The 288,358-nt window shown below is 36.3% G+C and overlaps 1 pseudogene across 1 annotated transcript; it reads right to left on the reverse strand.

Annotated features, from left to right (window-relative positions):
* Positions 1-205,009: 205,009 nt before the first annotated feature.
* Positions 205,010-205,164, reverse strand: LOC309821426 (large ribosomal subunit protein eL39-like; annotated as a pseudogene). The gene has a single exon. The product of its transcript is annotated as a large ribosomal subunit protein eL39-like (transcript).
* Positions 205,165-288,358: the final 83,194 nt, after the last annotated feature.

Genomic DNA, 288,358 nt, shown 5'->3' on the forward strand with positions numbered 1-288,358 from the left:
AATCATTTGTCTCTTTTATTCAGCACTGTGCTTGTAAACAAGCTCTTGGAAAAATAAAGATCCCTGATTTGTACGAGTGTCGATTTCCAAGGCAAAACATCCCCCCACCCCCACACACACACACAGGCACACACCGTGGCCAATCTCAACATACGAATCATGTCAATCCTGAAAAACACCTTGGTAAATTGATATATTTCTCTTCATACAGAGAAATAAACCAGATGTGGTTGCAAAAGGTTACAAAGGTCTTAAACCAGTCTATAAATTCAATTTATAGTTAAATTTGTAGGTGTTGAGGTGTATTCTACGCCAGACACTCTGCTAAGCACTTTTCATTTACCTATTTAATTCTCACAACTACCATGAAATACATATTTATGGATGAAAAAAATGAGACATGGTGATATTAAATAACTTTTCCAAAATCATAAAAGCAGTAAGTATCAAAAATAAGAGCCAAAATCACATTGTTTACATCAAAGCCTTTGTTCTTACCATTACACTATACTTCTGACATAAACTGTACTACACTAGACTGTCTCTAGTCTTCATTATTTATTAACAAGTAGATCAAGCAATGCCCAGGGAAAAGAACAGACAGAAATGCACCTTTTGGTTCTTTCTATAAACAGCTGTTGGCTAAACGCTTTGGTAGGAGATATAAAATTTATACAGTTCATCTGAGGCTTTATCTAGTCTATCTCTCATCCATAAAGTATAAAACAACCAAACCATTATTAGGTTCCCAATGCTCTTCAAAAGCTTCACATCTTTACAAGTTTAATATTCAATGAAGCCATCTTCAAATATCTAAATCGTTCCGATCTCTTCCAACTCTGACCTTGTGTGGTATTAACATCTACTATGTTCCACATACATTTTGACATTTAATCATACACACAGCTCATGAACACCAATGAAATCTGAAGCTCCTTAATTGTAAAAACCATCTTTATACTTCTTTGGGAATGCCTGAAGCCTCTAGCACAGTGTTAGACACTAAGTACTTATTCAAATGTTTCCTAAATTGAATCATAAAGTCATGATTGTTGAAATTATAGAAAAGAGGAAATCTAATATGTCAATGGCATATATCCTGGTAACCTATTTGAGTCTGCATTGATTTGCATCACTGTATAATAGAATCTCATAGATTTCCAATGAAAGTGAGTGTTTTAGAACACAAACCTGTTCAAAGAAAAAAAAAAAGGCACGAGAGAAAGATCCAAAAGCCAGTGATACCATTTTCCTCCTTTCTGTCACCATGTCAGTGAGAGACAAGGATTAACTTGCAGCTCAGTCAGGCTTCATGCAATACAAACACTGTGAGGTTGAAACTGCGAGACTCTAGGCTGTGAGGAAAACTGCTTTGCTTAGTTGCTTAGATTTAGGAAGAAGCCTGATCAATTCTGAGCAGTGATGGTCTTCTATCAAATTATCATGTCATTTGTCTTGATTCTGAAATAATTAAATATGGTGAGAATGGGAATATGCTGGTGAAAGATTTTACTGGAATATATCATGAATTAGTTTTGAAATAAGCTCAATTGATGGAGAATTATGCCTGAAGTGATATTAGGAGCTAATCAGGCAAGTATGGGAATGCTTAAAAATCTTGGTGTGACAGAGAAGAAAGGACAAATTACTATCTTCTTACTTTGGACATGGGATTTAAGGAAGCAAAGTATATGAGGACTATTTTTTTTTGTACTTGCAATACTCAATATTATCTAACTATACTTTCAAAACTGAGTTACTTTGTATTTTTATTATATATATATATATATATAAGAACAATATGTGATTATTGCTGAGGCAGTTAACCTAGCTACTGTTTATAGACACACTGATTTTATAGGTTTAGGGGCTACAAGGAATGGTTATGAATAATACGGTACTCTAAGTTTACTCTTTCACCAGTTAGACAACATCTCAGGAGTGTCAATGACAATTGATTTCAGTGACATTGATTGAGCACTTACCATGTGCCTGATCCAGAACTAAGCACTTTATATGCATTCTGTTATTGAACATAACAATTGAGGAGTAGCTATTTGTATCCCCCTTCTATATGGAAGAAAAGGGATCAAGGAGGTAAAGTAACATCCCGAAGGTCACACATCCCAGAAGAATAGATCAAAAACTTGACCCTAAGGCCCCATGAACCACTTTATGATGACGTAACATATGCCACATGTTTACACCATCCCAGGAGTTCTGGTGGGTCCTAAATACTGCAAGCACAATATGTAGAGAGGATTCTATTACAGTTGGAAAAATCATCATCAGTACCAAAAGCACCGTGGCTTGTAGAGCTAAATGTATCCTCATTTGGGGATTCTCTGATGTTATGAGAAGGAGACTTTTTTACTGGAACCCAGACTAAATTTTATTTTTTTACTGGAACCCAGACTAATTTTTATGGTTCATTAGTCCATTCAGTGCTAACAAGCAAGATCCCTTGGTATTACCAATATTTTAGTAGTGGTGGGGTAGAAATTGTAACACTCAGACTAAGATTTACAAAAAATATTAGTCTTGAGGATAACGAGAGGGTTGGTAGCTAAAAGGAAGAACTTGAGGGACCCTAACCTGTACCTATTCACACATCTCTTCTTACTCTGGGGAAAAACAGGCAGTTGAAACCACATACACATGTCCCCCACAAACCACTGTGCCTTCTGTCCAAAAGTGCACAAATGCACACGCACACACACACACACACCCCCCCACCTCACGCAAGCAAAATGGATCCAAAAATGGTATGAAGTGAAATAATCTTTAATAATTTCGAATAAACTGACTATAGAACACCAGTGACAACTTAATAGCATTATGATGTTTGATTTGATTTCTACTTCAAGACTGTTAACTATCATCAGTAGTGGGTTTTTAAAATTGAATTTTAATACTTATCTCCATCATTTAAATATGGCACTCATAGCGTACATTTACAGTGTTCCTAAGCTATCCTATTTAGTGTGTCTAAAACCAAGTTCAGAGAACACTGATTTTTTTAAATACATACCCGGTCTATGAACTTAAACAAACAGATTCACTGGCCCACACAATATAAACTTGCTACCAGAGGATTATTACGGTTTTTTAAATAACAAGAATAAATAGCACTAATTAGAAATCATGAATAAATATTAAAACTATTGTTTTGAATAACATTTTTCCTCTCTTCAAAATTTGGAAGCAAATTGAATTTTTAATTTCTTCCAACAGAGCGAAAAATTGGACCAAGATCAGTTTCTTGACACTGTGATCTATCACAGACTACAATGATGTGATTCATAGGAGGGCAAATATGTCAGGGATAGACTTGGGAATATGGATCTAATAGAAATACTGCATTTCAATCCCAAGGAATTCAAGATATTGAAAGGTGAAATAAAAGCACTGAATATATTTTACAATGAAACTGACTCTAAGAACTAAGGGCAAGATTTGTCACTGGCTTTGCAGAATGTACATTAAGACTTTTACAGTATATTATTGTGTTCAGCTGGGAATATTACGTTATAATTTTCATAGTTCAATTCACACTAAAATTTGATTGTATGTGTGTATAAAAGACCTCACGCATAAGAAATAAGAAAGGCAATCACAAAAATGTTAGAATTTTTAATAGGAAAAATATTAAATTTAGTTTTTCAAAGACATAGATTCATTTTCCGTAAGTACAAATGACAGGATATGAGAATACACACAGTCAAATGCACGACAAACTTAACTGGCTTTGCATTTTTAAAATGTGATTCTACCCTGGATGCCCTCAATCATCTTTAGAGTTTATAAACTCGGGTTGTTCTAGATTACACTTAATGAAAGGTAAAAATTAACCTAAAGTAAGTCACTGGCAAAGCAGAGTAAAAATGTGCTTTCTGTGTTATATTTAGTGTTCATTTACTCACTTCTTCACACAAAACAAATAAACAAAAGAAACTAAACTTTGGAGATTTATCTTGAAACATATGAATGATGTCCCTAAAAAATGTCGAGTACATTTACTGGCTCATACAGAGGGAAAAAAAGAAAAGAAATGTCAGTAATTATTGATACTACCTCAGAGAAAACTCTTGCAGTTTTAATACATTCTATTCAGTTTTGCAGAAAGATAACTTCTGATTTATTTTAAATTCTCTACCAACTGAATACCAAGTATGTGCTGCAATAATTTAAAGCAATAAGCCAATATACACAATCAAGGAGAAAAGAGGCATACATTTTGAAATTAATAGTATAAAAGATAAAGGATAATTAAAAGGATGATTAAAAGATAGCCAAACAACTAATGTTCATGTTGTCTCAGAATTCTCTGTCAGAGAATGACCACTTGACTGTAAAGGTTAGAAGAAAACCTAGTCAGAAGCACAGGTAAAGCCTCAAGGTAAGAAAATATGTTTTGAGAACTATTATGCTGCTGGAAAAGTATTCCAGTCTCCTAGACCATTTGACTAAAGAGCAGATTTTTTTTTGAGAGGACCTGCAAAATAGATCCAACAAATGCAGCAATCTTTGAAGGAACTTAAGAGATTGGAGAGGGGCCAGAAGACTCAGGCAGACTCAGACGAGTGCATTTTCAGTTTACAAAAGGGAACAGTAATTCTTCAAAATATCGACAGAGAAAGTTTTACATTATTCTTTAAAAAGCTTCCTTAACAACTTATTAGGAATTGATTTGTATGGTGCTAGAAAAGGATTTATTGTTTACCAGGGGCTACTCTGGCTACACTAACCATGAGGCATCTGAAATGAAGTAACGAGAGAAGGTAGAGAGCAATGGTGAATAGTGAGAGCTCCCAGGACTCATTTACAACCTGTGTGATCTGGGCGAGTAATTTCCACTTCCTACAGCGTGGCTTCCCTTTTTTAAAATAGTAATATTTTAAACCTCTTTATAACGTTGTTAAAAATAAATGTATTTAATAGATCTTCATGACGACATGAACAATAATGCACATCTTCCCCAGAGTAAATAATCAAAAATGGCATCTCTAACTACAACATCATCCTTTCTGAACTTATCAGACATGTAAAGAAGGGAAAAGCAGAAGACTGAATTTAACTACAAGTCCTACAAAGCAATTGGCAAGATCACTCATAATAGTCTTGTCCATACAGTGGGACATACAGAAATAAAATCAAACCAATGTTTAGGAAGAGGAACCCAAAAAACATTTCCTAAGAGGGTCAGCTGAATCATTTCAGGACCTCTAGGCACCAGTCTGCGTATACTGTAACTTCTGTGCCGTAAGAGCTACTTCAGAACAGAAGCTCTTTTCTTGAAAACTTGCCACTTAAAAATTTCACGGAAGTGAGCAAGTCTGTGTTGAAGAACAATGGAATATCAACTCTGATTGCCAACAAGTGGATTCATCACTCAGGTAATGTCATTCTAATACCAACCCATAGCATCCTTCTTTAATCTAACGTGTGGTTACTATATTTATGCTGCAATTTAAGTTACTTTGTTTATATCACCCATCCCATTCTGTCCATTAATGTAAAAAGTGCAAGAGTGTACAAAGTAACAAGAAGGCACACATGATGACAGAAGTGAAAAGATAACAAGAATGAAAGAAAGCACTGGTGCTGAGATGGGCACTGAGTGAGCAACAGGGATAACTCTGAAAGATGAAGAATAAATCAGAAAACATGTATAACACCGTAGGTTGATCCAGAAGAAAGAAAGACAAGTGACTGGTAAAAAGGAAGAGTTTTGAGTGTGAGGATGACCCAAGGTTCCGCATCAATCCTGGATGCCTGTGAAACTGATGTTAGTTCAGGCGATAGAAATTTGTTCAGGAGCTTAATAAGCATGGCAACTACTACTGAGGAACTCTTGTCAAAATCCAGGGGTAATTATAGTCTCCAGGCACGTCCACACTTGTACAACATAGCAGTGAGGAGTGGAGATCTCCCAGGGTAGGGGTCTATTTGGGAGAATGATTCACAACAGAATAGCTATCAGCACGAAGCAAAAGAGTGTGCCTGGTTTTAAAGCAGAAGTTAAAGGACTAGTAGATCTGGTCTTGCGGAGTCATATCACTTTTATTTTCTTTCATTTTTTTTCTTCAGAGTTTTAAAATAATTTCCAACGGCACTAAGAAGGTGAAACACTTAACAATAAAAATCTGGGTTTCTAGTTTCTAGTAAAAATAATCGAGGAGCTTGTAGTACTTACACAATATATGTCTAACTTACTAAGAATATCTGCTTGGCCCTTGAAGCTTCTAAGTTTATGATCCCAGTTTGCAAACTTTCAAAGGACTGAGACACACACACTTCTACAGGATGGGGAGTGAATGGGGGTGTGGAACAGTAAACATGCACTTTGACTAAACCTGAAGATGCTGAATGTAAATCAGCTTCTGTAACTGAAATGAAAAAATGCACAATAAGGTTGAGAAGTGGTTAATATAGGAAAAGCTAAAGGTAAAACGCTTTCCTGTTCTCACCATAATACTGATAATGCTACTTGATTGCTCGTATGCCACTTTGATCAGGATAATGTTTACACTAAAAATTAAGCAAAGGTAAAAAAGGTAAAAAAATAAAACTGGAGGCTCAAGTTTAGAAAAAAAGGAAGTACCACAGAATCACAAGGATTTAGAGCTGCCTTTGGAGATCATCTGGTTCGATCCTCACAGATGTAAGAATGAACTAACTTACATGTAAAATCTCAAAGCATTTGAAGCTTACTTTAATTATAAAGTACATAATGATTCTAGAAATGAACTTTGTAATTTATAACTTTATAAAAGGCTCTGGCTATATATTAAGTCATAAATACATACATGTATGAGTAAAACTGAACATATAAACAAAGCTGTATACATGTCACAGACTAGGCCCCTTTCAGCTCTCTTGGCTCTCACCCCTGTGACCTAGTCAGGATGCTTTAATGAATACCTAAGGGGATACTGCAGCACAATGTATTCCCTGGCCTGTTTGGAAATCAGACAACAGTCCCTCTTAGAGTTAAGTCTTTGGTTCAAAGGTTTTCCTCTCTTTTTTCCCAGCAAATGAGAACAATGTTCACCACTGGAATAAGAGAATGCTGGTTACCTGCCCCCAGTAAATACACTGAGTCAACACCCTATAGGTCTGAGACAGTCAAGGAGCCTGAAAATGAATGTCCTATTCGTAGTGCAAATACAAAAGTAAATTACCAAATAATAAATGCTGAATCTTTGGAATTTGGAAGAGCCAGCTTAAAAAAAGAAAGGTCTTGTGCATGAGTCACAAAATCATTAACATAACGTTGCTGTGTCTGCAAATTTCTGGTAGGTTAATTTTTGATAGCTGGGGAAGAGCAAAGCTTCCAACCAATTTTCTAAATCATCTTTGGGCAAACATGTAGGGGCAATCACCTGTAGACTCCTGCCTGCAGACCCAGGTATGTTTTGAGAAAGCAGTCAGATTCCTGAATGATTTACAGAGTTAACTGTCAGAGCTGCTCATTTGCCTGGCTTAGACTGAGAATGGGTAACTAAAAAAATATGCATGACACACTTTAACCTTAGTATCCTCACTTCACTCAGAAATCAAACATCAAGAAAAGACATACTTATCCTGGCTGTTCAAATAATTTTTAGACTCCTACTCCTAGTATGAGGTCACTATAAATAAAAATGAAATAGCAGGCTTGATAGTGAGCAAAACAAAATATGGTCATTTAGATGTAAATAAGTTTGCTTTCTGCTTTTAGTAAATTTAGAAGAGCATCGTTAAACAGTGGGTGCTATAATCTCAGGTTTTGAAACAAGCTACTGAGGCCCCTCAAAAAATGTTCTTTAAATTTGAGACAAAGTACAAGTCAGAAATGATCTAAAATAAATCTGAATAAGTGAGCTATTAGCCAAGTTTGATGATACACTGTTGCTTCCAAAAACTGAGAGATCAATTTGGAAAATTAATGAGACATTCATATCTGAAATATAATTGTAACTATCGTCCTTAGGAAGAATATTCAGTCACTGTAATTAAAAAATTTGAATCACTAATTAGTTGACAATAAATTTTGACCTTTAAACAAATTAACAAAGTCACTTTTGTTTATTTTTCAAATCTGGTGAAATAGTGTAGTGATAAATCTTAATGGTACAATATCGGTAAATATTATGTTGACTTAAGAATAGTTCACTTCCTATTTTTCCTTATGGCATTTTAAAAGGGATTTACAGGAATTTTTTTAAGTGTAATGAACACTTATTTTGGACTTATGGTATATGTACTTGGTACTGTTCTAAGCACTTTTCAAACAAGCAATTTAATCTTCATAAAAACCTTAGGAAGAGAGAACTTCTATGTGAGAGAAATAAAATGTGCCTGCCTGAGAACAACAATGACTTTTAAACTTTTTAAAAGAAAGACTTATCCTAGAGTTGAGAATGTAAAGGTCCAAGATTAGCAGGATTAAAAGCTAGGATTACGTTTACAGCGATTTTAGGCCTTTGATGAAAAACTTTAAATGCTTGCTCATATTAAATGTTCATTACTTTTGAGAATAATTTACAGAAAAACTACTTTCAAATGAAATCATGTTTATTCCTTTTCACCTTTCAACCTTCTATAAGAACAGTAGGGCATTGGAGATGGTCCCAGGTCCTTTGACACTCCTTCCAAAGACACATAAGGTCTATGTCCCCTCCCCCTGAATCTGGGAGGGCTTGTTAACTCGATCAACTAATAGAATGTGGCAGGAGTGATGTTATGTACCTTCTGAAGCGAGGTCATAAAGTGCCATGCAGCTTCCCCTGGGTCGCTTGGAACACTTGATCTCTGAATGTCCCCCCTCCAAACACAGCTGTCATGCTGGGAGAAGTCCAAGCCACAGAGAGAGGCCATGTACAGGTTCTTTTGTCAGTCGTCCACATGGACACAGCCATCAAGTCACCACAGCCCGGAAACCAGACATTTGAGTGAAGGAGCCTCCAGATGATCCAGGCCCCAGACCTGAGGCACCCGCAGCCTTTGGAATCTTCCCCACTGAGGCCCCGGACAAGTGCAGAGTAGAGAGGAGCCCTCCATGTCCTGTCAGAATTCTGCCCACATAATTTGTGAGCATAATAACATGGTTATTGATAGTTTATTATGTAGCAATAGATAAATGGACCATCACCCTAGTTAAATTAGCTAGCTTTCAAGTCCATTTCCATAATGATACTAGTACTAGTAGTACTAGTAATAAAATAATAATTGTCATAATCTTTTGCTTCAGATAAATGGCTAACACTTCACATTCATGATTTTCTTTAACTCTCCCTCCTTGACCTATAAAATAAGTATAATAAATATTCCCATTTTTACAGATGAGATTGTAAGTCGTCTTCCAAAGCAACAGAAATAACAAATACCAGAACAAGTTATTTACTTGGAGTTGTGTGGAAGAACTTAGTTGTTAGTAATGCACTGCTCACTTGGGAGGAAAAAAGTCCAGTTCCTTTCATGAAAGTACATGTTGAAAATGTATTAATATAAAGGAAAATAACGTATAATGCTATGGCTGTTTTACAACAAGAGATGTATTAATGTAAGTATCACTAAACTTTTATTCTCAAGAGTATTTACTTGGAATAATATGCACTTCTTAGAGCTTAAGACAGTAAAATAAAGAAGTCGGTATCTCAGGCAGCAAAATCCAATGGTATAAAATTGTGAGGGCTCCTTAAAGCACACCGGATGAGCCCACCCTCACTATCCATCTTCATATAAAAGGTAGCAAACACCATAAGAACTTACATGGTCTTAAAAGATCTGAAGAGAATGGGATTCCTACAATTATATTATTTAAAAATAAGAAAGACCTGAGAGATCAGCCAATCCAATCCGTCCTTTGACAAAGAGAATAGCCATGTGACTTGCCCAAAGACTGCCCTTCTTTTCTGACACTGGTTTAGTACCCTTGACTAAGGAGCAGGCTGCTTCTTTAAGGAGACATTATTTCAGTGAACTCTGTAGTCCCCAAAACTTCAGAATAGATTAATCGTCACTGTGGCTAATGCTTTTCCACTTTAAAGAGTGACTAATCCCCAGTTCTCGGTTATATTTAGGGCATGAAGATAGAACGTCCCCATGTTGTATAAGGCATTACAGAAGAGAGACAATACAAGGAGATAAACCAATTGCAAACAAAGCACATATTAGTCCCAAAAGTGAAGTAATTCACAAGTTAATGTGGATCTTCATATCATAAGTGTCCATAAAGCCTTGAGACTTCCTGTTGCTCTAATGTTGCAATAATGACAAGGGAAAGGAGAAGTTGAAAAGCAACCATGATAGTATTTACTCTGTTCCATGACTAAGTATCATTCATGCAGCATCTCCCTTAACCCTCATACAGACACCATGGGGAGGATACTCTTTTGCCCATTTTAAGGATGAGAAAACTGAAAATTGGAGAACCAACTATCACATATATGAACAATGACAGCTGCATATAAACTGCATTCTCCTCTTTTTTTCTTTATTTTATTTAAGTGGGCAATGTACCCAGTTAAAGACTAGGTGTGGCCATGTTATTACATTCAGGCTAATGATATATATGTGTTGTGTGGAATTTCCTAGAAAGTGGTAGATTCAGCTGAAAAATGCATTCCTTTTGTGCTCCCTGCTTTGCATCCTTCCTTCCTGCAATACGGAATGTAGATGAGATTGCTTCAGCTCCAGAAGCCATGTTGTGACATGAGGTGATCCTGAGAATAAAAGACAGAGTCAAAATATGGAAGAATGAGGCAGGAGCCTTGGTCTCTGAGACCATGGAGACAATGCAGAGCCATGCACTGCCCCATGAAAGACTTCTTTTCCGAGAGAGAGAAATTTCTATACTATTTAAGCCCCTAATGGGCTGGGTTTTCTGATAAATGCTATGAGACACAGCTAATCCTTACTAATGCATTACCTTTACAGAAAAATATTGCCAAACAAAATGTTGAAAGCTCCTAAAAAAATTTAAAACTCAATGTATACCTAAGAGTCTACTTCACTGTAATTCCTGTTTCTTTCTGCAAAAGATCTATACTTCAAGACTGAACGTACAAATTTACACATAGACACTGAACACTATAATTGTCTAAACTGCATAATTCTGCTTGGATCATATTTCAGGCAGGAAGGTGAGATGGGGAAGGGAGCTTAGCAAGTTAAAGATGGCTTAAGGAAGAATCAGAAATGCTACAGTTAGTGGACTCTAAGCTTTATGCTGTGCACGTACAATACAACCAACCAAGAAATTCTACCTATTATTTACGCTGTGACAGATAAAGGAAAATGAGGTGTAGCTCGATAAACAAGCTCTCTCCTAAAGCAGATTTCGAAACTATTCATCCCCTTCTTTTCAGCCTAGAAGCCTGCTTAGCTGGAACTGTAAAATAAATTCCAGCACTCAGAACATTTCAAGAAGGAATAATTTTCAAAACCGGCTCAGGCTTTATTTTCCCTTACTTTGAAATTGATTAGATGTGCTGTTAAAAGAAAAATTGGTTGGTATCTCAAAGAAGAGTGTATTAGACAAATATAAGACAGCTAATTTTAGATGCTTTAGCTATTACACATTTCTGCCCATGGGTCATCAACCCACAAACAAATCATGTCAGATTAGGTTTTACTGCAGATCTAATTATACCAAGAGGTAAAACAATCAATATATTAGTATTAACGCAGTATTTGCTGTTTAGTCAACTGATTATAAAATCAGCAGTGAAATTTGTTTTTTAAAGGACTTTAAACAAACAATAAATGAACTAAGGCAGTGGAAATAAAATCACTGATGAGTTGCTTAGTAAGTAATGGAAATCAAACTCAATATACTTGGAAATAAATGTTACATAATAGTAATTTAATTTAACTTTTCAATTGAGAGCATGCCTAGTCATATGTAACTTTCCAAAGTGAAGCATTTCAACAACCTACCATGGGTCTGCTTTAGAAGATAATCTGAAAATCTATAAGAATGACAAAAAATTTACTCTGCAGTACCACTTGATCTAACTGCTAAAGAAGCAAAGACAAGTAAATGAGAATGTTTCAATTCAGTGAGTCAACACTGCATTTCACACATGTAGCAGTTTTCCCCTCTGAAACTTTTAAATGGTATTCAAACTAGGTTACTACTCTCCTTGTGGGGGATGCCTGGAGTAAATAGAAAAGCTCTAAAACATAAATCACGCTAATTCTGTTTTGAATGGTTTCATGTTTCCTTAAAGCATTACTAATAAACTGAAAATTCAATTCGGTTTCTTTGCTCTTAACTCTGTGAGCAAGGGAACATAATCACAGAAATAGAGTCAGCATGCAAGAAATAATTTTTGAATAAATAATGAGTCAGTGAATGACAATGCACCAGATTGTTTCACATGATCTGGACATTCCAGCTCTAATAACTGGCTGAATGACTTGATTAATTCATACAAGGGGGACACAATGGTAAGGGAGAAAGACACTCCAAGGAAGTTTTAGAGGCAAATCTGGGTTCAAATCCTAATGTAGCCAGGCAATAGGGAGGGCATTTACCATGCCTGATCTTCAATTTTCTCAACGGTAAAAACGAGTTAATAATGCATAACTCCCATGGCTACTATGATGTATAGTTCCTGGTACTGGTCCTGACAAATCTTTGCTCTTAATTTAAATGATAGCTATTATTATTATTGTTGACATCTTTAAGTATCATTTTATTATCTCAGAAAGGGAATAATAATTTCTGGTAAAGCTAAATTTCAGGGAGGTTGGGAGAATGCACTCAGATTTTTTTATGTGAAAATGCACAAAAAACATAAAAATCTACAGAATGTGAATTATAGCAGAATTATTCTTCTGTTGTTCAACTCCAGCAACTGACTGAAATTTACCAAAAAGTGTCATTACTTAAATACAATCCTGGGGCAGGAAAATGGACAACTGTGAATTATGACATTAGGTAGGAAGTATGGTGGAAAATAAGCCCTTTGAAGTATTTTTAAGTGCCATCACAAACTATGCAGATGAGGTATTTAAAAACCTGCCTGAGTTTTAGAATCCGTACCATCAAAAAGTGAACGCCCTGTGAACTTTTACAATAGAGCTAAACAAGTTATAGAATTTACAATGCACAAATTGCTATATACATTTTGGTCTGCCTATTGGAGGGAGTATACAGGCAAGATTTCTATTTATAAAAGCACCCCTGAATTGCGACAGAATACAATGAAGGTTCTTTGTGTGTTGTACTCATTTCTCTATCCCCAGGATGTAGCTCAGTGTCTGGAATATTATATGTTAAATTAATGGCTAAGTGAATTCAGCTAAAACTAAAAATGACTGCTTTCCATCATGCTTTAAAAAGCCAATATGATCATGACAAAAATATTTGAAACTAAAGCGTACAGAAAAAAATTAAGTATTTATTTCTTCTTTCTTTAAAAACATCTCAATCTCAGATTGTTATATTATTACAGTGTTTGCTTGAAAGATAATCAGTAGACGTACTCAATTGTGTTGCCTTATATATTATAAACTTTCCTATAAGCACATGATAAAATTTGATGCCCCACAATAGGTAATCCTAGTAAAAAGCACTCACCCCAATTCTGATCCATTACCCCCCCACCGAAAAATTGAAACCTCAACTTGGTTAAAATACTATATTGGAAAAGATTATTAGCATAAATCTATTACTTGTGACATAAGTAAATCTTCATTTATTCTGGACAAAACAAAATTAAAATAATAATATGACCAAAAAAGACAAATAAAAAACAAGTGAAATTTGCATCAGATTGGGATACCTTCAAAGCCAACATTGCTGAATTCCAACCTAAATACATATTTAAGTTTAAATAGATGGAGAAACTAAACAACTTTGGACACAGGCAAATAATCAGGTCCCAAGGGTTTGTGAACTTTTTCATAAAAGAATACCCTTTAAGAGTCCCAAATTGCAGCAAGATAGCAATGAGTAAACTTACCTCCAGTGCTAATGCTTGATTTAAGTTTTGTTAGACACCACCTAGCTTCCCCCAGAACTAGTCCCACTATTAATCATTCTTCAGAAAACTCTTCCCTGATCACCTGTTGCAAGACAGATAGCAGCTGGGCTATTTTACATAATAAGGGACTTGGGTTTTCAAGGTGGTGAGGGAAAAGAACCAGAGCAACTTGGCAGCTGTGAACCAATGGCCCCACCCTTTCACCGTATAATGAAAATCAGCTGTTGCCTCAACAGCTGGCAGGCGGCCAATGAAAATGAGATCCGAAAGGGGTTGTAGATTTTATGTAGATTTTTAGAAGAGAGCCATAGTTAGGAGGCAGCAGAGTAGCATAGAAGAAGAGAAGATGAGGGTGGAAAAGAAACAGAGAAATAGTCAGGCTACTGATGCTAACACACTGTGGCAGGAACTACTTATTGAAATTATGGCAGCCTATAACCTGAGAAACCTTGTTAAAAAAAAAAAAAAAAAAGAACAGATATCTGCCCGAAGGTATATTTTATTGCCCTATCTAAAAGTAGGAAAAATAGATTATCATTTGAACTGTATCCTCACCCTTCCATCTGTTTACCACTTAATGCTATTACTATGTAGTGATGTATTTTAAATAAAGAATGATAATTATAAACAGGAAGATATTTGTGACAAATGTCAAGAAGATGACGACTCTGGCTTCCCCAGCAGACCGCATTTTGACAGGTATTGATTTACTCAGCAAACCTAGACTGATGTCAACCATGTGCCCCCCACTGGGCTAGACAATTAATGACGCATGGACATGGCCTCCAGTAATTGCATGTGGGAGAGAAAGACTTCAACACTAACAACAATGCTGCTTGTGATACACTAAAAGCTTGCAAAAGAAAGATAGTAACTGCACTAGGGAAACGACCTGTGGAAGACGGGCAGGAGGAAGGGACAGGCTGCAAAGCTCTGTAAATTGAGGTAACATTCCAGCCGGTCTAGAAGGATGACTAGGGTTTATCTGAAGAGGAACTTTTTAAAAAGGTGTTTCAGGAAAAGAATACATACAAATACATGCAAATGTAAAGACCATGATAGATGGGAAAAGGAAGCTGACTGGGAGACCAGTGAAAGGATTTGCTGAGGTTCAGGTGAGGCTAAAAACCTTACATGTGGGGCTTCCCTGGTGCCGCAGTGGTTGAGAGTCCGCCTGCCGATGCAGGGGACACGGGTTCGTGCCCTGGTCCGGGAAGATCCCACATGCCGCGGAGCGGCTGGGCCCGTGAGCCATGGCCGCTGAGCCTGCGCGTAAAACCTTACGTGTGTAATAACACGGATCCACGAGTCTATCTGATTTTTCTTCAGCTGTCCTTGACAGTCTGGCAAAGAAAGCAGAAGTAAGGACAGCAAAATTGAATGTGCTTCAGCGAGGAGAGAGTATGAGAAAGACAGACAATGCCCGGATGCTGTGTCTCCATTACCACTCCCCAGCCCTCGCTCTAGTTTACAGCTTAGTTCTTCACACCAGGATCTGCAGAAGAGTAGGGGCAAGGAGGGATTATGTGGAGAGGGCCCCTTTTGGTAAACCCTTCATTTCTCTCTAAACAAACAAATTCTTTCATTAAAAAATCTAGTATAAGGTATAATAAGCAAAGATGAGTGGTGGAAAATAGAGTAGAAAAGCAGATCAGAAAGACAGCACAGAAGTCACCCAGTAACACCATATCACAGTGTAAAGTGCAAATATTTAGATGAAGATTATCAGGCTGCCTACTTCTCTGGCCACACCGATCAATATTCCAATATCATTTCATCTCTGCCAGAGTCAATAGGTTCTACCAAGTTCGAGACTGGGTTTTATGGGGGATGATTCCATCCGTGTTCCCAATTATCAACTCAGGGTACATCCACTCAATAGCAAGAAATCCAAGACTGGGTTTTATGTGGCTCTATTTTTATGAACTAATTTTGTTATTGCACAACAACCCTAAAAGATTAAATTCTAATTTTATTTTCTCAGTATTACAGATTTAAACTCACATGATATAAGAGAACATGCCATATATATACATACACATGCGTATATCTATTTAAAGAGAGAAAGAAACATCAGTTTTATGCTTATTATTTGTATAGTTATTTAGGCCTCACAGAGAAAGAAAACCAAAGTCAGCAACTCTTCTCTACTACTATTTAAAAGTGACTTTTATTTCTATTCTATCAAATGGGTGTTTATGTCATTAAAATATTTTTATAAGGAAAATATTCCCCAGAGAATAGACGACCTGAAATACAAGTTTAACTCTCAATGTGTTTTCTGATCAAACATAATCCCTCCCCCTTCATCATATTTACTACCACATAAATCAGTGTAACTGGAGTCAGCTAATAAACTTTCACAGCCAAAGGTCTCACATTGAACTCCATAACCCACAAATATTTGCTATATAAAATATGACAGGTTTGGAAAGTTAGGTAGATCTGGAAAGTTAGGTAGATCTGGATAGCAACAAACGATCCTAACTTCTGTATTCTATCAATGATTGTATTTCAAGTTGCCAATACAAATTTACCTTCGGTATAGAAAAAAATCATAAGTCCAAGGATGGAATTTCATTAAAATCTTTTAGTAGTGAAGTAAAATTGAATTTAAATCAATCTCAATAGTGAGGTTAGCTTCATTAGATTGCACAGTGAAATAATGTCCTTTAACTTATTTTATGATGACGGTATTAAAATCAACCCTGGGTTTCATTCACAAATCAGACATAACAGCCTTTTAAAATTATTTGCCAAAGATTTTCACTAATACAAACATGACTTCCCTTTAAACGTCTTTGAAGAAAGAGGAACTAGAATGGATATTAAATAGTTTCCCTTCAAAACAAAATGGTAGCTTTGAAGAAAAGCCAATATTAGAACTAACAAGGCTTTATTTAAATATTACAAGTAAGTATTTAAAACTTAAGCTGGTTTCTATTAAGATATATCCTGTTAGGGGGAACCGTAATCCCCTCTCTCATGCATAAACTTCTACTCCCAAGAGGAAAACATATTTGACCATCTCTTCATTCTGTAATCACTACTGCCCATGGGAGAAGCAGAGATTACATGGTGGGAAGGACCTTGAGAGTCTGTCAGTGACATCTGCATAATTCAATTTAGCAAAAAAAGGTGTAAAAAGTTTGCCCAGCACGTGGTTGTCCTTTTTCACTTGGTCTGGATAAGTTTAACTCTATGGGAGAAGTATTTGAAAAGTCAGTTGGCTGCAGGTCCAGACTATGGTTACTGATTGAGATCTACCAATAATAAAGCACATAGTTTGATTTCCACCTGATTCTGTATTTACTTCCCATCTGGTTTGAAACTGAACTCCCTACACCAAACACACAGTGGGGTCACTGTGTTCTTACCAATTCACCTCCTGAAATGCCACTCATCTTTAAATGTTCATATTTAATATCATCTATTTCCGTGAACGTTTGATTCCCTTGTTGAAATTGTTTCTCCTCAATGTCCCCATGGCACTTTGTAGTTTGCCTATAGCACTTGTCCTATTTCCTCACTAGCCTACAAATAAAGCCAGAGACAATAAATTACTGGTATGAGTGCCTTGCACAGAACTGTTCAATAATTTTGTAAAATTAAATTATAAATTCATATATTCGTTAATTTTAAAATATTAAAATTAAGAATGTGCTTATGAAGTATGAGGAGAATGACAGTCTGTAAAACTGAAATCATCATATATATTCTATTTACCCAACAAGTAAGAGCACATTCTTTTTTTTTTATATATAAATAATTTTTTTTTTTTTTTTTTTTTTGCGGTACGCGGGTCTCTCACTGTTGTGGCCTCTCCCGTTGCGGAGCACAGGCTCCAGATGCGCAGGCTCAGCGGCCATGGCTCACGGGCCCAGTCGCTCCGCGGCATGTGGGACCCTCCCGGACCGGGGCACGAACTCATGTCCCCTGCATCGGCAGGCGGACCCTCAAACACTGCGCCACCACCGAAGCCCAATAAATTTATTTTTCTCAAAAAAGAAAGGAAGGCCCAGATTATAATAATAAAAAAATTAAGTAAATGTTCAGTGTTTAGGTACTAGAACAGAACTGGAATGATTCCAAAGAATAAAATTTAGCTTCATTTGCTATCATGACCCATTTGCCTGATCTCTGAAATGAATTCTAGCCCACCAGAACCAAGGCTGGATGGCACACACTGTCTCAACTGAAAAAAAAGAATTTTTTAGTTTATTAGAAACTCTGTGCATTCCTGAACACAGCTTATAAAAAATTCCATAGAAAGAAAATAGGTTCAATAAAAGACCAAATTCTAATTAAAATAAATAGAAACACTAGTCATAGCAGAGGTAAGAGAAAAAAAATAGGCAAAAAAAAAAAAATCTAAAGCTGAAGAGCACATTCCTAAATAGTGCAGGGGAAACTGTTAGCCAACAGGCTTCAGGCAATGATAACTTGTGCGCTGGGAATTTCTATGTCTTTTCTGCACTGCTAGTTCTAATGTTAAGGAAAAATGTATACAACTCTTTCATTGGAAATCTCCTCACTGATAAATCCAGGCCTTGGTTTTTCTTGAAATTTCAGACATTAATCTTAATTTTATGTTTACATATAGATAAGAGATTTAATTTTTAAAATAATGCAAATGCCCTTTGATTCAAATATAAATCACTGTATGAGATAATAGAAAAAAGGAAAATTGCAGAAGCACTCTAATGGCTATACACAGTCTTCCTTGTGGCAATTAACAATCCCACGTGTTTAAAAAACACTGAAGCACAATTTCATCAGTCTGCAAGACATTCATTCACTTCATTTAACAAATATTTACTGAACACCAACTACATGTCTGATCCTCTGCAGCGATTGGAAGTACAGCCGTGCAACATAATAGACAGAAACCTCATCCTCACAGAGGTCACAATTGGTGCAAAGCACTAGATATTAAACAGATAATCAAGCAAATAAAATTATGACTAAGTGTTGCCCAGGGAAAAAAATTAGGTGAGAGAGGTGAGCAAGGAGTTACATGATCAGATATAGTTCTGATAATCCAAATCATGTCACATGCCATAGCAAATTTAGTAATTTTTAACATTTACATATATTATGAAATAGAAAACATATTTCTCTCAAGTAGTATATTGTTCAGCAAAATAAGGGAATATAAAATTCAAACTATACTAAGAGTAAATGGTGTATCTGAGTGTATTTTTGCGCTCACAAGTAAAAAAAGTTACATTATGCTGTAACCAAGTGATAAATATGGTGATGCTTACTAAAATCTCAGAAAGATTCAGGTTAAAAATGGACAACAATGGAAGAGAGGTCACTCCCAATTCAAACTACGGATTCTGCTTAAAGTAACTTACAAATTTTAAAAAAACCAAATATAGAAAGCGTAATTTAAAAAAAATTTTTCCTTTATACTACCTGTCATAAAAATAAAAAAAGTAATCTTTCAAATGCATTTCCAAGCCGCTTTAAGATTAATCTGGCTAAAATGGATATTGATGAAAGTAATTTCAATATATTGATGCCTAATTCAAGAATCTACATGTTATCCAATTTCTTGATGAGGGAAAATATCCTATGCCTGTCATTTAAGATCTTCTGGAACCTATCCTGAACCACATGGCCTCTCCAAAACTTTTACCCTAAACATTATAAAAGCTATCATAAATGTCTTAATCATCTTCATTGAACCATCCTATCTACTTATTCAGCTCATTTCTATCCTTTAAGGTCCAACATGAGCTATATTTGCTCCATTAATTAATCTATCAGATTATTCCTAGAAATTATCAAAGATTTATACTTTCACTATAAATCTCACCATATACGTTTTGTATGGATATGTGTGTATAAAAAGATATGTTTTTTCATCTAAAAATGAGTACAATAGCAGAACATAATTTGTACGATTTAAATGAAATAATGGATGAAAGACCAAAAGGTAAATGCTCAATAAGTATGATGTATTATATATATAGATATAATAGCACTAAAATCATAACCATCATTAGTTTCAATGAAACCTTTCATTAATTCATTCAACATATATTTGTTAAAGATATACGCTTCATAAAATTGTAAGGAACAAGATAAATTTATCGCTCATGGAAAGTACACTAAAGAAGTGAATGCATGAACAAAAAAATTACATCTTTTGGCAATTATTAAGAAAGAAATGAGCATTTATGAAGAACCTGCTGGTGGCTTATGAATATACCCCCATCAAAATACCTGTATATAGTTCTATATATCCATTGAATTTCCCTAAAATTTGCCATTCAAATAGGAAGTTAGTAAACATAGAAAACTACCACCTACTCAACTAAATTTTAATCCAGCATTAAAAGAATAAGAAAAATTACAGATAAAGACCTTTACATCTGTTTCATATATATATATATATATATATATATATATATATATATATATATATATATAAAAGTAAGCTCTCCTTTGTCTCAAAGATTTTTTTAATTGAAGTTTAGTTGATTACAACGTTGTGTTAGTTTCTGGTGTACAGCATAGTGATTCAGTTACATGTATGTGTATGTGTGTGTGTGTGTGTGTGTGTGTGTGTGTGTGTGTGTATTCTTTTTCATATTCTTTTCCATTATGGTTTATTACAAGATACGGAATATAGTTTGCTGTGCTATGCAGTAGGACCTTGTTGTTTGTCTGTTTTATATATAGTAGTTTGTATCTGCTAGTCCCAAACTCCCAATTTATCCTTTCCCCACCCCCTTTCCCCTTTGGTAACCATAAGTTTGTTCTCTATGTCTGTGAGTCTGTTTCTGTTTTGTAAACAAGTTCATTTGTACTATATTTCTGATTCCATATATAAGTGCTATCATATGGTATTTGTCTTTTTCTGTCTGACTTACTTCACTTAGTATGATAATCTCTAGGTCCACCCATGTTGCTGCAAATGGTAATATTCCATTTTTTTATGGCTGAGTAGTATTCCACTGTATACATACACCACATCTTCTTTATCCATTCATCTTTCAATGGACATTTAGGTTGCTTCCATGTCTTGGCTATTGTAAATAGTGCTGCTATGAACATTGGGGTGCATTTATCTTTTCAAATTAGAGTTTTCTCCAGACATATGCCCAGGAGTAGGCTTGCTGAATCATATGGCAACTCTATTTTTAGTTTTTTAAGGCACCTGCATACTGTTTTCCATAGTGGCTGTACCAATTTACATTCCCACCAACAGCGTGGGAGGGCTCCCTTTTCTCCACATCCTCTCCAGCATTTGTTATTTGTAGACTTTTTAATGATGGCCATTCTGACTGGTGTGAGATAACACCTCGCAGTTTTGATTTGCATTTCTCTAATAATTAGAGATGCTGAGCATCTTTTCATGTGCTTATTGGCCATCTGTATGTCTTCTTTGGAGAAATGCCTGTTTAGGTCTTCTGCCTTTTTTTTTTTTTTTGCGGTACACGGGCCTCTCGCTGTTGTGGCCTCTCTCATTGCGGAGCATAGGCTCCGGACGCGCAGGCCCAGCAGCCATGGCTCAAGGGACCAGCCGCTCAGCGGCACGAACCCGCGCCCCCTGCATCGGCAGGCGGACTCTCAACCACTGCGCCACCAGGGAAGCCCTATCTGCCCATTTTTTGATTGGATTGGTTGTTGTTGTTGTTGTTGTTGTTGTTGCTATTGAGATGTATGAGCTGTTTGTATATTTTGGAAATTAAGCCCCTGTTGGTCCCATCGTTTGCAAATATTTTCTCCCATTCCGTAGATTGTCTTTTTTGTTTTTTTTATGGTTTCCTTTGCTGTGCAAAAGCTTTGATTAGGTCCCAGTTGTTTATTTTTTATTTTATTTTGATTGCCTTGCCGTTGGTATGATTTACGTCAGAGAATGTTTTGCCTATGTTCTATTCCAGGAGTTTTATGGTGTCATGTCTTATATTTAAGTGTTTAAGCCATTTTGAGTTTATTTTTGTGTGTGATGTGAGGGAGTGTTCTAACTTCATTGATTTACTTGCTGTTGAAGATGGACTTTTCATTATATTGAACTTATGGAACAGAAGGTCTTGTAGAGATTGGGCAGAAAAGGAAATCTTCTGAGATCTATTTTGAAAACACCCCAATTAGTTAGGTCTGAAAACTGAAGTGGTTGCCAAATAATCAATCGCCATATTATCTTTTGATACACAACTAAATCTACACTCAAGTAAACAGATATTTCGGTTTATGGACTACAGCCAGTTCTTTCTCAATAATGCCTTCCTTAACTATTTTCTAATTCTAAAGTAACAACTCTCCTTCTTCAATGTCATATTTAGTCTTACCTACTTTCAACGGATGTGATGCCCTGAAAGAAGATCCTATTCTCTTCATGTTAAAATTTCATTACATTCAAGTACCACTTAAGTCCTCTCAAAGAAATAAAGCTAAAGCATTATATCTTGCAGCTTTTTTTTTCTTTTCTAGAAATCTACTTTGACTCATTTTTTACTCTATCCCTATGTTTGTATTTAAGTGGGCAGGCAGCAAACAGTGAGGATAGAGATTTAGACTGTCAATTATTCTGCTTACTCCAAGTTTAAGTGTTCTGTTTGATGTCTCCTGGGAGAGAGTAAGAGATGTAAAAGCACTTACTTTAGGGCTGTTTCAAATGCCATCACTAGTTTTAAAAAATATTCTATATAGGAACATGCCTCTCACGGCAACAGGAATTAGCAACAATTTTCTCTTTAAATACCATCGGCTAAAGTCTCATGATATTGAAGTTTGATATACATTAAGCAGTCAGCCACATGTTTAGCATCCCTATAAAACATCACCCTGTTCTCTACCTTCAGCCAAAAAATGTAGTCCACATTGTATATGTGGACAAACTGCCTTGAATTTATATAAGTATTTCATCATTCATGGTTTGATTTTTTTTTCTCCTATCATTTGTTGTGCAAACCATTTAAACCAAAAACAAAAACAAAAACTGCCACTGCTCAGCAGCAGTTCTAGAGAGGACCCCTCAGCCTATCTAAGAATTCCCACATGAAGAGCTAGAATGGACACCATGACTAACAGAACGGCTTTCTGGAGAGGAGGTAGAGGCATACGTGATGCTCACAAGACGGTGTAAAAAGCATGCCCATCTGGAATTAAAAGATATATTTATTTAAAGGGGATCTAGTTATCCTTTAGGTGTTCAGCAATTATTTTCTTTGCTAAGCTTACCTAAGCTAAAATAATCTTTCTTCTATATTTTTTAAATGTAGGTCATGTTGAGTATTATTTAATATACACAGTAGGTTTTTAAAAGCAGTAATAGTTAATCGTTATTCAATGTACGCTACACACTTTATGCAAAGTACTAGTTTTAATCTTCATAGGAATTCTATTACAACCTTCATGTTACAGTTGAAGACAGTGAGAATTGAACCGTCAAGTAACACGCCCTAGAAAGTGGCACAGTAGAGACTTGAAACTACGTTTGCCTGAACCCAAACCACAGTTATTTTTTTATTGGAGTATAATAGCTTTACAATGTTGTGTTAGTTTCTGCTGTATCACAAAGTGAATCAGCTATATGTATACATATATCCCCTCCCTCTTGGACCTCCCTCCCACCCATCTAGGTCACCACAGAGCACCGACCTGAGATCCCTGTAAGTCAGAAAGAGAAAAACAAATATCATATATTAACGTACGTATGTGGAATCTAGAAAAATGGTACAGATGAACCTATTTGCAGGGCAGGAATAGAGATGCAGACGTAGTGAACAGAAGGGTGGACACAGCAGGGGAAAGGGAGGGTGGGATGAATTGGGAGATTAGGATTGACATTTTACATATTTTACCATGTGTAAAATAGACAGCTAGTGGGAACCAAATCTCAATTTTTAACCCCTTCACTCTACTGTCTCTAGTTGGGGCTCATCAATTTTAAGCTGATTCCCAAAGTAGCTTTGGAAATAGAGTGAGTGTTACTGAAATTAGCATAAAACTTGAAACCAAGATTTTGGACTATTTCAGTAACTACGCACATGTGTGTATGTGTATACATACACACACATATAAATAAGAACTCACACTTTCACAAAATAACATTTAAGTTCCATTATAAAATTTTTATGTAAACTTTGAAAACATAATCATATATAGAGAGAGAGAGAGAAAATGAAAGGAATTGAAAATTGAAAAACTTTTTCTTTTAAGTGAATCCTCAATTTGTTAAAATGTTTTTAGTGCCACAGTGATTATTTCAGTAATTATTAACCTCTCTCATAAAGAAGATCTAAAGAGGCAATGTAAAGTAGACACAGTATAGCTCTATTTGCTTCAGCACTTAGTTTGTGCTCTTGTACTATAAGAACAAATGCTAATTACTGTTCAGCCCTAATGCTAATCTCAGCATCTGCTAATTAAAAGATCACATCTTCTGCAAAGTAAGCATTATCATTCAAATGAAAACATTAATCAGTTTGAAAAATTCAAAATCAATCAGCTGAAAGGAGAAAGTTGTCAGCCTCCAATGAATTGATACCAGTGCAACCTCACAAGTGCAAAAGAGCTAGTGTCAATTTATATGCCTCTGCTACACAGATTCACATTGTTGCAAAAGTTGTTCAGAAATGTTTTTTATTGTGTTTCCCTATTTCACCCTGACCATTCACTTACATATTGTTTCTATATTCAATATCACAATATCACCTGGCTTTTAAGGAGACCTTGCTTTACATTTAATGCACTAGAGATGTGATTGCTGACCAGATTTTAAAAATAGATGCAGAGTTTTCAAAGAGCTAATGCAACTTAGTGAGATATTTCCAGAATACTAATAACTGCAGAAAAGCTCAGCTGCATTAATTATCTTACAGCTGTTTTTTGCTTTTTTAAAGCTAACTGATAGGTCTATCTTTTATGATCTTTATCAATATTCAGAACATCTAAAATGCAGATGGGGTTATCCTTCAGGTCAGAGAAAAAAATGGCATTTCTCAGCTTCACTCACAGAGTTGTCATAGACAAAAGACTCTAGTATTTTGTTACTGGTGATCTATTCCACCTCATTTTGTGTTCTTCCCTGTGTCAAAGGATAGAGACTAACAAGAACCTACGCTCTTTTCTCTCTCTCTCCAGGTGGAGGACAATGCAGCTAACCTGTTAGCCAAAAGATTATTTACTTGTTCAACAGGAACCCATCCCACAAAACTAAAAACTGTGACATATGTATACATAAGGGATAGAAAAATACACAAAACATACCGTGTAAAGCTTTCAATTTCTTAAATTTTAGAAGTTTAATGTACCTCAGATTCCCAGCAGCCCAAATGAATATGTACTTGGAAAATGTTAAGATTCCTAACATTTTCAGAATGTATTGCTCATGCATTTAAAAAAAAGTAGGGGAAGTAAGCTTAAGTGATTTCTTACTAGTCAGCAACAACAATAAAGTAAAATATAAAACTATAAACTCAGGGATTCCCTGGTGGCGCAGTGGTTGGGAGTCCGCCTGCCGATGCAGGGGACACGGGTTCATGCACCGGTCCAGGAGGATCCCACATGCCGTGGAGCGGCTGGGCCCGCGGGCCATGGCCGCTGAGCCTGCGCGTCCAGAGCCTGTGCTCCGCAATGAGAGAGGCCACAACAGTGAGAGGCCCGCGTACCACCCCCCCAAAAAAAACAAAAAAAAAACTATAAACTCGGACAGAATACAACTGTAGATGATAAATAAATTTCTTTTCATTCTGAAAAATAAATGGGTAAAGAATTATACATAAATTCACATGTAGAGCAAAAGATATAAATGTAGTAATATCTGAAAGAGAAAGTCAAATTCATAGCCTTGTTTATCTAAAAAGATAGGAGGGACGCAGGTCTAGACAGATTTACAATAATGATTTCATTGGGTAGACATAAGAGTTTTGATATATACCACACTGAGGAAACAGCTCTAATTCACTTTATTGAATTATGAAATAAATAATACTTTTTACAAAACAACTTCATGTGACAACTGTAATTCAGAGGAATTATTACTAGAATTTATCATGCTTTTCTTAAAGTTAATAAGACAGACTACTGGAAACTATATATCTTACACTGACCTTCACTTACAGCAACTAAAAATCACTAAAAATAATTAGTTTGCTATCTTAATATTGATGCATGCTCATAAAAATTCATTTTATATGCATAATCCCTAAAAAGCTTTATTAAAATAACAGTCATATGCAGTAAAGACTGTTTTCATATAATACCAAAGAATAAACAAGAGTTTCAATGGTATTAATTTTTTATCTCCATGATGCATTGCGTAGAAAAATGGCTGCTGGATTCACCAAATAAAAAGCTGTAGCATGTCTCCTCATTGACCACATTACAGACAGAAGGATTCACTCTCACATGCTTAGAAACACTGATGAAAGCTGAACATCTAGAGGAAAAAAGGCCTCTCAAGAGCAGGTTCACTATATTCAAGTCCACAGAGTTAGATATACACGAACAGAAGGTCAACTTACTAATTTACAAGGAGAAATAACCTTCACAGATACTAGAGGTCTCATCCATCAGTCCATTATTTTCCTAAGGGCAGATGGTCTCACCAGTGGGTGAAGAATTTCTTTTCTACACAACCACTATCAACCAGCTCTTCTCCTGAGTGACACATTATTTCATCAGATCTAGTCATACTTCAACCCAGCAAAGAGCTTCAGGCCAGAGAGCGATTCAGTCACTTTGAGGTGGCTTTACACACCTACGCTTTATCCATTCTGCACTTATCTCACCATTGGAGGAATTTTTATTTCCCTTCTTTCTTACTTTCATAAGCAACACTTTGGTCTACAAGCTCTCACACACTGCACTATCATTCTGAACTGTAAGCATTATATTTGTAAAGCTTTATACAGTCAATGACATAGCCAGAAAAGACGTAGTAATAAAAAAAATTAGCCAAATCATAGGTTTGAACTGCAAATTAAGAATTACAAGTCAACTAGTTCCACCCTTTTTAAATTATCATAAATGTAGGATAAGTAAACACATAGTACAGTTGAATACTTTCCCTTAATACATATCTGCTAGTGCAAACTCTAGGTCAGCAAGGCACATTTGGGGAATGAAGATTTGGAGGCTGAATGGACCTCACATTTACTGAGTGCCTCTTACCATTAGGCATGTAACTAGATAAATGAGAACATATTCTCTCATTCATTCCTTACAGACATAGGGTGGGTATTGTTACCTCTACGTGCAGAAGAACAAACTAAACCTCTTCTTCCAGGTCTACTGGGACTTGCTCTGTTAGCTACGTAGTTCTTCTTTCACTCACATTTTCTACAACTCATAATCACGTTCCAGCCTCTCTCGTCTTGAAAGTGCAAGTGAGCAATGCAGCACACAAATAAAAAACCAACCCTCACAACTGTCTACAATTCTCCTTTGGACTCTGCCAAAAATTTCTCTACCTCTTCCCAACAAATGAGGAAATAATTTATACTTGCTGTCTGTTCTCATTCACCCTTCATTCAATCACCAACCCACTGCAATCATCTTTCAGCCAGCACCACCTTTCACTAAAACTGCTTTGGAAAAAGGTCACTAATTACATTTGAACAAGAACTTCTGAAACACTCTCTTTCTTTGCTTCCATTTTTAAATTAAAGTGTTTTTCCTCCACACTCCGTGACCATTCCCTCTTGTTTCCCTTTTCTAGTTTTGATCCCTCAGTGTTAGAGTTCTTCATGAATTTATCCTTGGCTATATTTTATGCCTGCACTTTATGACTCCTCCTAGTAATTTAATCCATAACCTTGGCCTCAACCTCCACCCAAAGATGCCAAAATCTATATCTCTAGTCCAAATCCGCCCTATAGCTCCAGAAATCTAACTCCAGTTCAAACCCATGTGGGAGGGGAAGAAATGTCCTATACTGAATGCAATACTTTTCCCACCAATTTTTTTATGTTCTTCTAAGACCATAAAATGACACCACCATCCTCGCTATCACCCAGGTAAGTAACATGTAAATCAATTTAGATTTCTTCTCCTTTACTGTCCATCCACAAGTTAGTCATTAACTCCTAAATATTTTACTTCCTTACAACCTCCTATATATCAGTACACTTCTCACCATACCTGGTTAGGTCCTTAACATCTTCTCAAGAGGCATCTAAGACTGGCATCCCTTGCAGAACTACTTATTCTCCATATCCTATACCCACTAACTGCGAGAAAGTCCAAACTCCTTATCAGTGCCCAGACCGAGAAGTTGGCTCATACCCAGCTTTAATCATCAGAATTCCTGACTCTTCCTGAAAACCACATCAATACAACACACGCGCCCACACACCAAATTTATTCTAAAGTTCATCCTCTTCTGTCACACCTTTCAGCACAATATTCAGGTCAGTGCCACATTGATCCAACACCTAATGCAGTCTCAGGAAACCAATTTCAACTTCTTTGTTGACTGACCTGATCCACAGTATGTTTTAAAACCAGGGTATGATTATTAAAATTACAGAGTTCTCTTCTCAGTTAAATGTCAAGAGAAATAATTCTCGCTTTGCCAGTTTAGATCTGCCAAACCACAACTTCCACCATAGCAGGAATTTTAAACTAAGTGTATTATCATGTTCTTCACTGTCCCAAATTAAGAAGCTTTTCTATCTACATCCACCAGTAATAACAGGGCTCACACTTTACTATACCAGGACTTCTGAATTACTTAGCAGTTTCAGCTCACGATAATAATAAATCCCTACACTAACAATATAATGCTGATGTTACTTAGACTGTGAATACTGAATATATGCATATGCTGCTTAGAGTTATTAGGAAGCACTTCTGACATTCTATAACTTCCAGTGTCAAGAAACAACTTAAATTTGATACTGAACCTTGAGGGCAAGCCCTTGCATTCGCTCAGATAACATAACACTGCCTTTCATACATAACTGGATACCAAAACTGATGCAAATATCATTAAAGATATATACAGTAACCCTAATACTGAACACATTTTAAGATATAATGAACTTACCACAAGAATGAAGAAAATGTAATTTTTCAAAAGTAAAAGTTTTTCCTTCCCAAAGAGGCCCTTTTCATGGTGGGGCTAAGGAGGATGCTGAAATTCTTAACCTAAGCAGGTCATTTTATCTATCATCCTCATTCTATCAGTAAAATATGCCTCCCTCCTTATGAGTAAATTAAGGTTTTCCCTAACAAGTATCCTTGAAATCTCCTATTTACCGCTAAAGCAGGGTTCATATCTATAGCTATGGATTATGTGTCACTGTGCCCGAACAGCAGAGATTGTAACACACTTTTATCACCTTATTAATTTTCTAATTTCTATACAATCTAAATTGTATAGAAATTTGGATTAAACTTCCTTATACATTCTGACATCCATCAAGTCTTTATTCAAACGTCACCTTCTCAATGAAGGTGATATTTGTAACACAGGAACACTCCCAAGGTCAGCACCGCAGGAGTTAAGCTCATTAACAAATTCTCACATATCCTCTGGCCTACCCCCCCAGAACGCCCCTCAATACCCTTCTCCAGGGCTCCACCTCTGGCAGAGACAGCACTGTCGGGGGGCTGCTAACTGCGCAGGAGACATGTAGGCTCTCGGGCTAACTTCATTATTGTTGTTTGTTCCTCTGAGTATTCTGTTCCATGACTTTTGCGTTTCAACAACTTCAACTTTTTGGTCTATAAAATTAAGGATCTGGATGGTAAATACAGACCTTGAATTATTTTAGCAGTATAGCCTCGGAAGAACAGCTCTTGCAACCAAAGGGATGAAGGAAGAAAAAATATAAAAGTAGTATATGGGGCTTCCCTGGTGGCGCAGTGGTTGAGAGTCCACCTGCCAATGCAGGGGACACGGGTTCGTGCCCCGGTCCAGGAGGATCCCACATGCCACGGAGCGGCTGGGCCCGTGGGCCAGGGTCGCTGGGCCTGCGCGTCCAGAGCCTGTGCTCCGCAGCGGGAGAGGCCGCAGCAGTGAGAGGCCTGCGTACCGCAAAAAAAAAAAAAAAGTAGTATATGGCATCAAGCGTGGGTGAGCAATGGCCTTAAAAAGAAAGAAGGCAGAACTACCAGAAACTCAAATAAAGAATAAGGAGATTAATTTTTAAAAGAACTGTAGGAATTTAACCCACATGACTTCAATCACTCACAATTACCTAAATAGATGACCTGGTCCTAAGTGAAAATATGTGTGCAGAAGCACTTAAATAAAACTAAGTTGAATATGTTTAATATAAGGTTTTATTATCATTATTATTAGGGGATATTTACATTTTAATTAACATATTCAAATAAACCAGATGGCTTTTTCATAATGAATTTTAGTACTAATTATAAAATAAATAAATTTGTTTAAAAAGTCCATCATAATAAATACTGAAGCACATAATTCTGCAATAGAGCTATATTATAGAACTACTGAGGCATCATCACTATCCACATTCAAGCTGACACACAGGCAACAAAATCATCTGGACTGATGACAACTTTGGGTGAGTCGTGGTGCTGGTGGCAGTTCCACACATGGCATGGCCTCCTTTGGTGAGTGCCCTGATTAAAGCTGAGGGCCCGTCTCTTCACAAGGTATTTTCAGTGACTTCACCTATAATAATAACTATCTTGAAGCACATTCTCCAAGTGCCAGGCACTGTTCTAAACACTTCACATATCTTAAGCCACTTAATCTTTAGAACAGCCCTGTGAAGCGGCTGCTATCGTTAGCCCATTTTCAAGATGAATAAACTTACTTTTCCAAAGTGACACTGCTAGTGACTGGCAGAACTAGAATTCACACCTAAGTAAACATTAACATAGACATTCTATCTCTTTAAATCTAGATAAGAATATATAAGGTAGTGTAATATAATACATATAACAATAATTGGTCACTTACTCTATAACAAGTCTGACTCTGGTTTCTCCAAACACATCACCACATACATAGTATTCCCGAAGAAAAGAAAGGACCAAGGAAGTCCCAATTCAGGGAGAGGGTTTGTTTTTGTGTTTTGTCCCCTCCTGACAACCTCCATAAATGATTTCCCTGTGTGAATCACTAGTCAGCTATTGGCCTCTTCATTCTTCAAACCCTCTCACCCGGAATGATAGGACATCTTCCAACTTCAGTTTCTGCCCCACCCAGCTGCCAGAGAAGACTGCAAGCAGAACAGCAGCTTAGGTCCACCCACTGGAGTCATGTGGATTTACTTTTATTGCAGCAAACTGCTTATCTGGCATGCCTGGGTCCAGCCCTGCACACGCTGGCTGAGACCATCTTCTCCTACAGATCTTTCTAACAATCCTCGCCATGTTAGAACACTCTATCCAACTGGGCTGTTGCTTCAGTTTCCTTGTCTAGAACAATCAACACCAGCTTGGGCTGGAGGCCTGCGTGGGACAGAAGCCTGCCTGGGCCCAAGCCACCCTGCGTAGTTCTTACCAGGAGACTGTTGGCTTTCATCTAAGACTAAAACCTTTGAGATTGATCTGCAAGTTTGCTAAGCCTCAAGATATTATTAGGCATATCAGGATACAAACTTCTAATTAGTGCACAGTAAATATTTTGTTGAATAGGTAACTAAAGCTATACTACTATAAAACTCATGGGATAGCTGGTTGCGATAAACAGTAATACGTACTTTTGTAAACAAAACATGCAAATAAAAAAAAACACAATGCAGGTGAAAGGGTTTTAAAAAGTTGGGAAAAAAATCTCATGACAGTTTCTTGACAACTTACGCAATTAACCCCACATTACAAATTCATAAATGATAAGGAAAGGCTGCAACATCTGTAATATTCACAATATTTGAGAGTTCTACTAAGTACTCTTTCATTTGACCAAACTGGGACTAATGCTGATGATCACAAAGAATTCACATGTAATACAGTAACAGTAATAACAACAGCAGAATGGCTACCAGACATGGAGCACTCACGAGGTACCGAGAACTGTGCTAAGGGCTTCTGCAGATAGTACTAGCTGCTCGTCATTCACCTCCCTTTTCCTAAGTAACAGAAACTTCATATTGTTCAGGATAAGAATGTGCTTATTTAAAAATTACTTGATTCCCCTGACACCCCTGTAGCTAGGAGTGGCCCTGTGACACATCCCTGATGAAAGACATGTAAGCTGAGTATTTTCTAGGCAAGTTTTCCTCTCCTAGTTCTAGTTCCAATACCTCCCCACAACTTTTTCTCCTCCTTCCCATGGCTGATATGAATGCCTGGAATGTGAGGGGCTGAAAGGGCAGCATCCATGTTGTGACCACGAGAATACGCAGGATACAAGAGCAACATGACCAGGCTAAAGCAACAGGAGCTTCAGGCCTTACTGTCATCACAAACCTGCTATGCTAGTATTGGACTACTCACCTCTAGAATTATTTTTGCATGAAAAAAACAAAGCTGTATTTGGTTAGATCTCTTTAGGCATATTTGCATGCATTACCTCATTTCGGTTTTTAGTTTGTGAATTTAGCAATATTCTTATTCTAGGAGCCTAGTAAAATTAAAGTGCCTCTATGGCAGTATTTTAACTACTGTAATAGTAAGGGAAAAATGTGTTAGTCACCATTATTTAATAGCTTTCTTCTTTTCTTGTTGTCATACCACTCCTAATTTATCCCCACCTCTCTACTTCTCTTTATTCCTAAGGCTGCCTGATTACCTACCCATTCTTGGATAAAGCACTTACATGTTATGATAATAGCTAAATCCATTCCAAAGTAAATTCACAAATCTCTTTTTAGTGAAAATGAAAATAACAAATATATACCAAAATTTAACAGTGTTTAACTTCTAATTACCTAACAATGATACTTCTGCAAATTTATCCTCCATCCTCTCTCAAAATATTATCATATGTTATATGGTGATTTAAAATCCTAAAATGATGCCTTCTTTAAAGAATTCTAATAATTAATATTTATTGTTTTTATTGTGGAACAAACTGCTCTGTGCTTTAGATATATTATCTCATGATTCTTAACACTACTGACGAAGTACTATTTAGTATCCCCAATTTGCAACAGACCCAAGAACATGCCGATATCACATAACTAGTCATTGCCAATCTTCACTCTAGACATTCTGACTTCCAGACATTCTTTAGCCCTCACTTAAATACCCGATGCTGAAATAAGTTTTTAAAATACATTCTAAATTTTTGATTCATAAAGTCATTTAATGTTAGTCTGGCTTGTTTTTTTTAATTTTTATTTTATACTGGAGTATAACCGAACAATGTTCTGATAGTTTCAGGTGCACAGCAAAGGGACTCGGCCATACGTATACATGTATCCATTCTCCCCCAAACTCCCCTCCCATCCAGACTGCCACATAACATTGAGCAGAGTTCCCTATGCTATACAGTAGGTCCTTGTTGGTTATCCATTTTAAATATAGCAGTGTGTACATGTCGATCTCAAACTCTCTGACTGTCCCTTCCCCCATCCTTCCCCCCTGGTAACCGCAAGTTCGTTCTCTAAGTCTGTGACTTTTTTTTTGACATATTTACAAATTAAAATTAACACATGTATGTTTGAAAGAAAAAAATTAAGTTAAAAAAAGCCATATATCCAGTGTCAATCTGAAGATCAAGATGTCTAATATGTACATTAAAATTCAAATGTAAAAAATCTTACCCCAAAATTCAAGTTTTCTCAAAACAATATTATGAAGCAAATAATGTTTAGATAGGACTACCAGAGTAATTCTTTTCATTGGCTTACTACTACCTATTTGAACTATTTACTTCAAAACTGTACTGTCTATTACCACTCACTTGGCATAGGCCATTTTACATTTGCTCATTATTCATAAACAGATAAATAAGTCTGTAATAAGCACATAAGCAAAGACACCAACATATGAAATGTTGAGCATAGTAGGCAAAGAGCTAGTAGTTTAATATGACTAGGTGAGAGTGAGCAATGTTCCAAAAGATCACCTTAAAATGGTCAGAGCCTAGGCCTACAGGCTAGAAGGTAGCAGAGCAGGCCCCTAAATCCCTTGCTTTGCCTCTGTCTCACAGTCCCCCTCAGGGAAGCAGACACGTACTGTAACTGTACATTTGCCAGATACCACGCTCAGCTGAAGCACACGAAGATAAATAAGAGATGAACCTGTCCTCAGTGAGCTGACGATCAGTTATCAACTGTTGTTGACAGAGAGGGATTTAATCCATGCTGAAGCGTACGATTAGACATAAAGAAAAATTTTTCCACATAATGTTAAACACGTTAAGGACTAAGGAAGGTCTTTTGCAAATAATCAAAACTTTCCTCTGTCAGGATTTGCTATGCTTACAGTTCCTCTCAGTCCTGATTTAGTCTGGAACGTTTACTTTTTTCCACTTACTGTCTTCTACTATAAGAATAGTGGGTTTTATGACTGATGAGATTGGTGAAGAATATAATCTTGATAGTATTACAGAGATCTAAGCATCAAACTAGAATATTTAACTTGATTCTGCAGCCACAATGACTTGGAAGTACAGAATTTATCATGCTACGGAAAAGATCATTTAAATGGTGACAGACAAAATGTGAACGTCAGTAACATTTAATGATTTCCTAAAATAGTAATGGCATTCCTTTCCTCCTATGCTAGCCTCCAAATATGAACTTCAGGTTAAGAAAAAAGGAACACCATTATAATAGCACCATGTATTAAAAGAGGCATGGCATATCTCATTACTGTTTTAACAAAGTAAATAATGGCAAAAATTATCAACCTTACACAGTTGCAACTATAACTTACAACACGTTTAAAAACATCCCCAGTACATTAGCAGAAAAACTGGTGAAATATGAACAAGATCTTCAATCCAGAATTTAGTTAATGGTATTTTACCAATGTTAATTGCCAGATTTTGATAACTGAACTACTTACTGTCTTAGTCTGTTCAGGCTGTTATAGCAAAATACCAGAGACTTGGGTGGCTTATAAACAGTAGAAATTTATTTCTCACAGTTCTAGAGGCTGAAAGTCCGAGATCATAGTGCCGCAGATTCGGTGTTTGGTAGGGCTTCCTGGTTCACAGATGGCAGTCTTTTCACTGTGTCCTCACACGGCAGAAGGAGGTAGCTAGGGAGCTCTGTGGGGTCTCTCTCATAAGAGCACTAATCCCATTCATGAAGGCTCCACTTTAATGACCTAATAAGACCTCTGAAAGGTCTCACACCTCCTCATACCATCACATTGGGCATTGGGATTTCAACACATGAATTTGGGGAGGACACATTGAAACCACAGCAGTTACATAAATGGTAACATTAGGAGACACTGATTAGGCGTATATGGGAACTCTTTGTACTATTTTCCTGTTAGTTGAAATTGATCCAAAATAAAACATTTAAGAAAATCGCCAGCTCTTTTAACATAAAATTTTAGAGTAGCTTGTTGAGCTGTCCAGATGTCACAGAACATCAAACGATGACCATTTCAAATATTCAAAAAGCTTTAGAATATCAGCATATCACAGCTTCTACTGTCTGTGTTTAACAATTAGAGCTTATTAACCTTTGATTTTTGACAAAATAACGGTTTTACAAAGATAGAGCCAGGAATGAAAAATGAAAACCTAAGTGCTACTTATGAACCTGAGAGGCAAAACACTGTATTTCATTAGTTATAAAATTCTAAGGCTCAGCTCAGCCAAGGATAGAATTAAAGAACAGATCATACTTTCCCATTAGGATTGTAATGTAATTCTGAAAAGATAAGAAATACTTTGCAGGAAATATGTTGCCATAAGAAAAGGTAAAAATTCCCTACGCCATCTTTAGCAGACATCTTTGCTAAGGCAAAACAAAGCTTTACTCCTTCGTTCATCCACTGTGCATTTGAAGCATGTATTATGTGACAGCACTGCAATTCATGTTGAGCTCCAAAAAAACAAAATTTTAAATAAAAAGATTTTAAGATCATTTTGATCTATAACTTGCTCCCAAAGCACAGATTAGTAAAATAATCTAGTTCTAAATATCTAAAAGGGGTCAAATATGGTTTCTCAGTAGGGTATATTTCTGTTTCTTCTTCACTGAGAGTTTAATCTCAATTTACAAAGATAATGAGGCTCTACTTTCAGATACCTTTTAATTACTCTGAGGATAGAAGACAAGAGTTGGATTTTGTAGAATATCCATTTTCCATTAGTTCTTTGGGTTTTTTTTAACTAACACCTACATATCTCCAGAGTGGAGTGAAATTACATCTTCATGCCACATTCCCACTTGAGCTGCCCTTCAAGTTGTTTGCTAGGCAATTTGAAGTAAAAGCAGAAAACCTCTCAGGGTTTTCACCTCCTCCATCTTCCCATAACGTGAGGCCAATAAATAAAGGTCAAACATATTCTACTTTATAATTCAGAGATTATTCACCTCAGTAGTGATATCAGCATTTCACCTAAAGTCAAGAATCTAAAGTCCCATAAAATGAATGGACTTCTGCTATCCACTCCACACCAAAATCTCAGCTCTATTAATGACCCTGAAGTTAAAATAATCACACATGCACAGAAAAAGAGATTTCTGACAATGTAGAAACCAATGTTACACCTCAAAAAAAAAAAAAGAAGATTTTTCTTGTCTCCCACACTTCAAAATGAAATGATTTATTTACGGTAACAAATGCTAAAGATTGTCCAGTTATAACTAAAATAGGCTTGAAGTGTTCTCTTTTAAAGAAGGGGTCCTTAAGCTCAGCCACTGGGATAACTACAGATACTGAGACACCCCTCACCAAGCTAAGAGGAAGGAGTTGTGCTAATGTCTGATGGGAAGCATGATAATTATAATTGGGTTTAGAAATGTTAATGTTTATGCTAATATTTGAACTGAAAAGGAACAATAGAGAACTAAATCTAAGCTTGGCAAAGTGACTCACCTGTAACCAACGATGAATCGTCATACATTCTAGATGGTAATTCTCGGGGAGACAAAGCGTGGGGGTGGGGAGCGTTCTGAGAGGCTGTTAGAGAAAAATGAGACTTTGAGAGCCGTAGGAAAAATATTCAGAGAACCAGAAGGTAGAAAGCAATGATGGAAAAGATGTTAAATGAAACAAGGGAAGCAGTCACTGGATTTTCACTCTGACCATGGGCCAGGAAAGAAAACAGATACATAGGACTGAACCCAAAGAACTGGATGAGCTAGTAGGGTTGTTACTGAAAGACCGGTTTTGACTGTTGACTGGGGCTCAGAAGAAAGGGCCTTGCTCCACTAAGAATGAAGTAAGCTCAGCTCTGGAATTAAACTGAATGTCACTAAAAGAGCAGGAGGAAGTAAAAATAGAGATGCCCATTAAACAGATGCCCCTTAAAATATATTAATCTATATATTTTTGAACAACAAGGTGGTATTTGTAATTATCTGCACAGATGAACATTGACTCTAGTATTAGGACTATCTTGCCCTACCACATGATAGTTAAATGATATTATATTCATGCCCCAGGACAACACTGAGGTTAAAGAAGATGAGGCAGAAAGGATAATGTCCCTATCGGTATAGAGATAGGAAGGAGAGAAATGGGAAGGCCAGACACTGGCCCAGTAACTACATAAAACTAGGCATGTTTCTAAAAGGTTCAGTCTTACATAGCCCTTCAGCCGTGGGGCGATCAACTCCAGGAAGGTGGGTTTGATTGGAAACTAACCAGCCCACAGTACCATCCAGGAAGTGGCTCATGTCACAATAGGATACCGAAGGAACACCCACACATTTCAAGTTTCTGGCCACTACTATATCAAATTGTAATCAGTTTTAAAAGAACAAGAGTGGCTTCCACATTCATGTAGCATACATTCTAATGTCAATACAAACATAAAGGCACATAAACACACTTCTGATATGTATAAGCCCACCCCCAAAATCATAACTCAAAAACTAAACACATTGAAAGTTTTCTGAAAGCTGGAAGAAAGAGGAATGACAAAGGTAGTTTATTAGATATGAAATGTTCATCAGATCTGTCTTTGAGACCCCACTCAGATATACACAAAGATTCTTTCTGGAAATAAAAAATTAAAGTATGATTTTTCAACATTATTCCAGAAATATGTTATAATTTACCAACATAGAAATTTTATGAGTAGAAAAGGTACTAACCACTTTAACAATGCAGCAAGCATTCTAAATGAGAGGTTAACAGATGTCAAGACACTTACCTAGTGCTTTGTTAACTCATATTTCTGACTGTAATATTTGGAGTTTCCTCAAATGACACACTTAAAGTCTGGGATCTGTTGGTGTTGTGCCCTTGGAAGCTGATCGCTTGCTTCTAGATTGTCACTTCTGTTGTGCTTCAAAAGGCAGGGGAGACAGACAGAAACTAGGCAATGTAAGAATGGCAGGGGCCTCAAAACAACCTACTCTTCTGCCCAACAATCGCTAAGTCACAAACTCTCAGGCACACACCTCAGCACGGCAGGAAAAAAAATAAAAATCAGATACAGTTTGTTACCCCAGAGTGTGTGGGCAAAATACCCACAATGTTGACATATAAAACTTAAACACAAGTAGAGGCATTTGACTGACACCACTACTCATCAATCTGGTTCTAGACCTACATTCAAAACTACTATGTTCCAGGAGAAGCTGAGGGAACTATTTCATTTCTCTCTCATTGAGTCACTGAAGCGAAGACCAATGAGAAATCCATAAAAGGACAATTGTGCATCACTCTCCTTTCACTGCTCATATTGTATGTAGTATTCGTAACTGCAGAGAGACCCTTAAATGTGCTTTTCACTCCTCCCTCAAAATGCCATAATAAAAGCAAAAGGAGGTAAAACTATACCTATGACTTCCCCTTCTTCCTTGGCATTCCAATCTCTCTCCAAAGAGAATTTTGTGAAATGCTTCCAACCAATTTTCTATCCACCAATTAAGAAGAACACTTTCAAAACTTGCTTTCTAAAGAGGACACGAATAAAACTGAGAAAAGAGAGTCTGACTTTCAAAAAAAAAAATCTGAAACACATCCTTAAGAATTATTCTTAGAGCAGGAAATAAAATTCCAACTTCAATCTTCATTTTCTATATTTCCTCAATAAACAGGCTAGACAAACATCCACATAAACTGGAACAATCAATTAGCTCTGGTAATTATTACAGCTCATAGAGGTTTTCTACTATGCTAACAACTTTTCCTACAAGCTTTCCATATATCTGACAAAAATCAACAATTACAACCATAATATCAAACTCCTCACTACAACCCCTGTATACAACAATAGTGGAGGCACCTAAGACAGCATATAAATTCAAAACTTCTATTAGTATGGAAAAGTATGATGTTGCTGATATTATCATAAGACGAAATTATTCACTTTATGGTCTGAGATTTTCTTTCCACCGTCCTTGACTGCACAATAAGAAGACAAAAATACATAAGCTCATTCCTTACCAATTCAGTCCCCATACCTATCATCCTTTACTGCCATTCTTCTCACTGGCATTTCTAATGGAGCTTAAAATTAACATTATTTTTCCAGGCCTGATGCCTTATTTGATTTTGTTTTTTTAGCATGGCTTTTGTTTTCCTTTAGTGTTTTATGCACCATTTTCTGAGAAGTCAGCACAGCTCTAGAAGCAGTTTGTCTTAACTAATGCTACAGAACAAAAGAGAACAGGGAATCTATTTCTCCCAAGAATTACAACAGATTTTAAAGAACGGTAAAGATAGAATTTAGGTTTGTGAGGAAAAAAAAAACCTTGGCCATGTCACAGCATTATGTTTGTAAAATAAAGACCCAATAGTGTCTTAACAAGTAGCCTCAAGACAATATAAAATTAACAAAAACCTACATGGACATATAAACTAAATGAAAAGTAGACTCTAACTCAATGCCTCCAGAGGATAAAAAGAAGTAAACTTCATAAAGATAAAAAATCTAAAATGCTTCTCTGCAATTATGGTTATGATGAAATTGGCACAGCATGGTTTTAACCACATAGAAGATTAATATTTATTTTCAACAAATGTAGCTAGAAAAATGTTATTATATCCCCTCCTTTTTTTTCACTAGGAGTATGCTGATTGAAATGGATTCATTTATCTAAGCTGACAGCTAGACAAAACTATATTGCGAATATTTTTTATCTCTGATTAAATAAGAACTTAGCAACATCTGGTTTGCTACAATTACCCAAAATTGTTCAAAGTAAGTTTTTTTTTATATGCTTAACTGTGTCACTCTGTGTTTCACAGTTTTTTTAAACACAACATTCAGAAGAAAATAAATAATAAAACAACTTAATTATGGAAGAAAGTATTAATTCCAATAAGAGACTCAAAAACTCATGGAAAAATTACTAATTCAATTTTAGAGCAGTCGGGATTATAAGTAATATCAGATATTCAATTACCCAGAACTTAGGGTTTTTACTTTCTTTCAAAAAGTCCTTTCAGCTGTCAAGAGAGGTTTAAAACTGTAACTCTGGGTTTCCCCGGTGGCGTAGTGGTTGAGAGTCCGCCTGCCGATGCAGGGGACACGGGTTCGTGCCCCGGTCCAGGAAGATCCCACATGCTGTGGAGCGGCTGGGCCCGTGAGCCATGGCTGCTGAGCCTGCGCGTCCGGAGCCTGTGCTCCGCAACGGGAGAGGCCACAATAGTGAGAGGCCCGCGTACCCCAAAAAAAAACACAACAAAACTGTAACTCTTCTACATACTTTAATTAGAGAACAGAGAATATCTTATATTGAAATAGCAGTTCTTCAAGAGGATACAAATACTGACATCATACTACAAGCCTACCTCTGAAGAGTAAGTTCTCACAGGCCAAGTATAAAGGGCACCAAGTCCTAGTTCTTACATACCTGCAATTGCTTTCAGAATACTTGGCTACAAAATATTTTTGAAAACTAGACTGTTTTTATTATGCATACCAACTGTATACTTTTTTCTCAAAACCACCAATAATTTTGCTGAATTTCACCTAATCATAATTCTTCATTGTTTCATGTTTTTATAAACCTGTATTCCATTCAACACGAGAGAAGTTTATTCAAGATAAAGGACTCTGAGCTCATACTCTGTCCTCCTTATCAGTTAATTCTTTGTGACAGTAATACTGTTTGTTTAAATTGTCCCTTTTAAAATAAGCAATTTTCTTCACATTCTAAAAATAGTTGATTTAGGGGGGAAATGTACTTTGGGGAAAGGGGAAGACTGTCTGCCCTGAAACACTAAGTATAGAAAACTATATTTTATAGCCTGTATGTATTAGGTATATATGCCTACAGAATGTATTAGAAATAAGTAATAAAGACATTTCTGACATTCTTACCTGACAGTGCCTGCAAGTGTTCAGGTTCCATTTGGATCTCATAAATTGCTACATAATCAATCATTCCTTTCAGAATAAGTCAGAGATTTAAAAAAAGATAGTACGGTGTTCATGAAGTAACATGACAAAATGATTCCAAATGGAAAGCCATGAAGATTGAAGGCAACAGATTGGGATGATGTCAATCTTGCAAAAAGTTTGGCAGCACAGGATAAAAAGAGATGGCTTGAATCACTGTGTTCTACTCCTTCTTGCTATGTGCAAGTGTGATAGCACCTATTTTTCCCATCTGACTCTCACATACAATAACCAAACCTTATATTATATGACAGAAACTAATTTAATTCTCATAATCTCACTATGAAATAGATATAATTAGCCCACTGATAGAGTAAACTGAGGCTCAGAAAATGACCCAAAGTCACACAGCTATTACTTGGCATGTAGTTCCAAAGTTTAGGCTTAAGTTCATCTGACCCTAAAGTCCATGTTCTGAATCACTAAGTATCATGGACACAGCCAAGTTATTAGAGGTTATGCTATTAATTTTTAAAATCATACAAGACATATTTCAAGTATGATGTTTATCTAACATATTACACACCTCCATCTTTAAAAAAAATTAACCTATCAAAATAAAACACAAACTCCATTTATATAATCAGGTACTCCAGGTTATGAAAAAACTAAAAGCACTCCCAGCCTTAAATGAAATTATATTTCCATACAAGCATAAAACAAGAAGAGAAATAATCAAAAGGAATGGCAGAATGTCATAAATGCCATAAAAGAGATATAAAAAAAAGTATTATGGGGAATTAGAAAACAGAACACAAGGGAGAAATATAATATTTAAATTACTAATGAAAGAGATAAGAGGTAAAATGTCTTAGAAAGTCTTAAATAATATACAGTCAGCTTTTTTGCATTTGTCACTCAGACTATCAGTTCACTGTAGTGTTGCAAGAAACAATGTATTACTGTCTTTTCAGGTATCATTAAGATAGGAATTCCTTTGAATGACTTCAGAAATGAGGATTTACAAATAAATCACTTTGACCAAGATGAAAGAATTTTGTGGTATAAACCCTCTTAACTAAATCAAATGTGGCCCCAACATCTGATTTTATGATTTTTTGCAGAGCATTTAAAATACAAATATATAAAAAAATTCTAGTTATATTATAGGTCTCCAAAAATGGATTCTAACTTTTAGGTGAAAAATAAATCTGAAACAACTGGATACAGTATTACAACAATATATCAACAGGTAGATGAGTAAAAATTAATAAGTACCGATAGGGTAATTTAAATAATGATTACCATCACTTCACTCCCCCGTGTCTTTATAACCAGAGTACAGTAGCATATTAGAGTTGAAAGGGATATTATTTAATACAAACCCCTTCCTTACACATTAAGCTCTGGCCTACAGTTCCCAGCTGAGAAGGGGTGCAGCAGAAGCTTAGACGCTCACCTAACTGGTCTCCCCGTATCCCCTCTTGATGCCTCCCTCCAATGACACCTACACAGAACAGCCAACATGATTTCTGTAAAATGAAAATCTGATCTTGTTATTTCCCTGCTTCAAACCTTTAATGACTTCCCACTGCTCCTAAGATAAAGTCTAAAATACTTAAACTTCAAAAAACACTGCAAATTCTGGACTCCAATTTACTTCCCTAGCCACATTTCATGTCACTTCCTCTCTCAATCCTTATGTTCCAGCTACTAGGACCTTCCCTGAGTTTCTCACACGAGCTGAGCTCCATCTTACTCTAGGCCTTGATATTGGGGGTTCCCTCCTTCCGGAAGACTGTCTGCTTGGCCTATTTCTACATATCCTCCAGGGCTCAGCAGGATGAGAAAAACTTTCATCTGGAGTGCCTGAGATCCTTGGGGCAGATATTCTCATAAAACTCATTATTTTCCTTTTTCTAATCTCTATCACAATTGTTTTTAATTTTATCACACAGGAAGCACACAATAAATGTTGATAAATGGATGAAAAAGATTAATGATCCCAAATTTGCTACTTCTTACTACAGTATTTTTCCTATATTAAAATTTTTATTCCACTAAGATAATTTTCTTAAACCACATTTATCCTTTTGCTCAGACTCTTAAACTAATATCATTTGTTTTATAGAACATACTTTACCATTATTTTATTCACATTCAATGATTTGTTCTAAATAACAATAAAATCAGTTTTATCATCACATACTGTGGAAAGCCTTCAAAAATTTAAATAATAAGATTAATCCTAGCAGGGGAGAGATGCTAAAAGAAGTCAGCTGCCTTTGCTAAATAATAATACCATGTCCCTCTTTACAATTGTTTTCCATATTGATATTTTACTGCTGTTCTTTGACAAGTAAAGAGTCATAACCATAGCACTGCCAAACTTGAGCACTGGTATTCCTAAAGCTAGTTCCTCCATTTCTGCAGAGTTTCTCAGAACCAAAAGATACCAGACACTTACTAAGCCAATGGGCATGGGAAGAAGTTAGGATAAAAATGAATAGAAACCAACTTCTGGAGTAAAACTCCCTTCTAGTCACAACACACAGATATACAATGTCTAAAGCTAAACTAAGAAATCTTGGTTTCAGTATCTGTATAGATCTTATCTACTCTCCTCATTTCAAATCCACAGTGCCTGACCATTCTTGGTCAACAGATACTTTATTTTCTGACATTCTGAAATTTAGTATTATAGGCAGACAACTAATATTAAACCATTCTCTGTGTTAACTCAGCTTCTCTGTAAAATGAAAAATTCAGGTGTGTTGTCCCTACTGTCAAATCAAGGTAACTATGCTCCATCTTCTTCCCTTTACTCACCTCTATTAGCCTCCTCCACTTGAACATGCTTGGGCCTGTGATGAGCTCTCCTAATGACAGAATGTGAAGGGAGCAGTGAACCAGAACATTCTCTAAAGCTACCTACTCAAACTTCGTATCTCAGTTCAAATGTCACTTGCATTGGGAAGTCTTCGCAGACCCACTCGCCTGCCAGCTCAGACAAGGTCTGAGCTGCTATCTCATAGTATCCTGGACTTGTCCTTTGTAGGATTTAGCAGAATTTTAACAAGTAATTCATGATAGATACATTGCTTAATACCTCTTTATTTCCATGATTTGTGCAAGCGCTAAAGTCAGAGGCTCTTTCTGTCAATGTTATGCTCCACATTCTGCAGACATCTGGTGCTAACAAATACATAGTGAATGACAAAAATCAATGACTTCATAAAGCTGGTCTTTTGAGAACTGCAGAAAAAGCAGAACAATTTAGAGTCCCACTTAAAAGAAGGCATCGCTTCAAAGATCTATGAAAAATTAACACAAGGTATGCAAGCTATCAGTGTGCTATATGTTTTATGTACATCATCTCATTTAATCCTCACAATAACTCTGAAAGGTAAGTATTATTTTTATTCCCATTTTACACTGAGGCATGAAGAGGCTGAGTAACATTTTCAGAGTCATAACAGAGAGCAGGTTGGAAGTCATGCACTTCTGACTCTTAAGCTTCTGCTCTCTTTCTACTTTACCTCTTTGCTTCTCATTAATATACATTATGTTCCTGTATTTTGTATTTCTCTACATGTATATTTGTTACTTTCAGTAAAGATCATTAATAGAGAACTAAATGCAAGTTAATGCTTAAACCTTAAAATAATTTGTAATAATTTTATGTAAATAAATTCAGCCATGTGATAAAAAAAGCAGTGAAAGGGAAACACTAAGTATACACTAAGTATATCAATGTATACACTTCTGCTTTATAAATGAAGACATGTTGAAATTGCCTTGATACAAGATAACAGTACTGTGAGCCCAAAGTTCTGGATGTAGAATTTATTTGATCTGTAAACATAAGGGAAAGAAAGCTAATATGAGAAACTCTATCAAATCCTATATCATATCCTAAAACAGTTGACTATTAAAGAAAACTTATTAGCATCCTTAACTGTAGGGAAATATAGAGAAATCTGAGAGGAACTTATTACATTCCTTAACATTTTTAAAGAATGTAAAATATCTTCATCATATCACTTTCTTTTTAAACCTTCACAAAAAAGAATGTCTAACCTATTTTATTTGTTTAAATACGCTAATACCACATGCAATAGCTTAACTCTTTAAGGAGAATGTAATGTGAAAATTCTTATAAAATCAACTACCTTAACAGGTAAGTTTTTTGAAAGATTAACTTGCAAATGAAGGTATTCTGTTCTAATAAACTTTATTCATATTATTTTATCTCATGGTTGTTTTAGAGAGAAAGAACACCCAGCCCTATCCCCTACTTACGATGAAACAGACCTAGAAAAGTTATATGAGTATGTGATACAGCTACGCAGAGACGATGTCTGAAATCAGAAATGAGAATTCTCAAGTGCAAGGCTGAGAAATCCCTTGATAAAACGCAGCATATGCTATAAACCAGCCATGTCACTTTGGGCAAGTCAGTTCAATTCTTGACAAGTAACTTTATAAAAAATTTTTTACTGTGGTTAAGAAGCTTTAACATGAGATCTACCCTCTTAACAGATTTTTAAGTGGACAATCTATTATTATCTATAGGCACAATGTATTCAGCAGAGCTCTAAAACTTACTCATCTTGCATAACTGAAACTTTATACCCACTGATTAGCAAATGGGGAGTTGCTAATCAACAGTTTTTTGTTTTTTTTTTTTTGAGGAAACAAAGTGTGCACGAGTGTGCCTTTTAGGATTCCTTCTATGCCTTTATTATTCCACATGCAGGTGCAGGGCAATTTTCAATGGCACTTGAATTTATCCTGCACCAGTAACTTCAAAAACGGCTTTCATGTTCAATTGTTTCTTCTAGGTCCACAAAGCCCATTCAAGCAGTTATACATTCATTATTAACCTAGCATTAAACTCGGTCCCATAAATATGTTCTGGTGCAGATTTAAAGAAAATATAGAAAGTGAAGTAAGAACTGGTCTCCAACTTGACTGTTAGAAGTGTACCTTAAATATATGTCTTTATGATTGGAAGCAGAAATCACAAAGACGCTATTTAAATTAGAACAGTTAGTCCCTCTGACCAAAGAATGAACTAATGAAATTAAATTCAGTAGATATTGGCATTATTGTAAAAATGATAAAAATTTGCATTGCATACCTACTGTTTTCCTCTTCCATTTGACTTAAGTGCTACCAAACACATTTTTTGTACCTCACTCTTATTCCTATGGACAGATCTCTAACTGAACTTAAACCTAACTTCACGTTTACTAATTATGAGCCATACTATTCTCTTTAGTTACTTTATTTACTGATCTCATTCTCCTTTTATAGACAACCTTCAATTACTATAAATGTGTTTACTGACAATTTACTCCTCTTTTCATCCTTAAATTTTAGAATAGCCCAAATCAAGCCCACCAATTTTCTTTTTCCATGAGAGGTTTGGTACAGAAGAGCCTTGTTAAAGTGATGTTTTTAGATGAACTTAAGAGATAGGTCCATTCAAAGCAGAGAACAAAACTAAGAAAGTTTATGGAGACATAAAGTGGATGGTGGACTTCTTAATTCTTCATAATTAGATTCACTGTATGGTTTTGTTTTAATATTATGTTAAATTCAAAGATATTAGGCACAGTCCTATTTAAATGTTAATAGCCAATAAATTTCAGTTTTTTAATTACTGACTACAGTATTTTACTGACCTCAACTTTGATACATTGATATAAATGAGAGTTAGTAATTCTTAAGAATTACCAAACAATTGGTAAATTACTAACTTTATAAATAATGAAGAGTTAATAACTACTAACTACACAACTGACAGTTAACAATTCTTAAAAATTTCCCAAAAAGAAGACCAGTTATGCACAGAGGACAATGATGCATGTGGATCACTGAAACCAGGTGGTAAAAGTCAAACAGTCGGACTTCCCTGGTGGCGCAGTGGTTGGGAGTCCGCCTGCCGATGCGGGGGACATGGGTTCGTGTCCCGGTCCGGGAGGATCCCACATGTCGCGGAGCGGCTGGGCCCATGAGCCATGGCCGCTGAGTCTGCGCGTCCGGAGCCTGTGCTCCGCAGCGGGAGAGGCTGCAGCAGTGAGAGGCCCGCGTACCGCAAAAAAAAAAAACCGTCATTATTTACTCTTTGTCCTAATAATTATACTTCAAGAAATCTGTGCTACAAAAATCATCAGAGAACAGGCCAAGCTTTATGTTATTTATCCTTGCAAAATATAACAACCCACATGAATAAGAAACTGTTTGAATACATCATAGTGTGTCCACACTATGAAATATTTTACAACATTAAAAATGATGCTCTCAAAAAATTAATGGCATTGGGAAATTGGAGAGAATTATACAAACTCTCTATATATTTAATATATTTCAACCTCAATTCTACGAAAACAAACACACATACACACGTAAAATGGTAATACATGGATAATCAAGCTAAAAATATGTGTGACATAACCTCTGTGAATATGGCAATGTATCATTATATTATGATATACTGGTTGATTTCTGTTTTGAGTTTACATATCTCCATATTTCACAAGTATTCAGCACGAGCATACTATACCATATCAGAAAAAAAAAACTTTTTAATATGTGATCATTGAGAATGTAGAATAAGTTATATTGAGAAGAATGAATAGGAATCAAAATTCAGCTATTACTGGCACCCAAGTAGAATCAAAAGAGCATACATAAATGATATACATTGGGATTGTGGCACAAATCCCAGAATAACATCTACCAAGCTAAGAGACAGCAGCAGAAAAGGAAGTAACTCAGCAAGATTACTAAAACAAAGCAGATGGCCTAGTACACCATCCTCTGACAGTAACTATGAGTCCTTCACACAGATAGTTCATTCATTTATAATAACGCAGGTTAATTTCTCATTTATAAATCTAGTGCTTTCTTTCATACACCATTACTTTTTTGTTGTTGCTCTATCTCAACCCCTATATTCAAGCAAGAAAACATACATACACACTACTGCAATTTCACCATCATCCATTATTCAGTACGGGTCTCATTGAATAAACGTCTGCTCAAAGGCTCTAGGCAAATTTCATTTCTGAACACTACTGTCTGCAGCCCAACAGGCTATTTCACCAAGATAAGATCACACGGTTAATCAAATGCACCAAAAAAAGAAATACTCCCAAAGTTCACTTAGTAATGTCAGATCATAAAATGTTGACAGCCTACTAATTTTTAGGGCTCTTTCTTTTTCAAGGAATTGCAACAATAAGGAAGGTTTCTATTAACCTTTAAAAATACTCCCAGATTATCTGACGTTACTATTCACATTGAGTTGGTAATTTAAAATGAAAACTCAACACAACTTTCTGTGGTGAATAAAGAAAAAATAAACAATAAATTTAAGAGGTTTCCCAACTTATACAAATGATAGCTCTAAAGCACCTTTTAACTTCAGCTGGTCAAGTGACAGCATTAAACACTACGCAGACTCTAGTTTTTGTAATAATGGATCCAAATTAGATGTCTGTCATTTCAATAACGTTATTAGTGGATAGGATGAAGTATATTTTCATTGGACTCTTTAGTTAGTAAAGTTATCCATACTCAATTATTTGAAATATCCTACATGATGTACTTTTGAATATTCTGCCTCTAAACATAAGGTTTACTTGAATAAACATATATTCCTATCAGTAGCATGACATAATGAGTACACTAGCAAGTGTAAAATAATTAGATGTCTTAAACAGATGGATGAATTCATATCTGTAAATCCATTTTTTCTGCTTTTACTTCTATTTGCATTTATTTTATGCTGTATTCATTTCCATGCCATAAGTTTTTGTTTCTTCAGTTTCTTCTGGGATAACTTTTTCTTCTGTGAAACCTCCACTTCTGGTTAAGGAACAATTTGTTCCTTTTCAGTAAGGACCATCTTAATGTGGCTAGTGGAGCTCATACATAAGTTAACTCAACCATGAGTTCCATGCCCAGTGACACATCTTGGGGGATTTTTCACCTGGAGGTACTCAATGCTTAAATAATCTACACTTAAACCTGTAAGATCAGCATTTTAAAGCAAGAGTAGCAAAAATTCAGCACTCTAAGTACTGTCTCCAGTGTCCCCTGTTCAGCATTGTACGATGGCAACTCCACCATCGAAAGATGGAATGGCATACATTATTTATGTAAATGACATCTTTCGGATATTTGATGGCTTTTCAGACATGCATAGCTTTGACAAGTTGGGCAGTTTCACAGATGTTCTTGAATCTAAAAATCTGAATCCCTTGATTTGCATGTTTTTGTTGGGTTTTCTGGGTCAAGTAAGCAGGAAACCATTTTCCACGATCACTTTGGCTGCTTAAAGGAAAAGGGTACACCCATTTTTAATGGCTTTCCTAACCAATTCTCCTAATGCTTGATCTGTCTGAGTTAACAAAGGATCACTGTAGTGGACATTCAGGTTTTATCAGCCCCTCTACTTTGTTCTGTAGACATGAACCCTCTCTTAATTGAGCCTTCCCTTCTTCAAGCTATTAGTGCATCCACCTAGGAACTGCAATATCCTTATTGACTCTAGTAAGCTGGTGATAGTAGATTGATCTAAAGCTGGGTACCTAATTCAGACTGCGGTGAAAGGTTAAGAATCCAGTAGGCAGAGAGAAGGAAAAGTGGTAGTCTGCATAGGAGCATGCAACTGGAACAGAATCCTGGTGATATTCAAGGTGCTAATATTTTCTAATTTTTTCTAAACCTCCATCCTTCCCCGAGATTCTTTAGGTGAGAAACACAATAACCTCCCAATAAATTAATCATTATGGCCTAAAGCTAGTTGGAGGTGTCTGCAACTAAAAGAAAAATAATGAATACACCCATTCTGCTAAATCTTTTAAGTTGAATTTAAGTCCATATGACAAATGATATGTTATCATAAAATATGCTGCATTTTGGAACACTGCAAAATAATATTTAACTGTCATACATAAAAACTATTGAAAATTAAAGTAAAATTTAATTAAACATGCCTAAAATTTTTTAAATGATGGTATTTTATTTTAAAAGAAAATGTATGCCTAAGTTTTTCTTTCGAAGTCAACTATAGTTAATAATATGATTAAAACTCAACAGACAAATCTGACTGAACAGTTAACGCCAATATAAAGAAGAACGTCTACAGATATAGACACGCCTCATGTTAACACAAAACTATTTCTCAATAGACTCTTTGTCCACTCCTTGAAGTCATGATCAGTATTCTGAATCAAGGTTCAAACGGCAACCATCAGCCACTGACAAATCAAGAACACTGAAAATATGAAAAAAACAAAAGACAGAAATGTAAACCAGTTGAGCCCCTCTGTTCTGGCCAGAAATAAAATCTCATACAAAAAGATGACCATCCTCCAGGACCATTCCCTCTTATCTAAAGTATTTGGAAGAGCTCTGAGGAAAGGAAAAGGGGGGAAAAAAAACCCAAACCAAATGAAAACAAAACAGGAGACTGTTGAAAAACCTCTCACAGGGTCAGCTGTCAATGGAATGCATTTTAGTATTCAGGTTACCCACCCATGCAGAACATCAAAAACTGGGCTTGAGTCTCTCCCCTATTCTCACAATCTCAGGCTACTGTGGAGCCACTGGGGCTGTCTTGAATAGTAACACACTTTGCCTCTGCAGGATGCATAAACACCAACACAACCTGATCAAACAGAAGGGGGTATCTTTCTACTTGGCTTTCATTTTCTTGAGTCATACTTTAAAACACTTAAGCCTGGTACAATTTAGCAAGTCAGACGTCCAACATGCAGCTAATTTTTTCATTCATTCTTACCACCAACCATGTTGTACTTTTTCCATTTTAACATAAACGATGAATGATTCAATGGAAGAGTCACAGATTTACTAACTTCTCTTATTGGCACCTGTCATTGAAATACAGACATTCATTCTAAAACATGGACTTATTTATGACCCTTTCCATACTTGTAGTCTTTAAAATAATTGGGGGTTCTGAATTTTAAGGGTTCATCTGCATTTATAGCAATCTTATGAGAACTAAACTTTGGGATTATAAATCCTTTAAAAGTATGGGAAATCCTTAAATCTTGGAAGTTTATGATCATTTAGTTACAACATTGTAGAATATTCTGATGCAGTTAAAGCTTAAAGAGCTGCTGACGCCACATGAAAAGATGATCAGGAGTTTAATTTAAAATGTCTTAAGTTAAACTGCTACTTTCATTTTATACCTGATTTAAAGTCAATCGTCAGACACAGCACTTGGTGGCTGTCAAAAATATTTTCCTGTCAGGATTATGATTCTGTGGGGAGCATTAGTAGCAGAGCATAATGTTTTACGATTATGAAGAAGAACTGAGAAATAGGTACTTAACAAAAGGATAAAAAAGGAGAGAGGAAAAGAATATGGAAAAGACAAAAATACACGTAAAACCTTTCTCAACTGCTTAAGAAAATGCTATTGATTTTCCTAGCTCATCAAGAATTCTTCAATTAAAAAAAATGATATTTGATTTAGCTAAGTTTTCTTAATACCGGTAGTTAAGGACATTTCTAATAATACTCTGACTAATAATAATAGTTACCATTTATTAAATGCTCACTCTTATCAGGTACTTTTCTATTCACTTCCTATTCCTCACGCCAAACCAGCAATGCAGATTTTATTACCTTTATCTCACAAAGAGAGATGAAACAGCTATAAAGTTGTGGCATTGGGACTGTATTCAAGTGTCTCTCATTCCAAAGGCCATTTCTGAGCAGTTCCTAATCAGGGACAGTGCCCAGCTATGCCCATCTAAGGAGTATAGCATAGTTTCTGCAGCACTAAGTCAGGATTAGCCAACAAGCTGGAGAAGATTAGTGCTACAGTACTAATTTCAGAGTGGTCGGCTTAAGTCAGAAATTAAACTAGCCATGAAATATATCCAAATATATACACATAATTTATAAATATCTCTATAAAGTTTTCAAATAGATGTCAAAGTGCCATTCAGAAGTATAATATTACAGGTCATCTTTAAACTTCAGCAACTACTAAAACTAATCTCTATGTAGGGCTTCTGTTACTCATTAGGCATATCACCACTCACAAACAATCAGAACTGCAGTGTATAATTACCCCAAGGATGCTTTTCACTGAAAATGGCCTGTTGTGATGCTTAGATAGTGATTAACAGACTAAGAGTGTGGTGAGTCGTCTTGATATCACTTCAGAAAAGTGATTTCCTCCCTAATAATTCCCAAGATACATAAATATTCAATTAGGGTCTTTGAAATCTCGTTTTAATTGGACATTCATACTCTACCAAATTTCAAACTTGGCCCAAACTAAGAAGGTGTTTTATTAATTCTTACAATACCAAAAAACCCACAAAAATCCCAGTAAATCTTCAAAAGTTTTCAAATAGAAGGGTAAAATAAAGCCAAGATTATCTTTCATATGAAATTTTCAAATTTAATAGCATTTTAAGACATGCTCTAAAGCAAAGAGCTCAAACAACTGCATATCTGAATCACATAATCACATGGGGAATTGACTAAAGTTTCGTGGGACCCTCATGAGACCTAGTAAATAATAATAATGATAGTAGCAAATAGTTACAATCGTATTATGTGCCTGGAACTGTTGTAAACACTTGGCATACATTTTTCAATTAACTTTTCACAACAAACTGTGAGTTAGGTATAGTTGTCATACCCATTAAAACATACCAGGAAATTGAGGCACAGAGAGAGGATCCAGCATCTTGTCAAAAATCAAATAATTTATCAAACCTTGGCAAACACACCACAGAGTCCCTTCTCGTCACCACCACACCATTCTGCCTCTCCAGATAGCAGAATATCAAGACCTGGGGCCTAGATTTAAAATTTTCCCAGTAGCTCCTTTGCCACTGCCAGCAGGTCAGGCTAGAGACCTGCAGCCTTAAAGTTTCCGTTTCACTAACTGGGGACTAAAAACAAGCTTTTCTACATTTGGAAGAGAAAAATGAAAATGTCAAATAATTAATAAAATACCCATATGGCTTGTGTTTTTTAAAACTTGAACAATCTACTTGTTTTCTCATCCTAGATGGCTCTTTATATGGTCCAATGGGGTGAACTTCTGAGTACAAGGAAGCAGATCTTGAAAAGTTAACTTCAGCGGTTCTCAAATTCTCTGATTCCAGGACCCTTTTACACGCTTAAAAATTGATGACCTAAAGTAACTGTTGATTATGTTGGTTTAACTATCAATATTTATATATATATTACTAGTTAAACTGGTTAAATTTTAAAACACAAGAATACACCAGCACACATGCCATAGGCCAGCAAAGCAATGATGTCATTACATATCATGAACCTTCTAGAAAACTCTACTGTACATTTGTTAAAGTATGAGATTGAAAGGTAAAATGCATCTTAGCATTATTATGAAAATGTTTTCTTCTAATAGATCCTCTGAAAGGGTCTCAAAGAACCACAGATTTCCCCAGAATACACCTTGAAAAGAGAGGATTGTCTGCTCTACAAAATAACTGACATGGAAGTCTACCAGATAGCAGTATTCAGTTGGTTGATTTAATTTTCTATCCCAGAGATAATGTTCACAATAATTAGGACTACCACCAACAGTATTCCATTTAAGTTCTTGAATAATATGGATCAAATGTTAACAGTTTCTAATATGTATATGTAATCTCTCTTATGAAGAAATTCATTAACATTAAACTAAATTCTTGTCTTAAGTGTCAATAAGACATTAGTAAGACATAAATTAATAAGATCTATAGAATCTGTTATGATCAAATACAGGAAGAACTCTCCCCTTTCATCTACTCCTTAAAACAAATGGAGAATTTCAATGAATTCAGAGTAGGACAGCTAATTTTTTATATATATTTTGTATTTGTGAGTGCATGAGCACACTTAACAATTCTAAGAAAAATATTACACCTGGTTACTTTATGCAGTAGAAGAGTTAATTTTATTGGGCCACATAGACACTCAGACCAGGGTAATGACATTAAAAGATTTGGGGAAAACTATACATCTTTGGGCTCACAGATGCTATTTACAGGCATGCTCACACTACTCTCTCAAAGTGACCAATAAACATCAATATCAAAATCACAACCAATGAAAAATCTGGATTTTTCTCCTCACTGATCAACAACTCCCTAATGACACACACAGACACACACACATACTCACACACACACACACACACACACACACACATACTCACACACACACACAGTCAAGAAAGGAAAAATGTCAGGAGGCCCTTACTCATATTTGAATGTTTTAGTTTATATTTTACTATAAAATTGGGTATTCTATAAGGGAATTCATTTGCATAAAAGAAAAAGACATAAATGTAATAGTAATCTAAGCATAAATATGTCCTTGAAGGCAAACATGCCAAATTACAATACAGTCTCTGTCTTTAGGGTTCCTCCCGATGTGAGCAACTGCATATTTTGAATGTAATGCAAATCTAAGAAATCAAAGGGAAAATAGTCATTTGCAAAACTTAAGGAAAGATCATCTCCCTCTAATTCCAACTGCTCTAGCCGTTCACACCATGCTAAATTAAGGCTGTATAACATCTCTCAAAATCACTTTGTTTTTAAATACACAGTTTTCCTCGCTGATTTCTGGGCAAAACTGCCCCGCTTCTAATAGTAACTGTCACTCCTACTTGGCAGCTCTTTTCAAAGAGAGTTTCATCCAGCAGTTGAAGCAGCCTAAATGAAATCTGAAAAACAATTCAGTTTAGCATTATATTATTTGACTGACTTCAATTCTTTTGATTTGATAAACTTTTTTTTTTAATCTTCTATTTAGGATTAACTTGGCTATAACTCACCAAGGAATCTAAAGGACAACAAGTCCATAAAAATTTTGCCTTTCCTAACTACTAGAAACAATGTCAGGCACAGTAGCCGGAGCCAGTAAGTCTCATACCCACTATTATTCCCCATGGAAAGAAATGTTTAAATCTCCAAAATGCAAGAAGATTATCATTAAGAAAATCATTTCTAAAATACCTTCCATTCATATTTTCATGGAGGGCTCTCAATCTGAAGGATAATCACACCAAGCAACTTAAAATGAGACATCAAAAGCATTTACCCATCAAGCAAATCACATGCTTCAGGCCAGGGATGCCCGGAGCAACCTAACATATCTATCTAAAAAATGTGAATAGTTCACATAAACCTTTATACTAATCATTCCCCCTACCCTGAGTTTATAGAAATAGTCTAGTCAACCATAGACACCAATGAAGCAGGTTATTGAATATTTAGTTATGAAGAAGTGCTAGGGAATGGCATTCAGGCACTTCTGACACATTCACCTTCAGCTAAAGACAGCACACAATACACTGACAGACACAGTTCTAATGACATCAGGACCTGTGGAATGTATGACTGCTAAGAAACACATGCTGCTAGGAAACAAAGAACAGATCTGATCAAATCTCCTAACATAAGGGCTCCGAAAAACACTGTGATTAGATCTTCTAAAATGAGAGGACAAGTATTCTTTAATTTTAAGAAATATTTGCAAGTGCAAAGGCTTTAACACATACTCTCTAGGAAGGAAAGAAATATATGAAGCTAGAATCTCATGGATGAAATCACAATTCCCTAAGCTTGCATTAAGACAACTGCCACCAGCACTACCCCATAAAAATATAACTTAATCAAGATCAGGCATCACTGATTCAGTATTCCTTTTTGGCGGGGGGAGGGGGGCAACCTAAGCTTTTTCAAGAAGTCAAGATTCTAAAATTGAAAGAAATGTGGAAATCATGGTACCCAGAAAAAAAGTACCCTTTCACATTTACAGTGCTATACTTTTTTCAACAAAATAGAACATAGCCATTTGCAACAAACACAAAAGCAGTCAGAGCTAATCTACAACTAAGCAATTTAATGTCTTTTCAATAACTGAAAAGTGTTGAGCTTTCCAACTTTTTAAAACTGTTCGTCTTTGTACATTTTTAACCCTTGGACACACACACACACACAAAAAGATTGGGTGAAACAAAGGTGAAGATATTTCAATGCAAGTATTCTTTTAACTCCTAGACAAACGTCTGGAAACCTCTTTTGATGATACTATAAAAGAACTGACAATTCTGTCTAATCCACATACAGACAAATTGGGCACCAGAACTCCAGGTCATTTAGTACCATTACAGATTGAAAAATATACCAAGGAAATCTAGCTAAATTCTGTTTAATCTCACAGGGAAATAAAGTACATTCTCCAAATGAAAAATTACTGAAGAACTATTTCTTTGTAGATTCTGCAATGACATTCTTTAACTAGTGTTGATAACCTATATGACCCTAAATTAACAGATTGCCTATTTACTTCAGAGCAAAACACAGAAGGCAATTTTTCCTGCCTGCCAGAGTCTATGCGTCTCCTCGTTTCCCCAGCAGCTGGCTGGAAGGATGTAAAATCAGAGGGGCAAGAAGGCTTATACTTCCTAATGAGTAATCTACCCAGGAAAGTAAACACAAGACACCACCAGGTTGGGCTCTAAAGGAGACTGTGGCAGGGCTGCTTACACCGTTGTTTACAATGTACTCTACCGCAGGCAAGATCACACACAGGCACAGGGAGGAGATACCCAGAGGTGGCTCGCACACCTCGAGTTCGCCCAATTGCTGTGATTCCTCTGGCTATAAATAAAACAGCGCACGTTCGTATCTGAAAGTGGCCAGAGAATTCCGGGGACCAGGGGTTATGCTGGCTTGACTTGGTTATTTCAATCTGCCCGAAAGACGACTATTCTATTCCTTGGTCCTCATCAGGGCCAAACTGGGGGTGCCCTGCGCGCTGCACCAGAGACTCTCAGGCGCTGCACGCATCTCTCAGAGGTGCTCAGTAGGGGAGAAGGAACACAGTGAGGCTTCTTCGCAACCCCTATCGGCCCTCGCGGCCTCCTCAAACCAGATTTTCCAGTTAAGCGGATCCCAGGCGATTTCGATAAGCAAGCTCAGCTCAAGTAGCATCAGCTCTGCCATCCCCGCAAATATCGCCAGGCCATCCCCGGAGCGCACGAACGCGCACACAGATAGGCACACGCCGACCCTGCTGCCAATTAACCCTGGTAGCGGAGGTTCCCCCCACCCCACCCCACATACACACCCACCCACCTATATTGCTAGGGGCCTGGCACGTTTAGCCCTTGAGCTCCGATGTGGGACCATCGGCGGGGGCGCGGCGGCACCGACGCTCCGCTGCAGCCCAGAGCCTTCCCTTCACTGGTGAGAAGATGCGGGGCACCTGCCCTCCTACCTGTAACCCAGCCGACCGCCGCCACCAATGCTCTGCCCACCCCGCCCCGGCGCCCCGGCCACCCCGATTCGTGCAACACCGCCCCCCGCCCCGTGCCCACTCCCAACACCGTGCCGCCCCGGGCCACCCACGAAAGTGGCAGCTTTCTCCAGCCAAAAGCGCTTAACAAAGGCCAAACAAGCAGGTCTAAACCAAACTGCCGTGAAAGGGACACAACGGGCGGGGTGCGGGGAAGTAGCGAGGCTCCGCGACTCAGGGGCGCGACCTGGGCAAACGCGGCCACCATGGATGCTCCAGGCAAGCGTCTAGAGAAGATCGCGGCGGACTCACCGCCCCGCAGTCCCCATCACCCCTGAGCCCAGCGCCTCACCCGGTCCCTGTCGGTCCTCCAGCCCTCTCCCGCCTCCAGCGGCACCGGCTCCGGGCCGGTAGAGAGAAGGCGCCCCCTGGTCGGCATTCAGTTCCTACCAGGGGATGACACTGGTGAGAGGGGAGGGAAAATTCCCAGGGTGGAAACCGTTCCTATCCCCCAGAGTGTTGAACTGCGAATGCTCCCGGTCAACTCTCCCTTTCATTTCTCTCAACCGCCAAATCGCCCAATAGCTGGAAAAACCTCGAACCCGTACCAACCCCCAGCGCCCACCAGCCATGAGGTTCCCTTCCCGCCCCGCATCACGATCGGATGAGTGTGTGTGCGGGCGAGTGTGTGAGTGGGAGGGTGAGTGTGCGTGAATCCTGCACCCCCTCGGTTGCCTGCCCCGCGGACGCAGCTGCCTGCGCCGGGCCAGGGCCACCACTATCAGGAAGTGTGAGAAGAATAAATTACCTTTCGTAACCGCCGGTCCCTGAGATCGTCCCATCAGTTGGTCAACAACCTGCAGCCCGGTGCAGTTTCCACAATCCAGCCATGGAGCTCGGGGCAAAAGACCGAGCGGCCCCAGCGAAGACACCCCCACCGCACGCGTCCAAGAATGATAGCCAAAGCGCAGAGAAGGCAGCAGGAGGGTAGAGACCCCAGCCAAGGAAACAACAAAAAGTCTTTCCTTCCCCCTTTCTTCTGCTACACAGCCATGAAGAAAAGGGAAGGGGGGGGAGCAAAATCCAAATGTTTGTCTTCCTTTACGTTTCCTCTCTTCACACACACCAAGGGGGTAAAAACGGAGCAAAGGGGGTGGAGGGTTCAAATGTCTCTTCCAGTCCACAGTTGCACAACTTCGGAGTCAGGCTCTGTCTCCAGCAGCAGCCGAGGGACCCAAGCGGCAGCTATTAACATGCGGCAGTCATAGCTGGGGCTGCTTTTCCTCCCGCTGCCGCTGCCGCTTAAGAAAAGACGCTTCTGGAGAGACCAAAAATGTTCCACCATCCCCCCAGCCGATCTTTATATCCAGTTCTCCCACCCCACCCCCTTTCTTTTTCTTTTTCTTCCTCGTCCTCCCCTTTCCGGCTGAGTGCGGGAGCGAGGGAAAAGGTAGGGGGAGCCGCGAGGGCCAGGGGTGGCTTCTTCTCCGCCAAACCCTCCTCCTCCTCCTCCCGAGGTTGTCTCCCCGCCGAGGGTCTCCTCTCGAGTCCGCAACCTGCGCAGAGAGCTGGAGCCAGGGCCACACAAACTCCTTCCCGGGTGCACAGCGGGGACGCGCGGGCGGAGCGGGCGCCGGGCAGCCGAGGGCTGCGTCCCGGGGGCCGCGGAGCCCAGAGCCCGGAGTGTGGCTGATTAGCTCGCCGGCCGGGCCGGGCAGCTGCGAGCATGTGGGAGCTTCATCGCGCGGCCCCGGGCTTCGCGCCGCCGCCGCCTCGTCGGTCCTGTATCTTCTTCGACTCCCCGAGAGCGAGCAGGGCTCTGGCGCTCTCCAGACACGCACACTCACACACGCGCACACGCGAGCGAGCTCCGGCCAAAGCCAACCGTGCCACCGGCGCGCGCGCACACCCGGAGAAAGAGGACGGAGGCTAAAAGAGAAGAAAGAAAGGGGAGGGGGCGAGTCACAGGCGGCAGCAGCGGCAGCAGCGGCAGCTGCGGGAGCGGAGGCAACGACCAGTACGGGAAAAGCCGGTAGCGGCAGCGGCGGCGCCCACCAGGACCAGCGGCAGCATCTGCATCCCAGCTCCTGGGAACTGGGGCGAGCAGTGCCGGGCGAGCAGACGACCCGGCGACGCGCCGAGAGCCGGTCGGAGCGCGGGCGCGCCGGGGCCGTGCAGCCTGCGTGCGGCGGACGCAGCCGGGGCCCGAGCCGAGGCCAGAATGAGCCGCGGGCGGGCGAGCTCCGAGAGCGCCGAAAGCCGAGGAGGGGGCTTGCGCCGGAGAAAGGGGTGGCGGGAGGCAAAACCCGGATCTGGAGTGCGCTCGGTCTCCGCCGCGCGGGCTCCACCTAGCAGCTCGACAAACGCTTGGAGGTGGGAACGAGAGAGCTGCTACAAGAGGCTTTCCTTTCAGGATTTGTCAAACAAAGGGTACCTCTCCTCGCGGCTTTGAGACAAGCTTCTCTCTCTCTCTCTGGCTCTCTCTCTCCCCGCCCCCCCCCCTTAGCCTTCCGTCTTCCCTCTCCCCTCTCTCTCTCTTTCTTTCCCCCCTCCCTCTCTCCCCTCTTCTCTTCCTCCTTCATTCCACACCAGGTGAGTAAACGACGTCAGATTGAAAGTACTGCCAGTGTCTCTTTTTACAGGTACAGATTATTCCATATTTTCATTATGCAGGTACCGAGTCCCAGTGCGTTTTCTGCCTTTGGTCCATTTTATGTTCCTTCAAACTTACCTCAGCGTGCAAGTTCATTGCAGCCGTTAAAGTGCCTTCTGATAATCGGATGTGGGGATTCAGTGACTTTATTTCACATCGATAAAAATTACCATAATGGATACAGAAAGGTGCCGATTCCAAAGCAATGCCTTGTGATAGAGGAAAAGTCTGTTCAAGTTAACTGAGTGACCTTGGTCAATTACTGAACCCCTTTCTGCCTTCTTTGTAAATGAGAGGGTTAAGTAGGTAATTTCTAAGGTCTTGTCCTGCTCTAAAATTTCATAATCTGAAATGGCTAGGGTGTTATTTTCTATATCAATACATTCGGGTTACCATTACAGGAGAAACTAAGATTTATTATATGCATCCAACAAGCACATTATATCCAAATTATATTTGAATGTATATAATATATTCAGAATGATCTAATGCTCTCCCAGTTCTTAGGGAGGTAGAGTCAACATATGAAGAACATAAAACCTCATTCGAATTAACAGACCATACCCAGTACCAGTGACTATCAAAATCTCATTCAGTCTGCAAAGCTCAATTCCAGTACCAACTGCTCCAAAGATCCTTTTCTCACCAATCCCATTCAAAATAATCACCCCTTCCATTATATTCCCTTTGATTGTATCTCTACAGAACACCTATTTCATTCTGCTTTTTTCTTGTTCTTTTAAAATTATTAGTTGCTTGTCTCTATGCCTCTTCGCATTATAGGATCTTCCTGGAATCTAAATTACAAATTTTAATCATCTGTATAACATAAGATTAATCTGTATCCACAATATTTTGCACGTTATAATTCTTCTTATTTTTAAAAAAAATGGGAAAGAGATTTAATGATATTGCTGAATTCTGACCAACTAAATGTTCACAGGCTCAAGTTAGGCTACTTGAATTTGCCTATTATGGGGCATCTATGAATTCCCCTGAGTACTTAAACAAAATATGAACTGACATCTGGACTCACTTGTTACTTAAATAATTTTGGAAAGAGTAGACTCCAGCCAATTGTGACAAGAGGCTCTTATTTGTAAAGGAGGCAATATGGAAACTACTCAATTCATCTCCCAAATGTATATATGTACAAAAGTAATAAAATAATAGAATATAGAATGAAAGGTGCTATATAGATATTAAATGTTATTAGTGGTAGCAGCAGAAATATAAATAAACAGCACCTATAGACCAATTTTTAGAATCAGACTTATCACAATATGGCAGGTCTGGTAGGATATGTGAAAGGAATAAAATTTCAATATATAATTAATATATTTATCAAAACATGAAAGATATTAACTGAAAAGTAAGCATATTGAGTTAAATAAATAATTAAAAGTATTCACCACAGAGGAGTTGACTACAAATAAGCAAAATTACAAGCAGAATAATGAGGGAGAAAGAACCAAAAAGGAAAAAAAAAAAGTGAATAAAAATAACTGATGGTTAAATAAAAGCAGTGGAAAGAAAAGAATAGGTTTATACAACTTAATCAAATGTCAAGGTAGCAATTTTTACAGCAACTACCTGTATTTTAGGTGCAAACTTCATGCTTCTAAATCATTTTTAATCTGATGGGCATAGTCTTCTCTATTTGATTTAAGATACAAAGTGTCAATACTCCATTGCCAGGAAATCCATGACTCTTGCCAATATTTTTCTAAGGTGAACCTTCCACAAAAATACACTCAAATAAAATACTGTGCCCTCTTTGCTACCCAACTATATTGAACACCTTCTACTCAGTGACAAGATAGTATAGCAGATGATGTTTGAGCAAAGATGCTATTATACGTGGTAGCTCTGTGTGCTAGAGTGGTTTTTAAAAAAGATCACACTGTCAACTTCAACTCCATTAAAAGTGAAAAAAATCAATATTTGTAAAATGGAAAAGAACCCCTCCCCCAATTTTTTAAAAAAGCTGAGTAGCCAATCAAATAAGATAACCACAATTAAAATGTTTTAATAATTTTAAAAATTTCCTGACCAAAGGGTTTTTTCAAATTAATAATTAATATACTAAAATCTCCAATACATGTAAGTTAGGAAAAGAACATGGATAACATGTTCACAAAAAAAATTCAAATGGCCAATAAACGAAAGGAAAAATGTTCTGCCAATATAAATCCAATACATAAAAATATATAAAATTAACTATAATTTTATAATTAAATAAAAAATATATAAAATTACCAGATCCATCATGTTTCATGTTTCACTCATGAAATTAGCTGAAAACTAGCAGTCCCCTACTAATAAACTCTAACAAAAGTGTACTGAGACAGGCCTGCCTCTATGCTAGTGATGTACACTGACACAATTTTTCTGGAAAGAAAGCTGAAATTATGTCAACTGCCTTATAGAATATATATGTCATTAATCCACAGTTTCTATTTACAGATATCACTTCTACAGAAATAAACAGAGGTATGGACAAGGACTTTGTATAGTGATACACACCTCAGTTGTAATCGTTATATAAGGGAAGTAAGTATGTAAGATATCTTGTTTTTGCATACTCAGTAAATGCCCTTACCTGATTGGAATTGGTAGTTATTCAGTTAGTGGGGGGAAAAGTTGGTTAAAGCAAACAAAATTTTTTTGAATGATCTGTATATTCTATATTAGTTAGAATTCATTTTGGCTGCGAGCAACAGAAACACAAAGCAACAGTAAACAAGATAAAAGTTTCTTTCTTTCTCAGGTTAAAGTGTAGCAGTTAGTGATCCTGGGCTCTTGTGGCCCTAACAAAGCATTCCAGCCTGAAACAGACAACTTCCTTAACTTCTTGCTCAGCCACGCATGGCCATTATTCCCAATTCCAGTTCTAGCAATCATGCCTACATTGCAGGAGCAGAGAAGAAAAGGAGGAAAAGAAAGGCATACTCACACCCAGACATTTTCCTAAAGTTTCACGCACCATTTGCCCATTCATTTAATCCTCAGAAATGGTGAGCTGGTAACACTTAGCTACAAGGATAACAAGAAATGTTGACTATTCCAGGCAGTCATGAGTCCAACTGAAAATCAGGATTCTTTCATGATTTAATCCTTCCTCAGCCTGCGACTTGACATTGTGCACCACCCTGGGCTGAGCTTTGCATACTTTAGGTTTTCAGTAACTAAATGAATCCCTACTGCAGACAGTAGACAATGCCACCTTCAATGTAATGACCTTCTATTTCAACCAGACGTAAACTTTCACAAAATTACTGAGTTTTTGTCGTTGGGAAAAATACTCCCTAATAATCAATTATCAGCAGTTACAATCTTAAATGCTACTGGGCCTAGATACACTGACAAATCAAGGTAATCAGGGGTAAATCACACCTGCAAAGCAGGCAGCAAAGCTTAATACTCAGATTCCTAGTATGCCATGGTATGGTTAGAATTCCAAGGGGTCTTGGGTTCATTAGAATAATGACTCAAGTGTAGATTTTATATATATATATATGATCAGAACATATTTGACTGACTAAGGGATAGTTTAATTCGAAGAAGTACCAAGTGATGCTCTCTAATCCTTGGGATGTACATCAAAGGGCCTATTTTAAAAGATTGTAAAATCTTACCCAGGTTATATATCCCTGCTGATTTGGTATCATCTGTTCTCACCTTGATTCAAACAATTCACCCTTACTCTTTTTCAATCCAAAAGAGGATCTGTGTATTCTACATTCTAAATGACCTGGAAATTTATCTATAGATCTAGATAAAGCAAATCTAGATCTAGATATTTTTTTATAAACAGCTTCTCCTAACTAAATGTTTAACATTTTTTTTAATATCCTGACTTCTTTTCTTTTCAATGGAAGAGTCTCTTTCAACTCCTTTTCATAATTTCTGTAATGTTTGCATATATGCTTGCCAGTTCTGGATGACTATGAAAGGAACAACAAGCTTCTTTTTTTTTCTGTAACTATCCCAGCTACTTTGTCTTAGATCCCACAATTAAATTACCTTTCATAACTTTAAATTAGCTTGAACACCAAATGCTTTAAGCCACTTACTGTAAATGTCAGCAATAGAACACTGGTTCTTGGAGAAGTACTCAGCACTCATACAAACATAGTTGCCTTAAAAAATATCACATCACAATGTCTAGATTCCAGACTCTAGAAATATGAAAATATTCAAAAACCCAACACTGTTTTCTTAAGGTCTCCCTCTTGTAAAGGCAAATGTGCTTATATGTTACAAATGAAAATATCATGGTCAACCAGATATTTAATAATGATTGTTGGGGCCTGGAACAGAAGGGAAAGACTCTGTTCCTTTGTAAAATATTGCTACCCTGCTCCTCAACCCTGTTCTTTTAAGACTATAGTAGACACCAATAGGAGATACCGGACTCATAATTACTCCCTCTTCTCTGAGCGTGGTTCCTGTACATGTAAGTATGAGGAGGCTTTGTCCATACTTTTGGCCCTGTCCCTTGGCCATGTTTGATCCAGGAAGGGGAGCTGACCCAAACTTGGCTAACCAGAATCCTTTCCTAGGCGTTTTCAGACTATACTATGCAAAGGGTCTCAACATCCTTGATGGTGGAGGATGCTATTCATGGCCACAGTTTCTGCTATATGGTGCTGTCTAAACATGACATAGTACAATATTTTCCTGGAGAAAGCAATCAGATTTTTAAAATACTGCTAGCCTTAATCAGAAATGCCTTTTTCTTTTGCATCTGTATCTAAACTCACAAGTAAGATGTACACAAAGGGAAAATTCTGCATAGACATGTTGTTATAGTGTGAATATACAGTCTGTGTTATGGTGGTGATATCTAGGAAAGTAGGTTCCTTATAAGATTGCCTGCTGGATTTTCCTGAAAGCTGAGCTCATAGAAGGCATATTGAATTATTCTTCTTGGAATGTTGGTCATATTATTTTTGTAGTACTCCCAGTTAGATGATTTTCTCATTTCTGATATCTGCTTCAACCATACACCTCACCTATTTTCTTATAAAAGCAAAATGAAGAGTGGTAGGAAGAATAATAATTATTGCCTACTTTAAAATACAGTGCTCAGGATCATATTAGATAGTCAATAAGAAATTCAGTAAATGTTTGGTGAATGAAATAATTCAAGCCAAGTGTTATATGATATATGTTATAAAATACATAAGATGTATCTGTTAAATTATGTCTGATTAATATTAATATATCTATCATTCTATTAAGATTATATATTAATAGAATTTATATATCTAAATGAGAGCTACCAAATTTAAATTAGTCACCTTGACTAGGGGAGGCTGCCATTGCTCAAAACAAATTGAACCCTTCTGAAATAATTTTATGCTATGGCATGCTTTGGAACAGCCTTGAGATATTAGCAAATCTCTTGCTTTTAAAGCACTCTTTCTTTGGCTAATGGTTTAGCATCCACTGGAAAAAAATCACTTGCATTAAAGAACTGGAAAAGAGCTTGGAAATCATCTAATTAGCTTTCAAGCCAGGAGAAAATATGTTTTTTTGTTCAAAATAAATAAAGTATGACTAATTTTTTATGTAGGTTAATTTTACACTACAACTCCTTTAGTGTAATGACCCTCACCTTCTATGGGCAAGGCCTAATCCTCCCAAGAAACCAGCAACATAGGTATTATTTCTACTTTATTAATAATGATACTAAGATTCAGACAGTATAATATCTTTCTCAAGGGTGAACATTCAGTAGAGTACACCATTTAAACAAGTTTATCTTACTAAACCTCTGCCAACATTGGTAGAGATCCTACATGCAAGTTTTTACAATGAGAACCCTCCTCCTTGGTTACAGTTCCTTGGATCAGGAAGGGAAGGAGGTAAGTTGCTTGATTAGCGGGATAATCAAGTCTTTTTCCCAGGGAAATTAGAATTGGGGTTGAGAGAGTCATTGTTTCTTTCCCTCAGTAGGCCATGTTAGCTTCTAAGCTGTGGTGTGGCCCTTTTTTCCCTGCCATTTTAATTCGAGAATCAGAGGTGGTTTGCATTTAATGGAAAACCTGGACTAGTCTATCATCAGTTGAACTTGCCTTTAGGCACCCAACAAAAGTGAAGACAATGATAATCTGCAGAAAGGAGCATAAAACACATGCACAGAGAAGAGCCTACATGAAATGCAGAGAGATTTTAGATGGCTTTCTGGACCTGGATTCTATTTCTTTCCTAAGATCCAGCTACATTTCTGTACCTAGTTTCTGGAAAACAGCCCTTGAGGTGTTATAGTACATTCCCCTTTTTGATGAAGCCCATATAACTTTGTCATAGTCATCAATGGATTTTGTCTGGTCATTTCCCTCTTCCTACTTTTGGAAACAGCCTGCCTACTCCTTGGTGTCCTTTTCCTCTGCACTTTATATATTGGTAATGATCTGCCCGTTGTGGTACCCAGCCCACATAGGGAAAGCAGATGATCCAGGCCAAATCACATACTGTAATCATCTCTACCCAGTGATTTGTTATAGCTGGCCATATGGCTTAAGCCGGGCTATTTAGAGTCCTTCCCTGCAATTTTTAAAATATGAACACTGGAGTAGAGAAGATTTACCTCCTTCTCTGGTGTGTTTTCAAGTTGGAATGGTTTAAATCTCAAGTATTTATTTATTTATTAGTTCATTAGTTAGTTATGTTATTCCAAGCTGTCTCTCAGAGATTTAACAATTAGAAAAATAAAATAATAATTTTCTCACAAAATGGTGAAAAGATTAAATGTATATATGTCAACAGCTTGGTATAGTCTTACCATAAGTTATTCAATTTATATTTTAATAAGATATATTAGTTATACTTACGTGAAACGTCATGAAATAAAATTCCAAATCTATACGGTACATCTTTCACTAAAGTATACATACTGTGTTTCTGATTCTCTAATGGTTAAGAAAACCCTGGATTAGGAATCTAAACTGAAAGGGGGCGGAGGGGCTAGTATACAGGCATCTTTGTTCCTTTCAAATTTTCAGAGATCCAGGCTAATGGACACTCCTCCATCTTTAACACATGGCTTTTGCCATTGCACTGGGCAGACCGTGGGGATGATTTCTTAGCATTTTATTTATGGGCCTGTATGATCCTTATCACAGCTCAGATTCCATTCATGAGAACTCAGTCATATGGCTACACTAACTGTAAAGTAGGTTGGCAAATGTGGTCTAGCTTTGGATCCAGGAAGAAATTGTTGTGAGTCTGATAAACAACTATGCAGTTCTTGCCACACACTCTCTTGGTGGTATTGAAATATAGCAAAGTGTAAAAGAATATTCAGAATTGTGTAGTACCATCACTGCCACATAACTGAAGTAATATTTAGGCCATATGACACAGTACAAAGAACACGGGACATGGATTCAGAAGACCATATTTTCAGTCTTGTCCTTACCATTAACTCCCTGAGTATTGGGCAAGTCAGTTGATATTTCTAGGCTTTATTTTCCCTATTGGAAAAATTAGTATTTTTAAAATATCCGTCCTACCTACATTATAAGGTTAATGTGGCCACCAAATTACATATATTATAAATTTAGAGGGCTATGCAAATGGAAGATCCTTGCTAGGATACACACACACACACACACACACACACACACACACACACACACACACACACACACACACACACACACACCACAGACTACACCATTTATATACACAGAATTCCATGCGCTGTACTCTGATTCCCATGTTTTCCCATGCTGTTTGAATCTCTCTTCTATCATTGTAGTATCCCCTTCTGGAGATGTTTTGATGCACCTTGCATATTCCTTCTCCCAGGACCAAGTATTCATTTCCACAGCCTGAAGAATGTAAGCTGCTCACAGATGAGTTCCTCAAATATTTCCCTCCCTTTGCTGAAGGGAGATGTCTTACTCAAGATTATGTTCCCTCCGCAGGAACCTAGTTCAATACCTGCCTTTCACAGGGATACTTATGGTAGGCCCATTTCCTACTTCAAGTTGACTCTGAAGGACCATCTCACATTCAGTGAACCCCCACTGAATTGCCCGAGTGCCCTATGAGCTCCAGTGTTCCCTCTGTCCAGTTCTGTGTCCCTCATTCCCCCCACCACAACCCCATTCTCACCCCGTATTGTTTCTGAGAGCACTTCTGGATGAACCTTCTGTTTACAATTCTCCATCTTAGAATCTGCTTCCCAGGACACTTGACCTAAGATAGCTTCCTAGTTCCTACTCTTGCCCTTTCTATAGTTTATTTTTGACACTCAGCCAGAGACATGCTCTTAGAACAAAGTGACTGTGTTAGTTTCCTAGAGCTACTGTAACAAAGTACTGCAAACTGGGTAACTTAAAGATACAGAAGTCTGTTGTCTCATAGTTCTACTAGAAGCTGGAAATCAAGATGTCAGTAGAGCCGTGATCCCTTTGAAACTCTGGATAGAATCTTTCCTTGCCTCTTCCTAGCTTCTGATGGTGGCCGTCAATCCTTGGCCTTCCACAGTTGGCAGCTACATCACTCCAAATTCAGCCTCTGTCATCACATGGCATTCTCCCTGGGCGTCTCTGTCTTCACATGGTGTTTTCCTTTTCTTATGAGGACAATGGTCATATTGGATTAGGACTCACCCTATTAACCTCATCTTAACTTGATTGTATCTACAAAGACCCTATTTCCAAATAAGATCAAAGACACAAGTACCTGGGGTTAGGACATCAATATAACATTTTAGGTACTCAATTTAACTCCTAACAGTGGCCTTGCCTTAAATCCTCCGGTTGTTCCCTTATCACTCAGAGAAGTCTGAAGTGGCCGGCAAAGCACTATACAGTCTGCCTCCCAACACTTCCACAGCCTGATCTTCAGCTCCTCTTCCCAGAGATCACTTTGCTGCAGCCATAATAGCCTCTCTGTTGCTTGTCCACATTCCGGGCACACCCCTATCTCAGGGCTTTGCATCTGCTTATCTTTGCACCTAGAATGCTCTTCACCTAGAGGTCTGCACTGCCTTTTGCCTAACTTCCTTCTGGTCTGTGCACAACTGTTGCTTCTCAGTGATGCTTTCTCTAACCTCTATTTAAAATTTCAAACAGTCTTATCCCACACTCTACCACACTTCCTTTTTTTTTTCTCCACAGAACTTCTCACTCTCCAATATACCACATAATTTACTTGTTCACTTGTGTTTATTACAGGTCTACAATATAACTTCTGTGATCTCAAGGCACTTTTGCTTTAATACTCCCCTTCCTCCATAAAAAATATTTTAAATTATATTTTATGGATGCATTGGTATAAAGAAAAATATAATCCAGGATGGATGCATTATTATAACATTCATATTTTTCTTCTGGTTTTAAAATAAATTAAAATTAAAACATTTTTGTGGGCCCTTAGAAGTACCATGGGCCTTAGGCTCTGTACGTAATGGATAAGTTGGCCCTGGTTTATAAATATCTCCCCAGCAGAATGTAAGCTCTTGGAGGATGAGAACTTTTTCCATTTTGCTCATTGATATTTCCCCAGCAAGTAAAACAGGGCCTGGCATATAGCAATGTTCAATAAATATTTGCTGAACATATGAATGGCAAAAAAAATCATTTTGGTTTTCCATTAGAATTAGTTTTCCATTCCTTTAGTGAAATTGGTTTTGTGTGGCCTAACCTAGAATGTACTGTTACTTCCACTTCAACACTTAAATCTTCAAGAATAATTCTGCAATAGACCAACCAGCCTTTGAACTAACTGCAGGACCCTAGCCTTACACAGCTCATGCAAACCATGGGAAGCGATAGTAAGTGAGTTAGAGGAATTACTTTTCTGTAGCCCACTTTGGTTCACTGGCAAGTTATATACTCTGTTGGAAAGTAATTACAAATATTATGAGAGACATTTTTTGAAATTAAAAAAAATCACTTGAACAATTATAAGAAAAATTTTGCTGGTATCTTGAGATAAACCCTAATCTTGAAATAACTTCTACATAACAAAATAAATCATAAAACACCTTAAGATAATTTTATAGAACTAAACTAGTGTGGTTGCCGTATTACAGAGATTTATTTTAATGAAAAAGAAAAAAAAAACCTCTATGAAACTGGTGGCTCTCAGGTGGTAGAGCAAGGATAAAAAAATGACTAAATTTGATTTGTATTTATTAGAAAAGCAGAGATCAGACCTCCAATTTGATTTGGGAAAACTGAAGTTAAACTTGCAGGGGTATAAATATTGCTTATTTTGTACTGAAGAATCCTGGTACTTATGAATTTCTTAGGATAAAAATCACTGAAATGCTTTTGAGAAGAAATATCTCATGGGAGGCAAAAATCATTACAGTGCCGCATACATTTATTAATACTCAGAATATTTAAAGGTACAGCTGATCAGGAACCTTCATGATTATTTCCTTACCCTTTCTGGAACTACTATAAAATTTCCCATTTGTCCTACCTTCCACAGCCTCATGTGTGTTCCTCGGAACTTGGCTAATATTCAATATTCAGTTAAATATGTCTGTCCTTCATTAGACTGTTGGGGAAGCAGTTACAATTTATTTTAGTACATATATTACCCAGCAAGATGCCTTTCATATTGAATAGATATTCATTGAGTGAACTGTTGAATGTGAAATAATTTTAAAACTATAGACAGAGTTATTTTCTTAAGGTTGTTTTCATTGTATAAATATTTAGGAAATTCTTTCCTTTGAGAGTTTCTTTCTTTTTTTTTTTTTTTTTTTGCCTCTGAGTCCTTGTGGGATTTTTTTTTTATTCAAACAGAAAGTCACAAAAATTATAATCATCATCATCAGTTCAGTCAGTCCCATGTAATTATTTTTTTTTTATCTTGATCTTTTGTTAGCACTTTTATGAATTCATCAGTTTTCCATTAGAGTTCTGGAAATGCTTATTCGTTCAGTTCAGCAGTATAGTCAGTACCTAATACAAATGTATTTCATTTACCTATTTAAGGTAGGGAGTCCAAAGCCCATCAGAGCAGAGCAGTATTATTTATCTAATACTTGCCTAGAAACTTGCTGGGAACATTATATACATGATCTCATTTAACAATAAAAACAACTCAGAGATATAGGAGTTATTTACATCATATTGTAAATTTAAAAGGCCAAGGGCTAGCTAACTTTCTCAAGGTCAGCCAATAAGTCAAAGGGCTGAATTCAAACCCAAACCTATCTATTTCCAAAACCTAAGTTCCTGGACTTCCCTGGTGGTGCAGTGGATAAGAATCTGCCTGCCAGTGCAGGGGACACGGGTTCGAGCCCTGGTCCGGGAAGATCCCACGTGCCGTGGAGCAACTAAGCCCGTGCGCCACAACTACTGAGCCTGCGCTCTAGAGCCCGCGAGCCACAACTATTGAGCCCGTGCGTCTAGAGCCTGTGCTCCACAACAAGAGAAGTGACCACAAGGAGAAGCCTGCACACCACAACAAAGAGTAGCCCCTGCTCTCCACAACTAGAGAGAGCCCGTGCACAGCAACGAAGACGCAACGCAGCCAAAAATAAATTAATTAAAAAAACAAAAAACCCTGTGTTCCTCCACCTACATCTTCACATTAGCAAAAGATCAACTCTACAAAATAATGTCATTTCAGAACAGAGCAATCTTTTTAAGCAAGATGTTGAAAGATAACATAATGAATTTTTATAAAATAGCTGAAATTTTAACTTAGTAGCCTCTACATTAAAAATAATAATTCTGAAACAATGATTTTTGCCAGAGAGACCTATATGAAAATGAGGAATATATTCCTAGGGAAAATGTAGACATTTACTGTGACAGATATTGGTCCATAGGATTTTATATCATTTTAAAATCTGTATTTTGTCATGTCCAGTTCAATTGTGAAAATGATTCTACCACTTTTATCTTCTTTGTGCTTCTTTACCTTATGTAATTATTATTATTATTATTTTTAAACATACAAGCTCCATCCTTTATTTTATTTTATTTATTTTTTGCTGCGTTGGGTCTTCCTTGCTGTGCATGGGGGCTACTCTTCGTTGCAGTGCGCAGGCCTCCCATTGCAGTGGCTTCCCTCATTGCGGAGCGTGGGCTCTAGGCACGCGGGCTTCAGCAGCTGTGGCCCGCGGGCTCAGCAGCCGTGGCTCACGGGCTCTAGAGTGCCGCCTCAGTAGTTGTAGCGCACGGGCTTAATTGCTCCGCGGTACGTGGGATCTTCCCTGACCAGGGCTCGAACCCGTGTCCCCTGCTTTGGCAGGCGGACTCCTAACCACTTTGCCATCAAGGAAGCCCACCTTATGTAATTATTTATTCCTGCCTGTTTCCTTTAGTCTTATATGTCCCATCTTCACTTGCATTGCTGATTTTTTTCTGTCTTATTTCTATGAATTCATTATTTATCCAAAGTTTTTTATATCTTTTTTTTTTTCCTCCTGAAAGACCTTATTATAATACTATCTGTGTGGTTTTAAAAAGTTTCTATGTAGATTCATGCAATGTTTCTTCTCAGATTTCAGAGCTAGGGAAATACCTCTTTTCTGATCATTTGGTTTTCTACTTATTAGCTATTGAGAGCTGTGTATCCTATTATGTTCCCATTTTGCTTTGAATGCCTGAAAGATAAGCATCTGGTTTTGTGCACAATAGCAATAGTTTCCCTAGACTTTGTCATCTGGGATGATTATTGTTCCCATCATTACTTGTCTGTTGTCATTATTTACATGATGTTATGGTTTTGTTATTTGTGACCTTAATTTGTATAATACCTCCCTTTCCTATTGAAGATAAGGAAGAAAAAGAGAAAAAGATGAGAAAGACACTGAAAGAGAAAAAAGGAGACGTGAGAAGTTTTAACATTTTAACAATTTTACTTCAAGTCTGGCTCTGCCTAGTTTTCTTCAGTTTAAGTTAATGATTTCTGTCTTGATTCACTGAACAAGCTCTTGCTCTGTATCCAACTTGGAGTAGCTGGGACAGCTGCTTTACTTTTTTGTGCTTGACTACACGTCTTCATATTTCATTTCCTCTGGGAATGAAGCATTTCTTTATTTTGATAAACTTTTTTTACAGTCTCTCTTCTTCGCAGATTGGAGCCCTTCTAAAGGCCAAATCTACATAGGTGGTCTTGTTACCCTTGGCCAGATAGACCCAATTCTGAATGTGAACCTCTCTGTTCATCTGTCTGTTGCTATGTGTATGTATATATATATATATATATATATATGCATGCATACCTGCATGTACACAGGTGTATATACACACACATACATTCATATTAATGGTATTAAAGTCCAGTAGGAGGTGCTAATGTGTATTTATATCAATGCTAATCACTTTTCTGGGCTGTTCTTGTTACCTGTCCCATGTTTTAGTTGGTTGACTTTTCCTCTACTATTTGCCTTTCAAGGTCCCTTTTACAACTCAGCATCTATGTCTAGCCATCACTGCCAGCCTCAACCCATGGCAAATATTCCTTTTGTTGGTGGGAAAATCTAGTTTTGTTTTAAATTATTTTATCTCTATAAAAATTTAGAAAGAAACATCACTTTATAGCCCTTTAATTTGGTTTGGAGTTTGATTCTAGGTTGATAGTAGATTAGATCAACTACATGCATGTACATACATAAGTATATATATATATATATATATATATATATATATATTCTGCCTCGTCCAATAAAAAGAATATTCATTTCTATATATTAATTGTGCCACTACATATTTTTCACCTCTAATTCAATTCATCAGAACTTTACTGGGTCTCTACTGTGTACAGGGCACTAGGTTAGCTCCATAGTAATACGTATGAATAAGACATAAAGTTTATTCTTTATGGAGTCACAATCTATGTCGGAGACAAAAATAGCTGTAATATAAGCAGGTGGAGATATGGATCTTGACAGTGATTCAAATTCTGTGACTTAAAATGTTTCCTAGTGACACACTCCTGGGTTATACCTAGGGATTTGTGTGAGTTCCAGAGCTCTAGCTGTCACTGTGAACTTTTTCTTCCTACTTGCTGGTGGTGGTGGATTGTTTTAGGAGTAATCTTGAATTCAAACCAATGTATGCTTGATATGTGAAACTGAATAAGTTAGTCTCTCTGTAACTCATTTCCTTACTAATAGTATGTAGTCATACGTATTTATTAAATGAATTAATACATATAATGTATGTGCCTGACATAAAGCCATTCTAGGGGATACAGTGATGTACAAGACAGACAAGTTTCTGTTTCATAAAGATTAAATTTGAAAGGACAACCATACTGGTCAAACTATAGTAACATATAGTTATATACACAATACATAGTATATTATAGTAATAGTTTATGTCATTATGATAGCATATTGGAGAGATTATTTAATTCAATATATTCTATATATTTTCTTTATGTATACAGGTAATAAAAAGTGAAATTTTCTTGCATCACCCAGAAATCAAAGTGGCAAAGATATTGTTATCACCAAGTGTTACATACATGTTTTTAATGTTTTACCTCAAGGTAAAGAATGCAATATAGTAAGTGTATTTGGCAACTTTCACTCAATGCAGAGATGTCACAGTTAATATAAAATGTTGCTTGATTTGACATTCTGCTGATTCTTGAGTGTGGCAGTTGATAAGAATACCAAAGTTCCTAATATGCTGTGTCTTAGGTTTTAAATCACCTTCTGGCTCCTCTATTATCTCTGAACTTAATAAAGGACATTATGCTCTGTGTTTTCCAGATCTCATAAAGTGTAAGGAGATGTAACTTAATGTGTTGGAGGAAGGAGTTAATAGATACCTCAGAATAGCTCCTTTCATCCTGATTATACCGCATGGGACTTTAACAGAGATCATACTCTTCTCCAGCAGCTGGACCCCAGGGTAACTTCTGAGAAATGCTGACCTCTGGACTGGCTTTATGCAGAGATAAAAGAAATGTGTGTGTGTTTTAAAAGCAGTGATTAAAGATTTGTCAGGATTTCTACAATTTTTTCATCATTTGCTCAAACCTATGGGTATGACAAAGTGAATCACTAGAAGGCTTTTTTTAAAAATGTAAACAACGAAGATACTCTTAATGATGTGTTAAGTTTCAAAGCAGTAACTTAAATTTTGTTTTCCTAAACTTTTTTTAAATTGAGGTATAGTTGATGTACAGTATTATGTTATTTTTCAGGTGTACAACCTACTGATTCAACATTTAAATACATTATGAAATGTTTACCACAATAAGTCTATTAACCATCTGTCACCATTCAAAGTTCTTAGAGTATTTTTGACCATATTCCTTATGCTGTATATTACTTCCCTGTGAATTATTTATTTTATAACTGGAAGTTTGTACCTCTTAATCCCATTTACCTATATCATTCAACCTCTCATCCTCCTGCCCTCTGGCAATAGCCAGTTTGTTCTCTGTATTTATGAATCTGTTTCTGTGTTGTTTTGTTGTTTGTTTTCTATTTTTAGATTCCACATATAAGTGGAGTTATGCAGTATTTGTCTTTCTCTGTCTGCCTGATTTCACTTAGCATAATACCCTCCAGTTCCATTCATGTTGTCACAAATGGCAAACTTTCATTCTTTTTTATGGCTGAGTAATACCTCATTATATATATATGTATATATATACATATATATAATAAATATTAATATATAATAAACAGTATATAGTAAATATTATGTATATATAATAAATCACATCTTCTTTATCCATTCATATATCAATGGACACTTAGGTTGTTTACATAGCTATTGTAAATAATGCTGCAGAGCATAGGGTGCATAAACCTTTTCTAATTAGTGTTTTTGTTTTCTTTGGGAAAATATTCAGAAAAGGAATTGTTGGATCATATGATAGTTCTATTTTTAATTTTTTGAGGCCCCTCTGTACTGTCTTCCAGAGTGGCTGCTCCTTTTACATTCCTTTTTCTCCTCATCTTCACCAATGCTTGTTATTACAGACTAGTTTTTAAAATCATTTTGCTCAGTGAGAAAACAATGTGAATGTAGATATACTGGGCCTCAGCTCACTTACCTGTATACAAGGGTAATAACAGAAAGTACTTGTGAAGATTAAAGAAGTTAATATATATGAAGTGAAGTGCTTAGAAAAATATTTAACACATAGAAAGCACTAGAAAGCTTTCTATATATAGAGAGAGAGATAGAGAGAGAAAAAAATATATATATACACACATATGCTATTATCCTTAATTGTTTAAATACAAAGTACCTAAGTAATTATAAAATAGCTGCTTGAAGGATATATATATATACATATACATCAAAATGTTAATGATAGATCTCTGGGTTATGTGATTACAAGTAATTTTCTTTTCCTTTCTTACTATCTGTGTTTTGTAAATTTTCTATGATCAATATGTATTTTACTGGATGTGGCCAAGATGATGGAGTAGGAAGAACCTGAACTTACTTCCTCTTACAGGCACACCAAAATTACAACTCTTTAGAAAACAACTATGAGGATGACCTGAAGACTAGCCGAAAGGATTTTCCACATCTAAAGATATAAAGAAGGAATCACAGCAAGGTGGATAGGAGGGAGGGGTGGAGATGCGGTAGAGACAAGACCTACACCCGCAGGTAAGTGACCCACAGAAGGAAGGATAATTACAATTGCAGAGGCTCTCCCCAAGGAGTGGGAGTCTGAGCCCCCTGCACAGGAAGAGAAGCCCCCAGAACATCTGGCTCTGAAGGCCAGAGAAATTAGCATACAGGAGAGCCAGAGGGCTGTAGGAAACAGAGACTCTATTCTTAAAGGGCAGGTACAAAATCTCATATGCTCCAAGTCTCAGGAATTAGGCAGTAATTTGAAAGGAGCCTGGGTCAGATCTACTTGCTGATCTTGGAGAGTCTCTTAGAAAGGGAAGAAGCAACTGGGGCTCCCCCTGGGACATAGATGTTGGTGGCAGCTATTTTGGGCAGCTTGTTCTAGCAAGAGGACACCAGTGCTTGAAAGCACCATTTTGGAGTCCTCCCTCTAGCCTATTAGTGCTGAGGACCTACCTGCCCACCAGTGGGCTGGCAGCCACCACATGACGTAGGACCTGGCAACCAACTGGGCTGGGGGTCATTTCTGCCTACCATCGTGCCCATAGTGGTCAACCTGCCACAGCAGAAGAGCCCACCCAGCCAAGCTAAGGGGCAGTCCTAGAGCATCTAGCTCTGGTGACCAGAGGGGAATGTGCTGCTGGGTCCCATAGAATGTCTTCTACACAAGGCCACTTTTCCAAGATTGGGGAACATAACCAACCTACCTGATACATACAAAGAAATTCAGATAATTAGGCAAAGTGAGGAGATAGAGGAATATGTTCCAAATGAAGGATGCTCAGCAAATTTGGGAGAAGAATGGGTGAACACAGTGAAAAGTTTAACAAAGAGACAAATATAAAGAAGGGTCAAACAGAGCTGAAGAATTCAATAACTGAAATAAAAACATGCCAGACAAACTCAAGAGTAGACTAAATGATGCAGGGAACAGATCAGTGAACTGGAAGAGAGAGTAGTGGAAATCACTCAAGCTGAACAAAAAAAAATTTTTTTCAAAAGAGCATAGTTTAAGAGACTTCTGAGACAACATCAATCACACTAACAATTGAATTACAGAGGTCCCAGAAGTTGAAGAGAGAAAGAAAGGGGCAGAGAACTTATCTGAAGAAACAGAAGGTGAAAAAGTGCATAACCTGGAAAAGGAAACCGACACCCAGGTTCAGGAAGCATAGAGAGTTCCAAATAAGATGAACCCAAAGAGGTCCACACTGAGACACATTATAATTAAAATGGCAAAAATTAAATATAAATAGAGAATCTTAAAAGCAGCAAGAGAAAAGACACTAATTATGTACAAGGGAACTCTCATAAGATAAATAGCTGATTTTTCAGGAGAAACTTTGCAGGCCAGATAGGAGTGGCATGATATAGTCAAAGTGATGAAAGGAATAAAAAACCCACAACCATGAATACTCTATCTGGTAAGGCTATCATTCAGATTGAAGGAGTGATAAAGTGTTTTACAGACAAGCAAAAGCTAAAAGAGTTCAGCACCACCAAACTGGCCTAACAAGAAACATTAAAGGGACTTTTCTAAGTGAAAAAGGAAAGGTCAGAACTGGAAACATGAAAATTATGAAAGGAAAAATCTCATTGGTAAAAGCAAACATACACTAAACCTAGTAAGAAGGTTAAAAGACAAAAGGAGTAAAATCACCTATATCCACAATAGGTAGTTAAGGGATACACTAGCCAAAAAATGTAAAACGTTATGTCAAAAAAATTAAACATGGGAGGAGGGCATGAAAAATGCAGGGTTGTTAGAATGCATTTGAATTTAATAAAGGAACAAAAAAGAACTACAAAGAAAACCCCACAGAAAACAATTAACAAAATGGCAATAAGAACATACCTATCAGTAATTACTTTAAATGTAAATAGACCAAATTCTTCAAGTAAAAGACATACAATGGCTGAATAGATTTTTTAAAAAGACCCATATATAGGCTGCCTATAAGAGATTCACTTCAGATATAAAGACTCACAAAATGAAAGTGAGGGAATAGAAAAAGGTATTCCATGCAAGTGGAAACAACAAGAAAGCTGGAGTAGCAATGCTTAGACAAAATAGACTTTAAAACAAAGACTGTAACAAGAGACAAAGAAGGACATTACATGGTGATAAAGGGATCAATCCAACAAGAAAAATATAACAACTGTAAATATATATGCACCCAACATAGGAGCACCTAAATATATAAAGCAAATATTAACAAACATAAAGGGAGACATTGAGAGTAATACAATAATAGTAGGGGACTTTATCACCCCACATGCATCAATGGACAGATCACCCAGACAGAAAAGCAGTAAGGAAACACTGGCGTTAAATGACACATTAGATCAAAGGAACTTAGTAAATATATATAGCACATTCCATCCAAAAGCAGCAGAATACTGATTCTTTTCAAGTGCACATGAAACATTCTCCAGGGTAGATCACATACTAGGCCACAAAACAATCTCAATAAATTTAAGATTGAAATCATATTAAACATCTACTTTGACCACCACAGTATGAGACTAGAAATCAGCTACAAGACAGCTAAAAACTAAACTATATGCTACTAAAATACCATGGAAGAAATCAAAGAGGAAATCAAAAATTATCTGGAGACAAACTAAAATGCATACACAATGATCCAAAATCTGGGGGGGTGAAGCAAAAGCTGTTCTTAGAGGGAAATTTATAGTGATACAAGCCTACTCAGGAAACAAGAAAAATCTCAAATAAACAATTTAAACTTACACCTAAAGGAACTAGAAAAAGAAGAACAAACAAAACTCAAAATTAATACAAGGGGGCTTCCCTGGTGGCGCAATGGTTGAGAGTCCGCTGGCCGACGCAGGGCACACGGGTTCGTGCCCTGGTCCGGGAAGATCCCACATGCCGTGGAGCGACTAGACCCATGAGCCATGGCCACTGAGCCTGCGCGTCCGGAGCCTGTGCTCTGCAACGGGAGAGGCCACAACAGTGAGAGGCCCGCGTACCACAAAAAAAAAAAAAAAAAAAAATTAATACAAGGAAGAAATAATAAAGATCAGAGCAGAAATAAATAAAATAGAGACTAAAAAAACAATAGAAAAGATCAATGAAACAAAGAGCTGGTTCTTTGAAAAGATAAACAAAATCAATAAACCATGAATACAGAGGGCCAGCTATAAGTTATACAAAGATTAGCCCTCCTATTGTTCAAGTGTCAAATGTGTACACAATGTAATAAAAGTCAGCCAGTCAGCAATTAAAAAAATGAAATCTTGCCATTGCGACGGCATGGTGGTCCTAGAATGTATTATGCTAAGTGAAATCAGTCAGACAGAGAAAGATAAATACCATGTAATCTCACTTGCGTGTGGGATCTAAAAAACAAAACAAAACAAAAACAGAGTCATAGGGCTTCCCTGGTGGCGCAGTGGTTGAGAGTCCACCTGCCAATGTAGGGGACACGGGTTCGTGCCCCAGTCCAGGAAGATCCCACATGCCGCGGAGCGGCTGGGCCCGTGAACCATGGCTGCTGAGCCTATGCGTCTGGAGCCTGTGCTCCGCAACGGGAGAGGCCACAACAGTGAGAGGCCCGCGTACCACAAAAAAACCCCAAAAAACAAAAAAACAGAGTCATAGATACAGAGAACTAAATGATGATTAGAAGAAGGAAAAGGGGTAGGGATAAGAGAAATAGGTAAAGTGATTAAAAGGTACAAACCTTAACTAATACAGACTTTTATGTACATAATCAATGTGTTATTTTGGCCTTAATTTTGTTATTCACTGAGGATTTTCTTCCCACTAATTACTTGAGTATTATAATGTTTTGTCCAAAATTGTTTTGAATACAGTATAGATTAGGAATAAAGGGTACTTTTTAAGCACTTGTTTTTTGCCAGGTATGGTACTAAAATACTTAAATTATCTCACTGATGCTTTACAGTGTGACCCATGGCAGATATACAATTCTTATTCTCATTTTACAGATGAGAAAACTAAGGTTGAAATAGGTTAAGTAACTTGAGTGAAGATGTAGCTGGTACATGGAAATTATTAGATACTTAGTACTGTAAAGCAGGATAAACATGAGATTGATGATGATCAAACTCATGAATATAGATGATATTTCCTAGATGCAGTATGTTGTACGGGAGAGAAAAACCAAAACAAAACAAAACAAAACAAAAAAATAAATAAAGGGAAGATAAGAAAAAAGAGCTTCGTGCAGTACTTGAGAAATAATTTACTTTGAAGCATGTATAGAGTAAAAGAAGCTGTAAAATGAGAGTGATCAGAGAGTCAGAAAGGTAGGAGGAAAAACATCAATAGAAGAGTATGCTTTCGTGAAACCTAGGATAGTGAATGTTTCAAAAACAGAGTAATCAAGAGTGCTAAACTTTGCAGGGAGGGCAAATAAAATAAGGACCAAATGATAAGTTTCACTAGAATTATTGGTAAAAACATGCCCTTGGCAAGAGCAGTGTGTGAGATGGAGGTGGGTCAGACTTGTACACTGAGACTTAGGTGGAGGTAAGAAAATGAAAACCATGAGTAGAAACATTTTGAAGACATTTAATTGTGGAGGGAGAAGTATAAGGTAGTAGCTGGAGTGGACTATGGTGCTGAGTTTTTTTGTTTGTTGTGAAGTAATCAGTAGAGGTGGGGAGACGATGCAGAATAGAGAACATGAAGGTCTTCTGAGAAACACAAAAGAAGGGAATCCAAGATGCAGGACAAAGATTTACATTTTAATTTGAGAGAAGCTGAAAAGGATAGACAGTGATGCAAATAAGTATGTAGAATTATTTTAGGTGAGGAAGCATGTGTTCTATTTTCTCTCAAAAGAAGGATGTAAAGTCAGCTGGCTGAGAATGAATATAGTTGAAGGTTTGAAGAGAGTGGTGATGATTTTAAACATCTTCAAAAACTAGAAAGAGAGCTGATAGTACAATACAAACATAATACAGGTCTGCAGCTTGGAGGACCCAGTGGAGGTTGGAGGCCAAACACTTATACAGATTAAGAGTGCTAAAATTTTGCATACTCTTTGATCTACTATGCTTGGATTAGAAATTTATCCTAAAGAAGTAATTATAGATGTATTCAAGATAGAGCCATAAGGGTGTCCATGGTGGAATTTATAATAATGAAAAACAAACCAATTTAAATGCCCATTGATAAGGTTTATCTAAATATTAAGGTACATTCATAAATAGAATATCTTGAAGCCATTAAAAGTTTTTTCAAACATTTAACAGCCTAGAAATATGTTTGTAATATGCTTAATGAAAAATTGGAAGTTATAAAAAAGAAAGTAGGATGATTCCTTCTTTTTTATAAAAAAATAAACTTACTAATGCATACAAAAATGACACAAAATGTTAAAAAGTGTTTACCTCTGCTTGATGGGATTATATATGATTTATATTTCGATTTGTTCTTGTATATATTTATAATTCTTTCTATTATAAGCATTTATAATTGCCATCATTAAAAATATCTTATTTTTATGGGATTTAGCAAGAGTTTATCGACAATCTATAATTCATAACAGTAAAGCATACCCTAAACCATTTTTCTGAAGAATATTATTCCACATGCTGTTAATAGGTATCTGTTGGGGAAAATGCTCACATAGGTTTGGAAAACTTAAAGCTTCACAGGTATGATTTTTAATGGTAAGAGTGCACAGAACTTCTAATATGCTAATTTTCATAGAGAATCTTCTTTTCAAATTTTAATTGACACAGAATTCTTTTTGCATGAAATATTTATCAACATTTTTTAAAACTAATATTTTTTATATTACTTTGATAAATGATGTGTTAGCATAACTCTCCTTAAGACCATTGATGGTCTCTACATTGGGTACCTTATTGTCCTGACACTGATAAGCAAGAGCAGGATATGAAATTTTATGGGCTGATAAAAATTGTCAGTTTTTAGAAATCTATCTTCAAGAGTGCACCACTCAGTATATAGAGTTTGGTTTTTCTCATTTCAAAGATATCATTTTTTTAGGTGACAGAACTTTTGCACTGCTTCAGAAATGCAAACGTTGTGCCTTTTAACCAATTTAAATCAATGAAACGATGTGACTGAACAGTGCTCATGACAACCATTTTTGAGAGTTAGGCCAACCAGTGTTATAGAAAATAACGATACATAAAATGTGCTGACATAAAACTTTAAAATCTAAGCTTTTTCTCTCTTCATAGAGTTTGTGAGATCAAAATGAAGGCTTAATTATACACTTTACCTTTTAAATAGATTTAAGATGCTTAATATTGAACCTGTGGTAGTATACTTTTCTTCTTGCTACTTATTCAAGTATTCTACCTATCATAACTTCTTATATTTTAAAGGAACACATGCCAAAAATTCTACATAATTCATTAAGTAATGAGGGAACCAGTAAGATGTTACAACCAGTTTGTAGGAGAATCCAAAGAGCAGACATCTTATGTAGGCCCATGGTGAATGTTCAAATAAATTTGCTTAATAGATGCAAAACTGGTCAATATCCACAGAGTAATAATCAATTTCATTCCACTGAACACAATTAATTTGTACTTCCATGGTCCATAATCATTCACATTGATTTTCTACGACTTATACAATTATAAAATAGGTCAAGGACAATGAAAAGTACAAACTTCTTAGAGTCAGAAAACCTGGAAAGCTGTGCTCTAGACAATAGATAATTTTCATTGTAGACACCAAGTAATCTTTCTGGTACCTTTCAAAGTCTTTCAGAATTTTCCTTGACAGTTTTCCCTTACGTTGTAATCATGATAATCTCAAAGAAAGATTTTCTTGATTACAAAATAAGTCTGGTCCCACTAGTTTGGCCTGATTATTTACACAGGTGCAGTAAGAGTATTAATTTACCATATAGACCTTTTTAGACTTTTTGCAAATCATGAGCCATATAATAGCTAACAATTACAAACACTATAAGGCTAATGTCTGCTTAGAAATTTTCATAAGTAATCTCACATTTGATTTATAAAAGCTTTTATTATTTACTAGCCCAAGGTAAGGAAATGAACCCCAAGATAATCCCTCCACTACATTCACCTGCAGTATCTCTAATCTTGTGTAATTTTTCTCTCTTCTCATAGTGCCCCAAATTTTCTAAGGTTCTTGACCTTAGAAGTAACCTTCTTTACTATCTGCAAGGCTGAGCCCTGCAAACCAGGTATCAGGCAGTTTTCCTGGGAGAATTTTGTAGCCATTTTCTCCATAATAAAGCCAGCTTTGTTTCTCAAAAGCAGCTTGTCACATCTGATTAAATGAGCATTGTTCTCAAATATGACACTCTTGAGATAAGGCCATGGTGGTACAATCATTTTGGTCTATTATATCCTGGTAAAAAGGAAGACATTCTTATCAAATGTATGCAAATAACTATATTGGCATAAAAGTAAAGAGAAGCAGTAAGAGTTTCTGAATTTGATCATCAGTGAGAATTAGGTATCATCTAAAATATTTCATCTCAATTTACAAAAGCAGAGGTTACTCAATTGTTCTGGGTTTCAGATAGCTGAACAAAGAGAAAACACTTTCTTATACATTCAGGAAATAGAACATTAAAGCAATATTAATAATATTCCCCTCCCTAAACTAATCTATATTAAAATTTCCCTCATCAGTTCATTCAGTCCTATGTAATTAATTCTTGTTCTGTTGGATATTGGGTTAGCATTTTTATGAGGCCATCTGCTTCTCAGCTAAAAAGAGTTCTAGAAATCCTGACTTAGTCCACTGGTACAGTCTAAATGTGGTCTAAATGATGTCAGGTCAGAAGCATGTATCCAACATGCTATTTGTTGAAGTGTCAATAGTGTGAAGTACCTAGAACAGTCCTTTTCCACAAGGCTTTGAGAGTATCCTTTCTTGAAGGAGACTGAACTTTTTTGTTTTTAAAGAAGTCAGTGACTGTTTTATCTGACTATAAAAAAACAGATAGAAATTTTCTTATAAGAAGAAAAAAATCTTGAGATATAACATATAATGATCCTGAAACACAAAATACACATCAAGACCATGTCAAAAATATCAAGTAAACTCTGGAGTAAGACCTACACTTAGGTTAGTCTGATATGCATCACCGTTTGAGAATCACTGGCCTAGAAGGTGGTAGATTCAAATTAAAGAAGTAAGGTGGTGGTCTATAAACATTTTAAGTAATAACTGAAACTATGACTGATAACATTATATTGTTATTGACTAATATTATTAGATAAGGCACTACCAGAAGACTGAACAATGCAGGAAAACTTGAAAAACTATTCCATAAGAGTTTTGATCAATGTTTTCCCTGAGGTTAAAACATGTTATTGAAAGCAAGGGCATTAACAAATACCCCAAGACTTCCCATAAACTATGAATATTTATATTAATAACATTTTACCAATATCAATTTAACCTAAGGAAGGCTGAGTGTCTCTTCTGATTTGACAAGTCTGCCTATGCAACTCATCAAACAAGCCTAATTAGATACTTAAGGCATCTCTTTTTAAGAAGTGAAAGAACAAATCTTTGTGATTTTCCAGGGACTCTCTGATATAGTCTGATAGTTTTATTTTATTTTCTTGTCCACACCCTGCAGCATGAGGGATTTTAGTTCCCCCACCAGGGATCAAACATGTGCCCCCTACAGTGGAAGTGTGGAGCCTCAACTACTGGACCGCCAGGGAAGTCCCAGTCTGATAGATTTAGATATAAAAATATCCTGAAAGTTTTATCTTATTTTTCTACATTTAAGACCTGATTTTTGAAAGCTACATTTTTAAAAGTTTTTAAGAGAGGTTTGGACACTCGGTTTAAAAAGGATCATGGGTACCTGAGGAACAGTACTTGGTTAACCATTTAATTAGAGTGATAATAAAGCATTAAAAAAATAGATGATAACAGGATTTAAAGAACCTTTGTTCTTTGATAAGTAGTAATTTTTGTTTTGCTCCTTTTTCCTCTTAAATAATCAAGGATCTAATAAAGTTAACATAAAGCACAGAAAATTATTCTGGTAAAACGCAGAATTTTACAATGCAGGCAGATTACACAAAAGGTAAAGAATTACCTTGCATATTGTAGGTGAAGGTATTAATCAGTAAACCAAAGAAGCAAACCAATCAGGATTAAACAAACTGCTAAAATGTTAACATATTTCTTAGTTTCTTTTCAGATTAAGGTATTATAATTAAAGAAAGTAAAATTTGCCTTCCAAGTTTCATTCTTTATTATGCTTTTTCATATTCTAAAACTGATACAGTACTTTAGGATAGCTTTTAGAGACTCTACTGGGTAAAAATTAATTTCATAATTATACTAAGATATTATTGTCAACATACAATGTATTCATCATTACTCTCTTAAAAGAAATAAAAAATCATCCATTTTAATTTCTAATATGTAAATATAGATAAGTATAACTCACATGAATGCAAGCTCTTGGGGGTCCTCAGTAATTCCTAAGAATATGAAGGCATCCAAAGACCAACAAGTGTGAGAACTCCTGCTTTGGGACAAATTACTATGTTTCCTTTAAAAAAAATACAAAAAAAGGTGAATTCTCACTATATTGTCTCAACTACTCATTAATTATACATTTTTAACAAAAGTAACTAACTTCTATTTCACAGAGAAAACAGTAGATTGCAGAGTGAATAGTAGAAAACTGTCCTCTTATGAAAGCATTTTAACAGATTAGCAGCGCTTGTGAAAATAAATACATAATAAAGTTTTTGATAGCCACACATCCCTTTTACATTCCTTAAAGTGGCAAAAATGAACACTCATTAGCATCACCCCATGATATAGCTTATCTATAACATATCTATAAAAATAAGTAAAATACATAAACTTTAAATAATGCATATTAATCAATGATTTGATGTTTCAGTATTCTATCTTAAAAATTAGTCAGGTATCTAATGGTTATCCATTAATTAACTCAATTGAATATCAATCTGTGGTTTTAAGTTACCTTAAAATATTTTGGAAATTATCGTCAAGTTGACATACTACAAAATATAACTGCTTTTGAAATCAAAAGTTTCAGAACAACTATTCAATTTAGTTGAATACAAAGTTACATTTTAATGACCAAAAACATTATGTAGGAGTAAAAATTATCTTATTTGATCAGTAAAAAATGTAAAATTTGATTAAGAAAAGCAAAACCAAGTAGAATAAATGTATGCTTGTGTTATACTTAAAATAGAGAAAACTTGAAAACTGTGTCAAGAGAAAAGGCATAATTGTTTTCATTAAACCAAAATTATAAAATGGTCTTGTTTGCCATAGATTGACCTTAATTTATGAAATTCATATAATGTAAGTATGCCTTAAGTATACGAACCTGGATTCTTAAAACATTTCTGAGTTATTTTCTGTGAGAAGACTTTTTTTTTAAGTCTAGCATATTTAAAACACTAGAAGTTAAATTTTCTGACTCTTTAGAAATTATAGGAATATTTAATTAATATATTCACTTATTTATCTCTATAAACCATTTAGAGCAGAGCTCCTTTAAGTAACTTATTTTCTAATCATTAATACTCTCTGGAAGTAGAAAATGTTTCACACTAATGTAACAAAAAATAAAAAAGCCTTCATGAATTGCAGACACATAGACATGCAGGACATACAATGAGCTTATAACATAAAATCTTCAATTTTAATCACAGGTAAAGAGACACAGGAGAGACAAAAACACAATGCCTGAGAAATCCATATACAAAGAATTGTTATCCTTGCTGGTGGACATGACATTCTTAAATTATTTGAGTTCAAACTAAACAAACAAATAAAAGAAAACAAACAAACCAGATTCTCTGTGAGTTCTCACTTAACAGAGAATAAATCTCTATGATTTATTCATCTAGTTTCAGAAATCACTAAATGATCAAATCATAAAACCAAATTATCAATCATTGCTGCCACCAATGAGTAATAATTTATCTGCTATCTGCACACCAAAAACTAAACAAAACACAAAATTAGCAGAGAACAAGAGCTAGAGAAATAGAAAAGTAAAGTTCTATTGATGTTTGTGATTCACCTCTGGGAGTTCAAGAAATGAAATGCCTGGGCTTAAGCCATCTATTGCGTGCAATCACCTGGCAGCACATTTTACCAGTCTCTGTCATGTGAAACCATCGGGCACCTTGACGGGTAGGTTTTAAGAGTATAAAATTAAGACTTTCGTGGAAATATAAAACAAACATATGTCAAAGATTTTATTTAACTCGCTGATGAGGGACCCAGTAGGATGTTACACTTGATTCCTATGCTGTTCTTTTTACTTCTTTATGTTATTTCACCAAAGTTTTTCCGTTGATTTGTATAATTTACTATCTTTGCTTCCATATTTTCAGGATGATTTCCTATTTTTGTCACTTGGCTTTTTTTTTTTTTTTTTGCGGTGCGCGGGCCTCTCACTGTTGTGGCCTCTCCCATTGCGGAGCATAGGCTCCGGACGTGCAGACTCAGCAGCCATGACTCACGGGCCCAGCCGCTCCGCGGCATGTGGGATCTTCCCGGACCAGGGCACAAACCCGTATCCCCTGCATCGGCAGGTGGGCTCTCAACCACTGCGCCACCAGGGAAGCCCCCACTTGGCTATTTTTTAGCCTATTTAAAAAATAATTAAAATGAATCTTCATTTGAAAAAAGGGATTTTCTATATTATATTGAGAAATAGTTCTCAGTGATTTTACAAAAACCGAATTTTGAATTTCCAGGATAACATCAGTTACATAAAAGGGAAAATACCTATGTCCATTTTTCTTATTTCACTGTTTTCTTCTGAACCATTCTTTTGCTTGCCATCATTGCTGAAACACTCTTTTGACTTAGAAATATCTGGAAATATTGCATTCTAATTACTTGGGACTGCATAATGTCTCTTGCTTACTATTCTTGATTAATTGCTCTTGGGGATGACATAAGGATGACTAACACTCAGAAAATAACAAGAGGTATCACAAAATCCAAGGTCTCAAGTAAGCAAAATGAAGTAGAAATGTTGCCACACTTCCTTTCTTTCTCTGTCCTCCCTCCCTCCTTTCTTTCTTTCCTTCCTTCCTTCCTTTCTTCCTTCTATCATCCTCATTCATTTGTCTTACAGCAACTCTCTGTCTCTCTAGATATTCTGCTCCTTGAAGATGGAGACAGTGAAGTGCTCAATTTGTATTCCACTCAACACTTAGTGAAAGCTCAATATGTTTGCTGAATGGTTTCAGTGAAAGAGTAGGTCTCAAAATTATACATGGTGATGGTAGTTTGATCTCTCTCTGTGAGCTATAAATTTCCTTGGACTCTCAGGGTTACATTTAAAAATTGAGCATTTAAAATATTCATATATATGTATGTATGTATATTTAAATATATTTCCATACACATTTTTAATGGCGCTGTGGTTTTATTAGTTAATACTTAATATAAACCCTATCCAGGTTTTATAGATTCTGAAGCTTATAAAATTTTGTTGGCAAAAAAAAAAAAAAATTTTGTTGGCTCATTAAGGAAATGAATATAAAATTATGTATATAAAATTAAGTATGTAAGTGAACATTTATTTAGAATGGGAAATCACAGCAAATATCACAAGGATCGTAAAGTCCAGAAAAAAATAAAACATCTTTATTAATTAAATGCATAACACACCTCTATACTATTTCTTTTCCTTTTCTTTTGTCTTCATACCCTTTGATTGTCTTTTGGTGGCAAGAATCATAAAATATCATTTTCTATAGAGAGAATACAAAGATAATTTAGTCTTCCTTCTAGCATAACTGATTGATTACTATTTTTTAATGATACTGACATTAGAAAAACTTTCAGCATCACAACTCATTATTTATAATGTCATGTAAATTTTTTGCTTTCGAATTTGGGGAAATCTTTATGAATTTTATTTCATGTATAAGCTACAAGACTTGAAAGAATTTTCTAGAACTTAGTTTCTGGCTGCATACATTTCAAACCTTGTTTCTTCTCAACTACCCACATACTTCCACAGCCAGGTGCTGCAGGATAAGTTCACCTTGCTACAGGATGAGTTTATCCTCTCATCCTATACCTTCATATTATGACACTGGGCACATCAGCACGGCATGCTAGGAGTAATCCTGGAATGCATTCGTTCACCAAATGTCAGTCAGTACCAAAACAGCTAGTACCTTGGCTATACATGCAAATTATTCTACTAAGCCTAAATTCAACAACTCTCCAACTCAGCTTGCCTCTAGCTGGTTCTGAATGCCCAGTGCTACTCCAACTCATTTGACATGAAAGAAAGCTGATGCAGAGGGAATCAGAATGGAAAGAGACAGCTGTCTTAAGTGATTATGTTTTATTTTTGCATATTTATAAAAAAGATGTGAGCCTGTGAAAACATTGCAAGGGTGCCACCCAAGGCTTGAAATGAGCAATGCAAAGGGGGGAAAAAAACCCCTAATGCTAAGGTTTATAGCTTCATGGTAAATCCAACTCTCGTGTCAGTCACTATACTTTTAAGTGACTTACATGTATTAGCTCAATTAATAATCATATTAGGGCTTCCCTGGTGGCGCAGTGGTTGGGAGTCCGCCTGCCGATGCAGGGTACGCAGGTTCGTGCCCCGGTCCGGGAGGATCCCACCTGCCGCAGTGCAGCTAGGCCCGTGAGCCATGGCCACTGAGCCTGCGCGTCCGGAGCCTGTGCTCCGCAACGGGAGAGGCCACAACAGTGAGAGGCCCGCGTAACGCAAAAAAAAAAAAAAAAAATCATATTATATGTCTTACTAACGATTATCCCCACTTTACAGATAAGAGAAATTAAGACACACCCAAATTCACAAAGTTAATGATTCGCTCAAGAAAATGAACTGAGGCTCTTTGGCTTTGGAATGTGCACTGTTAACTATTTGTTCATTGCTGTGCTTGCTTTGATATTACACATTTAATTCCTTTTTTAATCTCCCTAAAATTTAGCTTACAGGAATACGTGCACTGTTTATCTTGTGGAGCTGTCAAGTATCACCTGGCACTGTGCTATACACACGTTCCAAACCTCATTTTGAGAAGCGTCCATAAAGCATATGGTACTGTTTGTCTTCTATTTATCAAAAATGAACACAGCTGGGACTATGTGATTCATCATTATACAGTTGTACATAGTACCAAGAAATGTGTCCATATCAAATACTATTTAATATAATGCCAACATATTGTTGATCCAGTTACAAAATAACAATTATTTATTTAATCATATCATCTGACTACTACCAATGTCAATCAAACATGATGCTTAGAGTCAGGTATATCTATTGTAATTATGCAAAAAAGAAAGAAAAATTTTCTCGTGTATCTGTAACTTGCTTATCTATTTTCAAACAAAATGTTGACTTTTCAAGATTTTAAAAGTCACAGGTACATCTTAGATCTTCAAAATCTTAAGTAAATTGAAATGAGGTATAATTAAAGTCTGAGGTTATCTATTTTATTAATTATCATCACTCCATCAGTGCTCTTGGTAATTGCAATCAGCAATGGCCCCTATATAAAAGTCATCACTAATAACATTATTACTGTTAATGTTGATTGAATGTCTGCTATGTATCAGATGACAAATATACTTTATCTTAATTGAGCCACAAAAAAATCTGAAAAGCTTGTATGGTAGGTATCTTCATATCCTTTTTGTAGTGAAGCTGAGGCTAGGGGAAGTTAATTAATTTACCCAAAGCTACACATCTAGTAAAAATGACACAGTCAAGATTTTAATTAGGATTAAATCTCAAATTGTTTTCATTAAAGCCTACTCCGACAGAAGGGTAAACTGTGGAAAACATCCTTTTTGACCATTGTATTAGTTTCTTAAAGTTTCCATAAAGAATTACCACAGCTTGGTGTCTTAAAACAATAGAAATTTGAGGCTTCTCTGGTGGTGCAGTGGTTGAGAGTCCGCCTGCCGATGCAGGGGACACGGGTTCGTGCCCCGGTCTGGGAAGATCCCACATGCCATGGAGCGGCTGGGCCCGTGAGCCATGGCCGCTGAGCTTGCGCGTCCGGAGCCTGTGCTCCGCAACCGGAGAGGCCACAACAGTGGGAGGCCTGCGTACCCCCCAAAAAAAAAAGCAATAGAAATTTGTCTCACAGTTCTGAAGTCTGAAATCAAGCTGTCAGCAGGGTCAGGCTCCCTCTGAAGGCTCTAGGGAAGAAACTTTCCTTGCCTCTTCTTTGCTTCTGATGGATGCAGGCAATCCTTGGTGTTCCTTGGCTTGTAGGTGCATCACTCCAATCTTTTCCTCCATAGTCACATGGCTTTATTCCCTGTGTGTCTGGGTGTCTCCAAATCTTCGTCTCATTATAAGGAGACTAACCATGGGATATAGGGCCCACCCTAATCCATTATGACTTCAACTTAACTTGATTACAACTGCAAAAATCCTATTTCCAAATAAGGTCACATTTATAGATACCAGAGGAACCTATGTTTTTCAGGACATAATTGAACCCACTAAGACTATCTTCACTCTGGAAAGTCTAATTGTACTCTTCTCTCCATCTTGACTTATCAAGACATTTATTATCTCCTTTAAGACTTAACTCAGATACTACCTTGTTTTAGTCTTTTCTCATTTTTCAGCTAGAAATACTCTTATTTTCAGAATTCATTAAGTACTTTGTTCCGTATGTACCATAGGTATCAACAATTTTTTCATCTTATATTCATTCAATTGCATGCCTTATTTCACTTAAAATACTGTTACTTATTAAAAATATAAAATGATCATTTCTTAAATGTCTTTGTTGCAGGCCATGTCTATCCCTGAAGTAAATATAATATGCATTCAACAATTGTTTGCTAAATGTGTTAAAGTTTCTTCACTTGATAGTGAAACAAACTTTTCATTTTTCCTTTAGGCATTTCTGGATTTTGATGTAGAATATATAGTATATTTTTCATTTAAATTCTCTGAGAATTTCAACAGATTATTTTCTTTAGATTTAAGAATAAGATAGATTTCTCCAGATGTCTGGAGAAAGGGGGGAATCTTCAAATTATTTACAAGTGAATAGCAAATGTTAGTACCATTTGTCAGTTTCTGCAAATTCTCAGAATCAGAAATGATAAAGCACTGACAACTGCTGATAAGATCTAGCCTTACCAACAAAAATTTATTTGGTATAATGCTATTCAATTTAATTCTATTTGACTCTATTTGATTTAATTAATTCAACAAATATTTATTGGGATTCAATTATGTATAAAAGGATTTAAGAATTTCAAAAGTGAGTAAAACATTCTATGTATTCTGAAGAAAACTAGATTTTGAGGTAGAAGATAGACCACTATTAACAAAATACACATTAGTTGTCAGAAAATATTCTAGGTATTCTTTTCATAAAATATCACATTTAACTCATACAACATCCCTGAAAAGAAAGTATGATTATACATATTATGAAAATTAAAATTTAGAGAGTTTGATAATAATGATAATTTTATGATATAATTATTTTTATTATAAAATTTAATATTTTATTGCACTTACCATGTACCAGTAACTGTTCTAAACACTTAACATGAAATATCTGATTTAGTCATCATAATACTTGTATCTTAACTAAAAACTATTGTTACCTGCATTTTATAGGTGAGAAAACTGGGACACAGAGAGATTAAGCGTCAAACAGTAAGTAAGCGATTGAGCGAGATTAAGGTAACTTTTAAGGCCACACGGGCAGTAATTGTGAGGCTGGAATTTCAACCTGAGTTTGTGTAATATGCAAAGTCCGTGATCTTCTTCCTCATGCTGTTCCCACATGCTTAAAAAATGAAGCCATGTACATACAAAACTATAAGTCCAAGTACGATGTGAACTGAAAGTGTTATAAATTACAATTGGAGTTGTGAGGAGGGCAGAGCTGATGAGGGAAACTTTAATGGTGGAGTTGACTTTTTAACTGAATCTCAGTGAGTCAGATTTAGCAATAACACATATCTTACATAATTTCAATAAGTGCATTTATGATATTCCCTAGAAATTCTGTGGTTCTTTTGTATGGATTCTTAATCTGGAAAATGAATTTCCAACGGGATATAAAGACCAAGAGAGAAATAAAGTCACATATACCTCAAAGTATGCATTAAAAAAGCATTGAGGAAAATAAGAATTCCCCTTGAAAGAGGATATTCTCTCAGTTAATTGGTATTTTATTTTATTTTCCATATTTGAAGAACAAAAATTTAAATCCTTCTCAAGTGTAGAGCTGGACATGAATCTAAATAACAACCACTGTTGATCCTTCTGCTGTTAGGAATTTGGAAATTGGTTCATAAGGGTTATCTTGTAAAATTACATAGTTATATTTTTAAATTAAAAATACCATGAGTTAAGCTGAGTAATGAATTTTCTTAGATAATAGAAGACTACCTATGATGCTTTATTAATGCTTTACTTTAGGTATTGCGTGTTTTTTTCAGTTCAGAACTTCTATATGATTTATTTGTTTGTACTTCAATTATCTGGTGAAATTCTTCACTTTACTTTTTCGTCATAGTTTTCATACTTTCTAGAGCATATCGATAACAGTTACGCTAAAGTTTTTTGTTAAATAACTACCGTCTGTTTCACTGGTGGATCTGATTTTATTATCTGTTGTTTTCAACTACATGGTCCTGACTTTTGGCATGATGAGCTATGTTTGATTGAATGCTGGATATTGTAGATGATGTTATCTTTCTCTGGAGAGAGTTTACCCTTTCTATTAGTTGAAAAGAGTAGTCCCTTAATCCATCAGTGATTTAACTGAGTAGAGGCTGGTTTTAGCCCTGGTTAGGTTCAGTCTGTTTGTGGTCCACCCCTGTCCCTCTGGGATTTTCAACTGAGCATCTAGTGAGTTTTATTGGACATTACCCATCTTACAAACCTGCTGAAAATCGGATCTGCTTTTCAGAGGTTTTCCGTTTAAGTTTTCAGTTTCCTGTCTCGCACAAACTGGTCACACATTTGAGGCTTCTGGAAATCTCCACCAAAAGCTTTTTTGGTTTCTCCGTGCAATGGTTCTTCATCAGTATAATTAGCAGATTCTCAGCCTTCTACTTTGCTTAGAATTTCTGCGTGGCAAATTACCAAAAAATTAGCAGCTTAAAACAACACCTACTTACCAGGTTATATTTCTGTAGGTCAGATGTCTGGGCATGGCACGACAGTTCTCTGCTCACAGTTTCACCAGGCTGCCATTGTATCAACTAGGTTGTGTGATCATCTGAAGAGTTGACTAAGGAAGGATCAGGTTTCAAGCTTATTCAGGCTGTTGTGAAAATCCAGTTCCTTGGGGCTATAGGACTGAGGTCCCCATCTTTTTGTTGTGTGTTGGCCAGGGGTTACTCTTAGCTCTTAAACACTGCCTGCTGTGCCCTGCCATGTGCCCCCCTCCATTTTCAAACACAGCAAAGGAGAATCTCCCTCAGTACCTCTCACATCTGGAATCTCTCACCAGGAATGGCCTAGTCCATCAGCAGTAATCTCTTCCTTAAAGTCAATGTAACCTAATCACGGAAGTGATATCTACCCTATTCAAGGTCCCTCCCACACTCATAATTGGTAAATGCTCCAGGGTAAAAATGGCTATAGAGGTAAACTTAACTTTTCAAAGTTCTTCTCCCTCTATGGAATTTTAGCTCTTCTGATTCTCATTGTCTAAGTAGCTCTCTGAATTTTCCATTTATCCAGCTTTTCTGATTGCTCTAAGTGAAGAACTGATCAGTTGCAAGCTGCTCCATTCCACTTGAAAGCAGACATCGCTATTATGTTTGTAAAAATCTTTAAGTAACAAATGCCTAATTGCAATGATAATAGTGAGCAATGATTTAATTGTTTATATAATCTCACAGTTCACTAAAGTGATTTCACAAAGACATCTCTTGGTAATTTGTGCTGTATAACTTATCAGAAATGCTGGTTTTGTTAGATATGGTTGTGTTGGGTTTTAATTCATTTGTTTATATATAATTTATGATATTTTAAAAGTGAATATTTATAGTCACAGATACATATGCATAAAATGATGTTGACATTTTAAGACTGAGATTTTGAAATTTTTCAGTTTTGACACATTAAATTGAAGCCTCTTTTAATAATAAAAATACTTCTAGTTGTATTTAGAAAGCAGGCAACTATTTAAAAAATGATGGTTAGGGCTTCCCTGGTGGCGCAGTGGTTGAGAGTCCGCCTGCCGATGCAGGGGACACGGGTTTGTGCCCCCGTCCGGGAAGATCCCACATGCCGCGGAGCGGCTGGGCCTGTGAGCCATGGCTGCTGAGCCTGCGCGTCCGGAGCCTGTGCTTTGCAACGGGAGAGGCCACAACAGTGAGAGGCCCGCATATCGCAAAAAAAAAAAAAAAAAAAAAATGATGGTTACATACTAGGATAAATGAATTCTCTGAACAAACTCAGTCAATAGGATAATTAATATACTTTTAGGAAATGTGCAAAATTCTGCAATTATAGTACACTAAGAAAACATTTAAGTAAAAAGTATAATGTGTTCTGTAAATGTAAAAACATATTTGTAAATATGTTTTGAAAGAATAGGCAAGAGGTCATTCAGATGACAGAATGTGGCAATCCTGAGTAATAAAAATGTCTCATAGTTGTAATTAATACGTGTTTGCACTACAATTACCTTCAGGCTATCCTTTGTGTTATTCTTAACTTCATGGGACTCTTCAATATTGCAAGAATCAGAGAAATAAATGGTTTATTATATTCATTCTCTTTGGAGCAGTGTAGTATAGTGGACTGAGAGCATGAGCTATAGAGCCATTAAATCTATTTTCTTATCTGTGTTCCCCTGAAAAAAATAGAAAAGACCCACCTTGAAGGGCTGTGAAGATTTAAACACATTTAAGCAAAGCAACTGGCCACAAGGTATGAGCATGCAGTTCTCAAAATATAACCCAAAGCAATTATTATTTAATGAAAAGTTTTGGTAAATAGAAATGTTAGGAAAACAAATTCAGTTCAAAATTAAAATTGTCACCATTTATTCATTGGACAATCAGGTTTATACCCTTATAAGTACTCAGAAACAATTATTATCAAAAATTGTTTTAGTTATCTCACTGAAATAATTCCAGGACCCAGAATGAGTTTCTGAATGTCTGAGGATGTTTATAAATGGTCCCACTTTCCTTGGTACTAAGTTGTAGAGTCCTCAATGCTCACTTTACACAATAATTATTTTAATTCCTTTGTTTACATTGATTTATTTAATATATCGTTTTGAGGCGGAACTCTAATATTTCTGAACTTCAAATAGCTCTAAGGATAGAAGCCATGTATTTTTGGTGACAGATTTGCCCTTGTTTCTAGAAGCTAAGAGTTTTAAGAGTATTTATAGTCATGCAGATGTTAGATAAATACCAAAAATATAATTTCATTTTTCTACAGAGACACCCAAATTGAGAATAATCCAAAAGCAAATGTTTCAGGCTAGGATGCTAAATAAATCTGTTTCATAATGGAATTGTTTTAAGTAGGGATATTGCTGTACAGATAATTATTATGTTATCTGGGGACTCAGACCATATATGGAGTCCGGGGACTTAATGAAGAGACAATTTATGAAGAGGGCTCTAGTTTAAGAGGTGAGCCCTACGACCATGGTGACAAATCTGGGTGAAGGGGAAGGGTAACCACTAGGGCCAAGGAGTAAGGGGAGATCTTTCAGACTTAAGGATTAAATTTAATTTTTATTATGTTATTTCTAAACACTTAGAATGTTCAATTCAAAGGTCTCAGATGAGTGGTAATTTAAAAGATAGAGGGAGAGGTAGGTATGTGTATTTTGCAGTGGAAGTGAATCAAAGAGACCCACAAATTTTTGAGTAATTAGGCATGTACTGGTCAGAGGAAATGAACCAAAAATACCAAAAGTACTAGCGGAAGGGACTGGATTTCTCACAGTCAGCAAGGTATAGGCTCTAGGTAAGTAATGTTTAAATTTAAGGGTAGGTTGAAGGGTGACCTGGAAGACTGAGAACTTGGGGGCATGGCTACATAGGAAAAAATAAATGTGTGTGTGTGTGTGTGTGTGTGTGTGTGTGTGTGTTTATTTTATCACTCATTCAAATCTGACCATACTGAAAGGACAGGATGGGGAAGGAGGGATAGAGGTGCCTATTAAAGTTAATTTTGAGTAAGTTTGTACTTCTAAGGTTGCTCTTTGTATTTCCTTATTGTCCACACAATTAAATTCAGTCAACTTTATTGAGGACTTATTACATATTAGGTAGTATGCTAGACTGGGGATCAAAGAGAAATGAAACACTACCATGGCCCTCTTTATTTCACAGTCAGGCAGAAGCAATTGAAAATATGAAATCACTTATTCTGGTTTCTGGCAGTACTATCAGAGGCTTATACACAAAATAATGTTAAGAAAAATGAAAAATGGAGTGATTACTTCTACTTTGGTAATTGAGAAAAGTCCACTGTTACAGAGAAGCTAACTAATCCTAAGCAAAACATCTCTGATAATTTGGTCCAACATTCAGTTTAAGCTCTGACAGGAAGATCTGAGAGTGAGACTCTCCTAATGTGAACAAGTATCTTGCATGGATACCCTGTAAATTGTCTAGGAAAATGCATTGTCTATTTTCCCTCTCTTTGTTCTTTTCCTTTTTTTCCTCTTCCTCTTCCCCTTCTCCCCTTCCTCCCCCATCCCTCCCTTCTATCTTAATTTCCTCCCTTCCTTCCATCTTTCTTTCCTTTCTTCCTCCTTCCTTCCTTCCTTCCCTCTTTCCTTCCTATTAAAGGAATATATTTAGCAATTATTCAAGGGTTATAATTCATTCAGCTTTAAAGTATTAATTTGACATATTTATTGGTCACCTCCTATGTTTCTGCCACTGTTTTAGGTACAGAGGATATAAGAGTGAAAAAAATGAACAAAACTCTGACCTCATGGAAGTTAAATTCTAGTGGAAAGTATTGAAAAGTAAGACAAATAAAGAAAAGTAGAGGAAGTATATTGCATGTATGCATGTGTGAGGAATGAGATTAAACTTTTAGACAGTGTGATGTCAGTAGGTTCTGTCTGATGAAAACAAGAAACTTAAGTAAATTGTTGATTGAGGGAAGAGAGCAAAGTATAGGGATGTCCGAGGAAAGAACATGTGATGCAGAGGAAATAGCAAGTACAAAGGCCCTGAGATGGGAATATACCGATTGTATTTGAGAAATACCAGGGAAGTGTGAGTGTCTGCTTGGAGTGATTCCAGAGAGGAGATCAGAAGGGTCTTTAGGACCCTATAGATTACTGTGAGGACTTTACCTTTTACTCTGAGAAGGTTGGAAAGCCCAAACTGAAGAATAACTAGATTAGATTTTTTAAAAGTCACCCTAAATGCTGCCCTGAGAACCAAAGTTGCCATTTACTGAGATGAGGAATTTTGAGAGAGAAGCAAATGGTTTTGCAGGGTGAGAGGTAGGAAGGTTTATTAGTAAATTTGTTTTGAATATCATAAGTTTGCGGTCAAGTAAAGATAACAAATAGACAGTTATATGTACAAATTTGGAGTTCAAGGGGGAAAGAAGCTCTATATTTGAAATAATATCTCTTTTTAATGTCCTGTTACCTACCTTAGTCTTATGAGAAAACTTTTCATTGCAAGTGGCAGGTGCAGAAGTTCACATAAAGATGGGTGTAGAAATATATTAAATGCAGGAGCATTATGTCGAGTGGTATCACTACGCAAGTTCCTAGCAGGATGTAACCAGGTCCATAAAGAGGAGTTCTGGCTAAAGAGAGTAAGATGACAGGGTCCACCTTTCCTAAAGGTAGCCCTGCCTTAATCCTAATACCAGCTTTCCCTTCTTCTCAGGTGAAGTTGTGTCTCCCCTCTCCCCCGTTTCCCTTCTATGGTCTTTGTAGGCAACTCCTATTTTTTAGGAGACCCACACTTCACATTGATTTGTAGTTTTGTGTTTATAGGTTTAACTCTACCATTAGATTTGAAGCTGCTAAAGAGTGGGGTCATATTAATTAATTTTTATACTTTCTGTTTCTACTACAGTGCCTGATATATACATTATAATCAATATCTATTCATTGAATGAATAACTGACTGAAGCTTCTCCTGTGCTCCCGAGACTAAGATTTTAAACTGCTTGCTGGTTATTCTAGCTGAATGTCCTATAGTTAACCTAAATATAATACGCTCAAAACAGAATCAATTTACTTATCCTGAAAACTTACCCTCTATCCTGAATTTTCAGTATCACCTAGGAACTTAACTTAGCAGGAAGATGCTCCAAATGAAAACTTTCCAACTTTGACTCTCTTACCCAAATCTTATGTCACTATGCCCTATGCTCTATTAATTCTATCTCTGAAGTGTCTTTGAAATTAGTTCCTCTAGTCTATTCACTCACACCTCTCCTTCCTACCTCATTCCCAGTGAACTTTTCTACTTTTGCTCAATTTTTTTCCACATTCCCTCCATGTTATCACAACTAGTTACAATCCTTGAAGTCCCAGCTTAAACCCACATGTGGCATGAAGTGGTCCTCAGTCGCACAGTCAGCATAATTTTTCTCCCTCCCCAATAACACACTGTGACTCTCTAGCACATTTGGCATTATAGTGGAGAAACTGGCATATTTATTTCACATTAGCCTGTGGTTTTCTCATCTTTATACCTCAACACCTAATACATTGCCTTCTATGAGGAAGATACTCAATAAATGATTGTTGAATGGAATGAGTACATACGTTTTACTGATTCTTTGACATAGTAATTCTCTTCAGTGGAGGAGTAAGTAATTGCCACTCATCAAAAGTCATTCTCTTGAATATGTTTGCTCTTCACAAAAATTCACCTTCCTACTCAGTAGCAGAATATCTCTGAAAGACACTTTTTAAAACAGTATTTTCCACGTTGACAAAAAAGTGTTCAATCTTTGAGCATAAATTATTTCCTCACTTGCGGGAGGTTGGATTGGAGACAATTTTGTCCGATTTCTGCACCAGTGCATCAAAATTTCACCCCAAATGTGCAAGTCCTTTACGTTTTAAAGATTTTGTGACACCCTTTGTCTGATTAGAGAAACACAATGTTTTAAACTTTTATTTACGTGGTGCTAACAGATACTTTGATAATGCATTAGAAAGGATGTTAAGCACATAAATATTTCACTGTGCATTGATTTATTTATCTTCCTTTTAGAGCATAAGAGGGAAATATGCTGTCAAGATATTCTCAAGAGTAGAGAAAAATTGAGTCTATTGGCCTTCTAGAAAAGTGAATAGTATTGTATCATCTCAAAAATGAGGATTTATGGTGAAATGTTTACAAATTCGGGGGGAAAGTTATGGAAAAATGATTTGTCAACACTAATATAAAAGCAAAGGGATGTCCAAGATGGCACGCCTAAAGCCGGTAACCAACAATCTTTAGGGTGCAGTGAAATTCTATGGCTGGTTACCCAGGTTTTCAATCTGATTCATCCCCTGTGAATGAAATACTATTCCAAATAAAAGGTCAAATGCAGCAATCACCTATTGAATATGTGCTCTATATTATAAAAGTATATTACAAACTTTATGAATCCTAGAACTCCTGATCTCATCTTATTCATGGTCATATTCAAATAGGTATGCAGAAAAACTAAACATAGTGATACTTCTGATATCCAAATTTGGGGACTCTTTTCATTTTCTCTTTTCTCTTCTCTCTAATTCTCTTCTACTATATTTTGCTTTGGAGTCTTTCTCTAAAACCAATGCCTCAAAATATATTTGAGTGTAAATAAGTGATAATAAACCCCGTTTTTCAGTATCTCCCAATCAATGCAGATTTTTCTTCCTGATTTATTTTCCAGTCTCTAATTACTTTTATTATGTAGGTAATCTTAGCATCTCACAAAAAGGCTTTTCTTACTCCATCTACTTCTTCTTTCTGACTACTATCTGATTCACCATCATGATATTCTGACAAAGACACATTTCGTCAGGGAGAAAATGTACATTCTCTGTATTTAACAAGGTAGAAACAACTGGGAAATTTATGAGTTAAAAATTTTACCCTTTTAACACATTTACCCTGGTCAATCTTCAGAGATGCCTTCAAAGGCAAATCTGATATGTAAATGGGACTTTCAGATGATCCTTGTATTGACAATCTATCACACACTAACTCCCTTTCTTTTCATTCTTTTACTGGGGGCAGAGGAGGAGGGCTTGGCGAGTGCTGTGTAATTTATCTGGAAGAACTCCAGAAACACTGCCAAGCAGAGCCTTGTTGGGTTTATCACAGTCCCACTCCTCTACTTTAGGCTGGGGGAAGGGCATTTACTATTTATTTCCTGTACTTTCTAGGTGTCACTTAACAGTAGTTTGAAAAATAAATTCTGCTTACTTTATAATAGTATTAATAGTTATTTACCACTGAAAGATAGTCTTATTTGCCAAAACCAGAGCAAATGTGTGACCGATTCTATCCCAACTGAGTTCTGAATGCAAGCACAGTAATTCTTCTTAGGTCCAGTCCTAACCTGTAACTAGCGAAGTCCACTGATTAAGAAGGGAAACTTTATTTCAGCCCTTTGGGATCTTTCATCTTTTAAAGGCAGAGACATTTATATCACTTCTGGTTTATCAGATTCATCCCCGCACTTCAGTTTGAATTTTAGTTGATCTGGATCCCCTGATAGCTTCTAATGTGTCCTCATTTTCCTTTTGCTTCATCAACAATGAAAATCTAGGAGATTTTGAAAGAACAATGGATTTCAACAGAAGGTATGAATTCTTTACTCCAAACCACTTCCATTTTAACTTACTCCTGAGCCTCCATGTCTTGTTCTATTGTTCCTTGTGGAGCTGTCCACTAGAGTTGGGACAGCTTATCCAGGGGACCGAATATATTTCCCCTGGCTTTGTGTACATTTATGAAATTGGCAGAGGCAGAGGTGTCTTCTATTCTATTCTTGTTCCAGTATACTGGTTGGCAAACTTTTTCTATAAAGGGTCAGCTAATAAAAATTTTAGGTGGTACAGCCCTTATATGGTCTCTGCCCCAACTTTTCCACTATGGCCTTGCAGTATGAAACCAACCATAGACAATACGTAAATGAATGTGACTGTGTCACAATAAAACTTTACAGTGGATCTTAAAACTTCACTTTTAAATAATTTTCACATGTCACCAAATATAATTCTTTTTTTGACATTTTTTTACAACCACTTAAAAATAATACCCATTCTCATTAGTGGTTAAAACAAAAAACAAAAACGAAAAACAAAAAAACCCACACCAAACATGTAGTGGGCCAGATTTGGCCTCTGGGGCATTGTTTGCCTACCCTGTTCTAGGGCAGTGAGTCAGTCCCTTTATATATATGCTATTCTTTACAGTTTTAAGTCCCAATGCAAAACTGGCTTGAAGACTAATTAAAAATGGTGGCCTTTCTCTGCCTGTAGTATTTTACATTTCAATGCAATGTCAATTATGGCTCAGAATTTTATTCACTTCATAAAATATTATTTCTTGCCTATTTTCCAAATTCTTTTGGCAAATAATATACATAGATAATTCAAAATTTTTTAAAAATTTCAAGTCCCTTGTTAGCATCAAGCCCTTCAAAAATTTGGTATTGACCATGGAGAGATGGGAAGGAGATACTCACTTCACCACTCAAGGTGAACTTAGAACTCCTCTAATAAGGACTCCAATTTCTTAAGAAACTGAATATGGGGATGTGTGGATGTACATGGCAGTGGGTTGGCCAAGACTATATCCCATTTCAACACTTCTTAAGGGAATATTTTTTTGTTTCCTCAATTTAGCAGACTTATTTGTAGAGCCCCATTTGTTTGGATCTATGGCTTGTATATCCACTTCTAAATAGATATATTTCTCAACTTTGAACCCTTGACTTCATTGTACTGTCATCTTCATAATGGTTTTTTGACTTTCTAATTCAGAGAAAATTGACTGTATTATTATTTTAAATCCTAGCAGTTCTGATTTTTATCCCAGGATTATTTCAGAGTTTTAGATGAGCTACCCAAATGTAACTCTTTTGATTCCTGGACCTATATGTCCAGAGAATTCCAGTGTCTGAATGATAAAGCTTCCTCTAATAAAAACTCAATATATAGTCATAATCTTTTCTCACTCCACTGTCAGTTACCTTCACCACCCAACATCAGAAAATATCCCTCTCTCTTCATGCTACTCTACCCCATGTGACTTTTCTCCCCCCCACCCCCTTTTCCTCTCAAGTTTATTATATGTATCTTCTTGGCCTCTTGTGACAAGTTTTTCTTCATTTCTCACAACTTTTCTTTCTCTGCACAGTATCAGATTCTGCAGCTCAAAAGAACTGAATTGCACAAGGCAGGATGTTTGGTGGTGAGAAGCTGAAGGAGCGAAGATAGCATTATTTGTGATCATGGGACTTGGAAGTGTGCAAGATACTAGGAGCTTCTGCATATTATTAATTTTAGAATTCATTACATTATTAATAATTATAGGAAGGGGGAACCAACAGTTTTTTTAAAAAAATAATAGTAATAACTATAATAAGATATCAGAGATATTGGTTTCTGTTCTTCAATTATATTTTCTTCCTAAAGGACTCTTTGATTTTAGGGACCATGCTAAGGAACTACCTCTTGCCTCTCATTTCAGAGGTATATACTCTTGTTCAGGTAAATAACTATGAAAATGCAAATATTAGGGTGATCATTTTATTTATTATATTAAATTTTTTCCAGTTAGAGCAAGAACATCATATGAATAAACTCTAACAAACATTTAAAATATCTGTATTGGGACTTCTCTGGTGGTCCAGTGGTTAAGACTCTGTACTTCTACTGCGGGGGGCTTGGGTTCCATCCCTGGTCAGGGAACTGCAAGTCTTGTGGTGGGGCCCCCCCCCCAAAAAAATCTGTATTATCTTTTTAAAATGGTTGAATTGTTGATTCATGAGAACTAGAATGAATCTAAAGTTAATATTTGTTGAATATTAGATGAAATAGAAAGCTGTAACACTTATGGGCCTGAAAGGACTCTGACAAATTGTCTAAATTGCTAACCCAGACCTTATAATACTTAGCTTACACAGTTTCTCCTCACACCTAATATAAGTGTCTTCAGTAACTTTTTGGTTTCAAATTTTAGAAGTCTGTAAATATCAAGCAATTGGCATATAAAATATGCACCAATATCACCAGCATTTTTTCCTTAAAATATGTACTTTAGAGTCTAAGTCCTTAAAACTAGCATTTCAATATAGAAAATTTTTATGAGGCTGCAAAATTTACTTGTATTGGCTAGTATAGGTCTTAGCTAATTTTTCAATTGTCCTCTCTTCAAATATCTCATGGAGAAATGGTGTTTGGTATTTATACATTCTCTTCCTGTCCATCGTGCCCTGAGGCTGCTTCACCACCTTGAGCCACAAGCCCTTTCTCTTATGGCAATCAATCCATTTTCAACCGGTGACACTTCTTGTTGGTCTGCAGAATGAATTGTCAAATTTTTTTCTAGTGCCTTCCTCCTTACATCTCAGCAAGTTCAACATATGGTTATTTTCCACTTTTGCTCTGACTTTTCTAAGCAAACATTTTCTTAAACGAGGCAGGTTGGCAGGGTAAAGTCAGAGAGAACTGCTGAAGTGGCTGCAAAACAAAACTTTCCAGCGAGCAGTGCTTTCCATGCATTCGTTCCTTTTCCTCACCAGGACTTTATCAGGTGGGTGCTATTTAATCCCTGTTTCAAAATGAAAAAAATGATGCTTAAAGGAGTGATGCTTCTGGTCAAAGGTAATGTAATAATAAGTGAAGAAGATTGAAATATGTTACTGTAATTATAATCCTACTCCATATTATGTGCTGAACTCATGTATTAACTTGATTCATGAACTTGCCCTAGTTCCTTAACTTTCCAGTTACTTAATTTTCTAGTTACTGATTTGTTAGGTAAAGATAACAGTATCTTTCCTTCTCACTTCATACAGGATCAAACTGACTCCAAAGTGAAAATACGTAAACATCCATCAAATGTAAAATCTTTGCATGTGGCCATTTAAGAATCTCTGTCTCATTCTCTACTCTTCCTTCACTTTTGCCTTTATCCACAAAAAATACTATTTTTCTTTTTCTCTTAGAGAGAGAGAAAAAAACATGGCTTCTTACACATATCAAGGAAAGAAAAGTCTTACATTTTGAATTTGAAATCATAGCAAGTAATTTCTAGGGCCCTTAAAAGTACCAAGAAATCTCAGTCAGAACCCTTATGAAGGCTTCCTATTCTTTCTAAATTAAAATTGATTTTGTTCCAAGTACACATAAGTACTTCCATTTGAAAATTTGGAAATAAACTCAATTATTTTACTGAATAATTGCTAGTCTTCCACTAGACTTGGAATTAGAGATATAATTATTAATGGGGCTATGTTCTCAATATATTTATCATCTAATAGAGAAAATGCCCACACACATATCCATAATTACAAATTAATAAAATAAATGCTAAAATTGAGTGCTGTGTTTACCAAGCAAATAGATTCATTCAACTTGGAGTGTTTAGTATGGAATTCGGAGAGGATGAGGAGAGGAAAGGGAAGGTAAAGAGCTAGGTATTGGGAGGAAGAATGGAGAATATTTTACAAAATAAGTGACTTGTGACTTGCTCAAAGCAACATTATAAAAATTGGACAAATGAATGATTGAATGTTCTGTGTTGATTAAGTTAAATAATCAGGAATTTTATTGTTAAATGTCTGTTGTGATTGGAATTTTAGGTCATTGAAAAGTGAGACCATTTACAAAATCCAGGGATACACAAGTTTCAAGAGAGCCATCAGATTATGACTTCGTTGTCTTTAACGGGATATTTTAAAAGATTTTAACATCCATGTTCTTGAGAACTTTGCTGTTGAAACCTGATCAGTTCCCCAGGCCTAAATTGTCTCTGTTAGCTTTACTGGGTCTGGGCCTGTTTCAGGAGTATGGATACACACTGGACAGGTAGTGACTTCAACCCCTGGTTGATTATACTTCTTTTAAGAACTGACAAATGGTCGGTTTGACCTTGAAGTTCTTCAACAGAAGATGAGTCCAAGTTTCATCACTCACTCATTCATTCATTCATTCATTCACCCACTTACTCATTATTCTTTCATCTGAAATGGAGCAAACCCTTCCAGAGAAGAGCAATAGTATTCAATTTTTAGTTATATTTCATGTCAGTACATACCTTCATCATAGTGGGAATTTTCACATTAGGAACAAGCAGCTATTTATAGTCCATAGTGAAGACATTGGTAGGTACAATGACCTTCTTTTCCCTCCCTCTGCTGTTTATGTTTTTTTTAAAGAGAACTTATTATTATTTGAGGCTTTTAAGTGGCTTTCCCTCAAATACCACAGTGACAGCATGTGATCCAGCCCTGGCCAATCACAGTATATCATTTCCCCCCTAGCCACATTGATTGAGTCAGGAAAAGACAGATGTGTTCCTATTGGTTGGGACTATCAAAGTCCCCAGGACACATTTTCTTGAGCTATTGGTAAAGAGGCTCTTTTCCTCTCTGATGTCTATCAGCTTAATATGTAAGCTAAAGCTCTTATAGGACATCATTTTGTTATATGTAGACAGTCAGCCTGAGAATAAAGGCAACAGAGGGAGAAGCAGAGACAAGAGATGGAGAGAGACAAAGAGAGAGAGAGAGACAGAGACAGAGAGACACAGAAACAGAGGGGAACTCCTAGATGTAGTCAACTACATCCAAACTTCCCCGCTGAGTCTATTTGCATTTTGCTTAATTTAGTTTAAGCTAGATTTAATTTATTGCAAGATTCTTGATAAATACAACACCTAAAATGTGCTTTGATGATGAAAGGAGGAGAACTAACTCAACTTTTTCTTTTCCTGGTGATTATAAAAATCTAGCACTCTTCTGAAATTTAGAGTCTTAGGAAAGGCAGTTAAAACATGGTCTGTTTTTAGTTTTGATATTTATGGTTGTATTTTGGATCAAGATTATTTCAAAATATACTTTAAAAATATAACGGATTTTAATCAGAGCATGAGTTATATTTGGCATCCGATTCTTTAAGGGTTTTCCCATGTTTTTAAATTTTATTACATTCTGATCAGCTATTATGATTAGTAATGGGATTAACAGTTAATAAGTGAAACAGTAAATATAGAAAAGAGCACCTGTGCTTTAAAAATAAATATAGTTATGCAAATATTGAATTAAATAGCATTTTAAAAAATTCAGTGAGAATAATCAAATGTAAGAAAAGCCCAAGAATCAAGGAGAAGCTTTGTATATTGCTTAGTTATATATGAGCTAAGCACATTTTATTTGAGAGGTGGGATGATGGGCATAACCGGAGAGGGGAAAATGGAGTTCAACAAAGGCCTAGTAAACAAGCAAAGTCTTAAGATCACTGTATGAATATCAAAGTTGCCCCATGGCTCTCTGGGATCAGCGACATAATGAAGTCAATGGATGGAATAATGGGGACTTTAGGTCCCACAAAACTGAAGGCCAAGATGGAGATGTAGTTTAAGCCAGCAGCTACGCAAAAGACGGACTCATATATACAGTGCTAAAGAAAAAAGAGGTAAAATCCACAAAAAGGATAATTTTGTTACACTGTTTTTCTAGGGTGTGGTTATGCAAGGGTCTGGGAGCTTAAAATCTGCTGCTGTTTAAAAATCTCTCCATAGCTGCAGATATATTTAGGGAGTCAAGAAATGTACCTACATATGGGGAGCAAAGCACAAGGATTGGGACATATATGCATGAACTTTACTCAGGGAAGCGTTAGAGTAGACTCCTTATCATCTTGATAAACAAAGGCAAAGAGGTAAATGGAACAATCTTGCTGCAGGTATCTGTTTTACCAAGGCAGAAAATTCACTCAGCATAGTTCAACACAGCAATTGACAAACATTTTCCGTAATGAGTCATATAGTAAATATTTCAGGGTTTGTAGGCCATAGGATCTGGGTCTCAACTACTCAGATCTGACTTTAGTGCAAAAGCAGTCATAGGTAATACATAAATTAATGGGTGTGGTTGTGTTCCAATAAAACTTATTGACAAAAATGTAATCTCTGGACCTTGATAGAACCAATAAAAGTATCCTGAGTGGTGTTCCTGGGGATAAAAATAAATGCTCTGATGGGGAGTGTTTGCTGATTTCTGTGGTATAAATACCACCACCATGGCCAATTTCAAACTACCCATGGTTTGAAAATCAACTATCAACATTTCTGAAAATTAACACTTGGGAGCCAATTCAAGACAATTGCAGGACACCACAAAACATGTCCCACATACAGAGAAGTAAAAAACAGTGTCCTAACCATCAGTTTTTAAGATTCTGCAATCTCACGTTACTTTCCCTCCTTCCATGTTTTCCTGTCCTTGCCCTCCCCTCACCATCTGCTTCCTGGAGTCACATTCGAAGAAAGCCATCTGCATGCAAGCCTTTGGCTTGGGCAGAGCTCAACCTCAGGGTTATGAAACATTTATACTTTCTATTCTTATTATTTAATGGTTCATTTACTTATATTTCTCTAATATACACTAATAAGATTTTGAGCAAGCACCTATATTATAAATTATCAATGGGTTATTTAAGAAAAGTAGACACCTAGAAATCAGTTGATGAATTTATATTGTACCTATACTAGAAATTACTATGTATAATGAGGTATTCGCGATCAAAGGAAACATAGTGCAAAAGAGAGCATGTTTAGGGGGAGACCACAAAATGGGCTGAAAGAGAACATAATTATGAAACAAAGAAATGAGAAACAAGCTTGGGCTCATTCAAGGCTAGATAAAAACTCTAGGTCCAACTATTCCTTATTAGACCATTTTCATAATGAACCAGTTCTAAGAAAAGTCGAAGTGGATATGCTCTTGGTGCTAAATGAGTTTAGAAAAAAAAACAAAGCTGCAAAAGCCTTCTTTTATCGTCTGTCAAATTAGAAAAACCAAGTAGGTCTTTGTTCTTGTAATAGTCTATTTGCTTAAATACATAGAAAAGTGGCAGGGGAATCATTTCAATGTTTGCAGGCAGTCAACCGCATTAAAGCATCACAAGAAAACAGGCTGAACTCTGCAGTCAAACTGCCAACTTTATTCTAATTAATAACCCTAAATTGTGCAGCTATTCATGGATTGCTTACATTTGGGAGATATGAATATTGAGGTTAGAGGCTGAAATCAGCAGTAGAGTAAAACAAAACCATCATCGTATGTAAAATTTTGGGTGACCCATTTAGAGGTAAAAGTGGATTGAACATCTTTTGAAATTTAAAAGATTCTATGATACAAATAGTATGTGACAAAAGGAAGGTTTTATTTCATAGTTATCTCATAGTCCTATCTTGATGTTGCTTTATCCCTCACTAGTCTGTCATGGAATCACCCTGTTATCCATCTAGCCTGAAATTTCCCTACTTAAGAGTTGCTTAGAGATGAAAGATATGAGAATGGGGCACATGGTCTACAAAAGATCACTACTGAGTTCTTTTTAAGATGTGTGAAATCCTGAGTATTTAAGGCAGCAAGATTCAGTTTCTGTCCTCTAGAAACTTAGAGTTTCTATCTCCATAGTCTCTGCTTCACTTTCATAGGAGGACCTTGTTTTGAACTTTGCTGAGATAAGTAAAGGTTTTCATAAGGCAGACCGGAATTTTAAATTGCAAATAATAATTTCTGCCTTAGTCTGCTGCTATAACAAAAATACCATAACTGGGTGGCTTTTAAACAGGAAACAGTTATTTCTCACAGTTCTGGAAGCTGGGAAGTCCAAGATCATGGTGCTGAGAGATTTGGGGTCTGACAAGAGCCCACTTCTCATGGATAGCCATCTTTTCACTTTAATCTCACATGACACATTACGGAAGGGGTGAGGGAGCTTTCATGGCTTCTTTTATACAGGCACTAATCCCACTCATAAGGGCTCTGCCCCCATAACCTTATCACCTCTCAAAGACAGCCCACCTCCTAATACCATCACTTGGGAGTTAGGATTTCAACATATGAATGGGGGGGCAGGTACAAACACTCAACCTACAGTAATTCCAAACTGCAGATAATGTGTCAGATCCCCTCCTTACTCCCACTCCTCCTTTGGATACACTGTTTTATCAGAGTGCCTGGCCCAAGGTGAGAAAGTAATAAACTTAAAAAAAAATGAATTTTGAATAAGTAGGTGGGGATTTACATAAACAAGGAATTACATATAGTGTGAAAAAGGTTTAATACATGCCTTTTCTAGTTGAGAGGTATAAAAAGTAGCATGTTTAAGATCACAGGGCTATGTAATGTGAAACTTAGGATTTAACCTAATTTTTATGGCTCCCTTTCCTGTGCGTGCTTTCTACCTTTCCAGGTCAGAGAAGGAATGCTCAGAGTAATTTGAAGAGTATTTGTGCATTTTGATGAGGGAAGTGTAAGAGTGGAAAAAGGAGAAAGGACTAAAATAGTTGGTAAAAAAAATGTGATATCTAATAGCTGAAGAGGAAACTTTTACTGTCTGTCATAGACTATTTTGGAGTCATTTACTTAACCCACAAGTCTCATCTTTCTTGCACAAAGAAGGATCTTGCCCCTCCACAGAGAAAGACAGCTATTTTTGTTCTACATGGTCCTAGGTCTTTGTTCACGGTCGCCTGGGCCAGCTGGTCTTTCTGTCCTGAGAATTTGGAACTAGCATTCAGGAATGACTAGTAAATCTCTCCAACCACCTGAAAATGGAACAGGTATTAACTGCAAATGGAACAGGTATTAACTGCAAACCATGAAGAGGCTTTGTCAATCACTGGACTGACAAGGAGAGAGAGGAAGTCTGCAGGAAGAGAATGAAGTAGACATGCAGAGAGAAGCAGGGACAAGCCATGGAGAGACAGAGCATTGCCTAGGTTCTTGGAGACTTTCTGGATTCTGATTTTAGGGCCTTCCTGAAGCCAAGCTAAGGTCTTTCCTTGTGTCCTATGAGATACCACCTTTGTTCTGACCTTAGTTAACTTTATTTTTTTCAAAATTTATTTATTTAATTTACTTTTGGCTGCGTTGGGTCTTCGTTGCTGCACGCGGGCTTTCTCTAGTTGCAGCGAACGGGAGATACTCATCGTTGCAGTGCACGGGCTTCTCATTGCAGTGGCTTCTCTTGTTGCAGAGCACAGGCTCTAGGCGCGCAGGCTTTAGCAGTTGTGGTGCGAGGGCTTAGTAGTTGTGGTTCGTGGGCTCTAGAGTGCAGACTCCATAGTTGTGGCGCATGGGCTTAGTTGCTCCATGGCATGTGGGATCTTCCCAGACCAGGTCTCTACCCAGTGTCCCCTGCATTGGTAGGTGGATTCTTAACCACTGCACCACCAGGAAAGCCCCCTTAGTTAACTTTAATTGGTTTTTATTAATTAGAAATGTGGCTTTTATTACAAACTTTTAATTACAAACAAGGTTGCAACTTGTTTTGTTTTGTACATTATCTCCTTCATGCTCTTGCCCAAACATTACCTTTTCATTGAAACCAGACTAGATCACTCCATTTAAAATTCCAGTATCACTCCTCCTCTTGTTATGGGCTGAATTGTTAGCCCCTTAAAATTTATATGTTGAAGTCCGAAGTCCTAGTATCTCAGAATGTGACTGTTTTTAGAGATAAGATCTTTAAAGAGGTAAATAAGTTAAAATGAGGTCATCAGGGTGAGCTCTAATCTAGTATGACTGGTGTCATAAGAAGACAAAATTGGGACACAGATGCAGGCACAGAGGGAAGATGATGTAAAGATGCAGGGAGCAGTGGCCATCTACAAGCCAAGGAGAGAGGCCTAGAACAGATCCTTCCCTCAAGGCCCTCAGAAGAAACCAACCCTGCCACCACCTTCATCTTGGGCTTCCAACCTCCAGAACTGTGAGAAAATAAACTTCTGTTGTTTAGGCCACCTAATTTGTGGTATGTTGCTGTGGCAGCCCTAGCAACTAATACATCATCTTGCAAACTGATCTCCCTGACCCTGTACTATTGCATTATTAAATATATTTCTTATTTATTTTCTTTTTCTCATCACCAGAATGTAAATTTCATGAAGGCAGGGAGTTTTGCCTATTTTGTTCTTTAGTGTTTTACTCAGTGCTTTGAACAATGTTAAACACATGCATATGTACACACCTGTATGCATACATAAGAATTTTTAATAATGTATAATCTTTTAGGGTCAACAATAAGCATGACATGAAGAGTAGAGATCACTGTGTAACTCTAGGTAAATGAACTCAATTTATCAGAACCTAAATTATCTCATGTGTAAAAATAAAATGTCTGTACTCTTATACAGAGTCCCATCATCCTGTGAAGGGATAAATATTCAGGTTTTACCTTTTTGCTCCTAGAGAGACTTTTTAGCCTTTGTACTTAGAAGTCCTTTGATGAAGTTCTTTGGATCCAGAGGTTAAGTTTCTTCTATCTTTCTGTAAAGACCCAGGGAATATTTGTGTTTCTCCTGGTTTTTAGAAATTTACTGGTGAATCTTCTACATGGTGACTTGGGGATGAAATAAATATATGTGTATTTAAATTCTCAGCTTTACTTGCAAGATTAATAGTAGGTTGAAAATTACTGTTAGTTTTGGTAGAAATTTAATTTTTCATGAAGGAAACTTTTTAAGGCTATTTGTGAAAAGGAATGACTATTATGTTTATTAAGGAATGACTATTATAGAAAATTTGGTTTCATAAAATTACATAAATTTCTAGTCGGTCTCATTGGTATTTCTTTCTTTCATTCTGCAAATTAACTCGTTAGCAGACGTCACTTTAAGCTTATCCAATCTCCATTTTGGAAGAAGTTACAACTTGCATTGCAAGGTTAGTTCAAATTTTATTATTCATTTTATCCTTGACCTCAGTGGTTAAAACTATTAACTAAAGTAATGCTAATTGTAGTGGTGTTTTTTGATTTAGACACTTGTCCACTAGGAATTGGCCTGAGACCAATTAATTTCATTCTGGCCACTGAAAAAGACATCAAGCTGTAATGATTTTTGGTCACTGTTCAAGAGTTTACATTAATATAAAGGACACATAGGGTAAAATTCAATCATAAATATTATCCTATACATTTAAGCAGACATTTATGTACTAAACTGTGTAAGTAATAGGGAAAATTATGAATATATTTTAATATTTTGCAACTGAATATGAAGCATCACTATGTATTTTGTTCTGCTATATTATCTTTTCCAACATATATAATGACAGTACATATAGAATCTTTATAAAAACTCAGAAAGAAATTATTTGCTTTGTCCAACAAATATTTGATTGCCTAATATTCCTAAGTTACCACAGAAAGAAAGTATAGGATCCCAGAATGAATAAGGCATGATCATGGCCCTCAGGAGTTTTTGGTTTAGTAAAAGTCATGAGATAAGTGAATGGACAATAAGTGGCAGATTTAAGATAATTGATAACATTTATCGAGGACTCACCATGTGCCAGGCACTCTTCTAAGAGCTTTATATATTATACCAATTGAACCTTTTAACCGTATTTTGAGGAGAGTATTGTTTTACAGATAAGGAAATAAAGTCCCAGAGAGTTACAGCAACTTTCCAAGGTCATGAAATTAATAAGTAAGCATGATGGCATTTGAACTTTTTTTTTTTTTTTTTTTTTTGCGGTACGCGGGCCTCTCACTGTTGTGGCCTCTCCCGTTGCGGAGCACAGGCTCCGGACGTGCAGGCTCAGTGGCCATGGCTCACGGGCCCAGCCGCTCCGCGGCATGTGGGATCTTCCCGGACCGGGGCACGAACCCGTGTCCCCTGCATCGGCAGGCGGACTCTCAACCACTGCGCCACCAGGGAAGCCCGGCATTTGAACTTTTGATGTTGGCTCTTGAATCACAGTCTTAATCTATTTTGCCTTTAGGGTAAACTCCTTAAGAGCACTGAAATCAAAACAAAACCAAACCCCTGCAAACTTGGTTAATGGCTCACCTATGGCAGAAATCACATCTGTGCTGGAAGAACCCAGAAAACTTCTTAGGAAGGTTGCATCTAGAACGGTCCTCAAAGTATTTGGATATATGGAACTCTAAAATAAGATGTCTTCAGGTAGCGAGAGTATGTCTCAGAGTAGCTAGTTTGTCACCAAGTCTTCTTCCTCTGCATGGAGCAAGACCGTCTTTCTCATCTTCCCTTGTAGATATTAGGCGTAACTGTTGCTGAACCAGGTTTGTTTACCCGCTGAGCAGCAAGCCAAACACCAAGATGTCGAGGTTTGCAGCTGAGAAAGGGTTTATTGATCAGGCAGCCAAGCGAGGAGGCAGGAGAACAAATCTCAAATCCACCTCCCTGAAGATAAGGGGCTGGATACTTATGAGATAAAGAAGCAGGTGGTCTGAGGTGTGAGAAGTGTGAGGAAAGGTGATTGGCAATAAGAAAAAGGTGAGGTAATCTTTGTCCTGCGCAGGTGCAACCAAGCTACAGGCTTCTTCACGGGACGCATCCTCAGCAAATGGCGGCATTGACATGTTCTGAGGGTGGAGTTTTTGACCCTCTGACGTCAAAAGGTCACTGAGCGGACACTCGAGCATGCCCAGTTGGAGGGTGGAGGCGTTCCCAATCTGTCTTAACCGACTGGAGCTCAAACTGGACACAGCGGACCGCAAGTTCCTGAAAAACAACTTGGGCAAACATCTTATTGTTTAGGCTATGTGAGACTTGGAGGACACGCAAGTTTTTATGAAAACAAAGTGAGCTTGATCAATGAAGGTAGGTTACAGTTTATTACTTATTAAGCAAGATATAGTTTAATGGATCTAACTGATGAGTAACCTCGATTACATAACCATGTGACTGAGTTCTAGCCAATGGTATATATATTGTATCTACATTACAGTGTATATAATGTACCATGTGTGTTCAGTAGAAATGCTATAGTCTGCAGACTTCCAGGTCAGGCTTTATAAGACCTCCCATGTATATTTTTTCTTCCTTGCTCTCTGCCTGTTGAAGATGGTTCCTAGATCTTAGAAGCCAAGTGAGGAGGATAAAAGTCACATTCACAATATGAAAGAAGCCTAGATCCCTGAATCACAGCTTGAAGGGGAGCCACCCATGGATTAGGAAAACTCATTTGAGGGAGTTCTGAATGAGAAAGAAATGTTTACTGTGGTAAGCTACTGAAATTCTGGCATTTGCGAATTGCAGCAGTTAGACTACCTTCACTAATGTAGGGAATATAAGAAGAGTGTCATATAAGGAGAATAGATTAAATTTGCTTCTCACCAGTGGATGGGAAGTGTAATGTTAAGTTCTAAAGCCAATGTGAAAGGTTAAAATTGCAAGTGGCAAAACTATCCTTGAAATTCCCTATAGAATTCGATATATATAATATACAATATAAAATATAGTATAGGGATTCCCTGGTGGCACAGTGGTTGAGAGTCCGCCTGCCAATGCAGGGGACACGGGTTTGTGCCCCGGTCCGGGAAGATCCCACATGCCGCGGAGCAGCTGGGCCCGTGAGCCATGGCCGCTGAGCCTGCGCGTCCGGAGCCTGTGCTCCGCAACGGGAGGGGCCACAACAGTGAGAGGCCCGCGTACCGTAAAAAAATATATATATATACATATATATATATAGTATACATTGTTGACCTTATACAAACCTATAGAAGATAATGTCAATTCTTCTCACTCTTGCACTGTTAATGTTTTTCTAGTGTCAATTAATTATTCAACTTCTTCCTTTAGGATATTGATGAAACCAGTGCCACTTATTTGTCTGGCCACCTGAACCATATGTTCTACTAATTTTTTTTTTTTTTTTTTTTTTTTTTCGGTACGCGGGCCTCTCACTGTTGTGGCCCCTCCCGTTGCGGAGCTCAGGCTCCGGACGCGCAGGCTCAGCGGCCATGGCTCACGGGCCCAGCTGCTCCGCGGCATGTGGGATCTTCCCGGACCGGGGCACGAACCCCCGTCCCCTGAATCGGCAGGCGGACTCTCAACCACTGCGCCACCAGGGAAGCTCTCTACTTTTTAATGGAAAAGAAACATAATCTTTCTAAAGTGTTTTGTGAGATGTGTTGGCTGTTTCAGCCTAGGTTTCCACCATTGCCTCAGACAGACTTACATGATGTGATTTCATGGAATGAGATGCAGTTTATTATCTTAGAAGGAATGCAGTCTTTATCTGCAGAGGACTTACAGTTTGAACCTCAACTCTAGTGTTATTTTAGTTGTGCTGTGGATTTTGGGTAATTTACTTAAATTTTCTTAACTTTTAATCTCCAGTTAGTAAACTGGAAATAAACATACACACATTGTAAGATTATTCTGAAGATATGTATTCATAATAATGAATATTTTTGAGTACTTACCACATTGCATTTTAAAAAAAATTACTCTATTTTAAGCTTATAATATTTTCTAGGTTTCTGTGTTTTATAAACATTATTAGTTTTGGTTTGTACATGTCACACATTCTGTTTAGTGTTTGTGGAATTCCCAGCTCAAGAATAGTCAACATTTTAGTTTATTCTCTCCCTCTTCCTCTTTCTTTCTCTCTCTCTCTCCTCTTCCCATATATTCCATTTACCATTATACCTACTTTTGGTACAGCCTTAACTCTATTCTATTTCCTTCAAGATGGATCACTCATTTTGCTAATACATAAATTACTAAAAATTTTAAACTTTGCACTTACAGCAACCTTAATAACTAATTAAAGAAGGTGTATTATCTTCATTTAACCAAAGAGAGTAAGTTACTTGCCTGATGTTCCACGTAATTTAGTAACAGAGCTAGGACTAAAACCCCAATTAACAATTATTGAGCACTTACAATTTGTCTAGAGGTTTTCAAATATTAACCAATTTCATGTTCATAAAAATTCTGTGAGTTAAGCACTATTATTTTTTTATTTTTTAATATAAATTTATTTATTTATTTTTGGCTGCATTGGGTCCTTGTTGCTGTGCACGGGCTTTCTCTAGTTGCGGCGAGCGGTGGCTACTCTTCGTTGTGGTGCATGAGCTTCTCATCATGGTGGCTTCTCTTCTTGTGGAGCACGGGCTCTAGGCACGTGGCCTTCAGTAGTTGTGGCACACTGGCTCAGTAGTTGTGGCTCATGGGCTCTATAGCACAGTCTCAATAGTTGTGGCGCATGGGCTTAGCTGCTCCGCGGCACGTGGGATCTTACCGCACCAAGCCTCGAACCTGTGTCCGCTGCATTAGCAGGAGGATTCTTAACCACTGCACCACCAGGGAAACCCCAAGTGCTATTATTATCATTAAATCATACATGAAGTAAATGAGACACAAAGGTTTGAGTAGCTTGCTATGGTTACGTAAGTGCTACAGGATTGGACTGGTATTTGAACCCAAATACCTTCAGGTTTAACCATTCTAAAATCTATGCTGATTTTCACTACAGTATATACAATCTTTAGTTCTGTGACTAATACAAGATATCAGTAAGTGAAAGACATTGTTATTGGACTATTCAGCAATCTGAGAAGGTCAACCTAAGTAACTCATCCAGTTATTGTACAATAGTAGAGAAAGTTTAGCTAGGAAGATATGGTGGGCACATACGCTGAAAACCTTAAATGGCACGTTTTGCATCCACATGCTTAAACATCAAGCAATATTATTGTTTAATTGTTTTAAAACCTGAAGATAAAAAACAATGAATAAGTATATAACATTAAGAAAAATGTCTTCAATTCTAAGAATCAACCTAGAAGTTACAAAAAACTAAAATATCCCAATCATACATTTATTGGAAACTGTTGTTTCTTACTATACCATAGGATAAATTACAGCTTTTGGAAAAGACATATGCAAGTAAAGGCAAAAAAAAAGATGATTTAAATCATTAATTTTAAAATTCTGATGTGATAATTTTTTCCATTATACCGAATATTTATATTATGAGAATCTGTAAATGTATAATGTATATTGGTCTAGTGAGATTATTTTTGACAGCTATATGCATTTTCTGACATAGGCAGGAAAAATTTTTTGTAGCACTACAGCCACCCTTTCTATCTTTGGCTAAAATCTGAAATGTAGCAGAAAATACACTACCACTGGTTTCATATTTATTCTTTCTAAGTGATCTCCACATAAAATGAACTCATTTAAAAAGTTTATCATTTTCCAACTGACACTGTGGTCTCAACTTAGGGCTTGAAAATGAGACAGTCCTCTTCTCCCTCTCATATAGTTATGAGAAACATGAATTCTGCAGCTGGAATTCAGCTGACAAATTTGGTTGTGATCCAGTAGCCATAGTTCTGTAAAAAGACAGCAATAGGTATGGTCACAGAACTAATTATATTGATTATGAATGTGCTATTTTTGAAAAAGTGACCTTCGTAATTTCTTTGTGTATGATATATAATCCATTTATTCATGAGTAATTAATCTTTCTGATATTTAGACATGCATGTAAAATAATTCTATATTTAATACAATGTATCCAAATTAAATCCACTTTTATACTTACACGAACTCTCATTCTACAATCTTGCTTAAACAAAAAACCTTAGTTTTCAACAACTTGTCATCTGACTAGTAGAATGATTAGTTGTGGGCCAATGAGAATATTTTGAGACTGAGTAGTTTTTACTCCAATCAAATTCAATTCAAATACTTACTGTTTATTAGGCTCAAAGCACTAGTCTTAGAAGTGATTCCAGAATATTCATATGGGCTGCATTTATTGGTTGCAGTCTGGTGAAAAGGTGAGGTTAGAAGGCTTGTCTTGATACTTTTTGTATAACATTTATGCTTTTTACTTAGATTATAAATTGAGAGGTGGGAATGGGGAGCAGAGAAAAAAATTATGCAGGGGGCTACAAACCCAACTGATTAGGGACACTACTGCAAATTAGAGGATATAAAAATAATTAAGACACTTTTTTCCCCATTCTTTAATCTTCTGATGGCCACAGATACACACAACTAACTCTAAGACTGTGAATTCATAATAAAGTGTAAACTGAATGCCTAAATTAGCACAGAGTGAACGATTGATTCTAACTGGTGGATTATACCAAGTGTCACCAGAGATGTTATATTCGAACTGAGTTTTAAAGGATAAATACAATTTCTAAACATAGAGAAGAGGAGGAAAGATCTTCCAAACACAGGCAATAGCATGACCAGAGACATATAGAGGCATGGAAGCATATAATAGTACAATAGTGAGTAACCTTTTGTAACTAAAGACAGATACAAAGTTGGGCGGGAAGGAAGGAGTAGTGGGAGACAACACATCTAGGCATAGATTTGATTGTAAAAGCCTTCAATGCCACTTAAATATATGGATGTTTATTTTTTGGTCTGCCCATCACAGTTCTTTTAACAAGAGCACCTCTTTTGGCGGTGGGGTGTTGGGGGAGTTATGAGATTATTTTACAGGAGCCAGCCAAGGGCCTGTCCTGAAGATAGGTCTTTCTCTGGAATGTGCAGGGTTTGAGAAATTTAGGCCTGCTGAGCTAACACTTTGCTGCCCGTAGATAACACCAAAACCAGTAGAGAATCAGCGGCATCCAAATGCTAGAGTCTATCATCAGCAAACCAGAGCAAGGGAAGTGAAGTTTGAAGGGAAGCATGAAGTTACCATAAGGAATCACGAATTTGGAACCAAGAGCATAGAGCAAGATTAGGCAGGCCAGAGTGTGGTCTTAGAGAGCGATGCAAGTTCTGAATCATTGCTCAGCTGTCATCTGTGATTTGCTTTTATGAGCTTACAGTGACTAGATGCAAAGTCAGCTTAATAGGGCCAAAACTAAAAAATAAGTCAGGTATAAAACTGAAATAACCAGAGAAGAATAATTAAACATCTAAAATTTTTCTCTTTCCTATTTTTTGCTTGGCTTTTGCTTATTTCTGCTTCCCATGATTCCAAATCCCCAAAAGGAGAACAGCCTACCCAGAGTTAGGTTAAACACTTTTTGTCTTTAAAGGGAAAGGCAGACAGACTTTAAGGTGGCATGATCAGCAGGTGCTGTTTACATAATAAATACATTGATTCTTACCTTTTAGCTGACTCTCTCCTCTCCAGTACTTGACAAATGGGGTAGCATTTGAAGATTTGTATTTTACACTTTAAAGTGAAGGAAGCTATATCCTTTTCAAGAACAAATTTTCTTAGTGGGTGGACAAAGAAACACTAGTTACCTGAGGTAAGTGAAAAAGAACTGTTGTTTCCATGGTGCCAAAGACAATTAGAAGTTGAGTGGCAGACACTAAATATATGCTACTTCATGCTTTTGCATGGAATTGATCCTTCTTTCCTCTCCAGCAGGTCAAGTCCTCCTTTGTTATATTCCCATTCCACTGCAGTGTTACCATTCTGACCTATATAAACCCCTAGCCACAGTCCTTACTCCTGACCTCTCCTTGAATGCCCATCCAGATTACTAATCCTCAGCTTCTCCCCAGATGCAAGTCTGACTCTTCTATATCATATTTGTAGAAGCACAGAATTCATCAACTGATCAGGTACAGATTCTGTTCCATGTGAATGAACGCTCCAAGAGGCTGGATATATGCAGTCTTCAGAGGGATTGGAAGTAGGGAAACTTAACTGGGTATGTTTGCTTTTGACTGACTCTCTTCTTGTAAAAGTGTGACTAATAAAGCACATGACCCACAGTTGAGGCTCAATAAATGTTTGTTGTTGTTAATCAAGGCCAATGACTTCTTAAGTAGCTTATGGAAGAGAATATCCAATAGAGGAAAATACATGAACTAATTGTTCTCAGTGGAGAAATGAACCAGCTGTAGCATGAGTTTGTAGTGCACAAGAACAAAATAAAAATATTATTTTGAGATTTATCTGGAAAATAGACATTTCCCAAGTACTTGTAGATTGTGGGAAAGATTTTAGCCTTTATAATCTTGTGTGATAGCTCTCTAATCTGCAGTGATCAAAACACAGTATTTCAAGACAAGGCCTGCTATTATTTATGAGAGCAAATTTCATTGTTAATGTTCTGCAAACTTCTATGGTAGTGAAAGTATGAGTGAATCAGTATATTCTCACCAATATATAAATACTGTGATGACTGATGGATTTTGAAGTTCTGTATTATTATATTAGGAAAGAGAAAACGACAGAAAATTTAGGAAGCACAAAAATTGAAATATTGACTCCTTTTTTTCCAACCCCTGAATTTTCTTAACATAACCTCTATAATGGATAAGAATTTTTAGCTCCATCAAACACCCTGGAGGTTTTCTTAATGTTTCTTATAGTTAGACATTCAAAGTGGACATTCAAACTATCCAACAACTAAAAAATAGCATAAATTCAAATGAGAAATGGGACCTTATTTATCACTTTCTAGATATGACAGTCTCAGCAAGTTGTAATAATTTTATTTAGTGTTGTCTACACCATCGCTTTGCTATCTGAAAGGCCTAGCTAACAAGACAATCTCTTAACTGATATAAAGTTATGCATTTTCCATCATAAGCTAATATTTATGGAGCTGTCCTTTTTATAAATTATTATACCCATAATCTTCAATCCATTTTTAAAGATGAATCAAAAATCATTTGAAAGACCTTTTTTCCTCCGTCAATATTTTTTTTTCCTCCAAAAACTGGATTAGAGAAAATAAATTCACAAATAAGGGATAAATTCTTATAGGAAAACTTACTCTTATTGTTATAGAAATATCCATTTATATTAAAAAAGCAATAATTTAATATGCTGTGTAAATAATGCTTTTGTGTTGTCTCACTATTCAAAGTGAGAAATGGATTAGCAATTAACATATGGCACTTATCTGATTCCTTAATAAATGGAAAGGAGCTTTTGCTCAAAGCTGTTGGAGCTCTTTCACAAATTAATTGACCTTAACAGGTGGATGTCATGTGGCTCCATGTTCCAAAGGGGGAAATGGGACTAGCCAGCTTAAAAGAATTGTAAAGTTGTAGAACATATCTAAAAGGTAAATACTTCTGAGAGGTGAATTTGGGGACAGCTTTACATTTTAGTCTGGTGAAAGGAGGCACCGTTTCTATCCTTTCGTTCTGACCTCATACATTATAGAACTGATTTTATCTTCTGTTCCAAGTCTGTGGGCAGACTTCTAATCTATATTTCCACTGTTATTTTAATGAGCTCTACATGATTATATTAAGGTTTTCTGTTTGTTTTTGTTTTGTTACTCTTGTTTGTACCTACCTACATAAAATATCCACATTTAAAGGTCACAAACTGCATATTTCATTTATGTGACATTCTGGAAGAGACAAAGCTATAGTGAGTACTTGCCAGGGGTTGGGGCATACTGTAACTATAAAAGATAGTCTTAAGGAGATTTTTTGGGGGTGATAAATTATTATGGACCCTGATTATTATGGCGGTTACAAGAATATGTTACAATTTCTTCAATAGGACACCAAAAAGGATCAGCTTTTCTGAAGTAAATTTACAAAGTAAAAAAAAGCTTAAAAAGATGATATGATTTTTACTACTGTCTTAACTGTTTGCTCTTGTCTTAAATGTTAGCATGATGTTTAAATGGTTTGTAGGAAAAACTGATAAAAATTATTACTTCCTTTTTTTTTTTTTTTTTTTTTTTTTTTTGCTTTACGCGGGCCTCTCACTGTTGTGGCCTCCCCCGTTGTGGAGCACAGGCTCCGGACGCGCAGGCTCAGCAGCCATGGCTCACGGGCCCAGCCGCTCCGCGGCATTTGGGATCTTCCCGGACCGGGGCACGAACCCGTGTCCCCTGCATCGGCAGGCGGACTCTCAACCACTGCGCCACCAGGGAAGCCCGATAAAAATTATTAATAAATTTCTGAATATTTAAATATCTTTTCATTTTATTGATGAATGAAGGGGTACTGTGAAATCTTTCTATAATACAGTCCTCGAGGGATCAGAGCAAGAGATCACCTTAGAGCTGAGATCCTTTTTCTATTATATTTTTACCTTCCAAATGTCTCTGGTAAAATGAAAGACAAGCTTCTTTCTGCTGAATTTCTCTTAGTATTAAAGTGTTATAGTGAGATTTCAGTGTATTTGCCATCCGTTTTTCATATATTTATATGTGTGAAGGATAGAAGGTTCTTATATCTTAAAGTTATGTTTTAATTAATGTCTCTATTCTTGTATATTTAGGTTCATCTCTTCAGCCTGGTAAAACTATGGTTTATAGTTTATATCTTCATATTTTCAAATCTAATATTTCATAATAGGATAAAAATAAAACATATTAAAAGTGAAAGAATCTTATAAACAATAAAAAGTATCACAGAAAAATAATAATGTAAGTGTCAATCCACTCAAACTGGCAGTGGATCTCAAAGTGGGCAGCTTTCAAGTTCTAACTGAATTGGATAATTTAGCAAGTCCTTATGCCTGCCTGCAGAATGTACCTAAAATCCCATCTCTCCCATGAATAGTTTTGATAAACAATTAAATATTTATACTGTAATTTATACCATGCTGAAATTAGATGCTTTTTCAGTAATAAATGGCAACTCCAATGGTGTCTAGGTTTTTATCCGTTACTAGCATTAGAACTTTTCTACTTACGTTAAAAGGTAATGATTTCCTTCATCATTTAACATTTATCAATTTTCACCTTCAGATATTCAGTTTGTTACAAACTCTTAATGAAAGAAAAAAATCATTTTAGATATATGCATATTTTTGAATATTTAAGGCTGCCTTAAGAATTTAAAACAAAGGACATGGGGGTTGGGAGGAAGGGTAAGCTGGGATGAAGTGAGAGAGTGGCATGGACATATGTACACTACCAAACGTAAAATAGATAGCTAGTGGGAAGCAGCCGCATAGCACAGGGAGATCAGCTCGGTGCTTTGTGACAACCTAGAGGACTGGGACAGGGAGGGTGGGAGGGAGACGCAAGAGGGAGAGGATATGGAGATATATGTATACATATAGCTGCTTCACTTTGTTATACAGCAGAAACTAACGCAACATTGTGAAACAATTATACTCCAATAAAGATATTAAAAAATAAAATAAAATAAAACTAGACTATTATAAAAAATAAAGGAAGATAAATGGAACTGTTGGAATTTGCTGCACATTCAATTTAAAACACAAATTTCAGTATTTACATTGGTTGGGGTAAGATTAGGGTTGCCAGCCAATATTGCTTCTCTCTCTCTCATACACACATATACACTGTTTCCCTCTCTCATTGATTTGTTTGCTCATTTACTGAAACTCTAGCTCACAGTTTTCAGGAACTCAGAGTATACTGGGATGATGTTTTTTACTAATTCCATTATCTTTTGATGTTGCTGGTAGAGATCCTCCATGTTGATGTTCATAATCTATCATCCCTGGAGGAAAGAAAATAAGAAAAAGGAAAAGGTTGAATTGGAGGAATGTGTGGGAGTGGAATGATTAAAGAACCCGTCTTAGTTCCCTTTTGGACCTCTCTGGTTCACTCACTGTTTATAGTAAAATTATTTTAAGTTTAAATACATGTTTATATGAAGTGAGTTTTTAGTTAGAGAAGGTTTCTCCACATGGTATTTTACCCTGAAGGACCCAGGCATGTTGATTGTCAAATTGTACTTATAATTAATTATGTGGAGTTGAATTTGTATTTCTACATTTTGGATTGTTGAGTCAGCAGGGCCAGTTGAAAAAAAAATGTAATCATGTGTAGTAGGTAGAATTCTAAATGGCCCTGAAGATTCCATTCCCTCCCTTTGGGTGTGGGTAGGACCTGTGAATACAATGGAATATCATTGCTGTGATTATGTGACCTTATATGGTAGATGAGATTCTGCAGATATAAATAAGGTCCCTAATCAGTTGAATTTAATCAAAAAGGAGATTTTACTGTGTGAGTCTGATGTCATCATTTGAGACCCTGAAAGAAGTCAGAGAGTCAAACAACAGCTTCTCCGCTGTCTGTCATTGAAGAAGCAAATCACCACGTGCTGTACTGCCTATGGGAGTGGGGACATTTGGCAAGCTCCTGAGGGGCCTCTAAGAGTTGAGAGTATTACATTTTACAGCTAGCAAGAAAATGGAGACTTCATTCTCTACAGCCTCAGGGACTGAATTCTTCCAACAACCAGTAAGTTTGGAAGAGGACCCTGAGGCTAAAATGAGATTGCAGTTCTGGCTAACACCTTAATTTCAGCCTGGTGAGATTCTGAGAAGAGGAGCCAGCTAATCTGAACTTAGATTCTTGACCCAAGGAAATGGTGAAATGATAAATTTGTATGGTTGTAAATAGCTAAATTTGTAGTAATTTGTTACATAGCAATAGAAAACTAATATACTACAGATGGGTCATTTTTAAAAGGGCATAGTATTTAATGAAAATAAACTTTCATGGAATAATACTTATGAAAATTAGTATTTGTTAGTATGAATAAGATACTTTTATTTTTTTATGGTACGCGGGCCTCTCACCGCTGCGGCCTCTCCCGTTGCAGAGCACAGGCTTCGGACGCGGAGGCCCAGCGTCCATGGCCCACGGGCCCAGCCGCTCCACAGCATAGCGGGATCCTCCAGGACCGGCACACGAACCCGCGTCTCCCGCATTGGCAGGAAGACTCTCAACCACTGTGCCACCAGGGAAACCCTGAATAAGGTACTTTTAAAGGAGTATTAAAAATCCTGTGCTTGGGGATACTCTGATCAGACAGGAGGTATTCAAATTTGTAGACAGACTTGTGAAACTCCCAGGAGGCCTAATCACTAGGCAAATTTTTCAGTGGCAAGGGATAATTGTTGGTTTAGAAATTCCCTCATCATTAAAAAGTACAAAATGAACAAGTTATTACCTTAGTACACAGATTTTGGTTATCTATCTCTGATGAAGTTAAACTATCAATTCTCAAATAAAATATGATTCATATTTTAAGTGCCAAACCATTACTCTCACTATGTTCATGAATTAGGTACCTTTATTTTATAGGAAGTGGTTGGCTAAGTTTTAATGCTTATTTACATGAGATAGTGCTGTGTATATTTTTGATGTATATCTGTACAAATAGCTAGAGATAAGCCACAATGTTCTGGTTATGAAATCTTTAAAATTAAATTGTTTTATGTAGATGAAATAAAATAATAAATATAAAATGCAGGTTTTGAAATCTATTAACCAAGATGACTTTTAGTTTTGTTTTCTTTTTTATTGGAGGATACATATTTTATGAAGTTGTAATATGCTTTCACATTATTATTGGAGTAGTCATCCTTGAATACCTTCTGTAAATGTTTCATTCATGATAAATCTACCAGCTTGTTTCCTCATACCTAAGTAACAAGCAAGGTGATTCTTAAGAATGCTATGACCTTGCTATATGATCTTATACATTCATTCGAGTCACAAAATTATATTTAAACACTTGTAGATTGTTTTATTGTTCCTAACTCTTCTCCCCCTTCTCTAGTAAAGGATTACATATTTCCTTTCCTATCTCCTTGCCAGATAGCGTGCCAGCCCTCTCATTAGTTTAAGTGCCCTTTCTGACCATTGGTCAGTCAGTCTTGGCCGTGTGACTTGTGGGAGGCAATGAAATTGGAGCAAAAAAGATCTTTTCACTTTCAGGCAGAGGCTTTAAGAATATAATGCACTGCTGGAAGATCTTTTTGATGTGCCATGAGAAGAGGTGTGCCAGATAGGAGCTGATCCTTCAGCCTGACCTGAAAATAAAAAAAATCTTGGGGAGCAACAGTGTAGCCTGACACCCAGAACTGAGCTACAACTGACCATTCACATACAAACCTTTTGCTGTTTTATAAGGTTTTGATGTTTGTTTCTACAACAGAAGTGAGCAATGTAGTCTGAAATTTAATTTTCTCTGAGATGAAAATATGATCATTTCATTGATCTCATGAACACTTCAATAGTTTTCTATTGCCTTTAGACTAAAAATCAAAGTCTTAACTTGTCTACAAAATCCTGTATGTTTGGGTCCCTACTGGATTTTTTTTTAACAGTTTTTAGAATTCATCATACATTTTCTCTGGGTCAGGAATTCTTTCCCTATCCCCTTTCCACCAGCAGGAACAGCATATGCAAAGATCTTATAGTTACGACTAAATGATTAGTGTTTTTTTTCCTACTTCATTTTCTCTCCAAGATAATAGGGATTGTGTTGTTTGTTGATTATTTTTTCCACAAGACCTATCACAGTGCTGGACCATAGTAGAAGTCTAATAAATATATGTTAAATGAAGCAAAAAATGAAATAAATTCTTTTGCTGTACCATCTTCATCCCAAGAGACATCATATGTTTCTTCAGAATTAGAGTCATGTTTTCTTAATTTTTTAAAACTTTATTTTCAAAGACTCAGAATATAATGCTTCTATAAGAAACGTGCTTTTAAATATTATTGGAATATTTATTAGGTTAAAAGGGTAACTAGGATATTGCATATTCCTATTTAATTATTTCTCATGAAGCAAGAATCCATTTTCACTTTTCTTAGCCTAAGACTAGTTGAATGGTTTTCTGTTGTCATAGTAACACTACTTAGTTTTTATAGTGGTTTTCCCCATATTTTAAACATTATATTATTTCATTAAAGAACTTAAACAATTTGAGACAAATAATATTGTCTGTTCTTAATGGCTAAAATACACACAATTTCATATGCTTTCTGCATATATTTAAATTTGACTTTTAAATTATACTTACTTTAATGGAACTCCACTCTCTTTTGTGCTTTGAGCTTTATACGTTCCAATTTACAGTCAATCTTTATTCTTTCTTAAGTTTATTTTTCTCAGTATGTGTTTTTAATAAGAAAGCATTGCTTTAATCCATCAAATTTAAGGTTTTGATATTCAGACCTGAAAAGAAACATGGCATAGTGTAATGTGGGTTTAGAACAGACCAGAAGGCAATTTTGTAAGGCAAACTCAGAATTCCATTATACTAATCAAAGTTTGGAGAGCATATGGCTAAGGTCTTGACTGGAATATTGTTTGATACAGGAAACACGAAGGTGCAATATGTTGGTAAATATGGACCAAAATGGAAAGATGAGTATTTTCCTTTCTGACTCCTAAGCAGATATAGCTAGTGTTCTTATTTTTCGGAGACATATGTATACCTTGAACAAAGAGAAAATGTTGGAAAGGGGACATAAGTAACTTGGATATAACTGTGGTAGATCTTTCCATAAGTTAGTATTCCAGGTCTTTTTTATCTAATATTAATATTTGGTGTTCTACCTTGATAAGAAGTTTGGGATAAAATCATTATGTGTGCTTTATAAGGTATATAGCTGATTTTCTGTGCATTTTGTGCTTCTGTTTTGAGTCTGACAGCTATATTTTTTCTCTAAGTGTTGAGACAATATTTAGGGAATTTGTAAAGATGCAGCTATGAAAATTCAGCAAAGAAGCCATCCATGACTTGGTCAGGTTTTTGGTGATCAAATTTTCATATTTGGAAGTGCTTGTTAGATGATTTGGTATTTTGATTTAAAATAAATGTAAAATAATACCCTTTTTCTTTCTACAAATAATACTATAATTTTAATATGGTCTTTGTATTTTAAATTGTAGAGTGAATGAGTTTTTGAGACAAGTGAAGGGACTGGAAAATAGAGTTTGGGGAAAGGGATGAAAGAAGAAAACAAATAAGTGGAGAAAGTCAGCAAATTGTTTTATTTGCTTGGAATATTGAACAGACTTTAAATTTTTTGAAATGAAGAAAGAGAAAGAAAGAAAGGGAAATGTTTTTGGTTATTTTAAGCTTCCAAGGCCACAAATCTATTATTTGGGTATACAAATTTAGATTTTGCAGGGAAAAAAAGTATAGTGTTGTGCTGATAGAACTCATACACTATAATAGATATCACAAACATACTCTATATTTTGAGACAGTTGTGTTAGGGAATCTTTTTTGTTCCCTGCAATTACTGCTCTGTGTACCCTAATTAACTCAATGCCCATCAATTAGTGAGTATAGTTCACAACCTAAAAAACATATTTTAGTAAAATGTGCATATAAATGCTCGATTATGAAGTAATTCTTTCTAGCCTCATTGTATTGACTTGAATATTGTTGATGGTGATGATAATAAAGTAACAATAATTTATTTTCTGCATAATATGTAACAGCTACCAGGTACAGTGCCTTTTCGTCTTAACAAATCAATGGGGTATTCAGTTCCAATTTTGCAGCTGTGGAGACTGAAGCACAAACAAATTATTTAACATTTCGTAAAGACTGTAAATTTTATAGCAAGTATTTTGGAGGATTTGAACAAAATTTTTTAGGATTTCTCATGCTTTTTGTATTATGCCACATTGCCTCTTTAAATGCAAAATTAACAGATGTAAATGAAGAAAATGGTAAAGTAGTTACCTGCCTGAAGTATTTAGAACACTAAAAATGGATTCTTTTAATTCTAATATAATAATAGGTAGTGGTTTACATGGTATTTCTTGTTTGGAACTGTATTTGGAACTAAGATGTCAAAGGTCATCCATTCAATATTTATTTAGAATTATATGCAAAGCATTATTTTTGGTCATGCAAGAGAAAAGTTGCAAAATAGCGCACACCAACAAATATGATTATTTTACATAAATTTTGTCTTTTAAGAACTGTGTGAGGATGGAGGGGAGGTTATCTTCATTTTACATGCGGCAACTGGGAAACAAATGTGTTCTTCTGAATTGTAATGGAAGAACATGCCCTTGAAAAGATATTATATTTGGGATTAAGAGCAATATACCTTCATTAAGAAATATGAAATAATTTGGCTACTGGAGACTTTTGAAAATTGGAAGATGTTTTCTAGTGTATGGGTCATGTGCTTTGGGGTATGTATAGTTGGAAGTTTGGTAGGAGACCAAAAACTTTCTAATTTGATGGCTTGGATGACCTACTCAGGGGACAGAGAATGTTAGTTAAATAAAATTCCATTTTATTAATGAGGCAGCCTTTTCTAGCTGTGAAAAGTTTGGGAGATTTGGAGTCAAATTATACACACACACACATATCTATATATATATATTTACAATGTGTCTGTCTTTGGTAAATTTTCTAAATCTCTCCTAGCTTCATTCTCATTGGATGATACTAAATATATGGCAATAACACTTAACATTTAAAGTGTCAGGCATATAGGCAATTTCCAATCACACTAGTTCTGTTCTTGTCAGCTTCCTTCACTGCTTCTTTGATCTATGCTATTTCTAGACTCTTGGCCAGAATTTCTATTTTTTCTTCTTTCTCAAATTGTAGATCTCAAAAGGCATGGCTTCAATCTTTCTCAAAGCATTTCAGTAGTAATATCACAGAAAATATGATGTTTATCATATTATCACAGAAAATATGATGTTTATGTTAGTATTAAGCCAGTTTTGTCTCTATCTTACCCACTGTTCCTGAAAACTTCAATAGAATTAACTTGTCCTACCCTTTCAGATAGGAGAAAGGGAGGAGAAATATGTACACCCTATGTAGAGTTGACAGAAAGGAAAGCAAAAGGCAAAAGTGGGGAGAGAGGAAAAGGAGGGGAGAGGGAGGGAGAGAGTGATCTACCTGCTGACCATGAGCAATCCCCATTATTGAACAAGAAGCAAGAAATGTGACTGGGAAGCTTCTGAGAACTTTAGTAGGAAAAAATTGCAGAGGAAAGATTAGAAAATACTCCTAATATATCAGTATGAAATAGATAAGAACTCCTCCTTAGATAAACTGAGTAATTAGTTACTTAAACAGAAACCAAGACCAAGAACTGTGATGTAGTTTATTTCAAAACAGTTAGCTATTCTTTGTCATGTGGTTGAACATAGATCAGTTGTATAGAGAGGCTGCTCTGGAGAGTTTCTGAACATAAGTACAGGTATTCAACTGACGTGACATCTCTGCCAGAAATCATGGAAGATATTTAGGTGAAGGGTTAACAAAACTGCCCTGGTTTCCAACATACATTTTGATGTTTATTGGAACATTATACTAATATCTAACTTGGCTGTGTTCAATAAATTAGGTAAATTATAGTTATAATTTGCTTAATAAAAATTTGCTTGAATGTTGTGACAATCTGATTTTTAAAAAGTCCACAGTAAAAAAGCTTTAGGCAGCTAACTTAACCTACCAAAACATCAATAGATAATCTATAATCAGGAACCTTTGAGTTCAGAGAAAAAAGATTTCTGGATTATTGATAGCTACGATTATGACTATTTTTTATATGTAATATCCAAATGAGATTGGGAAAACAACTAAACTTTTCTGAGCACTAACTTTGTGTCAGGCATTGTGGTTATAAGTTATCTTAGTTAACTGGTTAGGTGACATCATTGCTTTGAAACCAGGCTCTTAAAATCCATGCAATGGCAGGAAAGAAGTTACCAGTGACTGAAAGGAGTTTTTTAAGAGAGAAGAAAAATGCAAAGGTATTGTATTCTCAAAGTTTCTTACTACTTTAAAATTCTTCTCTTAAATGCTTATCCCTATCCCCAAATTTTAGGAGTACTCTTGTTTGGCTGCATAAAGACACAGCTATGCCAGGAATAGATTAGGTGCCGTTACCCATTCTGAAATCCGTTATACCAGGTATATTTTCTTGATGCTCATGCATAACTTCCATTAGTGTTAATGAGAGTTGCATTCATGCATGGAGTAGAGAATAGATCCATTATCTCTAAAGGGCAGTTTCCTTTTAATACATTTCTCAAGTTTTATTACATGTGTCCTTTTTGTTTATCTTACAGAGACTCTGTTCTTCATTTATAGAAAGTGGCATGTAACCATGGGATGAAACACTTTTGTTGGAGGGTTCTTCAGGACAGTTTTTAGGCCATGAGAATGTGGAAGTATTATCTTTTAAAGTCTCTGTTCTTATAAAACTGTTATAATCCTAGATTCATTTAGAACCAATAAAATAGTATAGATTTAAATCAAACAACCATTCCAGTAGTTACTGAATCAGTTGTTGATGTTTGCAATCATTTTCAAACCTACAAGAAGTAATTTCTTCAGCAGCTTAGTTTTAATAGAAGGAAAAGGAAGCTGTTAATGAAAACTTAGGTATTTCTATAATGTTTGGTCAAGTTATATAGCCCCAAGTGAAATATTTTAGATTTCTTTCTTATGGGTTAAAAGTCTTTAAAAAAAAAAAAGAAAGAAAAGGAATAGGGATGTTTTTTGACAACTGTTTTATGGGTGGATTTAAATAATCGTAGGAGATAATCATGAAGAAGATTTCCCCGTTATCTCCTATATTCTTCTACTTCCATATGGATTTTCTCTTAGATGTTCCCTCATCACCGGTATGGATGATGAAATGAGCTAGCCTTCAAAGAGGTAATTCCATATTAATACAAATATAAAATATTAATCCTTTTCTGTCTAGTATACTAAACAAAAATATATTCAACCAATAACATACCAGTTACACATATAACATCCTGTTCATATTCCTTTTTTTTTTCCAAAACAACATGGCCACAAATTTTATTTTTTTTTAACTTTTTATTTTATATTCGAGTATAGCCGATTAACAATGTTGTGATAGTTTCACGTGCACAGCAAAGCAACTTAGCCATACATATACACGTATCCATTCTCCCCCAAACTCCCCTCCCATCCAGGCTGCCACAGACCATTGAGCAGAGTTCCCTGTGCTATAGGTCCATGCTGATTATCCGTTTTACATACAGCAGTGTGTACATATCGATCCCAAACTCCCTGACTATCCCTTTCTCCCATCCTTCCTCCCTGGTAACCATAAGTTCCATCTCTGAGTCTGTTTCTATTACTTGTTATAATATATTAATAAAAGCACAGCCTTTGTAGACTGTTGTCATTGTTTTATAATAATTAACATATAAATGTTATTTCCATTTAAACAGTGACCAAAAAATGATTTTTTTCCCTCCTGAATTGGTGGCTAAAAATAAATTTCAAAACCCAATGCCATCTAAAGAAAGTAAATGTAAGGATTTTTCTTTTGCTAAATTACTTGGCGAAATATCTGTAATAATTAACAATATTACCAATAATTGATAATTACTGATAATTAACAATAATGATGTGACACTGTCCCATTTGTACTGGGAAACTTGTATAGTAGCTGTTCTATAACTGAAATTAGATTTGCAGCAATCTATCAGTAACATTGACTATATTTTTTGGAACACATTACTATACCCTCTCCCTTCTTCCCCACATCTTAGTTTACAAGCCCTCTGTGAAGAGTCTTTGCTGCTGTCCTTCTTCAGATAATTTTTCTGCGTCCTGCCTTTAGTCTTCCACTTTGAACCATTTTTTTACCTGTTTTTTCTTGTTTCTATCCTGTACAGGAACACCTGAATTTTCTCTTTTGAAATGTTTACGTCCATCTAACTGGCTTTTTGAATAGACCAGATCTCTAGAATGCTGCCTTTAAATCACCTTCATCTATTCTACATACTACAAATGGTTAGCATTTCTCATGCTGCTCTCCATGTCACTGTGTCCTGTATCACTGTGTACATCAATCACAAAATTTCCACAATTTTCTCATTGCCATGTTTCATTTCCATGTAGCTCTGTATATCTCTTAATCTCCGTCTCCTCTTCATCATACAAAAGTCTTACACTGTGACCTCTGGAGCCCTATTTTAGTTGGATACATCAATGCCCAGTATAAGATAATATGTTGTCTAGTTTTCCTTGCAATAGGGGTTGTCATGCAACTATTTCTAACTAACGTGATATAAATGGATCTGTTACATGGGACTTCCCGTGTAGCTACTTAAAGAGAACTGACAGTTGAAGGGCTCCTTTCATGAGAACCTGACTTTTTTTTTCTAGCTTGAAGTTGCATGTATTTGCTGGATTAGGTCTCATCTGGACATCAGTAGGTGACACTGAGGATGAAAAACACGTGCCAGGTTAGCAGAGCATAACTATGCGAACTTGAATCTCCCAATAATATGTTTGATTATTTATCTCCAGAATGATTTTACATAAGATATGAATAATCTTATATAGGTTTAAATTTGTTTATATATGGGTTCCTCTGTTATATGCAGGAAAAAATAAATCCTGACTGCTATACCTTTGAAAACTGTTCATTCTTTAGTCTTTCTTTTACACAGCAAATGTTTTTATCTCGTTGCTTAGGCCCAAACCTTTGAAGACCTCCCTGATTCTTTTTTTCACAGCTTTCTGCTGATATGTAAAAATTCCTGTAGGCCTTACCATCAGAGTATATCCAGAATCTGTCTACTTCTCACCATGTCTGCTCTATCATCATCTTGATCCAAGCAACAAGTAGGTTGGCTTATATATCTTTTCAAAGAACAACATTGGTTTTCCTTAATTTTCTCTATTGTTTCTCTTCTGTTTTAAATTTTATTGATTTCTGCTTTTGTCTTTATTATCTCCTTCCTTCCTCTTGCTTTGGGTTTATGTAGTTCTTATTTATCCAGTTTCTGAAGGCAGAAACTATAGGGGAGGAAAAATAATTTTCTTTCTACTCTTCTGAGTCTTAGCTGAGATCCCTGTAACGAAAGACATATTAACAAGAGAAAAAAAACCAGAAGTTTTGTTTTTTTTTCCAACGTGTACCTCATGGGAGATACCTAGGGAAAAATTAGTAACTCAAATAAATGGCTTAGAATGTAGGCTTAAGTACCATCTTAATAGGGAAAAGTTAGGGGTTTGTAGGCTTCCTAGGGGAGAGTAGATGATTTTTAGGAAAGACGAATGGGCCCTTGGAAGAAGAGATGGGAAGTACAATATTTTGTGACAAAGTTTTGCCGGATGTGGTGTCAACTTCTAGTCTCATCTCCTGTGATAATGTCAGTTTTCCCTGGTGATGAAACTCTGGGGAGGAGATTTATGACAACTGAATTCCTTTTAGAGGATCTGTCTTTAGGTAAATAAGGGGAGTTCAGAAAAGGCCCCTCCCTGCATTTGCTGTGTTTCAAGTGTCTACAGTTCAAAATAATCAGTATGCCAAAGTTGACATATTGTGGAGAAGTATATTCTGCTATGCTTCAAATCTTGGTTTACAGATTTTTATATCTCTTGTTATTACATGAGTCTCTAGTGGCATAATTTTCCCTCTAAGGACTGCTATAGCTTTTTTCCTCAAATTTTGATATGTCATATTTTCATTTTCATTAGTTTAAACTAAATTCTAATATTCTTTGATACACCCTATTTATTTAGAATATGTTAACTTCTAAATTTTTGGAGATTTTCCTAATATCTTTCTGTTATTCTTGTTTATTTCCATTATGGTGATTCTTGTTCCAGGTAAAGGGATTAAGCATATTTCACTCTGTTTCTTCTACTGAATGAGCTTTAAAACTTGGACAAAATGTATGAAGCAGTGATCTAAGGACTTTAAAAATTAAATATTCAATAGAAGCAAAAAAAGAGCAAAACTTTTAGTGACATTGGATTGCTAGTGAGTTTCCGATTTTTCCCCACTATTTCCTAGCCTGGACTCAAAGAAATCTGAAACTCAGAAGTGAACATTAACAAAGACAGAGAAAGCTCCAGGAGAAGCAGTCTATTTCATGGCCAATGAGTAGGAAACAGATCTGGTAGCAATAGTGGTGATTGCACAGGCCCACTGGTGCCTAAAACTGAGAGGGAGGGGGAACTTCCTCTTTGATCAGTTCTCCCAAGAGGGTGGGATAAACCTTTGTTGCTTTTGTCTTTCTCCATCCTACTATGACTCTATTCTATATCAGGAAGTGTGTGGTACAGTGAAGTAAATAGAGCCCCAGCTTTCTTGATGGAAGACTGAAACGGGAGCCCTAGTGAACTGAAAAGTACCAGGGGAATTATGGAGAGGAAAGAGCTTGAAAAAGCAACCCATATAAATTTGTTATAAATTCTTGGGATCATCCCTGAGAGGTATATGCATAGATGTGATCCTAAATAGCATACCAACAACTTTTTTTGTTTTTGACTGCCTGTGCGGCTTGTGGGATCTTAGTTCCCTGACCAGGGATTGAACCCTGGCCCATGGCAGTGAAAGTGTGGAGTCCTAACCTCTGGACCACCAGGGAATTCCCCATACCAACAACACTGAGTAATGAATCAAGGGATAAACTCCCACTCAAGACCCAGGCTGATCAATGAATGACAAACACACAGGATGAATCTAAATAGCATTGTAAAGGCTTTACAAATAGAACAACCTATGGAATGTTGGTCAGATCTTGAAACCTGTATCAAATGGGATTGATAACCCGCTAAAATAAAGACACCAACAGTATCCATACTATTTAAATAAGATCCAGAGTCTCATAGCATAGTATTCAAAATGTCTAGAGTAAAATCCAAAATTACTCAGCATATGAAGGATCAGGAAAATCACAACTCACGTGGAAAAGATGATTAACAGACTCCAACCCGAAGACGGTGGAATTGTCTACAAAGACATTCAATCAGCTCTTGTAAAACCACTGTTGGTGTTGACCTTGATCACTTGTACTGGGCTGAAGACTGACTCACAAAATTCATGTCCACCTAGAACATGAAAATGTGACCTTTTTTGTAAATAAGGTTTGTGCAGATGCAATCAAGTTTAGGTGACATCAACCTAGATAAGGTTAGACCCTAAATCCAATGACTGTTGTCCTCTTAACAGAGAAATTTGGAAATAAACACAGACAGGCAGGGAAGAAGTCCACAGGGAGACTAAGGCAGAGATTGGAGTGAAGCCAAGGAATGCCAAGCATTGGCAGTAACCATCAGAGGCAAGCAGAAGAAAGGAATGATTCTTGCTAGAGCCTTCAGAGGAAGCATGGCCTTGCCAACAGCTTCATTTCAGATTTTTAGCTTCCCACACTGTGAGAAAGTACATTTCTGTTGTTTTAAGCCAAAGTTTGTGATACTTTGTTACGATAGTCTTAGAAAACTGATATACGACTTAAGGTGATGTCTGTCAAATTTCTCCACTGTAGTTACTGTATTTCCCTTGTTACATGCAAGTCACTAAATCCAACTTAGACTCAGGGGGAAGAGAGCTAAACTTCAAGATCTGGAGGGGGAGAAGCAACAAGTTTGTGGACATTTGGTGAAAACCACCGTAATTATTTACTTTTGGGGAGATACTTTGAAGATATGCAAACATTCTGTTTCTCTTAAAGGTTTTACTTAACTAGTTTTAGCATTCATCAGTGGACTTTGCCCACAGCAGTTACTAATGTTGTATTCTAGTTGCCTCATTCCTTCTACATTTATTCACTGTGTTCTTCTATAAAGAGATTTTTCCAACTCCTCATTTATTTATTTCCCCATTTATTTTTTAATCAATTATTTATAACAGCATGGATGAATGAACATTTATTCTATTCTTTGGGTTTATAATTCAATATGATCTTTATTTATTGTATTGCAGAAATTGTTCCAGCTTTGGCCATTGGGAGCTCTTTCTGTCTCACTTCTCTTTCTCTCTCACTTCTCTTCCTCTTTGACAGAGACCACTATTTATTCTCCCTTTCTTATTTTCTCACAGTGTAAGATGCACCAGGTTCATCTTGTATTTTCTCAGTTCTAAAATTAAAATAAGTCATTTCTTCAAGGGGTCGTAATTCTTTTTGGAATCATGTATTTAGAAATCAAGATCTGGGTGTGAGGTGTGCTTATTACTACTGATGTCAGCTTTTAGGTCCTTAGCTGACAAAGCTAGGAAATACATGTATGTATACCAACCCATATATACACACATATCTATATCACTGAACCTACCTATATGTGTATATATACATTAAAATAAAAATAAGTTCACATTGTATCTCTGAAACTAACTGCATAAGGTTCATTGTAGCCATTCTTCTTTGCTTATTTGTAACTACTTTCTCTGGAAGTGAGAAACTAGGTCCTATTATGTACAATTTATTAATTATACATTCAACCCTAGGTACATGTAAAGTATCAGTAGTTACAGAATTGCTAATCCATATCTCTATGAGAGACAAATTTATCAACTAGGCAGTAGTGGTTGTACACAATTCATTTTGTCTTTAACCTTATAGTATCCAGTCAAAACACTGTTTTAAAGTTATTTAGGTCAGTTTTTTTTTTTCCTTACCCACTTCAGTGAAGTTATGTCATTTATTTGTAATGTAATGATATTTTTTGGTCACAGTCTACAATCCATCCTGAAACCTCCTGATATGATGGTTGATTTTTTAAAATTTGCACATAGGAAAGTTCAGTCTTTGTTATGTGTAATTCTGTGTGTCTTGACAAATGAATAGTCATGTATCTATACCCCAGTCCTATGTGGAAAATTTCATCATCATAAAATTTCCTTCTGCAGACCCTTTGAAGGCAACTGTTCCCTGTACAAACTCTGATACCACTGATCTGTCTTCTACCCTTTAAAGGTTTGCCTTTTACAGAATTGGTCATATGGTAACTTTATATTTCACCTTTTGTGCAACTGGCCAACTATTTTTCAAAGTGACCACACCATTTCACGTGCTCACCAGCAGTGTATGTGGATTCCAACTTCTCCACATCTTCACTAACATTTTTATTTTCTGTCATTTTGATTATAGTCATTCTTGTGAGTGTGAAGTGTTATCTCATTTTAGTTTTGATTTGTATTTCCCAAATGACTAACGAGTCTCTTTTTCATGTTTACATTGGCCATTAGTATATCTTCTTTGAAGAAATGTTTATTCAGTTACTTTGCCCAATTTTTAAATTGGTTATTGGACTTGTTATTATTGAATTATATTAGTTTTTATATATTCTGGATAATAAACCATTATAGTATATATAACTTGCAAAAGTCTTCTCCCATCCTGTGTGTTGTCTTTTTACCTTCTTGTAGTATATTTTGAAGTATGAAAGTTTTAAATTTTGATAAAAACCAATTTATCTATTTTTTTCTGTGGTTTGGTGTCATGTCTTAGAATACCATTGCCTAATCCAAGGTCTCAAAGATTTACACCTATATTTTCTTCTAAGGTTTTATAATTTTAGTTCTTATAGTTAGGTCTTTGATCCATTTTGAGTTAGTTTTTGTATATGGTGTGAGATACGTGCCCAGCTTCATTCTTTTGAATGTGGCTATGCAGTTGTCTCAGCACGATTTATTGAAAAAAATATTTCTTCCTCATTGAAATGCCTTGTAAAAATCAATTGACCATAAATGTATGGGTTTATTTCTGAATTGTCAATTTTATTTATCTATATGTATATATGTATGTTAACTCCACACAGTATTGTTTACTATAGCTTTCTAGTAAGTTTTGAAATCACAAAGTGGAAATTCTCCAACATTCTTTTTTTTTTTCATTTTTTTGTGAGTTATTCTGGTTCTCTTGCATTTCCTTATAAATTTTAGATTCAGCTTGTCAATTTCAGCAAAAAAAAAAAAAAGCCGTTTGGGGTTTTGATAGAGATTGTGTTTCCTCTATAGATCAGTTTTGGGTGCTAAGCCATTTTTTCCAACCTAGTTCATCCAGTAGACTGATAAATTATTTAAATCCATTACAATGTCAAGACATGGGAATGAAAGGAGACAAATTGAGGCGTAGTAAAGATAACATACAATGGTAGTTTATGAGGCATGGTGAGAAGCCTGGTTAGAAATATACATTCAACTGAATGCTCTAGAGCAGTGATTTCCAACTGCTTGTGGAGCACTGTTTTTACTGTGAAAAATGGTTATCTTTCCCATGAAGCTAAATGTGATCAATCTAAAGGACTTTTAAATTCAGAAATTATTTTTGTCTTACTTTTTTAGTGTTATGATATCATTTCAAAATAATATTATGTTGAAATGTCATATTTTAATGTTATAATGTTTTTGCAAGCTTTATGTTGATACTATAAGTTTTTATTTTCTCTATTTTAGTTGCCTAGAAGCTTCAAATTCTGGAATATATTCTTTAAAGGACCCCTGTATCAGTCAAGAATCTCAGTTGTAAGAAATAGAAAATAGCTCTGGATATTTGAAAAAGAGAATGATTCATTAAAAGGATACTGGATAGTTCATTACCACTCTAGGATGGCTAGAGAATTATGTCAGAAGCTTCCACTGTGGAAGTGACTCTGGTCACATATACTAATTCTAGCCTACACTACAGGAAGTTTTCAGAAAGACCTTGGTAATCATATTCTGAGAATATGAATCTGCTATCATATTTTAGTGTTAAAAATTGGCACTTATAATGGAAACTTTCTAAAGTTCTAGTTTAGTTTAAAGCTCTCTGTGATCATTCAATTAAATTAGACAAATGTGCATTGACCACCCACTATGAGCACTTGGCTAGGCTCCAATCATGAGCCCTGCTATGTTTGGCTTGGCTTGCAAACAACTTAGCCATGTTAACTGTGTTTCCTTGCCTACTAGTGAATGAGTAAGGGGAACTCTCCAACTCTGTTGGGTTTTGATACTAAACAGCACATCCCTGAGAGCCCTGCTGCACCTGATGTATACACAGAGAGCAGGAACAAGAATAATTACAATCAGGCTTCTGCTGGCTGTGCTTAAGATCAACGAGTCAGCAGAGTGCCAATCAGAGCCATTTCTGCAGAAGCTTGCAATGGGAGCTTCCCTTTTTTCGCAGCAAGATGGCCAGTTTGTAGGAAACAAACAACTGTTGCGTGCTTTTCCAATCTGTAGTGCCCCACTTAAAAAAATCACAACAAATTGGGAGTGCAAAAGTGGTTTCCTGTGGTGTTAAGTATGGGAATATCTTCAAGACGTTGCACTTTGGAGTTCTTTGTGGCAAGCGGGCAAACTAGCTGAAGCAGCAAAACAGCCAGTCCTTAAGAATTTGTTTATATATTATGGTAAAGACCTTAGCCAAGCATTGTGTGTTGATGGCAAACTTACCTACCTGTTTAGTGTCAGGTGCAAAGTTTTCTGTGGTTCCTGAGACTACCTTTATGTATTTCAAAATAAGAAAGTCTTTGTTGGTAACATAAACTGTCTTAGTCATGGGAACACCAAATGTCTGAGAGAGTGAAAATGGTTTAAGTTTTAATGGCATATTTATGTAATAGAGTTGGGTTTATTCTTAGTAAGTAGCTGCTAACTATTAGATTCATTTTTAAATATACAAATATTAAAAAAGTAAAATTAGTTCCTGACTTTTAGGTACAGCAATTTTAAAATATCTTAAAATTATGGCAATTTTTAATGTGTAATGAAAGTAACTGTGAGGTAATTATTTAGAGAAGGTGAATATCTTCTGAGTGCATTTGGGGTAAAAAATAATTTTTAGAATATGCTTTCCATATGTATATGTACAAGTGCGTGTGAATGCATGTGTGTATGTGTGTGTGTGATGAGGTACCGTTGACAAGACGCTTTTTAAAAAAAAATCAAAGGTTTTTAGTATTGTCTTAGTTATCTATTGCTGTATAACAAATTACTCCCTAAATTAGCTAATTAAAACTATAAACACTTATTATCTCAGAATTCTGGGGGTCAGGAATCTAGGGACACTTTAGTTGGGTGGTTCTGGTAATGGATCTCTTAAAAGGTTGCAGTCAAGAGGTCATCTGGGATGGTATCCATCTGAAGGCTTGACAAGGGCTAGGGGATCCACTTCCAGGGTGGCTCATTCAACATTACTGCTGTCTGGAGAAGGTCTTAGTTCCTTACTGGCTGTTCTCAGGATGCTTCACTTTTCTCTCTATGGACTGCGTCATTGGTGTGAATGTATATCTTCTACATATGACAGCTAACTTCTCACAGAGGAAGCAATCCAAGAGGGAGTGTAAGACAGAATCCACAGTCCTTTATTACCTAGTCTTGGAATTCACCCTTTGTCATATCCTTAATACTCCATTGGAGACATATATCAGCTCTATCCAATGTGGTGAGAGCTATACAAGGCCATGAACACTAGGAAGTGGGATCCTTTGGGGCTATCTTGGAGGCTGAATGTCACAGTAGATATAAAGGGGCTTATTTTATTTTATTTAATTATTTTTTTTTTTGCGGTATGCGGGCCTCTCACTGTTGTGGCCTCTCCCGTTGCGGAGCACAGGCTCCGGACGTGCAAGCTCAGTGGCCATGGCTCACGGGCCCAGCCGCTCCGCGTCATGTGGGATCCTCCCAGACCGGAGCACGAACCCACGTCCCCTGCATCGGCAGGCGGACTCTCAACCACTGTGCCACCAGGGAAGCCCAAGGGGCATATTTTAAAAGGGGCTTGAGATCCTTTTACATCAGTGGGTTATCCATTTTAAGATGCTCTATGCTGGTCTACTGGACCAAATTGTTTTGCTGAAAGAAGAAAAGGACTAATCAGTCCAAAACCAGTGTAGGTTTCACAAAGAACTAATCATGCTGTACTGTCTAAATGAATGACATATAGCTTTGATTTCCTCACATTGTAAAATGACTATTTATCTCCCTGTGTAAAACACATAATTTTGCCAAACATTCATATGATTGAGGAAATAGTTTTATAAGGTTGGAACTATAGGACATAGCTAGCATCTACCATTTGGTATATCTTCAGCATTTCTGAAAGAAAAAAATAACCATGTTATTTTCTGGTTTATATTTATGAATAAAAAAGGAAATTTAAGTAACAAAGAATAACTGAGTAGTATGGGTCACAAAGCTGTATTTGTGAAACCTGTAACAGAAAGATGTAACTAGTTGGTCCATTGTCAGAATAGCTGACCATATGCTGTAAGTTTATAGTAAAATAAAAACGAACAAAAACAGAATAAAACTATGTGTTGTGCTTAAATATTTACTTATTTATATTCAAGAGATAAACTTTTTTTACTCTCAAATACATATGTTTATTCTAAATGAGTAAAAAACATAACTACAAACATAACTTTATGATGTTTTCCAATATAATAGATTACCTTTTTAGTTACAAATATATACAATTTTCCATTTTTCCTAATTAGTTTTTAAATACATTTAGAACCTTTGCCACTTATAAAAATGGTCTTAACAAAATCAATTAAAATATTATTATATAAATTCATAATTTTATCAGAGTCTTTCATTTTGGGGGTTAGACATCCGAGTTTCAGGGTGTAAGTGTTTTAAATAGTGAGCAGCTGAGCCTGGACTAGCACTAGAATCGTTTCTGACTCTGAATTGAGTTTTTACATCTCTAATAGGAATATTATTTCTTTGTGTCTCTCATGCAAACAAGTTTTACATTTGGCTTATATACAGAGGCTCAGGCTAACCAAGCCTGAAGATATTGTATCTTTATTTTGTAAGGACATTATTTCTTGGACTAGCATCTAAGTTATCATTAACATATAGAAGTGTGTGGTCTTGTTATTGACATTGAACAAAAAAATGCCAGGGCTTCCTTGGTGGCACAGTGGCTGAGAATCTTCCTGCCAATGCAGGAGACACGGGTTCGAGCCCTGGTCTGGGAAGATCCCACATGCCACGGAGCAACTAGGCCCATGAGCCACAACTACTGAGCCTGCGCGTCTGGAGCCTGTGCTCCGCAACAAGAGAGGCTGCGATAGTGAGAGGCCCGCGCACCGCGATAAAGAGTGGCCCCTGCTCGCCACAGCTAGAGAAAGCCCTCGCACAGAAACGAAGACCCAACACACCCAAAAATAAATAAATAAAGATTAAAAACAAAAAAATCAGCAAATATATTACTTAAATTTTGCAAGTGCACTGATAATTCCTTCCATGATCGAATTCAGTTTTGCTACAAGAATCAACCGTGCAGAATGCCTTTAGATTTAAAAAGAATATCAACTTACTTGCTAGATCTTCCTATTGGAAAGAGGAATTAGAGAACAGGTGTAATAGCGTGTTTCTGGAAAAAACTGTAGAACAATCTGAATTTTCTTCCCTTTCCGTTCTTCTCCTACTAGAGGAAGAATAAATTGGGAATAAAATCCCTGTATTTCTTTGGAAAAGGGTCTCTCAATATAACCACTCTTGAGAGAGGATACAAAAATGGCCTAACAACCTTGAAAGTGTTCTTTTAAAGTCTATTACATTCTGAAGTATTATTTCTAAATGGAAAGCCCTTTTCTTGCTTGATACGTTTGATTTTCCAATATTGTATATGATTGCCTGCCTTAATGTACAAATTCAAATTTCAAAAGGCATTTTATTTTTCTCTAAGAACATTCAGGTTGTGTTTTGCTTTGTGTTTTAAACTTGGTTTCATTTCTAGTCAGAATATTAGCGTTTTAGAACATGACTTTAGGTATTTAGACTAATTTTTTATCTACCTTGATATAATTTTGTTACTGATGAAATATATAAATATGACTTCTAATGTGTTAAAAATTACTCTTTTATGACTTGTTACTATTGTTTGTTACCTTATATGTTGTTGAAGTTTATTTATTATAGATATTAAAACTTTTATCAACAGAAGGAGTAAAATTCTAAGGTTTTTAAATTTTGATCTGAGAACTCATCGCTTTCAGGCTTCTTAATCCTTAGATAAAAGTGGAATATTTCTAATATGTTAGATAAATTGGTCTTAATCAAATGCTTTAAACCTAATTAATTTCAGAAGGATCATCAAACTTGGGTCATGGAACTGTTATAAGTTGAGGCTTTTCTGTACTCCCAAATATAACAACTAAGATGGTAATTAAAAAGGAATACTCTAGTATGAGTAGTGTCTGAATCTGGTTGGTGTTTTCACGGCACATTCTTCTAACTGAAAGTTACCTCCGCTGTAGCTGCAGGTAGTGAGCAAAATAGATGCAACTCCAGAGGTGGCTAGAGTTTTTATCTGACTTTCTGAAAGTGTGCATGTGTGCACGTGTGTGTGTGCTTTAGCCAATTTGGAAGCCAGTATAACCGTCCTCAAACTTTTGATCACTAAGGGTCACCAGAGCATGTCTAACAAAGTCTCCAGTCACTTCTTAGTCACAGAACTTCAATTCATGATCTTGAGAAGAGTTATATATACGTTATTTTTTGAGCACGGGAGAGGAGCAGGCTATAATTGTTCCAAAGCTTTCTCCTGTGATTTCTACATGACTTAGCTCTATTTTTGTGTCTTGTGATGCTGATGCCTAAAAGCTTGCATGAAGTAATGACATCCCACGTTCTCTCCTTAAAGAATTTTTATCCCAACACTGGTTTGCCTTATTGTCTCTCTTCTGAATATCTAATGAGATTGCAATCTCTGTCACTCATTTTTACAGTCTTGTTTTGAAACTATATATGTATATTTATCTTGTGTATTCAGTAACATTTAAAGCTTCATGTAGACTGGAACCATTTTAACTTTCCTCTTACATTTTATGCAGCACCTAGTATAGCACTGGACTCATATAGATGTTCCAAAGACATCTGTCAGAATCAGTTCCATCAAAATCTGAAAAGAGTGAGATAAGACTTTTCAGAAAACAAAAACTTATTTCCATTTTGACTTTTTCATCACTTTTGGAAGCATACCCCTTTCCCGTAGATCTCAAACATGAAATCTTATATTAGCCTTTACTTCTTCAGTTTCTCTCCCTGCAGTGATTTCAGTTGAATTCAATTTCTTCCTCCTTTTAGTGCCTGAGTCTGAATAATATCATGTAGGAAATTCAAATGAATTTCTTATGGATTATTTTCTAAGGTTTCCTTTTTTGTGGTGTAAAATTATAAAATACACTCTCTTGGTTTAAGCAAATTGCTGTCGTTCTTAAAATCCTCCTTATCAACATCTGTATCAAATTTAAATTTTGCACAATTTAATTTCCAGTCTTTTCATTGCTCTTCTTTTCCTGTCTTTTCGTCTTTTACTATTGGCCTGATGTCTTTAAACCAGAGTGGCCAGTGAGGGCTTCTGGTTTCTGTGTTCTGGCCTTTTTCTTAGATCCCAGAATATCAACTTATTAATTTTCAATGACAAATTTAATTATTGCATAGTGAGAACACCTGAGATTTCATGATCATTGCAGTTTCTTTTCTTGGTAATTGACATGGGAAGTCACATTATAATCTAAGCCACTTATTAATTTGACATAAGAAAGTATTGTCACAGAAACTGTAAATACTCTAAAACCCTTTGGATCAGTACATCCTTTCCCTGTTGTGGTTAGGAAGCCAATTCCTAATCAGAAGTTTGCTTGCTAAGTGTGGAATTAGAACAGGTAGCTTTAGATGACTCAAACCTTAAATGGGATGAGGCTAAGATTGCTTCTGAGCAACTCCTTACTCTTGCAAGGTTTTCTAACCATGTGTTCTGAAATCTTGATAGGTATAAGCTGTAGAAACTGTCATATAAAAGCTACAGGTAGGGCTTCCCTGGTGGCGCAGTGGTTGAGAGTCCGCCTGTCGATGCAGGGGACACGGGTTCGTGCCCTGGTCCGGGAAGATCCCACGTGCCGCAGAGCAGCTGGGCCCGTGAGCCATGGCCGCTGAGCCTGCGCGTCCGGAGCCATTGCTCCGCAATGGGAGAGGCCACAACAGTGAGAGGCCCGCGTACCACAAAAAAAAAAAAAAAAAAAAAAGCTACAGGTAGCTTCTTTAACTGGTAAAGGCTTGAATACTCCCCTGGAGCTGATTGTTCCTTCACTCAGGGAAAACCTCCTGAATGGGCCTCTAATAGCGCAAATGTAAAGCACGAATCACTTAGGAATTATGCATTGTTCTGGGAGAAAAATGTGATGTAATTGTTCACCCAAATGAAAACATTTTGGATTGTGAATCTAAGTACGCAGATTGCTGATGAATGATTTTGCCTCTGCTTATGCAAGTGAGTGAAACTTTCCCAACCTCAGTTTTATCCTCAGTAAAGTGGGGACAATAATATTTGGGAAGATAAAGTAATACAAGTAAACCTCTTTCAATGAGATCTCATATCTGGTCAGTGACTTAATATTAGTGGTGAGTATGTTTCTGAGAATATCACTACTTTTTAAGAGAAATACTTCATTTCTTTGTCTGGATTGAGACTGCACTTGGCCAATAAACACATTTTTGTTCTTTCTGGAGATGTTGGTACTTTGGACACAAGACCACAGAATGAACTCCAAGGCTGACCCTTGCCGCTTGCAGGAGGGCCACATACAAAGTACAGAGAGCTGCACTTGCAGCATGGAAACAGCTGTTGATCCTGCACATGATTAATCCAGTTGGAGATAGTAATATGCACTGCTATGCTCTGACATGTTTGCCTGTTCCTGGAATGGAGTTTTTCTTGAATAAACTTTCCCACTCACAATGATCTTGAATAGAGGAAAATTCTGGCACAGAAAGTTAGAAAATAAGCTTTTAAGCGAGGTGGAAGAGGAATTATTTTTTTGCTCTGACTAAATGACTCTTTGGGTATCTGACTTGGAGATGATTGGGGATCCTCTTGTGTGGTGTGGTGGAAAAATCACTCACTATTCCATGAAATTAGGCTGGGGCTAAGGCCAGTTATGATTTGCATATTCTTGCTGCCTGTTAAGATGTATTCTCCATTTTTCCACTGGAATGGAAGTGTTGGGCAAATGATCGGTAAGCTCTACTGCATCCCCAGCTTTCTTTGCATTTAGATATTGGTTTGTGACAGAGTTGTCCCTGGCGGAATGTGAGTAGAAGTGATGTTTCGCACTTGCAGACCTGGCCTGTTAGCCTCCTGATCCTTTTGCTGTGCTCTTTTCTCCTTCTGCCGAATTATCATGACAATAACCAGAGAGATCTTGGAATTCATTTGTGTTGAAAATGGCAGAGTTTCCATCAGACTAATCCCTGTACAGCTACATGGAGAAAAGCCAGGGCTGCCCTGGAACTCCTACCTTCACTTTTATGTGAGAAAGATATATATATATATATATATATATATATATATAAAATGACTGAATTTTTGATGTTTGTTTCAGTCAATTTCCCTGTTGTAACCAATCAGGTTTGGGCCAAGGTGTTACAGCCTGAAAAGTTGGAGAAATACATGATATCATGGCAAAACATTGACATTTATTTAAAAAACTGTCTCCAACTATAACTTAGAACATAGACCACATGCTCATGTAGTTTTAGGTGTAGTGGTTGGAAAGAGCTGGAATATTTATATGTGTTGGCTGCTATTCATTGCTTCAAGTAAGGTATCGCAAGAATTGGCTGGTTTGTACACAGAGATTGAAGGGGAGAGAATTCACAGATGAAGAGTCTCATGGGGTTGGAAAAGTTAACTGCTTCTGAAACCCAAACAAGAAATAAGACTTAAAAAGACTTCAAATGCAAAGGCCCAATAATATGTCTAAGTTGAATCAAGGTACTTACGCTTGCAGCAAAAATCAAATGAAAAGTGATATCTTCCCACCCAACTATTTTATTTATTTATTATTTTTTTAGATGTTGGGGGTAGGAGTTTATTATTTATTTTTGCTGTGTTGCGTCTTCGTTTCTGTGCAAGGGCTTTCTCTAGTTGTGGCAAGCGGGGGCCACTCTTCATTGCGGTGCGTGGGCCTCTCACTATCACGGCCTCTCTTGTTGCGGAGCACAGGCTCCAGATGCGCAGGCTCAGTAGTTGTGGCTCACGAGCCCAGTTGCTCCGCGGCATGTGGGATCCTCCCAGACCAGGGCTCGAACCCGTGTCCCCTGCATAAGCAGGCAGATTCTCAACCACTGCGCCACCAGGGAAGCCCCACACCCAACTATTTTAGATGTCCTCAAGGTAGCTGTCATTAAGTTCGCACCTGAACACACACACACACACACACACACACAAGCACACACTTTGCAGGGAAGTTAAATAAAAGAACAGATGAAAAATTATGTCTAAGAAATTTTGGGAGTGTTGCCACTGCTACTTGGAAGGGACAGAAAATAAATAGACCAAAGACTTTATTTAGTTTTTGAGAGGATTTTACTAACAAAGAAACCAGAAACTTCACCTGAGAAAGATTTTGACCCTCTGACCTGTAAGGAGGGCTCACACTGAATGCTCATCACAGATGTGCCATGGAGGATGACAAAGAAGGAGAAAGCCTGTAGAAGGGAAATTCAGGGGCCTCTGTGGATCATGGAAAAAGGAGCTTCTCCCAGAGGGCAGAATCACACCCAAAATGAGAATCCTCTCCATACCAGGGCAGGGTCTTATCCAGTGCTACCCCAATGGGAGTGCATTGTTTCAAGGAACTGTGATTGCATGATTTTTCCCCAGACTTCTCTTTTTTTCTTTTTTGAGCAGTTTTAGGTTTACGGAAAAAGTGAGTAGAAAATAGAGAGTTCCTATGTATTCCCTCACCGCCCCCACTGCCATTTCCCCTGCTGTTAACATTGTCCATTAGTGTGGTACATTTGCTACAATTGATGAGTCATTAAAATTAATACATTTTAAGCTAAATTCCGTAGTTTACATTGGGGCTAGCTCTTTGCCTTGTACATTCTATGGGCTTTGACAAATGTGTAATGACATGTACCCACCATTATAATATCATACAAAATAGTTTCACTGCCCTAAAAATTCCCCCTGTTCCACCTATTTACCTCTCCCTTCCTCCTCAAGACTTCATCACCACCACTACCCCTGCCACTAATTTTTTACTGTCATTATAGTTGTGCTTTTTCCAGAATGTCACGTAGTTGTAGTTATACAGCATGTAGCTTTTTCAGTTCGGCTTCTTTCACTTAGCAATCTGCATTTAAGATTTTTCCATGTCTTTTCATGGCTTGAGAGTTCCTTTTTTAAAATCACTGGATAATATTCTATTGTATGGATGTACCACAGTTTGTTTAGCCATTTACCTGTTGAAGGACATCTTGGTTGCTTCCAGGTTTTGGCAATTGTGAACTATTCATGTGCAGGTTTTTGCAAGTTTTTGGCTCATTTGGGTATATACCAAGGAGCATGATTACTGGATCATATGTTAAGAATATGTTTACTTTTGTAAGAACCTGCCAAACTGTCTTCCAAAGATGACTGAACTATTTTACATTCCTACCAGTAATGAAAGAGAATTTCTACTTCTTTACACATTCTCCTCCTTTTTTAAAAAACTGTTTATTGGGGGTATAATTGATTTTTATTGTGTTAGTTTCAGATGTACAAAGTGAATCTGTTACACAAATACATATATTCTCTCTCTTTTAGATTCTTTTCCTATATAGGCCATTACAGAGTACTGAGTAGAGTTCCCTGTGCTATACAATAAGTCCTTATTAGTTATCTATTTTATATACAGTAGTGTGTATGTGTCAATCCTAATCTTCCAGTTTATCCCTCCCCACCCTCCCGGTAACCATATGTACATTTTCCACATCTGTAACTCTATTTCGGTTTTGTAGATAAGTTCATTTGTAGCCTTTTTTTAGATTCCACATACAAGCGATATCATATATTTGTCTTTCTCTGTCTGACTTACTTCACTCAGTATGAGAATCTCTAGGTCCATCCATGTTGCTGCAAATGGCATTAGTCTCCTCCTTTTTAACAGGTATTTTTTGTTGTGTTTATCCTGCTCCATAAATGTATATTGACTGGGGTTAGGGCAGATAACCTTTGTTATTGGCCTCTATACTACCAAAACCAAGTCAAAATGAAACATCCAGCCATGGAGGAGAAATTTCACATTCCAGAGATACTGGACTTCGGACTGGCTGCAACAACTGGGTAACTTTGAATTGTCTCCTTGGGGAGGGAATGAGTCTATTTTATCTATTGACAAATATTCAATGGTTAGAAAGGTAGACTGTTGTGAAGAAGGCTATCTGTCCCTCATAAGTTTCTCCCCCTTTCTTCTGTAATTGAAGGGCTGGACATGTGTCTAGCCAGCTATGCCATTTTTCCCAACTTCCCTTGCATTTAGGTGGAGTCATGAGACTATGTTCTTCCAGTGGTTCCACTGTTGTCCTATATGAGCGTGCCACTTCCGAGGTTGATTATAAAAACTCCCTGACATGCCCCCTCATGTTCTTTCTCACTTTGGGCTGGAATAGTGATAATAAAAGGTGACTGAGGGACATTGGACACCATAAGTTATAAATGACCCAGACCTGTCAGTCTGGGTGCCTGAATAGTAGCATAAAGGAGAACTACCCTGCTGACCTACTCTTCCTCCTAGACTGTTATGTGAATGAGTAATGAACTATTCTATTTGGGCTAGGCTGGGTTCTATCTGTAATGATAACTTGGTTCTAGTTGTATCCATTCTAATTAACGCATATGCATAATGGAAAGTGCATTAATTTCTTCTTGTCCTAGGCTCTCATAACACTGTCTATCTTTTAAAAAACAATGGTCATGGACAAAGAAGTTACAATCTCCCTGTAAATTGGTTGTTTTCTCAGTGTTGCTGACGGTCCGAGATGCAATATACTATCGAAGTAAAGAAATTGGCATCTGCTAGTTTCTTTACTACCTATACCTACCTATATTTAAAACTAAGATTTTGTTAACTTGGGGAATTTCTTTAACTTTTAAAACTTTAGTTTACTTAATAGTACCCATTTCATAAGTTTGTTGCAGAAATTAATTGAAATAAATCATGTGAATAATTATCATACAATTTAGCACTTGGGTGCTCAGGCAACACTAGCTATTAGGTGGCTCTTTTTTTTTTTTCCTTTAAAAATTTATTTATTTTATAAATTTATTTATGGCTGTGTTGGGTCTCGTTGCTGCGCATGGGCTTTCTCTAGTTGTGGTGAGCAGGGGCTACTCTTCATTGAGGTGCATGTGCTTCTCATTGCAGTGGCTTCTCTTGTTGCGGAGTATGGTCTCTAGGAGTGCAGGCTTCAGTAGTTGTGGCATGTGGGCTCACTAGTTGTGGTGCACGGGCTTAGTTGCTCCACAGCATGTGGGATCTTCCTGGACCAGGGATCGAACCCATGTCCCCTGCATTGACAGGCGGATTCTTAACCACTGTGCCACCAGGAAGACCCTAAAATTTATTTATTTATTTATTTATTTTGCGGTACATGGGCCTCTCACTGTTGTGGCCTCTCCTGTTGTGGAGCACAGGCTCTGGACGCGCGGGCTCAGTGGCCATGGCTCACGGGCCTAGCCGCTCCGCGGCATGTGGGATCTTCCTGGACCAGGGCATGAACCCGTGTCCCCTACATCGGCAGGCGGACTCTCAACCACTGAGCCACCAGGGAAGCCCTAAAATTTATTTTTTAATTGTAAAATATTCTAAACATGAGATAAGAATAGAAAGTAATATAAGAAATACCTGTGGGCTCCCCCACCCAGCCTTATCAAACTTTAGCATTACGCTGCATTTGCTATAAACCTCCCCCCATTTTTTTACCTCTTGATGAAGAAGACATTACCAGTAAAGTTGAAAGTTCCCATGGACCCCTCCCCGATCACTTTCCCTATATACAAAGATACATGGAACTTGGTACATTCATTTAAACTGCTGTATGGTATTCTATTGTATGAATAAGTAAAAAGTTATAATCGAAGTTTATTTATATTTACTGTATATATTATATATCATATCAATATGAAATATTAAAAAACATATTTTATATTTGTGCTTTTATTATAATTATCTCTTTGCCTTTTTATTTTTTTAACTTTTTATTTTATAATGGAATGCCAAATAACAATGTTGTGATAGTTTCAAGTGCACAGCAAAGCAACTCAGCCATACGTATACATATCTCCATTCTCTTCCAAATTCCCCTCCTATCCAGGCTGCCACATAACACTGAGCAGAGTTTCCTGTACTATACAGTAGGTCCTTGTTGGTTATCCATTTGAGATATAGCAGTATGTACATGTCGATCCCAAAGTCCCTAATTATACCTTCCCTCCAGTTCCCCCGCCCCCCAGTAACCATGAGTTCATTCTCTGAGGCTGTGAGTCTGTTTCTGTTTTGTAAATAAGTTCATTTGCATCATTTCTTTTTAGATTCTGTATGTAAGGGATATCATACATATTTCTCTTTCTCTGTCTGACTTACTTCACTCAGTATGACAATCTCTAGGTCCACGCATGGTGCTGCAAATGACATTATTTCATTCTTTTTAATGGCTGAGTAATATTCCATTGTATATATGTACCACATCTTCTTTATCCATTTCTCTGTCGATGGACATTTAGGTTGCTTCCATGTCTTGGTTATTGTAAACATTGCTGCAATGAACAGTGGGGTGCATGTATCCTTTCGGACCATGTTTTTCTCTGGATATGCCCAGGAGTGGGATTGTAGGGTCATATGGTAGTTCTATTTTTAGTTTTTTAAGGAAACTCCATACAGTTCTCCATAGTGGCTGCACCAATTTACATTCTCACCAACAGTGTAGGAGGGTTCCCTTCTCTCCACACTCTCTCCAGAATTTTTTGTTTGTGAATTTTTTGATGATGGCCATTTTGACTGGTATGAGGTGATATCTCATTGTACTTTGGATTTGCATTTCTCTAATAATTAACGATGTTGAACATCTTTTCATATGTGTCTTGGCAATCTGTATGTCTTGTTTGGAGAAATGTCTATTTAGGTCTTCTGCCCATTTTTTTATTGGGCTGTTTGTCTTGATGATATTAAGTCTCATGAGCTGTTTGTAAAGTTTTGAGACCAGTCCCTTGTCAGTCACATGGATTTTATGCCCTCATTGAGTGGAAAGTCTGGAGTTTAAAATAAAATAAACAAAAAATGTTCCTGGGTGGAATACCTGTTGAGTTTAGTCAGAGTAAGAAAACGAAAGTATAAAAGAGAGGGGTTTTGTTTGATTTCTTGGGGGAATTGCTAATTTCTCCAAATAAAGTAAAATAATAGCACCTTCCACTGGGTAGAGAATTTGTAAAGAGAATTGCTGAACCTCTCTACGCCCGAAAATCCAGCAGTTAGGGCATATGCCAGAAACAGCACTAGAGGGGTAACAAAGTGAATTGCGAATGTGCACAAAGATTTCAGCAACCGTCAGCTGCAATGAAAACTGCTGTGAGCACGTGTTACCTGGAAGTTATTGGCAGATTAAGTTCAGTAATCCAGCAGCAGCTGAAGTAGTGAAGACAATAAACAGTTTAAGTTGGCAACCAAAACTTTTACCAAACACTTACATACTCATAATGAGAACAATACAAGAGAGAGTGTAAAGGAGAGTGGGTTACTGGGATTCTTAGGGAGGTCACAAAGTCCCAATTTCTGGATTAACTAACCTATGCATCACTGTCAAGCATCTCTGCAATTCCCCTCCATGGCGCCAAGGAAGAAAACAGAAGAGCAGAGAAGCAAAGAACAATAAATCAACCCTTACTTGCAAAACGATGACAGTGAAAAAAATTGGAGGGAAGAGATTTTCCAATGTCCTAAGTAAGGAGGAATCGATGGTCAAATCCAAACTTAAATATTATACTCTTTGCCTGGTAAATTCATTTAAGGTATGATTAAGATATTCTCAATTAAGTTCCTCTTTGTTATAGTTTGCAATTTATAATTCTCACAGGGAATTATTCTATATTTAAAACAATGCAGAATCCGGGCCCTAACAAATGCCTGGCTATTATAATAATGTCCAGTCATTGATTAATTATATCGAGTTAAATCTATCACTTCCTAAACTATATAGATAAAAGAGGAGAGAGGCTTAAACAATCAAAGTTGAGTTAAAATTCTTCTGTGGTGTCCAAATCAAGTGATGGAAAATGAATCAGATTTAAATGCAAATATATATATATATATATATATATATATACACACATATATATATTTGTAGTTGAATAACTGAAAGAAGAAAGGATGCAATATTCATCTTAGACTATTATCTTTTCCTAAGAATGTAAACTTTTAGAGATCAGAGATAGTGTTTGATCTTCTGTTTGTTTTATGGCAGGACAGTCTGGAAAGTGCTATTATTGTTGCAGCCAGTCTATCTTATCTCCTACTGTTTGCCAATGTGAAGCTTCCAGCCGAAGCAGGCTGGCTGCTCCCCTACTTGACACCAGCTACAGTCCTTGCTTCTGAGCCCCCTTTCTGTGCTCATATCATTTTCAGCCTTTCTGCAGTTGTTTTCTTTTTTTTCTTCTTCTAAAACTTTGCTCATTCCTTTGAACCCAGTTTAAATCCTCTGACCTCCTTCCTATTGTTGAACTTGTGTAGCATGTAATTCTTTGAACTGCATACTTTAACACTTTATTTTATTTTATGGCCCTTTAAACATTTCATGTATGCAAATCATATTTTGCCAATAAGATGATAACTTCTTTGAGTAAAGGGCACAGTTCTTCTTTCAGGTACATGGTAGATATTCAATAAATATTTATTGATTGTGTAATATGCTTCCTAATGCACATACATTACTCTTGGGAAGTAATTATATAGCAGAGGGCTCTGCAGAAGGAAGTTGAGCAGAGAACTGGATAAAAACAAAGCTTACATTAATGGGAGCAAATGACATGATTAACACCTTTTCTGGCAGCCTTGCAGCTTGAATTTGATAAAAGAAAGTAATTTCTCCAAAGAACCAAAAGCTAAATTGAATGATTGAATTTAACACTATAGTGTAAGGCTATGTTAGTAGATTTTTAAAAAGATGACATTTGAGTGTATTTTAAGTACGATACATCAACCTGCCATTGAGCTAATGAACTTCAAGTTAAAAATCACTGAGGAGTTTGGTACAGATGACTCCTTCAGGTATCCTTGGGGAGGCAAGATGCGTAGATAATTGAATGAAAATCTATCTTGACTGACCCCAATGACAACAATGTCCAACTCACATTACAAATCACCTGTAGTCTTTAATGGACTACTTTTTAATTGCTTTAAAAGTGTTAATGGTGACTACAAGGGAGCAGAATGTTTCTTATTTGTCTATTCCTCGTCAATAAAATGAATTTCTAGTGGGTTTTTTCTTTATCACTGGCAGTTTACAATGAACTTCAGTAGCTGTAGTTTAAATTTCATCAGGGGAGAAAAAAAGCACATTTGGTTGTCTTTTATTTTGCCTGATCTCTCTATCTTTATGAATGTCTTGAGATTATGGGATCAAATTAGTTCAACCATAAAATGTGGGAATAAAGGACTAATCGGTGCCTGTAAACTAATAAAAAGGAAAATAACACAGAGAAATACTTTTTTCTTTGAGTTCTAGTAGGGCTTCATCAAAGTTCACAGCTCAATTAAAATATCATTTTCTGGGCTTCCCTGGTGGCACAGTGGTTTAGAATCAGCCTGCGATGCAGGGGACACGGGTTCAAGCCCTGGTCCGGGAAGATCCCACATGCCGCGGAGCAACTAAGCCCGTGTGGCACAACTACTGAGCCTACGCTCTAGAGCCTGCAAGCCACAACTACTGAGCCTGCATGCCATAACTACTGAAGCCCATGCGCCTAGAGCCCATGCTCCACAACAAGAGAAGCCATCACAATGGGAAGCCCGTGCACCACAACAAAGAGCAGCCCTCGCTTGCTGCAGCTAGAGAAAGCCCATGTGCAACAACGAAGACCCAATGCAGCCAAAAAAAAATAAGAGGGTTAACATGAATTATAAAAAAAAATCATTATCTGTTTTTCTGAAGGGAAACATAAATGTTTAGAGACTTACACATATAATATATTATGAAAGAGTCATAAAATAAATACATTTTTGAGAAATGGCAAAAAAATCATGTAACTGAACATTAAAATATATAGTAATATTAATAAAAACGCAGAGAATATTCAAATTAATGCTTGACCAAATATGGTCTTAGACTACATCATCAGAATACCTTGGATGCTTGAAATGTAGATTCCAAGATCACACCCCAGATGTACTGAATCAAAATTTCTGAAGGTGAGTTACAACAATATATATTGTAAAATAGCACCTTGGATAATTTCTATAAATGCAAGAATTAGAAAGCTATTAAAACCCACTTGACTTAATTCTTGACTTTAAAAATATGTCTAGAAAGGTAACCATCACTTACTGCAATGTTGAAAGAGGTCAAACTCTTACTTTTTAGTGGTAGATCTTTGCGTCGCTGCCTCCCCCCTTCCAACCTTGGCATCCTGCAGTAATAGAGAAAATATATGCAATTTGATGACTTCTGATATTATGAGTTTCATTTTGTCTGTGTATCCCCCCCGCATCTTTTGCTCAAGAGGGGCATGTTGGGGAAATTGTGGTGTGGTGGTAGCAGTAAGGGGTCTGTGGGGTTTCAAATCTAGGACTTAACTGGCTCAGGCTGGCATAACAAAATACCACAGACTGGGTGGTTTAAACAACAGGAATTTATTTTCTCATAGTTCTGGAGGATACAAGTCCCAGATCAAGGACTGGCAGGGTCAGTTCTGGTGAGGGCTCTCTTCCTGGCTTGCTGCTGGCCACTTTGTCTTTTCCTCTGAGCATGGGTAGAGAGAAAGGGCATATGTGAGCTCTCTCCTGACTCTTCTTTTTTTTTTTTTTTTTTTTGCCTTACGCGGGCCTCTCACTGCTGTGGCCTCTCCTGTTGCGGAGCACAGGCTCCGGACACGCAGGCTCAGCGACCATGGCTCACGGGCCCAGCCTCTCTGTGGCCTGTGGGATCTTCCCGGACCGGGGGCACGAACCAGTGTCCCCTGCATCGGCAGGCGGACCCTCAACAACTGCGCCACCAGGGAAGCCCCTGACTCTTCTTAAAAGGACCCTAAACCTATTGGATCAAGACCCCACCCTTATGACCTCATTTAACTGTAATTACTTCCTTACTCCAAATACAGCCATACTGAATGTTAGAGCTTCAATATCTGAATTACGGGGAGACACTAATATTCAGTCCATAACGAGGATGATCTAATGTATCTAAGTGAGCCTTGAGAGGTGGGGAGGAATGGAATAAGAATCTTTGTCAAAATCCTTGAAGATAAGCCAAGGATCAAAATGTAGAGACCAAATGCCAAAGTTTAATGGGGTAGAAATAATATAATAGAAGTAAAATAAAGCAGGGATAAGAATTGGGGGAAATAGGATTAAAGTGAGAAGGACACAGAAAGATGACCACAGTCACAGTGATACTCCCCTTTAGACGCCAACAATTTGATAGTAGAAGGGGGTCCATCTAACTTAAATTTCAGTGTTATGGGCTCAAGAGTCAGAAATGGTACCAAGTTTGTTAACTTTTTTCATTATGTAACTTTCTAAACTACAAAATCAAAATAATATTTAATATTTATTTTAAAACCTGTACTGCTCAGTTTAGTATGAACGCACTGAATTTACTGTTGAAAGTCCAAATTGTTTATTATAAATATTTCTGAATAAAAACCAGTCTGTTAACAAGAGAGATAAAAAACAATATAACTTAGAAACACCTCTAGTAAAAGTCTGGAATGACCTCGTTATATTCAGGGACAGAAACTAAGTGGTTAAACTTAGTTCATCTAGGAAAAAAATCTCTAATGGGAAAAATATAGAGAAGATGGACATCTTGAATTTTCTATTTTTCACCCTATCACTTTCTCTTTTCCTCCAGATGTAGGTTTATGTAATATGAAGGATCTTGTTGACCCTGAACAAGGAAAGATTTTGTTATATTTGTGGGCTGGTGCCAATTTCTACCTCTTCCTTTGCTGATCAGCTTCCCTGCCCTTTATGTGAAGACGCATCCTTGCTTAGCTCCTGAACTCATATTAATGAATACCAGGAACACATTTGTTATTTCAATCCCACTAATGTGACAAGGTCGAGAAATAGTTTTGATGTTATTCAATCAGACTCTGATGTGATAAAATGAGTTTCTTGGACCTACATGTCTACCTAGTCTATACCTTTCATATAGGCCTCATTAGTTAGCTCAATTTTGCCTTCATGTGCTGCTAAGTACCAATTTTCTCCTGGCGTTAAATCTGGTACTGAATTGCTGATCTAAAAAGAACTCTAACAATTTGAGTAGCTTTTGGAATTGCTATATTATAAGAAGCTATATCTTGTTCCTGGTATCGTCATCATATGTTTGGTATCTTCTGAATGACTCCATAGCCTGATACCTGGACCACATTATAGACCTGATTTCAAGTCTTGTCTGCTTCTTAGAACCTTTGCTCTGTGTCTGCACTTGCCTGATTGGAGTTTCTCAGCCTTTGGTGGCTTTTGAAACAAACCATGGTCTCTTTGGGCACTACCCTTTGTACAGTGGGCCCTCCTTCAGAGCCAGCCCTACTGAAATGTCATTGCCTTATGTTATCTTTCTTTCATGGTTCTAGTTTCCTCCTTTTGCCCACTGGCCATGCTTCTTCTTCAGCATGCTTGCTTTGAGGCCAAGCTCATTCAACATGTAGATAAAATAAATTTTGAGTTAATTTTCAGAGCTACTGTGCTTGATAAAAGGCAACTGGTTCCATAGGAAGGGGTATATGTTTTTGAATCATAGACAGACTGATAGAATTATTCCTTCTAAGAATTTCCCAGGACTTAGCAACTTCCCATCATTTGTGGAATGAGATTGTTTAATAATATAAATTCAAGAAAAGAAAAAAAAAAAGGTTTCCTCGGGGAACCTAGTCAACAGAACATATCTTTCCCTCTGGGCCAGTGGTTTGGGGGAATGATGGACGTAGTGCCAGTGAATATTCCTATTTTTGAGAAACTGATGCAAACCTGTATTTATCCTCTTCCTGAGCAGATTTTGCTGTTTTGTGCTATATAAGACCTCCCGAGAATAAGATGCTCCAGCTCATTCTCCACTCTGCATTTCTCAGTACATACCTGGAGTATAAGAAAGCAAGCCATGAATACAATTTGCATGACTTTTTAAAATAATATTCTATTAGCATTGTTGTAATGCCTTTTTTCTTGGATACTAACATAGCAACAGCATTCCTACTTTCTGTCTACCTACTCTTTGACTGACAATCTCATGCTTTTACTAAATAATTCCCAATAAGCTCACATAGTCTTACATATTCATATTGAAACAATGCCACAGGTAGGACCCCTTATTTGTGAACCCAACTATATCCTCATGTGTTTGCTCTTCACTTTTGCCTACAGCTTCCCATTATTACAATGTAAGAATTTATGTGAACTCCATTCTTCTTTTTCCTACCTTTTTTTTCTTCCTTTTTTTTTAACCCGTGTTATTTGTTGACCTTGCATACTTGGAGCTATGTGCGGACCGTATTCCCCTTGCCTTTATTACAAGGAGCCATTTTCAGATAAACTTCTCTGAACCTAGATCTTCTTTTCCTTATTTTCTTTTGTGTAACTGGTGGTTCAGCTTCTGGTCCGTCTCCTTTTATTTAGGCTTGTTTCATGGAGTATTTCAGCATTAAAAACTAGAGGGGTATTATTTAGGTGCTTTATCTGTCAGTGTCTTCTATATTGTAAAATACATTAATTTTATTTACAGATGAAAGAAAATTTGAGCCTCAGGGAGTTTATGTGACTTCTTCAAGGCCAGATCACTAGCAAATAATAAAATCAGACCTAAAAAAGTGTCTGTTTTTTTGGCTACACTGTGTGGCTTGTGGGATCTTAGTTCCCTAGGCAGGGATCGAACCCACACCCCAGCAGTGAAAGTGCCAAGTCCTAACCACTGGACTGCCAGGGAATTCCCTAAAAGTGTCTTTCTGATTTCAAGTCCAATTCTGTTTGATACTGTGCATTAATCAGTATTATCTCATTGGCTTTTTTATTGGTAGGATGGTAAAAACATGAATTTATACGCACTCATTGACTTTTTAGGTAGTCATTTTATATAGATGGACTCATTGGAGGGTGGTAGCAAAACCTCAAACTATAACCCATAACTGTCTTCATTCCATTATGATTCTTCTTTGCTGAGATCTTGATCTAATTATACTGCCATCACCCTGTTAAACTATAGTTAGAGGGCATTTTAGGACCTTTAGTTGAAGAGGAGGAGAAAGTGAGGAATTAATTATCTGACATACAGTATCACAGATTTCTTTGTTGACACATAATTTGAAAGTTAAACCATTCCTAGAAAAGAGCAAGAAACACTTTTGTGTGAAGTAAAGGGGATCCCACTGGGGAAAATAAAATCTTTACACATAAATCTAGAACTTAAAAATCCAAATAATAGTTTAAATTAAAATTTTTTTACTCTAATTTTTAAAAATTAATTAATTAATTTATTATTTATTTATTTTTGGCTGTGTTGGGTCTTCGTTTCTGTGCGAGGGCTTTCTCTAGTTGCAGCGAGCGGGGGCCACTCTTCATCGCGGTGCGTGGGCCTCTCACTATCGCGGCCTCTCTTGTTGCGGAGCACAGGCTCCAGACGCGCAGGCTCAGTAGTTGTGACTCACGGGCCTACTTGTTCTGTGGCATGTGGGAATCTTCCCAGACCAGGGCTGGAACCCGTGTCCCCTGCATTGGCAGGCAGATTCTCAACCACTGCGCCACCAGGGAAACCCTCTAATTTTTAAATATTGACAAACTATTGGAGAGATTTAAAAATTATGACCTATTTATTTATATATTTGATTATGACACAAGTATAGGTATAAAGGTTCAGCCAGCACTAGAATTTCAGAGGAGTTAGTTTTGCTGAATATATATTTATTTTTTGTTTAAATAAAAACTTTCTGTGTGAATCTGAACCTAAATATAGATGCATACCTAGTTTATACTTAGTTTCTATGGGACTAAGTTATGGGCTGGGCTTAGTTCTAGACAGATTTTATTAAATGCTTAGGTGTAGTATGCTGCTAGTGGCCCAAGTTAAAAATGAAATAAACATGATATTATTATAACTGGTGATTATAAGTACTGAAATTTCTTTCCTCTTTAGATTGAATACTTTGGAGAAATAATCAAATCTTCCTATTCTTCAGACTTGGTATCAAATTTGTCACGTATCACCTTAATATTAACGTATATTAAGAAACTGCTTTCTTAATTTCTGAAATTGCTATTAAACTTATTGTTTTGTCATATTGACCTTTAACTTGCATTTATTCTCTAATCACTCTAACCTGGATCGCAGCAATATCTTTGATCTCCCTGCTTCCAGTCCCTCTTCTTCAAACCTGTCATACTGTTGTCAGCTTAAGCATGCTAACATATCACTTTCTTCATGTCACTTGATTAAAAAGGATCAATATATTTTTGTGTGTGTGTGTGTGTCACGCAGGCCTTTCACTGTTGTGGCCTCTCCCGTTGCGGAGCACAGGCTCCGGACGCGCAGGCTCAGCGGCCATGGCTCACGGGCCCAGCCGCTCCGCGGCGTGTGGGATCTTCCCGGACCGGGGCGCGAACCCGTGTCCCCTACATCGGCAGGCGGACTCTCAACCACTGCGCCGCCAGGGAAGCCCTAGGACCAATAATTTATAATAAGCTTAGGTATCTATAAAAAAACAAGTAGTAACATTGAAAAGTTGGCTGTGAAGTTCAGGAGAGAGAGCTGGCAAAGAGATAATTAAGGGTTATAGGTATAAGAATAGGAACTAACAAATTAAACTGAGAAGGAATGGTTCCAGAACCATGGCTTGCAGAATTTTCACCATGACTTGCAGTGAGAAATACATTTTATATTTTAGCCAGTTACACAAATAAATGCACACTAACCCGTCTATACATACGCACATGCACAGACACACACACACACACCCCTGAAACAAATACGTTACCAAAAAATACTTATTGTAATTAGTGTGTTGCATCTGATGTTTTCAAGTCAATTCTATTTTATTTTATGAAAAGAAAACCAGATTTGTGGTGGTGATTCATTAATTGAGTCCTCTAGTAAGTTTTGACCTGCAGCTTGAAAAATACTTCTACAGAGGAAAGTAGCTTCAAGTGTATATTGTTAAGGCTGAGAGGAAGGAGTTTCAAGGAGTGATTAATCAAGGGAGTCAAAGGCAGCAGAGAGATTAGCATAATGGTCAAAAGATCTCAGGTGGACTTAATAATCATAAAGTGGTAATTAAGGGGTGCCTGTTGCATTGCTGATTCCAGTGATCAGAAGTGGGATGAAACCAGACTGCTAAGGGCTAAGAATGATCAAGTAAGAAAGGCTGTATGCCTAAAAGAAATTTTTAAAGGGCATGTGGATAGTTTTTACTCCCACTTTACAAATAAGGAGGTAGGTTCAACGAGGGTAAGAAATTTACCCACACTTACACAGGAAGTAGTAACAGAAACCAGCATTCAAACCTAACCAGCTCATATTCTGACGCTGGCAAAATCTCTCGGGAACACCCCCGGGAGGCCACGCCTGATCTCTACAGCAGAGACCCTGAAGAGACTGAAAAGGAAGAGAAGGCGCTGCTAAAAAGGCTGTGAGCAAGGAGGAATTTTAGGGTAAATGGACTGTTCCAGCTCCCGAAAGTATTGCTACTCAGCCTGAGGTCGGAGACCGGTCTGAAGGCGCAGAGGGCACCTGTCTGAGGGCACATCCAGCAATTCCCTGCGGAAGCCTGGGCCTCAGGCCGCTGCTCGGGCCACTGAATAGGTAGGAACAACCACTGAGTGGTCTTAAGCTACTCTTTCACAGATTCTTAAACAGAAGGTTGACAGAAAATAAAGTTTTCTTAAAAAAAAAAAAAAGGAAAAGGCCACTTAATAAGTGCCTACTCTGTCATTTACAATGCTAGGTACTTTATATTAAATATATTTTTAAAATCTAATTTTTGTCAAGAATTGATACATTAATCTATTACAGAAAATTCTTCAACTATAAAGAGTATTTAGTGAAAAATGTCTTTTATCTCAATGTCTCAGTTACTCTTGTTTTTTAAGAGGCAAAACTTTATTTTCTTATGCACTCTTCTGGAAATATTCTATATAAGTGTTAAATATGAAATTGGGTCTTTTTCACTAAAAAGTTTTTACTCTTTCCGTAAGATTATGCCTCTCCAAAATATTTTTTATATATGATATTTGTTTTGGATATCGTAGCATCAAAGCTGAGGAGGAAAAATGGGTTAATGTGATTATCTTTCAGTCAAATTTTTGTCTTCTTGGCGTTGCAAGTTGCTTAACCCATGTAGATTATAGGAATAGTGGAAAGTGCATGAACTTTGGTGTGCTGTATGGGCTGAGTTTGGGAAGCTGTGCCTTGGCCCATTAGTTGTGGGACTCTAGGAAAGTTGTTTGAATTCTTGGAACTTCGGTTTGCTTTTCTGTAATTTGATTGTACAGTGTTATAGCCTGTAGGGTAGAAGGATTAGCTCTGGGCCAAGCATCCCAGAACATGAAACTTGGCTTCATCAATTTTTTTTGCCACTGGGAAAATTACTTAGCCTTTCTATGCCTTGCATTCTTTATCCATATTATGGGGACATTAGTACCTACCTTATGGATTTATTGAAAAATAAATGAGAAAATACATGTGTTGTGCTGATTTGCAGTATCAAATACTATTAGATAATTTTTATTCATTGTGTTGATTAAGTTTTGTAATTCCTGAAAAGTACTTGGTACATAGTTAATAGTCAATAAAATTCCCTCTTTTTCCAATAAATCAGTAATGAGTTGCTTTATAAATCGTGCTGTATACTTCTAAATTGGGGATTAATATAGATAACATTTATATTTTATACATGATATTAAAACAACAGGAAATCAATTTAATGAAATGTTTCGAGTTAAACATTTCTTTTTCACTATTTCATGAGAAATGTGGTCATGATGCCATTAGATTTTAATAGTTATCTAATTTGATCTATGGCCATAAAATTTTTGTCTTTATATATATATATATATATATATATATATATATATATGTGAAGAGTGGGGAAGGGAGAATATATCCTTACATGGATCATAGAAGGGGGTGTATTAAGTAGTCAAAGTTTATATGGAAGTGTGACGAATGAACTATCTTAGTTGCAGCCCTTAGGGGAAGAAATATTTTTTTGGAGAAATCCCTTGACAAGCCACTGGGTTGGGAGAAGAGAGCCAAAACTCAAGGCTTATAAAATTCAGTAGGAGAAAAGAGCTCTGACTATTCTGCAATAGGATTTGAGAGAATAGCAACAGGACTAGATTCTGAAATTTCAGTTGAAGAAAAGATAAAGAAAAAATTTTGAAAAACATTTGCCTCTGGGTGGTTTGTTTTTCTGTTGCATAAATTTCCTGTCTTCAGTATAATCTTATGCACACAAATAATCTGGTGGAAATAGAGGACAACGAATTCCACTTGGGTTTATCTATGCTGTATAAAAAGGGGATATATAAGAGAAATGATGGAATGGTTCTTATACTGAATTATTTTGACAAACATAGAGCTGGAGGGGACTGTTAGAACCACCCTTAGTCTTGCAAATCCATTCGAATTTGAGGGAAAAATTGTTCTTACAATCAGTGGACTGGGGAATTTGCATTTGTGATCTTGATTTTGAGAGGCAGGGAGATCCTAGTTGATATCTGGGTTATGGTTAGTGAGAAAAATATTTTTAAATGAATACAGTATTGGTTTTCCATAACAACTTACCACATATTTCATGGCTTAAAACGGTGCAAATTTATTATCCTACAGTCCTATAGTTCAGAAGTCTGACATGGGTTTCCCTGTACTGAGGGTGGGCAGGGCTGTGGTCCTTTCTGGAAGCTCTAGAGGAGAATTGTTTCTTTGCCTTTTGCAGCTTCTGGAGGCCACCCACACTTCTTGACTGGTGGCTCCCTGTCACCATCTTTAAAGCCAGCATTAATGGGTAGAGTCCTGTCTACATCTCAACTCTCTGTCCTCTTTCCCTAGTCTCATCTCCTTCTCTGACTAGAGCTGGGAAGAGTTCTCAGCATTTAAGGACTCATGTGATTTTATTGGGCCCACCTGGATATCTTGAATGATCTCCTATCTCAAGGTCGTTAATCCTATTCACCTCTGTAAAGTCTCTTTTGCCAAGTAAGGTAATATTTCACATGTTCTGGGGATGAGAATGGGGACATATTGTGGGGGAGGCAATATTTTGCCTATCTACATATATGAAAGCGGAAATTGTAGCGAATGAATGTATTATATACTCAATATTATTGATTAGTTTAAGCAGAACTTTAGCATTTAAATAATATTTTAAAACCATAAATATGAAAACAATTAACTATTATTCTGTCAATAATAATAACTTTACAGCAAACCCATTAAAATTGTTTTCCCAACCATCAGGAAATACTGCACTTCCCACTCCTGCAACTGTGCTGAATGTGATGCACCTTTACTGTGGAGAAACAGCAGAAACTTTCTGGGGGGCTTTTCTTGTTTGTGGAGCTGGCACTGAGGTGTATTTGGTACAATGCATTAAAACCTTGTGCACTATATCCCATAGTGGTACTTCTATGAATGGAGATTAGGTACTGAAATACTATTAATAGTACACTTGGACTAAGTTCTAGGTGAAATACATTTATATGGGCTTGCTTGCCTAGAGGCATAATGTTAATTTTTTCAGGAGAAAATGTGCAGTTTCTTTACAACTGTATTATAAATAAGCACAAGCCTCTTGTCAGTTAACAACAGCCTGTATTTATAATCCCTGTCTATGCATGTAAAGATATACATGCACATAAGAGGAAGCAGTGTAGGATAATGGGAAGAGCCCTTGATTGGGACACAAGTGTTTGGAGTTCAAGTTCTACTACTGAATAGCTGTGGGAGGAAGTTGGACCAGATGATCCCCAGGATCTTCTATTTGGGGCATTCTGTGCCTCTATGTCATTTCTTTAGTAGCAGAAATCAGAATTCTGTGGTGAAAGCCTGAGGCTTCATGAAGAGCTGCCATTGCAGACTGGTCAGCCTTCACGATAGCTGTTAGGCTGCAGCTCCTCAGCAAATCACCTATCTTCTATCTCTTACACTTAAAAACACCACCATCTCCATACCATGATCTCTGGATATCAGGACTTTCAAGCACATCTAAGGCTAAGTAGGATGAGTCTGGAACATATTTTTTCTTAAACTGGAACTTAAGCCCTTGATTCTGTTGGAAAACATGGCCATTAAAAATTGAATAAATAAGACTGAACGAAGGAGTTGAACTATCATATCATTCTACAAATACTTTGTAAACATCTCCTGTGTGCCAGGCACTATTTTATTAGGTAGACAGTAAGTAGACAACTACCTCTGCCCTTGTAGAGTGTATATACTAGTGGAGTGGAAAATAAAAAAAACAAACATAAAAATAAGTAAAACTTATAGTACATAAGGAGACAGTGAGTGCTAGGAGATGACAACAAAAAAATAACAGGATAAGGGAGTTAGGATTTGGGGTGAATGTCACAATTTAAAATAAGAAGTCAGATCAGCCTTCATAGGAAAGGTGAATTCTGAGACATGAAGGAAGTAGCACATGGATATCCGTAGGGAAATTGTTCTAGGCAGAGGGAATAGCCACGGCAAAGAACTAAGATGGGAACATGACTGGTGTTCTCTAGAAAGAACTTGGAGGCTGATGTGTCTGAAGTGGAGTCAGAAAACTGGAGAATAATAAGAGATGTGGTCATAGCATCGTCTTGGCCATATTGTGTAGGGGTGTGTTGGCCATTGTTAAGAGTTTGGATTTACTCCAGACGAAATGATGAAACATTCAATTTTCCTGAGCAGAGGAAAGGCAAGATCTGATTTCCTTGTTACCATGCTTATTCTGGCTGCTGTGTTGAAAATAGACTGTTGGAGCCAAAGGAGAAGCAGAGAGAACAATTAGGAAACTTTTGCAATAATCCATGTAGGAGATGATGGGGGCTTGGACCAATATGGTAACAGTGGAGGTGGTGAGAACTGGTCAGATTCTTGAGATATTTTGAAGATAGAGACACTAGGATTTCCTGATTGATATGCTATGGTGTAATAGTGAAAGAAATCAAGGATAGCTCTGAAATTTTTGTCCCCAGCAACCCAAAGATACAGATCCGAAAGACTGGAGTTCAGTTTTGGAAAAGTTAAGTTTAAGATGTCAAGTAGGTAATAAGAAATATGAGTTGGAATTCAGACTTATCTCTGGTCTGGAGACATAAATTTTGGAATCATTGGCAAACAGTGGATACATAAAGCCACAAGAGTTGATGTAAATCACCAAAGGAATGAAGGTAGAGAGAAAAAGAAGACCAAAGACTGAATTCTGGAGCATGCCAATGTTAAGAGGTTCGGAAAATGAGGAAAGAATAATAAAAAAGACCAAGAAGGAACAATCAGTGGTACCAGAGTACCACTAAAGAGTATGATGTCCTGGAAACCAGAAAAAAAGAAAGTATATCAAGAAAGAGGGAGCTAATGAGTTTTTTCAAATTTATTTGTTAGATCACCTAATATCAGGATTTAGATCAGTGGGTGAGCAATGTAGAAGTGTAATGGCCCATGTAACCTTGTCTTACCAGTGAACCTTGATAAGAGCAGTTTCAGTGGTTTAAGAGTGAAAGGGAGGGCCAGAATTAGAGCACATGAATATCAACAACACTTTCAGGGAACTTTGACGCCAAGGGGAATAGTGAAACTGTGGTTGAAATTGGGTGAAGATAATGTTTTTTTGGAAGGGGAAAAATAATAGTATGTTTGTGTGTGGATAGAAAGAACACAATTAAAAGAAGAAATTGGTAATTTTGGAGAGAGAGGTAAGAATTGCTCAAGTGGTCTGTTTGAGCAGGTGAGAGGAATGTGAGCTAGTGTACAAGTGAAAGGTTGATTTAATTAGGGGCCCAGAGAGTGGATCTGGAGCTATGCTGTGCAACAGAAAGAGGACGTGAGCCATATATGTGATTTACTTTTTTCCAGTACCTACATTTAAAAAGTAAAATTAAAAGATGAATTAATTTTATAATATATTTATGTATCCAATACACTCAAAATATTATCACTTCAACATGTAATAACAATTATTAGTGAGCAATTTTACATTATTTTGTACTAGATATTCAAAATCCTATGTGTGTTTTATATCGACAGAACATCTTAATTTGGTCGCTAAATTTTCATCAGAAATACTTAATTGGTATTTAGATTTCACAAAACAAAACTGATCAAATGTAGATTTGTATACACAAGCATTCCAACCATACTTAATATTTGCCAACAACTGAATTGAGCATTCAACTTTAAATCTAAATTTACATTAAGTAAAGTTAAATAAGATTCAGCGTTTGGTTTCTCAATGATACAGGCCTATAATATTAGGCAGCTCTGGAGTCTCAGGAAGAATGGCAGAGGATATTGAAACAGACGCTGGAAGGTAGGTAGATGTGGTGGAGCAAGTGCTGGGAATTCTCATTTGAACGTCCCAGTTTTCTTAGTAAAGTGCAAAGCAATATCACTAGCTTAGGATAAATGTATTAATCAGATCATAGCAGGAAACAAGTCAAAACTCAGTTGTTTCAAGAGTCTTACTAATGAGTCGGAAGTGCTAATCACAAGGAGACTAGCACCAGAAGAAAGCTGTTTCACTCCTAGGCCTAAAGGAGAAAGGGAAGGAAACAGTGGTGAGAGGAGGAAGCCGTAGATTTGGGGGGATGCAGAGACTGGCAGGACCACAGTCCACAGCAGGCAGGAAGCACGGGCCCCTTTCTTCCGCCCTTTGACATCCTGCCAAAGACTCCCACTTTAAACTCTGGGAAGCCAGACAGCAGGGCCCTAGATGATGCATTTATAAGGGTCAATTCCCAGAGGGCAGAGGAGCAGAAAAGGGTAGAGCATAGGTAGGGTCAAATGGAGACATGAGCAGTTTTGGGGAGGAAGTATAAGTTTGAGGAGGGAGTTGTGAAAAAGTCATCTAGAAAAATGAGAGAGTAAATGAAATAGGATTTTTCTCTTCTCCTTTCAACAAGTATGTATTAGGTGCCTAATGCATGCAGTATGCACCTTGACTTGTTAAGTCCTGGGAATAGAGTGTTGAAGAAGACAAATCTCTTCTTTGTTCTACTATTGGGAGACATAGGCAATGAACAAGTGAACAAATAAAATATAATCTTAGATAGTGATAAATTCCACTTAGACAATTAGAGTATTTGGAATGAGATTGAGGCTATATTGAGGCTACACCATGGTGGTCAGGAAGGACTTCTCTTAGTTATATTTGAACTTGTCTCTGAATGATGTGAGGGAAGCAGTTACACGAAGATCTGGTGAAGAATATTCTTGACACATTAAGTGCAAAAGCCCTGAGACAGGGAAACTGATGTCTTAGTGAGAAAGGTATAAGAACAGTGTGGCTGGATGGTATTGAATTAGGAGAAGCGCCATGCAAGATGAGATTGAAGAGGTTAGATGGCACGTGAAGATCTTTTTCTTGTTGTTGCTCTTAATGTGAAGCCTTGAAATATTTTATCAGAAAAGTAATATGATCTGATATGATTTTCAGAAAGATTACTCTGGGGGCTGTATGGAGGATGGGCCAAACAAGGCAAAACTGAAAGCAAAACTATCAAAGAAACAGGCTGTTGCAGAAGTCCAGAGGAGAGTGACTTGGATGAGGGCGGTAGGAGCTGAGATGCTCAGATACTGTTAGACGTGAAATCTATTTTTGAGTAGAGTTGATAGAATTTTCTGGCTTTGCTTCATCTCTCCTTGTCTCTCTACTTTCTTCTTTCCTTCCACAAATGCTCAATGGCAGGGTGCCAGTACTAAGGATCCTAAGGTAATTACGGTAGTTTCCTGACCTCAGGACAATCCAGGCAGTGGAGGGAAGGGAGGTGGGGAAGGGAGTGAGAGTGCATAGAACAGAGCTGTACATGAGGTTGTGTGCCTTATGCTAAAGATACTATGATATGTACACCATAAATAGGAGAGTGATAATTTTACTGGGGGAGACGTCCAGGAGGGAGAAACTCTTTATAGAAAAGGTAATGCTTGAGCTGAATTTTGAAAGATGAGTAGGTGTTTGTTTGCTAGGCAAACAAAGATGGAAGGAGCGTTCCTGGCAGAAGAAGCAGTGAATGCAGAGGCCAGGCTGTGTGAAATATCCCGGCTTTTTTTAAAAATTTATTTTATTTATTTATTTATTTATTTTTGGCTGCATTGGGTCTTTGTTGCTGCGTGTGGACTTTCTCTAGTTGCGGCGAGCGGGGGCTTCTCTTTGTTGTGGTGCATGGGCTTCTCATTGCAGTGACTTCTGTTGTTGTGGAGCATGGGCTCTAGGCATGCGGGCTTCACTAGTTGTGGCAGGCAGGCTCAGTAGTTGTGGCACACGGGCTTAGTTGATCTGCTGCATGTGGGATCTTCCCGGACCAGGGCTCGAACCCATGTCCCCTGCACTGGCAGGCAGATTCTTAACCATTGCACCACCAGAGAAGCTTTATCCTGGCAATTTTGAGGAACTGCAAGTCATGCAGTTTTGTATGGTTTGAGGTTGAGAAGAGTGGGTGGATGAGAAGGAAATGAGAAGTTAGATGAGAAATGTAGCTGAAAAGGTAGGCTGGGGCTTGGGCACTGAATATCTTCTATGCTCTGATAAGGAGTTTCGACTGTGTCCCTTAGGCAAATGAGAATCTTTAAAGGGATAAATAAGGAAGCTCTTGATTAGGTTTGATTTTTTAGAAATGGCATAATGTTAGCAGCATGGAGAAAGGATTAGGAAAAGGGCAAGACAGGAGATAAGTCAGAGATATTTTTAAAAATTAATAACTTGATTTGTATCAAAAATTGTATGAAATTAATAATTGATTACAATTCATTTTGTATTGTTTTCCTTTGTTGCATTTATATAATGTTAATTTAAATCAAAGAAAGTTATTTTTCGGTCTATGTGTGGTATTATTATATAGAAAATGTCCAATTTCTCTCATAATTTTTAGAAAATTTGTGCAGCTGCATGTTGGGACCTGCCAGCCAGATGGCCCCTTTGACATTCTGTGAGCTTGTGCCTAGAGCCGACAGAAAGCTCCTTTCACTGATGTTAGAGTCCAGTTAATGATGTCCAGTTAAGATAGCATCTATGTTGATATTATCAACTACAACCTTAGTAAGTTAGTTCTCAGTGAGTCAGATGTGCTTACAGGTTTCAGCAACCAAACTCTACCCATGGCTGGCAGGGTTTAGGTGTGACTCATGTGAACACCATGTAGAGATATGTGTATTGTCTAATGATGCCATCACTGAAAATGAGAGAGAAAATTGACTCAAAGTCAGTGTGTTCTTGGAAGGCCAACAGCCTAGTACTGTTACTGCAAGTACTCTCTCATATTTGTATAGAATTTTCTAGTTTGCAAGTTATCTTAAAAAGTATTTGGTAAACCCCCTGGTACACAAAAAGTCCTCAAGGTAGTCATCCTCTCATTATCTGTGTTTCTGTAACACCAGATTCTTTATACTTTGGTGAATAACAAAGTGACAGGACAAGATCAATGAAAAGAACAACTTGGTCCTAGAACATAGCCAATTTTTAATGTTTAAAATTCCCAAATGCTGGATGAGAGGTATATGAAAAGTGGAATATGGCAGAATATCTGAGTACCTGCTTAGTTTTAAGTTCGATTGGGACAATTTCAGGAAGGGCAGGAAAAAATGCTGATGGAATTCTGAGTTGCACAATCCTAAACCACAAGGCACAGCTCTAGGTAACACAGAAGCATGTGCAGCTGGAAAAATTAGCCAAGGGATGTCAAGTTTGGATCAGCTCTGTTGGCAGAAAGGGCCAACCTTGAGTCTAGAGGGCAGCTTCCCCAGGCATGGTTTAGACATTCACCAAAATAGGATCAATTTTAATTGTCCACAGGATGGAAACGGCTGTTAGTTCAACGTTATCATCTGCCATCTTTCTCCCTCGCAAAGATTTTGGTTCTTTAACACTCAGGAAAAATGTCATAATTTCCATGAAGCCCAATCCAATCTAACAAGAAGAAATAATTTCTCCTTTCTCCTGATAGGCATTACTAAATGTTAAGTGAATAAAGCAGTATCATCTTGAAAAAGATAAACATACATATCTGCTCAGATATCTTTATATTCATACACATATAGGACACTTTAATCTGAAGACAGACTTAACAATTGGAAATATGTTAAACTTTTTCTTTATCTCTTCCTTGTTCCCTTTCAGTTCAGTTTCTTCTTTAAATATTCCCTTTTCTCCTAAATACTGTCACCAGACAGTTATCGTATTCAGATGCTTTAGTGAAGATTTTTATTTCCATTTGCATTCTCTGGTCAATTTTGAGATGGGTGTCTGCTTTGCTGTGATTAGTATGGAAAGGAAGCAGCTGTGAGTAGGGAAGTGCTAGCAATGAGGATTTTTGCTTTTTATTTTTTTGCTGTTGGTAGAAATTGTCTAAATAACAGGTGTCTATCATCATAAGTGTGAGAACATGTTATTTTTATCACTATGAGGGCCAGATCCAGCCTCTAGGTACTCATCTGAACTCAGAGAAAAGTCAGCTATGCTGAGTCCCTGAGAGTAGATTTCATGTATATGTTTCTGTGTTTTGCCCTTCAATTGCTTCCATATGTAAAAATTCCATTCCTTAAGCATTTCTACCAACCTTTGCCACAAATATCATGAATATAAACATACCATTGGCTTTGACATAATACCAAACTTCCCTTCAAAATGAAAACAGACCATTGGCATTTAACACCTACAATTATAAGTAGCAGATGAGGTAATTTCAGTCATTCTGAAAAACACAAACCCTCTGTCACTATTCTCCCACCCAGCCCGGAAAATGCCTGATGCTGGCTTGAAACACTTGCACATTCCAAAGATACATTTGAAGTATTTTTATGCTAGTGGCAGCATACCATTAGCAACAGGCGAGATACTAAAACCCTTTCTTATTAATTATTTTAATATAAAGTGACTAATTATGTGGAATGGTAAATCCTAGCGCATGAATGCACAGAAAAGCACAGAGCCATGCCCCATGCATGACTCCGCTCTGTACACTCAGAGTTCAGATGGCATAGCAAATTTCTCTCCTTCCAATCATTGAGGTCATCAGCACTCACTTGCTGTGAGTACATAGCCTTTTAATTTAGCTTCTCTACCTAAAACAGCATGAGCCAAGCAAAGTATGTCTATAAGAAAAACAATGTGCTGATTGCTATAGTCTCTTAGGCACATTTTGCTGAGCCATGCTGTAAAAGGGGAAAGGAGTATGACTGCTTGGTGTCATTGGGCAAGAGTGGAGATGGATTTTAAAAGTGATATAATGATGATTCCCAACTTATTGAAGACGGAACGGGTAGATGTATATTTTATAATCTCTGGTAACTAATTTATTATGTTTTTCATTTAGATTTAAATTACTTGCTGCCAATGGCACGTTTTGTTCATCAGCATATAACCACCTTTCATTCTTAGCAGTGCTGTGCTCATTGTAGGCATTCAATAAATGTTTTACTTGATTTGAAAGCGTTATCTAAAAATTGGTTCTCTAGTTAATTATATGTCTTCTATTTTTAGTAGTTACTGAGAGCAGGAATGGTGTCTTTTGTGCTATCTGTAAAACTTATCAAAGTGCTCTATGCATAGTAGTTTCTTAACAAATATTTTTGAACTGAATGTTATTGTATTAAAATTAAAGGAGTTTTTGTTTCCGATAGAGTTAATTTAACAAGTGGCTTTAATGTGCATCTAGTTTTCATTTTTTAGTTTTTTGCGGTACGCGGGCCTCTCACTGTTGTGGCCCCTCCCGTTGTGGAGCACAGGCTCCAGACGCGCAGGCTCAGCGGCCATGGCTCACGGACCCAGCCGCTCTGCGGCATGTGGGATCTTCCCGGACCGGGGCACGAACCCGTGTCCCCTGCATCAGCAGGCGGGCTCTCAACCACTGTGCCACCAGGGAAGCCCTATTTTTATTTTTTAAAACTGTTTTACAGATATGTAAGTTCAGCTGCTTGACTGGGATTTGATTCCTCTCTGTCCCTCCCTCACCAAAGTCCCAATAGGAAACAAGTTCTGTTTGCTTTACCATCAAAATATAGTCTGAATTTTTCATTTTTCTCTATCCCAATTACTATTACCCTAGTCTGAGCCACTTGGACATTCTCCTTGAGAACTGCAAGCCTCCCCACCGGCCCCGGTTCTACACTCCTGTCCCCCTGCCCTCTATCTCTTGACACAGCAGCTGGAAGCATCTTAAAAACAAACAAACAAACAAACAAACAAAGGGCCAGATTTATGTATTATGGTAGATAGTTGCATGCATAATGTGGTTTTGGTTTAGGTATTTTTTATAGAACAACAGTATCTAAAGCCTTTCTTACTATATCTCCCCATCCTAATATATCTCTTTACTACATGCCATTCTGTATGAAGTTGCAACATTGCAGAGTCATTACACTGGGTTTAAGTCATTATTTCAGGTTCTTCTTTGAAACACAACTACTTTCTGTTTCCAAAATAGTCTGTCAGAGCTCTGGGATCCTGATCTCAAAATTTAAGGATGGTAGAAAGAGAGCCAGAGAGCAAGATGGTATTGGAATGTGGGACAGTGCCAGGGTGGTGGGCCACATGTGGAAGTACTGAGTGCTAACTAACTGCCTGGAGGGGTGCGCATCATTGGGATAAGCAGGGTGTAGAAAAGACTGGTTAGCAGCTGCTGAAGCCCAATTCACTTACCTTGCAGTTGTGCCTTAGGCAGGCCCTGTCATCACACTCCTTTTGGTGCTAAGCGCAGATCAATAGAGACTGATTAATGCTGAGTACCTTATGGTTCGTACATTTTATGATCCTACTCGTGTATCCCACTATCATGTTCCCTTTCTTAACTAGAGTCCCACACTGGTGATCCATTGTCATCATATCTACTATGATTCCTGATTCTTTTCCTCCTTCCTCATACATCTGGTCCTCTTCTGCCACGTAACTGGGCAGCCTTTTTATCTGGGGCTCCAGAATTTCTTTTCTTTTGTATTTTTTAAAATGAAAAGACCTGAATATATGATTCTGTCAGTATAAGCTCTGCTTATAATAAATTGAACTGCCAACCTGAATGAAACATACATCCTTATAAGAACTTAAAGATCAGAGTTTGAAAATAGGCAGTAGTATTTTCAACCAGCTTTTGAGTACTTGGGATTGCCATCAGGGACAAAGAAGATTACAGAAAAAACAATGCATGCAGGACTAAACAGTGAGAAGCAGCAGACAGAGCATGTAAGCTATATGATAAGAGAAACCCAACAGGTGGTGAATGTAGCAAGGGCAAGAGACCTGCCCACCTTCATTCATCTCCCATTAAAAACCAAAAACCAAAAAAAAAAAAAAAAAGATTAAAGGGAACAGAGAGAGAGATAAAATGTAAAACCTTACTTAAAAAAAAAGAGTAAATTTGATATGCAAAAGTAAACTCTTCCCTGGCTTCATTACTTCTAATCTACCAACTCCACATTATTTATTTCTACCAAACTAATCTTCCTAAATCAAAACTATGATTATGTCTCTCACATGCTTCAAGTGGGTGCACACACACATACATGCTTGTGTGTGCACGTGTGCACACGCACCCACCTCCACACACATACACTCCCCCCAGCATTTCACTGAATAACCTCCTTTCCCTGGCTTTCAATATCCCTTACTTCGTCACTCCATTGGGTGGTACTGTTATTAATGGCAAAGTTTCTCTTCTTGTTCTTTCCAGATTGTTACCAGACTGTTAACTCCATCATATAAACCACCTTAATATTCATAGTTATATTGCCAGTGTCTGGCCTACAGAAGAGTAAGTGTATTGAACCCTTACTGCTTCAGAGCTTTTGCTCATTCAGTTCTCCGTTTGGAATGGCTTCTTCCACTTATCTGTAGATACCATAATTATGCAACATTTCCAGACCATTTCAGTTAGTTTTTCATGATTCTACCCAAGTGGAATCATTTCATCATTTCTATATCACTTGAAAATATTTTTAGTATCTACTTCCATATGCTATCTTATGTAATAATTTTCTGTACTATTGTCTTTCTGACTAGGAGATGGTAAGCTTTTGAAAGGTAAAGTCTATTTCTTACTTTTGGCATCTAATACAGTTCTGTGTACAGACAAGTGTGCTTAGTGTTTCTTGTAATGAACTTATGAATTGACCGAAAAAGATATAGGGAGAAGAGGCTCTCAGTTCAAATAAATTATTGTGTTCTGAACACACTCTGGATTTTAAAAAATTGTATTTGTTTATCTATCACCTAGTTATTCATTCTTCTAAAGATATAAATATGTTTCTGAGAACTCTGCTATTTATTTGTACAGAATTAGGAATTTAGTATGATTTTCATGTCTTCGAAAATAAAAGACTGTGTGATTCATCTCTCAGCTGTCTTCACAGGATGAAATATTCTTCCTATTAAAGATAAAACAATGTAAAAGCATCACTCCTGAATTGAGACAAAATGTTAACTAAAACAAGACACTGGAGAGGTGCTACTCAGTTTAATCCATATGAAAATATATTTCACACTGATTTGTGAATTTGTGGAATACTGTGTAATTTGGTAAAAAGATCTAGAACTTCTAACATTTAATTACAGCACAGGAGTACCACAATTGGTATTGTCACAAAATAATATGCTAATACCATGCAGAGACAAAGCATTATTCTGGAACACTGATAGAATTTTTCTTTTAAGATACACAGAACCAATTAATGCTGTCACCATCTTGTCAAGACAAGATAGTCGTCCTCGTCCTCAGGGTGTGTTTTGTTTCCCTCCATACTAGTGTTTCTGTATACTACTGTTTCCCAATGTTTTTCAATCTGTGAAACATCTGTGACCTTGCCAGGGCTGGTAGGGAGATGGGATTTGGTTAAAGGAAAACTGAGGAAGAAAGGAATGACAGCTAGCAGCTGCAAAGATTTGCAAGCTCACATGTATATACCACATGCATCTGGCATCATTCCTTCTCACTCCATGGAGGTATCACTACTTCTATTGTCAGCATTCTACCCTCTACCTTCTTGGTTTAAAAAAAAGACAAAGAGGGCTTCCCTGCTGCTGCAGTGGTTGAGAGTCTGCCTGCCGATGCAGGGGCCACGGGTTCGTGCCCTGGTCCGGGAAGATCCCACATGCCGCGGAGCGGCTGGGCCCATGAGCCATGGCCGCTGAGCCTGCGCGTCCAGAGCCTGTGCTCCTCAACGGGAGAGGCCACAGCAGTGAGAGGCCCCCGTACTGCAAAAAAAAAAAAAAAAAGGCAAAGAGTTAGTGAGGAAATCCAGAATGTCAATAAAACAAGATGTCCTAATATACGTCTTTGGAGACAGTGGTCTGTGACAGTATTCGTCACATAATAATAAAAAACTAAACAATCTCCTAACTTAAAGCAAGAACAACTTAGTACTTGCTATTATTAATTGTGAAACTTTAAAGCATTAACTTATGAGAAGTCCAAGTAATAGATTTGGGAAATAAATAAAATGAAAAATCTCCTCAAAAGAAAAAAAAATTCCACCAAAGAACAGGTGAAAAAAAAACATACAAAATAGTAACAAAAATTATCAAACTAAGACTGGTATTCCAGGGAGTTTTCTTCTTAAAAATCCTGACTTTGGACAGTACTTATTAGTATCTTTTATGATCACAGCTACTTTATATCTGGACATCTTCCTTCCTTTATTGAAAATAAAAACTTTGTCATGGATGAATGGAATCTTGTAAAGCACTTCTGAGTTCTTTAGAAAAACAAAATGACTTAATATGTTACAACATTTTGAGTGAACACATTTTAAAAGTTCTTTGCATCTAAATGTTTTCTGAAATCTAGTTAGGTAATAATTGAAGAGGCAGTGACTATTTGTTGTCTTTGCCTTTATGCTTTGCAAAATGTACAAGTTATATTTATCCCAAAGTAACTGTGCTGTACGAAGTTGGTGGGTGTACTTGATATGTCAGGGGATGGCTTTAGTTCTCATCCACTTTCTCATCCAGCACTGGTATACAGACATTGAACTATTGATGACAAAATAATTTTTTTCCATTATGCTCATGAATTGGTGGGCCTTTTAAAGTGCAAATATTTGGGTGCCCCTCTTGACCATATAGAACTGTCTTAATACACGCGCTCTACTGGCTCAAAGTTTCAAGCCACAGAATGCAGTTGACTTAGCTATTCCTCATTTGCCGAATCAATTCTTGCTCTACAAAGTCTCTTTCCAGCAGTTTCAGAAAGATTAAGCTGGCTTGCTCCAGGTTACACAGTTGATTTGTTTTCAGAGCCAGGTTTACAATCTATGTCTATTGACTTCTAATCCAGGGCTCTTTTGACTATATCACTTGGCCTCTTCGTTTGTAAAAGGATATGTACTATTCTCTGGTGAAAGATCCTAAATATTAAACATTTCTCCAGAGAAATGTCATGTTCTTAAAATTAAACTTTGCCAGTAAAATATTAAGCTCTTTCTCCTCTGTTGCCAATATTTGTTTTCTTGGCAAGAGCTGTGTTTTCATCAGAAATGTCGGGAAATTTTGTTCTCTTTGAACTATGTAAAATAGTATCTAAGTTTTGCACTTTTGGCTTGCAAGAAATGAAAGTACTTCGTATACTAGGGCAAGGCAGGTAAGCAAGGTGAATGACGAGACAGCATACACAGAGTAGATCTTTGGAAACCATTTATCGGGGGAAAACTCATAGAGACTAATGCCATATGGACAAGGACAGCAAATGAATCTATCAATGCCAGAAGACTGACTTGAGAGCGTGGGTCTGTTAAATATCATGATTAGGAAATCATTAGTTCTTTCCATGGCATGCATGAACAGTATCTGGGATACAATAGCAACATCAACAAATGGCAACCCCTTGTTTCCAGCCCTATTCCACTAACATGATGGGGAGAGCACTTGACCCTCCCTTAATGTGATCAGGGAGGATGTGTTCCAAGATTCTTACTACAGCTTTTCTGGACTAGTGAGTGGAACAGCGGCCTGGTGGACCATCGCCACATTCTACTAAGATTGAGTGGCTTAAGCACTCAGCCAACTTCCATGGGGCTCTGGGAGCCCTGCTTGAAGATGAATAGGCAGTTTAACCTTTACCTCTCATGCAAGTAAGATAAACAGAAAATAGTGTCTGAAGTTACTAAGCTAGGTCCATTGAAGTACCTTGTTTAGGTAGAGCAGAAAGTCTGAAGAAAAAAAGACAAGTCTAATGGTCATCCTCAAGCTTTAGTTTTTCTAATGATTCAGTCAAATACGTGACTCAACACATTTGTTTGTTTGTAATATAAACTTCCTGAATTGGGAAAAATATTCATTTTTAAAAGGTCATCCTGATGACCTTTCTATATGCTTAACTTTATCAAGATTCTAAGAGACAAGAAGTAAGAGTGATTGTTAGACTAATAATTCTCTTATCTGTAAAAAAGATTATTTCCATATGAGCTCATTCCAGTCTCTTAGAGAATATATTTTGAAGTGTTTAAAGTAACTGTCCCTTCAAGATCACCCAAATCTACTCCTAGCCACAATTTAATTAATTTTTGCTAACACACGGCTGGAGGTGTAAGTACTTAGATCACTCAAGTCTCCATAGTCAGCCGCGTCTTTCAGTGGCTGCTGATCATGACATCAGGCCCTGGTAAAACCATCCATTTTAACCATTGTCATGACTGATGTAGGTTACGTCAGCCTAACAGTGGTTGGGTATCCGCTGTTATGCTGGTTGAAATGATGGATTGATTGTGCCACAGTTCATATATTTCATATGTAAGGACAAGGTTTTAAATGATGTGATCAGAAGACGGACTGAAATTCTAGGCTAAGGTAAAATTGAAGCAATCGTGATGAAAAATTTCAACTTACAAATCAAAACTTTTTATATAGTCACATCTCAGGTGGAATATAAAATATACTTACTGTCTTTGATTTGAAATTGTGTTTTTGGTACTCTTTTTAATGCTATTATTATAACATTACAATGCTGGAATTCTGGTAACAATGACTCACTAACACTTTATCTTTAATATTTGATAGAACATTTATAATATACTGTTGTGAATTTTGAGTTTAAGAACAGTAAAATTCTTTTTTGCTTTGTAATCTGGAAGTGCAGAATCAATCCCTTTGAGTCCAATGGCAGAAAGAAATCATAGTTGGGAGTTTTGTTTTTCCATTATATTAACCTTTAGAGGAAGCCAAGGCTACTATAAAAAAGCACATCCTATGATAGACTAAATTTTATTTTTTTGATTTCCAGTTTGAGTCATTATGCTTCAAATTATTTGGTAAATTAAAAATAGCATTTAATAGTATAATGGATAGACCAGATTGATTTACTATTTCATTTAGTTTAAGTTAAACCCCATTATTGAATGAGTGTTAGAGTAAAAGTGAACTGAAGTTTCAATTGTTAAGAATAGTTTAAGATTTTAAGTCTGTTTCATTTAACTCTTCTAATAGAAATCCTCAGACATCTTGGAAGAGATGGAAATAGGAAAAATATAAAAATATTTTCTTTTGCTTTTGTTTAAGTATTATCATTTTTGAGGTGGTATAAAATTCTCAACCTTTTAAAATTAGACACTGTAATGACAAAAGATTATCATAAGATCAAAGACATAGATTCTTGTAAATGCTTAATTTATTGATTTGTAACAGTATTTCTACACACATATAAAAAAGAAACAGAAAATTCTCACCCCAAAAAGGTTAAAGATAAATGAGTTTGTGGTTTGATATTCTTAAAGGAACAAATGGACTGGTCATGTTACAGTCTACTCTTGTTGAACCTTATCCTTTTGGCATTATTAGTAACCATATGGTCCTTTTCGGTCCTAGTTGCTAAATGTGTTGATTGTTTTATTATTCTTTCTACTAAGAATGTTTATTGCTTTTCCTGTACTATAAAGAAAGGAGACTCAAGCCAGGCAAATGACAATATTTTGCTTAAGATGATAGTTCCTTATTTTATTCTAGAGGATATTTTTTAAAATGTAACGTGGGGGGAAAAGAAAAGCTTCTGAGGTCAAATAAGTTTGAGAAACACAAAATCGAATAGTTGATTTTCATAGGATTTTTTTGAGTCTTTACCATGCTAGTGTAAACTACAAATCATCAAATGGGAATTTTCTCTCTGTCAGTATATTTTGTAACCTTGCCCAACACCACAAAAGATCTGTTGGCTCTGGTGTTCTGAATAACACACTTTAGTGAATATTGGTTAAGTTTAGGAGATAAAGGGACTTGAGTAGATTTTCTTATATTTTGAATGACAGAATGATTCATATTTATTTATGTTTTGCATTGTATGCCTCTGGTATGTCAGACAAAAAGTTAAATGCTGGTGTATCAGTTTTCCATTGCTATCATAGCAAATTACAGCAGACTTAGAGGTTTCAAGCAATACGGGTTTATTTTCATACAGTTCTGTAGACCAGAAGCCTGACATGGGTCTCACTAGGCTAAAATCAAGGTGTTGGGAGACTCTTGGGGAAAATGTTCCCTTGCTCATTCCAGTTGTTGGCAGAATGCAGTTCCTTGCAATTGTAGGTCTGAAATTCCCATTTATTTTTGCTTGGCTGTCTGCTGAGGGCCATTCTCAGTGTCTAGAGCCCTCCCACATTCTTAGCTCCTCCTTCCTCCAACTTCAAAGCCACCTATTGTGGATTGAGTCCCTCTCTTCAAATATCTCCTTCTTCTTCTATCTCACCTTTCTGATCCAGGAAAGGTTCTCCATTTTTAAGGACTCGTGCAATCAGATTGGACCCACCTCCTTAATTCAGGATACTCGTATCTGTGAAGTCCCTTTTGCTGTGTAAAATAACATGTTCACATATTCCAGCTACTATGCTGCCTACCATAGCTAACAACCGAAGATTGAGTGAGACTCAGTCTCTGCCCATCAGTGACTTCCAATTAGTGTGGATCCCATGCTACCTAAACTCATAAGTAAACATTAATCAATCAATTAATATGATATTTAAGAAAATTATGATGAGATCTGAAGATTACAGTACTTATACACCTTCTCACTATCAGAATACTTGAGAAGCTGCTAAAGTAACTATGAAATATTTCCATGAGAGGCATGAGGGAAATTCCATCCTGGCTGTGGTGAGACCTTATCCTCAATACATTGCCCAGAGTTTATTTGGAATGTGTTCTTGCTGTCTCAGATTCTAATACTCTAATACATGAATTTGGACCCAATATGCTTGAGAGTGAGAAAATGTTCTTATGTATAAGACACTCCATTCATAATCCTTTGAATTACATCTCTCCCCTCCATCCAGGCCAGATATAGTAATGGGATTTGGTAAAGACAGACGCTGATAAAATTGTTTTGAAAATATACTACATTCTACCTTCAGTTACTGTTTTTCGTGGTTAGACAGTTCTTCTTACTCTCTGACTGCTAAACATCTTTTTTTTTTTTTTTTTTTTCCTAGTCATTATTTTTGCCCTTAGTTTCCTTTAATGTTGATGGCTCTCTCAGCCATGGTGGTTCAAAGTAGTAGTGTGCTCTTTGGATAAAATTAAATTAAAGGCTGCATTTCTCCCACCCACTTTTTTCTTTTAGTAATATTAGCTTGCTAGTTCTTTGGGCTTTGATTTTTAAATAAAATAGGATGAAAACTTTTTTTGTTTGAGCATGTACTTTAATGACTAGGATAAACTTTTTTCTTATCAAATCTAGGTTCCATTTTCCCTGTGAAACACTGCATAATTATGTCAACTTTTCTTTCTTTGGGCTGGCCTTTCTAAAAGCTATGCAGTCCATCTCCCTAGGGTTAACACATTCTTCTCTCAGCTTTAGACATGCAAATGAGTTTAGTTATCCTCCCTTGAAACAATCTCCTGCTCACTTATATTAGACTTTGAGTTTCTCCCAATATTTGACACACCCTTTTACAGATTATTTCTCAGGATGGGTTACTTCTATATCCTTTTAAGTCTATTGAGTACTTACATAACCCACTGGGTTATGAACATGGGGTGGTTAATTCAGTCTCATGCTGTCTATGAATAAAGCAGTCTTTATCAAGCATGACTGTTTTCATGTCTTTGAAGTCACATTATTTCTCCAGCTTCCACCACTTCTTTCTCGAGGAAAAAAACAAAAACAAAACAGTCTTTTGTTTGACAGAAGATCCATACATTGATAGATTTTCTGAATCCCATAATTAGTTACTGCTAAATAAAATTGTAAGAAATACTGTTTCTGATAAAGAATTGACCAACTGTACTGCAAATATTGGAAACATTCAATATTGGAAACTTCAATATTGGAAACTTCAATATTGGAAACATTTGAAACATTTGAAAAATCAATGTGTTTAGAGAATGCGAAAGCTATATCTGTTCCAGATATTCTCACCTAATACTGTTATTCATTTTGATTAGACCTATATTTCCCATACAAGTTTTGGAAATTAATTATCTGGAACACATACTCAAGGTGAATCTTGTTCAGTGGAGAAAATAGCAAAGTTCTGGTTATTGAATAAAGAGCGACTCCTTGTTATAATCACTGGCTCTTTGATATCTGTTCATTGCTAGTAAATTAGGTGGCAAATTATTGTGCATGATATAAAGAGAAAATAAAATTAGACAAATACCCTCAATCTTTTTGCTCAACTCCAAACTATTTAAAGCTTCACTCTAAATATATATTTAAAAAATAGCATCTTTTCTGATAACAGATTGTCATCTTCAAGAAGTAATTTAAAATTTTTAATTAATTTTTATTTTATATTGGAGTATTTATTTTGTATTGGAATTGATTTACAATATTGTGTTAGTTTCAGGTGTTCAGCAAAATGATTCGGTTATACATATACATATATCCATTCTTTTTCAGGTTCTTTTCCCCTATAGGTTGTTACAGAATATTGAGTAGAGTTCCCTGTGCTATACAGTAGGTCCTTGTTGATTATCTACTTTACATATAGTAGTGAGTATATGTTAATCCCAAACTCCCAATTTATCCCGCTCCCCACCTTTCCCCTTTGGTAACCATAAGTTTGTTTTTGAAGTCTGTGAGTCTGTTTCTGTTTTGTAAATAAGTTCTTTTGTATCATTTTTTTAGATTCCACATATAAGTGATATCATATGATATTTGTCTTTCTCTGTCTGACTTACTTCACTTAGTATGATAATCTCTAGGTCCATCCATGTTGTTGCAGATGGCATTATTTCATTGTTTTTAATGGCTGAGTAATATTCATTGTATATGTGTACCACATCTTCTTTATCCATTCATCTGTCGATGGACATTTAGGTTGCTTCCATGTCTTAACTATTGTAAATAGTGCTGCTAAGAGCAGTGGGGCGCATGTATCCTTTTGAACCATGGTTTTCTCTAGATATATACCCAGGAGTGGGATTGCTGGATCATAAGGTAGTTCTATTTTTAGTTTTTAAAGGAACCTCCATACTGTTCTCCATATTGGTTGTACCAATTTACATTCCCACCAACCATATAGGAGGGTTCCTTCAGGGAATATTTTTGATCAAGTATCATGATTAGAGGCGTTGCAGTGTCTTTAGTGTGTGAGCATCTTCAGAGATACTCCCTGACCATTAGGTGCTAGAGCTCTAATCAGCCTCAGGTGAGGAGTCCTGGTGAGACTCTGGGGTTACTGAGAGAAAAAGAGGCATCAAGGTTGTTAAATGACCTTATGGATTAGGAGCCAGAAATATCAAATCCTGCTGCCCATTCCCAGGAAGAAAGGGAATAAAAACAAATTTTTTCTAATTTGATGTTGCCCTGAATTCCAATGCTGAGAATTTGGGTAACTTGAAATAATCACCACAAAACTTCCTTTTACTAAGGTATATTTTTTCAGACCAAAGTAGTGGGATAATGCCTGCTTTATTTCATATTTCTTTTGTCTCTATTCTCCATGCAACATGGGTCTCAGATCTTAGTAAAGAGGCAAAGCAGTTTATGTCCTTTCTGTGGGAGTAGGCTTCATTTAACACTAGAGTTAAATAATGTACAATTTTATTTCTCTCTCAAAGTTTAAGACATAAGGTAGGTGATTTTCAAGGCTGATTTGGTGGCTCTACAGCCATGAGGGCCCCGGTCTCCATCTAATGTTCTGTTTGCTCCATTCCCAAGGTGGCCTCATAGACAAAGTTGGCTGTTGGAGCTCCCACCATCACGTCTCCATTACAGAAGTAGGAAATGGCAAAAAGGATCTTTAAGCAGGCATCTTAGAAGTCTCACGTAGCACTGATGCTTAGATATTAATTGTCAGAACTTAGTCACATTGACAAACCTAGATACTAGGGAGACAGGAAAATTAACCTTAAACTCTATATGCTGCTGCCAATGAAATTTCAGACTCTTCCATCTCTAAAATTCTGAATTTTTCTGTTATCTGTTTTGAAATTATTTAAGAAGTTTTGAGAATCCTATGGTGTTTTAAAAGTTAAATCAAAGCTAACCTGAGAAACAAGGTATATAGATTTGATTTTCATAATTTCAATCATCTTTTTAAAATCTAAGGCAAGTCACAAACTTTGGGTACACCATTCTTTCCATTACAAAGATAAGAACACTATACTTGATGGCTTAGCAGCTGACAAAAAACATTTTTTGTTTTGTTTCTGCTTTTGCTGAATGTCATTTTATGTATTATTTTAAATGATGGTGATTTCTTTCTTTATTATCTTAGACTCCCTCTCCCAACGTGTATACAAATTAAACAATATTAAATTTTGTGATAGTTACCTGAATAGTAATTTGTTAACAAACATACCATTTACTATGTGTCAGCTACTCTTCTAAGAGTTTTATAGGTATTGATAGCTTGCATCCTCATAATCACCCTATATGACAACTACTATTATCATCTCTATTTTATAAGTGAAGAAATTGAGGCCAAAAAATGATGAATAATTCACTCAAAGTTGTACAGGTATTGCTGTCATTTGAACTTAGGCAGTCTGATATGGAACGTATGCTCGATACCACAATGCTACAGGGTCTCTAGAAATACATACTTCATTGCTAAATTACCAAACTTACTTCAAGAACATTCTGTTACCCTTTTAATTAAGCACAGTAATTATTATTTGATAGCACAGATACAGAAACTCCAGGAAGAATCAGTGAAATGTTTGGTTTTAGCTGATAATGTCAATCAGAGTTGTAAATAGAATTCAGGTTTCCTGACTTCAAACAAATGCTAAAATAGCATGAGCCCTCTTATCTATTTGCAGACAGCAATATTCATGACATTCTTCTATAGAAAAACACATTCTCATCTTTTTAAATGAATTGTTGAGAGATGAAATGTGAGTCCAAATTATTTAAGCTTATTTTCTTACCTTTTTATAGATTTAATAATTTTTCAATCACAAGGATACTATGTGTCATGAAGTTAAAAACCAAAGATTTAACAGGAAAAAATATACTTCTTTGTTGCTTACCAAAGTATACTATTTGTGCATTTGAATACAAATTACTGGAAGTCTTATACTTAGAGCCATAAAAAAGTAAATTATGTCTCTTTTCCAGGGAGTATTTGTATTCATTACTTGATTTACTTTATTGCTTTAATATTTATTAAAGATTATATATATATAAAAGATGAGGCAATGGCAGATCTAACATTTGAAAAGCAGAACGAAAAACCAATTTCGAGCCTATTGAATCCTATCAAACTTAAGGATGATTCAAACACTTAAGATCTTCATAGGCACAATTATGAAATGAAAATGTTTACAAAGCATATGCAGCATGTGTTTTACAACCTTTAGATTTTGTTTTCAGGAGCTTCTGAATCATTGCTGCTGTTTATAATCTGCATCTGTTATAAAGTCAGACAAAATGATAAAAACATAGTTCATATGAATAGAATGAAAAGAAAAAAAACAAGGAGAGTAAGAAATGTATTTGTTTTAGGAGGGAAATGAGACATTACTGGGGCTGGGGTACACTGAGGAGAAACCTTGATTCTAGTCTCTAGGAAGACCTCATGGGATGGACTTACCTTGGAGAATTCATGAAGGTTCAGGGTGTAAACTCAGCCTTCACTGGGTCTCTGACCAGACTTGGGGAGGAAGATAAAACAATTAGACTTACAGATATTGAAGTATATATAATTATCTACCAAATTTTTGTCTCTACTGTTTTAGCTTAAGTCTAAGAATATTCCCTCTTTGGATTCAGATACATCTGGAAATCTCAGACAGATAGACTGGGCAGGTGGGGCTTCCAGAAATCTATTTGTATAAGAGACAGAGAAGACTTCTAGGAAAGAACACCTCCTAAGAGATAAGGAAATTCAGCCTCAGTTCTCAAACAGGAGGAATGATTCTGAGAAGAACATGATGTCTATGTTAATCTCCATCCTACCTTACATGAACTCATGTCTAAGTCCTAATTCAAAAGAGCTCTGAGGAAATAATACAAAACGTGGGGATCATGGCCATATTAAATTCTTCTCTAAGAAAGTGTGACTCAAAAAGGGAAGAGACATTCTCTCCTGTGTAGCCAAAGATGATAGAGTTTTGGCTTCTCTAGGTCTGCCATATATCAATACTATTGGCAGTGCGGAACAGCAGTACTTGTTCAGAAGAATCAGTTATACCTTAAAAAGTGATGGTATATAGTGAGAAACCAGTAGTGTTTGGGTGAGGCAGATCCTGAGGAAGAGGTGGAGGTTTCACAGATGGGACAGTACCTTGTGGAAGTGGTGATATAGCAGAGGCAGGAGCATGCACTCAAAATGGCAACAATACCATGTAATGAATGGGTGTTATTTGTGCCTCACCCTCGTTCCTTTGCCGTCTCATACACTCTTCTTCCTGCTATTCTGAATGTTGGCTAATAATAACCCATAGCTCTCCCTTTCTCCCAAGAATTATTATTGGCCAAACAAAAAACACCTCCCCGCTACCACTTGTAAGTAGACCTTGGCCAGTGACTATGGGACATGGGTGTTCAAAAGGACGGCTTATTACTTTAAGGTTGGGCTACATCTGTGGTGCAATTTAAACTTCAGAACTTCACTGTGGGATCAGAAAGAAGCTAGTCCCTAGCTGAGACACATCCTTGCTTAGCTTTTCCTCCTGCTCTATCCTGCTTCACTCATCTCGTTTCTTATATTATAAAAGCACTCTCCCAAAATACCACTCAAAGAAGAATCGTCAACTCAGGCTCTGCTTCTGTGGAGCACAACCTAAGAGCGTGGTGAAGTGTCTTCCTGCCTTTCAGCAGGGAGGTAGTTATTGACCCTAGTCATGACTGGAGGCAAACCCAAACAAATAACATATGAATGTTCCTCTCACATGGTACTGAGTGGAATTGTTCATGAGCACATGAAGACAGTTGAGGCATTCTCAATACAACTGGAAAAGGTTCTGTCAAGAATAGGAGAAACTGCAGGTCAGAACAAGAATAAGTAAGATTTACTGCTAATATGTCTCCGTTTCATACCCTGGACCAGAGTAGACTGGGAAATGGGCTACATTACCATAGAAAACAGGCATTCCTTGCTTTTTATCTTCTATTCAATTTACTCCATCTCTTGTTTACTGTGGGAAGTTATTGTGGTAGTCCAAAGATGGCTTATTATGCATGGGCTGATTACAAGGATTTTCAAGGCTGTTCTATCTTCATGCTTTCAGGCTAGAGCTAAACCTAACAGTTGAGAGCAGAGGATTTAATCTCTCAGGTCTAATAGAGTACGCGATTTTGAGGTTTATTTTTCTGGGCTATGGTGAACCCTGATGAGTGATATTTACCCAAATTTGTTATTTACCTGCGTAGTAATTTTAAACACTGTAAACTTGAGCCTTATTTGGCATAATTTTCCTATCTTCTGCTATTATCTTTGTCTCAATTAAATATTTTTCTAAATATTTTATTTGACTTCCACTTTTTGAACTTGGGAATTGCAATCCAACTTCCCTAGATATTCTAAGGTGAAACTGACTTCAGTTTGTTTATGTTCCTATAGTCATATATAAACAGATAATTTCTAGATTTATTTCCACCAAAGCTACTGACGTTTGTTTTGTATGGATTTTATTAGTTGGAATCTTAGAGCAAATTCAGTTCCTTCAATTATCAGTTCTAAAGGGTACATCTCATTTTTTTTCTCCCCTTCTCAAAATCTACTTATCACTTTCAAAAACTGGGTAGAGCTGAAGTAAAATAAAGAAATGTCCTGAATATCAATCACTAGCAAAATACCCAGCGCATTTTATCTTAGAAGACTGATTACAAGGATTTTCAAGGCTGTTCATCTACCTTCATGCTTTCAGGCTAGTACTAAACCTAACAGTTGAGAGCAGAGGATTTAATCTCTTTTTAGCCTATCTTTGAACTGAAAATGTTTCCTCTATATTTCAGGATTAATCTAGAAGCTAAAGATATCACAATTCTCCAAAAAAATCATTATCATTTCATAACTGTCTAGCAAACAGGAGATCCTTAACACCTAAAACAGCTTGAATAGACTTCTATTTATCAGAGAGTTCATGTCTATCAGTTAGGGCACATAGATGACTGAATGGAGCCATAACAGTCATTTTTGAAACTAGAAAATTTCTTTTATTCATAAATACTCCCAGATTTGCCTGTCAGTCACTATGGCTCCATCACTAAAGATTTGTTTGTTTGGCTTAGGCCTTTGCTTCTCTGTGATTCAATTTAACCACCTGGATTTTGGATATCGAAGCTGAATTGGCTTTCATCTTTATCTGGGACTTTCTGCACAGGGGAAAAATGGTATTTTCCTTCTGGCCACATTCTTCTTTTTTTTCTAAGACTTTAAATCAGAACAAATAAGACAAGAATAAGATTCCTAAGGACAATTTTCCCTGTCTACAACATAAGACTAGTCCAGTATTTCCCAAACTGTGTTCAGTGGAGATGTTAATAAATGATATGGTTTTCTTTGAGTAGGTGGCGCTGTGGTTACTCTACAACACACAGCAGAGAATTACAATGCGATTAGAAGCTTTGAGAAATGTTACAGGAAAAAATATCTTGTTTCTTTGTTTAATCTTTGTTTAACTATTTTTCAAACTTAAATGACCAATAAATAATTTTGGTAGCACATTGTTTAACCTCATGCAACCCACCAGTATTGGGGCTACTAGTTGGAAAATACCAGTTTAGTATAAAATCAAGGTATTTATATTCCAAATCAAGGTGACATCCTGTCTCTGTAATGTATCTCACCCCTGCAGTCCCTGCGATCAGGTGTTAAAATTCTAAGGTCATAGAACCAAAGAAAGAACTTCAGGATTGAGAACAGGTCTGGGGGTGTCAGGCTTCAGAACTGGAGGCCTGACACTGTTGGAGTTCTCTCCAACTTCTTCTCATGTGGGATTGCCTCTGCTTGGCTTCATTTGCTCTTACATAAGACAGCATCTTCACGTATGAAATGAGAGAAAATGGCTCCCAGTTGCTACCAATTCACGTCCTTCAAACTCTACAATCTGAAGTGGAAGGATCATTTACTCTTGCTTTAAACAAAAAATTCAGGGCAGGAATCTGTTTGGACTATATTAGATCATATAACAGCCTTGGACCAATCACTGTGGACAAGTGAATTGACAGTAGGACTCTAGACCTGGATCAAATGCCTACCTCTTAAACTTGGACGATGTGTTACTGAATCTCTTTGAATTGAAGGAGTGGTTGCCAAAAGAAAAGGTTGGGGGAGGGGAAGAAGGAGAAGTTCCTAAAGAGGCAAAATAAAAATATTCACTACATTTCATCTTTGATAGACACATCTTCACCATTTTACCAGTACTTAAACTTTCTTCAATGACCATGCTAAGATAAGACAATTAGTTCATGTGTAACTGAAAACACATTTATTCTCTTCTATCAGAGCACCACCTGAAATCTTGTTCAGTTGCTGTGTTTAAAACCTCTGGATTACGTTCAGTTCTCTCAGTCAGGTCTGGATGTACCACTTTGTGATCTGGCCATTTATGGGCTAAAATATAAATAAAACCACCTCCACATATGCATAAAAACAAGACAAACATGATAAGAACTCTGTTTAAGAAACAGGGAAAATGGAAAACAGCATGCAACGACCAGAGCTCTAGGATACAGATTTTATTCTACTAGCCAATGGTCTTTATTTTTCCCGTTAGCTGAAGAGTGAGTTCCATGAGAGAGCACCCATATTTCCTATCAGTGAGGATGGTTGGAGCCTCCCTCGCCCAATGTCCTCCATGATCACTTTTCAAAGGGATATTGGGAGGATTTCCATCTGTGGGCAATACCACCTTGGAAGTTCTTTTCCTATTTACATGAGTTTAGGAGATCCTGAATTGCTTCAGGGATTAAGTAGTCATAGGTTTCTTATAGCCAGGCCTGGGTGGCAAATACTTCACTTACATAATTTGTTGGATGCCAGGCAATTTGATTTTTTTTTTTCTCCATCTACTCTCACTTCCTAGGTGACCTCATGGATTTAAAGACACTTGTGAAACCCAGTTAATATCTTTAGCCCCCACGTTTCCCTTGAGCCTCAGACTTGCATTTCCAACTTCTTCGTGGAGCCTCCATAGGGAAAGTTCAAATTTAACAAGGTCAAACTGGTGGGTCTTCTCACAGTCTTAGTATCTGGTCGTATGATTCACCCATTTTCTCAGACCAAACACTCTCATAAATCATATCCACAAACCCAAATTTATTCAGATCTTACTGATTGTCACCACTTCCACTGCCATTATCCTGGTTCAAGCCAGTATAATCTCCTTCCTGAGCGACAAACTTCACGTGCAATAGGTTCATAACTCGCATGCCACCACTACTCCTGACCTAGTATTATAAGATTGCTACATGGCAGCTAGAGTAGATTTGATTTTGAAGTTGTATGTCAGATCAAGGAAACTTCCTTGCTCAAACAATTCTGTCTTCTCATGGTTTAAAAATAAATCTGAAATCTTGACTGTATCCTGCAAGGCTTTATATGTCTTGGCCCTGACCAGCTCTGAAACCTCATTCTCTAATGAGTTCCACCTCACTCAGTCCATTCTAACCACACTGTTTTTTTGCTGTTCATTGAACACTTCAAGCTTGTAATTCCCCAGGGCTTTTGTATTGCTCTTCCCTCAGGTTCTATTTCTCTGACCCCAGGTATGAACATGGCTTTCCTCATTTCTTTCAAATTGCTTCTCAAATGTCATTTCCTATTTCTTATGTTGTTTTATTTTTCTTCATAGTGTTTATATTTATATGATATTATGTATTATTTGTGCATTTTCTGTCACCCCACTAAAATGCTAGAATGTGGTCTTCTCTCACTATAAGGCATTTTCTCTTTTGTTCAATGCTATTTTTTACAATAGTGTCTAGAAATTATCCATACATATGCACACATATAATTATATATATTATTACATGTAATGTGTTAAAAATATATATAATTATATATCATATATAAGGTATGTATAATTATTTTTATAGCTAGTAACCGATGCCTAACTAATGATCATTTAATACTGAAATATTTTTTTGTTTCTTAGCAACAAGCTGACATGAGCTCTGTTGTTAATCTTATTTCTAAGTCTAACAATAGGTGTCAAGCACTGTTTTAAGTGTCTGAACAATGCATTCATTCATTCATTCTTTCTTCTTAGCAGCCCTATGGGGTAGGTAAAATAGTATTATCCCAATTTAGAGAAGAAAAAGTGAGGCATAAAAGAATTCCCTCATTTTCCCAAGTTGCACAGTTAATAAGAGGCAAAGCCAGAATTTGAGGCAGTTTGGCTCAAATTCTTTTTGTGCATGGGACCACTCTCATGACACTTCACCCTGCTCAAGCTCCAGTTTCTTCCTCAGAGCAGTGAGCAACACTGGACTGCGAATGGAGTCAAAGGGAGCAACATCCTTGGATGCCTCTGGGAGCTTTTGTCAGGAGGCTTGAGCAGCTGGCTGGGCCTGAGCTCTTCAGACTTTCTCACTTTCCTGGAACTAACAAGGGCCCAGTCCTCACTTCTATTTGGATTCCTAGTCCCTCGTCCTTGCTTACATGAAATGGTGCAGAGAGTTGAATCACACTATTATAATTATCCAAATCAAAGATAACGCAAATGGATGGGCAGATATACTATGTTCTTGGATTGGAAGAATCAATATTGTCAAAATGACTATACTACCCAAAGTAATCTACATAGTCAATGTAATCCCTGTCAAATTACCAATAGCATTTTTCACAGAATTAGAACAAAGCATTTTATAATTTATATGGAAATACAAAAGACCCCAAATAGCCAAGGCAACCTTGAGAAAGGAAAAGGGAGCTGGAGGAATCAGGCTCCCTGACTTCAGACTGTACTACAAAGCTACAGTCATCAAAACAGTATGGTACTGGCACAAAAACAGAACTATAGATCAGTAGAACAGGATAGAAAGTCCAGAGATAAACCCACACACCTATGGTCACCTAATCTATGACAAAGGAGGCAAGAATATACAATGGAGAAAAGACAGTCTCTTCAATAAGTGGCGCTGGGAAAACTGGACGGTTACATGTACATGAATGAAATTAGAACACTCCCTAACACACACACAAAAATAAACTCAAAATGGATTAAAGATGTAAATGTAAGACGAGATACTATAAACTCTTAGAGGAAAATATAGGCAGAACACTCTCTGACATAAATTGCAGCAAGATCTTTTTTGTTCCACCTCCAAGAGTAATGAAAATAAAAGCAAAAGTAAACAAATGGGACCTAATTAAACTTAAAAGCTTTTGCACAACAAAGGAAACCATTAATAAAATGTAAAGAAAACCCACAGAATGGGAGAAAATATTTGCAAACAAAGTGACTGACAAGGGATTAATCTCCAAAATATACAAACAGCTCATGCAGCTCAATATCAAAAAAACAAATGACCCAATCAAAAAATGGGCAGAAGATCTAAACAGACATTTCTCCAAAGAAGGCATACAGTTGGCCAAGAGGCACATGAAAAGATGTTCAACGTCACTAATCATTAGAGAAATGCAAATCAAAACTACAATGAGATATCACCTCACACTGGTAAGAATGGCCATCATCAAAAAAATCTAAAAACAGTAAATGCTGGAGAAGGTGTGGAGAAAAGGGAACCCTCCTACACTGTTGGTGGGAGTGTAAATTGGTACAGAAACTATGGAGAACAGTATGGAGATTCCTTAAAAATCTAAAAATAGAGCTACCATATGATACAGCAATCCCACTCTTGGACATATATCTGGAGAAAACCATAATTCAAAAGGATACATACACTCCAATGTTCATTGCAGCACTATTTACAATAGCCAGGACATGGAAGCAACCTAAATGTCCATCGATGGAGGAATGGATAAAGAATATGTAGTACATATATATAATGGAATATTATTCAGCCATGAAAAGAACAAAATAATGCCATTTGCAGCAACATGGATTGTCATACTGAGTGAAGTAAGTCAGACAGAGCAAGACAAATATCCTGTGATATTGCTTTTTTGTGGAATCTAAAGAAATGGTACAAATGAACCGGTTTACAAAACAGAAGTTGAGTCACAGATGTGGAAAACAAACTTGTGGTTACCGGGGGAAAGATGGGGGAGGGATAAATTGGGAGATTGGGATTAACATATACATACCACTACATATAGAGTAGATAACTAATAAGAACCTACTGAATAGCACTGGGAACTCTATTCAATACTCTGTAATGACCTATATGGGAATAGAATGTAAAAAAGACTGGATATATGTGTATATAACTAACTTACTTTGCTATACAGCAGAAACTAACACAACATTGTAAATCAACTACACTCCAATTAAAAAAAACCTAAATATAAAAAGAAAAAAACCTCAAAACAACAACAAACAACAACAACAAAAAACCCAACAAAAAAATACAAAGTCATGATAGACCTTCAGCACTTTTGTGTTGTGGACCACAGGCAGAAAACGTTTGTGCTAAAACTGTGTTCTCTTTTGTTTACTGCTTTCAGTTTGGGTCACCTCAGTTTTAGTTCTCAATTCTGTTTGTATATTTGAATCACCCAGAGAGCTTTTAAAAATACTTGGCCCTACCACATAACAATTAAATAAAAGTCTCTGAGGATGGAACCATGGCAACCCTGTTTTTAAAAGTTCCCTTGATAATTGTAATGAGCAACTAGTGTTGAGAACTTTTGCCTTAGATCAGTGGTTCTCAAAATTTAGCATGTGGCAGTATCACCAGGAGGGCTGATTGAACAGAGATTGCTGTGCCCCAACCCCAGAATTTCTGATTCAGGAGGTCTCAGGTGGGGCTGAAGAATTTCCTTTTCTAACAAGTTCCCAGTTGATGCTAATGCTTCTGGTTCAAGAACACAGTTTGAGAACTACTGCCTTAGACCAAAGCATGGTACTTTTTGCAGTGCCTCACTGAATTTTAGAAGAGCCAACCTGTTTTGCTACTCTGATATTTCCTACCAAGTCTTCTAAATTTCTAGCCTCCACACGTCCAGAACCTAAGCACTCATATTCAACAGATAATATTTTAACCATTTGCTGAGGGGATTATATCACAACTTCCCAAATTAGTTGATATTTGTCTTGTCTCCAAATTTTTACTATTACCAGTAATGCCCAATGAACATCTTTGAACATATATCCTATTGTCCGGTGCAGGTGGTCCTGTGCATACTGGCTTTCTCCAATGTGAAAGCCATCACTCATAAGTGGCTATTTACATTTAAATTTATTAAAACTAATAAATAAAATTAAATATTCATTTTCTCTGTCATCCTAGTCACATTTCAAGGGCTAAAAAACACATATGTCTAGTGCCTACCATATTAGACAATGCAGTAGAGCATTTCCATTATTACAGAAAGTTCTATTGGATAGTGCTGGTTAGATGTTTGTCAAATGTGTTTCCTTTACCTGAGCATGCAGCTAGATATATTTTCCAGTCCCTTACATTGAGGCCTGGCCATGTCACTAGTTCTTGTCCATGGAGTGTGAGGGAATGATATGTCTCTTCTGGGCTAAGTGTGGAAGGAACTTGTGTCCCTGCATGATTACATGGAACAGAGAGGGTGGGCTCCTTCCTCAAGCCAAGGTGAATTGTGACAAGAGTGAGAAATAAATCTTGATTGTGTAAATCCATTAATATGTTGAGGTGTTTAGTTGTAATATATAGCCTAATTTGTTTAGTACATTGCCCTACAAAAATGTTAGGAATTGTGAGATAGCATTCTTAAGTACCAATAGTTTTTTTTCAAAATACTGCAGACATGAATCCATTCTTATTGTCGTTTATTACTGTATAGTAGACACTTGAATGCAGTTTTATTTTTTATATTTTTGTAGGTAAGTTTTTTTCTCTTGATATTTGCATAAATGTTCTTTATTCATTAAAATATTTATTTTTGTATATGTGTACACTGATTTTTTCCTGGTACTTGGTGAACCCTTTAAATATTGAAGCTAATGTTCATTTTCAGCTTAAGAATATTTCTATTATTTCTTTAATTATTATTTTGGATCTGTTTACTTTATACTATCATGAATTCTTTAAGATTCATTTTTCCCTGTAGATTAAATTTCCTGGGTCTAGTTTCTTTTTATTTCATATGTTTATGAGTCTGCCTAGGCTTACATAACAAAATGCCACAGGCTGGGTGGCTTAAACAACAGAAATTTATATTCTCACAGTTTTGGAGGCTAGCAAATTTAGTTGCTGGTTAGGACTCTCTTCTTGGCTTGCAAATGGCAGCCTCCTAACTATGTCTTCACATGGCCTGTCCTTGGTGCATGGGTGCAGGGAAAGAGATAAAAAATGTTCTCTTATTTCTCTTCTTATAAGGACACTAATCCTAAGGGATCAGAACACCACCCTTATGACCCTATTTAACATTAATTACTTCCTTAGAAGCCTCATCTCCAAATACAGCCATACTGGGTGTTAAGACTTTAACATGAATTGAGGGAGGGGGAAACAAGCATTTTGTCCATAAAAATTATTTATTTTTTATTGCTTTGTTACCCTCAGAATTCTGGGAGAATTCTAATGGTCTTCCTTTTTACAAAATAGATTTTCTTCAGTTATAAAGTTGTCTTTCAATGCCTACATCATATTTGAAATTTTGACCCCATGATTTTCATGTTGCTGCATTTTTTTACAGATCTCATATTGTTTTCATTTTCTCATGATTACTTGCTCTAATATCAAGGATAAGTTTTCATTTTGATATATAAAAATTCAATGACGTTTATTTGTTGTTTTAAGAACTGAAACCATAAATCCAATGAGCAAAAAAGGGACTCATTGGAAGGTTCATGGGCTAATTTAGGAAATGGAAGAGCAAGCTAAACCATTAAGCACTGAAAAATTCAATTCAGAAATTGTCATCAAACGTCTCAGCTCTAACTATATTTGCTCTCCACATGGTTCTGCTCAAAATTCAAATTACCTGGAGAAAAAAATCTCATTGATCTCATGAGGTCACATTTTCTTTGTTTTGAGATGTGTGATTTTAGAGATAAAGTGTGTATGTCTGTTGAAAAGACAAAAATCATTATTAAGGAGGAAAGTGAAATATTTTTTCACTCATAATTTTCTAACTTTCTATAGCACATTTTTATCTTCCAAAGATGAAAAATAAATATTTTTTTCTGACAACATGATTTCTTGTAGGAAATCTACTACATAGAGAAAGACTTTAAAAGATTATTCTTTAGGTTGGACTTTTTCTTCTTCCTTGTATATCATTTCATTGCTTTCAGTAAAATGGTAGCCTATTGTTGTATTTTTGTCAGGGCCTTTTTTTCCCAGCTTTATTGAGATACTATTGACATATGACGTGTAAATTTAAAGTATGCAGTGGGATGATTTGATATATGTATGTATTATGAAATGATTACCATAATAAGGTTAGTTGACATTTCCATACCCTCAAACAATTACCTTTTTTTGTGGTCTTAACATTTAAGATTTATTCTCTTAACAACTTTGAAGTATATAATACAGTGTTGTTAATTATAGTCACCATGCTGTACATTAGATCCCCAGAACTTATTCATCTTATAGCTGTAGTTTGTTCCCTTTGATTAACTTTTTCCCCATTTTCCCCACCCTCAACTCCCAGCAACCACCATTTTACTCTTTATTTCTGAGTTTGGCTTTATTAGATTCCACATATCAGTGAGAACATACAGCACTTGTATTACTCTGTCTGACTTATTTCACTTAGCGTGATGCCCTCAAGGTCCATCCATGTTGTTGCAAATGGCAGGATTTTCTTTTTTTTCATGCCTGAATAATATTCCTCTGTGTGTGTGTGTGTATGTGTGTGTGTATAAATGTGATCTATATATCACATTTTCTTTACCCATTCATTGATGGACAATTAGATTGTTTCCATGTCTTGGCTATTGTGAGTTATATAGCAATGAATGCGGGAATGCAGGTATCTCTTCAAGATAGTGATTTTATTTCCTTCGGATATATACACAGAAATGGAATTCCTGGATGATACAGTAGTTCTATTTTTAATTTTTTGAGGAATCTCCATACTGTCTTCCACAGTTGCTGCACCAATTTATATCCATTAACAGTGCACAAGGGTTTCCTTTTCTCCACATTCTAACGCTTGTTATCTCTTGTCTTTTGGATAATAACCATTCTAACAATTGTGAGGTGGTATCTCATTGGGGTTTTGATTTGTATTTCCCTGATGATTAGTGATGTTGAGCACCTTTTCATGTACTTGTTGACCATCTGTGTGTCGTCTTTGGAAAAATGTCTGTTCAAGTCATTTGCCTATATTTTAATTTAATTGCTTTTTTTGCTATTGAGTTGTATGATTTCCTTATATATGTTGGATATTAACCCCTCTCAGATATGTGATTAGCAAATATTTTCTCCTGTTCTGTAGGTTGCGTTTTCATTTTGCTGATTGTTTCTTTTGTTATGCAGAAGCTTTCTTATTTGCTGTAGTCTGAGGGCATTCTTTATATATTTCCTGTGTGTACAGCTTTTACAAAAGTGTGGATGATCAGTTGGTCCTCTGTGGCTCCTAATCTGAGCCTATCTGCATTATATAATTCAGAAATACCTTGACCATCTTAGTGTATGGATGGTACATTTTTCATTTCCAAGGTTAATGCATATTTCCACTATTTACATATTTTGAAGGTCATTTTCATTGATATCTAGAAGGGGAGATTTAAATACTATGATCCCAATATCAACCAACACAGGATTTTTCAAATCTCTTTTAAATGAAAGTTGCCAAGCTTAACGTATGTTTTAAACATTTTAAAACTTAACTTCATATAATGTATTTGTGAGAATAATAAAAAAAATCACAGTATACATTTCTCTCTGAGGGGTAACGCTCAAAGCATTTGTCAATCATTGACACATTATTAGGCATTAGATCATCAGATGCAAAACAGAGGGAATATGAAGTATGTGTGGTAACAATGTCAATAGGATAAGTTGTGGAAGCAAAACTCAATTAAGGGATATTGCTAGGAATGGCAGACTTGAAAATGGGAGCCTTTGGGTAGCAGCTTATTTCCCTAAAGCATGTAGGACAATCTGATGGTTTTTTGAGAGCTTTTTATTGTGGATGGACATGGAGATTATGTTCTAGCCAACAGATGTGCTTAGTGTAAGAAAAATAGAAAAAAGGGAAGAAAAAACTTTAATTTACATTTTTTCTATATTTATATGCATATATTACATATGAACAGGCACATATTACATATGCATATTAATGTAATATGCATATATAAAATATAAGAGAATGAATATATGCATAATCATATGAAATTAATAACAGGGTTACTGTGAATGTGGTTAGCATAATGAGATTAGATATAGTATGAAAGCATATCCACAGGTGGTATCATTCATGAATAGTCCTATGCCACACAACTATGTGGTCATAGGTGGTAGGCAACCTGGGAAGGAAACTTTTCACTGTTTATTTTTTTATACATTTTAATTATTTGTACTATGTGACTATATTAACTTTTGAAAGTAATAAAATGAAAAAGTAAATCAAATGTCTTGAGGAGAGAAAATATGTGACTGAAAACAAATTAAAATTGCATGTTTTACATCTGTCTCACAAGTAATACTTTTTGTCAAAAGAACTATTTCTTATAGAAAAAACTCATCTTTATAACTTTTGTTTTTTCTTATTTTCTCCATCTTTTTCTTCCCTAAAACTATAAATCAAAACAGCCTTTTTGTGATTACTTCAATATGTGCATCAAAATATTTCATGACAAAATAGTAGGAATTATTAAACTATTTAACTAAAAGTGATATGAAGTTCACTTTTTTCAATAAACTTGTAACCTGCAGTTTTATTTTTAAAAACAAATTTCATAATCTCTTTTTTCCCTCAAGCATTTGACTGGATTGTTGGGTTTCTTAGAGCAAGGACATTAGGCATTAAAACCAGATGCTTCTCATGAACAATCATTTCCCTCTAAAAAGAAGCTAAACTGTCTTGAAATCTGAATTGATAAATTTGTTTTCCATTTTAAACAAATTTCAACCTCAATTTTAATCCCAGCAGTCATGTATTCAAAGGATATTAAATCCAGAAATATCAGAAGCAAATTATTTAAACATTACTTGGGAAAGCCCATTGTGTTCTAATTTCACTCAAGTTGCAAAATAAATGTGTCAGGAAAAGTTAGGCTGTGCTGTGATAACACACAATCTGAAACTTTTAGTGGTCTGAAATAGCTAAGGTTTATTTCTTGCTCATACTTCTTGTCCATTTTTGGACAGTTAGGAACCACCATCAAATCTTCCTTACTCCAAGCTAGAGTTTCTTAGTGGTGGTACTATTGACAGTTTGGGCTGACAAAGTTTTTGTTGTCTCAGGGTGGGAAGGGTAGAGGTTGTCCAGTGCACTGTAGAATATTTAATGCAGACCTGGCTTCTACTCACTAGATGCAGGTAACACCCTCCACAGTCGTGCCAACCAAAAAATGTCTCCAGATCTTGTCAAACATCCCCTAAAGTGGCATAAGTAACATAGGAACCACTGCTCTCCAAAACACTGTAGTCAGGACAGAGTGAAAGAACGCATGCAGAACTGCTCGGGGGCTCTTTAAGCTTCTGCCTGGGAGTGATTCACACCACTTTTGATTACAGAGTGTGAAACATGGCCATATTTAACTTCCAGAAGGGAAGAAGTACATGTTCTCATGAGGGGAATAAAAAAAATATTAGGGGGCCAACACTAATGACCATCAGATATTTATTGTATTGTTGGGGAAATGAATATCTTTTCCTTCCCCCCAAGTAGTATATTTTCAGCAGCGAATCATTGACTTTAATCATATATATGTATGTGTGTGTATATATATATATATATATATATATATATACACACACACATACATATATACATATATATATATATATAATAGAGCAACTATTTATCATACTTTTGGGGCATATTAGAAAATAATTACTAAAAAACTAGTGACGATATACTAGTTTATAAAATGTATAAAGGAATACCATATCATCCTCAACATATTTTGTGTTGAGTATTTACCATGCAAGGAACTGCCCAAAGGTCTTAGGTTCACAAAAAGTATAAAGGAAAGGACAGACATTTTCTGAGTATTATGAAAGATGACTTTTATACATATTATATTATTTAATTCCCCAATAATTATGTGAGGGAGGTATCATACCTTATATCATTGAGTAACCTGAGAGTCAGAGAGTTTGAGCTGTGACCAGATTTATTGAGTTGGTAAGAAACGCACTCTGAATTCAGATTCTGGAGCCATCTTCCCAACTCTGTGCTTTCTTTATTATATTACTTCTTGGCTTTGTAGCCTCCACAACTAAGGAGTTTATAGTTTATTTAGCTGTGACATATATGTAAAAATATCTAACAATAAAATGTTTAGAGGACTTTTCTCCTTGTACTTGAAGTTATGCTAGAAGTTATACCAGAGTTGTTGTCTCTTAAAGTTAGAGAGAATATTGAATGTCATTCAGTAAAATTGTCCTTTTAAAAAATGTAAATGAACTATATAATTATTTGTGATCCAAATTTCTGGTTACTTAAATGCATAGCATTAAAACATATAAAACAATTATGAGGTATAATCATATTGTCTCATATTTTTTTATAGTTTAATATATTTTAATAGCAAATTTATAGGAACAATACAGAAGACGGACAACATTAAAAACATGTACTTGCATGTAAGACAACTCAGAAAACTATAGTGAATGGATGGAATCTACTGTATGATAAGAATGCTATAAACACCATTTAGTTGCCACCAATAAAAAATTTACTTGTTTTAAAAAAAAATCCAAATGCTGGCATCGTCTAAAATTTAGTAGATTTATTCATAATTGTAAAATTGAACTGCTGAAATTTCTTCATGGAAACATTTTGACTTGCATTAATGCTTTACATCTTACATTTATATTAACAGTCCACGTACAAATGGAAGTAGGTAAACTGCCAATACCTGACTTCTGTCCCCTAGTTTTCTGCTTGCAATCACATACACTTAGGTCCTTTTTGACTCTATGGGGAGTAAAAGATATCAATGTTCAGAACTACCAATAACAGGAAGAAGAGAAAATTGTTTTTGAGAACTTGATCAATCACAGAATATAACATTCTCTCATTAGTAAGGTACCTCCTGACAGATGCAGAAAAGTTACCCAGATACTCTAGCAGCCCTACAGCTGTCATCTGGGAATCTTTTAGGGTCAGATAAATCATGGAGAGCTTGGCATGCCAGTAACTCCTTTGCAAGCATCATTTTCAGAGACTGATTTGTCCACTCAAATTGACCCGAGAGCCACTTTGGAAGACAGTTTGGTGGTTCCTCAAAAAATTAAACATAGACTTACCATATGACACAACCATTCTACTCCTAGGTATATACTCAAGAGAACTGAAAATAGGTCCACACAAAAACTTGAATACAGATAATCATACCAGCATTATTCATAACGGTCAAAAACTTGAAACAACCCAAATGTTTATCAACTAATTTATGGATAAACAGAATGTGGGATACATATACGATGGAATATTATTTATTATTTAGCCGTAAAAAGAATTTAATCATTTTTTCTGTCATGTTTGAATTTTTTGGACACAAATTGAAAAACTTGGAAAAAGATCTGAATTTTACTGACACTAAAAATGTTCTTTGTACACATGTGCATCACTAAGGCTCTTTGGTTGCTAATAGTTGAAATTGACTCATCTAACTTAAGTAAATGAGTCATTTGTTGAAAATACACAGAGAAGCTCACAAAATTGACAGAAAAATCTAAACAACCAAACTTTGGAAAGGAGAGAAAAGTATCAGAAACATCTCCTCTTGTCCCTTCCTTTGTAGCAGCTTCAATTGTTTTATTTTTTTTCCCCCAAACAAAAGGTCTCACATAATACTGAGCCAACCTACTTGCACAGAAGCATAGAAATAAAGAGAAAAACAATTATTTTCCCAGTAAAACATGTCCAGCTGTCCCAGATAGTGGTGATATTTTCAGCTTCTTATGGTAAGATGCTAGCAACCTTGATACAGCATAAATACGTGGGCCATCTTATGTGCAATTCCTTACAGACACAACTTGGTTCCTCTCCAGCATCTCCTTTTGTCACTGTAGTGATTTTATTACTAGTTTTCATCTGAATCCATTGAGGAATGGGATTATTCTGCTTTTGTTTCTTGTCCAGTAATCTCTTTATCCTGAAAGTCTTGAGAGAAGACATAGTGAAGAATGGTGTCAACCACACACACCTAGATGGAAGAAAAAAGTGGCAACTTCAACTGTTTTTTAACTCATGTCATTCTGCTCAAGACATAAACACTGAGGAGAAAGAATTTGATTGGTTTGGTTTAGGTCATATGCCAGTCCTTGGCCAAGGGAGTTTGACTATCCCACCTAAACTGCGTGAAGGGAGGTGGGGTAGTTTCCCAAAAGACATGCAGGGAGCTGTAACCCAGAAAAGTGTCAGGTGACAGAATTGTCTTTGAATTGGAATCATTCCATGTACATGTTTTACCATTTCCAAGGTCACCAAACAGCAGCAGTAACCACTAATAAGAAGTCATCAGAAAAGATGCAATTTCACTAGCAGGGAAAATGAATCATATCTTCTTTTAATTTTACTTTAGTTTACTAACTGTCCACAATTTCTCAGGAAATTTACCATTCTCTAAAATTTAGGGAAGGGTGGAACAGACGGTTTTAGTGCAACTGGTTCAGGTGGGAGAGAGTCGTGCCATGGCTTACAGAAATCAAATAAAACAAATCACATTGCATAGAGCACTAGAGCAAAATAATAATTGTTTAACAAATGTATTCTTCAACAATTTAGCTCATATATAATTTGGTGTACTTTTGTTTATTTTTTAAACATCTTTATTGGAGTATAATTGTTTTACAGTGTTGTGTTGGTTTCTGCTGTATAACAAAGTGAATCAACTATATGCATATGTATATCCCCATATCCCCTCTGTCTTGCGTCTCCCTACCACCCTCCTTATCCCACCCCTCTAGGTGGTTGCAAAGCACCGAGCTGATCTCCCTGTGCTATACAGCTGCTTCCCACTAGCTATCTATTTTACATGTGGTAGTGTATATATGTCAATGCTACTCTCTCACTTCGACTCAGCTTACCCTTTCCCCTCCCTGTGTCCTCAATTCTATTCTCTATGTCTGTGTCTTTATTCCCATCCTTCCCTTAGGTTCATCAGAATCTTTTTTTTTTTTTTTCAGATACCATATAAATGTGTTAGCATATGGTATTTGTTTTTCTCTTTCTGACTTACTTCACTCTGTATGACAGACTCTAGGTCCATCCACCTCACTACAAATAGCTCAATTTCGTTTCTTTTTATGGCTGAGTAATATTCCATTGTATATATGTGCCACATCTTCTTTATCCATTCATCTGTTGATGGACACTTAGGTTGCTTCCATGTCCTGCCTATTGTAAGTAGAGCTGCAATGAACATTGTGGTACATGACTCTTTGAATTACGGTTTTATCAGGTATATGCCCAGTAGTGGGATGCTGGGTCATATGGTATTTCTATTTTTAGTTTTTTAAGGAACTTCCATGCTGTTCTCCATAATGGCTGTATCAATTTACATTCCCACCAACAATGCAAGAGGGTACCGTTTCCTCCACACCCTCTCCAGCATTTACTTTTTGTAGATTTTTTTTTTAACATCTTTATTGGGGTATAATTGCTTTACAGTGGTGTGTTAGTTTCTGCTTTATAACAAAGTGTATCAGTTATACATATGTTCCCATATCTCTTCCCTCTTGCGTCTCCCTCCCTCCCACCCTCCCTATCCCACCTCTCCAGGCGGTCACAAAGCACCGAGCTGATATCCCTGTGCTATGCGGCTGCTTCCTACTAGCTATCTACCTTACGTTTGGTAGTGTATATATGTCCATGCCTCTCTCTCGCTTTGTCACAGCTCACCCTTCCCCCTCCCCCAAACTACAAATAGAACTACCATATGACCCAGCAATCCCACTACTGGGCATATACCCTGAGAAAACCATAATTCAAAAAGAGTCATGTACCAAAATGTTCATTGCAGCTCTATTCACAATAGCCCGGAGATGGAAACAACCTAAGTGCCCATCATTGGATGAATGGATAAAGAAGGTGAGGCACATATATACAATGGAATATTACTCAGCCATAAAAAGAAACGAAATTGAGCTATTTGTAATGAGGTGGATAGACCTAGAGTCTGTCATACAGAGTGAAGTAAGTCAGAAAGAGAGAGACAAATACCGTATGCTAACACATATATATGGAATTTAAGAAAAAAAATGTCATGAAGAACCTAGGGGTAAGACAGGAATAAAGACACAGACCTACTGGAGAATGGACTTTTTGTAGATTTTTTGATGATGGACATTCTGACTGGTGTGAGGAGATACCTCATTGAACTTTTGTTTTGCATTTCTCTGATGATTAGTGATGTTGAGCATTTTTTCATGTGTTTGTTGGCAATCTGTATATCTTCTTTGGAGAAATGTCTATTTATGTCTTCTCCCCATTTTTGGATAGGGTTGTTTATTCTTTTGATATTGGGCTGCATGAACTTCTTCTATATTTGGAGATTAATCCTTTATCAGTTGCCTCTTTTGCAAATATTTTCTCCCATTCTGAGGGCTGTCTTTTTTCTATTTTATGGTTTCCTTTGCTGTGCAAAAGCTTTTAAGCTTCATTAGGTCCCATTTGTTTATTTTTGGTTTTATTTCCATTTCTCTAGGAGGTGGGTCAAAAAAGGTCTTGCTGTGATTTATGTCATAGAGTGTTCTGCCTATGTTTTCCTCTAAGAGTTTTATAGTTTCTGGCCTTATATTTAGTTCTTTAATCCATTTTGAATTTATTTTTGTGTATGGTGTTAGGGAGTGTTCTAATTTCATTCTTTAACATGTAGCTGTCCAGTTTTCCCAGCACCATTTACTGAAGAGACTGTCTTTTCTCCATTGTATATTCTTGCCTCCTTTATGAAAGATAAGGTGACCATATGTGTGTGAGTTTATCTCTGGGCTTTCAATCCTGTTTCATTGATCTGTGTTTCTGTTTTTGTGCCAGTACCATACTGTCTTGATTACTGTCACTTTGTAGTATAGTCTGAAGTCTGTGAGCCTAATTCCTCCAGCTCTGATTTTCTTTCTCAAGATTGCTTTGGTTATTCAGATTCCTTTGTGATTCCATACAAACTGTGAAATTTTTTGTTCTGGTTCTGTGAAAAATGCCATTGGTCGTTTGATAGGGATTGCATTGGATCTATAGATTCCTTTGAGTAGTGTAGTCATTTTCAGAGCATTGATTCTTCCAATCCAAGAGCACAGTATATCTCTCCATCTGTTTGTATCATCTTTAATTTCTTTCATCAGTGTCTTATAGTTTTCTGCATACAGGTCTTTTGTCTCCTTAGGTAGCTTTATTGCTAGGTATTTTTTTCTTTTTGTTGCAATGGTAAATGGGAGTGTTTCCTTAATTTCTCTTTCAGGTTTTTCAGCACTAGTGTATAGGAATGCAAGAGATTACTGTGAATTAATTTTGTATCCTGTGACTTTACCAAATTCATTGATTAGCTCTAGTAGTTTTCTGGTAGCATCTTTAGGATTCTCTAAGTATAGTATCATGTCATCTGCAAAGTGACAGTTTTATTTCTTTTCCGATTTGGATTCCTTTTATTTCTTTTTGTCCTGTGATTGCTGTGGCTAAAAATTCCAAAACTATGTTGAATAACAGTGGTGAGAGTGGGCAACCTTGCCTTGTTCCTGATCTTGGTGGAAATGGTTTCAGTTTTTCACCATTGAGAACGATGTTGGCTGTGGGTTTGTCGTGTATGGCCTTTATTATGTTGAGGTAGGTTCCCTCTATGCCTACTTTCTGGAGAGTTTTTATCATAAGTGGGTGTTGAATTTTGTCAAAAGCTTTTTCTGCATCTATTGACATTATCATATCGTTTTAATCCTTCAATTTGTTAAAACCTGGTGTATCACATTGATTGATTTGTATATATTGAAGAATCCTTGCATTCCTGGGATAAACCCACTAGACCATGGTGTATAATCTATTGGATTCTGTTTGCTAGTATTTTGTTGAGGATTTTTGCATCTATATTCATCAGATATATTGGCCTATAGTTTTCTTTTTCTGTGACATCTTTGTCTGGTTTTGGTGTCAGGGTGATGGTGGCCTCATAAAATGAATTTGGGAGTGCTCTTCCCTCTGCTATATTTTGGAAGAGTTTGAGAAGGATAGATGTTAGCTCTTCTCTAAATGTTTGATAGAATTCGCCTGTGAAGCCATCTGGTCCTGGGCTTTTGTTTGTGGGAAGATTTTTTTTGTTTGTTTTGTTTTGTTTTTTGCGGTACGCGGGCCGCTCACTGTTGTGGCCTCTCCCGTTGCAGAGCACAGGCTCCGGACACGCAGGCTCAGCGGCCATGGCCCACGGGCCCAGCCGCTCTGCGGCATGTGGGATCCTCCCGGACCGGGGCACGAACCCATGTCCCCTGCATCGGCAGGCGGACCCCCAGCCACTAGCGCCACCAGGGAAGCCCCTGTGGGAAGATTTTTAATCACAGTTTCAATTTCAGTGATTGTGATTGGTCGTTCATATTTTCTATTTCTTCCTGGTTCAGTCGCGGTAGGTTGTGTTTTCTAAGAATGAGTCCATTTCTTCCAGGTGGTCCATTTTATTGGCGTATAGTTACTTGTAGTAATCTCTCATGATCCTTTATATTTCTGGAGTGTAAGTTGTTACTTCTCCTTTTTCATTTCTAATTTTGTTTATTTGAATCTTCTTTCTTTTTTTCTTGATCAGTCTGGCTAATGGTTTATCAGTTTTGTTTATGTTCTCAAAGAACCAGCTTTTAGTTTTATTGATCTTTGCTATTGTTTCATTCATTTCTTTTTCATTTATTTCTGATTTGATCTTTATGAGTTCTTTTCTTCTGCTAAGTTTGTTTTTTTTTTTTGTTCTTTTCTCTCTAATTGATTTAGGTGTAAGTTTAGGTTGTTTATTTGAGGTGTTTCTTTTTCTTGTGGTAGGATTGTATTGCTATAAACTTCCCTCTTAGAACTGCTTTTGCTGCATCCCATAGGTTTTGGGTCATTGTGTTTTCATTGTTATTTGTTTCTAGGTATTTTTTGATTTCCTCTTCAATTTCTTCAGTGATCTCTTTGTTATTTTGTAGCATATGGTTTAGCCTCATGTGTTTGTATCTTTTACAGTTTTTCCCTGTAATTGATATCTAGTCTCATAGTGTGGTGGTCAGAAAACATACTTGATACGACTTCAGTTTTCTTAAATTTACCAAGGCTTGATCTGTAACCCAGATATGGTCTATGCTGGAGAATGTTCCATGAGCACTTGAGAAGAAAGTGTATTCTGTTGTTTTTGGATGACTGTCTTATAAATATCAATCAAGTCCAATTTGTTTAATATGTCATTTAAAGCTTGTGTTTCTTTATTTATTTTCATTTTGGATGATCTGCTCATTGGTGAAAGTGGGGTGTTAAAGTCCCCTACTATGAATGTGTTACTGTCGATTTCCCCTTTTATGGCTGTTAGCATTTGCCTTATGTATTGAGGTGCTCCTATGTTGGGTGCATAAATATTTACAATTGTTATATCTTCTTCTTGCATTGATCCCTTGATCATTATGTAGTGTCCCTCTTTGTCTCTTGTAATAGTCTTTATTTTAAAGTCTATTTTGTCTGATATGAGAATTGCTACTCCAGCTTTCTTTTGACTTCCATTTGCATAGAATATCTTTTTCCATCCCTTCACTTTCAGTCGGTATGTGTCCCTATGTCTGAAGTGGGTCTCTTGTAGACAGAATATATATGGGTCTTGTGTTTGTGTCCATTCAACCAGTCTGTATCTTTTGGTTGGAGCATTTAATCCATTTACATTTAAGGTAATTATTAATATGTATGTTCCTATTACCATTTTCTTAATTGTTTTGGGGTTTTTTTTGTAGGTTTTTCCCTTCTCTTGTGTTTCCTGCCAGAGAAATTTCTTTAGCATTTGTTGTAAAACTGGTTTGTTGGTGCTGAATTCTCTTAGCTTTTGCTTGTCTGTAAAGGTTTTAATTTCTCCATCGAATCTAAATGAGATCTTTGCTGGGTAGAGTAATAGTGGTTGTATTTTTTTCACTTTTATCACTTTAAATATGTCCTGCTACTCCCTTCTGGCTTGCAGAGTTTCTACTGAAAAATCAGCTGTTATCCTTATGGGGATTCACTTGTATGTTTTTTGTTGTTTTTCCCTTGCTGCTTTTAATATTTTTTCTTTGTATTTAATTTTTGACAGTTTGATTGATATGTGTCTCAGCATGTTTCTCTTTGGATTTACCCTGTATGGGACTCTCTGTGCCTTCCGGACTTGATTGACTTTTTCCTTTACCATGTTAGAGAAGTTTTTGACTGTAATCTTCTCAAATATTTTCTCAGAGCCTTTCTTTTTCTCTTCTTCTTCTGGGATGCCTATAATTCGAATGTTGTTGCATTTAATATTGTCCCAGAGACTGTCTGTGAGACTGTCCTCAATTCTTTTCATTCTTTTTGCTTTATTCTGCTCCCTGGAAGTTATTTCTACCATTTTATCTTCCAGCTCACTTATCCATTCTTCTGCCTCAGGTTATTCTGTTATTGATTCCTTCTAGAGTATTTTTCATTTCATTTATTCTGTTGTTCATCATTGTTCATTTGCTCTTTAGTTCTTCTAGATCCTTGTTAAATATTTCTTCTATTTTCTCCATTCTGTTTCTGAGATTTTGGATCATCTTTACTATCACTACTCTGATTTCTTTTGCAGGTAGGTTGCCTATTTCGTCTTCATTTATTTGGTCTTGTAGGTTTTTACCTTACTCCTTCATGTGTAACATGATTTTTGTCATTTCATTTATTTTTGATGGGTGGGCCTGTATTCCTGTCTAATGGTTATTTGGCCTGAGACGTCCAGTACTGGGGTTTGCAGGCAGTTGGATAGAGCTGGGTCTTGTTGCTGAGATGAGGACCTTCTAGAGGCCTCACTCGGATAGATTTTCCCTTGGGTCTGAGTTTCTCTGTTAGTTCAGCGGTTTGGACTCGGAATTCCCACCACAGGAGCTTGGGCCTGACCTCTGGCCTGGGAACTAAGATCCTGCAAGCTTTGTGGCACAGTAAAAAAAAAAAAAAAAAAAAAACAAGAAGAAAGAAAGAAAAAAAGGAGCCGTACAATATCAAAGAATATAAAACAAAATAAAATTAGAAAGATAAAAAATATGTTAGGAAAAATAAAACTATAGGTAAAATAAAACCACAACAGAAAAAAGAAAAAAAAAAAAAGAAGGAAAAGGGCGGGGGAAGAACAAGCAAAAAGGGGAGATCACTAACAAAGTCTAAAGAATAAAATAAAATTAGAAAAATAAAAGATTAGGAAAAATAAAAATATAAAAGAATCAACACTAATGAATCAACAAGGTAAAACAGAACCCAAATCTAAAAGAGGAAAAAAGAAACAAACAAACAAAAAAGCCTTGTCTATGGGTGCAGAGTTTAGGTGGGGTGGAACTTAGGCAGGGGCGGGGTTTAGGGTTGGGTGGGACCTAGGCAGTGTTGGGGTGACATTTGAGCAGGGGGCAGGACCTTGGCAGGGTGATGTTCAAGCATGGGGCAGGGCCTCTGCTTAGGACCTGGGCAGAAGGGGAGAGGCAGCATGTTGAAAAGAGGGCCTCTGGAGTGTGGAGTTCTGGAGTTTGGAGGTAGGTCCCTGAGTGCACGTGTGCAGTGGGGCTTAGGGCCCTGGGTGGAGGTGTAGCGGCGGGGCTTGGGTTCTACATGGCAGGAGGGAGGCTCCAAAGGTAGAGGATTAGGCCCGGGAGCCCAACAGGTTTCCCGGTGCACAGGGAAAGCACTGGTCCTGTTCCCTTCTGTTCTTTTGCACCCCTCCCCCACTGTCCCCCCCAGAGTCTCCCCCATTGTCGCTGGACCCCCTAACCATGGGTGGGTCCTGCTGGGTGTAGGAACTCCTCTCCTCCCCCAGCCACGCCTCAGGGATGCTGGTCACAGTGGTCCGGCCTATACTTTTGCTCTCCCTTCCCTCCCTCCCACTCACTCAGGACCCACACTGCTGGAGGGAGCATAGGTGGGCAGAGGATCAGGCCTGGGATCTCAGCAGGTTCCCAGTGGCCCATGTGAGCAGGGGAAACCTGGCCATGCTCCCTTTTGATCCTCTGCCCTCCCAATGGTTCCCCAATGTCCCCCTTTCCCCCTCCCACAGCTGCCCCTCAGGGACACCAGTCCCGTCCCACCTTCACTTCTCCTTCCCCTTCACTCTCCCCATGGCTCACATCCTACCTGGTTGCTGGGCTTTCCTCCCGTACCCTTAGGTGTCCATGGTCCCCTTCTGGTGCCTGGTAGGTTCCCCAGTTGTGAGGAGACACGAATTCCACATCCTCCTAGTATGCCATGTTGACTCTGCCCCAATTTGGTGTACTTTTACATTTACCCACATACACAGGGAGTTTTGCTTTGTTACCAGGTAGTGACACTACTTCGTTAAAGAAACAGGGACCAAGACTTTCTTGCTTTGTCAATTTTTTCTTTAATGATATTGCAAAAAATGATAATTTTTAGGTCTCATGAATTCAGAGATAATAAGGTATTACTTTTTAAAGTGAATATGTGTTCTGATGGGGACCAGGACTTTTTGGATGTAAAAAATTCAAATGTTATAATTAGTTTTGCATACCTTGCTTTTATCCATGCACTTAATTTATGCCTATCTACATTTTTGTCTTTTCTTAAAAGTTTTTCAGAAAACTTTAGGAGATGACTCTGTTTCCTAAATATTCATTACACATATTAGTAGTGCTGTAATTTATAAAATTTATTTTTTTACGGCCTGACAATTTATTATATACTGTATTTTATTGTTTATTTCTTGCTTCATGCAAGCTTCTTGAGGGCAGGAAAGTTTTTATACAATTCTCCAATATTTAAAAATGTATTTTAAATTATAATAATTATTAATAACTCTATGTGAAATGTCTTATGTACTCATCACAAGAGACAGGAAGTATTATCATCTCTGTTTATAGATGAGGAATTTGGGGCTTTTAAAGGCTGCCTATACTACATATGTATTAAGTAAAAGTGTTAACTTCAAATATCCCAAGTTTGACTCGGGGCCTTAATATTTTTTAAATTATGAATACTTCTGCTTTAACTTGATTCTAAACATATACTAGATACTTCTTAAATACCTGTTGAGTTGGACGGAATAATTTATATGCTCATCAATCAGAATATTTTTTAACCTATTTCCATCACTCTGGATAAAGAAGAGTTGGGAGTCCTATGGAGTCTTTAATGATAAAATAAGCTTATTTATCTACTTCAGTCAATATCTTGCTAAAAGGAAAGCTCCCTTTCTTAAGGAGAGCAATAGCCAGTAGCAATGATCTTTCAATAATATAGCAATATCTTAGAGGGAAACACTTTATCACTAAGGAAATGAACACTTTCTCAGTAGGAACTGCTGAAGCCATTTGACATTCCCCAGCTGCAGCAGGTGGTTCCCAGAGACACTGACAGTCAATAAGCTTCAGGAGGAGCAAACAGCAGCCAGTCTCTCAAGTTTCAGCACCTCCCCCCAGTGGAAAAGGAATCAGTTGCTACAAGTATCTAGGGGGTAAAACAAAATCCAGTACCTACCAGTTTTCTAGGCTCCTGGTCTCCACCTGTGACAATGAAAAACAAATAGCACTACAAACAAGTGTGAAGAAAGAGCAGCAGTGAGACTGGAGAGGGAGGGGAAAATGAATTGTTTTGGGAGAGGGAATGTGAGGTAAACACAGGTACTTTGAGTAATGGGCTTTGAAAGAAGTATTTGAACCCATGTTCACAGGTTAAAAAAGAAATGTCAGTAACCAAGTAGAAAGTCCACTCATAGAGTACAGATTTAGAATTTTGTATTATCCTTTGTTAAGTGGCATCATATTATTTCAATTATATTTACCAGATGAAATGTTTTGCCATCAAAGGAGCATGACACATTGACACCTGCACTATATTTCCTAGACTATTTTTGATGTGGTGTGTTGGCTTCAGGATGAATTAGTTTTCCAATGTTTCCTTAACTTTACTCTAACTAAATTTACATTTCTTGCTATTGTCCCATTTGTAGATATTTCAGGCATCAAACATAGCTTGTAGAACCCTAAATTGAATTGAATTCAGCTGTATGCCATTTGAGAAGTTTCTTTCAAAAGTTGTAATTCATGTTGCATTGAGGTGGTTTAAAGATGTCAGGGTCCATTAAGGAGACAGAAACCAAACCAGTAATTTGAGCAGCATTAATAAATTATAAAGTGGGACTAACTACTAAGAGGAGGTAAAGAGAACCCTAGAGAGTGCTGGAAACGTATATCTAGGGTTGAGGGAGTATACTTAAGGAAGGAACAAACTTGAAAGAGATACTGCCCATAATAGGGCTGAGATTCAGTCTTCATAGGAAGTATGTGTCTGTGTAAAACTAGATGAAGGAGGTTTGCTGAGGTGTCACAGGCCATGGCTGCTGAGGAGAAAACACTTATTGGAGTCCCAGGGAAATTCTCTAGGTAGCTGTTCATTTTGATTCTGGTGAAATATGCTAGGAAGCAACTTGCTATGTTGGTGATAGGACTACCTAGGAAGCTTTTCACTGGGGTGTCAGCAAGACTCACTAGGATAGTGTGTACTGGGGTGCTGGTGAAACTTTCTAGGAAGATGTTTCTGGGATGCTGGTGAGAAAAGTTTAAAGTTCAAGACCTGCCAAATTAGAATGTCTCAGTGGAAACCTCAGGGGTTCCATTGAATCCAAAGTAGGGTCTCACAAAACCACAGATGGCCCAGATGTTGCAACAGCTGACACTGCACTTCCCGATTTCGGATGATGCATGAGTAAATAGAAAATATTACAGAAAATAACAATGTTACTAAGATGAAGAGACACAGGTTGAAGTTTGGATATGTTAGATGACTGGAGGTTGGAAATGAAATGACTGTGACTTCTTTCCTTTCTATTTTATAACAATTAAGGAAGTATTACACCATCTATGGCAGTTATCAAAGTCCATTTTTCTTTACCTTGAATTATGATATTGGAACTGAACCTTACAAATTTTTTTTCTTTATCACCTGACATAAGGTTAGACCCTGTCAGCAAAGGGCTCTGGTAGTACACTGTAGGAAGAAAATCTCCTTTTATGGATCCTTATGCTTTTCTTTTTGCTCTTACAGTGCTACATCCAGTAGGCAGCTTACTGTGGGTGACCCAGTGACATGTACCCTCGAGTAGAAATAAGCCCAGGATGAGAGCTATGCTCTAGGATTAAGGGAAAAATCAAAATATAACCACCTTAACAAAGATTAAAACTAAGCTTCCATAAAATCAAGGTAATAAGTCAGTAATTTAACTGCCTGTCAGAGCAAAAGCCAATTTGATTAGAAGAAGGTAACAAAATCCAAAATTTCTACAGTGGATCAGCCACAATATACAGTATACTCAACTGAAAATCACTAGGCATACAAAAATGTGGTTAAATCTAACCATAATCAAGAGGAAAAATGTCAGTAGAAGTAGACGCAAAGATGACCCAGGTGTTGCAATTAACTGACAAGGACTTTAAAACAGTTTTTACAAATATTTCAAATAATATACAAAGAGATAGAAGTGGGTAAGCAAATGCAGGGCATTAGCAGGGATGTACAAACTATAACAAAAAGGCAAGTAGAAATTTTAGAACTGAAAAAATTACAACATCCAAAATAAAAAGTTTATTATATAGAATTTAGAGCAGATTGAACCTCATAAAAGAAAGAATCAATAAACTTGAACACTAGCTAATACAATTATATTGTTATATAATACATTATATATAATAATATAGATAAATTAGATATACATGTATTATTAAAACATATATAATATAAATATGTAAATTATATTGTATTATGTAAATTCAAACACACAGAGAAAATATACTGAAAGATAACTAACTGTGCCTGTGTAGGCTGTGGGACAAGAACAAGTGGTCAAATGTATCTGTAGTCTGAATTCCAGAGGGGAAGAAGAAATGAGGCAGAAAAGTTTTTTAAATTGGCTGAACATTTTACAGATTTGAAGAATAGCAACACACAGATTCAAGAAGCTAGCCAAACTCAAGTAGGATAAAAGACACAAAAAATGATAAAAGACACAAAAAATGATACATATAGGAATGTCATATTCAGACAGCTGAAGACCAAAGATATAGAGAAACACTTGAAAGTAGCCAGAGGAATTAATGACATATAACTACAAATAACTAGATGTAACTAGAACATTACATCCAGTGAAATCATCTTTCAAAACTGAAAGCAAACTAAAGAATTTCAGCTAAATGAAATCTGAGGATTAGAAACATATTCCAAAGAATGTTATAGAACTTTTACCAATCTGAAAAAAAATGTCAGAAAGGAAAATTAAATCTAGAGAAAAGAATTGGAAAGGTAAATATTTAGATAAATGTAAAAACATTTTCCATATAATGTTAGACTCTTTAAAACAGGGGTTCCCAACCTCTGGACCATGGACAAGTACAGGTCCGTGGCCTGTTAGAAACTGGGCTGCACAGCAGGAGGTGAGTGGCAGGTGAGTGAGTGAAGCTTCATCTGTATTTACAGCCGCTCCCCATTGCTCTCATTTCTGCCTGAGCTCTGCCTTCTGTCAGATCAGCAGCGGCATTAGATTCTCATAGGAGCGTGAACCCTACTGTGAACCATGCATGCGAGGGATCTAGGTTGCACACTCCTTATGAGAATCTAATGCCTGATGATCTGAAGTGGGGCTGAGGTGGTGATGCTAGTGCTGGGGAGAGGTTGCAAATGCAGATTGTCATTAGCAGAGAGGTTTGACTGCACAGAGACCATAATAAATCAATTGCTTGCAGACTCATATCAAAACCCTATCAGTTAGTGGCAAGTGACAATTAAGCTGCATCTGGTGGTAGGATTTAAAGAGGCAAGTGAGTTGATGTACTTCAATTGTACAGCTGCAGCTGGTGGCAGGCTTTAAGTCAGAATCTGACACTTATATTAGCCCGCACATGGCCTGCCCATTATTTTATTTACCACTTCCATCCGTGCCTCTTTCCTGCACTGCACACTTATCTCAGTCACAGTTTTGGTAAGCCCACAAGCTAAACCTAGCCAAAATGAGTAAAAAACAAATGTTGCTGGAGAGCTTCTTTGAAAAGGGGGAAAGAACCAATGTTGAGACAGTAGAAGACTCTAAGACTGCCAACAAAAAGAAAGCGCATTTAAAAAAAACATCAAGACTCCTACTTAAATTACAGGTTCATTGCAACAGGTGATTCACATTCTCCAAGCCCGCTTTGTATCATATGTGGTGACCAGCTATCCAACAAAGCCATGAAACCTTCAAAACTGCTTCGCCACATGGAGACTAAGCACCCTGCCTTAAAAGACAAGCATTTGGAGTTTTTCAAAAGAAAAAAATGTGAACACGAAGAACAGAAGCAAGTATTGAAGGCCACCACTTCAAATGTGTCTGCACTGAGAGCATCATTCTTAGTGGCTAACTGCATTGCTAAAGCTAAGAAGCCCTTTACTATTTGTGAAGAGTTGATCCTGCCTGCTGCTAAGGACCTTTGTCATGAACTTTTAGGAGAGGCTGCAGTTCAAAAGGTGGCACTTGTTCCTCTTTTGGCTAGCATCATAACTAGATGAACTGAGGAAATAGCAGAGGATATTGAGGCACAGTTGTTAGAGAGGATTAATGAGTCACCATGGTACACAATCCAGGTTGACGAGTCTACTGATGTAGACAACAAGGCAACAATGCTCATTTTTGTGCAATATATTTTTCAGGAGGATGTGCATGAGGATATGTTATGTGCACTTTTGTTGCCAACCAATACCACAGCTGCAGAATTATTCAAATCTTTGAATGATTACATATCAGGAAAACTGAATTGGTCATTTTGTGTCGGTATATGCATGGACTGAGCAGCTGTCATGACTGGACAGCTTTCTGGTTTCACTATTCAGGTCAAAGAGGTCACTTCTGAATGTGAGTCTATGCACTGTGTCATCTATAGAGAAATGCTGGCTAGCTGAAAAATGTCACCTGAACTTTACAAGTTTTGCAGGATGTGATTAAAATTATCAACCACATTAAAGTACATGCCCTTAACTCATGTCTGTTCATGCAGCTCTGTGAGGAGATGGACGCAGAGCACACACGTCTTCTCTTATACACAGAGTGAGATGGCTTTCTAAAGGTAGATCACTGGCCAGAGATTTTGAATTTCATGAGCCACTCCAGAGATTTCTTCAGAAAAACAGTCACCACTGGCAGCACACTTCAGTGACACCACTGGCAGCACATTTCAGTGACACATTTCAGTCACCGCTGGTTGCAAAACTTGCTTACTGGTGTGACATATTCAACCTGCTCAACGAACTCAATCTATCACTTCAGCGGAGAATGGCAACTGTGTTCAAGTTGGCAGATAAAGTGGCTGCATTCAAAGCCAAACTGGAATTATGGGGGCAACAAGTGAACATTGGGATTTTTGACATGTTTCAAACATTAGCAGAGATTTTGAAAGAGACTGAGCCAGGGCCTTCTTTCTCCCAGTTTGTGCATGATCACCTATCTCAGCTTTCAGAAGAGTTTGAGCATTACTTCCCAACCACAAAAGACCCACAAACTGGGAAGGAATGGATCCGTGACCCATTTGGGAATAAGCTAGGTGAACCGACTTTGTCCTAGAAGAGGATCAACTACTTGAGATCGCAAATGATGGTGGTCTTAAAAGTATGTTTGAGACAACTTCAAATCTCCATAAATTCTGGATTAAAGTCAAGGCAGAATACCCTGAGATTGCCAGCAAAGCACTGAAAAGCCTGCTTCCATTTCCAACATCCTATCTTTGTGAAGCAGGGTTTTCTGCAGTGACAGTAACCAAAACAAAATTACAGAGTAGACCAGACATAAGCAACACACTTCAGATGTCACTGTCTCCCATCACCCCCAGATGGGACCATCTAGTTGCAGGAAAACAAGCTCAGGGCTCCCACTGATTCTGCATTATGGTGAATTGTATAATTATTTCATTATATATTACAATGTAATAATAATAGAAATAAAGTGCACAATAAATGTAATGCACTTGAATCATCCTGAAACCATCCCCCCAACCCTGGTCCATGGAAAAATTGTCTTCCAAGAAACTGGTCTCTGGTGCCAAAAAGGTTGGGGACTGCTGCTTTAAAAAACAATTGCCTATTTAAGGCAAAAACCACAAAGTTTTGTGAGGTTATAACATATGTAGAAATAAGGTGTATGATAATATGAGCCAAAGGATGGAGAGGAAAATGGACATATAACGTAAGTTTCTTATATTATTTAAAGGTAGATTATAATAGATTTTATTTATTGCAAAGAAATACAAATATTTATTATTAATTATTATTATTACAAATATATTATAAAATATATATTTGGAGTTATATATATAATATATATTGCAATTGCAAATATACATATATATACACACATTTATATATATTTCAAACCCTAGAACATGACTAAAAACTAAGCAAATCAAAACAAGACAAGAGATTTCACTAGTAAGAGAGTTGTACAGATAAAATGAAACCTAAGTCCTCAATTAACCCAAAGAAAGGCAGAACACAAAGAATAAAGAGAACAAAATTCAAATGGAATGAATAGAAAATAAGTATCAGGATGGTAAATTGAAATCTATTCATAACAATAATTACATTATATGTATAGATCTATAAATCCAATAAAGAGGAAGAAATTGTCAGATTGGATACAAAAAGCAAAATTCAATTGCTGCCTACAAGAAACTTACTTTACATACAAAGGCACAGATTGAATGAAAAGGAACAGATTGAATGAAAGCAAATGATAGAAAAGGATATACATAAAGAATCTGGAGTGTTCATACTAATATTGGACAAAGTAGATCAGGACAAGGAATAATACCAAGGATAAGGAGGGAAATTTCAGAATGATAAAGAAATCAATTCATTAAGAAACAATCCTAAATGAGTATGCATAGAAATATCTTTTCTTTGAAATATTTTATAAATTATGAGAAGTACTTATACACTAAAAATACAAAGTATTGTTGAGAGAAATTAAAGAAACCTAACTAAACAGATAGAATATATCCCATGTTCATGGATTGGAAGACTCAATATTCTTAATATGTCAATTTTCTGAAAATTGATCTATGGATTAAAAGTATTCCATTAAAATTCAAGCAAAATTTCTTGTAGAAATTGACAGGTAGATGCTAAAATTCATATGAAAATGCAAATGATCTAGACTTTGCAAAATAATTTTTGAAGAAAAATGAAGATGGAGGATTTAATTTTAAGATTAATTCTAAAATGGTTGTCATCTAGGCTGTTTGGTATTGGTGTAAGGATCAATGGAAAGAGACAGACCCACACATGTAGGGTAAATTGATTTTTGGCAAATGTGTCAATTCAATTTAATAAAGAAGGATAGTATTTTCTCAAAATTATTATTTTAATCAAAGACTCCAGACACAAGAAATTCTATACTATATGATACCATTTACAAAATTCTGGAAAAGTTGAAAATACAGTGACAAGGGGCAGATGAGTCAGTGATTGTCAGTGAGGGCAGAGGCTTGACTGAAGTGAAGGGAGAACAGCACAAGAAAACTTTGGGATCATGGAAATGTTTCATATCATGATTGTGGTGGTTGTTACATGACTGTTTATATTTGATGAAGCTAATTGAATTTTACAGGAAACACTGTGAATTTTTAAAAGGTAAGTTTCATCTCATTAGAGCTATATTCATATAATGTAATTCACCACATTTACAGAATAAAGAAGAAAAATCGTATGAATACTGCAGTAGATAAAAAAAAGGGAAGCTAAACCAAAACATAACAGATTTGATAAAGTTCACTATTCAATCATAATAAAAATTCTCAGCATTTTAGGACTAGAAAAGGATGTCCTCAGTCTGATAAAAGGCACCTACCATCTATAGTTAACATCACTCTTAATGGTGACATTTTGAATGCATTTTCCCTAAGATCAGGAAAAAAGCAAGAATATTTGCTTTCACCTTTGTATTCAGCATTGTTATGAAAGTCCTACTAGTAAAACAATTCAAAGAAAGAAATGAGCATAAAGATTGGGTATAGTGTCTTCCCATGATATTAAATCAATTTATAAAAAACAATTGCATTCTGTATACTAGCAACAGTACATTGCTACATTATTTAGTACTATACAATATTACAGTACATTACTGAGAAAAATAAAGAATAAATATATGGAGAGATATGCCATGTTTGCTGTTGGAAGATTCAGTGTATAAGATGTAAATTCACTTCAAATTTTGCTATGGATTCAATGATAAACATATCATACTACCAGTAAATGATTTTTTTTCTTTAGAGAATGAGAAGCTTAATATAGATATATATCTGTAATATACATGTATAAAAGAGAATTGCAAAAGCCTCAGAAGAAACAAAACAATCTTGATAAAGAGCAAAGTGAGAATACTTATATTACCTAATTCTAAGACATTGTAAAGCTGCAATAATCAGGACAGTGTAATATTGGCATTAGTATAGACTCAAAGCAATGTAATAGAAGTACAGAAATAGAATCACAATATATGACCAATACTTTAAACAAATGTGCCTATATAATCCAACGGGGAAAGGAAAACCTTTGATACAAATGCCTCTGTATAATTGTGGAACAACAACAACAAAAAGAACATTGACTCTTTTAAATACTATTTCCCAAAATTAATTCAAGAAAAATCATAGAACTACTCATGTTAAGCTGAGACTTTAAAAAGTTCTAGGCCTTAGACTAGGCAAATATTTCTTAGACCAAAAAAAAAGTGCACTAAATCAAAATTAAAAACTTTTCCTAATCAAAAGACAGCTTTACTAAAAAAGAACAAACCAAATAATAGGAGAATATTCACAATACATATATCTGACAAAGAAGTTTCATGAATGAAAAGAACTTCTACAAACTACTGATAGAAAGAAAAACATCAGTAAAAGAATGGGAAAGAAGGTTTGAGCAGATCATTACAAAAGAAAGCATAACAATGGTCAATAAGCCATGAAAAGATGCTTAATATGATTTGTCATCAGGGAAATATTAAATAAAGCACAATGAGGTAACACTTCACATTTTTCTAGATTGTTAAAATTCAAAGACTGACAGCAACAAATGTTTATGAGGGTATGAAGTTCCTGGAATGCTCATATAATTGTGAGGACCTGTAAAATTGTACAACCACTTTAGAAAACTGTGTGACAATTTCTTATGAAGTTAAACATATCCTGCTCTATGACTCAACAGTTTCACTGTTTTTAACCCAGGAGAATGATAGCATATGTCCTCAAAAGAATGTAGACAACAATGTTTATAGAAGCTTTATTCATTATAGCCTAGACTTAAAGTAACCCAAATGTCCTTCAACAAAAGAATGAATAAACAATTTAAATCTATCATAAAAAGGAATACTTTTCTACAATAAAAAAGAAAGAAGTCTGATTAGACTGGACCCTGTATAGGATAGAAAGGTCACATAGAGGATCTAACTGAGTCTATTGACAAAATTATAATATGGGATAGTTTATTAAAGAATCTTATTGATATTAAATTTACTGAATATAATATATAATGTGATTTTGTAAAAGAATATCTATGTTTAGGTAACCTACCTAATATATATGGGCAAATTGCCATGATGCAGGTAACTTTTCAAATGTTTAAGAAAATTTTTCTATATTTGGAGATGTTTATATAGTTGCATACATATGTAAGTATATACACATATGTATGCATGTGTGTGTGTATAAATATATACAGAGCACACACAAATGTTGAAACAAATAGTTAAATGGTACCAGGTAAATCTGGCTAAGAGGTATACATTTTGTGTGTTTTGTTACTCTAATTCTTACACATTTTTTATAAATTTGAAATTATTCCCAGATAAAAGATTAATTTTTTGAAAAACATAAAAGAACTACAGAAAAAAGACAAGACTGAATCTCAAAATATTATTTTGAGTGAAAAGGTCAAACACAAATATATACTTACTATTTGAGTCCATTTAGATAATGTTCTAGAATGGATAAAGCCAACCTGTAATGTTGGAAATCAGAACTGTGGTCACCTGGGCAGGGAGTAGAGGGCTGTTTCTGTTACCAACTGGAAAGGAAACAAGGGAGAATTCAGAGGTGAAAGGAATGTTTTATATCTTTATTTTGTTGTTAAGCTGCATGGGTTATACATGTGTTAAAACTCATGGAGCTATATTAGGAGTTGTGCATTTTACTCTATGTAAAAGATATCTCAGTAAAATTAGATAATTATAAAAAGTGCATTTATGAATATTCATTCCAGCAGGCAATGTCACTAAGCAAAAATCAAGTTGCCTTTTGGCTCTCATTGAAGGATCTGTATTGATAATTTGTTTTCCGGGCCTAATATTAATATCATTGCCCACATAGCCTGTGCCTGATGATTTTATTGTTTTATATTTTACTTTATCCATCAGGAGAGTCTATATATATATGAATATATAATTCACAAAATAAAATTAGGTTTCCAGGAGTATGCTGGTAAACTAAACCTGGCATTTTGAGAAAAAAGAAATCTCCATGAAAACACTTCCAACCGTGGCCAATTGCTAGCTACTAAATGACATCACAAAAGAAGCAGAATTAAGAAGGGATAGTCAGTATCAGCTGTGGTGTGGGCTTCATCACACCACCACCTTTCTCTATATACATAGAATGTCTACCTATGGAAAGAATGCTTTTCATAACACATAGTAAGACCCAAAACAATAAGCAAAAGATCACTGACTGCCTGCTGTTTGGCAGTTTGGACACCATCGATTATTGGTGATCACATATCCTATTTTGATTCTTTTGTAGTGATTTTCTTTTTTAGCTGAATTTGAGTTTCTTTACCTCTGGAAATCTTGTAGCAGAAATCTGAGTAAGGGTCATTTAGCTCCATGACTAGCTGAATAAGCATTGGATACTGCTGATGGTGATTATTGTTTACCTGGTGGCATTAGAAGATGTTTGCAGACACTGACATTGTCAGAACACTTAGCCTTTACTGCAGGTATTGCTCTGAAAAATCTTGATTTTGTGTCATCTCTGATTAACAAGGGCTTGTCCTCCTCTCCTCAGCTCACAAGGCAGGTCTTCTTCCAGAGGATTTCAAACCTAGGGCTTCTTTGAAAAATGTATGGAAAAGACAGCTTCTTTCCCCATCTGTTTTCCTCTTCCTTTCCCCTGGCTTGTCTCCATTAAATTAAAGAAATATAGGCACTGATCCTAAGTCAATGGGAATGTTCAGAATTTTTTTTTTAATTTATTTATTTACTTTTGGCTGTGTTGGGTCTTCGTTTCTGTGCGAGGGCTTTCTCTAGTTGTGGCAAGCGGGGGCCACTCTTCATCACGGTGCGCGGGCCTCTCACTATCGTGGCCTCTCTTGTTGCGGAGCACAGGCTCCAGACGCGCAGGCTCAGTAGTTGTGGCTCACGGGCCTAGTTGCTCCGTGGCATGTGGGATCTTCCCAGACCAGGGTTTGAACCCATGTCCCCTGCATTAGCAGACTGATTCTCAATCACTGCCCACCAGGGAAGCCCCAGAATTTTTAAAGAAACTTTTAATATGTGTTGATGGATGAGCCCTAAAGGCATTTATGATTGTAAACAAGAATTTTGCCAAGAGGTCATCTGACTGGCAACTTAACTTTATATTACCTTCCTCACTGTAGGTCTTAAAAAAGACGCAAGGTACTTAAAAATCTCATTAATTTCCTACTAACATTTCCTGTGTGCAATATATTTTTTTGAGGCAGTACTTTTCTGCCCTACTATCTAAACTGGCCATCTATCTGCATTGTTCTACAATATTGTAGAAAAAAATGTATTTCATGATGTCTACAAATATTCTTTCTCACTCCAGTTTTCTTTAACCAATAATTCATTTTGATTGTTGAATTTTAAGCATTTTACAGTTGTATGATTGTGACTCAGAAGACAAAATAATACATAGCAACTCCTTGAACTTATTCTAGGGGAAAATTATGTACTTATAGAAAAATTTAATTTTATGGAAGTTCATCTCAGCATTATACTTGTGAAAATTCCAACTAATCTAAATGTAAAACATAATGGTAAACTATATAAAATTATTTATATTGTATGAAGTTAACTGAAGGAATAAAAAGAAGGGTGTAGGAGAATAAAGACATGGGAATATTATTGATATATTGAGTGAAAGATCAGATTATAAGTAATTATGTAGGTTATGATGTCACCTTTATTAGAATGCATGCAAAAATCATTATCAGTAATCCTCACTAAGTGATAGATTATGGAAGGATTTTACTTTTTATTTGTGATTTTCTATACTTTCTAAAAATTTCAAGATGAACATATTTTTATATTAAGAAGAAACTTTAGATGAAATTATTGCATGACAGGACAATAGAAAGTAAAAACAAATATAATTATTTGAGCTTTTTCTTCTTTTTGATTAGTGGAGAAATAAGGAGAGCCATTTTATCTTTAAATGCTCAGGTTCTTCTCTGCCATTACTGCTATGCCTATAAGGGTTTTTCTCCTTTTATTAGGAAGGAACTAAAATTTATGCAAGCTAATTTATATAAGTGAGAGTTTAGTATAAAGCTTTATGTTCATCAGACCAAGAGGAAAATGTGAACTTTCAGGTCACAGACAAAGCAGGAACTGTAGAACTCTAGAAAATCTAAGAACTCCTGTAGGAAAAGCAGGATCTAAAATAAGAGAGGCTCCAGAGCAGCACTGAGGATTTCTTCAGGAGGAGGTTCTTTCCTCCTTCCTCACTCTTCTTCCCTCCCTTTCTCCCTCTCTCCCTTCTTTTCTTCTTTCTCTCCATTCATCTTTTAAGTATTCCTTTCTTAAATACTTTGTCAAGTTCCTACCACTGGGGATGCAGACAAGGTCTCTGCCTACATTCTCCTAGAGGAGAAAAATAACAGACCTTAACCAGTAAACAAATAAGAGAATTACAGGTAGTGACAAGTGCTTAAAAAGAAAATAAAACCGGGTGTTGGATTAGTGACTAGCAGAAGGGTTGGTGAAACGTAAGGGTGCCTTAGAATGGGTGGTCAGGAGAGTCCTCTCAGAACAGCTGACATTTGATCAGAGCTCTAAATGAAGAAAAGATTTGGAGAAAAAACATTCCAGGTACAGGTGCCGTATGAGCAGGAGGGAAGAATGATCTGAGATGGGTTGGAGCAGTAGGAACTGGGTAGCTCATGTGGGCCCTTAGATTATATATTCTTGATGCATTGGGAAGTTTTTGGAGCATTTCAAGCAAGGGTGTCAAGTGATAGGATGCATGATTTAAAAGACTGTACCCTGGCTGTTGTATGGAGAATGGCTGGATCCCAGTGGGCAAGCGTAACACAGGGTACAGTTAAGATATTATTACAGTGACTTAAATAGAAAAGGGCTTATATCTTCTATCTAGTTGTTAGCTAGCTAGTTTCTATCTTCCATCTACTCATTATTTATTCTCCTTATTTCTTTTCTCCTTTTGCTTTGACACAATTTTTATTCCCTTTCCTTCACGCAGTGTTTACCTCATAGCTTCTATGTCCTCATGAGTGTGGCTCTCTGTGGTTACTCATTCCCAGATTCAACTTCCATGCCTCTAAACCCTGATTATATCTTCTTGCTAATTTGTATGTAATTTTAGGTCCCTCTGTCAATTGCTCAGTTCTTTCCAAGCTGGCATGCCAGAGAAAATCAGCTTCATTAAGCTTACCTGGATATAGCAGGCAACATCATGTGTTGCTGGAGTGCCTATAGATTATTGTTAAATTTTAATTATTTGTTTCTGGCTTGGTCAAGAGGGAGCTAAGTCAAGTTATACAAGTCATGGCCATCTAGGACTACCCTCTCATCAGGAGCTATGAGTAGAGTAATTTCACTTAAATGGAGCCATGGGAATATTGAACATCAGAACTGGGACAGCTCTGTGGCATTTTTCTTTTGGTTTATTAGTAAATACTTCAACTAAGAACTCCAATAAATAAGAAGAATTGTGAGTAGAAGAGACATGCCACTAACAAATAAAGGGCAATAAACTCATATTTAGGGACTTGGATCGTGTGTGTGTGTGTGTGTGTGTGTGTGAGAGAGAGAGAGAGAGAGAGAGAGAGAGAGAGAGAGAGAGAAAGAGAGTGTGTTTCTGGTTGGTATGCTGCATTGCAGGACTAAGACATGCCTTGTTGTTTGGAAGTCTGAAATTGTAGGCATAGGACAGAAAATAACGTATTCAATTTAGAAAAGTCTATAAATGCCTCAGTTTGCTAAAGGACAAACTATTGAATAACTGAGTTGATTGAAAGTATGTTGCAACTTTTTGGGTTCATGGTGATTGAGAAGTAATTGTGGTAAATTTGCAGATTCAACTAAAGCTAATATTAATAATGCCTGGAAATATCAAAAGTCTTGAGAAGATCTTTGAAACTTGTATTACACCTACTATAGTTTTTTTCCACCAGATTGGCCAGTGAGGGTGGAATGTGAACTATTATCCACTCAACCTATACTTTAGGTAGATCTCGGTATCATTTCATTTTCTTACCTTGTTGAACATGATTGAAAGATTCTAGTCAGTTAAGTTTTTCCATGTCATTGGGATTTCTCATTTAGAGACTATATGTACATGTAATAATAGCTAAATGGTTTATTTTCTGATAAGTACATACATAGATAAAATAGAAAAGAAACCAGAATAATAGGAAGGTTGCTTTTAAAAGTATTGGTAATTTTAAAAATTGTGAATTAGGTAACAAAATTTTCAATTTATTTCTAAAAGCAATTTGGTTAAGAAGATTGTATCTTATTTTGAGCCCCAAACACAATTGAAGAGTCTCTTGCAAATAGAAGAAAGTATAACTCCAACTCACTTACTTTCTACTTCTTAGCCAAGATCTGGGCTCTGCAGTGCACTCTCTCAACAACAGGCATTTTTGCCTAAGAGGAAGAGCATTGTGTCATCCATTTTAATTACACATCTTGTGTCTGGCAGTAATGCTACTGTTGATACTGCCAAAGCTGTGAGTCTCTTTTAAAGGATATTTCTTGGGATTATGTTCAATGTTATGCATGATTGGATCAGAACTGGGACACAGAGAGTTTGGAGCCACATTTGAAAATTTAATACAGATAAAAGGAAAAGAATTAAGTTATAAGTGTCCACTTTGCTCTGTGGGGCTGATTGGAATAATGGGCAAAAAGAATTGACTGAAATCTATAAAGGCTAAATTGATCTATATAACATACAGCTAAGTGTGGAGGGGTACAGTGAGGGCATATAACAATTCAAGCCAATGCTTAAGCACTGAGATAGTTTGGGGAGAAAACTTGGAAATCAAATATAGGATCAGGAGAGATTTTCTGAGCAAGCCATTGTGACTATTTCGGAATAGAAAGTAGCAAGGAGAAATTCTAAAGCATTTTGGTCTATGTCACGCACTGCATCTCCCTTTGCTCATTTTCAGAAACTTGAGTAAAAATATATTTCAGTTCATTGTTGAATGTGATGGTATATGGAAATGTGCTACAAGGCAGAAGTAAGAAGACCCAGTTGTATTCAGCTTACTTAAGAAAAAACACCAGTCTTGGAAGGTACCTCAATTTTCCATCTTCATCCTCCCAGAGAGAGAAATGAGCCCAGAGAAGGTTAAATAATCTGCCTGAGATCACACAGCTAATAGGGGAAATTCAGTACTAGAATTCGAGTTTTCTTCTCATGTTTTAGCATCTATGTATAATCTCAGCTAATGCTACACAGTCGCACAGTATTAATATATTCATTTATTATTAGGTGCCATTAAAGCAATTGATGTTAAGTATGAGAAAACAAATTTAATTGAATATTAGTATATAAAGAAATAATGAATAATAGTAATAGATCTTTTACCAGTTGCTTTGAACAAAGATTAGTAATGACAAAAGAACAGTGGGCTACCTAGATACCATCATTGCAACTTTCAAACAACTGCCCCCCTGGGAAATTTTACTGTCGATTTAATTAATAGCATTGTTGTTGCTTGACTCAATTACTTGCTTTATTGACAACTTTTTACACTTCTTAATGTTCAATCAGTTATAATATTTATTATGCATCAATAGTATATTTATTTATATATCAAAAATCAACAATATATTTTATTTGTTTATGAATTTATATAAAAATTAACAACAGTACCTGACAACATTCCAGGCACTGTTCTATGAATTCTACATTTATTAACAAATTAACCCTCATAGTAAATTTATGACATTTTACTATGAGGGTTAATGTGTTAATAAATGTAGAATTCACAGAACTTAGCCTGTTTTACACTTACCCTGTTTTATACGTGGAGATATTTAGGTAAGAGAATTTATTTATTTATTATTGTGGTGAAAAACATAACATGACATTTACACTCTTAACAAATGTTTGCTGTGCAGGACAGTATTGTTAACTATATGCACATTGTTTACAGCAGATTTCTAGAACTTTTTTATCTTGCTTGACTGAAATTCTACACTTATTGAATAGCAACTCACCATTTGCATACACCCAGCCCCTAGCAAGCACCATTCTACTTCCTGATTCTATGAATTTGCCTACTGTAGATACTTCATTTAAATAGAATCAGACAGTATTTGTTCATTTGTTACTGCCTTATTTTGTCCTGAAAGTTCATATATATTGTGGCATTTGACAGAATTTCTTCCTTTTTTTAAGGCTGAATAATACTAGTGTGTGTGTGTGTGTGTGTGTGTGTGTGTGTGTGTGTGTGTGTGTGTGTGTGTATCTCACATTTTCTTTATCCATTCATTCATTTATGAGTATTTAGGTTGCTTCCACCTTTGGGTTATTTTGAATAATGCTGCAATGAAAAGTAAATGCAAATATCTTATGGAGATTCTACTTTCAATTCTTTTGTTCTTCTTTCTCTACTTGCTTTAGGTGTAAGGTTATGTTGTTTATTTGAGATTTTTCTTGTTTCCTGAGGTGAAATTGTATTGCTATAAACTTCCCTCTTAGAACTGCTTTTGCTGCATCCCATAGGATTTGGATTGTTGTGTTTTCATTGTTATTTGTCTCTAGGTATTTTTTTTTAATTAATTGGAGTATAGTTGCTTTACAATGTTGTGTTAGTTTCTGCTGTACATCACAGTGACTCAGCTATATGTATACATATAGCCCCTCTTTTTTGGATTTCCTTCTCATTTAGGTCACCACAGAGCACTGAGTAGAGTTCTCTGTGCTGTACAGTAGGTTCTCATTAGTTACCTATTTTGTACATAGTAGTGTATGTATGTCAATCCAAATCTCCCAGTTCATCCCACCCCCCCTTCCCGCTGTGGTATGTCCATATATTTTTTCTCTACACATGTGTCTCTGTTTTTGCTTTGCAAATAAGTTTATCTGTATCATTTTTCTAGATTCCACATATAAGCAATATTATACGATATTTGTTTTTCTCTTTCTGAATTCACTCTGTATGAAAGTCTCTATGTCCATCCACATCTCTGCAAATGGCACAATTTCACTCCTTTTTACGGCTGAGTAATATTCCATGGTATATATGTACCACAACTTTATCCATTCCTCTGTTGATGGACATTTAGGTTGCTTCCATGTCCTAGATATTGTATATAGTGCTGCAATGAACATTGGGGAGCATGTATCTTTTTGAATTATGGTTTTCTCCAGGTACATGCCAAGGGGTGGAATTGCTGGGTCAAATGGTAGTTCTATTTTTAGTTTTTTAAGGAACATCCATACTGTTCACCAACAGTGTAGGAGGGTTCCCTTTTCTCCTCACCCTCTCCAGCATTTATTGTTTGTAGATTTTTTGATGATGACCATTCTGACCAGTGTGAGGTGATATCTCATTGTAGTTTTGATTTTCATTTCTCTGATAATTAGTGATGTTGAGCACCTTTTCATGTGTTTGTTGGCCATCTGTATATCTTCTTTGGAGAAATGTCTATTCAGGTCTTCTGCCCATTTTTTGATTAGATTGTTTGTTTTTTTGATATTGAGCTGTATGGGTTGTTTATACATTTTGGAGATTAGTCTCTTGTCAGTTGCTTCATTGGCAAATATTTTCTCCCATTCCTAGGGTTGTCTTTTTGTCTTGTTTATGGTTTCCTTTGCTGTGCAAAAGGTTTTAAGTTTCCATTAGGCCCCATTTGTTTATTTTTGGTTTTATTTTCATTACTCTAGGAGGTGGGTCAAAAAAAATTTTGCTCTGGTTTATGTCAAAGAGTGTTCTGCCTATGTTTTCCTCTAAGAGTTTTATAGTGTCTGGCCTTAAATTTAGGTCTTTAATCAATTTTGAGTTTATTTTTGTGTATGGTGTTAGGGAGTGTTCTAATTTCATTCTTTTACATGTAGCTGTCCAGTTTTCCCAGTACCACTTATTGAAGAGACTGTCTTTTCTCCACCATATGTTCTTGTCTCCTTTGTCATAGATTAGGTGACCATAGGTGCCTGGGTTTATCTCATAGGCTTTCTATCCTATTCCATTGATCTATTTTCTATTTCATTGATCCCTTTTCTCTTGATGAGTCTGCCTAAAGGTTAATTAATTTTATTTATCTTCTCAAAGATCTAGCTTTTAGTTTCATTGATCTTTGCTTTTGTTTTCTTCAGTTCTATTTGATTTATTTCTGCTCCAATCTTTATGATTTCTTTCCTTCTATTAACTTTGGCTTTGTTTGTTCTTCTTTCTCTAGTTGCTTTAGATGTAAGGTTAGGTTGTTTATTTGAGATTTTTCTTGTTTTTTGAGCTAGGATTGTATTGCTATAAACTTCCCCCTTAGAACTGCTTTTGTTGCCTCCAATAGGTTTTGGGTCATCATGTTTTTGTTGTTATTTGTTTCTAGATGTTTTTTGATTTCCTCAGTGATCCATTGGTTTTTTAGTAGCATGTTATTTAGCCTCAATGCGTTTGTGTTTTTTACAATTTTTTTCCTGTAATTGATTTCTAATCTCATCGCGTTGTGGTTGGAAAAGTTGCTTGATATGATTTCAGTTTTCTTAAACATACCAAGGCTTGATTTGTGACCCAAGATGTAATCTATCCTGGAGAATGTTCCATGTGTACTTGAGAAGAAAGTGTATTCTGCTGCTTTCGGGTGGAATGTCCTATAAATATCAGTTAAGTCTATTTGGTCTAATGTGTCATTTAAGGCTCGTGTTTCCTTATTACTTTTCTGTCTGGATGAGCTGTCCATTGGTGTAAGTGGGTTTTTAAAAATCCCCACTATTATTGTGTTACTGACAATTTCCCTTTCATGCCTGTTAGCATTTGCCTTATATATTGAGGTGTTCCTATGTTGAGTTCATATATATTTACAATTGTTATATCTTCTACTTGGATTGATCCCTTGATCAGTATGTAGTCTCCTTCTTTGTCTCTTGTAACATTCTTTATTTTAAAGTCATTTTGTCAGATGGGAGTATTGCTACTCCAGCTTTCTTTTGATTTCCATTTGCATGGAATATCTTTTTCCACCCCTTCACTTTCAGTCTGTATGTGTCCCTAGGTGTGAAGTGGGTATCTGGTAGACAGCATATATATGCATGTTGTTTTTGTAACCATTCAGCCAGTCTATGTTTTTTTTTTTTTTAACATCTTTATTGGAGTATAATTGCTGTACAATGTTGTGTTAGTTGCTGCTGTATAACAAAGTGAATCAGCTATATGCATACATATATCCCCATATCCCCTCTCTCTTGTGTCTCCCTCCACCCCTCCCTATCCCACCGCTCTTGGTGGTCACACCCTCAGAATGGGAGAAAATATTTGCAGATGAAGCAACTGACAAAGGATTAATCTTCAAAATATACAAGTCTATGTGTTTTGGTTGGAACATTTAATCCATTTACATTTAGGGTAATTATTGATATATATGTTCCTATTGCCATTTTCTTAATTGTTTTGGGTTTATTTTTGTAGGTCTTTTTTCTTCCCTTCCTTTTCTGTTCTATTCTCTTGTGGTTTGGTGACCCTCTTTAGTGTTGTGTTTGGGTTGCTTTTTCTTTTGTGTGTGTATATCTGTTGTAGTTTTTTGGTTTGCATTTTCTATGAGGTTTAGATATATCAATCTCTATATATACAAATTTGTTTTAAGTTGCTGGTCTCTTAACTTCAAATGCAGTTCCCATTTCCTGCATTTGTACTCTCCTCTTCTCATAGTTGCTGGTTTTGATACTATATTTGTGTGTGGATGACTTTCTACTTTTATTGTGTGTTTGCCTTTACTGGTGAGCTTTCCCATTTACAATTTTCTTGTTTCTAGTTGTGGCTTCTTTTTTTCCCCCCTGCCTAGAGAAGCTCCTTTAGCATTTGTTGTAAAGCTGGTTTAGTGGTACTGAATTCTCTTAGCTTTTGCTTATCTGTAAAGCTTTTGTTTTCGCCATTGAATCTGAATGAGAGCTTTGCTGGGTAGAGTATTTTGGATAAATACTCAGAAGTGGGATTACTGAATCATATGATAGTTCTACTTTTAAATTTTTGAGGAACCTCTATACTGTTTTCCATAATGGTGGCATCATTTTATATTTCCACCAACAGTGCACAAGTATTCCATATTCTTGACATCCTTTGCAACACTTCTTTACTTTCTCTCTCTCTCTCTCGCTCTCTTTTTTTTATAGCCATCCTAACAAGTCTGAGCTGACACCTGTTTATAGTTTTGATTTGCATTTCCCTTATGATTTGTGATTTGGGCATCTTTTCCTATACCCATTAGCCATTTGTATGTCTTCTTTGGAGAAATGTCTATTCCAGTCCTTTACCCATTTTTAATCAGGATGTTTTTTGTTTTGTTTTGTTTTTTAACTGAGTTTTAAGAGTTCCTTGTATATTTTGGATATTAACCATTTATCAGATATAAGTTTTTAAATATTTTCTCCTAATCTGTAGGTTGCCTTTCATTCTGTTGCTTGTTTCCTTCACTGTGCAGAAGACTTTTATCTTGATGTAGTCTTACCTGTCCATTTTTGCTGTTGTTACCTGTGCTCTTGGTGTTTTATCCAAGAAATCATTGCCAAAACCAATGTCATAAACCTTTTCCTCTGTTTTTCTCTAGGAGTTTTATAGTTTCAGGTCTATGTTTAAGTTTTTAATCAATTTTGCATTGATCTTTGTGTGTGGTATTAGTGACCAATTTCCTTCTTTTGCACATGGATATCCAGTTTCCCAACACCATTTGCTGAAGAGATAATCCTTTCCCCACTATATTATTTTTGTCATTCTTGTCAAAGATCATTTGACCATATTTGTGTGGGTTTATTGTTGAACTTTCTCTTCTGTTCCAATGGTGTATATGTCTGTCTTTTTGCGTGCATCATACTTTTTTGATTACTCTTGCTTCACAGTATATTTTGAAATCAGGACATGTGACACCTCAACTTTTGTTCTACTTTCTAAGATTGCTTTGGCTGTTTGGGGTCATTTGTGATTACATATGAATTTTAGGACTGTATTCTTCTATTTCTGTGACAAATGCCATTGGAAAATGATAGACATTGCATTGAATTTGTAGATCATTTTGGGTAGTATGGACATTTAAACAATATTAAGTCTTCCAGTCCATAAACACAGAATGTCTTTGTTTGTGCCTCCTTTAATTCCTTTCAGCAATGTTTTGTAGTTTTTGTGTATATGTCCTCTGTCTCCTTGTTTAAGTTTATAACTAAGTGTTTTATTATTTTTGATACTATTGTAAATGGATTTTTTTTCTCAATTTCTTTTCATATTGTTAGTGTTAGTGTACAGACATGCAACTGAGTTTTGTATGTTGATTTTGTTTCATTACACCTTGCTGAATATGATTATTAGTTCTAGTAATTTTTAGTGGAACTTTAGGGTTTTCCCCATACAAGACCCTGTCATCTGCAAACAGATAATTTTACTTCTTCTTTTCAAATTTAGATGCCGTTCATTTCTTTTTCTTAACTAATTGCTGTAGTTAGCAATTTCAGTACTATGTTGAATAGAAGTGGCGAGAGTTGGCATCCTTATCATATTCTGAATCTTAGAGGAAAAGTTTTTAGCTTTTTACTGTTGTATATGCTGTTAGCTGTGCCTTGTCATATATGGCATTTACTATGTTGTAGTAATCTTCTTTTCCTAGTTTGTTGAGAGTTTTATCATGAAAGTGGTGTTGAATTTTGTCACATACTTTTTCTTCATCTATTGAGGTGATTGTATGATTGCTATTCTTCTTTGTGTTAATGTAGTACCTCACATTTATTGGTTTTCATATGCTGAAATAGCCTTGCATCCTAGGCATAAATCCCACTTGATCATCGTGTATGATCCTTTTAATGTGCTTTTGAATTCAGATTTCTAATATTTTTTGAGGGCTTTTGCATCTATATTCATCAAGGATATTGGCCTATAATTTTCTTTTCATGCAGGGTCCTTGTCTGGATTTAGTATTAGGTAAAGCTAGCTTTGAAAAATGAGTTTGGAAGTGTTCCCTCTTCTTCAATTTTCTGGGAAGAATTTCAAAGAATTGCAGCTAATTCTTTTTTAAATGTTTGGTAGAACTCTCCAGTGAAGCAATCAGGTCCTGGACTTTTCTTTGGGAGGTTTTGATTACTGATTTGATCTTCTCACCTGTTATTGGCCTGTTCAGATTTCCTATTTCTTCATGATTCATTCTTGGTAGGCAGTATGTTTCTGGTAATTTTCCATTTCTTTTAGGTTGTCCATATTGTTGGTATATAATTTTTATAGTATTCTCATAATTCTTTTCATTTCTGTAGCATCAGTTATAATATCTGATCTTAAATTTCTGACTTTATTTATTTGATTTTTTTGTGTTTTTTTCCTTGTCTACTTAAAGGTTTATTAATTTTGCTGATCTTATAAAAACTCAGTTTCATTGATTTTTTTCTATTGTTTTTCTGTCCTCTGTTTTGTTTATTTGTGCTCTAATCTTTATTATTTCTTGACTTCTGATAATTTCGAACTTAGTTTGTTCTCTTTTTTGCTAGTCTTAGTTAAAAAGTTAGCTTTTTAAATAAATGTTTTATATTGTTATATTTAATATATAAAATATACAATGTAATTAATAATATAATGGAAAATCAATTATATTAATAGGATTAATTACATTAATGTAATTAAATTGGTTAATATGTATTATATGATTATATGAATATAATTGTATATGACATATAATATGTTATATTAATATATAATACAATATTAATACATACTATTTTATATTATAAATCTATAATGAATCTAAAATATCATTATATTTTTCCTCCTTCTATAACACAAAGAACAAAAACATTTTCAATCAATATGACATAGTACTTTCTTATTCCTTAGAAATGTTGCATTATATTTATTGAAAAAGCTGTTTTAGTCTAATTTTTGACATAGATCTTTCATATATCACTCTTATGTATATATTAAAAGAAACATGTAAATGAAATGAATTCTGTAGTGATTTCTAAAATGTCTTCACATTCAGACTCTTCTGAATCTATGTCATCAGAGACTGTGTTTTTCCATATAATATTGTATTCTGTGATATCAAAAGAATGGGTGATGCAGTAGTTATGAAATAGTCCTCCACTATTGTCTTCCGCATTTTCTACCAAGCAGCTGCCATCCATTCTGTAAGCTTTCATGTTGTTTATTTTGTTCTTAACACAAGGACTGGCAATGAAGCTACACCATTGACCACTGCCCTGCTGACAATAATTATGAGGCACTATTCTGATTTTAGATATATTAAGATGTGAAAAAATGTAGGTCTTAGAATCAGTGACATATGGTGTTGAAAAGTTTCCCTGGAGGATGTGATTAATATATTAAGTCCAGCTTTTAATGTATTTAATATTATGCCACAAGACTGTGTCCTCTGCCCTGCCCTGTTCAAAATAAGCATTAACATTCTAGATGATATGAATATCAAAATTACGTATTATAGGAAGCTGAAGTGAATAGTCAATAAAATAGTCTTTATTATCTAATAAAGAGCACAAACAGGCGGAATTTAATAGGGATTTACTGTAGTTCTGGTTACACCACTGCCTTTGCTCACAGGGAAATTCCCCACTGATTCAATTTAGTTTACCTTGGTGAAGGGGCAAGAGCCTTCCCTCAGACCCTCAATCTAACATGGAATATCCAAGTTCAAAGTTTTGTTTGGGATAGGTGGGAAGAACTCTGGTAGCAGATTGTTCAGTATGCTTGATCAGCAGATTGTAAACAGGTAATGAATTGATGGACAGAATCTATGCTGAAGGACAAGTCCCAGGCCTTTTTTGACTCATAGTAAACCAAAAGCTCTTTTCAAAATCTTGTTTAAAAATCCTTTTCCTTTCAACATAACTCTTAAAGCCTCTTATCTTCTCACTGTCAGTGAGGAGGTTGAGTCATCCAACTGGTTCTTCACCACTTACTTTGAGATTTGTATTTGGTATGACATCTCACTTTTGGTATTTGACACACCTCACCTTAACGTATTAGTAGAAACTTCCATTTTAGCACTGTGTTACAGGGTGAGTTTAAGATGCTGCACTAAAACATGTAAACTGTTACTGGTCAAAGTAGAAAAATTACTGAATAGAGAATCAGAAACTTCAGTTTCTGAGTTTGAATCTGTAACAAATTCTTTATATTAGATATTTTCAACATTTTGTTTGTTTTGTCAAAATGCACACAGTAAATGAAAATTACTTATGTGATACATTCTCACACAAAATTTTCAGTTTCATCATCATAAATCTATTGATAATACTTTTGTACTGAATCAAAATAATATATTGACATTCAGGTAAGAGAGAAATATAAGAGTGTAAGTATAAGCTCATAAATTCTGCTCTAGAAAACTGAAAATAGTTAAAAAATTTTTTCTATTATTAATAACACATTACTTGCAATGTGGTTTAAAATTGCTAATGACAACAGTGTGTTGAGACTCTTTGCTGAGAACTCCTATTCTATGTGGTCTTGAGGAAGTTATTTTGATCCTTGACTTTTTTTTCACCTGAAAATAAGAAGTGATCCAGAAGGTGCCTTTCAGTTCTCAGGCAATTTATTGCCATATATATATAGGATGAAGAGTTAGGGCTAATTGCAAAACATGTAAAAGACATGTATTTTAGTTGAGTTATATGAATATACAATACAACTATTTTGAAAATGAAAGACAATGACTATATGCAGATTTTAGTATTTCAAAATCAGTATAATTATTGAATCGATATAATTATTGATTTTGAAATAAGAAAACATATACAAGATATATATTAATATTTTCATCTATATCTTTAATTTTTCATTTTCAGATTGCTTAAGTAAATACCTTGAGTATTCCTGAAAGAAGGGGAGAGGAAGGAGTATGCTGTAATTGAATTTACTTCGTTACTGCTGAAAACTGCTTATTAAGAACTATTACCTCATCTAGTTTGATAGTGCAGTTCCTCTTATATGATGAGAGCTCTCCAGGCAGGTTAGTTTTTTATAATTCAATCTAGATGATAACAGATAACTTTAGCAAAAAGATCTACTCTTTAAACCACTATGATTACACTATTTCGTTCAGTATTTTACCTTTTCATAGGATATTTTACATGCTAAATTTCATCTTTGATATTTTCTTGTGTCACAGAAAAGGATCCTTATGCTTTTACCAGGTAATTGTAATGAGATATGATGCTGCTTTAACAAAATTTTTTTTCTGTCTAGTTTGATAGCTCTTGACCTTGGCTGCAAAACTGAAATAATCTGGAAAGTCTTTGGAAAAAGTACTTTGCCCCAACCTCAGGGATTCTGAGTTTTTTGCTTGGGGATGGGGCCTATGCATTAGCTACTTTTGAAAAGTTTCTTAGGTGAGATCTAAGAGTCTGGGCTGAGACCCATTTCCATATATAAATTTTTATATTTCTTTGTCAGAATTATTTTCCTTCTTATTATGAGACCAGTCTGTATATTTCACTAACTTCCAGCCCAGAGTCATATTGTGAATAAGGTACAGAACATTTCTTAGTCAGATGTGAGTGTAAGTGAAAACATATAGTGTTAAAAATAGCTAAATTTAGGAATAGGAAAAATGTAAAAAGTTAGATATTTACAGGTAGAATAGTTTGAGTATGTTATTTTTTCCAGGTTCATGATGTCCTATTACTTCCCTGACTAGAAGGTCATTTTGTCTTTTAGCTAATGACATTTGAATAGAGCTCAAGGTGGACCTACCTCTGATTGAATTCTTCCTAGAAAATATATTTTTTTGGGGGGGTGGGTAAGATCCTGATATGGTGTGTTATTACATTCTGCAGAGGATATTTAAGTTTCTGGAAGTAACTAATTTATTCTGAGCTAAATATTAAGCCACGTCTTTGATGCTAATGCATGATGATAATGACTTGTATCCTGTTCTCAAGTAGTGGCCAGGAGTATCATTTCTATATGTAAACCAAATCCCAGCCAAGACCTAATTTTAGGTGGGATCTGAGTGATAAGACTCAGCAGGAGACATGTTTTTTTTAATATTACTTTTTCTCTATGCTTGTATTACTAGTATAATTAATAATATTTTCTTCATTCTTGTATTACTATTATTACTTTTATTATTCACTGCCAGTGACTTCTCTTTGCAGAGATGGGATTTACATGTTACCCATTATTTTATTTATCTTTTTATCCATTATTCTTTGGAGTGAAGTTTCAAATGGGAGATTGTTTTCAGTTCAGGAAGCCTTAATTGAATATCCATTTTGAACAATGCATGGATTTGTCTCTATGAGGATTAGAAAGGTAGTAAGACAAATAACTTGTCCTCGGGTGTTTTATAATATGAACAATGTAGTATTAGTATGTTGTTCAGAGTGCTGGAGTACTCTAATAGAAGCATGATATTGAATATTAACTCTTAAACAACAATCCTCATTTTATATTTTCAAAACTGCATTTTTACTGCTTTAGCAGTAAAATTTCCAGTGTGCTGCTGGTTTCCTACCTCAAGTGGCTGTGAGTCTTTTCCTCCTTGCCTGAGGGTTTCTCTGGCTTGGTGCAAACTTTCTCTGCAGTACACTGGCAACCAAGAAATAGGACGTAGTGAATATACTTAGAGGCAACCCTCGTCCAATGGGGATGGGGTTTTTTAGTAACGGCCTTAGCCTCCCATTGTCAGGTGGGATGATTCTGATGCATGTTTCATGTCATCTGTCCAAGTGCACCCGGAGGACTAGAAACTAATGGGCCATGAAATTAACCTGCTTACTGGGGCTTACTTATTTTGGGTTTTCTTCTCACTTTTCTCATTTCCTTATTTGTGCTTCCCGAGATCACTATCTAAAATCACTTCCTTGGGTCAGCATTTGTTTCGGGGGTAACCAGAACAAAACCATCTCTCAATATCTATTCTTTCCTACTTCTTATAGAATAGAAACCTTGAGTTTCTGCTGGTCCATTGCTTTTCACAATAAAGAGTCTATTTCTCTGCCCTCTTTGTAGCTATATATGATCATGTGACCAGCTTCTGTTAAATATAACATGAGTAGAAATTTTGGTTGCACCTTCTAGGTTGTGCTTTTAATGGTGGGGACATCATGCTATTTCCCCTTTTCTCTTCTCTAGTTGGAGGTGAGCCATCTTGACTATACAGTAGAAGGCTCACCACTTTTGTAAATTTGGGAAAAGACAACAGAAGCCTGGATATCAAACACTGCAGAGCCTCTGTACCAGCGTAAAATGCTTGTATTCAGGCTTTACTTAAAAGAGAAACAAGCTTCTCCCTTATTTTTGTCTCTTACTTTATTTTTTATCTCTCTCTTATAGCAACCTAAACTATATTATAATTATTATGTTGTCTACACTGTTTAATATAAATACATAGTATTTTATCTAAGAGGAGAATTACATTATAAGGCCAGTGGAAAGATTTTTTCTGTAGTAACATATATCACACCTAGATAGAAATAAGATAATTATGACAATTCCCTAAGAGATGATGCTTACCTTATTTTTAGCGCTTTAAATGTGAGAATTTTAACTGAAATTGTCAGGCAGATTTTATCACTCCAGGAACTAGTCTAAAAATACTTGGAATAGTTGTTTAGCTTAAGCAGATACAAAATGACATGGAATTAGAAAAATACGATTGAATCTTCTCTCTGGAATGAGAACATTATTCATTTTATGATGCATTAGCTTAAGCATACACATATTCAACAACAATAAAGGTAGTTTGTTGATTGTGATATGAACTTGCAGTTCTTCCCAACTACGGACTTTTTGGTAACGAGGTTACTGAGAAATCATCTGCAAGTTTTTAAATTATACCTGCCAAGTTAATAAATATGTATTTTTAAAAAAAGATCATCTCTGGGCATTTGAGGAACACCAGAGGATGGGAAACAGGGCATTAATGAGCAGTGCTGAGGGTTCTTTGTGAATTGGCCATACTATTATTTCAGGATGCTTATTTTCAGTTTTCAGAACATTTTTTATCTCTGATAATATTTTATTTCAAGCACTGAGTTTTTATCACAAGTTCTCTATGGACATGAATTCCCTGAGATATTTCCTGCAAAGTTTGTATTATTATATTTAACTTGAGACTGGCTTCTGTCTTTAATTGGAGTATACTGTTCTGCATTTGTACTGGTTGTAATTTTCTCAATTTCTTGGGTTGATCAGTAGGACTCTATTTACTCATTCATTTATTCACTCATTCATTCACTATTTCAGGCACAGTAGTAAGCAATGTCACTTTCCATTTGGGCATTAAGCTTAAGACAGATGCCTTCTTTGGCAGCAACGCAACATTGTTTTGAACATCTCAAGCACCAACCTAGTGACACTGGCTATGGTGGCATTACTCTGAACTGTCCCATAGCCATGACATTGACTTATTTGTTCTTCTATTCCTGCTTTTGGTTGTTACATTTCCACTCTAATCATATACTCATACTATTGTTTTATAAAAACATTAGGTTTTCTTTTATGATAACTTAAAGTTGAACTTTCTTATTTGCTCTGGATATAGTCTCCAAATGGTCATTAATGACTTTTTTTAACATTGACATATTTGAATTTTCTAGTATATCTAACTTTTCCTTTTAATTAAAAAGGTGATGGTTTTGTTCCTTCTCAAAAAGGTGAAGAAGGAAAATGCAGGGGTTTTTGCCAGAACAAGGCTGTGGAGAATCCACAGAGCCATTAACAGAGAGAAAGCTCATGTTCTGAAAAGGTTATGACATGTATTGGCTGAGATTATTTTGAGCTCTGGTTTTCTTTATCATCAAGTGCTCCTGAATACATTATTGTTAATCTCTAAGTTAACCTAATGAATTATTCCATATATAATATTCATGCTTAACTAAGTAGTGTCATAAGGGTAAAAGAAAAAGTTTTTTTTTTTGTAAACAGAAATGTGCAGACTAAAACCTAAAATGAAAAGCAAATTATTCTGTTTCCTTTTGGCTTCTTTGATTTCAGTGAAAAGATAGTATCAAAAGTTTAGTGCTGTCTCAGGTCACCTCTTATAAAAACAACTTTGTATCTACTATTTGAATTTTTTTTTGTTAGTTTCTGCTTTATAACAAAGTGAACCAGTTATACATACGGATAGGTTCCCATATCTCTTCCCTCTTGCGTCTCCCTCCCTCCCACCCTGCCTATCCCAACCCTCTAGGTGGTCACAAAGCACCGAGCTGATCTCCCTGTTCTATGTGGCTGCTTCCCACTAGCTATCTATTTTACATTTGGTAATGTATATATGTCCATGCCACTCTCTCACTTCGTCCCAGCTTACCATTCCCCATCCCAATGTCCTCAAGTCCATTCTCTAGTTCTGTGTCTTTATTTCTGTCCTACCACTAGGTTCTTCAGAACCTTTTTTTTTTTTTTTTTTTAGATTCCATATATATGTGTTAGCATACAGTATTTGTTTTTCTCTTTCTGACTGACTTCACTCTGTATGACAGTCTCTAGGTCCATCCACCTCACTACAAATAACTCAATTTCATTTCTTTTTATGGCTGAGAAATATTCCATTATATGTATGTGCCACATTTTCTTTATCCATTCATCTGTTGATGGACACTTAGGTTGCTTCCATATCCTGGCTATTGTAAATAGAGCTGCAATGAACATTGTGGTACATGACTATTTTTGAATTATGGTTCTATAAGGGTATATGCCCAGCAGTGGGATTGCTGGGTCATATGGTATTTCTACTGTTAGTTTTTTAAGGACTCCATACTGTTCTCTATAGTGGCTGTATCAATTTACATTCCCACCAACAGTGCAAGAGTGTTCCATTTTCTCCACACCCTCTCCAGCATTTATTGTTTCTAGATTTTTTGATGATGGCCATTCTGACTAGAGTGAGGTGTTACCTCATTGTAGTTTTGATTTGCATTTCTCTAATGATTAATGATGTTGAGCATCTTTTCATGTGTTTGTTGGCAATCTGTATATCTTCTTTGGAGAAATGTCTATTTAGGTCTTTTGCCCATTTTTGGATTGGGTGGTTTGTTTTTTTGATACTGAGATGCTTGTAAATTTTGGAGATTAATCCTTTGTCAGTTGCTTAATTTGCAAATATTTTCTCCCATTCTGAGGGTTGCCTTTTCGTCTTATTTATGGTTTCCTTTGCTGTGCGAAATTTTAAGTTTCATTAGGTTCCATTTGTTTATTTTTGTTTTTATTTCCATTTTTCTAGGAGGTGGGTCTGAAAGGATCTTGCTGTGATTTATGTCATAGAGTGTTCTGCCTATGTTTTCCTCTAAGAGTTTTATAGTGTCTGGCCTTAGTTTTAGGTCTTTAATCCATTTTGAGTTTATTTTTGTTCCTGGTGTTAGGGATGGTTCTAATTTCATTCTTTTACATGTAGCTGTCCAGTTTTCCCAGCACCACTTATTGAAGAGGCTCTCTTTTCTCCACTGTATATTCTTGCCTCCTTTATCAAAAATAAGGTGACCATATGTGCATGGATTTACCTCTGGGCTTTCAATCCTGTTTCATTGATCTATATTTCTGTTTTTGTGCCACTACCATACTGTCTTGATTACTGTAGCTTTGTGGTATAGTCTTAAGTCTGGGAGCCTGATTCCTCCAGCTCCATTTATCTCTCTCAAGAGTGCCTTGGCTATTCGGGACCTTTTGTGTTTCCATACAAACTGTGAAATTTTTTGTTCTAGTTCTGTGAAAAATGCCATTGGTAGTTTGATAGGGATTGCATTGAATCTGTAGATTGCTTTGGGTAGTAGAGTCATTTTCACAATGTTGATTCTTCCAATCCAATATAAATATAAATAAATATACCATGTGGTATATCTCTCCATCTGTTTGTATCATCTTTAATTTCTTTCATCAGTGTCTTAAAGTTTTCTGCATACAGGTCTTTTGTCTCTTTAGGTAGGTTCATTCCTAGGTATTTTATTCTTTTTGTTGCAGTGGTAAATGGGAGTGTTTCCTTAATTTCCCTTTCAGATTTTTCAGTATTAGTGTATAGGAATACAAGAGATTTCTGTGCATTAATTTTGTATCCTGCTACTTTACCAAATTCATTGATTAGTTCTAGTAGTTTTCTGGTAGCATCTTTAGGATTCTCTATGTATAGTATCATGTCATCTGCAAAGAGTGACAGCTTTACTTCTTCTTTTCTGATTTGGATTCCTTTTATTTCTTTTTCTTCTCTGATTGCTGGGGCTAAAACTTCCAAAACTATGTTGGATAATAGTGGTGAGAGTGGACAACCTTGTCTTGCTCCTGATCTTAGTGGAAATGGTTTTAGTTTTTCACCATTGGGAATGATGTTGGCTGTGGGATTGTCATATATGGGCTTTATTATGTAAGGCAAGTTCCTTATTATGTAAGGAGGGTTTTTGTCATAAATGGGTGTTGAATTTTGTCAAAAGCTTTTTCTGCATCTATTGAGATGATCATATGGTTTTTCTCCTTCAATGTGTTAATATGGTTTATCACATTGATTGATTTACTCATATTGAAGAATCCTTGCATTCCTGGGATAAACCCCACTTGGTCATGTTGTATGATCCTTTTCATGTGCTGTTGGATTCTGTTTGCTAGTATTTTGTTGAGAATTTTTGCATCTATGTTCATCAATGATATTGGCCTTTAGTTTTCTTTCTTTGTGACATCTTTGTCTGGTATCAGTATCAGGGTGATGGTGGTCTCATAAAATGAATTTGGGAGTGCTCTTCCCTCTGCTATATTTTGGAAGAGTTTGAGAAGGCTAGGTGTTAGCTCTTCTGTAAAGGTTTGATAAAATTCACCTGTGAAGCCATCTGGTCCTGGGCTTTTGTTTGTGGGAAGAATTTTAACCACAGTCTCAAATTCAGTGCTTGTGATTGATCTGTTTATAAGTTGTTTCTTCCTGGTTCAGTCTCAGCAGGTTGTGCTTTTCTAAGAATTTGTCCATTTCTCCCAGGTTGTCCTTTTTATTGGCATATAGTTGGTTGTAGTAGTCTCTCATGATCCTTTGTATTTCTGCAGTGTTAGTTGTTACTTCTCCTTTTTCATTTCTAATTCTATTGATTTGAGTCTTCTCCCTTTTTTTCTTGATGAGGCTGGCTAATGATTTATCAATTTCGTTTATGGTCTCAAAGAACAAGCTTTTAGTTTTATTGATCTTTGCTATTGTTTCCTTCATTTCTTTTTCATTTATTTCTGTTTTTGGATAGAATGTCCTATAAATATCACTTAAATCCACCTTCTTTAATGTATTATTTAAAGCCTGTGTTTCCTTATTTATTTTCATTTTGGATGATCTGTCCATTGGTGAAAGTGGGGTGTTAAAGTCCCCTACTATTATTGTGTTACTGTTGATTTCCCCTTTTATGGCTTTTAGCATTTGCTTTATGTGTTGAGGTGCGCATATGTTGGGTGCATAAATATTTACAATTTACCATTGTTATATCTTCTTCTTGGATCGATCCCTTGATCATTATGTACTGTCCTTCTTTGTCTCTTTTAATAGTCTTTATTTTAAAGTCTGTTTTGTCTGACATGGGAATTGCTACTCCAGCTTTCTTTTGATTTCCATTTGCATGGAATATCTTTTTCCATCCCTTCACTTAAAGTCTGTATGTGTCCCTAGGTCTGAAGTGGGTCTCTTGTAGACAGCATATATACAGTTCTTGTTTTTGTATCCATTCAGCCAGTCTATGTCTTTTGGTTGGAGCTTTCAGTCTATTTACATTTAAGATAGTTATCTATATGTATGTTCCTGTTACCTGTTCTTAATTGTTTTGGGTTTGTTTTTGTAGGTCTTTTCCTTCTCTTGTGTTTCCTGCCTAGAGAAATTCCTTTAGCATTTGTTATAAAGGTGGTTTGGTGGTGCTGAATTCTCTTAGCTTTTGCTTGTCTGTAAAGGTTTTAATTTCTCCATTGAATCTGAATGAGATCCTTGCTGGGTAGAGTAATCTTGGTTTTAGGTTTTCCCCTTTCATCACTTTAAATATGTTCTGCCACTCCCTTCTGGCTTGCAGAGTTTCTGCTGAAAGATCAGCTGTTAACCTTATGGGGATTCCCTTGTATGTTATTTGTTGCTTTTCCCTTGCTGCTTTTACTATTTTTTCTTTGTATTTAATTTTTTATAGTTTGTTTAATATGTGTCTTGGTGTGTTTCACCTTGGATGTATCCTGTATGGGACTCTCTGAGCTTCCTGGACTTGATTAACTATTTCCTTTCTCATATTAGGTAAGTTTTCAAGTATAATCTCTTCAAATATTTTCTCAGTTCCTTTCTTTTTCTCTTCTTCTTCTGATATCCCTATAATTTGAATGTTTGTGTGTTTAATGTTGTCCCAAAGGTCTCTGAGACTGTCCTCAATTCTTTTCATTCTTTTTTCTTTATTCGGCTCTGCATTAGTTATTTCCACTATTTTATCTTCCAGGTCACTTATTTGTTCTTCTGCCTCTGTTATTTTGCTATTGATTCCTTCTAGAGAATTTTAAATTTCATTTATTGTGTTGTTCATCATTGTTTGGTTTCTCTTTAGTTTTTCTCGGTCCTTGTTAAACGTTTCTTGTATTTTCTCCATTTTATTTCCAAGATGTTGGATCATCTGTACTATATTACCCTGAATATTTTTTCAGCTATACTGCCTATTTCCTCTTCATTTGTTTGGTCTGGTGTGTTTTTATCTTGCTCTTTCATCTGCTGTCTGTTTCTCTGTCTTCTCATTTTGCTTAATTTACTGTGTTTGGGGTCTCCTTTTCACAGGCTGCAGGTTCATGGTCCCCGTTGTTTTCGGTCTCAGCCCCCAGTGGCTAAGTTTTGTTCAGTGAGTTGTGTAGGCTTCCTGGTGGAGGGGGCTACTGGTGCCTGTGTTTTGGTGGATGAGGCTGGATCTTGTCTTTGTGGTGGGCAGGTCCACATCTGGTGGTGTGTTTTGGGGTGTCTGTGACCTTATTATGATTTTAGCAGCTTCTCTGCTAATCGATGGGGTTGTGTTCCTGTCTTGCTAGTTGTTTGGCATAGGGTCTCCAGCACTATAGCTTGCTGGTCGTTTAGTGGAGCTGGGTCTTAGCGTTGAGATGGAGATCTCTGGTAGAGCTTTTGCCATTTGATATTATGTGGAGCTGTGAAGTCTCTGGTGGACCAGTGTCCTGAACTTGGCTCTCCCACCTCAGAGGCACAGGCCTGACACTTGGCCAGAGCACCAAGACCCAGAAGAAAAGGGAAAAGAAAGGAAAGAAAGAAAGAAAGGAAGGAGGGAAGGAAGGAAGGAAGGAAGAAAATAAAGTAATCAAAATAAATTTTTTTTAATTATTAAAAATAAAAAAATTTGGAAGGTAATAAAAAGGAAAGGAAGAAAGAAAGAAGAGAGAGACTAAACCAACAAACAAATCCACCAATGATAACAAGTGCTAAAAAACAAAAAAAACAAACAAGCAGACAGACAGAACCTTAGGGTGAATGGTAAAAGCAAAGCTATACAGACAAAATCACACAAAGAAGCATACACATACATACTCACAAAAAGAGAAAAAGGAAAAATATATATATAAAAAAAAATGAAGAGAGCAAATAAATCAGTAAACAAATCTACCAATATAATAAACTGTTAATACTAAACTAAGATAAATATAAAAAACCAGAAATAAATTAGATGCAGAGAGCAAACCCCAGGTCTACAGTTGCTCCCTAAGTCCACTGTCTCAATTTTGGGATGATTTGTTGTCTATTCAGGTGTTCCACAGGTGCAGGGTACATCAAGTTGATTGTGGAGATTTAATCCGCAGCTCCTGAGGCTGCTGGAAGAGATCTCCCTTTCTCTTCTTTGTTCGCACAGCTCCTGGGGTTCAGCTTTGGATTGGGCCCCGCCTCTGAGTGTAGGTCTCCTGAGGGCGTCTGTTCTTTGCTTAGACAGGACGGGGTTAAAGGAGCAGCTGATTAGGGGGCTCTGGCTCACTCAGGCCAGGCGGAGGGGAGGGGTATGGAATGTGGAATGTGGGGCGAGCCTGCAGCGGCAGAGGCCAATATGATTTTGCAAAAGCCTGAGGCATGCCATGCGTTCTCCCGGGGAAGTTGTCCCTGGATCACGGGACCCTGGCTGTGGTGGGCTGCACGGGCTCCCAGGAGGGGAGGTGTGGAGAGTGACCTATGCTTGCACACAGGTTTCTTTGTGGCGGCAGCAGCAGCCTTAGCGTCTCATGCCCGTCTCTTGTGTCCATGCTGATAGCCACGGCTTGTGCCCGTCTCTGGAGCTCATTTAGGTGGCGCTCTGAATCCCCTCTCCTCCTGCACCCCGAAACAATGGTCTGTTGCCTGTTAGGCAGGTACAGCCTTTTTCCTGGACTCTCTCCCAGCTAGATGTGGCGTAATAGCCCCCTTCAGGCTGTGTTCACGCAGCCAGCCCCAGTCCTCTCCCTGGGATTTGACCTCTGAAACCAGAGCCTCAGCTCCCAGCCCCCGCCCGCCCCGGCGGGTGAGCAGACAAGCCTCTCAGGCTGGTGAGTGCTGGCTGGCACCGATCCTCTGTACAGGAATCTCTCCGCTTTTCCCTCTGCACCTCTGTTGCTGCGCACTCCTTTGTGGCTCCAACGTTTCCCCGCCACCTGCCAACCCCCGTCTCTGCCAGTGGATGGGCTTTCTAGTGTGTGGAAATTCTTCCTCCTTCACAGCTCCCTCCCAGAGGTGCAGGTCCTGTCCCTATTCTTTTGTCTCTGTTTTTTCTTTTTTCTTTTGCCCTACCCAGATACGTGGGGAGTTTCTTGCCGTTTGGGAAGTCTGAGGTCTTCTGCCAGCATTCAGTAGGTGTTCTGTAGGAGTTGTTCCACGTGTAGATGTATTTCTGACGTATTTGTGTGGAGGAAGGTGATCTCCGCGTCTTACTCTTCCACCATCTTGAAGGTCTCCTCCTATTTGAATTTAATGTAAAAGTGACATCCTGCATGCAGCCCAAAGTATTTTAGGATTATAAGCGCTTTATTTTTAAAATCATGGCTTAAACTGCATATAGAAAGATACTTGGCTTAAATGATTTATTCATCATTTCCTCATTATAGTCTTCCATCTGATATAAGGAAGTGGGTGTCTGTTAAGGCATATAGGGATGAAGAGTGTGATAAACATTCTTACTCTGTTTTTTTGCTACTTGTAATACTATTCAGTGAGGGGACTCAAGTGCATGAGGCAAATGAAATTGTGTTTCCTAATATATTTAGATCACATTTCAAACTGCCAGAAGTGGTTCAGCATCTATTCTCCACAGCCTGGCAAATTAGGCTATTTTAATGTGATAAAATATAGTCTTGATGGAAACTTTTATTTTTAGTTTGGTATATTATAAAGGAGTCTTACAAAATCACTGTGTCTGTGTATGTGAGTGTCTGTCTACCCCCATATGCTGTCACAGACAGTTGGCATTGCCTTGGCAACTTTACAAGATCAAATTGCTACATTCAGTATTCAGTGAAAGCAAAACCAGTGCTGCCTCTTCTCCCTGTCTGTAAATGAGAGAAAAGTCAGTCTCTGTAGGTTTGAGTCTTTTGTTGTAGTAAGATAGTTATAAAAGTTATAATAAGCTCCTTTGGGGCAGGGAAATGTTTATTTGATTTTGTATCAACAGCACCTTGCCAGTACTTGGCTCACAGAAGGTATTCAATAAATCTTTCCTAATCAATGGATTTAAAAAAAAACTATCATTGCTTTTGGATTATTTCAGAAGTTTAAAAAACTGCAGTAAACGATTTGTTGATGATCATAGGTTCAGAACTGAGGTGAGTGATTCACAGAAGGCTTCTGCAAAATCTCATTTCTGTGAAGGCTATTCTGCTTTCATTATTCATTCCAAATCTCCTATGAATGCCTCTCATGTGTGGGAATTAACCCCAAGATTCTGGGAAATGTAGTTCCCAGGCTTTTAGACCCTGTGATACAGGGGAGAGCATAGAAGGGGAAGACTTGCTGAGTTGTCAAAAGGTGATACAAAACAGCTTTCTAGGCACAACTTTTATAAAAATTACCTGGAAATGTTGTATCAATGCCTGCATAAGGTGGAATTCAGTATGACTGGTCCAAATCCTAGACTTATACAGGGATCAAGTGCATACAAGTTTCAAAATGCCCTTATTCCTGTGTTGTACCATAGAGTTGTAGATGATACCAGTATATACAGACAATTCTTGTGCTTGTCCTTTTGGGAGTTTTCTTACAGGGTCTGCTCATTGAATTGTCACTTTGAGGAGTCTTTGTAAACAAGAACTAGTTATGGGAAAACCTTGGGGAAATACTTATGGGTGCTGAGATTCGCTGACATCTCCAAGTTTTCCTCTGTAGGAAAAGCAGAGTGGACTATTGATCTTGTTTTTTTTAATTGACGTATAGTTGATTTACAGTATTGTATTAGTTTCAGATGTAGAGCATAGTGATTTCATTATTTTTTTGTGCTTATATTCTGTTATACATTATTACAAGATATTGAATATAATTCCCTGTGCTATTTGGTATATCCTTGTTGCTTATCTATTTTATGTATAGTAGTTTGTATCTGTTATTCCCAAACTCCTAATTTGTCTCTCTCCCCTTCCTCTCTCCTTTGGTAACCATAAATTTGTTTTCTATGTCTGTGAACCTGTTTCTGTTTGTAAATAAGTTCATTTGTTTCATTTCTTTAGATTTCACATGTAAGTGAATATGATGTTTATCTTTGTCTGACTTCACTAAGTATAATATTCTCTAGGTCCATCCATTGTTGCTGCAAATGGCAATATTTTACTCTTTTTTATGGCTGATAACAGTCCATTGTGTGTGTGTGTGTGTGTGTGTGTGTGTGTGTGTGTATTGTCTTAAGCCAATTGTCTGTTTATGGGCACTTGGGTTGCTTCCATATCTTGGCTATTGTGGATAGTGCTGCTGTGAACATTGGGGTACATGTATCTTTTCGGATTAGAGTTTTCATCTTTTCTGGATATACACCCAGGAGTGGGATTCCTTGATCATATGGTAGCTCTGTTTTTAGTTTTTTGTGGAACCTTCATATGGTTTTCCATAGTGGCTGCACCAATTTACATTCTCACTAACAGTGTAGGAGGGTTCCCTTTTCTCCACACCCTCTCCAGCATTTATTATTTGTAGACTTTTTAAACTATTGAACTTAATAAGTTAAACAGGATCTGTAGATGCCCCCTCCCCCCACCTCCTAAGTTAGGTTAAGTAACTACAGCAAGGGAAAAACATTTATAATATCTACACATTTTTTCTTAAAATGTTCTCTTTGTTTTGAAATAATTTTTGCTAATTTTTAGAATGCTTCCATTAAAAATTGGAGAAATGTGTCTTCTTTAGTGTCCTGAATGAAGTATGCCATCCCTAGACCACAGTCTCTGCCCTCAGAAAGAGATGAAAAGAGTTTGAAAAAACCTCCCTCCCCATGCCCTTAATCTTGAATAGTGCCTGGTACACAGTAGGTTCACAAAATATATTTTGTCAAATGAATGAATAGATGTATGAAGTAAAACATTATTATTGAGGGTATCAATATTTAGAAAGTTTTTATTTTGTTTTATTTTATTTTATTATGAAGCATTTCATTGATGTGATAGGTGACTGAAAAATGAGTTTGGCTTCTTTTTATATTATTCTTTACTGTTGACTCAATGTTACACACTGCTTTCCAGGAAACCATCTCTGTGGGGGAGCCAGTAAGTCTGACTACCAGATATCTTCTTTCTAATGGTAGGAATAAGGTGTGTTGGGGATTGGTTCAGGAATTAATGCTGTAGTGCTTCCGGAAGGCAGATGAGTTGCAAGACTTATATTACAAACTGTTAATCATTCATTAAGACTCAAGTTTGTATGATTTAGACAATTTTTTTCTCTTTTTCCCTTTATTCTACGTTCATGGTATTTTGTACATACTTCAGTTATTCTATGTACATTCTGTATGAACTCAATTTATCAATATTTACTGAGTGTCTGCTTTGATTACATGTTACATTAGATCTATTAGTATTAGCATGTAAACAAAAATACTATAATATCATCCCTCATTTCAAAAATTTACAGTTTAGTTGTGGAAATAGATGGTAAACTAGAATTTCAATATTTTGGGTGAAATATAGGTGTAAAGATACCTATTGGCTGCTGTAAAAACAAAACAAAAATCTAACAGTGCATTTAATTTAGAGAGGGATACAAGGCTAGAAGGATATGTTATTAATGTTGTACATCTAACAACAATTAATAGGCTCTCAATTAATGTGCAATACATTGATTAATAAATTCTAAGCCCAACATTATTAGTAGTAATGAGTAATTAAAAGTATATTTTATTTTATTTTTTTTTGGCCGCACCCATGCAGCCAGGGATTGAGCCTGGGCCCAGGGCAGTGAAAGCGCCGAGTCCTAACTACTGGACCACAAGGGAATTGCCCTAAAAGTATATTTTTTATTGATCTAAATGTTACATGACATCAAGTTTTTAAGATAAAATTTAAAACTTTTAAAATGAACATAATTCTATATTAAATTCTGATTTTATCCTATATACTCTATTTTCTGAAACCGAAGTTCTTTTTCGCACAGCATGTTAAAACCCAGCACTACCTCTAAATTGAAGGTAAATTAGGAAGTTTGTTTTCATTCCTTGGTGGTGATGGAAATAGTGTTTCCACATCTTTGAAAATCAGTCCCTCCTGTGCTACCATGGCTACCTTTGGTTTATATTTAACTGTGAGAGTAATACTGGAAGTGATTCCCTGGATTTTTCAGTGGGTAGGCTCAAATCTAATTCAAGGTATACTGAGAATACATTTTGCCTCACTTGAGCAAAAGATGTTGCTGCCTGTTAGGTACACACTTGACTCATCCCTAACTCATAAACTGATGCATGTTCCTGACACATCACACCAGCCCCTACAGCTTTTCTTCCCACAAACACATTACTAACTCCACATGGCACACAGCACCCACCACTCCTCAGGCCAGCATATCTTTGTGAAAATATATTTTCACAAAGATATGCAAGAAAGAACACACCCAGCTCTCCCACACAGCTTGGAACAATCATGCAGAATGAAGCACAATCTATTCTGGTTTCATATCCTTGTTTTCCAAAGGTGAGTAGGCAGATACAAAGATGATGATACTGTAATAATCTTTATGGTCATAAAAGATCTTTGAAAATATTTAGCAAATACATTCCTAAGATTATTGAATCTCTAAAACTAACTCTTAGTTGATAGGGCTCATTCAGTGGTTTAAAAAAAAAACATCTAGGTCTTTTGGGCATAAATTCTTCTTCATTACCTTCAGTTTCCTCCTTATAAAGGTATCCAAACTAGATGGACAAGAAAAGTCTACTCTTGCATTTCAAATGCCAGCAAGGCTTATTATTGCCAGCATTTGAATCACTATTAAAAACAAAAGAGAACCGAGACAATAAGTTGGGGCGCATCCAAGTCAGGGTGCTTCACAGATACCAGAAACAAGAAAGTAATTGTTAAATGTGGGAAGGTGTCCTTTAGGCATTCAGATATTTAGAGGCTAGCTCAATTTCAGCATTGTTATTTCAGTGTGTTCTACAGCAATAAACAAAGCTAGGAGACCTGGATCCTCATCGCAGATGTTCTGCTTAGTGTTTGTGTCACCATGGATAAGTCATCATATTTCTTTATCTCAACTGTCTCCTAAGTAAAGCTGAGTATCCAGATTTATATGATGGTATGTACATGTAGTATAACTCAACTGGAAAACACACGTGTACATACACACATTTTTATTAGATACACCTATAGAGAAAAAATCAGGAGGAGGGTGTGGGGAGAAATAACATTAATTGAACATCTATTATCAGCTTATGTAATCTTCAGAATGAAAATAGTGTTAGGCCTTTTCTTTCCCCCTGTTTCTTACTTACTAGGAAATACAGCCCAGAAAGCAGGAGCACCATGTATAATGTCCTCAAAGTAGTAAATGCTATAGCTAAAAGCTCAATGTGTAACAAAAAACTATCTAGAATTATCATTCTCTGACAAGGTGGTATTTTAATTGTGAGTGACTCATATCAAAATTTTAGGAGATAGTTCAATATTTAAGGAAATCTATTATTATTAATAACTTTTGTCCTAATAAAAGCATTGTATTTTATAAGGAAAATAATCTTTTATATTTGAATTTTTGAACTTTAAAATTTTTAAAATCTATGTTAAATTATAGAGCAGTGGACATTTTTGTACATGTATACTTACACATATTCCTGGTTTCCTTCAAGGGGAATTTCTAGTTAAAAGTTATGAACTTCTTTGAACCTCTTTATTCATACTGAAAAATTATTTTTTAAAAAATGTTGTAAACAATTACACTTTCATCTGAGTATATGATTGTGTCTGTCTCCAACACCTATTCCAGCAATAAAAAGTATTATTCCTAGGATTTATCTAGTTTGATTAGTAAAAAATGCCATTAATTTTTTGTTTTAATTTATAATTATTTAATTCTATTGAAGGTGAATATTTGGATTTATGTAGATTTTTACATTTGCCAACTTAATCTAGCTGGGATTTATTTTGTTGTATGAGGTGAGGTAAGGATCTATTTGGAACTTTTCCCTAATTTCTAGGCCATTTTTCCAACATTATTTGTTTCTCAGCATCATCTCTTTATTGACTTGTGATACCTTATTTATAATACGTTAATTTTTTCACTATTAATATTAGAGGGTGCTTCTAGAGAGTATACAGCTCTTTAATGTTTTTGCCATAATATCACTCTGTTTTTGTAATTGTAACTTTAAAATATATATTTAGTAGCTCATGGCAGAGTTCTCGTATTTTTATTAATATTTTCCAAACTAATTTTTGTTATCCTCACTTCATTCTTTCAGATACACTTTAGGATACACACACACGCATGCACTTTTTCATTGCAAGTGTACTACATTTTTTAATAAATCTGATAGGAATTGATGTCTTCACAATATTTAATTTTATCATCCAGGAAAATGATATATGTCATATATCCCAGTCTTTTTAAAACTTTTGCAGGGACTTCCCGGGTGGCCCAGCAGGTAAGACTGCACTTCCACAGTGGGGGGCATAGGTTTGATCCATTGTTGGGGAACTAAGATCCTGATACCTCACAGTGTGGCCAAAAAAAAAAAAAAGCCAAAATTTTGCTGATTAGAAGTTATAGACAACAGATGCTATGATAAGTGGAAACCATCCATAAGGAGGAGGGTAGAGTCAAGGTCATGGCAAGAGTAAAAGCATGGTTAGAGGCTAGCTGAGTCAAATAAGTGAAAGAGCAGTGGAGAAAAGGGTAGCGGATTCTTGCTCCCAGAATATGACAACACAGAGAGAACTCAGGAGTGTCCTTGATCAGCTATGTGAGTCCAGTTTCAAATAACACCTGGCTGTAATTTCAGTAATATCCTAAAAGGTGTCCCAGGCTTTTGGAAGCCTGGCTGTGAAGCTGTTCCTGTTGTATTCTCATATTCTGCTTTATTTTTAAAATGAATTCCTATCTTTGAATTAGACTTATCATGCCTTTTTCACACTACAATGGGAAAAAATGTAACAGATAATCATTACTTATTCTTTTACTACACTACTAAATTTGGCTTGCCAATATTTCATTTTGAAATTGTGCATCATATTCACAAGTGAGATTTAACAAATTTGATGAGTATCAGGGTGGAAGTTTGTTTGCCTGTTCCTTGATTTGGGTACCTCAGTACTCCATAAGCATTGAGAGTGATTTTTACAAAAAAGAAATGACACACATAAGTTTATGGTTGATGAGCAGTTGGAATATGTGTGTTTTCCCTCTAGTATCTAAATTTCTTTTTTTATTTTATTTCATTTAATTTTATTTAATTTTTTATACAGCAGGTTCTTATTAGTTATGTATTTTATACATATTAGTGTATATATGTCAACCCCAATCTCCCAACTAAATTTCAAACCAAAGAAAATGTTTTAGAATTGTAGTCAAAATAAATATGTATTGTATTTATCAAATGTATCTCACTGATGAAAAACAGTGTTTTATCTTGATCATCATCAGTTTATCATTGATTAAGTTTTTCAGTGTGAGTAGAGCTAAATAGTTACTGAATGCACAGTCACCACCCAACAGAACATTTGACAGTATATTTATTGAATACCTGCTAATTTTTAAGAACTAGGCTAAGAACTAAGGATTCAAAGACGCATGTGACTGGCTACCTGTCCTTAAAGAGCCAAAAGTCTAGAAGGGGAGAAAACATGTATTTTATTTATTATAACATGGTTTACAAAGTGCTGTAGTAGAAATATATTCAGGATGTTCTGGGATCATGAGGAGATACACACTCAGTTCTCTTCTCTGTACCAGGCCCTGGGGCAAGTAATTATGGTAAAATAAGCAACAGGACACTTTCGTGGCTAGAGTATCTACATCATTTCAAAAAATCCAACTTCTCCACCAAATATTTGTGTGAACACAAATAGGGTAAGTTATTTAAACTTTGTGTCTTAGTTTTCTTGTCTATAAAATGGAAAAACGTACATTCCTCGTAGGATTGTTCTGAAAATTAAATTACTTAATGCATTAAAATAGATCCTGCATATAGTAAGCTTAATATAATATTAGCCTCTATTATTATTGACTTGAAAAAGAAGCAGCAGCAGCAACAGCAGCTGCTGTGTGAATGGGAGAAGTATTTAAAAAACCACACAATCCAAACTGCCTGGAAAACACTATGTGAATAGTGTCAACAGACTGCATGATGTCAGATGTAAGGCAGGGATCTGCAAAGGCTTCTCAGAGTCAGCTACTTCCAACTTGACTCCTGGAGGAGTTGGGGTCAAGTTGGTAAAGTTGGGAGGGAAAGTCACTAGAGGATGAAGGAGAAGATTCTGTAACATTAGAGGCAAGAGAATGTATGACTGGAGCATAAAGTGTGAGGTTGGGTTATTATAAAAACTGATGCTGGTAATCTAATTGGACATGATCAAGAAGGATCTTTATGTTAGGACTCTTGTCATTGCAAGGGAAAGAAAAGCTAGTCCAGAACAAATTAAGTAAAAAGAAAATCTTTGAGTTCTTACAACTGAAACGTCCAGGAGTAGAGTAGATGGTGCTCAAACAACGTCCTCAGGATCTTGTCTTTCTTTGACTTTCCGCTCTTTTTCTCCAACCATTTTTCTCTCTGGGTGAAAAGACTTACCTTTCTAATACAGCAGAAAAGACAATTCCTTTGTCTTGGTCACTTACCAGGGGCAGACAAAGTATGGCCTGAGGGCCAAGTCAGTTCCAGAGGCTGTTACTGTAAGGCCAGTATTGTGGACTGGTTGTTTGTATCCCCCTAAAATTCACATGTTGAAATCTTAACCCCCAATGCGATGGTATTAGCAGATGGGGACTTATAGAGGTGATTAGGTCATGAGATTGGAACCCTCATGCATGGGATTAGTGCTCATAAAGAAGACCCCAGAAAGCTCTCGTCCCCTCACCCACATGAGGATACAGCAAGAAAACAACCATCTGCAACCTGCAAGAGGGCTTTCACCAGAACCTGACCATGTTTGCACTCTGATCTTGGACTTGGAGCCTCCAGAACTGTGAGAAATATACTTGTTGTTTATAAGCCACTCAGTCTCTTATAGTCTATTACAGCAGCATGAACTAAGATAGCCAGCAAGCTAAGAATGCTTTTTTGTATTGTTAGAAGGTTCTAAACAGAGACAAATATGTAATTGAGACAGTAAGTGGCTGGACTCTCAAAGCCTAAAATATTTACCACCTGGCCAACTCCCTTCCTTAAGTGAAAGTCTTGTAGTTATCTCTGAGCCTGACTGAGTTGGCTTCGGGCATGGGCATGTGACTATCTAGTCACACTGGTCAAGCTCAGATTGTCCAGGTGTAGGCTTCATGTCCACCTCTGGACCTAAAGATGAAACCAGCTTTATCTGAAGCACACAGACTGAGAGTGGAAGAAGTATAGCTGCTCTGAGAAAAATCAGAAGAGTAAATGGGCCATAAAACAATGTATGTCCAACATAACCTTGCAAGCCATTTTGAAGAGAATGTACTGTCTTGAGAGCATCAGGTTGCCACTGAAGATTTTTTATTGTGTGGACTGGCATGCTTATGTTTGTGTTTTAAAAAATTCAAGTGTCAGAATTAATTTCAGAATTTTAAACTGTTGTTTTCTGTGAGTTTCTCTGCCCTTCAGCAGTCATGAAATTCTTTCACCTGCTCCTGGAGGGCCTTCTGTCTTGCCAGATCACTCTGGGGAGTCTGACTCACAGATTCTGGAAGCATAAACAGAGACTAGGACTTAAAAGAAGCTTCTGGCCAAAATTCCAGACAGAAAGATTTAGATGCATGTTAGCAGAGAAGTTTTTCCACTTCATGAAACTAGATAAGATGCAGATTGAGAAAGGAGGAAGAAGCTATGACAATTGGAAAAGAAGAAATGGCATTTAATCCTGGAAGGGAGCTGCGGAAGGGCATGGTGGATTAGTAGAAAACTTTTCTTTTAGACATTAGCTTCTCAAATTTTAATGTACCATCTGAAACATTGTATCATCTGAAATACTGCTAAAATGCATATTTTAATTTGGTAGGATTGGGGTGAAGCCTGAGACTATGCATTTCTTCCAAGATACCAAGAGATAAAATTGCTAGTGGTCTATGAACACCACTTTGAGTAGCAAGGGTATAAAGTATTAGGGAGATACTTAGAAGTTGATTCGGTGCCTAATCTCCTTCTTGTAACTGTCCAGGGAGGATTAAAATCTGCAGTGGTCAGCTCACTGGCCATCAAGTCAAAGTGACATTTGCCTCACAGCTTTTGCTTTCCCTCAACTCCATCATCCCATTATTTGTGAAGAACCCTAAAACACATGGCCCTTACAACTTTAATTGAGCCCTCTACTAGGATAGAAAGTAGAGATTTGGGCAATTCAATGATGGTGACAAAATGAAAGGAAAGCCTTGCCTCCTGTTCAATGTAGGACTAGATGTAGTCAGTTTGAAATTTCTCTCTGAACTGGGATAACGATAAATATACAAGCCTTTTAGAGCCTATGCTCTAAGTCCAGTATAGGTGATAGATTGGAACAGGAGGCAAGATGGGAAGTAAAGACACAAGATGCAGTCATATTCTAGAGGAGAAATGATAGTGTTCTTAATTGAGATTAAGACTGTGTTGGGCTGCACCCCACAGGTCTACAAGGCCTGTCCAGCTTTAAGACCAAAGAAAGAGCCCGGAGTCGGCAACAGAGACATCAATGGTTTAACGGATGGGGGAGCTTACATGTCTGAAGCAAGGTCCTGGAGTGACACCCCAATGTGTGTGCGAGGTAGATGGTGGGCATGACATGGTGGCAGTCTTCACTCCCTGCAGGGGAAGGGGAGATTACCAGTTATAGGGGAACTGACATCAGCTGGGCTTATTAGTTACCAGGGAAACAAGTAGAGAGGCATGCCCCTCACCACCCTTTTGATAAGCTATCATTAGCTGGGGCGTGGGGCAAGTGTAGGAAGGTCAGTCATGTGAGTAGGGTGTAGGTGAAGCAGGCCTTGGTCGGGCAGGGTATGTACTGAGAGCAAGAGTACAGCCATAGTGAGTGGCGTGACCATACAGACTGACGGTTGAGAGAATCTGTTTGGAAAGATATTGTCAGTAGAATTGATGGAATTTAGTCCTTGATTTCATGTGTGGTATAGAGGAGAGGAAGAAATACTTTTGAATAATATCCAGGCTTAGAATTTGGGAAACTGGATTTTAATATTGTTTATTGAGCTAGAAAACATTGGAGAAGAAGCAGGAAGAACTGTTTGGGACCCTGAGTGGTCAGGAAAGTATCTATGCTGAGTGAATTGTGTGTAGAGACTTGATGGAAGAGTGGACATTATGTAGACAGAGAAGCAGAGCTCTTTCCCAGAAGAATGAATGGCATGTGCCAAGGTGCAGGGATATGAAATGTCACCTGTGGCTCACTGTGTGACTGGAGATGGGAGTGTATGGGGCAGCGAGTCGAGAGAAAAATGAGCCTTGAAAAGTACATAGAGGTAAAATCTCAGAGGTTTTGGAATGCTAAACAAAGATTTGGAAATTGTTTCTGAAAATTAAGGGAACCATTCAGGAATTTAAGCAGAGGAATGACATAATCTAATATAAAATTTAGGAAGAGAGGAAGGGAGTCATCACTTCATCAATGCATTTTATGGAACAGAATTTATATTAATTATCTTGTATCAGGATGGAGGAGAATGGCATTGAGCTTCTGAAAAGCTGATGATGAATTGCTGCAACTCTAAGTATGAGAGGTGGAGCTCCATTCACAGGACACAGGGAAGATTTTCTTTAAGAAATACGCCCTATGTTAGTATTCATTTTCAACCTGGCTACACAGTTAACGTGATTATGTTACCTTTTAATATAATGACCGGTGGCCACCCTGCACACCCCCACTGTAGTTAACTTTTCTGGGTGGTGGGTACAAAGTCTTCTATGTGCCTGTCACTAACACACTGCAAAATCTCTGGAAAATCTGTGATGCTCCTATTGATACATTTATCCATATTAGGTTATCTAACTTTTTTCTTGGAGACATCTCTCCTATAGGTTTTCATCTACAAAATATAAGACACCTCTCTAGGCTGGAATATAGATGCTGTTATGAGACTTCCCTTTGCCTTATTTTTGGGAAATCCCTTTTCTCTAGTGTTGAATTTCCTGATTCCTAGATAAAATCTCTTCTTTTTTTTGTTTACTCCCACATTCTAATAAAGTACACTCCCTAGTAGGTTCTTAGTAAATGATGCATGGGAGATACAACTTTTTAGATATTTGCATATCTAAATTGTTTTTTTCTATTCTTCCAGTGACATATTTCAGGGGAATATAGGCTTTTATATTGCAAATATTTTCCCCCAGGAATATTGGAGATACTGATCCATTGTCCTCTATCTCCAGTTTTGCCATTGGTATGATGTATACCATTCTGATACCAGGATATTTCATGTAACATTGTTTTTCTTTTTAGTACTGAAATCTCTTGGGATGTTCTGTATAGTGCCAGAATTTACACAATAATACAACTTATTGAGAATATACTTTCACTTATTTAATTGGGTGATGGGTCATTTTAATTTGGAAACATTTTTTTCTTCCTTTAGGGAAACGTTCTTATTTCCTTTCTAAATTTTTCTCCTGAATTTTTTTTTTCTTCTTAGAAATTGTAATGTTTACATGCTGGATCTCCTGGATTGTGCTTCTAATTTTAATTTTTTTCTCATTTAATATCTATTTTTTCCCTTTTGTCACACTTTCTGGAAGATTTCCTTAACTTTACTTTTCAAACTTTCTATTGATTTAAATATTTTTTTCTATCACAATTTTTATTTCTAAGATCTCTTTGTTCTCTTCTGGTTATTCGTTATTTATCATTGCCTATTCTTGTTTCTTGAAGATAAGGTTTTCTCTCATCCCTCTGAGGATATTAATCATAGGTGTTTCTTTTGAAGTTATCTTTTGCACACTGTCACTATTTATTCTGATTCCTTTTATTTGCTTAGTCATGACTATTTTCTCTGAATTTATAAGAGGTTCTTTTCAAATATCTGGAAATATCTTGTATTATAGGCAGAATTCTAAGATGACTCCCCAAATTCTTGCCCCTGGTATATAAGCCTTGTATAATCCTCTCCCCTTGGGTATGGTAGGTCCTGAAAATATGATGGGATAGCCACTGTTCTGATTAGTATATATTATATGACAGAGGCGGTGGCATAGTCACTCATGGAATTGACTTATGTTATAAAAATTTTCATCTTGGCAGAATAGAGAGAGGTTCTTCTATTGTCCTTGAAGAAGCAAACTTTCCTATTCTGGAAAGGACCACTTGGCTAGAAACTGAGGCCAGTCTCAAGTAGTTTAGAGTGGCCTCGAACCAAAAGTCAGCAAGTAAACAAAAACCTCAATTGTATAATCATTAGAAATTGAATTTGGCCAACTACCTAAATGATCTTAGTAATGGATTCCACCTTAATCAAGTTGTAAGTGAGGACACAGTCTGGCTGACACCTTGATTTAGTCTTTTGATACACGGAGCAGAGAACACAGTTGAGCCACACCTAGTTTTCTGACCTAGAGAACTGTGAGCTAATAAACAGATATTGTTTTAAGCTGCTAAGTTTGTGATAATGTCTTAAAAAAACAATAGAACGCTAATACATCTGGTGATCATGCTTTGTATTTTCCCATTTAAGAGAGAAACACCACAAAGCAGATTAGAAGCTGAAGCTCTGAGTACATGAGCAGGCTATAATTACTGTCGCTTAATTCATGTCTCTGGTCAAACTTCACATCCAAAGTTTGGCGTTTCTTTACCACCTTTTAAAAATAACAGTCCTGATACTATCTATATCTCCTTTCATTTCCTAAATTTGCTGAAAATAAAAGTCTACACATCCAAGAAGCTTAACTAGCTCCAAGTAGGATAAATACAAACATAATGACACCCAGATACATCATAGTCAAAAAGTCGAAAGCCAAAAAATCTTTGAATGCAGTAATGGGGAAAATGACTCATTACACACAACATACAAGAAAAACCCAATAAAATTAATGGTTGACTTCTCTTCTGAAAGAATGCAGGCCAGAAGGCAGTGAGACAACATATTCAAAGTGATGAAAGTAAAAAAAAAAAAAACAACAACAAGACAAAGCTGTCAACCTAGAATCTTACATTCAGCAAAACTATCTTTCAAAAATTAAGGTGAAATAAAGACATTCTCAGATAAGCGAAAACAGAGCACTTGTTGCTAGCAATTCCACTCTACAAAAACACTAAAGAAAGTACTTCAGTCTGAAAGCAAGTGACACCAGACAGCAATTCGAATCCACACACACACACAAAGAGGGTTAGTAAAGGCAGTTATGCAGATAATTATATATGACAGAATAGTTGCATATATTCTTTATTCTTCTTTCTTTTTTAACTAATTAAAAACGTACTTGCATAAAACAATATGTACATAATTACATTGTTGAGTTTTTAACATATACAAATATAATGTATTTGGCAAAAACAGCACAAAGGAGGTAGGTGGAAACAAAGCTTTATTTGAGTAAGGAAATGATACCAGATAGTAGCTTGAATCCACAGGAAGAAAATGAAGAGAATGGATAAAGAAGATGTGGTACATATATATACAATGGAATATTATTCAGCCATAAAAAGGAACAAAAATTGGGTCATTTGTAGAGACATGGATGGACCTAGAGTCTGTCATACAGAGTGAAGTAAGCCAGAAAGAGAAAAACAAATATCATATATTAACACATATATGTGGAATCTAGAAAAATGGCACAGATAAACCTTTTTGCAAGGCAGGAATAGAGACTCAGATGTAGAGAACGGATATGTGGACACGGGGGGAGGATGGGGGAGTGAGATGAACTGGGAGACTGGGATTGACATATATACACTACCATATGTAAAACAGATAGCTAGTGGGAGCAAGCTGTATAACGCAGGGAGCTCAGTTCGGTGCTCTGTTGTGACCTAGATGGGTGGGGTGGAAGGGAGGTCCAAAAGGGAGGGGATATATGTATACATATAGCTGATTAACTTTGTTGTACAGCAGAAACTAACACAACATTGTAAAGCAACTATGCTCTAATTAAAGTATGATAAATGAGATTAATATAATAGACTCTATAAATATTATATATGATTTGTCTTCTCTTATCTTTGAAAGCCATAAGATTATAAAATGTAATAATTATAAGAATGGATTATAGGGTTTGAAACATATGTAAATGTAATATGTATAATAAAAACAGCATAAAAATGGGGGAGGATGCAGCTATATATGAGTAAAATTTTTATGTTTCACTGGAATCAAGACAGTATAAATACATAGTAAACCCTAGAGCAATTGCTGAAAAATAATTTTTAAATATAATTAAAAATTATTAAAGGAATTAAAATGTTAGTAGAAAGTATCCATTCAGTATAAGAGAAGGCAGCAAAAGAGAAACAAAATGATATGAAGCATATAGAAAACAAACGTAAAATGGCAGACATAAATCTAACTATATTCATAACATTAAATATGAATGAATTAAATAATCAAGTCAGATATCAAACTGAATTTAAAAAAAACAGGACCCAAAAATATGCTGTCTGCAGGAGACACATTTTAGATTTAAAGATATAAATAGGCTGAAAACAAAAGGATCGAAAAAGATGTACCACACAAACAGCAACCATGAGGGGATAAAGACTTAAAATAAATAGACAAAACAAATAAGACAAAAAGACTTAAATAAATTGACATATAAAAGGCCATAGAGTGATCGAGCAAAGACTCCTATTTTCCTAAGGAACCAAATTGCAGTAATTGAAAGGCTTTTTTCTGGGGCTGGTCAGTTATCCAGAGAGAAAAATTCCAGCTCTTGTCTAGGGCATGGTGGGTATAGGTTTGGTGGTCTTTGTGTGATCTCAGCTTCCTAGATCACTTTCTGAGAGCTTGGGGGTAGGTGGCCCAGAGAGGAACTTCACCATTTCAGATCTGGATTTTCCATCTCCTTTTTCCGGATAGCATCTTTCTTCCACCCTAAACTGTTCCCATGGTGGCAAGACTAAATTTTTTTCTAAAACTGGAATCCTCTGCTAGGTTGAGACAAAGTCATTGCCTAAATGGTAAATGTAAGGAAAGAGATTTTGGGGGAAAATTTTAAAGTTTTCAAGCTTTTAAAGATTTTTATTCAATTATCTTTTTAAAAACCCTGACCCATAATTCAGCCTTAATATTTTCTGGGCTTTCCAACAGGAACTTACTTTTTCCTGGCTGCCATGGCAACTACCCTCCATCTGTTTTTCATTTTCCAAATATTTACTCCTTTCTCCTTTGTCTTCCTGGGTTCATACTTTTCCTCTCTTTATTGTAATTTTTGTGGGATTTTGAAGAGAGCAAAGACAAATGTAATCATTCAATTTACCATGTTTGGTCTTAAAGTACAACCCTTTAAGACCAATAGGTCAGCAAAGAAAAATAATACAACTTTGGGTTAAGCAGATCTTGGTTTAAGTACTGAGTCAACCTCACACTGATGGTGTTATAATGAACAGGTTTTCTTGGAGCCACGATTTTCTCAGTGGGAAGACATGCATAATAATACCTACCTCATACATAGGGGTCTTACGTAAGAAAAGATGTATACAGTACTTTCATGGCTTACTTCTTTGGAACTGTAACCATCATCATTATCATTATCCTGGCTCCAAATGAAAACAACATGGCTCAAAGTGCTTAGATTAGTGTTTGCAATTCTTCAGCTACTTATTGATTTAATATTATTCAATTTTAATAAGATGATTCAAATAACCAGCGACCGATATATTTCAAGCTATTGTTCTGCCTTCTTAGTCATAAAGAATCTGCTTTGGAGAGAACATGGATCATAATTTTGTGGTCTATTAAATTTGGACTAGAGATGAGAAAGCCAAATTCAGTTTTGAAGGTTGAGGTGAGATGAGGTGGTAGTTAATAGAATGACCACAATGTTGTATTGGTATAATAAGAATTTAAATCCTTAGAAATATGAGATTTGTGAGATGTCATGACTTGTATATGATGTTTGAGGAGGAATTCAAGATATATAGGGGTTTTGGGGGGGTTTTTTTGGCCTATTCTTCAGCTAATTGCATTTTTTGAATTTGTATTTTCCTGTCCTCTGTCTTCAGATTTTAAATATGATGGCTTAATGGCCATAAGTCTTCCTTGATTAATATTACTTGCTTGTATTCATGGATAGTGTTGTCTTTAGTAATGAATAATTCATTTGTAAAATAACAAGCATATCCTTATCATTCCAAATTAACCACATGAGTATTAAATGGAAAGTTAAATAGCTCCTTGACATTCTTGTGAACCAGTAGCCCCAGAGTAGAATCTGATTGGCCAAAATGATGAGAATTAAGAATAATAAAAAATATATATAAATCTTCAAGAATCAGAATTAAATGCAGATATCTGTCATAAATAATAAAACTTGTTATTCAATATTTCATGTGTACATAAATGTATTTTAAAATGTGATTAGTATCAAAAGCAAAACACTTTTTATTTGTACAACACTCTTTTCTGAACAAGAGCCTTCCAGTATTCATGTGTGCCTCAAAAATGTCTCTGTGTGGAGAGAACTTTACTCAGGGAAGATAATTTTTGAATGGAAAATTATTCCATTAATTAAATATTTTTCAGGGTGGCTGCTTTGCACACATTTCATGCTACTAGATTTAGAATTGTTGTGTTTTAACACTGATTAATAAGTTGTCTATGTATTTTGTAAACATTCTCAAGGAAGGTAGTCTGTAAAATAGTAAAATTGCTGAGGCACAAATATTTATCACCGATCCAGTAAGATTTTATGTACCCTGTAAATGCAATATTATATATTTTATGCTTCCTCTGTTTTTGGTACAATATACATTCAGTTTTTCCCCATGAAGTTAATTTCATGATCAGTAGATATCTCTGAACAATATATTTTTTACAGCTTCATGGGTACTGAACACTTACATGGAATCATTGTTTTTCCCTCAGGTAGTGATAAGGAGCCAGACAATGTGAACCCACGTTGTTTATATTTTGAAATCATGCTTGACTTCTAAGCTATAATTATCTTTTATTTCCTTAGATCTATTATATTTACATGCTTCTCTCTTGCACTTACTTTGAAGTCTATCACTAGCTCATCTAACAGCTTATGTAGCATCATGGACATCAAAGTCGAGTTCAGAATAGGGTGCATTTAATTAAATAACAGACTGAAGGAAAATCTGATTCCGTTTTTGGTTTTGTGTGGTTAGGAGGGAAAAAAGAATTTTTGATCCTCCCAATTGCTTGAAAAATCTTATACTACATATTCAAGTATATGCAAGTATGTATATATATGTACACATATTTATATATGCACTGTAACATAATAAACCAGTTTTAATAACGAATTATTTTTGTGAAGAATAGGATTATTCAATAAAAGCACGTGAATAAGCAATTGAGATTTTAAAATTCTATTGCAAGACTATATTTTCAAGGATCATTCCTATAGTTCATAAAATTCCATAGCCAGTTCTGTCACTGATCTGTTTTGTGAACTTACACAAATAACTCCTTCTTTTTATTTCTTTCTATTTTAAAATAGAGATTGCCACATCACCTAGCTAATGGTTTTGTGAGAGAGAATAATGAATAAAAAGGAATGAGAAGTGAGTGGACAATGATTGCTATTGAAACACTTCATTCAGAGTCTTGAGACTGGAGGTGAAATGTTACCTAACTTTTTGCATTTGCACATATTTGGGTTATCAGGGCCTTTAGAGTCAAGTATTGGTTATAAACTCTGAAGGCTACTGTTCCTGAACCCGATTGATTTTAGTGGAAAGATCATTAGCACTAGGATTCAACGTACTGCGTTCCAGCCCAAACAATGCCACTAATTTTGCAAGGTCAAAGGATGTTTCTCAGGAAACATATTTCCTCATTTGAAAAGATAGGGTAGTCAACCTTTTTACTCATATGGTTATTGTGAGGCTCCCAATACTTTGAAGGCCAGGAAAGGTGTCTAGAAAAAAAAATCTGACGCGTTATATAAATGCAAGGTGCTATTTCTAGAGATATTTCAGAATAAAATATACCATAGGATAATGACTGGGGATATTAAAAAATCTACAATGACTTTCTCTTCAAGAATGTTCTTTCTTCCCTCCCTCCTGCTTCCTTCCTTCCTTCCTTCCTTCCTTTCTCCCTTTCTTTCTTTCTTTCTTTCTTTCTCTCTCTCTTTCTTTCTTTTGCTTTCTTTCTTTAGTTAAATCATATCCCTTCTGCTAGGAGTTCTAACAGTGTTTATCAATGCTCAGACCACACTTTTGTAAACTTCTGGGTTGACCACTCAATCACTATCCTTTCTTTAAAAAGTGAACTACACATAGGACTTCCCTGGTGGCGCAGTGGTTGAGAAACCGCCTGCCAAGGCAGGGGACAAGGGTTTGATCCCTGGTCCGGAAAGATCCCACCTGCCGTGGAGCAACTAGGCCCATGCGCCAAAACTACTAAGCCTGCGCTCTAGAGCCCGCAAGCCACAGCTACTGAGCCTGCGTGCTGCAACTACTGAAGCCCGCGCGCCTAGAGGCTGTGCTCTGCAACAAGAGAAGCCACCGCAATGAGAAGCCCACGCACCGTGATGAAGAGTAGCAACCACTTGCAGCAACTAGAGATAGCCTGCATGCAGCAATGAAGACCCAACACAACCAAAAATAAAAAAAATACATATATATAAAAGTAAACTGCACAATTATTTTTTTTTTACTTCTCAGTACTCGTGCAATCTTCATTCTTTACCAGCCATGATTTAGCTTGCTAAATTCAAACAAAAACATTCTATGGTCACTAAGAACTGTTTAGTCACCAAAACTGATGACTTGTTTTCACTTCTTTTTCTCATTATGTTGTCAACAATATCTGAAACTGTTTACCATTCCTATTTTTCAAAATTGTTTTTCACTTGTTTACTTTATAATGATCTATGCTAGTATGCCCGTGAGTTCTTTTCCTGTGTCTTCCTTACATTTACATATCTACTCCCCTGCCCGTGAAGCAGAGTTAATATTCAAGGTCTGCCCCATCCTTTTTTCTCTTTCCTTCTGTTATCCACTTTTCTTTCATTATTGAATTCTTATCCATGGCTTCAACTATCATTCAGATGAAATTAAATGCCTATTCTATCTCTGTCTTTAATATCTACTACTTCTTCATTATTACTCTCTATTACTTCCCTAAGTACCTTTCCAATTGGAAAAAGTTACCACCAGATCATCAATATGCCTGATGTTGATATTCTAACTTCTATTATCTGGGTCATTCTCTGCTTTTGGTCTTAGGCATTTTCCTATCTTTGCATGCCAGAATGCTAAAAATGCAATTGTTGCATACATTCTATGGTTTCTAAAACTTTTTTTACCAGTTAAATTAAAAATTGGAAGTTAGTGACTAAGTAAAAATATACTGAATTTTAAATAGATTGTAAGTATTGGAATTATAAAAATTAAAAATAAGATCACTGTAGGTTCAAAGTTTATATTAAATTTTGCTCAGTTTTCATGAAATAAATTCAGGGTCAATGGGAGGGTTGATATCTTTTTCTACCTTTTTTTTTTTTTTCTTTGCAGAGGAGAGGGAGTTATATGGAGAGTCAAAATTTAATCCAGATTTATAGTACATTGTGTTAACTATATTTTTGTTTTATCCTGTTTCTTAATGAAGGAGACATTTATGTTCTATCATCCAAAAATGCTAAATGAATGCTTAAAGAATATGTAAGACTTTGCTAGGGATTTTGAGGGATACAAAAAATCAGGCCCAGTTTTTGTGTCAGGGAACTTAGGGTCTTGATGTATACTTATATGAGAAGAGAGATGTAAAAAATATCTATACTAGTAGATAGAGTGAAATAAGTACCTTAAGAGAGAGAGAGATAGTGCTATGTGAATTTTATGAAATGTAATAACGTATGTGGCTTGGTTTTTATCCTCATATGCAAACTGCAGTTTTTATTTTCCCTAGATGTCTGCAGTTTTTCTTAATGAGAAATTGAATTGTATAGTGGCTAGGCTCATAGTCTCTAGAGCCACACTGCCTAGGTCAGACCTATAATCCATTATTCACTAGTTGTATGTTCTTGGCCAACTTAAGCTGTACCCCAGTTTCCTCATCTGTAAATTAGGGATACTAAAAATACTACATATAACACTTCACATGTTTATTATAAGATTTAAATTAGATGTATTTGTAAAACACTGAACAATGTCTGCCTTGTAGTAAGTGGTAAGGATGTGAGAACTCAATTTCTTAATGATATATGTCTATCTTTACTTGGATTAAAAATGACCTTTATTTCAGGCTTATGTTTACTTCTAAAACTTTAGGATATTCCCATCTAAGAATCTGACAATAGGCAATGAAAAAACGTTTTGATCATAAAATTGGGCAGATATTGGCAGATTTCTTCCAAAATTATGGATGAAAAACATCCTATCAGCATAAAATTGTATGTTCTATGTAACATAATTCTTTTGATTTTAAAAGGTATAATTCAGTCAAAAGGATTTTTAATTTTAATAATCATAAAGAGGATAATTTCCCATTTTTTCCCAGTATTTGGCCTAAAGTATGTTACCTGGTTTTTATGGAAGTCTCCAGGGGCATGTTAAATTAAGAATACTATCAGTATGTATGTAATACCCACTTTTGCTCCAAGCTCTTTCAGCTATAATGAGTATTAGCAGTTCAAAATGTTTCAATATAATTTCCCAGCTTTCCTTTAAAAAAAAAAAACCTTTTACCAAGTTGGAATGTATGCATTTATTTATTAGTAATATGCCTGCAACATTAATCCCTATTTAATATTCTTTCAAATGCAGTAGAGGTTTGCTTTTACGTATTAGACTTGGGAGGACCTAGTTGAAATATGTAAGTCTTGATTACATAGAGCTGTATTTGAAAACTGAATTTCATTTTAATGCTTTAATAAATATTTCTCAGAATTTCACATGATGAGATATGACCATTTTTCATTAGTTTCTATTTCTCCAGTTTGAGATTAATGTTATAATATCTCATATTGGGGAATTAACATAAAAGAGAAATTTTGGTAACAAATTATATATAATTCATTTTTCAGTTATGGATAATTTGAATTTGAGATTTTGCTGTTGTGTCTAAAACTGTTCTCATTATTAGTATTTTAAAATTGAAAAGGATTTGAGATTAAATTCTATAGACACAAAGGTCAACTCCATAGTTCAAAAAAATCATGAGCATTCATGATGGGAAAGAAATAATAAATGTGTTCAAATAGAGGCATGATAAATTTCATAGCAGCCTTCTAATCATTTAGAGAAATTTTTGTCAAGTCATTTGGCTCAGAACAATGTTTTTATTGTATTACATATGAGATATATTATAACAAAATATACCTATTTTATTTTTTTAACATCTTTATTGGAGTATAATTGCTTTACATTGTTGTGTTAATTGCTGCTGTATAACAAAGTGAATCAGCTATACGTGTACATATATCCCCATATCCCCTCCCTCTTGCGTCTCCCTCCCACCCTCCCTATCCCACCCCGCTAAGTGGTCACAATATATACCTATTTTAAAACAATATAATTTATAAATATATAACTTTATTATATGAAAATATAACACATAATATATCATTATGTAATCCTCAGGTACAATATATAAACATAATTATATGAAAATTTAGACATGGGATCTATGTGAGTAGTCATTTGCAGGCGTTTTTTAAAAAGTTTCAGAAATAAGTCGGAACTAGAGCCTAAGAACCTTTTTAAAAACAAGGGAGGCTGAATCCTATGAGTGTGGAAGCAGAGACCATGAAAGCCCATGTAATCAAAGTTGAAGATGCTTCCAGCTTGGTACAGAGTCAACTTAACAGTGGTCTCAGCTGCAGGAAGAAAGAAGAGTGTAAAGGAAGGTCACCCTGAAAGAAAATGTAATAAAGCAAATATATGAACAGTTGAAGTAATCAAGGAAAGGGCCAGATAGATGCTGCCAATGATGAAGTATATATGAAGTGGAAAAAAATGAGAAATATCAAAATATATTTTTATGATCAATAAAGATAAGTATAGAGAAAATAATCACAGACCATTAGAGATGATTATTAGCTATAGTGTGGCTCTAAAAGGCAAGACTGAAACAACTTTGAAGTAGTCCCAGCTGATTCTTACTTTTGTCCTATACCTTTATTCAAAAATAGTGAAGGAGCTCAGTACCCTCATTTATTCGTCTCCTCTACTCTCCCTCCCTCTCTCATCAAAGTATTTCTTAGCTATTAGTTGTATTAAATTGTCCTCAGAAATACAAATGACTAATATATCATATTATGTATATGGCTGCCTATTTTTTCCATTTTGTTACACTGACCTTGGGGCTAATGGTTTCTCTCTTTCCTAACTTAGAATCTGATTTCAAATTTTGGATGAGTTGACTAAATTTATCTGGCTAAGTAACTCATGTTAATCATTTTACCCATCTATAAAATAGATTACTTATTGAGTACAATACCAAATAAACTTAAAATTGTTGGTAAAAATGTCTTTGTTTAAATCAACTGTAAAGGAAATAATAAAGAAACAGTAATGTACCAGAGACATCAGAATTGTTCTGGTTTACAATGTAGAATTATGTAATTTACATGAAACTGGCTAAAGGATAAACTGTACTGTAAGAAGTGTTGAAATATGATAACTAGGTCAATCAATTCTGCCACCTGACTTGCTGTGACAAAAGGTTCTTGTGGACCTGATCAAACTACAAAAATTATAAGGAGAGAGAAATACTCTTGTTCTTCTAGATAATAAGGTAATTTTATTTTGTCTGCTTTTTTATGAATGAGAGAATAGTGTATTTCATGCTTAAACACAGGTGCACCACACACCCAGTCTCTCAAATGCACAGATCACGTTTTGAAATGTCTCATACCTATTTTGTTCAAGCTTGAAACTATTCTTAAAGGCATTTCTTGCTTGGCTTTAATGTGGTTATCTCTTTCTTACTTAAAAAAAAAGTAACGTGGGGCTTCCCTGGTGGCCCAGTGGTTGAGAGTCCGCCTGCCGATGCAGGGGACACAAGTTCGTGCCCCGGTCCGGGAGGATCCCACATGCCGAGGAGTGGCTGGGTCCATGAGCCATGGTCGCTGAGCCTGCGCGTCCGGAGCCTGGGCTCCGAGACGGGAGAGGCCACAACAGTGACAGACCCGCGTACCGCAAAAAACAAAAACAAAAGCAAAAAACAACGTATTATTATTTAATTTACTTGCATTTGCTATATTAATAGAGTATTTTGTTACATGACCCTAAAAGTAGATTACTTTTTTTGAGAGTTTTAATGAAATATAGGGAAGCTTCATGTACTCCTAAGTGTTTAATAAATGTTTCTTGATGGTGATAATAACTTTTTGGTAGTTTAGGTCCAACTATAGTATCATTTCAAACTAGATTTGGTCCAACCTGCAGTGTTATTTCAAAGCAGCTTGAAAGGGAATCTTGATTTTTATTTCAAACTCTCTTACTTACATTTATACAATTCTTGAAGATAATTTAAAAAGATGTTGATCTGATAATAAATTCCTTCTTAAACTCTTTGTAATGATTTTAGAGTTCTTTCATTTTAATAACTAGTATATACGTTGATTTTTAAAACTTTCGTCTTTAAATTTTTTCCCTTAAATCACAAAAAAAACTTTCAAGGGTGGATAAAATTAAAATACAGTGAGGCTACAAGAAGCCATGGGTTGGTTGGAGATGAATGATCATTTAAATCTGTTCTACTTAAGAAGTGACACAAAGAAGTTTGATTTGCAAAATTGGTTGAAATATGCTAATGAAATCAAATAGCAAATAGAACAATAATTTTGTTTGCTACTTTTTACTGTCACTGATTTTAGTTGTTGTTTGAAACAGGGAAATTGTAGAATACCTTTTAAAGATCCATGTTTAATTGTTTTAATATTGATTGTCTTTCCTAAAATTTAAATCCTTTATCATTCTGTAAGCATTTCAAGGATTTGCCTTTTTTTTTTTTTTTTTTTTTTTTTTGCGGTACGCGGGCCTCTCACTGCTGTGGCCTCTCCCGTTGCAGAGCACAGGCTCCAGACGCACAGGCTCAGCGGACATGGCTCACCCAGCCGCTCCGCAGCATGTGGGATCTTCCCGGACCGGGGCACGAACCCACGTCCCTTGCATCGGCAGGCGGACTCTCAACCACTGCACCACCAGGGAAGCCCTTGCCTTTTTTAAATCAATAATTTTGCTTTCTAAAGTACCTTCACAGAACCCTCTTTAACACTTCTATATGTTCAAATATTCTTAAAGTAATATTGAATGATACCCATTTCTTAGATAGGAGAAAGTGACAAAGAAAGGTTATGTACCTTATCTTTAGTTATAAATCTGAAATAATTTGAATAATTTAGAAGTTAATTCAATTCTTTTTAACAATATATCAGTTATTTAATAAAACAATATTGCTATCTGTCTGGCCTTTGTTGAATATTATCTAATAATAGAATAAACTCCATGTTTTCAAGTGAAAGTCATCTGAAGAGTTTGCTATACAATTCTAGGAGAAAAAAAGTGTTTTCCTTCAATTTACCAGAGATTGTAAAAGCTCATTATCAAGGGGATCAGGTTTATACTTGTGAAGAATTGGATGTGAAACCATGAAATATATGCTCATTGTTTCATGTGGGTGTTCTTAATAATGCCTCAAGGTTTGTGAAAATCACGTAGAGTCATATTATGATACCACAAATAAGTCTAAAATGCTGTTAACGGGACTACTGTATTGTATGATCTCAGCCTGATTCATTTACCATCAAATAATAAGATCTTAGTAAAGCTCCAGTGTCTGTTTACCACAGATGGTATGATTGTAATTTACTTATTTAAGTGGAATTACAGCAATATACTCAGCAATTATATCGCAGGTATTAATGGAAGATAACATTGGTTTAGAACTAATGAGTTAATACCTTGATACCTTGTGAGAGAGACATAGGGAAGAATATCAGATATTAGTTTACTAGATTCTTTTATGCCTTTATTCAATGGACATTTGAAAATTTTCTATAATTGCTATTTAAAAAAACTGGAATAAGACAAGTCCCTAGATTTAAGGAGCTAAGAGTCTATGGGGATGGGGTCTGTAAGCAAATAATTAACTTCCAAGTGGACATTGTAGTGGGAGAAACACTTCCATCTGGGGTGGTCAGGGAGGGATGTGGTAGCATTTGTGCTTTCAGTAACAACTTAGAGTATGAGAAAGTAGCTGAAATTTTAGGTATATAGGATATGTGCAAAGGCATAGAGGTGGAAGGTATCTTTTTTTACAAGATTATGTGAAGTAACTGAAAGAAGCCAGAGGCTTTGGAACAGTATAAGGAGTGAGCATTGTGTGAGTGGTGTTTGTAAATGACGGTGATAGTGAAGGAGTAGATGAGCCTGAAAAGATAGTTCAAACAGATTGCAAGTGTATATGAATGGTGAGTTGTTTGGAGTTTGTCTTGTATGAAATGAAAATCCATAAAAGGTTCAATAGGGAAGTGCATGATCACAATTATATTTTGGAGAGCAAAAGGTGGTGTCAGAGTGGAGGTGTGGGAGATGAACAGATAGGACAAAGGAGAAGAAAAATTAGACACAATATGAGGCTATTGAAATACTTCAGTAATAAAATAGGCGCTCTCAAAAATGGGTTTAGATGAATTAGACATAGAATAACCACACTGAATGGCATAAGAATTAGGTTCCATCAGTTCTTCCTTAAGGTGGCTATTGAACTTCTCGAGTTTTGTAGAGATTTTTCTAGAGTTGAGTTTACCTGGAACATTGCTCCACAGTCTAGTCCCATGTTCTTATGGCTGGCACTGGTTCTTTTACATGGACTGAAATAACAAAACTATAATTTCCTAAGTATTTTTAGGTGAATATTTTACCTTGCTGTTATTCACCTGGCAAAATGAGGAAATCCTTAGGAAAGAATAAATTTGTCTTTGGACAACAAGAATTTATAGGTAATACTCAATTAACTATTTGACAGAGATGCAAACTATGGATTCTTTTTCTGCCCTGTTGACATCAGAGTGACCTTTGGCTCACCTTGCACAGAAGGTTCCAGTCACACTTGGAATGGATTATGACACACTGAGCTCCTTCTTAACATGTTCTTATAGTCAGCAGATCTCAGGAGGGATTCCCTGTGGAGGATATTGTAATCTCCCTCTGGATGCATTTTTTTCCTTCTTCTTTCTTCTTTTCTTTGCTTTGAAGAGCTGGACAAGAAAAGTATCTATGCTGAAAGCTGAGTAAACCTGGAGGGGGCAAGTGCTGACATTCATGAGATCAGAGTCACTCTTGCAAGAGCCAGCCAGCAGGGTAAACAGTTTTCTATAGCTTTAATAAATGAGACTAATAGGAATGGCATCAGATCGGTTAACCTGCATGATTTTCATTTTCATACACAGCTAGTAGTCACTGAACTCTCCTTATCACACAATTATTTTTTTCCAATTCCCTTTGTTCTTTCTGTCACATAACACCTCAGTCTGTATAAACCAAAGGCGGCATTCTAAAATGTGATGTGATTATTGGGAACATTTTGTTGATAAAAGATACTCGCGCAACAGGAGGAAATTAAGTTGTTACTGACATTTCTCCATAGAAAGTGGAATTCTCTGCAGCTGAAAGCTCACACAGTGGAATTTCCATTTAGCAAACTCTCTAAGACTGTGAGAACTTCCTGGTAATATTAGATATGGCAACTTCAGAAACATAGACTTGAATAAATGGCAGTGTTGAATACTCTGTTGTGCAGAATTCTAGCTCTCTAGGGAGTGTCCAGTGTCCTACATAATAAATCACAGGAAAGAATTAAAAATAAATTAGGACAGTACTATACTTCTATTTTCCTCTTACACTAAAAGCCTTGGAATGTAGAGAAAAGTTTGTTTCTTACATTACGTTTTCAGCCGAGAAAGCTGGATGAACACTACATGTATGAGAAAAGTCTTCAAAAACAATATGTTTTAGTTTATAAGCATTTAAATTTCACCCAAAGCTAGGAGCAGAGGAGTGCCCCACATGATGCTATATCTGTTTCTGTCCACAGTGGTGGCCTTGAATGATTTAAAGGCTTCAAGATATATGGGAATATTATCTTTGCTTTAAATTAGGGAAGGAAGCCATTACAAGGTGTATAACGTACACATTGCAGTGATACAGTCTGAATCAGTCATAAGTCATCCTATGGAAAGTTCTTTTAAATTTTACTATTGGTAATGTCCTCAATGCCACAGAAAGACTAAATGTCTCATTATAGCATTTCGTGTAGTAATTAAGTAATATAGCATTTGTTTTCCTCCAGTGACACAACAAATTCAGGTTAACTCTATTTCTCTAAATTTGTAAACTGGTTAATGTCAATCAAAGATGAGAAAATTAGAAAATTTGTCTATGTTGAGACTTCTTTCCTCAATCTTATGGTGATTTTCTATATCTGGGGTGAATTTTGATTATGTTATTATGATTTTCTCTTTTTACTTTCTGTTTATAAGGACTTCTGTTTAGCTAAACTCAAGCTTCTATTGGTTTCAGAGGTAGGACAGGTGGGACTAGGAATTTTATATCAGGTATGCAAGGTTTAAGATAGAATTAATGTTTAATTTCTGGAAAACCAGAGATGAATTTTCCACCAAAAAATAGGTTTGAAAGAAGAACTTGGATTGGATATTTTGAAAATTTTTTGGCATATATAGTGCCCAGACATCAATGGCACAGGCTATGGAAAAATTTCCCTAAATATAGAGGGCACGCCTGCTACCTTCATGGGTAATCCTTATGGCTTGGTACCCATGGTAAGTAGATATGATGTAAAAGCAGTAGATAGATAGCTCAGAGCCTGTTTTTTTTTTTTTTTAGTCCCAAGGAATTTTGAGAGATAAAGGTAGAGCAAAGCAGATGAATAATGGAGTGAAGAATCTGGGCCCCAATCTCCCATTTTCAGACTTTGTCTTGAACAGAAAGAGATATATTATAAGTTGAAGGAATTGTCAAGGCTAGAGTACTTGACTAGATTCATTTCTGGACCTCTGGAAAGAGACTGCTTCTCAGATGTCCCTGAAAAAGTAAACTTTGGAACTCAGCATGGTTAGGTTGAAGAAGAGATGTGCTTTAAGCTTTCCTGAGTTGCTTGTAATACCTGTGAGGTGTGGATTGAATCCCCAGTATTCTTGCATGTCCCAGTGGGGACTTCTGAGGTGATATGACACCACTACAGTGGTTAGAAATTAGGGGTCTAATTGACTATTGACTATTGACTATTAGGAGTCTATTGACTATTATAGTCTAATTGACTATTCCAGGCTCTGGGTGGAAGATCTAGAAGAGACTCAAAGAGATTCATAGAACCAGCAATTGCTGACATGAGGCCATGTGAGTAAGAGCTTAGCACTAGGCCTTGAAGAAGCCTTGCCAGCTCTGACTATGAATTACAGCAGGGGATTCTGGCAGGGAGAGGAGGAGCTAGACAGATAAGAAACCTCCTCAGAGACCAGCGGAGCCAAGGGAAGCAGGGCATGCCCACACTCCCTCCCTCTGATGTCATGAGAACACTGTGAGCCTCCTAATATACCCATGCCCCACTTTGAGGAAGAAAAGAGTAACTGGAGCATCTTTCTAGAAAGTCTGAGCAGGGGGAAAAAAAAAAGGAAAAACTCCCTAAAAACAGTTCTGTGAGGGATTTGGTTTTTGAAATATAAAACCAGAACTATAAAAAACAGAAGAGACTGAAATACTGTTATATGGCAGGAGTAAGTTTTCTTTTATGTGGGGTGGGCTGTGGTAGAAGATTAGGCCAGGTTTAGAGAACAAAGGAGCTATATTTTCTACATACCTCTGAGAACAGTTTGAGAAAATTTAAGAATCCTCCATGTGTGATGTTCTGTACTCATTTGGGTCTCATAACCATAGCAAAGAATTACTCATAGTGTAAGACAAACATCTTAATAACTGGAAACCTCTGCATTAAAAAAGGAAAGTTTATTAGTGTAGTAGGATTCTATTGCTTTAGAATGAATTATCACAAACTTCGCAGCTTAAAACATCAGAAATTTATTAGCTCATAGTTCTGTAGGTCAGAAGCTTGGGCAAGCGAAACTGAGTCTTTTGCTTAGTCTCCCAAGGTGGAAATCAAAGTGTCAGCAGACCTGGGCTCTTATCTGGAGGTTCTGGGGAGAATCCAGTTCTAGCTCATTTATGGTCGGCAGAATACAGTTCCTTGTGGATTGTAGGTCTGAAGTCCCAGTTTTCTTCCTGGCTGTCATGTGGGGACTACTCTCTTCTTGAAGCCACTTGCATTCTTTCTCATGTGGTCCCCTCCATCTTCCAACCAGCAATAGCAAGTCATGTCTTTCTCATGCTTTGAATCTTTCTGGTTTCCTCTTCTGCTATCAGTTAAAGAAAACTATCTGTTTTTAAAGGATTCACGTGATTAGATTTGGTTGACTCACTGGAATAAGCTCCCTTTGGATTAACTAAAAGTCAAATAATTAGTAACCGTAATTCAATCTGCAAAATCACTTTTGTCATGTAACTTAACATAATCACAGGCCTAATATCTCGTCAAATTTCCAGTCCTAGTCCTGCTGGATTAGGGTGGGAAGTCATGGGGGTAGGGAGTGGAGAGAGGAGAATCAGTTACGGATTCCTCCTAACACTACCCAAATTATCTTGTGTACATTTTTGTATAACAGCAGACCGTAGTAAGAGAGGTAATATTGGTTAGGAAAGTAAATAATGCTGTTGAGGGCTTCCCTGGCGGCGCAGTGGTTGAGAGTCCGCCTGCCGATGCAGGGGACACGGGTTCGTGCCCCGGTCCGGGAAGATCCCACATGCCGCGGAGCGGCTGGGCCCGTGAGCCATGGCCGCTGAGCCTGCGCGTCCGGAGCCTGTGCTCCACAACGGGAGAGACCACAACAGTGAGAGACCCGCGTACCGCAAAAAAAAATTAAAAAATTAAAAAAATAATGCTGTTGATAACAGTCATGATCAGTTACTAATTATTAATAGTCATTATTATTACATATCCATAAATATTGTATATTGACTATCATGAACAAATATTTATTGAATATTACAGATTTTATTGTGTGCTGAGGGCATGCCCAAGCAAATTGGACACAATGTCATCCCCTATAAAGCTCACAGACTGCAGGGGAAGAAAGATGTATAGATAGATGATTACAGCACGATTGATAGAAATTATCATATATAGCCCATATAACTTATGATATGGAAAGGCAGAATCCAGTGATGTCAGTGGAGAATTCTTTGAGAAAATCATATTACTTGTTTGCTCAGTCTAGAACTTTCCCTCTTAATGATTAAAACAACACAGGCCTATTTTAGAAAAATGGAAAATATAAAAGAGAATAGGATGATAATCACACACAATCCCATCCTCTAGAAATACCTTTATTTACATTTTGACACTCCTTTATGTCTTATTTTACATATATATTTCCTACGTATTTTACACAGTCAAGGTTGCACTTCATATACAGTTTAGTACAGCTCTTTTATATATAATGCACTAACATTTTTCTGTATCTTAAGAATTTTACAAATATTATTGTTGATTATTTAGTAATATTTCATCATGAGGATGGACCAAATTTTAATTAACCATTACATCTATTGTTGGATATTTGTTTTTTTTTCTGATATTTTGTAATTATAGGGAGCATGAAGTCCACTGTTTTTTCACATTGTGATCATGTGAAATTTGAAAAAATTCAAGTTATTCTAGGGCAAACTGTGTGTATCATTGGCCATATAGAAGACATGGTGAAAGGAAAACTCAACTTTATGTATGTTGAAACTAATTACAAATAATTATAGACTAATTGTTAGTATCGGTACAATTAATTACTTAAATGAATAAGTTTATATAGTTTATTATAGTTTATAACTATAAACTTATATAGTTTAAAATAGTCAAATAACTTCTTTTAACTGAAGCAATGATATCTAAGGATAGAAAAATGACTTTCTTCAAAAATTTATTTTCCTGCTTTGTATTTATAAATTGTATTAGGGCCTTTCAGAGAAAAAGAACCAGTGGGATGTGTGTATATACAGATGGTCCCCAACATACAATGGTTTAACTTAGCAATTTTTTTGACTACGATGGTGTGAAAGTGATAAGCATTCAGTAGAAACCATACTTTGAATTTTGAATTTTGACATTCTCCAGGGCTCACAATGTGCGGTATGATACTCTCTCATGATGCTGGGCAGTGGCAGGGAGCCACAGCTCCCAGCCAGCCATGTGACCTTGAGGGTAAACAACTGATACACTCATAACCATTGTATTCTTCACCTTCAGTACGGTATTCAATAAATTACATGAGATATTCAGCACTTTATCATAAAATAAACTTTGTGTTAGATGATTTTGCCCAACAATAGGCTAATGTAAGTGTTCTGAGCATGTTTAAGGTAGGCTGCGCTAAGCTATGAGGTTCAGTAAGTTAGGTGTATTAAATGTATTTTCAACTTATGATATTTTCAACTTTTGATGGGCTTATTGGGACATAACCCCATCATAAGTTGAGGAAAATATGTATATTTTTATATACATATAACGATATATGTATCTATATATGTATATATATATATATACATATTTTTACATATCCATATGTAATGTAAAATATATATAAATGAGAGAGGGAGAAAATAAAGAGAGGGATTTTAAGGAATTGGGTCAAGTGATTGTGGAAGCTGGCAAGTCCAAAATCTGTGGGGTAGGCCCACAGTCTGCAAACTCAAGGAAGATTTGCAGTTTGAGTCTACAGGCAGCCTGCTGGCAGAATTCCCTCTCTCTGGGGGTAGGTCAGTCTTTTCCTTAAGGCCTTCAATGGATTGGACAAGGCTCACACACATTATGGAGGACAGTTTGCTTACCCAAGGTTTACTGATTTAAATGTTAATCCCATCCCCAAAATACTTCACAGAAACATCTAGAAAAAAAATATCTGGGTACCATGGCCTAACCAAGTTGACATAAAATTAACCATCACACAGACTCATTATGAAGAACCATTGGTGATGGATATGGCTATTTGAGGTTTGATGTGAGTTCTTTGTATTCCAGAATTGAGTGGACTTAAGATTCCTTTCTAGAAGACATTATGACATGAGATGAAAAACGTCTAAGAAGTGGAAGGCATTAGTTATTGTTAATATACAGCTAGTAGTAGTAAATAGGACTCACAAGTGTCCTTAAAGGACAAAAATTATTTTCTACTCTTAATTGTTCTAGTAGGAAGATTAAGTGTTATTTACTGTTTTGATGAAAAATCTCTCCAATGAGGACTATTTGTAGTAAAGCTCATTTTAATAGATTAAAAATTGAATTAGATAATATTTAAAGGAAACACAATGTTTTATTCTTGGTTGCATATAATTCCCCACACAGGAGTAAATAAAAAAATTGACTGCCAGGACTTCCCTGGTGGTCCAGTGGTTAAAACTGTGAGCTCCCAATGCAGGGGGCCTGGGTTCGATCCCTGGTCAGGTAACTAGATCCCGCATGCTGCAGCTAAGACCTGGTACAGCCAAATAAATATATAAATAAGTAAATAAGTAAATAAAGAGTTTAAAAAGAAATTGACTGCCTTAATGCTTTTTTAAGTGCAAACCACTGGGGAACTTTCTTTTAAATAACTAGGGAAACATTGTAATTAATATATTTTTTAATGTAAATTGTTGAGAAGCTCTCAAAAATAGGTCTTTGACTTGCTTATTTAAAATAAATTCCTAGCTATTTTGTCCGTATCATACATTTATAGAATCTGAAAAGGATTGGATAGATAAACTTAGGTAAACATCAGCTTAAATCCCTTCTAAATTATTGAAAATTCCAAGGAACTGTGAGTTAATAAAATTTATCATGCTTGTGTTAATCTTTGGAATGTATTATTTTTTCCCCAGTATAATTCTGTGGTTTGTTTTTGGTCAAAAGATTTTTATATCATACATAGTAGCAGAAATATTATTGATAAGTGAAAAATTAGAAAAAAGCAGCATATAAATGTGATTTTTGGAAATTTGTCTAGAATTTTAACCTTATTTATAGGAATAAGTTTTAATGTGGGATTAGAAGTACTTGCTATGGGTAATAAGTCATCTTAAACTGATAGCATTTATATCTAATACTATTAATTGAAATGGGTCTTTAATAACTTTCCTCCAAGTGAAAAGAAATGCAGATTTAGATTCTTATGAGGGATAATAAGCTAACAGTATCAGGGAATGAACTTCAAAATCAGTAATGGAATTATTGGTTTCCTGACCTAACCAAGGACTTCTACCTTGACTAGAGCTTTTTAGTCCTCTGATTAGCTAGATAATCCTAGATTGTGTGGCCTTTATCTGAGTAAGCTAATAAAGGGTTAGTATATAGAATACAAATCCTACCAGCCATGTAAAAGGTCCAGGTACTTCAATTCTAAATAATACTTAAGGGAAGTTGATGACTTAAGACTAAGGATTAAAACCTACCAGAATGGTAGGTTTAATTTAGCAGTATGGCTACTCTGTCAGTTTTGAGATTTTGAAAACTGCAAATGAATAATACATCATACATTAGTCCTAAATATTATTACTTCTTTTTAATTGTTTTTGGGTTTACATTCCAGAACAATGTTAATATTTTTGTAAGTGAAACCAAGAGGAAATTAGCATTCATGTTTTATTCTATTTTTTCCAAATTATAAATCTTTTTCTGATCTTTAAATACTAATGAAGGGAAATAAAGTGAACATAAGGTATTTGTCTTAATTGTTTTGTATTTTCTTGCTTCATTGTGAATCTTTTCTTAACAGCTTAATTATTCCCAGTGTCATTACATCAAGTGGGGAAAATATCAAGTGAGCCATTGAAGGGACACTTTTGGGGGTTTCAGAACAATTTCTGAAAGCCAAAGAGGATCACACAGGCAGCACGAATTATTAATATAGATAACTTGACTGAGTTACTCATAATGTAGCAGAATTATTAATTTTATACCAGTGTTTTAGGGAAAGAGGGAACTGTTTTCATACCATTCTTATAATGAATGAGGGCTACTTTTTCTGAGTCTGGTGGTTCCTCTGGAGAAACCAGAGAATTTGGTTTTTCCAGATTATGATTTGGCAAAGTATATTATACTTTCTGGGATTATTTTACAGTAAATGATCAATATCCTTTTCAAGGACTGAGGACATCGAGGTGAATTCTTTATCTGCACAGTTTTATATAAATACATATTTGCAAATAAAACCTTAAAAATTATCTCTAACTAGTGAATTCTGGATTTTTATGTAATACAGAGATATGTCCTTAGGGTATTCTGCCGTAGCTTTAAAAACTGCTTTTCTTTTACAAAGTTAGGAAATACGTCAAATATTTAAAAAATATTTTACATATGTAATATGCATCTGCTGGAGTACTGAATGGTGGGAAGGGACCAGCCACACACCAGCTATAACTTCTTGATTTATTTAGCCAAACAGCAGACAAGCATGAAACACGTTAGTATGGCTTTCCTCTTGTACTTTAGCTCCTGCTGGGCACATAGATGCTTTATGTGTGGGAAGGATTCTACCAGATTAAGAAAGAAGTCACATGTAGCTTTGTCTCTTCTCTTTTATTCTCAGATTTAAACTAGCATTCATGAAGAAAGTATATTATTTTCAAACCTCTATTTAATAACTACAATAACCATAATAGTATGAATATGGCTACAAATATAAATACTGATCTTACTAATGATAATGGTAACATTTTACCTTTACTGTTTATTAACATTTTACATTTGCTGTATATACACTGTTCTTTGGGCTTTACATATATGTATTACCTTATTTGATTGTGAAAACAGTCTAATAGATAAGTACTATTATTATTCTCTTTTTATGCATGGGAAGCAGAGACACTAAGAGCTTAGGTAAATTGCACAGAGTAACTCAGTTTAAGTGGCTGGTTGGAAATATTGGACATTTAAAATTTATGAGTTAAACTTAATATTCTCTATAGCATCTGATTTTGTACCTCAGAGAGAGGCACATCTCATTAAAAGTGCTTCCAACTGCAGCATCCCTTTCATCCCTTCCCACTTTCTTTTCAACCATAGCCCACTGCCACACCTTAATCTCCAACACATTTTCCCTATGATTTGCTTTTATTGTATAAAATGTGATATGTACAAAACAATATTGGTAATACTTATTGTGGTGATCAATTTTGTGTCAACTTGATTGGCCATGGTACACAGATATTTCATTCTACATGTTTCTGTGAGGGTATTTTTGGATAGAATGAACATTTAAATCAGTAGACTTTGAGTGAAGTGCTATTTTGTTTTACTTAGTTTTTAACTTCATAGAAGTTTATCATACTTGTATATAATTTTAGTTTTCTAAAATTATTTCAAACCCCAAATTATGCTTTAATGATTCATCTGTGCTGTCAAATGTAGTTGTACATATTCTCTTCATATTAGAGAATGTGAACATACTCTAATTTTTAATTTTTTCTCTTGTTTTTGGACATTTACTTTGTATCCAATATTTTATACACCTCTGCAATCCTTCTTTTACATGTGTCTTAGTATACATGTGAATGAGTTTCTTGGAATGTACCTTGGAATCAAATTGTTGGGTGGTAGGGTATATGAATTCTTCCTTTTTCCAGAAAATGTCACATTGGATTTCATGAGTAATGTGTGTTTCCATTGATCCACATCTTTTTCCAACTGTAGATCTCTAAAATTTTGCCAAGCAAATAAATATAAAAAGGGACCTGTTTGTTTTTTTCTTGTGGAATGTGAGCATTCTTTATTCTGGATACTAAATCTTTGTCAGTTACATGTATTACAAGTATCTTCTCCCACTTTGTGGCTTATTTTTTTCACTTCTTTATGTATTTTTGATGAACTGAATTTAATTTTAGTAGTCAAATTTATAGCTTTTCTTTGGGGGGGTTCATATTTAAATCACGATTCCCTCACCCCAAGTAAGAAAGACATTATTTAATAGTTTTATTCATAAAGATCTGCGTTTCGTTTTCCACGCTTAATTTTTTAATCCATCTGAAATTGATTCTATGTGAGTATGAGGTAGGGATTTTTCTTCCAAAATGGTTTCACCAATTGTGCTGACATCATTTATTGACGTCTCTTCTTGTCTCTCTCCCCACCTCACCTCTTCCCCGTAATCTGGTATACTCTGTTCTCTATACATCTCAGTTCCAGGCTCTCTAACCTGTTGCATTGCTTAATTTTTATTTTTTGGCACAAATGTCCAAATACCATAGCTTTGTAATGGGTTTTGATATCTAGAAGGAGAAATTACCTCTCTTTATTATTCTTTGTCCCAATTATTCTTGCTCCTTTATACTTCCACAAACGTTTTACAATCTGTATTTCAAATTCTTGTTAAAATTTGATTTAGTTGACTTTGTAGATTCACTTGGTGTAAATTTATATCTTTATCCTGCTTGAATAATCTTGTCCATGATTGCAAATTATCTCTCCACTTATGTCTTTATTGTCTGTCAATACATGTTATGAATTTTTTGTACAGGTCTTACATATCTTCTATTGGATATATTCCTAGGTACCTCTTCAGCTGCTAATATATATAGAATAATACTTAGCATAGGAAAAGATTTCACCATAGGCAAAATATCCAGAATCTGACCTCATCTCACTAATTGCCCAGTACCAACTTAGTCTAAGACATCTTTATTTCTTGCGGGAATTACTTTAATAGCTTCCTAGCATTTTATTGCTGCTACTTTTGCCCCTACTCCATTACCCACAGTCTATCCTCAGTAGCACAGCCATATCGTTTCACAACCCTCTAATGGTTTTACATTTAATAGAGAGTAAAAGCCAAATCATTACAAGATGTGCAATGCTCTATAATATCTCCCTTCCATTCATCCCCTTCCCCCCATCTTTTCTTCATTCCCCATGTTCTTGCCACTTGCAGCAGACACTGTTGATTCTCCACCCCATTTATCTAAACTTACTTTTGAGTTCACTTGTAGCTATGATGATAGGTATTTCAAATGTCCACTAGCA

This window comes from Grampus griseus (assembly GCF_964374135.1).
Source record: "Grampus griseus genome assembly, chromosome: 4".
NCBI lineage: Eukaryota > Metazoa > Chordata > Mammalia > Artiodactyla > Delphinidae > Grampus > Grampus griseus.